The following is a 284,930-nucleotide window of genomic DNA, read 5'->3' as shown; positions in this document are numbered from 1 at the left end:
GTCTTACTTTTCCTGCAGAAATGTGCTTTGTCACCCTGGCTGGTCACAGGCAGCTGAGCAACTCTCTACAGATGAACAGGTTTATTCAGGACTTGTACCCTTTCACTTCCATCTAAAATATTCGTGCATCCTCTTTGCCAGTTTTCAGTCAAAACCACTTGGAATTGAGATGTTACGTGGTTCAAATCTTGACTACTAAAGAGTCACTACAAAGGGTTGTGTTTTCAGCTCTTCACAGAGAAAACCCAGCAGAGACCTTCCATGAACAGGAAGCACTGGGGCAGTGAAGGGCTCTTGGGGCAGGTGAACAGCAGCATGATAACCAGTGAGAGGATGGCAGAGCCTGCTGCATTTTAGGATGTCCAAAAACATGTAGATGTGGCACTCAGGGACATGGTTTAGTGTCAGTGTTGGTTGGGTTTGTGGTTGGACTTGATCTCAGAGGTGTTTTCCAATCAAAATGGTTCTGTAATGGTCACAGCACAGCAGAGAGCTCCACCTCCTTGCCTGTGTGTTGCAAAGCTGCTGTTGTGTTCCAGCAGCTCTGGATGTCAGGAATGACAGTGATTAGACATCATCCCAAGGCAGCCAGCAGCCTGAGCTCCTGGACTCTGTGTTTGCCTTGGTGGACTCTCAGGAAAAGTAAGACAAGCCCATGAGCAAAAGCAAAACTTCCTCCCAGGCCTGAGGGAAAGCCCCAGCAAACTCCTTGTCTGCCTGGAGTATGTGCCCACCAGCCAGGAATGTGCCTGTGCCTGTGGAGGGGCTGTGCTCGTGTGGCTCAGGGTGTGAGAGACGCTCTAACAGACCATAACATGTAAGCCAAGCACTGACCTGTTTCACAGAGGCTTTCAATGCTATCAAGTAGGGCCTTGCTCATGCAGGGCCAACTCAGACTCTCCTGAGCAATGAATGAACCTTTCAGCCTCCTGCTCCTCTTGCCTTAATTACTGTTGAGGAGGTTTTGCAAGGGTTTCAGAAGTCATTTGGACTGATTCATTTGGCTTTGAGATGTTTATGAGATGCTGACTGTTTAGAAAGTGCTGATACTTGTCCCCTAAGGATCTACCTCCTTTAGCACCAGGCAGTTTAAATCACCAATGAGTGATTTAAATCACCAGATGTCTGAAGCACAGTTTAGCACCAGTATCAAGATTTGAAACAATCAAATCTGGCAAAGACTGCGAGCACTTGATTTAATGTAATAACCTGGTTGGCTCAGCTCAGTCAGAACGTGCTGTTTCTTCCAGAAAACAAAAAAACCCCAAACAAATCATGTGTCTCAGCTTCCCTTTTTGTCATACAGAGGTCATTAACTGCAGAACAGTTGCGGCCAATGGAAAGAGAGTCACAGACAATGTCTCTCTGATGCTTAAATGGCTATAACAATGTTAAATTAAGACTTTGATATTTCTGTTCAATAATGATTGCGTATGGCTGGTTGTTAACTGATTTTGCATGGTTTTTGGGTGCAAGGACTGGGAATGTGTTTATTTAACCTGTCCTTGTGTTCAGTCCTGAGGTGAAGAGTTTATATTTCCCAGGCATGTCACTAGTACATTTAGGTAAAAAAAGATTTAAAGCCATCCTTTTTTTAGGAAATCTCTTAGTGCTTCCATAAAGCTGAGCAGGATCTGTACTTGGTACTGGTAGGCAGAGCCCTGTTAACTGGAGCAATCCTGATTCACCCCAGCTGAGGAGCCCATCAGGTGACCAGGCCGTTGCTATATTCAGAACCCATTTGGACAGTTTTGAATTTTACTCTTTCAAAAATAAGGCAATAAAGCAATTAGAAACAAATAACAGAAGGAGAGAGCACTTCACCAAAGGCAGCCAAAGATTATAGCGTGGCATAATTAATGCAGGGCTGGCAGCAGGGAAATGGGCTGTAACAACTGCACTGTCCCTAGCAGAGAGGCTGCAGGCTGAGCTGCAGATGTCAAATGTTCAAATGGCCAAGAAGCTCCTCTTGCCACCCAGCACAGTCTGGCCTGAGAATGCCCAGCTGTGGGACAGAAGGAAATAAAAGCATCCTCCAGAGCTGGGAGGATATGCATGTTCCTGCCAGTCCTTCACTGTGTGTCAGCCAGAGGATTTATCCAACTGAAAACATGCTCCCACAACAAAAGAGAAAGGGAAATAGTGTAACCAGAAAGGCAGGAGCTTTTTTTAGGGAAAAATCCAAGGATGTCCTAAGAGGAGAACTGGGTTAAAAATATCAGGGAGTCTGCTGTGCCAGGGAAAGAATGAGTGGGCTTAAAGATAGGAGAGGCTGCACAGGAAAGGAGTTATCTACTTCTTGAGTGTTACTCATTTTAATTTGCCTTGTTACATGTCTCGAAGCACCAGGTGGAAATCAGGGCTTCATTGTGCTGGGAATTGAGCACAAACATAATGATTAAATGTTGCCAGTTCTGCAGAGATTGAAATATAATTCCTCATCTCTGCTGAATCACTAACCAGCATAATTATTGCCAAATAAGTTTTTCTGTAATTGCTCTTCTGGAATATCTGTGCTACTGGATTTTTTCAAGATAACCCTGCCTGAGGGAGTGAAAAGATATATCTGTACAAGATCTAACCTAGTAGCCTTTACAGATAACAAAAGCTGGTCAGAAGCAGAAAATTCTCACTACATTTAAATCCATGTTCAAAAATTCTTTGTTCATATCTTGGTTTTTGTTTGTATAAAATGGGAATAGTCACACTGGACTCATTGCTTACTTTTGTTGTCTAACACCCATGATCAAGGCAAGAGTCCTCTGTCAGAGGTTTGGAGCACTGACACCATCACATACAAGGGCTTGTTACTGCTGATTGTAAAGAGTAGGGATTAACTGGATAATATAGATTCTTTCTTGTGTGTTTTCTGGGACAGTGCTTGAATTGCTGAAAGTTCCTTTTCTATTAGTATTTTCCTATTGGTTAATAACTGTGTAAAAACCAAAATGCAATCAAACAAAGAGTTAAAAAAACCCCCCAAACAACTCAACCCTCAACTGGCCACAACATGAATGGGAAGTAACACAGCACACTGTCATTGAAGGGGCTTTGACACGATGACCAAATCCTTTGGGATTCTCTAACACTTCATGCTGCTGCTCAGAGGGCAGAGAGCAGCAGGACACGCTGGCCACTTCCTAACTGCTTCAAATACAGTTGTTTTCTGGCCACAACACAAAGAAATCCTTCTGTCTAAGAACAGTAAATTCTCCCCTGATCCTCAGAGCAAGATCAGGTCAAACCAAGAGGACAGGAATATGATCCTGCTGGTCACCCACATTTCCACACTGAGAATTACAACACCAGGCGTCTTAACCGGTCTGCATTTCCATTTGTGAGGCTCCAGCTTTTAGCTGCTGTGTCCTATCCTGCATTCAGTAATTTGTGTGAGTTTTGACAAACTGGAAGGTGTGGGGAGGGGGCTGGGAGCTGCAGTGCTGAAGCAGAGCATCTGTGCCAAGGAAGGGGCTGAACAGAGCAGCCCTTCCTCCTTGGTCTCCAATCTCTGGCCCTCACCTCCAACCCCTATGGCAAAAGAAGGCCTGAAACAAGTGCCACGGGCTTTCCCTGCCTTTTCATACAGCAGAGGGGACCGGTGTATGTTAAAATCTGATACTTGCTCAGTTTCCTCCAGACAGCCATTGCTGTTTGGCACCCACCTGGGAGCCACAGTCCCTGGCTTTGAGGAGGAGCTTGTTTGAGGGAAAGAATCAAAATTGCAATATCTCATCCTACTGGTTGCAGAAATGATGAATGAAAAGCAAAGCAAAGGATCCCCAAAGATTGTACATTTAAAGAAAACAAGTTAAAGAGATGAAAACAAATCCTTCCATGTTTTTTAAAGCAGCCTTGGGACTTTTAGGGATTCCAGCTCAGAAGTTTAGAATAGCAACTAGAGGGGTTCATTTACAAGTTGCCTTTTCCTGATTTCATATTCTAATTCTTCCTAGGAAAGAATAGGGACTTTGTATTACAAGCAGCTTGAAAGATTAAGCAGGCAGAAATCCCGCAGCTCTACCTGCAGCTTTGCATTTGTTATTTTAAGTTTTGACCGGAGATTGACCCGGTGTAAGTGGGTGCTAAAGGTTACCCGAACACTCTCACTTCACTGTCTATGAAAAGTGGATTTTCCCCAGTCCCTGTGAAATGGTCTTGCAGTCCCCTCTGCTGGTGGCAGCTTGCTGGGGAGCTGCACCGTGCCACCACATGGGACCTGCTTGGTTCTCCATGGAGGCTGCAGGAGATCTCCCAGGGCTTGGAGATCCCCCAGCCCTCACTGAACAGGCACCGACTCCTCCGGAGACCAGGAGGTTTCCCTCACCCTCCCTGCATCCTTCGTATGAGCACCTGGCACCTCTGACACAGGGCAGCAGGAAAAGGTTTTTTTTCACAGGAAAGGGTGAAAAAATTAACCATGGATAACCTTACAAAAACCCACTGTGCCTGGGAAAGCTGAGGGATCCTGCTGAGGGCAAATGATCTGGCCCTGGGGAATGTATGGCTTGATGGTATGGTTTGAAATGTTTGTTGAGCTTATGACCAAATATCACCTGCATGACTTTAAGGCACACATTCTTGTGTCCCTGAGAGCCCAGAGCAATGCTGCTGCAGGCTCTGGCAGCATTACAGCCCTACAGCTTCTCCACCAACTCTGCCATGGCCACTGGGATCCACTTTCAAGGCAACCAAAGCAACATTTTCCCCAAGGAGGTAAAAACAGACATTCAGAGACTATGCGGAAAGTCAGCATTGATGTGTCCTGGAGAATGGAACAGGGCCAGCAGCACAGGGCAGGGTTGGCTCGCAGGGATGTGGGGTTTGAGCATAGCCCATGATGTGCAGCTGCACGTGCTGAGTGGTGCAAATCTTCCAGCACAGAGGTGAAGTTCAATTCCTGGATACAGAGAGCACCCAGGAATTTGTGAGGCTGCTGCTGGAAAAGTCTTCCTGATCAGCTCACACTGACCAGTGTGGGCAGTGGAGGCAGAGCTGGCACAGGACAGTGGATGGCCATGGCTGGCAGTGTGCCAGTGCTCCCTGCCAGCCAGCCTGTCTGAGGAGGAAACCCAAGTGACAACTCTGATAACAGCCCCTGCTCGTGGCCAGAGGCCCAGGGGCCCTGCATGGGAGGGCAGTTTCTGAAGGAATCATCACTAAAGGGATTACTTTATATGCATAAACCCTCCAGAAACCACTCCAAACATCATGCTATGGCGCTAGCATAGGCACCATGAAGGGATGTAGTAGAAAAACTAAAGGTTTATTTTTTTAATAAAATACATCCTTACAAAATAACCATTTTTCTCCCAGGCAGAGGGCTGGGGATGGTTCCTGGCAGCTCTCCTTCCTTCCCCTTCTCAATTTGGAATTGTCCAGCGGTGCTTCTGGGGCAGAAGAGGCAGCTGTGCTGTCCCCAGGCTCTTCAGGTGCCAGTGACCTGGCACAGCCCTGGCACACCAGGCAGGTGCAGTGTGAGCTCTTCTGAAGGGCCTACAGAGGCAGCAGACCCAGTGCCCTGCAGAGGGCCCCAAGACCCCTTAGTCTGACCCATCCACAGCATCATGGCAGCTCCCACCACAGGCTGTGTGCTGGGCCAGCCAGCCCCTGGCCTGGCTGCAGGGCACCACCTCCCATGAGCTGGGGCTGGATGCTGCTTCTGCTGGTCTTGGGGCTGGCCCAGGGAGGTGATGGGATGGCGACCGTGTTGTAGGAGAAGAGGAGGAGGAGGAAGGTGCAGGTTTGTCAGTCAGTGTGGATTCTGCTGAGAGAAGGTGCACAGTGATTTCTGGTCTCTTGCCCCCCAGTGCCCTCCTTCAAGAGATGCTGCCATCAAAGACACAATGTCAGACCCACATCCTGCATCTGTTGCTGCCCGATACAACTGCTTATGTTGGGAAGTGCTGACCCCATGTTAGGCACTGCAGCCCACAGCTCAGGTCTCCTCCAAGCCCCCCTGGATCCCTGCTGCCTTCCTGAAACCCTCCTGCCTTCTCACACACCTTGGAATAGCCCCAAGCCCTACAGCCCTCATCCCTGACAGATGTATGCTAGCAGGGCTGGGGAAACACCACTCACCTCACTGTGTGTTGTCTGGCTCCTTTACCTTCTTATGCGACTTTGACTGGGGGTTAAAGGAGAGAAAACAAAGATTCTTTTACAGACCTGCTCCTTTCTAATGCCAGGGAAATGTGACTGGGCAGCAACTCCTAACCCCCAGTGTACACACACATTTTCAGATGAATTTGAGGCGAACTGTTTTTGTGTCCTTTCAAAGGCCATGAAACATTCCATAGTCATGGAGATATTCTCAAAGAGCAGAAAAAGACATTTTCTAGTTTGCTAAAGCACGGATCTGCCCCTGCTTCCCTTAAAGCAATGCAAGTGTTACTACATATTGGAATATCTGGGGTTAAAGGCAGAGAATAACGTTATTAACAATGAGTCACACACAACGTCTCAGTAATTTTGGAGAGAAGATTCATGAATCCCAGTCTCCAACAGTCCCAAGGGCTCAGGAAGGCGCCTGGTTGCCCCTCAGCGTGGATGTTTGTGTTACAGCATCATTACTCATGCACACATCCACGCACACCCCTGCAAGAGCCTCTGCAGGGCAGCACTCACTGTTACTTACAGGCTCCGGTTCTGCATATTTGAATTTCTTCTGCTTGTAATAGTCCCGTCCATGGAGAAAATGCAGCAGGAGCAGGTCACAGAGGACAGAGGCCTTGAATCAAAGTGCAGTTAGGTTTGGAGTTGCCCTCCAAGATTACCTGCACCACTGTCTACTTCTAGTTTTTCCCAGTTTGCCCCACAATTTAGGGTCACTTCTGCTTCATCCCACCATATGGCAGTTGCTGAAGTCTCCAGATGTCCATTTAGGACAGAAGTGAAGTGTGCTGTGTTCAATTTAAGTGATTTAAGCCAACAGAAATGAAATGTTTCCCCTTTAGCTAAGTGCAGAGCACAGCAGCCTTTGAGTTGTGCCCAAGTCTTTAAAGCCATAAGCAAATCACACACTGGGTTTCTGTCCTGAATTAAATACTGCCAATCACATGCAGACTCTTCCTCATTGCCAGCTCTAACTTGAAACTATCAGGATGCCAAGACCTGCCAAGAGAACCAGCCTGCCCTTCATCAGCAGGGCAGAATTCACATCAGCCAGGGACCAGCAGGAATCTGTTTTCCTGAGCTGACAAGGCAGGAGAGCACCTCCTTTCCCCATCCCCTGATTCCCTGAGCAGTAGCCAGTATTTCACTTCAGCTCAAGGACACTTCCCACGGATGTCACAGGCAAGAAGAATAATTTGAGAGTCTCCATATAGAGGCTGGAAATATCTGAACTTACCACTCCAAAAATACCAATTCCAGAGCCAATTGTGGTCATGGTCGGGATGATGTCAAATTTGCCTGCCTGGATAAAGTCAGAGAAAATAGGTGATAAGTTACAGTCAGCCCAGGGGGAAAAAAGGGTACTCTAGCTGTAGGTGGAGCTCAGCAAAAGTGCCTTGCAGCAACCCAAACCACAACCACAGCACACAGAGAAACAGGAGCTAGGAAAGAGCTGGTCAAGCAGAAAAATATTGTAGGTTGGTTTTTGGCTGAAATAAATTGAACTTACTTTTCTTCCTGTACTTTTAATATAAAAAACCCAACCCAAACCAAGCAACCAAACAAAGAAGTATATAATTTGAATATTCTCCATGGGAACACAATAAGAGAAGACTTCTCTCCCGGTGGGAAGAAAAAGACAAAATAGAAAAATGCAAATGTTCAGCTTTTGCAAATAACAGTAAAAGGTTTTGAGTTTACACAAGTCCTCCCCACTCCCATCAAATTTTTTTTTGACAAAACCACTGATCAAGCCACAGCTGAAAGATGTGACCTATAAAATATGTTTTCCACCTCTCTTCCCTTCCCCAGTATTTCCCAAGGGTTCCTGTAGCCGGCCAGCACCCAAGGAAAGCATTCACACTAATGTTCCTGATCCCACAGCACCCTGGTGCCGTGTTTCAGAGCTGGTCCCTTCCAAGGACATGGCACTGCTGTCCCAGGGACCCAGAGGATCCACCCTTACCTTGCCATTCACCAGAATGTCGAGCCGGATCCCAAACACCTTGTAGAGTGTCCTCTTTTCCATCCCATCTTCTCTGTAGTATTTGGCATATCTGTGCAATTGGATGGTGAGTGTTTATGGTCTGCCAGGGGGTCCAATAGCCCCTGCAGCCCTACAGCACTGGGATCTTGGACAAAGATCTGGGAATGTGCTATCACAGACCTGCTCCTGACCTTCTCCTCAAATCCCCTGAAGGGGCTGGGCTGTTGGCACCTCTCCTCTCTGTGCCTCAGTTTCCCTGCCTGCAGGATGGAGTTCCAGCTCCTGCTGTTTGATCTGATGCCCCCAAGTTTTATGTGCAGCAGATATTGGTGAAGCACTGGTGACAGAGTCACACAGAGCAGAGGATACAGACTATGAGAACATGTGAGATGATCCTACACTATCTCCAGTCTTTCAAGGGCTTCCCAAAAACTCAGCCAAGCAGGAGAGCCTGCAAGGGGGAAGAGATGGAAAGGAAATGGGGCAGTTTTCAAGCCAAGGAGTGTATTATCTCTTTTCTCATGCTGTTTAAAAGAGCACTGGTACTGCTGCCTGGCCCTGCAAAGGTAGTGAGTATTTTGAAGGACACTCTCTGGCCTTCCACCATCCCTTAAATGGGAACCTGGAAGCTGTCACCTCTGAATTACCTGCTGATTCTCCAAGTGTATTTCCTTACCTGAAGTTGAACCCTGGTGAAACATTGCTGTCATCGTTGTACAGGCCATGGAACTGGTAAATGGGTTTGCAGTAGCGCAGGGGCCAGTCGAGGTCACAGTTCCAGTCTATGGTGATGCCCACCACTCCACCCTGCAGACAAGAGGGAGTCACAAGGTTGCCCCTCCTTGGACCTGGCTCATACAGAGAAATGCTTTCCCTCCTCATAGGTGTCCTGTCTCAATGCCATGAGGTGTCCTGGCTCTCCAATTGCACAGACCCCACTGCTGCCTCAGCCTTCCTGAGCAGCCCTGGCTTTGTGGCCTGTACATAACCCCTTGCAGAGACTCTTGTTTCTGTCCTGAGTGCTGGATACACAAATAAATTCATGCCTTCTTGTTCCTGATCAGAATCCTGTGTCCAAGGCACCGTCCTGAGAAACAGTGCTTACCCCAGATTCCTCCTGGTCCTCGTGGGAGAGCCTTCCCTTGCCTTGATCATGCCTAAGAGGTTGCTCAGGAAATGCAGGAGTCCTTCCTCCCTCCTGAGCTCACTCCAGGCTGTAAATAGCTGTGCCTCAGAGGTTTGTATTTTTACACCTTTAATATATAGAATATTAGAATGGTTTGGGTTGGAAGAGACCATGAAGACCATTTTGTTCCAAACCTGCCGTGGGCAGGGACACCTTTGGTTAGACCAGTTTTCTTCAGGTCCTGGCCAGGAATGGGGCAACCATAGCTTCTCTGGGCCATCTGATCCAATCCATTAAATAAGTGTTCATAGATGCAAGCCTCTGATTTTATCCAGTGCCTGACAAAGTTATCACAAGGTTTTGCAGCACAGATAGCAGACACTCCCACACACCAGCCTGAGGAGTGTTAAACAAAGCTGCATTTTGGAGCCAGGGGAAAGGCTGCAGTTAGCACTGTGCAATGACCAATATTTGACCATCCAGCTGGGATTTCCAAGCTCAATCAGATGGGATTTGGCCACACAGATCTAGTTATTCGCTGCTCAAATTAAAACAAGCTGAACCCTGGGATTTACTGCCAGGGGGTCAAATCTTCTCAAGAGTTTCCAAGAAAAATGTAAATATTAGGCCATGTCCAAGGAGATTCATAATCTTTATGAGATAATTCTGACACTTGTTTTCTCAAGAATTCTTGAGAAAACTGAAAATCATCTCAACAGCTGGAGGCGATTGCACTGTTGAGTGCCCCTTTCCCATCAACAGCAAGGAACATCATTTGAAATTGAAGTACCTTAACAGCCAGGAAGGTAAAATTCTGGCCTGATTCCTTCACTATGTATCCCAGTTCAAACACAGGACACAGGGAATCAGTGACTTTGTGATAGGTGCATTTCTTCAGGTACTGCTTGGTAACACTCTCAACCAAGTTGCGCCTGTGAATGAAAAGAGTGAGAAAAATTCTCAGAAACACAATAATTTTAGGGGGAAAAACTTCTGTAAGTCCCTAGCCCAGTCCATGTCACTCTCCCATTCACATGCCACTTGCCCATGGGTTCTGCTAGGCAGTGTTCTGAGCTCCAGCAATTTTTATCTGGGACACCTCATGGATAGTGAGTGTATCCCACACCTTTTACATTTAGCTGGAGTTTGCTATCTCCTACGGCAAGGGTTAAAAGGAAAGGGCAACTTCTTGCCTTCCATCCCACTCTGCTCTTTTGCCCAAAAACATCTTGTGGTTTTGTAAGCCTTGTGCCTTGCTCAAACTGATCCCATCGCTGATGCTCAGCAATGATCAAAGGCAGGAAGTTTCCCCACAGCAGCCAGCCCGGCCACCCTCACTGCCAGGACCTGCTCCCTCTCTGTGTCCCCTTCAGCCTGTCCTCACCTGGGCCACCCCTCCTTGCAGCTGGGGGGATCCCCTCTCCCAGCCACCTCCTGGGAGGTGTGAGGTCAGCCCAGGACTTTGCCAAGCCTGCTGGCTGCCAGGACACTTAACCTTGGCTGCAGCACAGGGACAAGATTCAGCTTAGAGAAAAGAATCCGCTGTCTACAGCACAAATAGCTTCTGTTAATTTGTTCCAAATCAGATATCTGGTGAGTCCCATCACAAATCCTCTTAGGAGTGTGCCTTCAGCCAGCAGCATTTCCCCCAGTGCTGCCAACCCCACCCTTTCCTGAAACAGGTGGGATCTGTGATGTTAAGGGGCACTCTGGGACACCAAGCTTATCCTGGCCATGTGGTATTTTAATTTTGTCTTCAGAGAAGAAAAATGAAAAATCAGAGTAACTGATTTGCATCTTGTGAGGGTAACTCAAGAGAGGTTAATTCCAGAAATCTTTCCAGTAACTACAGCTACCAGCTGAGGTGGGACAGATTTGGGAGGGAAACGTGTCAGTTCCTATGAGCTATGTGGGGCTCAGTGCAGCAGTTAGAGTAGTCCTGGGATCACTGAGAAGGTGAGGTGGGCAATCCTCCATACCAAGCATTCAGTTACACCCATCCAGCTGAACCCATGGTTTCCTCTGAGGGACACAGCTGGAGGAACCAACCAGGAGCCATCCCCCCCAAACCTCTCCTTACCTGGACACCTTGAACTTGGGGAAAGTGATGCTGTTCTTGATGAACAAGGTGAACTTCTCTGCTTCTGACAGTAGGGCAGGGCTGAAAAACACAAGTGTAGGCATGTGTCCACCACTTGGCTCTCCAGGCTCTAGAGAAAGCTCCATTTGGTGGAAATTCACTCAAACTGAGACAAGCAGACCCAGAAAACTGGTGGTCTCATCCCTCCCCTTCCTGCTCTTTCACAACACAGGCTGTCCTGGCCACATGCCATAGAGCCCAACTTGGTCTGCTCCACACCAAGTGCAGCTGGGATGGGAAAGAGAACAACATCATCATTCCTTACCTGGGAACATGATAATCAACTTCAACAGGGCACCAGCCAAAGATCTCACAGGTCTTCACAGTGCTGTTGAAGTTTACACACTTGCCAGTCATGAGCCCTGTGGGGGAGACAGCTGCTCACACCCTGCATCCTGTGAAATCTCAGCCTCACACTGGGATGGATGGGATCTGGTTGGGGCTTCAGCTCTGCCAAGGGCATGCAAGACACAAAGTGCTCAGGGCTTTGGCACCTTTCTAAAACAGTTAGGAAACTCAGCTCAGGGCAGTGATTTCTCTTACAGTGCTGTACAGGGGAGCAGCTGGGGATTTTTCTTGTTAAAACACACCTAAGAAAATGCTGAGCTGATAAGAGGACAACAGTTTGGGGGAAATGGCTTAGTCCTGATTAACCTTTTGTTTGCAGCTCAGGTATCTTTCAAAAGAGCAGAGCTGAACCAGCCCATGTGGAACCTTCAACCAGCATGTCAGAGGTTTTCCTGTTCAAAGCAGGTCCCCCAGCCAGGGGACACCCCAGCCAGGCAGCTTTTCTCAGTGTTGTCTCACCAGAAACACCAGGACCATGTGCCATACCTTGTCCCTGCCGGCTGTATTTCCCTTTGCTGCAGTCACTGTCCTGTGTGCACAGCCCGGCATCTGGCAGCTGTTTGGAGAAAGCAGCCACCTGTTAGCATCCCACCCTGCAGCTTCAATCCCCTGTCCCTCCTGCCTCACCACACAGCATTTTTCTTGAGGGAAACACTGCTCAACTGAAGCCAGAGCCTTGTTCATGTTATAGACTACAACAGTGCTGTTATCATTATATGTTTTCTTATATACCCAGAGCTCTTTTATCATTATGGTGCAAGGGTTCCATATCCTCAGAGTTTCATACCTCCTCAAAGTTTCTTGTAGGCAGCTCCTCTGGGGAGGAGCACCACCTGTTCCTAGTCCTTGCAACAACCCTCTGCCTCCAGTTCCCACCAATTCACTCTTTTATACCACTTGTGCTTATCATCCAGCTTGCTCCTAACCTTTAGTAATAGGGTCCAGCTGCAAGTCATTGGGGGATAAGATTACATTCTACATTACCTTCATTTATCCATACTGTGTCCCCCTACAATATACTGCTTCCCAACCAAGGCTGTTCAGATAAAGCAGGAAAAAGGGCAATTTATTCACTCCAGGCCTCAAGTCTGTTCTACTTGATCATCTCAAAGGGAAGAAAACTTAAATGGATGCCACCTGTTTTTCAGCAGAATAAAAGTCTTCACATTGCACACAGGAGTCAGGAACATTAAATATGGGGCCAGGCCCTGGCTCTTAATAAACCTCCCAGTGTCAGAAAAAGTCTTCCCACCACAATCCCCCTGAATTACAGAAGCTTAGCCCACTGAAGGAAGCTGGTGTGTTTACCTCTGGGCAGGTTCCTTGTTTCTGTCCAGGAGTGACAATGAAGTTGGTCATGACCACAAACGAGTTGTCCCCCTGTGGAGACACAGCCAACGAGCTCACAGCCAGCACAGGGTCCCCTCTGTGAGGAGCCTCTCCCCAGGTGGGGATCTGCAGTGCCACCAGCCCCAGGGACACTGGAGGACCCCACTTGCTGCCTGAGATGGTGCTCCAGAGGCACTGGAGGAACCTTGATCCTTTTGGAGGCAGCCTCCAATGTGCCTCCTCACCCACAGTGGGTCCCAAGTACCAGATGCTCCCCAGGGAGAACCTGGGCAGAGGTTTGTGACAGGAGCAAACTCCTTCCCACCACAGGGACACCCTGTCATGCTTAGCCCCATGGAAAGCCTATGCCAAGGACCCATCTGCACCCCAGCACAGGAGGAAAAGCAGCCACTGGGACAAAAGCAAATCCCTAACCCAGCCACCCTGACTCCTTACCTGGGGTGGGAAAACATAGTCCACCACATCCCAGATGTGAGGACCCAGGACACTCTCGTTGGTCAGTGTCAGCCCTTTCAACTTCACGGAGACCGAGCTGACGATGCTGTCCTGGGACTGGTAGCCCTTCTCATAGAGGAACACCCACCTGGACAGGGAAAGATGGCAGGGTGAGCATGGCCACCAGCACTTCTCCAACGGCCTGATCCTCAGCCCAGACCTGTGCACTGGGGCTTTTTCTACCAAGTCTCACCTGGGGAATCATTTGCCAAGTTTCTTCCTGCTGGATGAGGGACATGTTGCTGAAATATCCTACCCTTTGCCTGAGGCATGTGGTAGCTGTAGGACCCAACTTTCATGCCAGGATGATGTGTTTTGGGGACTGGGATACATTTTATGGCTGAGGGTGTGTGAAGGCAGGTGGAGAACAGTAGCCATCAGTCACTGAGGGTTAAAGCCTATGGCAGGTTTGCAGCTTGCTGGTCTCAATGACCTACCCCAACACCTGACCTCCTGATTCACTGCAGAGGAGCTCTCCAAAACCCAATGCCTCCAGGGCCAACACAGAGCTGAGTCTGAACACGGTTCACATCCAGAGCCACTGTTTTCCCATCCAGCAGAGGGAATGTGGAGCAATGGCCCTGTGTGCAAGAGGGCTGCAGGAGCAGGGTTAGGGACACTCTGTGGCCAGAACAGGGCTCTGCCTGCCTTTCCCAGCCCATCACACAGCCATTAGGACAGGCTCCTGACACTATTTAACCTAGAGCATAAACAAGCTGCTGCTGGATTAACTCTGACTCAGGGACACTATAAACATGGGCAAGCACCCATTTCGGGTGGTGCCTCCGGCGCCGTGGAGCATTCTCGGCACTAAAAAAGGAGCGATCTGGATTTTGTCCCCTCTGCCGCAGGCATTGGTCCCGCTGGCTGTGACAGAGGCAGCAGGATACCCATGGGACAGCTCATGACACCAGCCTGGTGTGTCAACCTCGCCTCTGACACCTGGCTGATGGGCAGAGGGGGAAATGGGGAATCCCAGGTGCTGTCCGGAGGTTTTCTGTTTGGACCTTCTTGGAGAGGGAGCTTTTTAGCTTGCAGCCACACCAGCATCCCAAGACTGAGAGCAAGAGGACCTCAGGGATGGCATCTGCTCCAGAGCATGGGGATGGGAGCAGAAATTCAGCACTGCTGCCACTGCAGCTGGGACACCCAGCTCCAACATCCTCCTCCAAGGCAGAAGACCATACTGAGTTACACTGGGCATCTTCCCTGATGCCCTCAGGACTGCAGAAGGATGTGAACTGGGCAGAACACTTCTCTAGATCAGCCTCCAGCACAGACTCTGCTGCTGACCTTACCCTCCCCGGCAGAGCTGACTATGGGCACACAGGGCTGGGCAACCCCACCTCCCCTGTGGCAAAGCCAGGGTCAGGACAAACAAAACCATTACCCAGGAGGCTGTAAATGCTGCAGCAAGTCCTGCCCAGGTTGTAAAAGTCCCCTGGTGTCACACCCTGATGTGGCAGAGCCACCAAGCCCTCTTGCCTTGCTGGCCTCATCCTGTGGCTCAGCCTACAGCTCCTTGCATGCAAGAATTCAGGAAGCGAAACCCAGAAAGTGCCCAGCATCTCCTGGGCAGCACTGATACCACCTTATCACAGCCATCACAGGAAAAAGAACTGCTCCCCAGGGGTGACACAGGGTCTCACAGGGGGGCTGGCCCCACTTCTGTGCACTGATGGCACCAGCCATGTCCTTCTAGCAGACACACATTTCCACGAGCATCCTATGCCTGCTAGGAAGGGAGGACAAAAGCTGGGAGAATGGTAAATAAATACACATTTGGCTGCCAAATTTGTTTTCAAAGGACAGAAAATCTCAGGCATTGTGGCTTGGTGAGGGCAGCAAACTGGGGGCAGTGTTGTGGGCAGAGAACTGGAGGAAGGGAACTGGGAGCAGTGCTGCCAGCAGCGAGGGGAAGCCAGGGGCTGGTGGAGCTGTAGGCAGCTGCAATCACAGGCAGCCCCTTGCTAGAGGAGCCCCATCCCAACAACCCAGGAAAAACTTGGGAATTCCAGCAACTTCATGCCAGATTCCTCTGCTCTGCCACTGGCTGTCACCCCCTGGCTGGTTCTCTTCCTGCTCCCTCCTGGTTGCCTGTCTCACTTCAAGTTGCTTAAGCCACGTTTCCTTAGTTGCCCTGCACAACCATCTGTGCCAGTTCCCCATCCACAGGAGCAGCTGCCCCCAGCCACATTTGGGACTGGAGCCCTGGGGCTTCTCAGGCTCAGTCCTTAGGAAAAACAAAGCTGCTCCCAGTAACACCAGTTCAAAACTCTGCAACAGAGCATCCTTGAGACCTCAGTTGCAGTTTTGCCTGAGGATTACCCTTGGGAGTCAAAGTGCTGGTGAGCATGGTGGGATTAATGGGGCAACCAGCATGGGGGTTCCACACTCATCCCTTGAGAAGGTTTTTACCTTTTCCAGGGAGTCTGTGCTAAAAGGAGGGACGGGCACCTCTGCTCCCCACAGTGACTCCCTTGCACTGAGGCCTGGGAGCCACTGCCTTTCCATTGCATGAGACATTCTGCACCCCAAAAATTCTCAGATTTTCCACTTGATGTCCAGACACCCCCCTTCCTTTCAAACATCCTTCCCCGTGAAAGGGTGCTGATCCCACAGCAGCCAAGGTTTACCAACCATCACATCCCATCACATCGTCCCACACCGAGGGACAGGCACAGAGTAACTTCAGCAGGAGCAGCAGCCCCAGGGCACCTGAGGACACACATCCTCACCCATTCTGATCCCGCCTGCTCCACTCACTGCCTTTTTTAAGCAGTTGCCCTTGCTTTTGGAGCTGCCTCCCAGAAGCAAATAAGACCAGGAATTTTGGAGCCAAGCTGCGTCTCGGCCGCAGCGTCAGAGCGGTGAACAGGGAGATTTATGGCCCTGTCTTGAGCCGCTCGGGTCTCACAAATCACTGCACTGGCCCCAAATGCCTCTTATTTAATATAAATGAAAATAAAAATAACAACAGATTCTCAGGCCACCGTCCAGCAGCTGGAGCAGGATCTGGATTCTCTTCAGTGAGAGGACGGGGCTGCGGTGTGCGGAGCAGGGCTGGGCAGGGATGGATGAGCCTCCAGCCTGGACATACAGGAGCTACTGGGGAGGATATGGGGACTAAGCAGCCATCTAAAAGAGCCATGGAGGGACACTGGGCTGCACAGGAGCAGCCACAACCAAGGGGATGTGAAGCCATTAGCAATAACCCCCCTGCACTGGGATGTAGGGGATATAGAAGCCTTTCTCTCTCAATTGCTTTTTAACCCAGTGGCAGAGCATTAATGTCAGGGCAAGCAGGTGCTGGGCAGCCTTACCCGATGATGTATGCCAGGACGATGAGCTGGATCAGCCTGAAGGTCAGTCCCACCTTCTTGTTCCTCACCAGCACCATCCGAGGGGTGTCATACTCGAAGAGGAAGGAGGACAGCTTGTCCATGCACTTCTGCCCCATGGCTGTGCCAGGGCTGTGCCACAGCCTCCCAGCTCTTCACTGCACCCTGGGTTGGGCCGTGCCTGCCGCCGCTCCGGCAGCTCCTCTGTTTGCAGATTAAAATAACAGAATAAGAATTGCTATCGGCGTGGCTCTGAGCACATCTGGGCTGCCGGGTTTCCTCCTCTGCGCAGGGATGAGGCTTCCTCTTCCTATAAGCTCTGGGCTGGGAACAGCGGGTGCCCTACATGGTCTGGGGGTGGGACAGGGTGTGGGAGGGTGCAGGGCCACCCTGTTGCCAAGCCCACATGCCACCAGGACGAAGCCATCTGTCTGTGAGCGATGCTCCCTCGCCTGGCAGGAGCCTTCCCTGGGGACAGAGAGGCTGCAGGCAGGGCTTGGGATGAGCAGAGACCACGAGGCATTCCTGGGGGCAACAGTGGGATGGGAGAGATTGTGGGGGTCCCGGGAGAAATTTTAGGAATTAGGATTGGGGTATCTTTCCTACCACAACAGCCACCTCAGGGTGTGTGTCCTGAGCCCATGTCCTCTTCTGTCTCCCAAAAAAGGGTCGGGAAAGAGAAGGGGGAGCACCAGAAAGCCCAGCTCAGCAATTCAGAGCTGACCCAGGGAGCAGAAGGGCACCCAGCTTGGCCCCCTCCCATGGTGAGGCCAGACAGCTGGGGCTTGGCTCCTTCCCAGCACTTGCACTGGGCTGGACTGGGTGCACTTGGAAGCATTTCCAGCATTTCCTGAATGGCCTGGATGTGAGCAGGGCCAGGCGAGCCGGGGTCACTGTGAGCGACGCTCTGCAGGGTGGTGCAGACACCACTTAAAACAAGTATCACTGAGAAAGGGACTGGATTTGACAGCAGTGCCAGACTGAAATTTGGGGGGCCAACAGCTGCAATGGGGAGCTTTGAAGGGGGTTGGCTCATTGCTGGAGAAAGCACAGAGGCTGTGGATGGGGGACCCTGTGCCCTCAGTGCATCCCACTGGGCAGCTCCAGGGCACCCTCTGTGCTGGGGAGCACTGGGGCTGAGAAGGGAACACTTGGGTTGGTTTTTTTTGGGGAGAAAGAGAGGATGTTTATCCCAGAAGTCCCAGCACTCAGCTGCTTCAGCACTCCTGGCAGGGACAGGCTCCATGAGCCTCAGTTCATCTGCTGCCTCCCTTGGCCTCAAAGGAGACACTGGCTCTCTGCAGCCACCAAGCCTGGCATAAAGGCCCTCTCTGCAGGAGGAATAGGTTTTAAAAGTAGGGAAAATCTTCACCTGCTGGGATAAATCTTTCCTTTCAGGAATATTTCTATTAGTATCACCACTTCTCAAGTTCACTTGCAGCTTGCTCACTGTCACATTTACCTTTCGACTCAATACATTACAGACCTGACAACTGTGAAATAATTGGGAAAAATCAATTATCTTTGCTGGGCAATAAGGAAAACTGGGCAAAAAGCAACTGAATCATTTATCTGAATCTTTTGGGCGTACCATGAAGCCTGGGAATCAAAATCAGTTGATCCCACGTTGCAAGTGACGTGATGCGATCCCAATGCCCCGGTCCTCAGCAACATGGAAAGCTGTCAGACAAGGAGCCAAAAGCAAATACAAAATGCTGATGTTAATCATGTAGATTGAAGGCTGATACTGCTATTGAGTGGAGCAGACAAACCTTATAAGCTTAGATATCTGTCAGGAGAGAAGCAAATAACTTACTGTATGAAACGAGGCCTTTTAGGGAAGGCTGCTCACCCTTGCCAAGGCCATGGGGATAATGAAAATAGGACAGCTAAATTTAACAGCAAAATGACTTGTAAAAAAGTCACTTCTAACCTCCTCTCTAGTACTTGGAGTCAATAAAATGGTTATAGCATGGATTTAGCTAAAATACTTTCCATTGGGAGATAATAGGCAGCTGCCATTTTATAATCTCTTGGAGCCATGTTGCAGCTGGAGAGTGGGGCCAGACCCCAACTGGAGTGATGTGGAGAGCAGAAAACCCCAGCCTGGAGCACCAACAGAGCCTGAATCTTTTCCTGGGCTGATACCAGCATCCAGTATGGGCACCCACTTTGCCACAGCATCCAAATGCTTGAAAAAAACACAGCCTCAACGCTTGTGGGCTCACACCTCTCCCACACCCACACCATCCCTGGGATTGCCACCCCTTAAATTACTTTATCACAGGGAATTTAGTAAGTTTGCACAGGGATTGCTCACCTGTGTGGCCCTGCAATGGTGCCAAGATGGTGCCAACACACCTCCCTGCCTCTGCCAGGTGGTTATCGAGGGACAGTGCCCTGCTTGGGCTGTTCAGGTGTTTACAGGGCACTCACTGGCAGAGGTGCTGAGATCATGGGGCTCTGATGCTTCCAGCTGTGGTGCAGGCACTGGGCTGTGCTGAGGCCAGGTTGGGATGTCTGTTTGCTGTGATAATAAATGCATTGCTCTAACACCCAAATGAAAAAAAATAAAGATAGAATTAAGAGGAAGAGGTTTTTATCAGTCTACTGTGTAAGGTGCAGCCTGGGGGTGTCCCAGAACTCTCTACATCAGTTCCCACATATAGCTGGCACCTTGGGGATGGCTTTATCTTAGGTTCCTTCAGAGACCAACTGGTGTGGTGCTGCCAATACACTCCCAGCCTCCTCTGAATAACTTGTGTACCTCTTGGCTGCTTCCAAGCAGAGCAGGCAGGAGGCACTGGGGATGCTCTGCCTGGAGTGAGGAGGTGCTGGTGCTGCTGGAGGAGGAGTGGCAGCTTGAGTTCATCTTCAGCAGATCCTGGGCACTGAGGATGGCTTTGCCCAAGGGCACAGAAAGTGCTGAACTGGACTTGACCTGAGCAGCATGAAAACAAAGGACCAAGTGGGACCACACTGGGACACAGAGAGTGGAGCTGGAAGTGTTCAAGGCCAGGCTGGACGAGACCTTGAGCAACCTGGTCTAGTGGAAGGTGTCCCTGACCATGGGAGAGGGTTTGAACAAGATGATCTTTAAGGCCCCTTCCAACCCAAACTACTCTGTGATTCTATGGCTCTAAAACCAGGTTGAGATAAGGCAAATGAGCCCATCTAGCTCCACTGCCCACGGGAAGGGAAAATGAAAGCAGAAACAGCAAATGAGGCTCTAAAGCCCCTGTGTTTGTGTCTGAGATTGCAAAGACCTGGGGGCAGATTTCCCAAACACCCTCCTGGGTCAGCTGGCATTGACTGATCTCCAGTGCCAGGCTTTGGCCTCAACCAGCATCTCCAGCTGGGCCAGGTGCCAAGGGCACTGAGGGCTGGTGACCCTGCAAGGGCATCCCTGGCAATGCTGTGAAGGGGTAGCACAGGAGTCCATCCATGCTGTGAAAGGAACTCATTCCCCCTGCCCATGAAACACACTCAGCCTGTGCTTGGGGCTGAGAGAAAAATGAAACATCTGGTGTTTTTAAGGGAGACATTTGGAAATGCAAGTGCATCCTTGCTTTGAGCTGGGACAGGAACTGCTGGAGCACAAAGAGGGTTCTGAAAACCTCTGCATGGGGCTCAAGCCTACCCACACCCAGGCAAGCACCACTGTGTTGGCATAAAAGCCACCAGGCTCTCAGACATTGATAGGGGGAAAAGAAAATAGAAAAATAATAGATGAAGCTCATTGCACAACCCAGACTCATGCTTGGCAGCGTCTAGCACAGAGCTCTGAATTTCAGCACAAAAATGTGTGGCATGCTGAAGATCCATGGATGGGGAGGAGTAACATGGAGGCAAAGTTTAAAATATGAGGGTGGGTGCAGAGGGGACCTGCTGTGGTTGAGGTTACCCCTGAGAGCTGCTGGCTTTTCCCAATAATTTTGGCTGCCACAGCCCCCTTGTCCTCACCAGTTGCAGGAGGTGCTTACACTGCACCACTGGCAATGGGAAGGGGAGGGTGGAAAAAAATTGGCAGATGACAGCAAGCAAGGCCCTCCAAAACAGCATGTTCAGTTTTCTTTCCAATTTTAACTTGTCCTTGACCTCTCTTCGCTCCCTCCCAGCAGGGCTGGCTGGGCTCTGTACTTGTCCCGTGCTGCAACGCCCTGGCACGAGATGTTTTTGGTGGTGCTCACCCCTCAAAGTGGCATTTCCATCCCCAGCTGCTGTGACAATACATCTTCCTGGAAATATTCAGTTTAGCTGATGCCAAAGCCAACGTGAGCCTGAGGTGCTGGGGGTACCAAAAGGTGTCAGTGGCTCCAGAAATGTGGATGCACATCCAGTGTGGGGCTGGACCTGTGCCATGGGATACAGGGACCCTTGGGATTTTTTGGTAGAGTGACACCGGTTTTCTGAATCATGCCTTCAAAAGACAAGCATAGCCCCACTCCCAGGGGCCCAGGGAGTGACACAACATCAGGTGGGGAATTTGGGGTGGTTTTGCCTTCACCGCTGTGTCCTGAGAGCATTTCTGGCATGGGGGACTGGCTTGAGGGTCACCTGCAGCCATGGCAGTGGGGTTCCTCTTGCTCTGACATCAGTCTGCACCAGCAAAGAGGAGGCCAAGCAATGGCTCCTTCCCAAAACCAGCATGTGCCAGGGTATCCCATGTCCCTCTTTGCAACCCCCTGTGGGTCACAAAGCTTTTGGCTTACCTTGTGCACCTTCTCTGTCCTGCTCACAGCATTGGGAAGGAACACATGGGGCCACATCCCAGTGAAAAAGCACCAAGGTAGATGTTGCCATGAACACGGATTTGCTCCAAAACAGGACCTGCAGCTGGATCAGGATTTTCTGTTTCAAACATCACCATGGGCAGAGCTCTGGGTGATGCCGAGATGGAATTGCATGGCCCCAAGCCCTATGCCATCCCCCCAGATGAGGCCAAGCTATTTAATTATTATTTATTTCACAATTATTTCTTGTAGAGGTTATTGCAGGGCTTATTTAAACCCCCCCTCCCAGCTGGGGGAGATAAGGTGATGACTATTCTGGATACAGTCAAAATTAGCACTGTTATTTGTATTCTCGTGCCCCAAGAGTGAATTTAAAAATTCCCAACAGTCGTATTATGCCACTCCGCTCATTTTGCCTTTGTCATCCCATGCCAGGCACAAGCTCAGCTCCATTTCTAGTTTGGCTTCTCTGAAAACCCACAAGAAATCCTGATCTGGTGAGCACAACTCCTTTTACGGCTGAAGAATGCCCTCAGGCACTCCCGTATGGCTCCATGGGCTCCCAAATATCCCCCAAATCAGCCACAAACGGGACAAGAAAAGCAAAAAAACCCCAAAAAGGTAAAACAACAACAACCAAATAAACACAAAACCCCCCAGTCATCCAGTAAAATTGCTTTTATTTCTGTAATTTTCTAAGTATAAAACAAATCAGCCCAATATTGTGTGAACAGAGTGGATTGTATGGATGTGACCACAAGGAGCCTTCCCACGTCTTCCCGGCACACCTGGCTATTTACAGTCAGACAAAGGACATGGTTTAGGAAGCAGGAATTTAGTGGAAAAATATCTCTCATATAATAAAATAGGAAACCTCATTTCTTTCAGTTCTGTTCCCTCAGAGAACACCCTCCCACCCCCCAAGATATAACAATTTACCTTTTACTATGAAGCACAATCTCAGAGATTTCTACATTTGGCTGTTCAGGCATCTCATATAAAAAAATCAGCATATTCCCAGACTGAAGCCACTGAGGGCACCTGCTGGTTGCCCTTCTCTTGGTCCCACGTGCCCATCACTCCAGGCACACACAGATTTTGGCTCATTTAATGCTCCACTCACACCAAAAGCTGAATGGCACCACAAGAAAAGGTCCAGGGAGCACAATTTACCCTGTATCTCCTCACTGCAGCCCTGCAAATCCTAACCCCAACTGTGCCTCACAAGATCTGCATGGGGTGAAGCCTTTTCCTTGGTCAGTACTCCCAGGCTGTTTCCCCAAAATGTCACTGAAGAAGTGGGAGGAAAAAGAGCCCAAATGGGGCTGAATCTCTGGCATCATTTATACATTTATAAGTGATGGCCATGCCAGGTATGGTCCAGAAATCACAGTAAGTCTCAGGAGTTGGTAGTAGGGACTTGGGTGTGTTTGAGTTTCAGGAGTGATGTAATGCCAAGGTCACTGAAGCTCATGGACATCTCCCAGCCAGGGCCCCTGCACAGCTCAAATCATTATTTGCTGAGTTTTGGTGGAGCAGGACCCTGACTGGGAAGCAGTATTATCAACCTGATGTACAAAAGAAGGACCAAAAATTAATGCTGAGTTTTCCTCTTGCTCCTCCTTCTGCCATCTCCATGAGCAGAAAATCCAACTCAATCTCTGATGGTTTTACAGGAATGAAGTCCCCTAGCCCCTCCTTAGAGCCTGTCCCTCCTGCTGCTCTCCCAGTGCCTGGTGGTGCCATCCAGCCTTGGCTGAGCAGAGCATCACCAGAAACACACACACAGGATGCTCACAGTGCCCAAACACACCAACACAAACCTCACCCAGACCTGGCCCACACGACACAAATAAAATGCAGGACGCAGCACTTTGCTCTTTTTCCTTTTCCAACGTGGGATCCCCATGGGATCACACACCACAGGGGGAAGAGCTCATCCAGCAATGACACAATGCCCCAAAACAGAAAAGAGTTTCCACCACAGCTGATCCCCCTGGTGCTCAGCCCAGGAACACAGGACCTTTCCCTCCCACCTTGGCCCCTGAGGAAGGAGTATAAAGTGCTCATGGATAATCACAACCCTATGCTGCCATCCAGCACCTCCTCTGCCCTGCATCTCGTGGAGGATCTGTCACAGCAGCCCACCACTCCTAAAGGTCTTGCTGGAAAAAACTGAGTTTTATTTATAGGCTTAGAATATGCCAGGCAGCACCATCAAAATAAAACTAAAAAGGAAATAATTTCTAACCTCTGCTGCCAAGAACAGCAAGGATCCCAGAGGTTTTCCCCTAAGCTGCTTTTTGAAAAAAGCTTTAGGGCAAAACAGCCACCCAGCGTCCATCTCCCTTGTATTGCACTGTCAGATGCCTTGGTAAGACACAAGAGCCTCTCCCAAAGTGATGGTCTTGGCTCTGGGACCTCCAAGTTTACAAAAGAACATGTTCCAGCCTGTAAAAGCTCCCAGCATGCTGCTGCTGGCACACATGCAATAAATAACTACTCTGTGATCTATCCTGACCTTTCACCAAAGAATAAAGGAAAAAATACTTACATCTATGGATATTTTTCTACTTCATTGAGGTGTTTGAAGTATGAGCCTCTGTAATCAAAAGTATGGGGTGAAACCAGTACTCCAAGTAATTAAAGGATGTGGGGAGACACAAGAGATGTGGTGAACCATTCAGAAGGGAAATGGGGATGTGTCAAAATGGTCCCACCTGCTCCAGGCAGCTCTAATGCAGATTACCTGGGCATTTTCTAGATAGCTTGAAGGCTCCCAATAGAAATAAAACACAATTTGCTGCTGCTGGGAAGAACAAGCTGGGACACAGCTCTGGTTTCTTGCCCATGATGGTTCAGGCTTTGGTAACTCACAACTGTGACCCAATGGCTGCATGAACAGACTGACACTGCCTGGGCTTTCACACAAGAAACTTCTCCACACCACACACATTTGGGTTAAATTCATAACCCTCCACCTGACATTAGGTGCAGGGAAAGCAGTGTAACTCAGGAGGTGGATGGACCAAGCAGGTTCCTGCAGGCACAAGGGACCAGGGAGGCTGCAGGCCCTGCTGGACCCTCCAAACGGGGCTGGGATGCTCTGAATCCAGCCCAGCCTCTGAATCCAGCCCAGCCTCTCCCAAAATAGATGTCAGCCTCAGAGAAACAGAGAAGCTGCCTCCTCTGATGACACTGAGCTGGAACTGGACTAAATTCCCACTGGCTGTTTTTCTGCACAGAACAATGGAGATGGACTCAATCATCTTGGATGTCTTTCCCAACTTAAACAATTCTTTAGTTCTGTGTCCTGTACTAAAATAAGGTGAAATCCACCCTTTTGAGGAAAGGCAAATCACATGTCTACAGCATTAGTCTTACTGAAGCCTTATTTTGGCTTATACAGTACCTGGGTCATGTCCTGGTCCTCTACACCAGGGTGGGTCTCATCCATGGTGAAAATCTTTGAACAGGAATTGGTTATCCCGTGGGATCAACTGATTAAATCATTTTGACAGAACACATTTGAAAAATAAAACTTCTTCAAGACAAAGTATAATAAGATTTTAAAAAATCAGCAACAATTTTCTAACGACAGAGTATCTATAAAGATCTTTTTTAAAGAGCTCCATATTAAAATTTCTTGAATACATTATATATTAAATACAGTAACAACATTTCATGCAAGGTTTTCTGTACAATAAATCAGCTCAGTAGTATAACAATTCTGTACATTCCCATTGGTCTGGGGGCTCTGCTCATCTTCAATGCTGGTGATGGAGAAAAGAAAGGAGGGATGATATTTGGCACCTACTGTATGGAAGGAGAGATGGTCTTGCCCAGATGATACAGAAAAACACTGGAAGCTTTGAAGAGGCAAAAAGTAGAAGAGGAAACCCAACAGCAAAGGAGCAAATGCTATCCCAGACCCTGGCTCTAGTGCTGTTGCTGGAATGTAAGGGAAAGGAAAGATACAGGCTCTGGCTAACTAAATATCATCAGGATGGATCCTAGGGGATGGTGAGGGAAACAGGAGAGAGAATTTGGAGAGCTGGAGAAGAGACCACCCACTATCAGCTTCTCAGCTGATGCAGCTCAATGGAGAAAGATAAACTTAATGGATCCCAAAATCCACTCCTGATCTACAAATCCTCACTGAAGACTGTCTGACTCCTGCTGTGGAGAAAATCCCCAGAGGGCAAGATAAAGTTGGTGCCTTACAAAAAGGGATGCCACAACAAACACCACTCATGGAAAAAGACCACGTTATGTACAAGCATACATTCATTGCCATCGTGATCCCTTGGCAGGGATGCCCTGTGCAAGTCAGTGATATTCTCCAAAGCAGAGCACATCAAGCCATGGATGTGCTCCTAAAAACTTAAGCTGTACTACTGCTGAGGAAATAGTTAAAAATTCACTGAGGAAAGAAAGTGTGACCAGGAAAGAGTGGTGGACATGAGGAATGCAAGGTGGGCATCCCCTTTCTTTTCTTTACATGGCTGCCCCTCCAAGGAGAAGGACTGCCTTATATAGTGCAGATGGGATCCAGCAAGATGCCAGATGGAGAACAGACAAGACTTCATCGTGCTTTGGTGCTGGATGAGCCTGAGAAGGTGCTGGGCTTTCCATAATGCAGGGATCAAACAGGACAGCGTGATAAACAGGGAGAACTTTGCCTTCCACCACATGCACCTAACCTCGAGGTGTAAACATACCTCCATGAGGTTCACGCCAGTGTTGGACACACTCTGAAGCCGTGCCCAGCTGCTGCAGCCACCAGAGCAGAGCACAGCAGCAGCAACACTATGGACATCAGCAAGGCTCAACAACACAGCCCCCTCTCCTCTCTCCCTGCCCTCACTCACTGCCAAGCCCTTCCCAGCTGCCTTGTGCATCCCATCCCACTGGGGGATGTGCCCTCAAATCCCAACTTCCTGCCTTAATCTCTCATGAAGGCCACCTTGCCCGTGCTCACTCAGTCAGGGTGAAAATTGCAAAGAGGGTCTCAAATTTGGCACAAACAAATCCCAAGGAACCACATTACAATGACTCAGATCCACACAGCTCCATCCCCAAACTCTAGGCCAGCTGTCCAGTAATTGCACTCATATATACAGGAAAAAGAAAGCTACAGAACAAAACAAAAATCAGGATTTTTTTCTTTTCGACGATTCACCCGCATTTGTCTGAGAGTCGGACACATGCATGTCCTGCTGGCTTTAGCGATGGTCACGCATGCAAGACTTCAGTCCCAGGGACAAGTTAGGGATCCTCTAGTTCAGAGTTGCCCTCAGGTCGTTCATTTCTTGTCCTCTTCTCCTGAAAGGAAGGGCAAAATGAGAAATGAAAGTATTGGTGAGGGTTCAAAAGCAAAGCAGCTCCATGGTTTTGTTACCAAGAGTGGTTGCTCTTGGGTTGATCCCAGAAGGAACCTGGGATCCTGTGTGCACAGAGCTGGCCTGACTGCAGCTGTGGCAGCTCAGGCTGTGGGATGAGGAGGAGGATGCTGGTCCCTGGGTGAGGAAGGTCTCTGCAGGAGTTGGGAAAAGGGATGAATTCATAGAATTCACAGAATGACTGGGTTGGAAGAGACATTCAGGATCATCAAGTCCAACCCAGCCCCAACACCTCACCCAGTGCCACATCCAGGCTTTGTTAAACACACCCAGGGATGGGGACTCCACCACCTCCCTGGGCAGCCATTCCAGAACTTTATCACTCTTTCCATGAAAAACTTTTTCCTAATATCCAGCCTGAGGTGGAGCCATGTGGAAGGTGAGTAGGCAGGACCCTCCTCACTGCTCCCAATGAGGCATCATGCAGGGAAAGGCAGTGGCTCAAAGAGGAGAAGCTCACTGCATCCTCCCATCACCCCAGAGCCCCAGCCCTGCTGCAGCCAGAGACATGGACACTGCTCCATGGGCTCACACACTGCCCATGTACCACACCCATAAATCCCTTCAAAACAATGAGCAAGGACCAAACTTCTCATCACAGCCACCGTCCCAGGGCTGCCTTCCCACCTTCTCCCCCGCTCCAGATGGATGGGGTTGGACAGGGAAGGTAACAGGCAACACATGGCCTGCAGGAAAGTGATGGTATCCAGCTCAAACTCCATGTGAGCAGCCCCAAAAGCCCTGCCAGAATTTGACTTATAACAACTACATCCCAAATTTTCAAGCAGTTGACAGGAGTGTCCCTGATTCCTGAGGCAGTAGCTGCCCTCCAGCCTGGGGTAGCTTGGTTTACCCAGAACACATCTTTTTTCCTTAAAAATAACCCACCCAGAAGCAGCACTTGCTAAGGAGAGTTAGAAAAATCCCTTATCATGAATCTTTAGACTGTATTTCTCTCTCTTTCATCACTGCACACATCACAAAATACATCTCACTGGGGACTGCTGTTCCTGTGCTCTTGATAAATAAGGGTCCTGCCCGGGGTCACCCGTGGGGCTCTGTGCCTGCTGCCAGCCCTGGTGCCGACAGCTTCCAGGGGAATTAATAAATAACAGGCAAGGCAGAGGGAAAAGGCTTTTTTGCAACTTCTGCCAATTTTTTTTTCCAGTGCTGGCTGCAAAGTTCAGCCCTTGTGTGCTGGGATAAAATGGTTTGCTGTGATTGCAGCATCCCTCTGGATGACATTGAAGGCTTTGGTGTAAGGTGGCAACTGCACTGTACTAAATATCATTGCAATAATCAAAATTAATCTCCTCCCCACTGCAGCAGCCTCTCTTCCCTCTCCTCCAGCAGCTGAGCAGTCCCCACTGGGTGACACACCAGTGGTAACTTGCCAACCATGGCACTGCCCCTAAACACATCATCCCATGGCTGTGCAAACAGGGAGGAGGATGCCATGGCATGTGGCAGGGACAGGAAGGGGAGACATGGCTGCAGAGTTTAACTACTTCAAAAAGTTGCTCTCAGATCTCTAAAGTGACACAATCCTGGCATGGAGTGAGCCAGGTGTTTCTACCAGCCAAGGATCCAGCTCCCACCTGCATGGCAGCGTCCGTCTGTCCTTCCCTCACAGAGGTGACAGGAGCAGGGGGGATGCAGGACCTGTTTGCAGGGATGATGGGATGGTGACAGTCCCTCTGGATGCTGCCTCACACCAGGGGTGCCACTTGCAAACCAGCAACTGGACAATGTGAGCTCAGCTGTTCCAAGCTCTGCTCCCCACAGACAGCTGAGGCTTTTGGGGAGGTTTTTCCTTACTGCTTTTGACTTTCCTTAACAAGTTCCTTTAAAGGTGCTGCTAGAGAGATGCAGGCTCCCACTGCCAGCCCAGATCACCTCCTTCACCAAGGGAAAAGCTGCAGCCCTTGTAGCTCTGAAAACTGCACATCTCCCCCATCACACCAGGGCACCCTGAGCATCAGCTGAGACCCCAGACCCCAGGAGAAAACCAAAAGGGAAATTGTCCACCATCCCTTTGCAATACCAGGGCAGCAACACTGGCAGCTTCCTCTGCTCTTTCATTTCTAAAGCACGACACACAGACATGAAAAACAGGAGAGAGAGGGAAATAAAAACAAAAAGCGAGGCAGCAAGAGCTGTAAAGTCTCATGTGGATATTCCAGCACTGGAAGGTGCAGCACTGCTCTCCTGCCGAGCATCCCACAGCTCAAGGGACGGAAATTGTCCCCCCATCCCTTTGCAATACCAGGGCAGCAACACTGGCAGATTGCCTCTGCTCTTCCATTTCTAAAGCATGACACATGGACACACATAAAAGAAGAGAAAAGAGTGGGAAATAAAAACAAAAATCAAGGCAGCAGAGCTGTAAAATCCTGTGTGGGTATTCCAGCCCTGGAAGGTGCAGCAGTGCTCTCCTGCAGAGCATCCCACAGCTCCAGGGAATACTTGGCCCACGGGGACACATTCCTCTGCCAGCACCCAGCCAAGGTAGCTCCAGGCACACATTTCCCTACAAGGGCAGGCGCTCGCTCCCTGCTCTGCTGTGCCAGGGAGAGGATGGATGGCTGCCTCCTCTGCAGGAACACGGGCAGCTGCAGCAGCTCCTGGGCTCTTGGGGCACTTGCAGGAGCTTCCCTCGGGTGCAGGTGCGTGGGGGAAAATGAGGGTGAACAGCTCCTTTTTGCTATATGATGGAGGGTATTTTGTGTTGGGATATGGAGATTTTGGTCCCTGCAAATTTTGGGCGGTCTCAGATGCAGAGCTGTGTCTGCCCCTGGCAGGGAGTGTGATGCACTTGTCACTGCACTGCCACCTCTGCCAGCCACTCTCCTCTGGGAGGATGCTGAAGCCTAAATCTGGTGCCAGCTTTGCAGAGAAGTGCCCAAAGCTCCCTCAGTGGTGGAGATGCTCACCCCAGGGAGCAGCACCTGCACATCAGCTGCAGTGGCAGGAGACTGCAGGGCACTGTGCTGCCATGGGAGAGGGAACAGGGACCCACTGGGGACAGGAACAGGGTGGGATTGCCACTATACTGCACCTCCTGCAAAATGAGGTGCTGTTCTCACTGGGCACAAGGACAAACAGCTGCCTAAATGCTGATCTGCCACAAAAACCACCAGGTCAATCCCTGTGCATCCAAACTCCTGATTTTCAGTGGCCCTGCTGCTGTCAGGGCAGGCACATAGCTGTGCTGAAATAAACACCTGCTTTGTGATTTTGCCCCTGCTTTTACCACAGCAATGGTGATGCTCAGCACCCAGACAGGGCCTGCTGCTGGAACAGGGTGAGAACAACCACAGCAGAGCTCCAACACCTGTGAGGGGTTTGCTTTGAGATGGGGAACATGAGGAGGTGCAGGGGCAGTGCAGGAGGGGAGCAGGGTGGGCTCAGCAGTGGGCTGATGGTGCACAGAGGAACCTGAGCACTGGGGTTATCTCAGTGTCCTCCCTATATTTGGTACTTCTTGAGAACCACTTAGAAAAGAGACAAAGAGACTTCTGCAAGGCCTTGGCACAGATGCCTGGAAAGCTTCCTCCTGCATGCCACAGGATTCTGAGAGAACAAACACTTGAATGCATAGAGCATGGAAAATATCAAAGATACTACAGCAAGGGATCCCTGAGGGTGGTGAGCCCTTGTGAGCCTGTCAGTGTGAGACAGACCCTGAGAACATCTCCATGCTCCTGGACAGAACATCTGCAGCTCACACACAGCCAGCCTCAGCTGTGCATATTTTGTCACTCTCACATTCACATCATCTCCCAAAATTGAGACAGCAGAAACCTCAGAGGGGCCAGAGAGGAATGAAGGCAGCCAGATATGCAAAGGATGTGAGATGAAAGGCTGGATGTGAGCAGAGTGATGGGGGAGGGATGTAAAGCACTGAGACCACAGTGAGAACTGAGGAGTCTCAGCATTCTGCCACTTCAAGGGCAAGGAAAATCCAGCATAATGGAAACACAACTTATCTAAATCTCATCAGAGGAGAAACTTTTCCATGCAATTCCTGAATCAGCAGAACTCACAGCTATACATTTACATTCCTCAGCTGAACACCCTTGGCCATCCCTTGGAAAATCCCATGCTGGAGACCATTCCCAAGCCCTGTCTTGCAGAGACCAAGTGCTAGCCTGGCTCCTGGCCAAAACTGCCATCAAACAGCTACTTCACAGGTTTGCTAGGCCTTATTTTGGAGCAAACACAGAGACCACTGTGGGAAAGGAGATCCTGTCTGGGTAGAGTCTCTTGGCTCTATTATTGTATCTCTGTTCTATATCTAAGCCATGTTCACCCAGACATGTTCCAAGCAAGTCCCCACAAGACTGCAGGAAACACAGGGATGCAGCATTCAGGGATGAGACAGGTAAGGAAGCCAACCCTTGCTCTGGAGTCTTGCAGGTATTCAACTGGTGCTCCCCGCTCCACTTGGGTCTTACTGTCCTGAGAATGCCTGGCAAAAAAAAAAAAAATCACAAGACCACACATAAAAGTGGCTTTTGGAGGTATTTTCCTTTGCTTTTCAGAGGCCAGAGGAATCAGGAAGAGGAAGAGTTTCAATTGCTTCTTTCAAGTGTGATGATTGAATCGTGGTGATTTTGACACAGCTGTGATAGAAGTGCTGCATGGGAAACCCTGGATCCGTGAGACAGAGCAACCCATGGGCATCAGCAGCATCATGACTGTGGGGATGAGGGAAGCTCAGAGCACCTGAAACACTGGGAGTATGCCATGGGAGAAGAAAACTGAGCTGCTGTGCTGCTGTGCTGGCACTTGAGAGGATCGTGTGCCTACCAGAAACTTCACTGTGCTTGGAGCTGTGCAGGCAGAGCAAAGAAAAGCCCTTCCTCCAACAGTGCTGAGATTTTATAGAGAAATACAAAGTGTGGGAGAAAGACAGACTCAGCCTCAGAGTACAGATTGTGAAGTGAAGACGAAGGGCATGCATGGGATGCAGCATTAACCAGCTCTCCTACACCCCAGCCCGGTGCCGTGCTGTGGAATTGTTGCTACAGGCTTGTAATTGTGGGATAAAACAGACCTGGGTGTGTGATGAGAGATGAAACAATTCAATAAAAACAGGCTAGAAACACTTTCTATCTGGTTTGTAAACACAGGAGCCCTGCACCTCTGTTTCTCTGAGCAATTGCTGAGTTTCTGCATCAGCTCCACACAGGAAGAAAGGCTGACATGAGCACCACCTGCACACCAGGACACACTGATGGGGAGGGAGATCTGTTTGTGACCATTTCCTGTCTGCAATGTTTCCCCATCCCATATTTCCAGGTACTTGCAAAGCTCTGCTCTATGAGAAACCAAACACAGCTGTGACAATGCCCCAGAGCCCTCCTTGACAGGCTGGCCAGGCCTGCCTTCAGCCTGGAAAGGCAAGAGTGGCTTTGCACAGATTTCTGGGTTGTTATTACAGGGTGATGTGAAAAAGAGGGGCTTGCTATGACACAGGTTGCCTGAGGGGTGAAAAGATGGTTTGAGCAAGGTGATGGTGTGGAAGAAATCCAGTCCTCACACTCAGATTGTTCAGAGCTTCCCTGAGCAAGGACAGTGCCATTCCTGCCCTTCTTCTCCCTGCTATCACTGTCAGGGCAAGCTCACCCCAAAAAATGAATAAATAAATCCTATTTCTGGAGAGAGGCCACCCCTGTGGCAGGCACAGCACTGCTCAGCAGCCCTGGGAAAACCTGTGGGCTTAACTCAGCGCTGAGATATCCCCCACAGCAACATCTTCTGCAAGAAATGAAAGAAAAGATGATATCATCTCTCTGGAGGGCTGCCCAAAGACAGGCTGTGATTTACAGCATGGAGCCCAGGAGCACACAGGAACTGCTGCTCCAGTGTCACAGGAGCTGCTTCTCCTCTGGTTGTGCCAAGGGCTGCATCCTGAGAGATCCCTTTAAAGTGGGCAGCCACTTTAAAGCCAGTTTAAAACCAGTTTATAAGGTGTTCAGCTGTCAACAGATCTCAGCACAGAGGTTGCCAACACAAAATAAGGATGGACAGAGAGAGGTGGAAATCTGAGAGGAAAAAAGACAGGTTTCCTGTTACAAATCAGTGTTTGATTTGTTTTGCTTCATAAGCAAAGGGATCCAGTTCCTGGAGGTTTGAGAGGAGCTGAATTAATGACCTGTGGCAGGTTTAGCTAATGCTCCAGCTCCAAAGGGAGCATTTCAAGCAGATATAATCACCAAGTGCTCTGCCAGGCGTGGCACCAGGAAGGAAGGGAGCAGGAGAAGCCCCTCGGCACAGCAAAGCTGGGTGAACATGCAGGTGAGACATCACATAGGCAGAGGAGGTGAGTGAGGGGTCCACAAAACCCCCAGGAACCCCAAGCAAAGTGCCACCCTAAGCCAGGGGGTGCAGACCGTGCTCACCATCCAGGTGGTTGCGGGAAAGGTACTTGAGGCCTTCATCCAGCAGGATCACAGGCAGGGAGATCTTCATCACAACCACCCACTGTGGCCAGCTCAGGGGGGTCACCTGGAAGATGAGCTGCAGGGTGGAAAGGGTTGGACATGTCACTAGGAGAGCAGGTGGGATATTTCGCTGTTTTAGGGATCACATTGTTGTGGGGCAGAAGTTGAGAGAGGGTCATCACAGGTATAAAGAGGGAGGATCCAGACAGCTCAAAAAGGAGGATTTCTTCAAGTCTGTCATGATCCAAGGTGGGTTTTGGCCAAGATTAGTGAAAAATTAGGTTATTCACCCCTCCTGCAGATGGGGAAAGTGAGGCACAAGGCAGGACTGTGTGTTTATGTGTTCACAGGTGCTCAGCAGGTGACAAGGGACAATGCAACCTCCTGGGTACGGAAACACACTTCATCTTAAGCACCTTTGGGCACCAACCAAAGCATCCCCAACCTCGCAAAGGAAGGGGATCTCTCCTAAAGGGCTGAACCACCTTCTGGAGATATCTAGAGCCTTTGTCTTGCCCATAGGGAGAGCTTTGTACTCCTGCCTCATGGGGCAGAATGACTCCTGATTTCCATGCTGGGTTGAACCATGGGACCTGGCCCTGAGGGCACATTCTGGGAACATCCACCCGAGAAGTTTCCCGACCCAAAGATTGCTCCAGGGATGTCCTTGTCCACAGGAGGCACAGGGAGGTGACAGAGGGCACTCACAGGCATGGGCTTGACATAGAGGATGAGGAAGTGCAGGGCCATGGACATGATGATGGCCCCCAGCAGCCAGATGTTGAGCCAGGGTGGCATCCGCAGCAGCGACTGGTTCTCAGAGACACTGTGAAAGTGAAGGGACAAGGTTAGCCCCAGAAACCTCCCCACATCTGCCCATGCTGGGAATCTCATTTCCCTCCAACATGCAAGGCCATATGCTACATCCTTTCTTTTCCAGGCTGTTCATCTGCAGGCTTTGCTGCAAACTGGATGTGGATACAACCAGCAATGCATGGATTAGGGCTGATCATTAATGACTAAATCGCTAATGAATGCAGATCCAGTCCTTCCTTCACTGCTCCCAGGCACAGCACACTGCCTTGGAGCAGTTCCTCTATGGAAAACCCAGAGCTCCCCTCTGAGGATGCTCTGATCGGCTCTGCTGAGCCAAAGCAAAGCCCTCAGCCCACCCAGAGCCACTCAAAGAGACAGAATCAGTCACACACAGAGCAAGGAGAGCAGCCCTGTGGGCAGCACACCTGTTCAGAGCATTGCACATTTCGATGGTCACCAGCACAGACAGAGCCATCGTCGTTGGGTATCGCGACTCGAAGATCTCACAGTCAATTCCTTCAAAGATGGGGTTGTCCTCAGTGCACCTCATGAAGTTCCTCTGTCAGCACAGGAAACTGCTGGTAAATACATGGCAGAGCAGCAGGAAAGGCAGGAGAGAGGAGGTAGAGTGGACTGGTTGGGGGGCAGATGATGAACTGGCTGCTGTTAAATATCCCAGGGGTCAGAGCAACCAATAAAGGGCCTGAAGTGACCCAGCTTCTGTTGGGCTTGGGCTTTAGGGGTATGGCTGGGCAGTGCCTTGAGACTCTCAGGTGCAGTTAGGAAGGAGTTTGAGCACACACATGTGTCTCCATCAGAAATCCATCTTGCATTTCACATGCCATTGGGATGTGATGGCACGTGCTTTCCCCCTGACCTGCAGTTTTCACATTAGCTGCAATAATGTAATGTGAGAACAGATCCCTTCCAATATGGGATGAGGCACAGAAGCTACTTTCAGCTTCTCTGAATCTCTCTGAATGTGAAACTTTCCCTACCATGCTGGTGGCTGGCAGAAGCAAGGCTGGAAACAGCCTGAGTGAGAGAATTCGCTTCTGTTTTAAATTACTGTATTCTCCACCAGGAATCTGGGAATGCCACAACCAAAACAGAGGAAAGACAGATAAAAGACCCCAAGACATGAATGCACACCCTCACCCATCTCTGCAGCTGTCAGCCTGTTCCCTCCTGACTCACCAGCTGATGGAAGGAGACCTGTGGTCCCTCGGCGTCGTACAGGAACCACCAGGTTGCTGCGCCCACTGTGGCCAGGCCCACGTACACTGTGGCCAAGAGAGACACCCTTACCCCAGCACCAGACAGGGACCCCTGCTGCATTGTGATTTCAGGGTTTACCTCAGAACCTCAGGTCCCTCCCCTGATAATTCCCTCCCAGGTGTGTCAGTCATCTCTCCTTTCCCCTCCTAGCCCTGTCTGTCAGTCCTGGCATTCCAGAAGGGCACTGAGTGATTGGCAGATCCAAAGGATGCCCTCTACCCCTGGGGGGCATTGGGCCATCCAGGTGTCCTTTGTCCCTTTGTCTCTCCCCTCCTGTCCCTGCTTGGTGGCTCCCTGCCCCTTCCCTGTCCCTCTACCTGGGGTCAAAGGAGCAGCAACCACGGGCTCAGGGAGTTCTGTTGGTGCTGGTGCTGCATTCAGAGGCCTGTGGGCCAGAATAAAGCTCTGCATCCAAACCCTCCATCAGAACCAACTCCTTTCCTTCCCCATCGCCTTAAAGCTTCTCCACAGAGGGAAACCTGAGGAGCAGCCCCTGTTATGGGGGGAAGCTCCATCCCAGCACCACCAGACCTCCTGCAGGCCTGGACTTGTCCCCACGGGCCCAGCTGCAGCACCCAGGCAGCCAAAAGTGTCTGTGGGGTGAAACACCACACACCCAGCTGGCCAAAAGTGTCTGTGGGGTGAAATACCACAGTGCCACTGTTTGGTTCAGCAGTGAAGGCCAGACAAGCTCAGGCACGTCTCATCCAGCTATATTGGTAATATTCCAGTAGACCCCAGCCCAGGACAGCCCAGGCCCACCCTGACACACCCTCCCACCCAGCAGCACCCACCTCCCACAGCCAGGTAGCGGAAGAAGAGCCAGCCACTGATGAGGGGCTCCTTGGGGTTGCGGGGCTGCTTGTCCATGATGTCCAGGTCCGGGGGGTTGAAGCCCAGCGCCGTGGCCGGCAGCCCGTCCGTCACCAGGTTCACCCACAGCAGCTGCACTGGGATGAGGGCCTCGGGCAAGCCCAGGATGGCTGTCAGAAAAATACTGCAGAAAAAAAAGGGATGTGAAATTATACACGCTCTGGGCAGCTAAGGTTCTGTGTCATGCAAGGGGGAGAGAGCGTCTGGATCCAAAGCCTCAAACTGAATATTCACCCCAAGTCCTGCAGACAAACCCACAGTCCCTGATAAGGAACCTGAAGCCCAGCACTGAATTTTGCAGCTAAAATTTGATTCTGTTGCTATAAAAATCTGCTTTGCAGTTGTTACCCAACTATTGATGTCTCCAGGCCACAAAGGTTCCTGTGACAATGTTTACTGGGGTCTCAGGTGGAGGGAAGAGACAAGGATCTGACTCCATGTTTCAGAAGGCTTGATTTATTATTTTATGATATATATTACATTAAAACTATACTAAAGGAATAGAAGAAAGGATTTCATCAGAAGGCTAGCTAAGAATGGAATAGCAAAGAATGATAACAAAGGTTTGTGGCTGGGACTCTCTGTCTGAGCCAGCTGACTGTGATTGGCCATTAATTACAAACATCCAACACGGGCCAATCACAGATCCACCTGTGGCATTCCACAGCAGCAGATAATCAATGTTTACATTTTGTTCCTGAGGCCTCTCAGCTTCTCAGGAGGAAAAATCCTAAAGAAAGGATTTTTCATAGAAGATGTCTGTGACAGGTTCCCATTCCCAGCACAAACACCCATGCTGAAATGCAAGGGCAAAGGATGATCCCAAGGTTGTGCTGATGTTGCTGAGGCCTGGGAGGGATGGGCAGGGGCAGGGATAGCTGTGACTGGGTGATAGCAGCCTGTGTACAAATATCTGCGCCCGGATCAGGCACTTGCATGAGCTTAAATAGGCAATACTTTGACAGACAGGTCCTGCAGGATGGCAGGATTATAAAACTACAAAAAAAACTCCCTGCTCTTGGGGAATGAGACATGGTGCTGGGATTACAATCTGGGCACTACATGCTGCTGCCTGCAGATGCCCTGCCCCAGGGGATGTGTTCCCCGCCTGCAGCATGGTGCCCACTGTGGGAGGCTCTCACCAAACCACCTCCCCGACGTTGGAGGAGATGAGATAGCGGATGAACTGCTTCATGTTGCTGTAGATGGCTCTGCCCTCCTCCACGGCCGACACGATGGTGGAGAAGTTGTCATCAGAGAGCACCATCTCAGCAGCTGACTTGGCCACGGCCGTGCCCGACCCCATGGCGATGCCAATCTCTGCCTTCTTCAGCGCCGGGGCGTCATTGACACCGTCACCTGTCTGCACACAGCTGGGGTCAGCGTGGAGGGATTGTACTGCGCTGTGATGTCATGGTTTGACTCAGATAAACCGGGGTTCTCCCTGAAGATGCCCTCCCAGGTGTGTCAGTCACCTCTCCTTTCCCCTCCCAGTACTGTCTGCCAGTCCTGGCATTACAGAAGGGCACTGAGTGATTGGCAGATCCAAAGGATGCCCTCTACCCCTGGGGGGCATTGGGCCATCCAGGTGTCCTTTGTCCCTCCCCTCCTGTCCCTGCTTGGTGGCTCCCTTCCCTGTCCCTCTACCCGGGGTCAAAGGAGCAGCAACCACGGGCTCAGGGAGTTCTGTTGGAGCTGGTGCTGCATTCAGAGGCCTGTGGGCCAGAATAAAGCTCTGGATCCAAACCCTCCATCAGAACCGACTCCTTTCCTTCAGCATCACCTTAGAGCTTCTCCACAGAGGGAAACCTGAGGAGCAGCCCCTGTTATGGGGGGAAGCTCCATCCCAGCACCACCAGAGCTCCTGGAGGCCTGGACTTGTCCCCATGGGCCCAGTGCAGCACCCAGCCAGCCAAAAGTGTCTGTGGGTGAAACACCACACACTCAGCCGGCCAAAAGTGTCTGTGGGGTGAAACACCACACACACACAGCCAAAAGTGTCTATGGGGTGAAACACCACACACCCAGCCAGGCAAAAGTGTCTGTGGGGTGAAACACCATAGTGCCGCTATTTGGATCAGCACCAAGGGCCAGCCAAGCCCAGGCACGTCCTGTCCAGCCATACTGGTATTTACTCCAAAAGGATTGAGCAGGGTGGGGAGGAGGGGACAGGGGCTGGCAGGGTGTCCCTGAGGGCTCACCATGGCTGTGATCTCGTTGAAGGACTGCAGGTACTCCACGATGCGGGATTTGTGCGCCGGCTCCACGCGGGCGAAGCATCGCGCCTCGCGGCATGCCTGGCGCTGTGCCTCGGGGGGCAGCTCATCAAACTCTCGGCCCGTGTAGGCCCTGCCAGACACGTCCTCGCTCTCAGAGAAGATCCCGATCCGGCGGCAGATGGCCACCGCCGTGCCCTTGTTGTCACCGGTGATCATGATGACGCGGATGCCGGCCTTGCGGCACATCTCGATGGACGAGGTGACCTCTTTGCGTGGAGGGTCCAGCATCCCCACGCAGCCCACAAAGGTCAGGTTGTTCTGGGAGGGAGGAACACACCCCACACCCACGTTAACCCCTTGGGATGCATCCACTTCCATCCCTGCTGTGAAACCACCCTGGGCTTCACTGGGTGAAGAAACTTCCAAGAGGTTTCTGTAATTTATGGTATAAATAGGTAGGAATTTATGGAATTCCAACACACCCCCTATAGCAAGCCCCACCACCACAACCAACCCTATCCCAAGGCCATAACCAACAACATCCCAGTTCGCCCACTCTTCTGGGTAAGGATCCACTGAATAAGCAAACACTACCAACATCCCCCCTAAATAAAGCATAACAAGCACCAAAGACACAAAGGAATCCCCCAAACTTGCCAGCCAACCACACCCTGCAACCGCGGCTACAACCAGCCCCAGCACCCCGTAATAAGGGGAGGGGTTAGATGCAACTGCCAACCCCCCTAAAACAAAGCACAACCCTAAAAATGAAACAAATTCTATCATAAATTCCTACCTATTTATACCATAAATTCCTACCTATGGAATTCTGTGGCAGTGCTGAAGATTGCAATACAAGATGTTTTCTATTACCATCTCTATGGCAGATTATCTTTTGTCAAGTGGGCAGTTTGCCTTATCTCTCTCTGTGAGTGACCACAATCACACCTCCCTCAGGAGGGGACATCTGCTGATAACAGACTATTGAATGTCAGTCCATGACTGTTAAGAACTATAACATCCCATTGAGAGATGCTCTGCCCAGAGGGAGGAGCCAAGCATTCCTACATGGATATAACCTGGGGGTTCTGGAACACCAGCATGGCTTCTCCACTGGATTCCCCAGAGGAACAGCAGCTGCCTCTCCTTCCACTGGATCTTCAGAGGAACAATACATCCTTCTCTACAGGATTCCTGCTCCAACAGAACCACCCCTGACACTGCAGGAGGGCTGAGCCACAATTCCAATGGGACTGCCACCAACATCCTGACCCACAGGGTCACGTGAACAGCTAGGATTAACCAATCATGTATTAGCTAGAGACACGTGGTCAGCAGAGATTTATTATAAATATAGCCTTTTTAGGAATAATAAATTTGGCTTCACTGGATTGTGTTGGTCGTGGTGTGATGCTCCTGAACCTCTGCGCCCTGCATTTTTGGGGGAGAAAAATCCTGCTGGGACAGCTGGGGAAACTCTGGGAAGAAGGAAGATGGAGAGCAAGGCCAGATGTGGGGCGCTGTACCTCGTAGTGGACGAAGGCGGCCGAGTCGTGCAGCTGCATGCTCTCCCTGCGCACAGGTGTGTCCTGTGTGGCCAGGGCCAGGCAGCGCAGGGTGTCCATGCCCATGCCCCAGTCCCGGATCCTGCCCAGGATCTTGTCCCTCACCGGGGCCGTCAGCGGGACCTTGGCGGTGCCCACGCGCACGTGGGTGCAGCGCTCGATGACGCTCTCCGGGGCGCCCTGTGGGGAGAGGAGCAGGGCTCAGGGGATGGGGTGAGGATGGAGGGTCAAAGGAAGTGCCAGAGGGAGGGAAGGCACCAAGTTTGGGTAAAAACAGAGGAAATCTCCCCAAATTCCAGCACTCATCCCGGCCCTGTGGCTCAGGGCACTAGATGGCAGCCTCTGACTGAACACACCGGGATCACACCCAGGTCACCCAGAGCAGGATCTGCTGCAGAGCCAGCTGGCCCTGCAAAACCTACAGATCCTCCCGAAATACTTCCACCCCACCCTGTAAGAGTGACAGGGGTAACATGGTCAGGACGAATGGAGACGAGAGATCTCTGCAGCCAGGTCGTGGAACTTGGGGTTTATTGCAAAGGGTCTGGGGGCATGGCCCTGCTGGGAGCTGCCAAACACAGCTCAGAGCAGGCTGAGAGAAGAGAGAGGGAGAGAGGATGAGAGAGTAAAAGCATAAGAGAGTAGAAGGGGTGAGAGCTAAGAGGCAAGAGGTAAGAGAGCGAAGTTCCCATTACAATACAATAAATCATCTTCTGTGTTGAATGTTCTCCTTCTCACTAACCAATGTAGTAGAATATACAAATCCTACAGCATTTCCATACAGCCTATAAGAATCACTACATTACCATACTGTGTTACATTTTAAACCCTAAAAACTCCTCTTTGGGCTCCTTCTGCCAAGCTGCAGGGTCTGCTCTGACCCCTGGACCTGTCTGCAAGCAGAGGGTGTTGTTTCATCAAAAGGGGGTCACCTTCAGTCAGCCACACCATTGTTTTCCAGTTGTTCAGTAACTGAGGGATCTCAAAGCTTGCTTTCATTTCAATCTTGCTTATAGTTTCCATATTCTCAAAATCTTTTGACGGACAATCATATTTATAAGGTTTTCCTGTTTCATTTTCCCCAACACCACCCCACAGACCCCTGCTCTGACATGCATAAGATGAGAGCTGGAAATCTGTGAGGGAACAAATGTGGGATACTCAGAGGATGCTTGTGATGCCTTTGCAATTCAGGAAAACATGTCCTTGAGCATCCCAGCCTCTCACCCCAGCCCTCCTGACCTTACAAAGCACCCTGACATTACTCTTTAATATAAAACTTGCAATCTTTCTATTGCATCTCTTAAAAGGCTCTCCCAGGGCCACAGATCCAGAGGTTTCAGAGGGTCCCAGACTGGCCTGGAGGGCAGAGTTCACCCACCCAGATAATTTCCCAGTGGGAACAACAATATTCAAATCTTCTCAGAGTCAGCAGGGAGAAATTCCACCACATCTCTTCCCTTGGGAAGAAAATTTCCTATGAAACACTATTTTATTTCTGGCTTCAGTGGAAAACTGGACATCATCCTTTGGGCATTACTGGCATCTGGAGGGTCCAAGCCTTTAAAAAAGGCAAGTGCCCAAATTCTGCATGATTGCAGCTCTCCCCTGCCCCAGCACAACTCAGCACCTTTCCCTCCCTCTAAACCATCTCACCCCTTTCTTCCCTAATCAACATGGAACAGACTCACCTCCTCCCTGACCCCACCAGCCTACCTGCTGGATCCTGAATCCCCAGCATCTCAGAGTTTCCACCAGCACTGCAGGAAATGCTCTGCAGCTCCCCTCACCTTCCCCAGAGTGTGAGAGGAGCTGCAGAACATCACTACTGCCCTGTGCAGCCAGGGCCAGATGCTGCTGTGTCAGGACCCAGGACATCCCTCTGGCTGTCCAGAGCAGCCAAGAGCCCTGCCAGGGGCCTCAGAGACCCTGACACAGAGCTCAAAACACCTGTGGGTTTGATTATGACCCATGGAGCAAGTTACCAATGTTATATGAAGACCAGCAAGCCACAATAGTTTAGGTAGAATAATAGTGAAGTTATGACAGGGTGGAAAAGTAGATTTTAGAGTTTCTGGTATGGGGGTTCAGGAGGCAAGATGGAGGGAACTGGGTGTGTCCAGCCTTTCTCCTTCTTCTTCTTGGCCTCCATCTTCTGCTGTGATGGTGGCACTTACAGATTGGTTTAAAGTAGAAGCTCACTGTCTAACATAGGTGATAGGTATTGGGAAGTAATTGTAAATATTGCACATGTAGTTTTTAGTATAAAGACATAGCACCGCCCTGGGGCAGGCAGAGTGCCTGGAACTCTTGCTGAGCTGACCTTGGCAGGGCAGGAGAAAAATCTTTTATAGGTAAGACGCAATAAACAACCTTGAGACCGGGAACTGAAAAGCTCAGAGTCCTTCTTCAAGTGCTGGGCTGGGAAAAGAAACTTTGCAACTTTTCTTGGGTTCACTCTGACAAGCTAATGATCCTGACACTGCTGGGTGTGTGAGGGGCAGCTGGACCCTGCAGGTGCTCCAGCCCTACCTTGACAAACAAAACAAAAGTGGCTTCAGCCCTACCTTGACAAACATCTTGCTGCCAGCAGAGTTGTTGCCAGCCCCGCTGGGGGTGCAGTACACGGACATGGACTTGCGGTCCCGGGAGAACTCCAGGGTGCACTCCTTCCTCATCAGCTGCTTGATCACCTGCAGGAACAGCACGGGGCTGAGCAGGACAGGCCAGGGACACTGGTGCTATCTGACAACCCTGCTGAGCCCCTGGGGTGGGAGGGGAAAGGCAGACACAGGAGCCAGGATGGATGGGACAGGGCTAAAGCTACAAACTTTCCTTATCAGAAATGACTCAGAATATTTATTACTACCTGCACAGATCTATCCTGGGGAAAAATGCTGGAACTGAGAGCTCTCTGAGCAAGGGAAGACATTGTAAGATCTAGCAGAGGAAATACAGACCCAAAATAAAGTGTGTTTTCACCCAGGAGGACAGGGAGACACTGGAGTAGGGGAGTAGCCAGAACAAGATATTTTCATGTCAAAAATAGATGTTTCCAAGGAGCAAATGTCACTGGGGCAGGCCAGGCTCTAGGGAATAGGGTTTGGTTCCTGCTGGAGGGTGGCTGCTCACTGCAAACTGGGCACCCAAAGATAACTCCAAACTTGCTCATCTGCAGCCAGAACTCAGGCTCTCATTTAGAGGGTCTCTCCTGCCTGAGCAGGGACTGCACTGAGTTGGAGCCTCAGGAATCACCTGCCCCAAAGCTCCATGCAGGCTGGTCCTCAAAGCCCTGGCATCAGCTCCCCAGGGCCACTGTTCCAAAAACAGCTCATCATGAGAGCCCAGAAATCACATCCTTGTGCAAATCAGTCCCTTATATCATTGCAAGTGTTTATTTGCCCAAAATTCAGCCATCCTCAATCCCTCCTCTCCCTCCCATCCCCCAGTGCTGATGGGGTTTCTCCCCACTCACTGAGTTGCAGGCGTTGGCTCTCTCCACCTTGGACAGCTTGCTGAGGTCTGTGTTGAAGACATTCATCTTCTCAACCAGGCACGTCAGGGCTGTTTCAGTGGCCTCCCCCACCTTCTCATAGACTTTTTTGGACTAGAGGGCAGAAAGAAAGAGCTTAACCTTTAGAGCACATCCTCCACACGCTGCTGCCGCTCCTGAGGATGCTGCCATCACCACACCAGAGCATCCTCCAGGGACGAGGGAAGCCAGGGAAGGGGATCCCAAGGGACAAACTCTGCTGGCTTTGCCCTGAAGCACAGCAGGAGCATCCCCCCTACCCCACCCAGGCCCTGGTGCCCCCAGACCTCATTGTAGTCCAGCGAGGAGTCATTGCAGAGGGCACAGATGGTGGCCAGCTCCACCAGCCCGTCGTACTGCCCGCACTGCACCGGCTGCTCGTCCTTCAGGCTGCGGGCAGAAAACAGCAATGGGGAAACCCAGAGAACACAGGGAATATTTCCCTGTCTGCTCTGGGGTGCCCTGACCCCCAGGGCAGCACTGACTTTGACCCTCATTCATGGAGAAAGTTTCCCAGACTTCAAGATAAACTAGAATCCACAGAAGTGTGAAATAGATTATACAGAGTAATGTACTTATATCACTTAGGTGGGAAATTTAGGTTTTGGGATTTTTAGTATGTTGTGGATGGAAGCAAGATGGAGGGTACAGGGTGTTGTCCTGGGTTTCTTCTTCATGCTTCTTCTTCTTCCTTCTTCATGGCTCTGTGAGATCAGTTATTGGGTTAAAAGGGAAAATAATCTAGGTGTCAGCTCTTAATTGGACAATTTAGTCTCAAAAGACCTTGGAACAAGAGACTGTTGGCCATTTTGTGCCTGAGTTTGCCTACTGCCAAACTCACAGTAGTGAGACTGTTCTACTGATAAGAAATAATAAACAGAGTCCCAACATGAACTTCTGTCTCAAGTGCCTTCAATCCAGACCCAGGGAAACCATAACTGGGACCACCACACAACCCCAACAGCCTCACACCAGCTCACACCTTCAATACAGTTAGCTCACCCTAAACATCCCTCCTAGGAGGATACATAGCCTACACATCACTCTTGTAAAAGCGGAAACAAAAGCCCAGTTAAAGCACCAGTGCTGGCAATAAATCCTTGGGTTCACATTTTGTACTTTAATAAATGGGGCAGCACTAAATTGCAAACAAAATATCACAGGAGGCAAATAAATTCTGCAAGTGGCCCAGAACAAGGGGAGCAGCAGAGGAGTTCAAAGGAGCAAGCAGGGGCTGCTCACAGGCTGATGATGAAAGTGATGGACCAGAAAAGGGGCAAAGAAATTCATGTTAACACCCATCCCCTCAGGGGTTTCTATTTGCTTGAATCCAGAGGAGCTGTGGAACCAACAGCAAGTCCCTGCTCCTTCCTGTGATGCTGTTTCACACTCCAGAGGGAACCCAGGGGAGCATTTAGGAGCAGCAGAGAGCTTGAACAGCTGCACTGCTGTGGCTGCTTCCAAGCAAGTGCTGAACTGTGATCTTTGCTTCCTCAATAGCAGCTCTTTGCTACGGAAAGGAGCAGCCCTGAACACTCCAGCTGCTTCTCCTCTCCTGGTGGTAGGAATGGTAGCAGTGGTTTTGAAGGAAATCAAAAATTCCCCTGGTTCCAGCAGAGGTAACTGCAGGTTAGAGCTGTGTAAACCCAGCCGGTCATCTGCTGGCTGGAAAAATAATTTGTCAGGCATTTACTAGGATCAGCTTATTCCACTGTTGGTTCCCAATGGAAAGAACATTTTGGAGCCCTTGTTACAGCTCGGGAGCGGAAAACATGGAGCAGCCAAGAAAATCTGAAAAATCTGTTTGCTGAGGGAGACAAAGCCACACTGGGCTGTGAGTGGGAAGGGAGAGCCACTGCTCCTGCCCAGAGAGGCTGCCCAGCCCTGGGCTCACAGGGAGGGACAGCAGACACAGCAAGCATGGCTTGTGCAGCACGGGATCCCCTGGACATTGTGGGAGGGGATGGGAGTCACAGCCCCATGGTCAGCAGCCCCTGCATGGTCAGACCCATGTGCTGGGAAAAACATCAGCAAAGGGGCTATCACAGACATCTTTTCATGAAAAATCCTTTCCTTAGGATTTTTCCTCCTGAGAAGCTGAGAGGCCTCAGGAACAAAATGTAAACAATGATTATCTGCTGATGTGGAATGAAACAGGTAGATCTGTGATTAGCTCATATTGGTTTGTTTGTAATTAGTGGCCAATCACAGTCAGCTGGCTCAGAGAGTCTGTCTGGGACAGAAGCTTTGTTATCATTCTTTTCTGATTCTATTCTTAGCTTAGCTAGCCTTCTGATGAAACCTTTTCTTCTATTATTTTAGTATAGTTTTAATGTAATATATATCATAAAATAATAAATCAAGCCTTCTGAAACATGGAGTCAGATCTCCATCTCTTCCCTCATCCAAGAACCCCTGTGAACACGTTCACAGGGCTGCTGGCTGGGTGCTGTGTGAGCAAACCCAGTGTCCTGCATGAAACATCCCCCTGCCAAGGCCAGGTTAAAGCAAACAAGCCTTTAATGTCACCAGCCCTGGGGGAAGGGGGGTTCTCTCTTCAGCAAGCCCACACATCCCTCTCCATACACAACACAGGCACAGGGCTAAAGCAAAACTCAGGAGCAACAAAAAATGCTGCAGACCAACAGAGTGGCCCTAAATGCAGCCCCCAGAGGCCAGGGGACACTGAGCTTCAGAGGTTGGCAGGCACAAGTTCAGCCCCCGGGTCCTCCTCAGTTTTAATTGAAATGCACTGACTGACACCAGCTTATGACTTGGCTCAGTTTTTAATGGAGATTCCTAGCCAAGGATCAAATTGGCTCCATAAATATTCATGAAATTATGTCTGTGGCTGAGATGAGTTACAGCTGCTCCATGGATGAGCAGAAGGCACCATGCTGACAAATGTGTCTGGGATCACTGAGCAAAGCAGAGGGGAGCAGAGAGTGCTCCCACCACCAGCTGAGCTCCTCATATGCCTTATTCCCTGACTTTGCCACACTGGGGGCCGCCACCTCCTTCCAAAGGAACAGGAATAAACAAATACAACAGCAGAGAACCCCATGAGTGTGATAACACTTCAGAGAAAAGCCCCCAGCTCCCACTCCCTGCCCATGCCTGCCCTGAGAGACACCCAGACATAAGCAGGATCCTGCCCTGGGCACACCAGCCATGGCAGCCACCCCTGCTGTGGGCACAGGGCTCAGGGAACACTGTCCTGGTGGGCTTTGAGCCATTTGCAAATCCCCCTGAGCATTGCTGGTGGCACCTGGATAAGCTGCCCACCCTGCATCCTGCAACAGCCACCAGTCAACACCCAACCTGTGCAGGCTCCAGAAATGTGGAGAGTCATCCTCTGTTGCAAAGTGAAATAGATTATAGAGAGTAGTGTAGGTGTATCACTTGGTGAGAAATTTAGGGGAAATTTCTATGTGATGAAATTTCTGCGTTCGTCACCATTCCCACATCTGTCATTTTCTCTGGTTTATTGTTTTACTGGGATTGCTAACCAAGGGAAAGCCAGGGGCGTGGAACCCCTCTGCTGAGCAGTGGGAAGGCAGAGCCAGGGTGAGCAGCACCCAAACCAAGTGGAGCAGGAGCTGTGGGGACAGGGAAACACCATCCTGGTGCCCATGGACAGCAGATCACAGCCCATCACCCAACACCTGCAAGCCCACTGGGGATCCCCATGGACAGGACTGCAAACCACCATGGAAACCCCCCGTTTCCCCCAGCCATGGCCATGAACACAACCCTCCCATCTCCCCCAGCTCTGCTGCCAGCCCAGAGCCCCCTGTGTCCCTGGGGATGGGACCCTCACTCACATCTGTCCCTCGGGGGCGTAGGTGGAGCCGGTGATGCTGAACTCGTGCAGGCTGCACTGGCTGCCCTCCACCTTCTCCATGATGAACATCTGCCAGGGGAGAGGGGCAAACACAGCATCAGGCAGCACATTCTGGGTACAGCCCTCGTGCCCAGCCTGGAAACCCACCACAATGCACTGTCCCAGTTATCATAGCCCTCCCAGCACCAGGCTCAGGTGGCACAGACATGGTTTATGAAAATTCCTTTCCTTAGGCTCTTTTCTCCTGATAAGCTGAGAATCCTCAGTAACAAAATGTAAACAATGATTACCTGCTGCTGTGGAAAGCATCAGGTGGATCTGTGATTGGTCTCATGTGGTTGTTTCTAATTAATGACCAATCACAGTCCAGCTGTCCAGACTGTCTGGTCAGTCACAAGATTTTATTATCATTCTTTTTCTATTCTTAGCCAGCCTTCTGATGAAATCCTTTCTTCTATTCTAATATATCATTCCAATAGAATCATAATATATATATTATATATTATATTATTTTATAATATATAATTTCAATAGAATTCTTCTATTCTTTTATAATATATAATTTTCTTTTATATATAATAAAATAATAAATCAGCCTTCTGAAACATGGAGTCACATTCTCATCTCTTCCCTCACCCTGGGACCCCTGTGAACACCACCACACTCAGGCCCATCCCTGGTCAGCCACTATCCCTGGCTGTCCCTAAATCCTTCTCTGCCTTTGTCATGTTCACCTCCTCCAGCTCTTTCTTTCCCTAAGAGATGAGAGACGCTGAGCCTGTTCCTAAGAAGGTTCCTGTGTTTTTCTTGGAGCACAGAAGGGTCAAGGTTTCCACTCCTGCCCTGGAAAGCCTCTGCAGGGCAGGATCCAAGCAGGGGTGGCTGCCCCTGCCACCCTTCCCAGCCCCCAGCCTTGTGCCTTGCTGGCATCACAGCTCAGCTCTGTAATAAAACCCCAGTGAGCCATAAAAGTCCCCCACACTCCATTTATAGTGATTTTTGCCTTTCAAAATCCTTCCAGTTTTTCTTTTGCTGCTATAATGAGACAAATCCCTCAAACTCTGAAATAAAATTACAATTCCCCTCTCCCCAAGGTCCCCCAGTTCCCCTTGTCCCTCCCAGCACAGCCCACCTTTGAGGGCAGCATCCCTGGGAACAAGAGCAGAGAGTTCAGAGATGCTCATTTCTGCTTCTTGTTATTTATGACCCACACTGAAGCCAAAAAGCAACACAATAAATAAAAAAAAACAAGCAAATAAAGAAATAAAACTGGTTTGGCAAATGCATTTCCCTGGCTGCAGGGAGAAGCCAGGATTTAATCTGGATGCAGAGAAGTGCTGCTCTCCTCAGCTCCATGAATTTGCAGAGTGCCTCCAGAAAGCAGGTGCAGGGAAAACTGTTCCACTCCAACCTGCTTCAAAATAATTAGTTTTTTTACTCTATTTATTTTCCTCTGGTTGTTTGTGTTGTTCCCCAGGAGAGGGAAGCAACAGATGCTGGAGAAATCAGCAGGCATCACTCAGCACCAGAGATGCAACAGCTCCAGCTACCACCCACTCCTCTGCCTTCCACGTTTCCTCTGGCAACAAACAGAGGTTCACCTGCTATTATTATTAATTATAACTTGCTATTATTATTAATTACTGTTAATAATACAAGGAAACCTCATCAGTGCAGCCACGCTGGCAGGTGTGAGGTGTCCCAGGTTTGAGCTTGGGGACAGGCCAAGCCATAGGGGATGTTCAGGGGAGCCCAATCCCAGCATGGTCAGCACCAGGACACCCCAGGGGCTTTTCTCACCTCCCTGTTTTACAGGATAAGGTAAATTAAAGGAGCAGGTTCAAAGCATTCATCCCCTGTGTGAGAAATTCTGAGCCCAAATCAACTTCACCATGGCTTCCCAGCTATTTGCAGATATCCGCTACCCCAATCCTGGGCTAATGCTGATGCCTCAGGTTTAGATTTTATATTTTTCACATTCTGTGCTGCTTTAGTGTGTGGATCTGGGCTTCCTATGAGGGGATGGTGAGCTCTGTGCACAGAGCAGGGAGACAAAACAATTCCTTCTCTAGCTGGGGACAAATGATCCAGATCTCAGGCCCAACAACATAAACAATATGAACTAAAGAGAGAAAAACAAGCAGGATGGGACTGCATGGGCTAAAGCTGGAATTGCACAATGAACTGCAAGGTGCAATGGAGCAGAACTTATAAAAGAGAGACCCTGTGACTGGCTGTCCATTTTGGGACCATTTTGGTTCACCTTGGGTGCAGCCCTGGCTGGGCTCTTGTGCTGCCCAAGGTGGATCCATGGAGGAGATCCTTTTAATAAATCCCTGCTTTATTCTTTAGCTCTGTCCAGCCCCTGTTCTAGTCCAGCCTTCACAGGGCACAGTGCCCTCAGCTCCTTTCCCAGGGCCCATCAGGGAGGCCCATCAGCATCCCTGAAGGGTTCTGAAGGAAATAATGAGACAAAGTGCTGCACAAGAGGTGTCCCAGGTCCCCTGGAGGCACTGGGCTCCTCTGGCAGCTTAATAAAGAAATCAAATCCTATTTCCTTTGGTAACAACCCCTCAGAGATGACAGACCCAGAACCTGAGCTGAGGCACCCAGTCTGAGACACCACCACAAGGAACCTTCCAAGCCTAAGCACCCACCACCTTTTTTGAGACATCCAACACCATCAACCTTCCAGAGAGCCAAAATCTCCTGTCCTCCTCAGAAAATGAATCCTGAAACACCAACCAGACTCATTTATTAAAAAGCTGAAAGCACCCACCCCAGCCTGATGGGTTTGCCTGATATGAGCCTGTTTGTTTTCAAATGCCCATGGCTACAAAACAATTATTGCTTTCACAATAGTGTCTTTCTTATTAAAAAAGGGAAAAGGGAAATAAAAAACCCACAACATTCCAAGCTCTTTATTTTTCCATCCCTTTAAAAAAAAAAAAAGGTGCTAAGCAGAGGTTATATCAAATTTCCTGCTGCTCCCAGCTTGCGTGACTGGGCCAAGCATGGGGGCAGCCAGGGCACTGCAGAGGTGTTTGCAGGGTCACAGAATGGTTTGGGGTGAAAGGGACATTAAAGCTCATCTCATCCCACCCCCTGCCATGGGCAGGGACAGCTTCCACTATCCCAGGTTGTTCCAACCTGGCCTTGGGCATTTCCAGGGATCCAGGGGCAGCCACAACCTGTGCCAGGGCTCCTCACCCTCACAGGAAACAATTCCTGCCTCAAATCTAATCTAAATCTCCCCTCCTTCAGCTTAAAGCAATTCCTCCATGTCCTGTCACTCCAGGCCCTTGTCCCCAGTCCCTCTCCAGCTCTCTTGGAGCCCCTTTAGGCACTAAACAGTGCTCCAGGGTCTCCCCTGAGCCTTCCCTTCTCCAGGCTGTGCAGCCCAGCTCCCTCAGCCTGTCGGTGTTCTGTCAGATTTCCAGGCTGAGAAGTGGGCAGGTTTGTGGGCAGTGGAAGCAGTCCAGAGGAAATAGCTGCGTCTTAAGCAGTTAAGAGTAGAACTAAAGTTTCCATCACAAAAAGAATAGAAATAATATCAGGAGCAATAGAAGGAGGTGGGAATGCTGCAGCTCAGCTGGGGGCTGCTGACAAGCCAGGCTCACAGAAGGGCTGCTCAGTCTCTTGTGCAGCACAGTGAACAGCAGCTGCAGCCAGGGGAACACAGACAGCAGCACCCTGGGCTTCCCCTGCCCTGAACCTTTCAAAGCCATGCCACTGATTTGGGGCCTTAATGCAGCAGAGAGGCTGGAAAGAAAATGTAATCACCCTCCTCCCAAAGGGCTCCAGCATCACTGTCCCTCTCCTGTCCCCTGGATCCTGCCCAGCCTGGTGCTGCAGCACACCTGGATGCTGCTGCTGGGGGGTGTTTCCAGGAAGAAAAGGGCATTTGTGGGTGCAGCATCCCTGGAGCAGCAGCTGTGGGCTTGTGGGGCAGACAGGTGTGAAGGATTTATCTGCACTGAGTTTTCTGCAGTGTCTTTAAAAGAACTACTCATGGAGAAAGGCAGGATTGCTGTCTGGAATTGTAAGAGCTGTAACCATCAGTCACTATTCCATCAACCAACCCATGGATCAGCATCAATGCACTGGAAGCAGCCCCAGCCAACTCACAGCCCCTGGGGACCCCAGGCAGGTCCCCCAGTAATTAGTGACAGGTTTGGACAGGCCACAGTGCTGAGCCAAGGCACAGAGCCCTGGGGACTGCACCAGGGATGGCAGTGTGCATGTCCAGGCTCTGCTTCAACCTTTGTGCAAAACAAACCCCTTTCTGCTCCTGCTCCCCACAACACCAGCAGCCATCTCAGACAGCCAAATATCACTGATCACCTCAAATATCACTAATCACCCCAAATATCACACTGATCACCCCCAAATATCACACTGATCACCTCCTCCCAGACGTGGGGTGCCAGCATCATTCCCCCCACCCCCAAGCCCACATCTCCTCTTTGAGTCCTGATTTTCAAATGCCACCTTCCTGGAAAATTAAGGTAGGCTGCATAAAAGGCTGCTGCAAGTTTTAGGAGAGTGATTTAAACATGTGAGAGCAGAGAGAGCTGTGATGCTTCTATTATTATTAATTAATGTCCCTTCTCCTCCTGCCAGGCTCTCACTGCTCCCAGCTCCATGGTTATTTACAGGCTGGGAGGAGGCTGCTCCTGGTTCCTCCCTGCCCTGGGGGATGTGGTGGTCTCAGAGACCCCCAGGTGACCATGGAGTGACACAAACCACGGGTTTGCTCTGCTTTACTAAATGGGTTTGTGGCTTTGTCACTGTAACCTTGGGTGGACTTGAGGTCAGAGCAAAGTCTCAACCATCCTGGGTGGACAGGACCACAAAGCCCCCAGCACAAAGCCCCTCATTTTGGGTGGCTCTGGGGGACACAGATTCACCCTGCTGAGCCCTGGGTGTGTCCTGGCTCAGACAGCACCCTGGCCATGAGACCCCAGCTCTGGGAGGGACCCAGAGACATGGCACAGCTCCTGAAACCAGCCCTGAAGCCTTTCCAGAGTCCCTGCACAGCTCCCAGAGCTGATGCCAGCACTGAGACAGTGAGCAGGCCCCACTCAGCAGCTGCACTCACCCTGTTAATGGGCAACTTAATGAAATCACTCTCAATTAATACATTTCCCCAGGTTATTGATAGGGTTTTCTGGCTGTTCAGCCCATGGCTGGGCTGGCTGTTTGGCACAGGAGCATGTCCTGGCCACACCAAGGGCTGCCCAGCACAAATATTTAATATTTACCCACCTGCCACTCACAGGGCCAGGCAGGCAGCCCTGTCCTGCCCACGTCAGCACGGGAATCCCTGTTAATTAAACATTAACAGCCTGGCTCTGTGTCCTGGGCCAGCCCTTCTCCAGCACTGTGCCCTGGGAGCCAGGATCCAGCCAAGGGAATAAACAGATATTGCAACAGGATTATGGGGACATGGGCTGGAGGATACTTTGATTTTTTAATAGCTCTTTTTTTTCGGTTTTTTAAAGTTGCTGAGTTCATTCTGCAGAAGACAATTGATGCAGGAATATCAGCCATTTCCATCCATCTGCAGTTTGTGCTGAGCTAACCAGTGGCCAAGGCCTGTGCCTGGTTTGCAGCACTGTCACAGCTTCCCCCCACACTGTCTGTGTGTCACAGAGGAGGGATGCTGGCCAGCTCCTTCTTTTTTCCCACAGCAACACATTTTCCAAGGTTCTCCTACAAAAACAACACGCCAAAGGCATGTAAAAAGCTTTCCTCACACTCATGGACTAATGGGAAAACTGAGAACTACTCAGAAGGTCCAGGCTTTCCTACCAAGTCGCCTCTCCACATGGCCAATTATGTGGGAGCAAAATTCTCTGGTGGATGAGGAGCCTTCAAACCCTTCACCAAACCACCCCAGGGCTCCCTCCTTCCATCAGAAATGCTTTTCAAGATTCCAGGCTTTGTAACTTTGCATGGTCCAGGATTTCTCACTGGTTGGGTTAAAAATAGGGGGAAAACAGCAAGAGAGCAGAGGAGGCTGATGGGCATCAGCTGTGTCTCAGTGTCCCATCCCAGCAGGAAGAAACATTCCCTGGAAAGTGACCCCTGAAATGAGACTGCAACACAGCACCTCCACAATGGTGTGCTGCTAAAAGCGAGTTTCCTAATTATACCCAAGCCAAGAGAATGGGCTCTGTGTCCTCACCAGAGCTGTGTGGTGGTAGCAGTGTGGGGGTTTATAGGGACCCCTGAGGGTTTATAGGAAGGCCTGAGGGTCCCCAGGGCTCAGTAGCTTCTCTTGGCTTAGGTGTTATTAGGAAACTCGTTTTTACCAGCACACAAGATTCTCATCTCTCCTCACGTTGAATTTGTCTGCAAATTCAACACCTCTCTGTTTCCCCATCTCTGGGCCAGAAAAGGGTTTAACCCCACACTCAGCCTCTCCCCTGCCCTGAGCTCTCACCCTGCACATGGACATTTGGTTGGTGGTGAGTGTGCTGGTCAACATCTCTGTTTCCCCATCTGTGATCCAGAAAAGGGTTTAACCCCACTCTCCAGACATCTGGTTGGTGGTGAGGGTGCCAGTCAACATCTCTGTTTCCCCATCTCTGGGCCAGAAAAGGGTTTAACCCCACACTCAGCCTCTCACCCTGCACACGGACATCTGGTTGGTGGTCAGCGTCCCCGTCTTGTCGGAGCAGATGACCGAGGTGCAGCCCAGGGTCTCCACGGAGGGCAGGCTCCTGACAATGGCGTTCTTCCTGGCCATCCTGCGTGTCCCCAGCGCCAGGCAGGTGGTGATGACGGCGGGGAGGCCCTCGGGGATGGCGGCCACCGCCAGCGCCACCGAAATCTTGAAGTAGTAGATGGCGCCGCGGAACCAGGAGCCGCCGTGCACGGGGTCGCTGAAGTGGCTGATGTTGATGACCCACACGGCGATGCACACCAGGAAAATCACTTTGGAGAGCTGCTGGCTGAACTCATCCAGCTTCTGCTGCAAGGGTGTCTTCTCAGGCTCGGTCTCCACCATCTGGTTGCGGATCTTCCCGATCTCAGTGTACACCCCCGTGGCAATGACGATCCCCACGGCCTTGCCAGCTGCAATGTTGGTGCCCTGGAGGGGAGGAAAGCAGGAGAGTGGGTATGTGGGCATGAAAACTCTTGGTTTGAGCAGGGAAATGGGTTCCTCATTGTGGAAGGGAAATAGGTTGCTCATTGTGAAAGGGAAATGGGTTCCTCATTGTGAAAGGAAAACGGGTTGCTCTTTTCCCCCCTTGCTTAAGGGGAAAATGGGACATCTTGAGTTTTTTATATAAACCCATCCTAAGGAACAGGAGAGCCCTTTTTGAGAGCTGTAACCCCTCGAGAACTTGGCTTCTGCCTGAGAAGAACATGAGAAGGGAGGAAACCCAAATTTGCAATAGCTCCAGGCTCACCACAGACCTCTTCCCCATCCATAATGCATGGATGGAAAAAGTGCTCTGAGATTTCCCAAGGTATTTAAAGGCCTCATGTGCCACAGCCCAGATGGAATCCAAATGAAGCAGATTCTTATTTTTATGGATTTGGGGCTCTTTTTATGGATTCAGATCTTATGCATGCACTCCCTTTCTCTGCTCAGAGATCTCCCACATCCACCAGCAGCCTCTGCACTTTGGAAAACCACAGAAGAGGTGGAGTCAGGTGTAAGGGACTTACAGAGAACAGCATGTTCTTCTTGTCCTGGTTGACAGCCCGGGGATCAGGGATGGGGTCAGCATGTTTGATCACCGACACCGACTCCCCTGCCAAGATAAGAGGAGAGAGATGGACCACCCATGTTCCCTCTCCATCTTCATCTCATCCCTGTTCCAAGCCTGCATCACACAGTGCTCTAGAGCAGCACTTTGCCACCAAACCATCCAAACATCCACCACAGGGTTGGGGCTTTGGTATTTTGGGTTTTGGGCTTTGGGGATTTTGGGGTTTTTGGGTTTGGGGATTTTGAGGTCTGGTGGTTTGGTATTTGGGGGTTTTGGGGGACTCTGGTTTTGGGGTTTGGGGGTTTTGGTATTTTGGGTTTGGGGTTTTGGGGTTTTTGGGATTTGGGGTTTTGAGCTTTGGGGTTTTGGTGGTCATGGTCAAGGTCGTCACAAGATCCAGGTGGTCACTCTCAGGGTGGTCACTCTCAAGGTGGTCAAGGTTGCCCCAAGGTCAGGTGGTCACGGTCAAGGTGGTCACAGGGTCAAGGTGGTCATGGTCAAGGTGGCCCTAAGGTCCAGGTGGTCACTCTCAGGGATGTCCAACCCCACAAGTGACACAGGAAAACCCCAGGATTTGTGCTCTGCAGGAAGGACTCCCAAGCACCAGACACATCTCACCTGTGCCGTGACTTTGAGGACCTGGGAAGGTCCAACCATCATCTAAATCTTTCTCTCCCACCTTTCCCACCCCAGCAAAGCCCTTATCCCAGCATCAGCTCTGAGGCTGGCCTCCAGGAAGGCAGCAGGAGGCAGCTGCCCCTGCCCCAAGGCCCACACTGACCTGTGAGGATGGACTGGTCGACCCGCAGGGTGGTGGAGCGGATCTCGATGATCCTGATGTCTGCTGGCACCTTGTCCCCAACTGCAAGGACAAGCACAGCAGCTCTGCCAGGTGGCACTGGCAGCACCCAACACCCCAGGAATGGGCACAGCAAACCCCCAAGTGAGCCCAGCCATGTGCAGGTGCACAGCAGCACCAGCCTCAAGCAATGAGGGGTGCAGCCCCTGGCAAAGGCTCCTGCACTGGGATCCCCAATTTCTGCATTTACAGCTTTGTTAAACTTCATTTTGTCTGTCTGTAATTTACAAACCAAACCCTGGTGGTGCCTGCCTGCTGTGTTGCATCCATTCCCCACTGTGTCCCTGTTTCTCCTCTTCCCTGCAAACTCATTTGCCTCTTTCCTGCAAAAAAAACAGAACATCCCCACGTTGAAGCAATCTGACCTTCCTAATACCAGTCTAACTCTGCTTCAGGTTTCTCTGGGCTGACTGGAAGCTGTTAACAATGGAAAATCTTCTGTGTCCAAGACAAACAACCATCCCTGGCTCTCCTGGCATGGCACAGTGGGCACAATGAAAGCTGCCCTATCCACTGCCACCCAACAGCACCCTCCAAGGCACTAGTGCTTCCTTAAAAAAGCCATTTTAAGCTGCTTTTCCTGCTGGGTTTCTTCCCCCTGGCTCTTCCTCCTGCTCCCTTATCGCTGGACACAGCCACGCTCTGAGCTTTGGAAATACTGAGGGGAGCCCTGGCTCCCAGCCCCTCCCATCCCTTACACAACACTGCTGGCCTGGCTGCTAACGATGCTCTAAAATCCCAAACTTTAATCCCAGGCTTCCTCCCGGGGCTTGTAAACCCCCCCAGAGCAGCAGCAGGGGCTGGCACTGCTCCACCACCCAGCCACTTATTCCAGCTGCAGATCCCAACGCTCCAGGATGCAGCAGCAGCATCTGCCAGACCCCCCCCTGCTCCCTGTACATCTGTCTGGGGGGGCCAGCACAGACCTCCCCTAAACACCATGCACAGAACTCGGACTCTGCATCTGTTCAGGGGGAGCAAAGAGCTCCCCTTCCCCTGGGAATGGCAGGAGGAGCTAAACCTATAGAGGAACACTCCTGCAACATCTGGGAACAGAGAGAGCCCTGGTGGCTCTTTGCCTTCTTTAGAGGACACAGCCTCAAGCTACCTCAGGGAAGGGATAGGTTGGATATTAGGAAAAAATTTTCACCAAAAGAATAATAAAGTACTGGAATGCTCTTCCCAGGGAGGTGGTGGAATCACCATCTCTGGATGTGTTTAAAAAAATACTGGACATGGCACTCGGTGCTGTAGCCTGGTTGAGGTGTTAGGGCATGGGTTGGACTCTGATCTTAGAGGTGTCTCCCAACCTCATCATTCTGGGATTCTGTCATTCTGGGATTCTGTGATTGCTATCCCACAGAACAGACCTGCCCTGGCCATTATCCGGGTACTGACCATGTGCTGACCCCTCCAGCACCACAAATCTCCCCAGAGAAAGAGAGGAAAACAGGGGGACACAGCCTGGCTGTGGGCAGTGGAACTGCCTGAGCACCACAGGGGTCACAGCAACCTCTGGTGCTCCCAAAGGGATGCTCTGCCTGCGCTTTTTGGGAAAGGCAAAAGCTGCCTGCACCAGGACTCACCTCCATGGCCTTGTCACAAAAGGGCAAAACTCAGCTGGGTTTGAGCAGCCTGCCAAGTTCCAGCCACCCCCTCCTTGTCTCAGCCTGACAGGTTTCCTGCTCCCTGCTGCCAAGTTCATTGCATTTGCACATGCAAACAGCAGCCAGCCCCTCCTGCCTGTGCTGTCACACATCCAGGGCATCACCTGCATGTCCACGGCAGGTTCAAAGCTTTTCCTCCTTGTGTGCTTTCCTATCAGGCACCTGACAGCACCCTCACCACTTTCCATAACCTCCTAAACCCACAATTTGCTAATAATTTGCAAAACCCCTCCAGAGAGCCCAGCTCTTTCCATTCCAGTTGTAATGCTGATTGTGCCATTAAAAAGTAATATTGGGCTGCTGATGGGCAGGCAGTGTGCACTTGATTTCGGGAAGGATGGCAGAATTGTATTAATAATTCATTAATTTAATTAAAGGCCAGGTCAGCAGCTGGACTGCATTGTCAGAGCTGCTTTGGGAGTGCTGCCAGCTCACCCAGCTGAGGATCTGGCTGGCTTGATCCTCCCTCCACTATTTTTTTATTCATCTTCCAGCTGAAGCCCAACTTGAAGACATAAATAACAGCAAGCTGGCTGGGCAAGGGAGGGATTGCAGCATGTTTCCACCAGCAGGGCCACGAAGAGGAAAGGAGAGGATTAGTTTTGTGGCTCTGGGGGTTTTACAGCATCATTTTAGGAACAAACAGAACAGAATCATTGGAATGAATCCTCCTCAGCTCTGCTGGGGCAGGCAGCAGACCCCCAGGCAAGCTCTGCTGAATGCACAGCTCCAACAGAAGGGCTGGGGGGTACAACCCACCCAGAGGAAAAAGCACCCCCCCATTTAGTGATGAGCTCACCAAAAAGCTCAAACCCTCTGCCTGTCACCCTGCCTGGATGAGCAGCCCCAGCTCCCAAGGAAGCCTCCCCACCCAGGGGCCTGCAGCAGCACCCACACCCTGTCCAGGGATGTGTGTGGGAGAGCAGCTTCCAGAAACAGGGAATCTCAATGGAAAATTAAAAGTTCTCCTTGATCTTCCAGAAAAAAGAGAAACCCTCCTGAGACACAAAACCTGCATCAGAAATTGAGATTTTTTTTCTCTTCTCTGCTGTTCTCTTCTGCCTGATGCTCAGGAAAGCATGAAGAGCCTCAGCTTTGGGGATGCCCTGGCCAGTGCCACCTCCCCATGCAGCCCCATGCCCGGGGTGGTGGCTCCCACCTGCCACCTCCACGATGTCCCCGGGGACGATGTCGCGGGCGCGGATGCGCTGCACGCCGCTGCGGTCGGCGCGGATCACCTTGCCCATCTCGGGCTCGTACTCCTTCAGCGCCTCGATGGCACTCTCTGCATTCCTCTCCTGCAAGCAGACAGGAGCAGAGCTGATGGTGCCAGCAGGCTCCTTCCCACCCACTGCAAAGGCAGGAAAACCTAAACCCAGCCCTGCTTTGGAATCCATTCACACCATGCATGGGACAAGCACCTTCAAAATGATTCCTGCTGCTTCAAACCACCCCAGGTCCTGGACATTGCCTGGACCTTTGGGGTTGATCATCTCATTCTCGTTGTGAGAAGCAGTGTGCCCCAACCAAATGCATTTTTCCCCATCCAGCAACCTCACCTCAGATCAAGCTGCAGGTAAATAAATGGCTTTATAATGAATAGGTGGAAAAGAGGAGCATCACTGGCTGAAGTGTTTGCTCATCCCCCAAGAGGGACACATTGAGGTGAGGGGCAGCAGCCACTGTGGCTTTCTGTGGACAGAGCAAAGACCTTCCCTTGGAAAAAGGATTTGGCCCTGGCCAGGAGACAAGCAGTTTTTGCCTGGATAAGTGCAAGATAAGCTCCAACCTGCAAGAATTGCCAAAGAAAGACTGAAAGAACCAGCCAAGAGGCAGCCATATATATGTGCAGGGCATGGGGAAGCATGGCCAACATGAAAATTGAACCTTTGGAAAATTAATTTCCAGGGGCATGAAGCAGCCAGACCTTTAGATGAAGGCTCTGAGCCTCGTGGAGCAGACCTGGAGGGCAGCTGTGCTCACCTGCCACACCCCCACCACAGCGTTGGCAATCAGGATCATGATGATGACAATGGGCTCCACAAACGCCGTCGTGGTCTCCTCCCCTTCCTCAAACCAGGCCAGGATCTGGTGGCAGGAGAAAAGGAACACAATGTGGTTCAAACCAGAGCAGCAACATCTTAAGAGGGATGAGGGACTCAAGAGCCAAGCCACAGGTGGTTATTTGCTGGAGAGGGAACAACCTGGAGATGGCCAGACCCACATGGTTTGGTCAAAGAGTGGAATTGCCATGTCCCACTGCTGGAGCCTCCAGTGCTCTGCTGGGATAAGCTGAGGCACTGAACAAGTGGGGCTGGAGCAAGCAGCCATGCAATGCCTGAATGAGTGCCTGCACCAGGAAAGCCTCTCCCTGTGTTCAGTGCTCCTGTGGGGACACCATGGCCAAGAGCTGATGAATGGAGACACCAGGCAGCACTGCAGCCCCTCCTGGGCAGAAGCTCAGTGAAGCAACACAAATAATCAGCGCAGTAAGAGCAGCCCTGCAGAGCAGGGACTGACCTTGTGGCTTCCACCACCCTGAGCCCCCTTCTCCATCCCAAAAGGCCTCATACCATGGTACAGATGAACACACAGATGTTTCCACTCCATTTAACTGCTCATCAATCTGCACTGTGTCAACACAGCAGCACCTCTCTGCTCTGTCACAGAGGCACTGGCACAAGGACCTGACCTCTGGCACAGGGCTTCACACCTGCTCTACCTGCACTCACTTCACTGCATGCTGGTTTGGGAATGTATTAAACCCCACAAGGGACCAGCCTTCCCCCTTATCTACCCATGGGTCACATCCTAAAGGAAGAGACAGGAGTCCCAGCTTTGCCATCCTGCTGCCAAACACACTGACTTACACTCAAAATACCCCAATTGTTCTCCATCATCACCTTGGTGGGAAACATCTCCTCATGCAGAGATGCTCCCAGAGTAGATTGTGGGCAAAACCGCACTGACAGTTCAGCCCTGGGGCACAGCAAACCAGGCTCAAATCATCAGCCTGGAACAGCCCTGTGCAAACAGAAGGTAGCCCAGGGAGCTCTTTGATATCACTTTTGGTGCTTTTTGATCAGCATCACTGAAAAATCCTCCAGTCCCATCTTCAAGCAATGCAGCGATGTTGCCACCATGCCCTACAAACCACTGCTCTGCTGCTGCATCTCCTTCATCCCACAGGCACCTGCCCTCATTTCCTCTTTGGATGTCACCTGAGGCTGTGTGTGCCCCAGAAGGTGCCACCCCAAGCTCTGGGTACTCACAAAGGACAGAAAAGCTGCCATCAAAAGGATACGGACGAGAAGGTCTTCAAACTGCTCCAGGACCAGCTCCCAGAGGGACTTTCCTGGTGGGAAAACATGAAGCCAAGCACAATCAGTGCTCAAAAAAATCCCTAGAAGACAGGTAGACAACTGAGGCCCTGAGAGCCACAGAACCACATCTCTGCTTGCTTCAGGCTGCCCCTTGGCCAGGGCATTGGTGAGGACATGCAGCACTGCATTGGGGGCTTCTCTCTAAAATGAAATGCTTCCCTTTCCCCCACTGCCCTGCTTTCACTGGGTCTGGTTTTAAAAATCCTCTGTGTTTCTATCCACAGAAGTAGCCTCACCACCACGGGAAGCTCTATGTCAGCCCAGCTTTCTCTGGGCTCAAATTAAAAGACCAAGATTAAAACTAAGATTAAAAGACCCCAAAGATTCCCTCTGCCTTGTCCCCAGCACACTCCACCCAGACCCAAGGCAGGCACTGCCACCTCCAGCCCAGGACTTACCTTCTTCTGCAGGGAGCTCTGTGGGTTTTCATCGACAGCCCAAGGAGCACAGGACAGCAACAAATGATAAAAATAAAAATATCATTAGTGATTTGGACCCAGACTAGCAATCCCTTCCCTTAAGCCTCACTCAGCATCCCAAAATGCAAATTTTTCTGCACAAATTCCCACACCAAGGCAGCTTGTCCTCAAACTTCTCAGTCCAACACGAAGTGAGCAGCCCTGGAAATTTCATTTCCCTGCTGCTGCAAGTGGCTCCAGCAGCATTTGTTCCTACACTCAGCCTGCCTAAAAAAATATTCCTCAGGAGCTGCCCTCTCCAAATCCAAGACACAGAAGTGCAACCATCCCATAAAATGCCCTGCCAGAAACCCAATACAGCCCCACTGGGGACTGTAACTTTCAGACCATATTTCCTATTAATCTGTTGTACTTTACAGCCTGCAACGCTCTAGGAAACAAATCCAAGGGCCATGCTCAGCTGCTCCAAGCTGCCCTCCTGAAGCCACCCAGGGGGTGCAGAGCCTCCATCCACACTGCTGCCAGCCAAAGCCAAGCCCAGGCACCTGCAGAACCTCAGAGAAACCCAGGGGCTCCCAAGCACCCAGCACAGTTTGCCCAAAATTTCCACATCCCCAGGAGGTGACCGTGACCTTCACATGCAGCCACAGGTCCCACAACCACTGGACAATGTGATCCCTAAGATTTGAGATTTTCTATTTTCCATATATTTGTAATCCTGCAATTCTTTAGTGTTTAACTCCAAACTCCATATGGAGTGTTAGCTACAGCTTTCCCATTTTGGGCAGACAAAACAATTCCTCTCCAGGCCTGGGAACCAAGGATACCTCACTGCCTCAGGCTCTGAGAAACAAAAGTGAGTTGAGGGGAGCAAACTTGGGGTAAATAACTTCATTACCTGAAGCTGCAAGATTAACCCCCAATATGCAAATGAACCAAACCTATAAAAATATGAAAACCTGTGACCTGCTGTTCATTTTGAACCCCTGGAGGGGTTCACCTGCCCTGAATGTACCTGAAGGCTCTTCAATAAATACAAACAAACTGCTTTTTATTCTCTTAATTATGTCTTGCCTCTGTTTTTAGGTCCCAAAAGGCATCACTGCTCAAACCCTGGTTCCCTCCAAGGGAATCCTCCTGCTCCTGGGCAGCCAGGGGGGAGCTGGGCCTCCTGAGGCAAGGCTGGGCCCAGGACTGTGAGGCTCTCACCCAGAGAGGTCTCAAGAGTGACCAGGGAGGAGCCCAGGAGTGACCCCCCTGATTTTGGGGCTCATGGGGGTTTGTCTTCACTTGCCCCCATCAGAATCCCAGAGTGGCTTGGGTTGGAAGGGGCCTGAAAGTTCATCTTGTTCCACCTCCTGCCATGGCAGGGACACCTTCCACTATCCCAGGGTGCTCCAAGCCCCATCCAGCCTGGTCTTGGACACTTCCAGAGATGGGGCAGCCACAGCTTTTCATGGTAACCTGTGCCAGGCCCTCCTCATCCTCCCAGGGAAGAATTCCTTCCCAATGTCCCATCTATCCCTGCCCTCTGTCAGTAGGAAGCCATTCCCCTTGTCCTGTCACTCCATCCCTTTTCCAAAGCCCCTCTCCAGCTCTCTTAGGCACTGGAAGGGGCTCTGAGGTGTCCCCAGAGCCTTCTCCTCTCCCCACATCTCTCAGGGTACATCTGCACCCCATGGAGCTGACAAGAAACCCATGGCAGCTCTGGGTTAACAGTTAGACTCAATGAACTCAGAGGTTAACTTAATTCTATGACAAAACAAGATGTTTCTCCAACTCCTTGTGTTTCTGGAGGGAATAAGGGACCAGATGAGCCCAAGAGGAGCCAGTCTGAGGCAGACACTGATGCCCCACCACTGTGGCTGTCTGCAAACACCCCCAGCCTGGAGCCCTGAGTGAAAGCAGGAAGTGAAACCTGCTCATCTGTTTTCCATCACCTATTTTCACTCAGAGGAATGAAAAAAAAAAAACAAACCTAAACCAAATCTACCTTCACTAAACCAACCAGTGAAAACAAGAAACCTGAATGTGCTCATGCTTCAAACTGTACCAGGGCCTCCTCAGCCCTCACAGACACACCCACCATGAGCTGCTTTAAACCCACATTCCCCTGGGTCAGGCTGCTCTGAACCCTGCCACTGTGAGACACAGAGCAACACACAATGCCTATAATTATTTTTATACCTTTTATATTTTTATTATAGTTTATTATATATATTTTATATATATGATATTTTATATAAATAAATATATTTATTTATATATGTTTATATATTTATTATATTTTTATACCTTTTTATTTTTATTATAAACTATAATTTTTATAGAAAAAAATTAATCTTGGAGCACCTTTAATGTTTCAACTCACTCTACAGAGTCAGAGCAAAGTGGCTCCTGCCCTCTCACAACTCCTCCCCACCCCCAGCTTCCTCTCCCCAGCCCAGAGAGCCTCCAAAATTAAAAGCAGAAGAGATGTGCTGCTGCTATTTCCATCCAGACTGCACTTTAAGGGGTGCAAGAGGGCTGGGGGCAGGCAGGTGCCCTGGGGGAGGCAGCTGGGGCTCCCACAGCTCCTGGCTCAGCCTGGGGTGAGTTTCCACCCTGAGCAGCCACCTGGAACAGCCCAGGGCTCTCAGCGCTGTCCCACACTGAGTTTGCATCAAGAGTGGCAGCAGCACCTTCGCAGGGCCGGGGCTTTGCATGAGATCTTGGTGAAAGTTCACCAAAAGGGGTTTGTGTGAACTCAGGAAACGTGCACAGGGCAGGCAGCTGAAAGCCTGCACAGTGACACTGCCTCCTGTCACCAAACCTCAAAGGCAGCAATGCTGCTGCAGGCACCTCCCAAACCCCCAGGTTTGAGTACAGGCAGCTCCTGCTCTCAGTGACTCCTTCCTCCACTCTTCAAGGGGCAGCTCAGCACCCAACACCCAGAGAAAAAGGGCTGAAAGTCACAATAAGCTCATATTTTTGGGTGAGAACTAATAAAAACACACTGGAAAACAGGAAAGTTTGGGGCTGAAGCTTCTCCCTGACACATCCAAAGCCTCACTAGAAATAAGAGGGTTTGCTACTCCCCAGACCCCAAGTTCTGTGTGAGTCAGCAGCAGTGCTGCCATGTCCCATCCTGCAGGGAAACCCACCACAGGCAGGGAACCAGGAAAATCCCAAATCTGTCATTCCCTTGGGACAACATGGTGAGTGGAACCAAGCTGGAATGGAAACTCCTGGCTGGCACCTGAATAGCCCCTCTCTTTGAAATCCAGCCCTGGGCAGGAGCTCCCAGCCAGAACACAAATGCAGTGACACCACCAGGGGTGGAAAGGGGCAATGGTGGCTCAGAGAACCCCAAAATGGGTCACCCACATGCACCATAAATACCCAGCCTCCCCATCACAGGACCTGCAGCTTGTGGACACCTCTGTGGTTCCTCTGCTCCTGCTCTCCTGCATGGCAGCTTTGGAGAGCAGAGCCAAGAAAGAGGAGATATCCCAAGAGCTGCTTTTCCTGTGTGCCAGCAACACCAGCGACAGCCACTCATTCAGGGCTGCTTCAAAAGACATCAGAAAGAGCAAATAAACAAGATACAACCTCCCTCCCATGGCAAACACCACTGGTTTGCTGTTTCTGTCATTCCCCAGCCTTCACCCCTGCTCCAGCTGTGCCCTGCGCTTTGCAAAAGCCCAGAGCCCTCCTGGCTGGGGGATCCACTGCCCCAAAAATAAGCAAATTCAGTCAAATTAAGCAAATTCAGATGTCACAGCAAAAGAGCATTGTCCCCTCTGGGTTAAGGCACCTTCCCCACTTGAGAGGGCTTTGCCGTGCAGGGACACATCCACAGCTCCAGGGATGCTGAGCATTTGCAACTTGCTCTGAGCTTGTCACATCATGACACCTCTCCTCACTGTGCCACCACATCTGTGGTGATGTTTGGTCCATACCAGGGTGCAAAATCTCCACACAAGATGCTCCAAGGAGCCTGGGCACCCCGGGCAGCCGTGGGGCTGGCGTCGGGCTGCTCCAGCAGAGGGTGAATCTCCAGCTCTGCCAACTCAAACAGAGCTGGCAGCCCAGAGTTGGCGCCTGCAGCGTGGCAGGGCACGGCAGTCAGGTGATGAAAAGGTAAATAAACAGTGGTGCCACCCAGGAGCACAGCACAGCTCTGCCAGGCTCTGGGACAGCCCCGCGTGACGACAGTGCTCACAGGGATCCCAGCATGAGGGAAGAGACGAAGATCTGACTCCATGTTTCAGAAGACTGAGTTATTGTTTTATGATATATATTACATTAAAACTATACTAAAAGAATAGAAGAAAGGATTTCATCAGAAGGTTGGCTAAGAATAGAAAAAGAAAGAATGATAACAAAGGTTTGTGGCTCGGACAGAGAGTCCAAGCCAGCTGACTGTGATTGGCCATTAATTACAAACAACCCACATGAGCTAATCACAGATGCACCTGTTGCATTCCACAGCAGTAGATAAGCATTGTTTACATTTTGTTCCTGAGGCCTCTCAGGAGGAAAAATCCTAAAGAATTATTTTCCATAAAAGATGTCTGTGACAGCCCTGCTCTCCTGGCCAGAGCAAACACACATCCGGACAGGCTGGCACTGGGGGAGCTTCAGGGAAATGTTTGAGTTTTTCCTGCTGTAACAGGAGCAAAAATCCCTGGAGCACATCCCTGCACAGCTGGTGTTTCTCCATCCTGCCCTGATCCCATTCTGCTTCGGGGAAAGGGAGGAACAAGGTGACATCTCAGAGGCCAGCATGTGACAAAGCAACCCCTGGTGCACATTCCAGGGTGCAATTCACAACAGCAAACACCCTGAAATTCCATTTCCCTCACCATTTCAGGAGCTTCCCTTGGATAAAATCAGATTTCTCTCATGGGAAACCCTTCTGCCCCCAAATGATGTGGGAAGAGCATGATCCCCTCTGGGAGAATAATGATGAGCATCATGTCCAGGCCTAGCTTTCTGCTCTAAATAACTTTATTCAAACTATATTTCTATGTTGTTATCACTTTTTTTTTTTTTTTCACACTGCCTTTAGTATCTTTTCCCTTATGCAAGGAAGGGGAAATGAATGTGCAAAATAAGGGATGCATCCAATTCCTTTGGACTTTGCTGACAGGCAGTAAAGCAGCAGTGAAAAGGGCAAGAAAACCCTGAAACAACCCCAGCTGGGAGAGCAGCTCCTGTCCTGTGACACAAAGCAGGAGCCCAGGCAGGGCTGCTCTGGGATCCTTCCACCATCCCACACGACAGCAGGCAGGATAAACTGTTATTTTAACTGGCTGCCTTTCCCAGGGCCGGCTGCAGGGGAAGGATCCCATCCTGCAGGGATGTCTGCTCTGCCTCACCCTGCTGACAGCCAGCACTGCACACCTCCACTCCCCAAAACTGCTGGGGACAGGCTTGGCTGGGGGGTTTAACTCACACTGAGCCCATAAATCCAGCTGAGGATGGAGAATGGGGCTGCTCCTCATCCTCACTGTGAGAAGTGTAAAAAGCAGCGTTTGGCAGCTGTGTGCCTGGGGATTTCAGCATTACCTGCAAGCAAACACTCAAAGCCTGATGGTGCTGATGCTCCCAGAGGACAAAACTCAGTGATCCAAGTGCCTGGCTGTGCATGACTTAACTCACCCACACCATGTCCTGTTGGGAAGGATGAAAGTTTGACAAGAAAGTCTCACAGATGCTTAGCAGAAAGATTTTTAAATGTAGAGTCTGAAGAAGGAATAGAGATGGACGCAAGTTTTGATATAGAAGAAAAGAATTGCCGAGCCAATTTTACTGGATAACCAAGAAGACAAAAGGACGTGTTAGTTAGAAGGGGTTTTCATGACAAAGCAAAGGATAAACCCACCTCAAACAAGAAGATGTTTTTACCAAGCAGAAAGAGAGCACAGGCAAACAAGGCAGCAAATGTGGCAAGCAGAAAAAAGGTCTCAGAATTTTCCACTGCAAGAAAACTGAAAAACAACTTCTAGCTTAAACTGTAATGTACTGACTGTTAGTGATTGGAGAACAGTAACATGAATATGGTAATTACAGTAGCTATGATAGGCTAGAGATAAAAGTTAAGGTACAGATTGGTTCTACTGTATTAAAATGCTCAGCAAAGAAATGTCTATAATGCATTGTAACCAAAAGAAAAGCCTATAATGCATTTTAACCTAAACTCAGGGTCTCCAGGCCTGCCTGCAGCTGGAGCTGACAGCTGTGGGCACAGCTCTCCAACCAACCTGGACTGCTGTAACACCTTGGATCCAATAAACTGCATTTTGGAGACTGCCTGGAGTCCCACATCCCTCATTCAGGCTGTTACAGCTTCCCTTTCTGCACAGCTCCTGAGCACCACAGCATCCCTGGAGCCAACCTGCACCCTGTGCCAGGGCAGGGGTGGCTCTGCTCGGGCACAGTGGCACCCTCAGGGTGCAGCTAAAGGGGCCCTGCCTGCTTCAGCCCCTGCCCCACATCCCACATCTGAAGGAGCTGGGGCTGTTTAGCCTGGAGAAGAGGACGCTTAGAGGTGACCTTATTGCTCTCTACACCTTCCTGAAGGGAGTCTGCAGACAGGTGGGGTCGGTCTCTGGCAGAACCAGAGGACACAGCCTCAAGCTACGTCAGGGAAGGGACAGGTTGGATATTAGGAAGAAACTTTTCACCAAAAGAATACTAAAGTACTGGAATGCTCCTTCCAGGGAGGTGGTGGAATCACCATCTCTGGAAGTGTTTAAATAAAGACTGGACACTGCACTTGGTGCTATAGTCTGGTGGAGATGTTAGGGCATAGACTGGACCTCTTAGAGGCGTCCTCCAGCCTCATTATTCTGTGATCTCCACAAGCTACTGCACCATGTGGGGGCACACACACCCCAAAGCTCGCCTAGCCTTTCCCCAGAAAAGCCCCAAAGGTTAAACCCATCAGGGAGCAGCCCCCTGAGACCCAGCGGGGTGAGGGGCTGTCCCAGGGCACCCCCTTGGCACAGGGGGCACTGACCCTGAGCACCCCTGAGCATGGAAACCCCAGCCCTGGGTGGGCACAGCTGCAGGGAGAGCCCCTAGGCCTGCAGCCAGCAGCATTTCCAGCTGTGCTGAGCCTCTGCCATCCAAGGAGCACAGGAAATAAATTAAAAAAAAAAAAACAAACCCTCAGGGGTGCAGACACAGCACTGGGGGCACAGAATCACAGACTGGTTTGGGTTGGAAGGGACTTTAAAGATCATCCTGTTCCAATGCCCTACTTTGGGCAGGGACACCTTCCACTACCCCAGGTTGCTCCAAGCCCTGCCCAAGCTGGCTTGAACACTTCAGGGATGGGGCATCCATCCCCATCCTTGGGGGATGCCACAGCCAAGCCAGGCCCTGCTTGGTACCACAACGAGGGACAATCCCAGAGGATCCTGCCCTTCCCCTGCCCTCCACCACCCCAAGGAGCTGCTCCCAAAGCCAGGGGTGGTTTCCTGCTGTGGTGGCTCTGGGCGTGCCCTGGGTGGGGAGGCCTCCAGCCCCAGCCCTTATTTGCCTATCGCCTCACAGCTGCCTTTTCCTGTGTGCCAGGTGAGGTTTGCTCACACCAGCGACAGCCACTCACTCAGGGCTGCTTCAAAAGGCATTAGAAAGATCAAATAAACAAGATACAACCCCCCTCCCATGGCAAACACCACTGGTTTGCTGTTCCTGTCATTCCCCAGCATTCAACCCTGTTCCTGCACTTTGCAAAAGCCCAGAACCTTCTGGCTGGGGCATCCACTGCCCCAAAAATAACCAAATTCAGGCCAGCTGGAGAAGGCAGCAGCCCAGGATGGGTGAGTAGCACATGAGAATTAAGGGCCAGAAACATCCTTGCTGTTTTCCAGGCAATGCTTTAGGGTAAAATGATCCAACCGCTTTCCTCGCTGGCACCTGGATTCTGTCAATGGCTGGCAAAAAATTCAGCCCCAAAAATTTCTGGTTTGGGTCACAAGGCCTGCTGGGGCAGACAGAGCTCCAGACCAGCTGCTCATGCCACCCTCAAACTCACAGCTTCTGAACCCAGCCCAGCACCATTGATCCTCCCAGGAGAGTGAAGGGGTCCCAATGGAGAAATGGGGGCAATTGCTCAGCCACAGGGGAAAGCTGAAAGCTCATTTGTGCCTTTTTTGGCCAGCTGAGGTGCTCTCAGCAGGTCAGGGACCAGGAAATGCAGTTATCCTGATATGCCCCCCAAGATTAGCAAAACACCAGCAAACACAGCCCTGTGCTGTCTCCTCCTCCCCAGAAATTCAGAAGTGACATCCCTGTGCTGAAGGAGAAGCCACCCCCATGCCCCACTGTCCAGGGAAACAGGAATGGAGGAGGGACTGTGGCATCTGACCAATGGTCCAAGAAGCAGCGTGAAATAAATAAGGAAAGCCTCACCCATCCCACTTTGAACTTCCCTTCCTTTATTCTTGGAAATGGCTCATCCCCAAAACGCTGGGCAGCACAAGCTTCCCCTCACTGCAGCTCAGGGGGGTCCATAAACCCTGCCCAGCCCTGAGCATCCTCCTCCCATGCCACAGTGAAAAACAAATTGGTTCCTTGCCAATATCCCACCTCCCTTAATGCCAGGAAAACAAGGACAGAAGGTTTTGCCCATTTTGCTCTGAAAAAACGAAGCTGCCACTTGGGTTTGCCCCTCCAGTGCCCGCGTGGTGTTTGCAAGAATAAAATCTTGGAGGCATTTAAAGGAAAAACCTGAGGGAAATGGGGCTTGAAGCCACATCCCCTCACCCCTGTCCCCATGAGCACCCCCAGCAGATCCTGGGATTGCTCTGGGAGTGGGAGGGAGTGGGAAGGAGGAAACCCATGGCTCCAGCCAGGGATGGATTATTTGAGCAAACTAAAAGCAGCAGTTTGTTCCCTCCTGCACCAACGCAGTGGAAAGAATTTCCAGCTCCGGCTCCCGGGTGGAAAAGCTAAAAATCTGCATTGAAATAGTAACAGTTTTGGAAAAAGGAGAAAACAAACCAAAAACCCCACAACCACTACAGGAGCTTGAAGAAAATAAAGCTAAAGGTTCCATGAATTTTTTTTAGTTTTGGGTTCATGTTGGGTATTTTTTGCTTCTTCCTACCTCTACTTCAAGCAGATCCTTTCCATAAGTGCAGGGAAAGGCAAGGGAGGGACTCTGCCTCATCTGGGAACCCTCTGCTACAATTACCACAACCCCAACCAAGGCACATGCTGCAACCTCAATATATTCTCTTCTTCCACCCGAGAAATATCATTTTATTTCCTCCTTTATCACCCTAAATTCTTCAGCTAAGTGTTAAGCAAATAGGAATTTTTGTCTCATTGTTTGGGGCTCTGCTGCACCCTTGGCTGCTCCCCACATCCCTGAGATGCTCAGCTGCCCCCAGGCCCAGCAGAGTGACCAGAAAGCCCCAGCCAGGCCAGGGGCAGTGCAGGCAGGGATCTGTGTCCCCTCCAGGCACACTGGGCAAATTTGGCCACTTGCAGTGCCTCCAACACCCAGTGAGAAAACTCAATAATGTGATTTTCCTGGGCAGCACTTTAGGAAACCAAGCCCAGAAGCTGCAGTGCCAGGAGCCCCAGTGATGCCCCCACTGCCAAGTCAGCTCACAGGGTGCCCAGCACCCCCAAACACCCCAGGGGAGGAACCAAAATTGGGCTGAGCCTTTCAGCTGAATTCCGCAAGAATTGGGAAACAACAAGGTGAGACCGCGTTTGGGATTATTTTTTTTGTAAAAATCCCGAAGGATTTAAGAAAAATCTTATTTTTCCAAAAAATATTTGAACTGAAAAGACTCCAAGTAAGAAAATGAGACTAGGATGCATTTTTCCAAAGGGATGTGTTTGATTCTGGAGGAGAGATGCTGCTCAGAACACAGAAATGCTGCTGTGCCCAGTGGGGGAACAGCAGAACTCCCTCCCCAAGGACCAGCTCCAATATTCCTTTACACTGAGACAAGCAACTTCCAGGAGGCTGTAAGAAACCATTAAGGATATCACATTTGTATGTCTTGGAGAATAAACCAATAAATAATAAAAATAAGTAAGAAACAGAAATAATAAATTTCATTACAAATGTAACTAACATTACTGAAACAGAGCCCCAAACCTGCAGTATCCATTTAAAAAAGAAAAAAAAAAAAACCAAACCAAAACCAACAACAAAAAACACAAATAAAAAACCCAAACACACACAAAGAAAAAAAAAATAAAAAGAAAAAAATACCCAAAACCAAGAACTACAGGATATTGCTTTTAAATCCAAACTGCATCTTTCTTTTCCCCTTCCCTGTCAAGGTGAGGAACCTGCTCACCCTGACCCCTCCAAAAGATGTTTATTTTAATTGCTATCTTTTAATCCATATGTTTTAATCAATCCTGCCTGCAGCCAAGCCCCAGGGCCCAAACCATGCATTTATGGATCATGAACACCCAGACTGTGAACATTGGGGTGGAAAAAATTCCCTGCCCCAAGCTCGAGGCTGAATGGATCCAACTCCATCCTCGATGTGCTGAGGTCTGGAGGGAGTTGGGTTGGAGTCTTTTTTCCATTTGTTTGTTTTCTGGAGGAAATGTTTCTGTCATGGCAAACCTGTGGGGAATATCAAAGTTTGAGCATGGCATCCCATCCCAACCCATCTGCCATGACCAATAAAATACATCCAGGGTAATGTATCCCTTAATCCACATGGGTTGCTTTTAACTCAAACTGAGATTATCAATCATGAATTCATTTTGCAGAACTCCTTGCCCCAGATGACCTGCCTCCACCCCTCCCTTTGCTTTTTCTGGTATCTGTTCTCAGAGAACAGTCTATTTTCAGCAACCCTCTTGGATGGGTTTTCATGGAAAATGAAGTCTACCCGGCTCTTAGTTTGGATTATATCACAAGAAAAAAATTTCTGTAGGATAGAAAGGATCTGTTTTTCTGGATGGGAAAAAAGGGGTGAGTTGGACAATTAATGCTTTTCATGGATGAACTCTCTGAGGATCACACATTTCTGTGTAGTTGAAGGAGTTCCTTTCCTGGAATGGGATACTTGGAGATCCCTGGAAATATGAGTCCCTTCTAGGGTTTTTTCATAATCACCTCCCAAATATACATAATATCTGTGTGTGTGACTATGAAGATGAAATATTATACATATATGTATGAAATATTAAAATATTATACATATATGTATACAAACATAGTACCAACATATATTTGTGCATAAGGATAAAATCATATATATATATATATATATATATATATATATACAGGGAAATCTAAATATATTTGAGTGGAAAAGGGAAGAATAATTTGAATTAGGCTTTATAAGGCCTATAAATATACATATATGTATACAAACATGATATCAACATATATTTGTGCATAAGGATAAAATCGTATATATATTTATATACATAAATACAGGGAAATCAAAATATATTTTAGTGGAAAAGGGTAGAATAATTTGAATTAGGCTTTATAAAGGCCTATAAAGATGAAATATTATACATATATGTATATAAACATGATACCAGCATATATTTGTGCATAAGTATAAAATTATATATATATATATATATATATATATATGTAAATACAGGGAAATCTAAATATATTATTTGAGTGGAAAAGAGAAGAATAAATTGAATTAGGCTTTATAAACACAAGAGGAACCCCAGAGTGGGTCTGAAGCAGCACTGCAGAGCAGCCCCTTCTCCTGGGCCACTGCAGGAATCCCCTCTGGAGGGGAGCACTGAAGATCCCTGGCTCTCAAAGCGTGGAAAAGCCCAGAAAAACTGCAAAACCCCAAAGAACACCCCAAGGATGACCCGAGGGGAACCCTCTGTGCTCCATCACTTCCCCTCTCCCTGCTGAGCCAGCCTTTTCCATTTTCACTTTTCCACTCGCTCCCCACAGGTTCCTTAATTTAGCCCTGCTGTTGACTCGGGAGGCGGCGGAATGGAAAAAGGAAAGTGCAGACAGGCAGGTGAGGGGAAGGGGAGGGTTATCCCGACCTCGGCTGCCCGGCGGCTCCGGCTGGGCCGGATCCAGCTCGGCCGGGCCCCGGGGATTGGGGCAGGGCCGGAGCCGGGACAGCGCTCAGCTAAACCCAGCTCAGCTAAACCCAGCTCAACTGAGCCCAGCCAGCTCAGCTAAGCACTGCCCAGCTCAGCTAAACTCATCCCAGCTCAGCTCCTCCTCGAGCATCTCGGAGCTTTCACTCCCCTTTGGAAGGAAGCAGAAGAGGAGAGAATCTCCCCCACCCACACAGCCTTCCCAAAAAACAACTGCTCTTTATCACCAACCCATGCAAGGAAAACTGTCTCCAAACCAGAAAAAGAAAGATACAAAACAAAACAAACAACCTCCATCATCATCATAATCCCTTCTATTTAGCCCTATATTATTATTATTGTTATTATTGTTTTAAAGCCCACCCTGTATAATAAAGCATACATCTAATGCAAATCACCCGGAGCCCTGCATTTGCTCTGAGGACAGCTCTGCAAGCGCTCCAGGGGGTTTCTCCAGAAACGCAAGGGAAAAAGCCAAAACAAAATAAAGGAAAAATGCGTTTTGGCCATTCATGACCGCAGGAGGACACGGAGGGCTGTGGGGGCCGGAACAGCTTTCCCAGGCAGGCCGGGCACGGTTCATTTGGGGACCCCCGGGTGACCGGAGCGCGTTCAGGGACAGGGAAAGCCAGCCCGGGTTCTCGGCCATCCCTTCCCCCGCTGTCACACACGGAGCGCTCCAACAGCAGGAAACACCCGGAGCAAAAATACCGCGGGCAGGAACCCAGGGGACACGCGGAGCGAGGAGCGGATTTCCTCCGCAAACACCGCACCGGGACCGGCACCGGCACCGAGAGCTTCCCCCTCCTGCAGGGACCGCCCGGCTCCCAGAGGGACACACACACACAGCTTTTCACTGCCTCGGCTTGGTTTTCCTCCAGAAAGGGGTTTTTGTTCAAAGGTGTCCCATAGTTACTTGCAAATGTTTGTATGGGGGGGAAATTTTTATATATGTATATATATACACATATATATACATACTGTATATAAATATATATTTATATATACCGAATATATATGTACTGCATATATATATACTGTGTATATACATATATATAGAAATATATATATAATTTATATGCTATCAGTGGGTAATTAAGTTATATTAGTTAGTCATCAAATAAGACATACCTATAATCTCAAATGGGAAATTATACACACACACATATATACTGTATATATATTATATATGTATGTATATATACATATATAAAATATATATTATATACATTATATATATGTTATCAGTGTGTTAATAAGTTATATTAGTTGTTATCAAATAAGACATACATCTATAATCTCAAATCGGAAATTATACACACATATATATACACTGTATATATATTATATATGTATGTATACATACATATATATATTAAAATATACTATATCTATATTACATATATATATATATAATCAGTGGGTTAATAAGTTATATTAGTTGGCTATCAAATAAGACATACATCTATAATCCCAAATGGGAAAATTATATACATATATAAAATCTCAAATGGGGTATATTTGTATAGATATAAAAATCTCATGTTGCTCTCAAATGGAGCACATATGTGTAGTCTCAAATGGGACACACATATACAATCTCAAATGAAGAACATGTATATAAAATTTATATATATATATTATAATAATATACTATATAATATATATAGATATTTAATAAAATATAATCAGTAGTTTAATAAAGTTATATTTTTGGTTATCAAATAAGACATACCTTTAATCCCAAATGGGAAGTTTATACAATATAATTCAATCTCAAATAGGAGATATATATATGCATAGATATAAAAATCTTAGATGGGACATATGTTGCTCTCAAATGGAGCACATATGTGTAGTCTCAAATGGGACACACATATACAATCTCAAATGAAGAACATGTATATAAAATCTCATATGGGATATATAAGTGATAAAATGGGATATATATCATCTCAAGAGCGTTTAGATAGGACCAGAGGATACAAAGTCAGGACCTGCATCAGATTTCTGAGCATCAGAACATCAGCACATCCAGCAGATTTCTGAGCATTTAAATATCAGGAGGATTTTGATGATCAGAGCAGTGCCTTAGGTTTAGGACTACTATAGATCTGGACTTTAACAAGAGCTACGACATTTCAGCTTTCAGCCATCCCAGGTCACAAACTGATGCCACCCCATGTCCTGAATGTCCCGGGATGTTGGACCGGGCAGATGGGATCACCACCAAACCACAGCCTGACCTCACACTCGCCACCTCTGCGGGTGACAAAGAGAAAAGGATTTTATAGAGTGATAACGAGCAGCCAAACCTCAGAAACCGGGAGGTTCCCACGGCAAAGCAGCAAATGCTTGTTACAGACACCAGGTTAATCGCTGCAAGGATTAATTCAGCATCTCGGTGGACTCAGATGAGTCCTCCCTTCTTTCAGGGGATGACTGGCTGGACTAAGGGCAGTCATGGGGAGGATCATCAGCTTGAATCCCATGGATGCTGAAGGGAATTAGGAGCCTCCTGTGTGTGCTGCAGGCAGCGCTGCGGCCCGGCCCGCCAAGGGTTAACCGCCCCCGGAGCAGCCTCCGGTGCTCGCTCACGTCATGGAAATACTGGAGTAACCACAATTTTCTCTGCTGCTGTTTGGCTCAGTTCTTTCAACATTTCTACACTTCCAGCCCAGATCTCTGCTACCTGTTTTGCAGCGAGCGAACTGCTACCAACAGCAGCTCCACTGAGCACTGGGGATTTTTTAAAAAATATAGGTTATTGATGTACTTTCTACTTCTAGTGCTACCAACACTGAAATACAAAAAAAAGGATCCAGACCAAATTCTGGATTCCAGATCTCTGCTACCTGTTTTGCAGCGAGGTAACTGGTACTAACAGCTCCACTGAGCACTGGGGATTTTTTTAAAAAATATAGGTTATTCATATACTTTCTACTTCCAGTGCTACCAACACTGAAATACAAAAAAAAAAATTATCCAGACCAAATTCTGCTACCTGTTTTGCAGTGAGGTATCTGGTACTAACAGCAGCTCCACTGAGCACTGGGGATTTTTAAAAAAATATAGGTTATTGATGTATTTTCTACTGCCAGTGCTACCAACACCAAAATACAGGAAAAAAAAATATCATGAGTAACAATATCACCCAAAAAAAGAATTATCATATGCAGAATAATGAACGGGCTTCAACCCCATTCAACACCAATGTAGGGTTGGTGCTGTCTGAGTTTTCTGCGTGTTAATCTTGCACTGGGTTGGACTGAACGCCCAGACAGCTCTGTCCTGCAGCCACCCAGAGTGGCCCAGGCCCCTTCTCTGCACCCATCCCTCCCACCCATCCGAGTGCCCTCAGCATCAGCTCCTTCTCCTGCCCAAGGTGCTCCAGCTGAGCAGGAGGGGCTGCCTGCACTGCCTTCACCCCAGCTGAGATGCAATGGGAGCTCATCCTTGAGAACCAGAGGAAGGGACAAAAGGAGGGTGAAAAGTGAAAAAAGGAAAGAAATATTTAAAAAGCTAGCAGAAAAACCCAACATTCTTCTGATAATCATGTGTTTTTACCTTGTAACTGAGGCCACGAGTGCCAGCAGTGCCAGAAAACATCACCCTGTTCAGCTCCTGGTCCACTCCAGGTGCCTCCCCTCTGGAACACTTTCCCAGCCCATTGCTGCCCTAACCCACACCCAGCAGCCAGCCCAGGAGAAAACAGCCTTGTGTCTGCAGCTCCACTGCTCCTGACCAGCAGAGAGAAGCAAGGGGCTGGGCAGGGAGCACTGCCCTGATGGGCTTCTCCCATCAAAAATAGTGAGTAGGAATTCTAGAGCACCCTTGCGCAATGCCAGCACCCACATGTCCAGCATTACCTGCCCACAGAGGTTTGTTATTCTGCTTTAAATGCCCTAATCCCCCATGGAATGCAACTCAGGTGCTGCTCTTAACTTCTCAGTCCTTCTTTCAACAGCCCTGAAAAAATTAACGGGGACAGAGCATCCACTGCCCCCCAGGTGATCTGGATGGACCAAGAGAGGGGTTTTGGGGCTGGTCCAGGGAGGAGCCCCTTCCCCAGGAGTGGGGCAGCACCAGCTGGGGAAAAGGCACAGGATGCAAACATTCACCGTCTAGCTCATAGCTCACAAAAAATAACCCTAAAAAAAAAAAAATCAACATTTTGGAGGGGTATCAGCATCCCAACTGACTCTGCGAGCACTGTGTGTGGGAGAAAAATCAAAGCTGGCTCCTCCAGAGGTTTGAGCATACCAAAAAGCACCAAACCACCTCATTTTTCAGGGCTGTGAAAACAGAAGCACCTTGGGGCTGCCAGCAGCCCTTTGATGGGCAGTTCAGATCCCTGATGCAAATCTCAGGACAGCCCTGGCAATGCTGCTCTCCAGGGAGGTTTTGTGCAGAGAGGATCAGCCTGAGAGACCACCAGAAACAACAACCACCTGCTTGAAGGCACTTGAAGTGTCCCTTGCCCAGCCCTGAGCCTTGCTCAGCCCTGTTTTCAGCCAGCATTTGTACCCCTGGCCCCTCTTCAGGGGCATCACCAGGGCTGTGGCTGTGCCAGGACAGAGCCAAGCCACAGCCTGGAGCCTCCTGTTCTCACACATCCCTTCTGCAGGAGCAGCTCAAACGCAGAGTGAAAAGGCAGCAGCTTGGATGCTTCTCAAAAATTAAAATTCTCCTCGGGAGGAAGAAAGCAACAGCAGCAGCAGGCATGGAGTGAGGCTTTTCACTCAAGAAAAACGGGTTTGAGGGAAGCTTTAGAAAGGGAAACTTACTTGCAACGTAATTATCAATAGGATTTTTCAGGGATTTACCCTGAGGGGGAGATGACCACAGAAATAGAGCTCTTCAAATCAGATCTGGAGGTACAAAAAGGTTTAAAACCTGCAGAAAGACCAATGGTGCTGAAACGGCAAAGAGCAGAGGTGTGACTATGGTGATGGCAAGTATGGCTCCAGGATGGCCATACACCCTTGGCTGGAGTAGGGATTCAAAAGAGACACCTGAATTACTGGGGAAAAAGATTACCCTGGGAGGAGAGGGGTATTTTGCCCCTAATGGTGTTTTTGGAGGACACGTTCCAGCCCCTTACTGGAAGCAGCACATCCCAAGCCAGCATCTGGGCATCCACAGTGCATCCAGCTCCTCTTAAATCAGTGTTTTGTAGCACCAGCTCTACCACCCCCAGCTTTAAACCCAGCAATGAAATAAAAACACTCATGAAATAACACTTGTGCCACAAGGCAGACCAACCCCAGGGGTAAACACAGGACCTGCAGGCACAATCCCTTCTCCCACAGCAGTTTCTGTGCCTTTTGGCCCTGCAAACCTTCCTTCCCTGGTTCCTGCAGCATTTAGACAGCAGATGTCAGTTTTTCTGAACCTTGCTCTTGATTCACAGTGTTTTTGAAAGGTAGGTGTGAATGCAGGTAACCTCACAGGATGGCAGAGAGATGAAAATCCCAAGTTTCCCTGTCAATTACGAAAACTTTGTGTAGTCTCTCCCCAAATTTGAAGGCACTCACAAGGTTTGAATGCCTCAGCATGTCTCCTCAGGGAAAGGATTTGGAGGAGGAGAAAAAAAAAAAAACCCAACCCGTAGCATGTTTATGAATCAGAGTGTTCAGCGTGTGTTTCGGGGGTGGGAGAGGTGGGCGATGCACAGAGGAACAGAGCGCAGAGTTTGATGAGTCAGAAAATGCTGCTTTTCCTCTCCTTGCTGCCACCTCAAATACTTCAGCGTGAAATAGAAATTTTATTTCTCTTTTTTTTTTTGCTTTTTATTATTGTCAGGAGAGAGCTGGAGCATAACCTTGGCTCGTTAGCAACCGCCAGCAGCGAATCCAACGTCAAGCCCCCGCCGCAGGCGCAGACACACGCGTGTGCCGACACACACACCCCAAAAAGGGTGCAAATAAATCAGCTATCAGTGGTGTTTCGAGCAAAACAGGGGCTCCGATGTGTGCTCCTGCCTTGAGAAAGAGCCTTGGTGGGTTTGGGGAGAGGAGCAGCACAGCCCAGCTGGATTTGGGCTCGGGGATGTCTCCTCCTCCCACCCAGGCAGGCTGGGCACGCACGTGGGAAAATACACACAGGGATTTGGGGATCCTGAGTGAGGCTGGCAGAGACACGGGGAGGTGTGGTGGAAAAAACAACCAAATTTGCTGATGGGCTTTGAGCTGAAGCTGGCTTACAGCTCCATTGCACCTGCAGCAAGGCATGGGATCTGCAGCGCACGGGGTACCACAGTGGGGACACCCCAGAGCACAGCAGGGAGAGAAGAGGATGGGTGAGCCCCAAGGAGCCCCACAGGCAGGATGGCCCTGCCCAGCTGAGTTTCCAACCACAGCAGAGCTTCAGAGTCAGAGGAGATGAAAGATGAGATAAACACCCCTATGCTGGAGCCTCGAGTTTGACTCTGCTGACATTCACAGCCCATTTAGGTTACCGATGGAGCAAATAAAATTATGCATACACATTAATGCCTGCAATATCCTGCCTGAAATGTATGCTCATTTACACTCAGAAATCCATTTAGAAGAGATAAATCAGAGCTATATTTAAAACAGAAAAATCACTTGTCTGTCCACAAAGCAACTCCTGCTTACATCTGTCGTTCCTTGGAAAAAAATCAAATAATTTCAAGGGAAATTGTGCCCCTGGTTTTACATTTAGGAAGGGTGCATGCCCATACCTTTCTGATCAGTCTGTTATAAAATAACAGATGCGCATTTGGTTATTTTTGTTTGTTTGGGGTTTTTTTTTAAGTTTTGTGGTAAAAACAAAAAAAAAACCACCTGTGGATCTTGGAGCTAGTGGATGGGATGAGGTACAGGGAAGCACCTGCCAGGCACATGTGAGACATCCAAAGCATTTATTAATTAAAATTGACTTGGGAGATTCAGAATTGCCATGGTGAGACCTAAATGTTCTGTGGCTTCTCCAGTTTCCTTGGCAAATGAAAGGCCATGCTGACAGCACTGATGACAGAGCTGAAACGAGAACACAAGCTCTTCCTAATGCAGAAATATCTCCTTCCACTCCACTAATCTGTACCACACTGCTTGGCTCCCCAGCCACGAGCTGGAGATACCAAATAATCACTATTGCTCTCTGCTTCCTCCTGCAAATGTGTTTGTGAGCCCTGGATCTGAAAAAACAACAATTTTAAGCTCCAAAAGAATACCGCCCCCAAAAAATGAAACAATTTTATATCAGTCACACCAATGATGGCTGCTTCTCACTTAACGTCAGAGCTCGTTGCAGCTCGTATTTTTTTAAATGCAGTAAAAAAGCAGCAGCCAGCAGCTCTGTGAAGCATGTCAGGAGGCAGTTTTTCAGAAAGATGATGTATTTTAGATTGTGATTCACGACCACACTGGCAGTTTGAAGTTCAAGATTAGAAGGAAATGAATGAATGTGAGACAGGAGGGTGCGAAAATGAAAGTAGCTGGAGCTCAGGGCCTGCTCTGCACTTCGAGCCACACAAGATTTTTCTTCCCCTTCTGTGCAAGCTCAAACGAGTCACCAAACTGCCCCACACTTCTGCTGCTAGAGTTTAATTTAAGCTAAATTGAAATGCAATTTAATACAGCTCATATCCAAGTCCAGCCCGTTGTCCCAAGCTGCTCCCTTGTGGCACCCTCACCCCAAGCAGCTCTCCCAAACAGGAGCCTCAAGGTGCCTGCTGCCACAACACAACCTGCAAGTTCTCACCATGCTGGAAAAACCCCCACTTTCTGCTTAAAACTAAACCTGAAATGTTTTAAACCAAGCAAACCACACATCTGCATCGCTTTAAGCTGTTCTAAACCGTCTATGTCTCATTTGCACTATGAGAAACACATAAATACTGCTCAGAAATTGCAGAAGTTCAGAATTCTTGAAAACCTTCAACCACATTTCACTGAGGGTTGCACTGCCCATGTCACTGCCCTCAAGATTCAGGCGCATCAATGCAGGCTGTGCAGCACAGGAGCTGCAGAGCTGTGTTTGGGGGGTGAGAGGCACAGGACACCCCAAAGTCAGCAGCTCCTGTGAGCCAACAGCCCGTGAGAAACCAAAGCTGGGGTGCATGGGAAACAAAACTGCTAAGTGAGGAGAGCACAGAGCCACAGCTTGCAAGAGGAGGAAGCAAAAAGAAAAAAAAATTAAAGGCAAACTAATTACCACCACTAACCCTCTGCTCTGCACCTACGTCACAGCTCTGAGCTCCCTTTGTCAGGCAGAGCCCGGTGCCACCGAGCAGCCAACGTGCCTGACTCAGGGATGGTGATTCACTTGGGCAAACAGCACAGGGACAAAGCCACCAGGAGCCCCACCATGGCGATGCCCATGGTGGCACCCTGCTGCACAGCACAGACCACCCCTCAGCCTGCTCCTGTGGGCCAGAGACTGGCTGCAATTATACCCCGAGATCAGAGCAGCCACCTGTTTGATTAGGATGTATTTTGCATTTAGGATGTACTTTGCATTAAGGATGTATTTTGCCTTCAGCCCCCAAAGCAGAGGGGCTCCTCCCAGTTAACCAGACAGGTCCCCAGCTGCCCTTCTCCAAAATCAAGCCCAGCAGGAGCAGGTGTGATGCTCCATTGCCTGCAGCTTGTGCAGGTGCTCCATGGCAAGAGCTCCCAAGGGCAGCCCTGACCATGGTGGCCCAGGGAACTGAGCTGGAGCTGCCTGGGACAGGGAGCACTGCTGGCATGGATGGGGGGCCCTGAGCACAGCTCAGCACAGGACAGCTGCTCACAGGGCTGGAGGAGCCACAGCCCTCTGATCCCATCTAACAAACAGAAATGCACACAGCAATGCTGCCAGCATCTACTCAGCCTTCCCTTAGCCTCGTCCGTGAGGATCAAGCAAAAAGCAGATGCAACAAGCTCAACCCAGGAGAGAGTTTACACACTGATCTCCTGCAGAAGTTTGAGAAGGGACTCACTGCCCCAAAGCACTGGAGCAAAGCACCCAAACCCCTCCTGTTTCCTATGCAGAGTTAACGACCCAGCTCGGGCACAGCCTGAACAAAGCCACCCTCAAATCACCTGGGTAGGTGCGGACACCCCGACCAGCCCTTCCTGGGCACACTGAGCACTTTCAAAACGTTTACAGATTACCCTTCTCAGTGCCGTGAAGATGCCCAGGTGCCCGCAGAGGGTCCCCCGGGTCAGTGTGACACCGGCAGGGCGGGACACACAGGACACACACGGACGGTGTCCCCACCACCGCTCCCTGTCCCACAGCACCCACAGCCAGGGCAGCGGCGGGGGCGAGCGAGATCCCCCCAGGACACCTCTGACGGCTCTTCTGGGGCTTCCCTCGGTCACCCGCAGGCAACGAGACCTTCCCCTCTTTCCTTCCTGGTAGGGAGATATCGCTGTCCCTCCCCGCTCTCTGTCACTCCGCCAGCGGAATTAACACCCCGCTAATTGCCGACATTCCTGGCCGCCCGAACCCGCAGCAATTAGCCTTCAATTAAAGCCGGTAAATACTGCCCTGATCAACAGGTGTCCCGCGGCACATCGCCAGCGATCCTCCGCACAGCCGGGGCCGGGAGGATGCTCCGGGGCAGCACCCCGGACCCTGCCGGGACCGGCGGGGAGGATCCTGGTCCCGCTCCACATCCCCATCCCGGCGGGGAGGATCCCGGTACCCATCCCCATCCCGGTGGGGAGAATCCTGATCCACAACCCCATCCCGGCGGGGAGGATCCCGGTCCCCATCCTGATCCCGGCGGAGAGGATCCCGGTCTCAGTCCTAGTCCCGGTCTCCATCCCGGTCCCGGTCGGGTCCCAGCCAGGATGTCGGTATCCCGTTGCCGGTGTCCCGTTATCGCTGCCCCGTCCCACGCCCGCCCCGCATCCCCTGCACTGATCCCATCGCTCCGCACTGACCATTGGGGCCGTACTTCTCCCGGTTGCGGCGGACCTGCTCGGGGCTGAGGCCGCAGCTCTCGCTGACCCCGAAGCGGCGGAGCACGTCGAGCACGGGGATGCTGTGCGCCGCCTCCATGCCCCGGCCCGGGGCTGCTGGCCGGGGCCGCAGGAGGCACACGGGGCGCCGCTCGCACGGCGATGCCTCCCTCGGCACCTCTCCGCCCGCCCGCCCGGCGCCGGGCCCGCCCCGGCACCGCCCCGCTCCCAACGACTCCGAACGGCTCCGTCCCGCTCCGTCCCCGCCTCCCCCGGGGCCAGCGCCGCCCCCTCGGCAGCCCCGGCACCGCCGGACCCCCGCGCTGCGGCTCCGTGCCCGCTGCTGCCCGGGGCAGGGGCTGGAAGGGACGTTAAAGGACATCCAGTGCCACCCCTGCCATGGCAGGGACACCTTCCGCTGTCCCAGGCTGCTCCAAGCCCCATCCAACCTACACTGTCAGGGATCCCGGGGCAGCCACAGCTGCTCTGGGCACCTGTGCCAGGGCTCCCCACCCTCACAAGGAACAATTTTCTCCTGATGTCTAATCTAAATCTCCCCTCCTTCAGCTTAAAGCCATTCCCCCATGTCCTGTCACTCCAGGCCCTTGTCCCCAGTCCCTCTCCAGCTCTCTTGGAGCCCCTTTAGGCACTAAACAGTGCTCCAGGGTCTCCCCTGAGCCTTCCCTTCTCCAGGCTGTGCAGCCCAGCTCCCTCAGCTGTTTTGTCAGATTTCCAGGCTGAGAAGTGGGCAGGTTTGTGGGCAGTGGAAGCAGTCCAGAGGAAATAGCTGTGTCTTAAGAAGTTAAGAGGAGAAGTAAAGTTTCCATCACAAAAATAATATTAAAAATATCAGGTGCAATAGAAGGAGGTGGGAATGCTGCATGGGTGCAGCTCAGCTGTGGGGTCTAAGGGGGCTGCCTAAGAGTGATGGTCCCTGGGTCCCCTCCAGCACCCTACTTCCAGCTGGAAGCTGAGCATGCCCCAAAAGCACAGCAGTTCCATGCCCACTGCCTTTGGTGGGATCTGGGTTATCACTGTGTGATAGCAGCAGGAGCCCTGGAATTACAAATCCCTGCCCGACACCTGTGGAAACCACGGACACTGCTGCCACTGTGTCCAGAGAGAGGCAGCTGTGCTGGGCTGCCTTTGTCCTTGGAAATGTGAGACAGAGGAAGGACCCAGGGACTTCCTGTGCGGTACCACCTGAGCACTCACTGTGCATGTCCCAGACAGGCTGGGACATCCCACTTCACACTCCTCAGTCCCTACACACAAGGCAGAGCATCCCTGTTTGAGGAATGGGCTTATCCTGGAGGCTCTTACGGTTCTGCAAGAATTTTTCAACCTGTCTCATTCCCCTGTTCAGCCAGGTTCCCTGTCCCCTTCCTGCCCAGCTCCAGGTGGGCCAGAGCTCCAGTTACAGCCCACAAGGGCTTTACATTCCTCTTTGCCATGGGCTACTTAAATGACTTCTTCCGACAGCAAAATGACTGTTTTTAGGAGCTCCCCCATGCAACAGAGACCACCAGCAGCACCATGACAAGTTACCCTGACCTGGAAAAGGAGGGTTGCCCCCAAAATCAACTGTACAACCCAGCTAAGGGTCACCACCACCACCACACCTGCAGGACATTTTAATGTAGTGCACCTGATCCAGCTCCCCCACTCCAGCAGTTCGTCCATGACCCGGCTCAAACCTGCTCCCAGTGACTCTCCCCATGTGAACACCAACTCCTGACTTTTCAGGTACTTCCAGTTTCCCCACTGTTGCTGGAAGAAGCCTGCAGTTGATGGTGACTGGCACTGCTCTCCAGCTGAGAGGGTGACAAACCCAATTCTACAGAAACATACCCCAGGCAGAGCCAGAGACAGCAGCCAGCATGAGGAAGGGACAGCAGATATCTCAGGGAGGAGCTCTGGCTTATTTATTTCTATGTAAATTCATTTCTAGAAAATGTCTTGCAGCTTCCACTGGAGTGGAGTCCTGAAGCAATGCAGGTTCCCTTTTCAAGTTTGATAAACTCATTTTTTTGGTTCACCGCAGCTGAGGCGTGGGAGGCAGAGGGTGCTCCAGAGCTCAACCCAGCATGTCACAGCTCCTCCTGCAAGGAGCACAGCTCACCAGTCATATTCCTCTGCCTCTCAGGAGTGTTTTGGGAGGAAAAGTGCTGTTCCTGCTGCTGAGCCTCCCAGGCAATAGTGCTGCCCTTGGCCAGAGTCTGCCCCAGAGCTGCCTGACTCGTGGGGCTGGGTGATTCACAGAATCCCAGGATGGAAAAGACCACAGCAACTCATCTGGTCCAACCTTCCTGCTCCAGCAGGGTCATCCCAGAGCAATGGCAGAGTGTGTCCAGAGGGTTCTGGAATATCTCCACTGAGGGAGACTCCACACCCTCTCTGGGCATATAGTTCAGTGACTGGTCAATGTAAATGAAAGTTCTTCCTCATGTTGAGGTAGAACTTCCTGGGCATCAATTTCTGCCCATTACCTCTTGTTCTATTTCTTGGCACCACTGAGAAGAGCCTGGTCCATCTCCTTGACATCCCCTCTTCAGACACTGATAGACATGGGTGAGGTCCCCTCTCTGTCACCTCTTCTTGAGGCTGAAGGGCTCAGTTCCCTCAGCCTGTTCTCTTTAGAGAGATTTCCACCAGGTGCCTGGGCAGAATTGATGTGATGTGCAAACATTAACACATGATGTGCTCTTGACCAGGGGCACAGAGGTCCTGATGCAATAGATCACCCCCAAAACCTGGGGGCTGCTCCCAAAGCAGTGACTCTGGTGGGGGTGGGATGGGACCCCTCATCCCCAGCCTGCAGACTGTCTGGGAGCTCCTGAGCACTATTTCAGGGCAAGCATGCTGCCCTTGGAGCAAGCCTTGGGAAAGAGGGTTCTTGGTGTCCTCCTGGACATTATTTAGATGAGGTCCTACACCCCAAACTGCCTCACCTGCACACCAGAGGGTGAAGGTCTGGTTTAATGCTCATTGTGCAGACCAAGGACAATGGCACAGACAGCTCCAGCTGCACGCACCACCTGGAGACCCTCACTGCTCTCCCCAGCATCTCCTGACCCTTTTGTCACATCTCCCAGCCCAGCAGTGTCCCATCCAGCTGTTGCTCCTGCTTCTCCCAGATTCATGGGATGATGGCACTGGAAAAGAGCACAAGGATGTCCCAGTTGCCAAGGTGAAATTCTGGCAAGGTTGGGAGCGGCTGAGGTGAGAGTTACAAAGGGAACATCTGGCAGCCCTGCTAACACCACTACCATCCACCCCACCTGTAATTAAGCAATCCATGAAAACCATTAGTGATTGGAGCTGTAAATTAGTCAGTGAGGGGAAATGAACTGAAAACACTCAATACTGCAAGGGAAGGGTCCACAGACATCCTGGGCTGCAGAGGGAGCTGGGCTCCATCCCTGGCAGTCCCCCAGGTGTGGAGGATTCCCTTCTGTACTGGATCAGCCCTGACACAAAGGGCAAACCTCCTTATTTATCTTGGCTTCCACCACGGTAAAAGCTTTGGGAGGTAAACACGCTTAAGAGAGCCATAAAAAGATGAAAGGAATGGATTTAACACTTCCCAGGCTACTGAGGAGTTTTTTTGTGGGTTTGTTTTTTGTTTTTTTCCGTGGCTGCGGTGTGGGAGGAAGAGCAGGACCCAGCCAGGGCTGACTGAATGCTGTACAAGACATGGAAGTCTACAGGCAGTTTTGGTTTTAATCTTGGTTTTCCATAAGGAAATGAGGAGTAATTCTCCCCAGAGCCGTGGGTTTGCTGCCTGGCTGGGCTGAGGGCAGGGATGGCTGGAGCCTGCTGGGGTTGCCAGCGGCGCTGAACCGACGCCACCACCCTCACTCCCAGGGTTTTACAAGCCGTGGAAGATTAATCTTTTGTCTCCACTTTGTTCCTCTGAGATGGGGAAAATATTCAGTCTGCTGGAAAGGCTGAGGGAGCAGGCTGTGTGCTGGTGAGCTGCTCCAGGCTCTGGTGGGGCTCAGCTGTGATGGATCCCGGCGCTCCCATGACGAGGGCTCTGGTGTCGAGGTGTTTGAAAATCTCTTTTTCCCAGCCCCGAGACCGAAGAAGAAGTCGAGATTCCTCAGCTCTGGTTCTCAAGGTTGTTTATTTTTTCTTATCTATAACATTATTTTTCCAGCCTGCTGAGGTCTGTCTGGCAGATTGGACACCCTCAGGGTGGTGTTACCTTTTTATACTAAAAACTACATGTATTTATTTACAATAATTTTCCAATACCTACCACCTATGTTAGACAGTCTGTCTCTACTCTAAACCAGTCCAAAAGTGCCACCATCACAGCAGAAGATGGAGGACAAGAAGAAGGAGAAGAAGGACAGGACCTTACCCAGATTCCTCCATCTTGCCTCCTAAACCCCCATTCTAAGAACCCCAAAATTCTACATTTCCACCCTGTGATTAATTCACAATCATTCTACTCAAACTCTTGTGGCTTGTAACTCCTCACACAAAGTGGTGATTGTTTCCATGGGCTAAAATCAAAGGCACAGGTGTTTTTGACTCTGTGTCAAGGTGTCTGAGCCCCCTGCCAGGGTCTCAAGTCCTCCAGGGCAGTCAGAGCAATGTCCTGGGTTCCGACACTCTGCGGCTGTTGGCACTGCCAGCAGCAATCACAAAAAACACAGAGCTTTTATTCCATCCTCTCTGTTCCTACACCAGCCTGGTTCAGTGTCCACATCTCCCCACCTCACTCAGGTCAAGGACAGAGTCTCAAGCTGTGCCAGGGGAAATACAGGTTGGATATCAGGAAGAACTTTTTCACAGAAAGAGTGATAAAATATTGGAATGGCTGCCCAGGGAGGTGGTGGAGTCCCCATCCCTGGGTGTGTTTAACAAAGCCTGGATGTGGCACTGGGTGCCAGGGTTTAGTTGAGCTGTTGGGGCTGGGTTGGACTCGATGATCTTGAAGGTCTCTTCCAACCTGGTCATTCTGAGAATTCTGTAAAGTTCATGTCAGCGCAGAAGGCGTCAGAAGCTGCAGGAGCCAGCCTTGGATGAGCCCTCCACACCTTTCCAGGGATGTCACTGCCACCCCCGAGGTCACCACAGCTGCACAGTGGTGGCTCCCAGGAGAGCAGCTGAGAGCCCAAGGAGAGCAAATCCAGGGTTCACCTGAACCTCCCCAAAACCAAGCAGGGGATGTGGCACCAGGAGGTGAGAATCTCTTTCATTAACACCTCTCACCTTCCTAAATCAGCCCGGGTGATGAGCAGCTGCCTCTTGTCCTGCTCCCACACCCTCCCCTGGCCCCAGGGCTGTCACACAGAGGGTATTAATTAATTAATTAATTAGAGGTGACAGTGCCACTGCCATTTGTCATTCTGCTCCAGGCTCTTGCTCACTGCATACCCCAGTTCACAGACAGCAAATCCCCATCCACAAGGGAGAGTCAGGAACAGCTTTTTTTTTCCTTTTTTTTCCCTGCAGCATCTTAGATATTTGCTTTTCCTACAGAGAAAAAAAAATAATACTCCTTGAAATAACAGTTAGAGGCTTTTCTAAATGTTACACGCCAGCTGACCTTTCAGAGCCAGGCTTAGGGGTTTATTTCTAATCCCCTGACCAGGACTGGCAGCAGCTGTGGGTCAATCCTGCTCCCTGAGGGCTCAAACATCAATCCTCCCCACCAGGATGCTCAGGGCTGGAGTTTTGGTGTTCCCAGCCTTCCTGGAAGTGTATTCCCTTGGCTGTGCATCCTGTGCTGCCCTGTGCAACTTAGGGTAGTGTGGGAGTGTGGTTTACCAGGATTTGGCTTTTTGGAGCACCAATGCAGCCACTGGAGGTGGCAGGGAAGCAGCAGGCCTGTCGTGCATCCCACCAGGATGCAGGGGATGGTGTGGATCTGCAGCACAGGGGGACATCCTGGGAGCACCTGGCCAGCACAGGTGGCACATCCAGGGACAATGAGGAGGGACAGTCTGTCTGGACAAGCATTTTCTGTGGGAGGCCGTGGCTGCACAGGGCAGTCTCCCTCTTTTCCAGCTCTGATTGTCGCAGACATCTTTTCATGAAAAATCCTTTCCTTAGGATTTTTCCTCCTGAGAAGCTCAGAGGCCTCAGGAACAAAACGTAAACAATGGTTATCTGCTGCCGTGGAATGCAACAGGTGCATCTGTGATTGGTCTCATAGAGTTGTTTGTAATTAATGGCCAATCACAGTCAGCTGGCTCAGACTCTCTGTCCAAGCCACAAACCTTTCTTTATCATTCCTTTCTATTCTTAGCTTAGCTAGCCTTCTGCTGAGATCTTTTTCTTCTATGCTTTTGGTATAGTTTTAATATAATATATATCATAAAATAATACATCAAGCCTTCTGAAACATAGAGTCAGATCCTCATCTCTTCCCTAATTCAAGAACCCCTGTGAACACAGTCACATTCTGATCCTGCTGCAGATGGCTCTGAAAATGAGGATTCACCAAAGTGTCTTCTTACAGCAGCAAAAGTGTACTTTTACAGCAGCAGCTCTTAAGCACATGTGTTTAGGTTTTCTTCCATGTCCTGTCCACAATTTAGCTGGAAGTAGGGCTTGCCCAAGTGCAATGCTCCATCTGGGGCATATGAGGAATGGCTGCCCAAACTAGATTTGAGCTTGGATCCTGTGGTGTTTCCAAATTCCCTGGCATTTTCCCCCAGCAGCACACTTAGGAGCCTCTGTGCATCAATCCAGACCAGTATTGGCCCATTATTATATTATTTTTTTTAAACTGTATTCCAATTCCTTTCAAAGACAGGAAAATCCATTAATATCCATTAAAGGGGGAACACTACAACACTCCCTCTGACACTCAGTGGGTTTTTCCCTGATGCAAAATGCCTCCTGGAAAAAGAAAAAAAGTGCCTTTGTGGTGTGTCATTCCTGAGATTTTGCTGGAGTTTAGGAAACAGAGAAAACAACACAACAGGAGGGTCCCAGGCAGCTCCAAGGGTCCCTCACCCACCTGGGGCTGGGTTCATGGTTGAGGTGGTTAATTCAGCCCTCTCCCTGTGGGCAAAATTTCACTCCATGTTTCCTTCCAGCAAAAGCAGAAGCCAAAAATGGAAAAAGGTCTGGTTTCCAGCCGGCAGAAGGAATGATTCCTGCTCTCCATGGAGATGTGATGTTCACCAAGGGGAGGGTGAGGGCTGGAGACTTGCTTGGCCCTGGACCAGCATCACCAGGGTTTGCCTCTCTCTTCCACATCCTCAGCACTGTGCCCTGCAGGAACTGCAGGATGTCACAGCCAGGATGTCACTGACCCCTCCAGCTGCTCCTGTCCCTTGCCAGGGGACAAACACCCACAGTGGCTTTGAGGCCAAAAATGCCCACAGGATGTGGGGATGTAACCAGGGCAGCAAACCAACCTCAACCCTGCTCACCCTGGAGCTGGCATGAGGGGACATCAGCACCCAACACACTGCAAGGGATAATGGGCTGGGATTTTACCACACAGCTTCTTTTTGAGACTGAAGAGTGGGAAAAGGGGAATCAGGGGGTTTCTGACTGTGTGAGTCCTTCCTGCAGTTTCCAGGAGATTGGCTGCCCACACTGAGCCATGCTGGGGACAGGAGAGGAGCTCCCATGCCCTGCTCTCATCTCCTGCTCCCCTGCAAGTCACCAGGGTCACACTGATGGCACCTGGGCTGCTCTGCACAGCATAATAATAATAATAATAATAATAATAATAATAATAATGTTAAATTTAAAGTCACCAGCGTCCCACTGCTGGCACCTGGGGCTGCCCTGATCTCAGCCAGTGGCTGACCTGCACAACAACAACAACAACAAAACATAATAATAATAATAATAATAGTAATAATAATAATAATTTTAAAATACTTAATTTAAAAATCAAACTTTTAAAATATTTTAAAGGAAAAATTAAAATAACAATATTTAAATATAGAAGTTTAAAAAGTAATTTGACATTTAAAAAAATCCATTAAAAATAAAAATTAAAAGCCACTGCAGAGCCAGGCCCTGTGCACCAAGAAGTAAAATTTAAAAATATTTAATTTTAAAATATTTAATTTAAAAATCAAACTTTAAAACATTTTAAAAGAAAAATCAAAATGACAAGATTTTTTAAAAAGAAAAGTTTAAAAAGTAATTTGAAAATTTAAAAAAAATAATAAAAATTAAAAGCCACTGCAGAGCCAGGCCCTGTGCACCAAGAAGTAAAATTTAAAAATATTTAATTTAAAAACCAAACGTTAAAACATTTTAAAAGAAAAATTAAAATGACAAGATTTAAAAAAATAAAAGCTTAAAAAGTAATTTGAAATAAAAAACAATATATTAAAAATAAAAATTAAAAGCCACTGCAGAGCCAGGCCCTGTGCATGGGAGAGAGGGAGTCAGGATGCTCCAGCTGCAGAGATCCCTCCAGGGCTGTCACACTCTGACACTGAGGGAACCCTGCATGTGTCACTAGGATGGAAAACAAACTCCCTGCACAGCAATGGGGATCCTGTCATCCTCCAGGCTCCTGGCTGCCTCTGAGCCACCAGAAATGTGCCCAAAGGTGTCACTTGTGCCCTGTGTGCAGCAGGGGCTCAGGGAAGGGCCCTGCAGCGAGGCTGGAGCCCCAGCCCTGCTATTTTTACCCGAGCAGCAGGCGGGCAGCAGCGCCTTTCCTTCCTCTTTCCTTTAGTGCTGAACAAAGGGAAACCAGATAAACCTGCACCAGCCCTCGGCTCCGAGGCAGGGAAACCCTCGAGAGACAAAAAAAGAGGCAACCCAGCACATTTCTGTGCAGCGTTAGGATGGATGGCTCGGGAGGAGGGTTAGGAAAACACAGCAGTGACTGTGAGGATGCGTTTGTAGCCAAAAAAATGCAACTGGGAGGAAAAGGGACTGGTTTGACTAAGAAATCAAGCTGGTAAAAGCAGGGAGAAATAAAAGGCAGTAGCTTTTTTTTCCCCCCTCAAAAGTCCCAGGCTCTTGTTCCAGCACTTAAGGAAAAAGAAGGGGGAATTCTTTCCTTTAAATGGGATTTCTTCCCTTTAAAGTTTTAGCTCTATATAAGAAGGGGAGGAATCCCAAATGATAAAATCATAGGACTGGAGGGACCAAAACAAAAGGGATTTTTAATTGTTTTACTGCATTTTCATCTTGAAAGGAGAAGCCAAGTCACCACCACCCCAATTTGACACCCACACCAAGAAAATTTCTCAACCATCTGAAAACTTGCCATGAATTACCCAACACACTGCTGCAGCTCCAGGACACCTTATTCCTCTGGGTGCACTGATACTCCAAAACACAAGGGCCATATCCCTGCAGCATTCCCCAGAAAACACAAAGGTGTTTTGCATGAAAACTTTGGAGGATGGGCTGTCAGTCAGTGTAATGGCTGTATTTACAGCTTCAGAGGGTGGCTGTGTTTTGCAGGTAGTCTGCAAAAGAAGTGGAAACAATATGTGAGGGAGGTCTGTAAGTATGGATCTATTTATAGCTTGCAAATACATCCAGTGCTACCTACACCCAACATAAAAAACACTCTTTGCCAAATACTTCACATGCTGCTGTCAGCTTCTCCATCTCTCTTCCTTGAAAAAAAAAAATCTCCTATATTAATCAGAGAGCAAATATATAGCCTGACAGGAACTGCTTTTGGCTCCACAAGGGAAAAAAAATGTGTGTGATTGCTCAGCTTCAGTTTGGATTGTGAGCCTGGAATCGCTGCGGGCTGCTGTTCACACCAAGGATGTTATGGGAGATGTAAAGCTTTTTTTCCCACCATTTTTTCCTTCCAGATTGAGGAATTGGTGGTGATTTCCCAGCTCCAAGCATCGTTATGAGCATCCCTCCAAATCAAGTTGCTTTAGTTGTCCTTTCTGGTCTTGGGCCTGGCGGGTTCAGGCTGTGCCTCTGGTCAGAAACAGGGACCAAGTAGGCAAAAAAATAAAGAAACCAACCCAGAAAACCCAACGTTTTGAAATTCTCCTCTTTACATTGCTGAAGGGACTGAGGCTTTAGGGAAAAATACATTCCCAAGATCAGAGAATCATGGAATGATTTGGGTTAGAAGGGACCTTAAAGGCCATTTAATTCCAATTCCCTGCCATGGGCATGGACACCTTCCACTAGACCAGGTTGCTCCAAACCCCATCAAACCTGGCCATGGACACTCCCAGGGATGGAGCAGCTTCTCTAGGGTGAAATGCCCCATCTCACCCTTCTGAAACCAAGGACCACTTACTTATTTTTATTTCTTTTGTGTGTTCTTTCATAAAGTCACTGCTCACCTCGCTCTCCTCACCTGAGTGCAGAGGCTCCATCCCAGCAGGCTCCTTGCGTTCCCAGCTTTTCCCAAAGCAGTGTTCTCACTTGCACACCATTCTCTGCCCTGGCAGGTGGCTCCAGGAGGCCTCTGAGGTGCCACAGTCCCTGGGGTGTCCATCGGGAAGAGGGAAGAGCAGCCACACAAGGAGAGGATGTGCCCACCTTCCCCTGGGCCATTGAGGGGCTGAAAAGCAAATTCACTGCTGAAATTTGCCCCCAGTCCTCAGCTTGTGGAGCAAGGATGAGGGGAGCTCTGGGATGGATGGATGGATGGAATGGTGCCAGGCTTTGCTCACCACCCCCAGGCCCAGTGTGCCAGGGCTGCCCTCAGCATGGCGTCACTGCGGCCGGCACGCCGGGAACAACCTTCCCACAAAAATTGGAGCCGGGAATCTGGAAATAAAAATATCACAGATGATTTCAGGCTTGCTGAAAGCATGATTGACTGTTTAATTCCCCCCACACACACACATACATACACTCCTTCCCTCACAACCAGGCTGACTCAGCTCTGGCATGGACACGGAGGCTTCTCCCAGCTCCTGTGGAAAATGTCCCCTCTTGGAAAGGCCGGGGCTGAGCGGGCACTGCCAGGGCAAACAGAGCCAGCCAGGGCTTTCTCCCATGCTCAGAAACACCCAGTGCCAGCAACAGCTTCTCCATCACCCTGGCATGGCCATGCTCCCACTCAACCCCAATCCCCACAGGCCTGAGGTTGCTGAGCGGCCTGGATGTGCTGGGGTGGGAAAGCCAAACACAACGGTGTTGGGGATGGCATTAATGCCAGGGGATGGCCTCTGAAAAAAGCCAAACACAGTGGGGTTTGGGGTGTCATTAATGCCAGAGGATGGCCTTTGATTCCAGTGCTGGCTGTGGGAAATGCTGCCCATAAATTCATGGCTGTGCTGGGTCTAGGCATGTGGAAGAACATAAACCTCGAGGGAAAAAGGTGAGCCCCTTGGGATAGCTCATCTCCCAAAGATGAGATATTCCTGGGCAAAGCTGTGAAGAGGAATGGCAGGAATACCAGTGAGTATGACCAGCATTGCTCCTGCACTGGGGAATGAGGAAGGACACTGTCAGAGGAGAACAGGCTCCTCCAGGGCTGCCTGCTCGAGGGCCATCAGCCTGGCGTGGTTTTGGTCTAGATGATTATTTATAGCGTCTGCAAGTCCTCACCGTGCTCTAAGCACAAGCAGCCCTACCAGAGGCAGGGAAATCCTCCCCTGGCTGGCCCAGCTTCCCTTCCTGGCAGCAGGCAGCAATTCCAGGCTCACCTTGTGCCAGTGGTGCTGCAGTGACCGAGTGTGACCCCAATGATCAAACACAGCTCTCCTCAGCCCAACCTCCTCTTGTCACTGCCACGTTTTATGAAAAATCCTTTTGCTAGGATTTTTCTCCTGAGAAGCTGAGGCCTCAGAAATGAAATGTAAACAATGATTATCTGCTGCTGTGGAATGCAACAGGTGCATCTGTGATTGGTCTCATGGGGTTGTTTTTAATTAATGGCCAATCACAGTCAGCTGGCTTGGACTCTCTGGTCAGTCACAAGATTTTATTATCATCCTTTTCTATTCCTTGCTAGCCTTCTGATGAAATCCTTTCTTCTATTCTTTTAGTATCGTTCTAATACATAATTTTCTTTAATATAATATGTATCATAAAATAATAAATCAGCCTTCTGAAACACGGAGTCAAGATTCTCATCTCTTCCCTCATCCTGGGACCCCTGTGAACACCACCACATCCTCTCTCTCTGCTGCATTCACCCCTCCCAGCTGGTCCTCTCCCCCAGGAGAGAGAGAAAAAGAAAAAAAATAACCTATGCCTATACTTATACCACCTTAAAATTCAATATCATGTGCTAAGAGCACAACTAACGAAAAAAAAAAAGCAACAACAAAAAAAACCACAACCACATAAAAATTCTAAACAAACAAACCCCAAAATTTTAACCTGTTCCTTAAACAATAAAAATTTTGCAAAACAGTAATCCTCCTTAATTTAAATTTTAAAATAAAACATAAAATAAAATAGACAAATATAATAAAAATCAAAGGAAATAAAAGTTACAAAAAATCTTAAATAAAAAAATAAAATAACCTTTAGCTAAACTTTTCTTACATAACCACAAATTAAAGCAATTTTTCCTATAACACAAAAACTACATTAAAAACCCCAATAATTTAAACAAAAAAATAGCCTACTACAATAACACCAAATACAAAAATAAAATAAAAAAACACCAAAAAATATATAATAATACCCTCTATTTTCTTCTTTACTCCTTATCCTCAGCCCCCAGTGCAGGATCCCCATGGATCAGCAGCCCCACAGCATTTCGGGGCTGGGCTGTGCCCCCTGTGTGGGGACAAGTGGTTCCATGTGAGCTGGCATGTGCTGTGCCCGCCTCTCCTCCTGGAGTCTCTCACACCAATCTTGGCTCTCGTGCTATTTTTACACTCCAAGCTTCAAGCTGTAGACATGCAGCAAGTGCTCTCCAAATGTAAACCCCAGGATGCATATATTTAGAACCCAGCATTTCTTTCAAAACAAGGTTGGGTTGAGTTTTTGTTGGAGGTCTGAATTGCCAGCTCTGGAGGAAGGAGCACGCAGGGCATCTCCTGGCACTGGTGGGATGCAGTGTGGGACTTGGCTTCCTTCCTGTCCCCCTGTGAAATGACACGTGCCTGTTTTCCAGCTTCCCTGTGAAATCTGAAGCTCTCTCCCCTCAGTCAACCTGATCCCACAAGCTCCTGAGTCCCCAAGTGCACTTTAAATAAAATACAAGGAGCCAAACTGACATTTAAAACACAAGAATCCCCAGGTGCATAAGGACTGGGAGGGTTTACAAGGCACCCAGCTGCATCCCTCTGAAGATGGAACAGAGCTCAGCCCTTGTCTCCTACATCAGAAATAGCCTGGGATAAAAAGATTTCTTAAAAAATCAAATCAAATAAGAAAAATCACAAGAACATTTGCTGCTGGAAGTGCTGGTGGGGAGGGAGGGATGCCTGGAAGGAGCCTGTGCTCAGAATGTGTGCCAAGGAAAGGGAGGGGATGTGATAGCTCTGCATCCATCTCAGAGGGGTGCAAAGAACATCCCCATGGGGATGGGGGGTCTGGGACCACCCTGGGCTCCTGGCCAGGCTCTGTGGAGCCCAGCAGGAGCTCTCTGGGCAAGCACAGAGCTCAGGGAATGGGATCTGCAGGAGCGTGGGGGCGGCTCTCTGCAGATGGCACCACAGCAGCTCCAGTGCCAGCCCCACCGTGTGTCACCAGCTCTGCTCAGCCTGCAGCGATGAAGATGCACCCAACCATGTCATTGCTGCTGGGATTTCTGGGCTCAGGCTGCCTGGCCAGGCTGAGAGCCCACAGCAGGGCTGGGGAAGGATGGCCACCAGCAATGGTGGAGCTGGAGAGGAACGTGGGTGACTTTTCCAAAGGCTGAGTCCTTTCAGTGCACAAATGATTTTTTTTTAATGGCTCAGATTATCATTAATGTCAGAGACATCTTTATTGAAAAATCCTTTCTTTAGGATTTTTTCTCCTGAGAAGCTCAGAGGCCTCAGGAACAAAAAGTAAACATTGATTATCTGCTGCTGTGGAATGCAACAGGTGCATCTGTGATTGGCCCATGTTGGATGTTTCTAATTAATGGCCAATCACAGTCAGCTGGCTCAGACAGAGAGTCCCAGCCACAAACCTTTGTTATCATTATTTCTTTTTCTATTCTTAGCTAGCCTTCTGATGAAATCCTTTCTTCTATTCTTTTGGTATAGTTTTAATATAATATATATCATAAAATAATAAATCAGCCTTCTGAAACATGGAGTCAGATCCTCGTCTCTTCCCTCATCCTAAGACCCCTGTGAACATGGTCACAATTAACACTTTTGGCTCCTGTAGGACTCCAGGACATCAAAGTGTGTCCCCTGAGGGGCTTGGGATGGTGGCAAGAGTCACCCCAAGGGACCCAGTGCCCTGGGTTTGCTCAGCCCTGGGCTCTGATCTTATGGAAACATCTCAACCTCAGTGCACAAACTGACCAGAAACTGGCATTTATAAAACACCAGACAGTCTTATTTACCTCTGAAACTCTCCCCAGTGTCAGGGCAGCAATGAGGGATGTTAAACCCTTCTGCACCTCCCCACTGCATCCCACCCTGTGGCCAAGCCATGGCACAGGCAGAGGGTCCAGAGCAGTGACTCCATCTCAGCTTTCCTGGCAGCAGCAAGGACATGGGACAGTGGCTTTGCCATCCTCTGCCCATGGGGCTGGCCCAGTGGTGCCTCCTCATCCCTGTTTTTCATGGGGAGTTGTGGGCAGTACATTCACTCCACTCAAAACCAAGATTTTTCCTTTGAAAGCTCTGTGCCCAATGAATTTCTGTGCCCAGGAAGGGCAGTGGAGCTGGGGAAGAGTCTGGAGCACAGGTTTGATGTAGAGGTGAAGGACAAAAGGAGGCTCAGGGGGACCCCAGAGCTCCCTGACAGGGGGGTCAGGCTCTGCTCCCAGGGAACAGGGACAGACAAGAGAAAACAGCCTCTGGTTGTGCCTGGGGAGGTTTGAGTTGGATTTTAGGGAAAATATCCTCACCCAAAGGGTTGTCCAGCCCTGGCACAGCTGCCCAGGGCAGTGGTGGAGTCCCCAGCCCTGGAGGGGTTTAAAAGCCTTGTAGATGTGGCACTTGGAGAGATGGTTAGTGGTGGGGGAACAGTTGGACTCTGTGATCTCAGAGGGCTTTTACAGCCTACAGAAACCCAGGAATCTATGATTCTATGACCACCTGCTCCAGAGCCCTTCAGGGAGGTACACACAGCTCCCAGGGCTGAGGCACCCTCCTTACTCAGCTCAGGCTGCCTGCAGCAGAGCCCAGGAAAATCCATTTCCACCCCAGGAACTGCTGATCCTCTGTGCACCAGGGGCTGCTCCAGCTGGGAGCCTCCACCCCTCTGGTTCCACCAGCAGGACCCAGGGTGTCCCTGGCACAGGGGTGGGGAAGGAGAGGGAACAGCCTCACACAGGAAAGCCTTGAGTCCTCCATCATGCACACATCTGACACCCAGCCTCAGCCTGAGCAGCTCCTCGTCCCTGGAAATACACAACCCTGACCTATTTCCAGGGAACGCGAGCGCCCTTTTAAACAAACCCCTGACAAATGAAGGCAAGAAACCATTTCCTCCCCATTTCCTTCCATTAGAAATGAAACACTGCCATTAATCACCCATAAAGAAATAAAACTCCTAAATGGTCTGCTAGGGACTGGTTGAGTCAGGTCCCTCTCCTGGAGCTCAGCACAGACCCAATCCCAGGCACAGCTGGGATCATTCTGGCTGTGCTGAGCCAAACCTTTGCTCTCTCCCATTTTCACTGCATTAAAATACAGCAGAGGATACAGAGCTGCTGCTGGTCTTGCTGATGCTCAGCACTATATGCACCCCCATTTTGTTACTCCAATTATTTTCTTTTTACTGTGATTATTTTTTTTTCCTCCCTCCAGGAAAAGCTTGTGTGCAAGAACCCTTTAGGAAAAAATCACACCCTGCACTGGGTACAAGTTATTCCTGGGGAGATTCCAGTTGGACACAAGAGGAACATTTTTCACAATGAGAACAATCAGCCATTGGAATCATTTCCCCAGGGATGTGGTGGTTTCCCCAGCATTGGACTCTTTAGAATTGGCTGGATGTGGTGCTGGGCCATCTCGTCTAGACTGTGCTTCTGCCAAGAAAGGTTGGAGCAGATGATCCCTAAGGTTCCTTCCAGCCTGGGATTCTATAAAATACCAGGGTCTCTTTGCAAGAGCTGTTTTGCAACCCCAGTGAGTGATCCCAGTCCCTGCCTGCCCTCCCAAAGCCCCGGAGCAGCAGCAGGAGCACCTGGTGGCTGTGGCAGCACTCACAGTCCCTGAACACCGAGTCCCACCAGGAGCAGCCTGCTGGAGGATGCAGCAATTATCCCCAGCACGGGGGAGGGCACACACAGATGGCAGAGGGGAATTCGGTTTGTGAAGATAGCTTTGGGTGGATTTGCTTTTTTGGAGCCAGGTTGGAACCCTCCTCATGCACCCTGGGCAGGGCTGTTTGCTGACTGCTGTTGGCAAAGCAGAGCCCAGCACAACCCTCAGTGCTGGATGCAGCTCCCAGCTCAGGGGAGGGTGCAGGACCCTGCTCTGGCACAATCACTGGGGCAGAGGGGTTTCTGTGCCCCACATCCAGCAGATCCCTGGATACTCGTGCACAGCATGCAGAGAGCTCCCTTTGCTCAGATTGGCTCTGACAGTGATGAGTGAATGCTGAGCAGATGGAGGTGTCCCTGTTCCTGCTGCATTCCCCTGGGACATGGGGAGGCTTCACTCAGTCCTGGAATGAGCTGGGTTGGAATGCACCTTAAATATCAGCTCATTCCAGCTCTTCCTTCCAAGTGTGGAGCACCTTCCACCATCCCAGGCTGCTCCAAGTCCCATCCAGTGTGGCCTTGGCCACTTCCAGGGCAGCCACAGCTGCCCTGGGCACCACCCCCAGAGGGAAGAATTTATTCCAAATACCCAATCTAAATCTCTCCTTTTCCAGTTTGAACAGATTCACCCTTACCACCCCCAGCTTGCCTTTCTGGGTGAGTGTGGAGCTGACCCTGGGGTGCTTGTGCCCACCCCTTGTGTCACTGCAGGCTTGCAGCCAGGATGGTTGTGTGGCTGCAGGATGGGGATGTTTGTCGCAGACATCTTCTTATGAAAATCCTTTCCTTAGGATTTTTTCCTCCTGAGAAGCTGAGAGGCCTCAGAAACAAAATGTAAACATTGATTATCTGCTGCTGTGGAATGCAACAGATGCATCTGTGATTGGCCCATGTTGGATGTTTGTAATTAATGGCCAATCACAGTCAGCTGGCTTGGACAGAGAGTCTGAGGCAGCTGCCTTTGTTATCATTCTTGCTCTTTCTATTCTTAGCTTAGCTAGCCTTCTGAGATGAAACCTTTTCTTCTATTCTTTAATATAGTTTTAATGTAATATATATCATAAAATAATAAATCAAGCCTTCTGAAATATGGAGTCAGATCCTCATCTCTTCCTTTAACATAAGACCCCTGTGAACACCGTCACAGATGTTGGCAGTGCTGCCCCACCTCCTGCACCCTCCAACCCCCCATAGCCAAACTGGGACTGTTCCCAGTGTGGGACCCCACAGAAGAAGCATTTAACCAACCCCAGGGTTATCCCCACACTGCTGAGGGGCTCAGGAGCTGCCCTTCAGCCCCAGCCAAGGCTCCTCCATCCCAGCATGGAGTGAGACACTTCCTGCCCCACTCTTATCTCCCTGGCCAGGCAGCTGGATGGAGGAAGCCCAACACACACCCTGGTGCTGCTGCTGGGTGGCTGCAGGCCAGGGCTGCCCTTGTGTGTCACAAACACTGCAGGGCTGCTCCCCCCTGCTCTGGGCACAGCTGGCAGCAGCTGAGGGTGGCAGCGTGTCCTGCACCCAGCACGGGCTGAAAATAAACATTTCTGACCTGATTTGACTCTTACATCACTCAGCCCCTCATGGACACGTTCTTGCCAGAAACCCCAGCCCTGTGAAGGGGATGGGATACTCAAAATCCCAGGATACAGTGATGCACCCCAAGGTGCCTTCAGGAACCAACCATCAGCTACAAATCAGCTCCAGCCCCTCAGAAACCTTGGCTGACAACCCACAGACAGAACAACAGGGAATTTACTAAATAAACTGTGCTGGGAGTAATTATCTGCATTAAAATCCCCTCAGCCAGGCAACGGCTCCCTCCAAGGGGCTGGGTGATGTACCCAGTGCCTTGGGTGTTTTGCACCCTGCAAGTGCATGAAGAAATGCCAGAAACAAACATGCAGAACCTCGATAAGGTCAGCAGGGAGGAAATGTAGCTGAAATCCTTGAGTTTCATAAGGGGCTGTGACAATGGGCTGGGGAGCTGCCAACTTTCCTTTCACGCACCGAGTGACAACCGTGCTTGGAAACTTCAGCCTCTCTGCTCAGAAAAGGGCTGGGAGAAAAAGAAATGTTGCAGGAGAGAGTTTTGGAATGGTTTTCTGAATTTTAGCTAGTTTTGCTGTAAGATGGTGAGAAAGGTCCCCTCTAGCATGGCTAAGCTGTTACAGCCTTTGCTCGTGCCCAGCCCAGGATGGAGCAAAGGAAATAAATATGAAATTCAAGAGCAGAGGAAACACACAATGTTTCTAAATAAATATTTAGGCTTTTCTGCAAACTCCCTGCTGCAATTGCTTCCATCACATCACTTTTTGCATTTCAAAGTTCCGATTTTCAATGCAAATGCTGCTGAGCAGCCAAGCAGGGCCTCTGGGATGTTCCAGGGGATCACAGGGGTGAGAGCACCCCCTGCTCTGCTGGGATCTGCCACAGGTTGGGCTTCTGGGGAATCCTCAGCCCAGCTGGAGGGAGGAGGTGAAAATCCTCTGAGGAATTTGCTCAGGGAGGTGTTCAGATGAAGCTGTGTCCCATTCCTGGTGGAGATGGGGAGCTGGGAGGGCTGCAGAGGTGATCACAGCATCACAAAAGGCAGCTGCAAGCCAGAAGTCCCCATAAAATAACAGGAAAAGGAGAAAAAGCAGCATATCTGCTGAGCTCTGCAGTGTTTGTGCCCTAACTGGGGCTGCAGAGACCCAGATTCAAACCCCAGGAAAGCCTTTGTGGGGATGCACAGGTCACAAAATCCTCCCTGAGCTCCCTCACTGGGGGCTGGGGACCCTCAGTACTGGGCAGAGCCAGCAATGGCCATGGGGCCACCGCTCCCAGCAGGGTCAGGGAGTCCTTCCAGGGCAGCAAAGAGCTTCCCCAGGCACAGCAATTGACATCTGCACAGGGCACCAGCTTTGCAAAGCCTTGGGGATTTGCATTTGATTAAAATGAAGTGCTAGGAAAATAAAGGCAGCCAGTTCCTTACTGCAGCTGGGCCAGGGCAAGGTCCAATGGTGGGACCTGTGTGAGGGAAAGAGCAGGGATAGGGAGGACAAAACCCCCAAAATTTGGTGTGAGAGGGGCTGGAGAAGGGCTGGGAGCTGGGGGTGCTGAATGAGGCCAAAGCAAACACCCAGGACACCTCTCAGGGATCCTTGGGATTTGTCGCCTCCGCTCTGACACAGAATTTGTGTATGGAAAAAACATGCTAGGCCCATGACAGCAGAGCTGCTCCATCTGGATAAATAGTTAACTGAGTAGTCAAAATAGCCAGTGCTATAAAACAGCTGCTGGGACAGGAGACAGCAGCAGCAGCGCTGGAAAAAGGGGATGGGAGGAAGGAAGCGACTGAGGGAGAGGATGCACCGGAGGAGAGCAGGGAACACCACGGGGCCCTGGGGGAGCCACGACCCCCCAGCACTGCCAAGGCTCAGCAGGGACCCCCACCAGCCTCCCCCAGGCTTTGCTGAGCCCCTTCCCTGGAGCACCCCAAAAAACAGGGCTGGAGAGGGGGCCCATTGTCCTGCACTGGTACCCAGCTCATGCCAGGGTGTCTCACAGCACTCAGGGGGTGTCACCCTGGTTTTTTAAGATTTTCTAAGCCTTCTGACATTGACATTCTTGTAATGAACTTTCTCACACACTTTCTGTAAATAACTCATTGTTTTGCATTCCTTTATGAAGGAAGAGAAAGTTGATGGACTGTTGGTCTGTCCAGTGTCATTGGAGAGGTGGCACTGTCACCCTCCAATCCACTGTCACTCTTGGAACACTATAAATGTTGGAGTCAGAAAATAAACTTCCCTTTTTCTTCACTTGAGAACAGCAGTGTGTGCTTGTGTTCTTTTGTGTCCTATAGTGAAAAGGGGGGCACAGCAGAGAGGCTGGAGCAGGGTCCTGCAGAGCTGAGAGCAGGAGCTGCAGGGTGGGAGGTGATTCTGGCCCGGCTGGGAGCAGAGGAAGGTCTCACACAGGAAATGCTGCACACCCAGCCCGGGCAGGATGTCACACACCACCAGGGCTGAGGGTGCCCTGCAAAGGCTTTACAGGAGGGACTGCCCCCTTTCCACCCTGGCTCTGTCCTGCTGCCACACCTGAACCAGCTCCCAGCTCCAGCTCCCTGAACCTTGCACCTGCAAGCCTGGATTGATTCCCCCCACTGCTGCACAGGGCATGGTGGCACAAAAAGGGAAAGTTTCCAGCAGAAAGCTCAAATACTGAGGTGTTTGTCCCAAAATCCAGCCCAGGCACACCCCCAGCCCTGGGTGAGCAATGAACTGGGAGCCAGGGATGCCATCAGGAGCATGGATGGGACAGAGGACAGCCCTGGCCAGTGCTCCCAGCTGTGCTCACCATGCCATGGCCCAGCACCTCAACATCAGCTGCTCCCAGCACAGCCCCAGGGGGGGCTCCTGCTGCTGGGGAGGGGCTGGCACCCCCCAGAGCCCTGCAGCAAAGCTCCTGGTGGGAATGGCCCTGCAGGATGGAAGGGATGGAGCCTCTCCACACCCAGAGGTGCCAGGAGGCATCACAACAGGCTCTGAGAGCAGCAACAGAGGGGTTGGAGGGGTTTGACTGTGCAGGATTAAAAAAGATTTTGGGAAGGAAAGGGATGACAAGCATTGTGAGTCTGGAGCCACCACCCTGGGGACACTTGTGGTGGCACCAACTGTGGGGAGCAAAGTGTTTGTGCCCACCTTGCTGCAACCCACAGAAGAGCTCTGGGGACAGCAATGCTTCAATGAGTCATTAATCCCAAAGGAAAACCCCAAGATAAGACTGGATGTGGCCATGATCTGATGCCACAAGGTTGAGGAAGAGCAACTTCTGAGCCTGGAGCCTTCCCAGGACCTCTCCCAGCCCTTCCCTCTTACCTGCTTCTCACACCATGGCAGGGATGTAATTCCCCAGCCTCATTAGCTGTGGTTTTATTCCCAGCACTAATTACCTGAACCTCTCCATCCCCCCAGGACATGGAAATCACCTGAAGCCATTCACACACCTGGAGGGAGAAAACACACCTGTGCTCACCCAGGCAGAGATGGGTTTGCAAAGGGAGAAGATTTTCTTTTCAAATGCTATTTGCATGATCTGGAGGTGTGACCTGCAGCACTCTGTGTTAATTATCTCTAATTGATTTACTCAATCCCAGCAGTGCCTCTGGTGGGAGCAGCAGATGCTTTGGGTGGGTTTGAGCACAGCAATAGGAAGTGGCAGATGGCTCCAGTCCCCAGAACCAGGCAGTACAGGATGGATTAAAAAATTATTATAAGATTTATTAACCCTTCAAGAATTATTATTCCATGATACAGCTGGAGAAACAGGGACAAGAGCCTGCTCTGAAATTTCCAAGCTGGAAAAGGCCCCAAAATGTCAATGTTCCCAGGAAAAATTAGGGAATAAAACCAGTTGTTCTTCTTTAGCCAAAACATCATATTTCTGCAAAGTCACTTTGTTTTCTTTGTGATTTGTCAAAGCTGGTAGCAGAGTGCAAAATAAAACAAATTATTTCCAAACAAGAGTAACTTTACAATAAAAAAAATGTAAATATTTGTACTGACGGAGTGAAAAGAGCTGCTCCAACACTTTCAACATCTTCCCTAACCCCTACTTCCCCACCCAGCATGTTTTGCTTTAGTTTTTACAAGGAATCAACAGTTGGAGAGAGGTTTTGGATTTTCCAGTGGAAAAGAGCTGGAGGGACGCTCTTCCTACAAGTTCCGCCAATTAGCGCCTGGCTCCCCAGCCCGTGGCTGCTGTGAATTTTCCACTGCTGGAAATCTTAAATATCAAAACTGGATGTTTTCCTTCCTCCAAGACAAATGGGAGCGTGCTCAGGGCAGCTGACACCACACACAGCTCCCTGCAGCCCTCGGGGTTACAGAACATCCAGCTGTGTGTGACCCATTTCTCCTGAAAACGCTCATTTTCCACCCAACTCTAGCTTGGCTTTGTCCGCCCGTGGGACAACGAGCAGGGGGAGAGCCAGGACACCCCTGAAATCCTCCAGCTGTTCCCCTTCCTGCTCTGTCCCTCCCGGAGCAGCTGCCCAGCTGTGCCTGTGCTCCAGATGTGCAGCATCACTGCAAACCTGCAGCAGAGCTGGGATGGGGATGTGACTCATGGGATATCCTGAATTCCAGCTGGATCACAGTGCCAGGGTCAGAGCCTGCTTGGGGACTGCCCAGCACAGGGGCAGACGAGGTGCAAAGCCTCAGTCGTGTTGCCAAACCCAGTCTTGTTTTATTAAAGAGCATTAAAGGCCATTTTTTCCCTTTTAAAACCATAACCCACACACCACACACCTCCCATTAATTAGAAATTCAATTTCCAACACATTAAATATTTAGAAGCTGTGCCAAAGCAGGGGGACAATAAAGAGCAATAACATTTGGGTGAAGTACAAAGGTCTCATTTAATTATTCTGCTGCACAAAAGTGAGGCCAGATCCTGGAACTGCCCCTTGCCCCAGCCCCTCCTTCCCACCAACACCAGGTGTGTGTGCTTGGCTGCATTTGGGCATCCCCCTGCTCTTGTCAGCAGCACTTGGGGTGCCAGGAGAAAGAGTTGGGGCTCTGGGCCAAGGTTAAGGCTGCAGCTGGGGCTGGCTGGCTCTGGAGTGTCCTGAAATCCCAGAGTGTGGGAGCATTGGGGGCAGGACAGTGGGGATGGACAGAGAGAAAGAGATCTCTGAAACCAGGGCTTGGAATTTGGGGTTTATTGCACAGGGCCTGGGGGCAGGGCCCTGCTGGGAGCTGCCAAACACAGCTCAGAGCAGGCTGAGAGAAGTAAAGACAGAGAAGGCAAGAGCGTGGTAAAGAGGATGAGAGAGTAAAAGAGAGGGTAAGAGAGCAAGGTTCCCGTTACAATATCATAAATCTTCTTCTGTGCTGAATATTCTCATCCAATTATACAATAAACAGACATTTACATACAGCTGTAAGAACCATTACATTATCACGCTGTGCTACATTTTAAACCCTAAAAACTCCTCTTTGGGCCCCTTCTGCCAAGCTGTCAGGGTCTGCTCTGACCCCTGGACCTGTCTGCAAGCAGAGGGTGTTGCTCCACCAAAAGGGGATCACCTTCAGCAGCCACACCATTGTTTTCCAGGTGTTCAGTAACTGAGGTATCTCAAAGCTTGCTTTCATTTCAATCTCACTTATAGTTTCCATATTCTCAAAATCTTTTGCCAGACAATCATATTTATAAGGCTTCCCTGTTTCATCTTCCCCAACACCAGAGGTGTCCTGGTGCTCCCTGAGGTGTTCCAGGATCCCAGAGGTGTCCCAGGATGCCAGGATCCCGGTGTTCCCGGTGACTCAGCTGCAGTGAGTGTGACTCAGCCTTGCCAAGGAGCAGAGAGGGAGGTGGAGAGAGGATCCTGCTGTGTTAGAGATGGGATCAAACCTCAGCTGCATCTGAGGTGGGAGAAATGAAACATGGGGAGACAAAAGCAGGATTCCTGTGATTGACTCACCCCACAAAGGTCACCATGAGCCCTCTTTGCTCACAGAATTGCTCTTGAAACCCACCACCATCCAAACCTGACGCTGGAAAAACACCTTGCAAATGAAGGGCAACTTCCCCTGGGTGGTTTCCATCTCTGGGTGGTTTTTTTCTGGGAGCACAACAACCACACCTCATGAATGTGGAATATTTTCTTTTTCAAGTGTCTCTAGAAGGCAGTGCAAACCCTTGGGAAGGCTCCTGGTGCCAGGGAAAGCAGATTCCTTCAGGGGAAAAGCCTTTCTCCACACTGTGCTGAGCCCAGGGGCTGGGGCACTTCCAGCTGCCCAAGTGGACACATGAGGTTGATCCCCCAAAAGCACTGATTGGGGGAGTTTTATGCATGAGGAGAGAGGCAGTCAATGAGAAAAGCCTATGGTGAATCTGAAAAATCTCTGCTGAGGGGCCATGGGACATCACCATTCCTGACCCTTTCCAAGGAATGTGCTTCATCTGGCTGCAAACACCATTCCCAGCCCTGCTCCAAGCAGTCATTTTAAGGGCAATAACCAGAAAACAAATCCATCCCAAGGGCCTCTGACTGAGCAGGCTGCTTTAAACCCAGTGCCTGCAGAAAACTGATCCCAGGGGAGCAAGGAGTTTCCTTAACTGGCAGGGGCGAGAACAGAACAGGAGCAGGGCAGGGCTTTTCTCAGGATTTTTATTTGGGTGGCAGAGAAATCTGACTGCAACAGAAAGGAGCTGGAAAAACAAACAGGTGTGTCCGGCAGCAAAGGGGCCGTAGCTATAGCAATGGGACAGGCCCTGTTGACAAAAGGCTGCACAAAGGACCTTCTTGAGAGATTAAAAGGGGTTTATGAGCTGGCAGGCTTTCCCGGGAAGGCGCCGGCGCTGGATCACCGCCGAAGGCAATTGTTGAAAAATCAGAGCAGGAGCACAAGCACTGAGCACAAATCTGCCACAAATCTGCAGCATCCCCCGGGGCAGAGCCAGGCTGGGGTTCCTCAGCAGCTCATGGAAATGTGTGGCTGTGCACAGGGCTGCTCCACTGCTCCAGCAGCACTGCAGGGCCCCAGCTCTGCAGCAGGCACCTCTGCTGCCCAAAGGGATGGTTGGTGATGGTTTACTTTGGGCATCACCCAGCTCTGCTTGTCAGATGCTGCTCTCTGGCCTGTAGAGGTGTCCAGGGTTTGGGTGGGGAGTGCAGGTGCCCTGCCCAGAGCTTTAGCTGGACACCTCCCTCAAGCCTCCCTTGCTCCCATCCCAGGCACCCACACTGGGAGAGCTGAAATGCTGCTGCTGGGCTCCGCAAGGGCTGTTGCCAGAGCCCTGATGGCAGCACCTAAAGATAAACCATGAACAACAGCAGGTCAGCCCAACACCCATCACACGGTGTCTGGGGGTACAGAACCCTTAAACCGCCCCAGGCTCCTGTCTTGCCTTGTTTCTTCCGCAGCCCCTGCAGAAAGTGAGGTTCTGGTGCAGCACAAACCTGCTGGGAGATGCAGCAGCCAGAAGAGACACATCTGAGGCAGGAGTTGGGCTGTGCCACCAAAGAGAAGCTCAGAGGTGGAACTGCAGAGCCAGGCTTGGGAGCCAGGAACTGTTAGGGATGGCTGGGGGGACACCACCAGCAGTCTCTGCCCAGAGAGATTCACACTTGGATTGAGTTCTGCCACAGACAGGGCCTGAATGCCCCAACTGCTCACCAGCTGGGGCTGAGCTGCAATTTAACTTTTTCTGGTTTAATTTATCTGAGACTTTCCAAAAGACTAGTTTGTAATTAAAGCCAAGAATCAGCTGCACCAACAACTGTGTGACCTCACGTACAGCCACACCACTCCAAAGCAAGGAGGAAAAGTCTTAAAAGGAAAAAGCCAGAGATTGCCTCGGGCAGATGATGGACCACTGGCACTGCCCATGGTGGCATCGTTGCTGTGCCCATCAGGGTTGTAAAGGGCTGATGTGTCACTTGTGTGCCACGAGCCACATTCTGAGGAGGTAACAAACTGGACACAAACCAGGGAGGCCAGGGCTGCCACAGAGAGCTGGTCCTGGGGTAAGGTGAGGGACAGGGCGCGGCTTTCTGTAGGAAATCCAGAATTCCCCCAGGGAGTGCAAACTCCTCTTTTGCAGGAATCCAGGAACGAAACACGTGTTGCAGAAAGCAGAGCCGTCCCCGCAGTGTTGGGGCTTGCAGAGCCTCAGAGCTGCTTTCAGCCGGGGAAATTGGAGCATCTGCAGCTGGCCCGGCCGGCAGAGCCCGGCAGGAGCCGCGGGCAGCGCCGGCAGCCCCGGGCCGTGTGTGGCTGTGGCTGTGTGGGACAGGCAATGCCGGGCCTGGCAGTCCCGGGCCGTGTGTGGCTGTGGCTGTGTGGGACAGGCAATGCCGGGCCCCAGTCCCGGGCCGTGTGTGGCTGTCCCTGTCAGGAACAGGAGACGCCGGGCTTGGCAGTTCCGGGCCGTGTGTGGCTGTGGCTGTACAGAACAGCCGCTCCCTGGCGCAGCCCCGGGCTGTGCGTGTCTGTTTCTGTATGGAAGAGGCGTTTCCAGTCCCGGCAGCCCCCGTCCGTGTGTGGCCCTCCCTGTACGGAACAGCCCATGCGGGACCGGACGGCCACGGTCCGTGTCCCTGTACAGAACAGGCGCTCCCCAGTCCCGCAGGCCCTCTCCGTGTGTGGCTGTGGCTGTACGGAGCAGGCTCTCCCTGTCCCGCAGCCCCCGGTCCGTGTCCCCGCACGGATCAGGCCCTCCCGGCCCTCCCAGCCCTCACGGCTCACGCCGCTCTCCGCTGGCGAAGCTCCGAGCTCGCCTGCCTGGCGAGGGCTCAGGGATGCACTTGAGGCAACGGGAGGGGGGGAGGAAAAGCGATTTTAGTGCGGGAAAAAAGTCCCAAAGAGCAGCAGCCACTCACCCGGCACCATGGCTGCACTGAGCCTTCGCTGGAACCCACAAAGGGGCATCGAGCGTTGGAAAAAAACAGAGAAAAATCCTCAAGTAGGGATATTTCTTGTTCCTGTCTAACACTGTTTTTGGCTGCGAGGAAGCCTCGTGGAGCAGAGGAACTGCTACAGAGCAGGGAAGGCACAAGCACGGGGGACAGGCACTGGACGTCAGACCTTGCACCTCATCTGTGGATATTCCCCCTCAATTCTATGCTGGTTTAATTAAAGCGAAGCTATCACTGCCCAGCAGCACCCTGCTGGTGCTAAGCATTATTAGTGCAAAAGCGTGGCTTTGAGTCTCTGGTAAATAAAGCAGCTCTTCTCAGCTCCCCAGGTCCTGCCCCCACAGGATTGCCTTCCTCAATGGCCTTCCTCCAGAGCAGGAGCACTGAGCACCCTCCCAGATGCCATCACCTCTGAAGGGGCTGAGCCATCTTCTGCAGAAAAATAAGGTGGCAAAAGATCATACACATCACGGTGTATTTTGAAACTGGCAATTGAGTGGGGGGAAAAAATGATGTTGTTTAAAATCCAGTAGTGTGTCCAATACTGACCCCACAGAGGATGAAATTTTCCTTTTAAGTCACACCAAAAACCAAACCAAAAACAAAAACAAGCAAACAAGCAACCTCCTCCTTCACTCCCCCCCAAGAAAAAAACATTGGTGGGGAGAAAAGAGCCCAACCTGCTGCTCAGGGGAATAAAAACCCCAAGGTGAGAGCGGGGAGATTTCTGGGAAACCATTGACGTTTTTGATGAATGAGCTTTCTGTGGGTGGTTGATGTAGAGGAGAAGGGTAAGAAACACAGACATGATTTATTCTCGAGCAGAATGATGAGACTAAAGGTCTCCTGACTCAACACTTCTCCTGACTCAAGAATTCATCTTTTTGTTTCCTGCCTTTGCAGATTCTGCTGGGTGCCAGGGAAAGCCACGCGATTTGCGCACTTCCCATCAACAGCACGCTCTGTTTGGGCTCCAAGGCAACAAACCCAATTTAAAGCCTACCTTTAAAAGCTGAACTAGATGTGCTTAAGATTACACCTTAATTCCATATTTAACTTGATCCAAGATAAGCACAGTGATGAACTGAAGCCCCAGTAAATGTCTACCTACGTACGCACGTCTAAGTGTTATCATAGATGAGTTACTGGAGAGGAAAATCTGCACAGGATGCTTTTGCTGATTAGAAAGTATAAAATCCTAAGGGGAAGCATTTCCTGTGATTCCTCAGGTGTTTTGTTGGTTCTTAGTGGTTGAAGAAGTTAAAACTTTTAGTGTCTGAAAGCAGCAAGGTCAGAGGTCCAGCCCACAACACAAAGATATGTAAAAGATCAGAAAATCATGGAATAGGATTGGAAAGGACCTTAAAGCCCATCCCATCCCACCCCCTGCCATAGACAGGGACACCTTCCACTGTCCCAGGCTGCTCCAAGCCCTGTCCAACCTGGCCTTGAACACTTCCAGGGATGGGGCAGCCACAGCTGCTCTGGGCACCCTGAGCCAGTGTAAGGGGAATTATTCATCATACAGAGCTAAAAAGATTTCAGTGTGGCCTTACCAACACCTACTGGATGTGATGATCCAGCTGTGAGGAGATGCCAACAAAGTGTTTTGGAAATGAGCCTGTGAGAGAAGCTACCACTGACAAACATTTGCAGGCACTTCAATTCACATTTCCTTAGGTTTCAGAAAATTGACTTTTCCCATGCAACTCAAGTTTAAATATTTGTTATTTGCACTGCAAATGTTAAGAAAAAAACCCTCCAAAATGCAGTAAGATTTATGCAGTAAGATTATGGAAAGTCAGACAGTAAAGTGGGGAATGGAAAGAAGAAACCAGCTGAAAAAAAAAGCAACTTCATTGCTGTTGTCAGAAAAGGATTAGAAGGAAAAACTCCCCAGCCAGCTTGTGAGGAAAGACCCCATCTTTGACACAGACCAGTTATCCCTTCTCCCCCTCTTTCCCATGCTCCCTAAATCCAAACACTGATTCTTTTTATGCTCAAGAAATGGGAATTTCTAAATGCTAAGGACCACTACAACACTGCCCAGGATTCCCATCTATTTATCAGGAATGCTTGTGGATGTTTCCATTTGGAGGAAAAAAGAGTTTGGGATTTTTCCCCAAGTGTTTATGGCTGTATACCCACGTGTGAGGCCCACTGCAGCCTGGGCTGGAGCTGGGTACCAGCTCTTTATTATTTGTTCTTTCTTAGGTAAAAATCAGGAAAGATTTTGCTGCAGAATAGACCTGATTACATTAGCCCTGACTGCCATGGAAAGAATGAGCTTTAATCTCACTTCCTTCACCTCTTACTTATTCACAGTGGATTTCTCTCTTATTCACTTGAATCAGGGCTGACTGCTTTGCTTTAAAAGCAGAGGTAACGTGGGCCAGACTTCAGCTTCCCTCCACAAAATCCTGTTTTTTCCTGTTTTTCCAGGCAATGTTACCAACAGATATTTTGTTCCAGTTATTATCCAGCCTGGCCTCCTGGTCCAGTGCTGAAAACCAACCTCTTTACATATCCTAATGTGTTTTCCAACATTCTGGAGCTTTCCCTTAAGGCCAGGTCATGTTTTTCAAGGCTCCCATGGTTGTGGTTTTGTCCCCTGGAAACAGGAATGATGCTTGTCCTGGTGCCTCCCCAGCAGACCCAACACAATTCACTTCAGGGGGATTCACCATTGAAAAGGGGAAGGAGTAAATCAGATTATTGGGGCTTTTTCTGCCCCAGTGTGCCCAGATTTGATAGCAGGATATTCCAGGGAGCTGCAGACAGGCATTCCAGGTTTAAAATGGTATCAACAGGCAGATTCTGCCCTTGTGTTTGTGAAGGTACAAAACCCACTGGAAACTGAGCTGGGCTGTGAAAACACAGGGATTGGGCCAGGTCTGTTTTCAACACAGCTCAGCCTGCTCCTAAAAGCAGATTTTTTAAAAGTCACCCACCTCTAAGCTAACTGGCAGCCTGCTTTTGATCTCTTGGAAGAAAAACATCTCAGAGAACTTGACCTGAACAGCAGATCCGAGGTGCTGTGGAGGTGCTGCCCTCTGTTACATTCCAATGCTGGCCCCACACCACATCTCACAGCAATTACACTGAGCTTTTTCAGGTTTATCAGCTGAAACCTCAAACCTCAGGGAACAATCCTCATTCTCCCACACCCTCACAATCCTATTATTTATTTGTGTTGAATAAAATTACCTAATTAGCCCATTCTCCAAGGAAACAACTTGCGGCTTTAGGCAAATACAGGAAGATGTTGACTGGACACAGCCCTTTCCTCCAGCCAAACCCAAGGCAAACAAGCTTTTCAATTAAAGCCACTGGAGCAGGTAGGCACAAGCAACTCTGCTGATAAACATCACTAATTAGAATCAACACCTACTAATACAAATCTCAGCTTTACAGGAGACATCTGAGGCCTCCAGATGTGTGTTTTAAGGCTCAAAGTAAATATACACAGGCACTGAAACCAATGGATAGCCACAGGAAAACTGAATTTTTAGGGTAAGGCCACTGGAATGTAAACAGCAGGGCTGGAATTTAAGAGATGACTCCAGAAGTCTGGGTCCTGCATAGCTCAATGTAATATCAGATATTTACCAAGCACATGAGGACAAGCAGGTTTGCTCACAAGCATGGAAAATGAGGATTCCTATGAAAAACCCTGAATCTCACTACAAACTCCAGCATTAAACATTCAGTGAGGAGAGAAAAACAAACAAAAAACAGACACCATGTTGTACTTTTTTTGATTTTATAGAATTTTTACAATATATTTCTCTTCATTTGCATATTTTACCCACATCTGTAGCTTTCTTTTTACATGTTGAACTGAACTGGAATAAATCTAAAGGTCTGATATATTTTAAACAACTGATAAAAATTGCAAAGTAGTAAACCCGTAAGAAAAGAAATTATAAAACTCTCGTTTTTAAGTGTTTAATGAAAGCAAGTCAAATGTATCATTAGGAACAATATGATTTGTTTTAAACACATCATAGGTGATTCAGGCAGGACAACTTTTTTAGTTTTTCTTATATTAGGCACATTTTTTTCAGCATACCTGTTTTCCAGACAGTTTTATACAATTCAATAGCATCATTCACATCCACTTGGAACTTCTGCATAATTTTTAAAATGTGATTGATCATGAATATTCATTATTGGTATTCTATTCCTCTTTCTTTAGAGCTACCAGAAGGAAAAAAAATAATCAGTGTTTCTCATCTGTTAAAAAATCCATAATTAATGATTTGAGTTATAAGGCAGCAACAGATTCAGTGTCAACTCAGGTCACAGTCCTTCAGTTCCATCTAGTGGGTAGAAATTATATTTAGTGGACACTGTTCCTAGACAGTTCCTTCAGGGCAAGATGACTGACTCATGAGGGCAGTCACTGCTGGTAGAGTAAGTTGAGTGGTAATGCCTAGCAAGGAATTCTGGCCACTCCTGTGTCATCCTTGCAGCCTCATGTCTTCATCCAGAAAGCAAAAGGACAGTCCAACAGAAAAAAGTGACTGTGACAGAGCTGTGACAGGTTCTGTGAATGGTTTATTTACAGTCTTCATCCCTGATGTGAGAAAAGAAAAATCCTTCTTTGACTGATGGGCAGATGCCAGCACAGCAGCCCAGTGCAGATCCATGACTCCTCAGCCATGGGTGCCCATGGAGGCAGTGAAGAGGAAGTCCTCCTGCTCCAGAGAAGCAATTTCCCACCTGTGCCATCCACATGACTCCCTACATCAGTTTAGGAACATTTCCTTTTGGTGGAGCAGCTCCCCAGGCCAGGATCTGTCCCAGCAATGAGGAGTGAAGCAGGTGGATCCCTGACAGGGAGGCTGCAGACTCAAACACCTTGATCTGTGCATTAAAGGTACACCACAATCCTGATAATCCCCTTCCCATCCTGATGTCTTTAAGGAAATCAACTCATGATGCTCAAGGAGGCCTTTCAGAGCAGCATCTCTCTGCTCCCTTTCAGTCTTTCACAAATACTACACTTCTCCTGAATCCTGGCATTCTCATTTGCTAAGAGAGCCACTCCATTCCTGAAAGCATGGTGCTTCTCGGTCTTCAGCTTCAAGTCTTTCAAGCAGAATAATCCCATTCTGATTCAAGCACTTGGCTGAACAGAAGTCAAAACAAAACTCTACAGCCATCAAAAAAAAAAAAGCAAGGGATGTATTACTGCATGTTTCCCTCTCAGAGGGAGATTGGGCCACCCTTACACTCCAGCCCCAGCTGAGAAGATCATCAGTTCAGGGGACACTCCCCAAAGCAGGGCTCCTGTGCACTGGTATTTGGGCACCACTCAAACTTTGGACAAGCAGGACAATAAATACATTTCCTTCTGACAGAGCCACTGCTTCACACAACTTGCATTCAGTTACTATTAGAGCCTTTGGCTGCCTTTTTTTTTTCCATTCTCCAGTGTTGGGGTGAAGAAGCAAAGAAGAAAATATTAAAAGTAATCTGAATTTATATTTGACAAGACCAGCTCTACAAACTGTGCAATGGTGCACAAAATACACCCCCAAATCTCTCTGTGTTCTTTTTAACTCTTTGGAAAGGGAATAACCAATATAGCTGTGCGGGAAGAAAGCCAATTTATTGCAGCATAAAAGGTCTGCAATTCATTCCATGTTCACTAAGAGAAATGTGGTTATTGCTCTGAAAGATAAGAGTGGATTGATCATTAACCCCACCCTGAGTGCTGGGAGTCTGGGTTCCCAACATTGCCAAGAAGGACCTCCTAAACCACTGATATCAAAATAACTGAAGGAAAAAAAAATTCTTCTCATAATTTCTTGTAAAGATGTGATTTTTCAGAAACATGTAAGTTCTTCAGGTCTTCATTTCACCACTGCCTTGTGACTGAAGGCCAGCCTTTGCTCTCTGCACTACAATAATGGGTTATTTGGAATAATGCATTGGAGATAAAACAAGGTAAGAACAGGTGACCCAAAGAACAGGAGAAACATGAAGCTCTTGCACGAGGATGCTGTGAAACTGGAATCCTTCAGCTGCTTTGCAAATCACCCACAATTTGTTTTACAACCTGTAGTTTGGTAAGAATTGAAATCCTTTTCCTTGGGAAGTAGCCTCCAAAGCAAAAATGACAGGATTCATCATGGACCATTGCTGCAGCAGGCACCAGATTCTGCTTTGCCTGTTTCACTCTGCAGAGGTACAACAGATGCTGCTGATGGCATCACCCCAAGTTCAGCACTATTTTCTGAAGCTGACACCTTTGATGGATCAAGTTTCCTCAGGAGCAGACAATACAAACGTGGGGGCCTTGCATTCTCATACTTCAGCTACTTTCTTTCCTTTACTTCCTCTGAATAAAAAACAATATTGTTCTGTTTACTCTAACATGCTACAATATGTGCATACATAACTGTAGGACGCATGAGTTACTTCAGGATGTGCTTTTTCATTGAAGTGAGCTGTTACTTTTACAAATTCTACATCAAGGTGGAAGGAAGGAAGAAAGGCTGCAGAGTGCTCATACACTGAAGCTGAAGGAACTTCTCCTGAATGGAGTTAAGATGTTTGTTCCCATGTCCTATGGACAAACTACTCTATCCCATGCACTCCGGCCTGAGCCAGTATTAAACATTCCAGAAACTTGTTGATTTGTTTGGATAGTTAATGGCAAGGCTGATAGCAGCAATGTTTTTCAGGGCCTACAAGAGAAAAGGAAAAACAAAGTCACACCAAATATTCTCCTCAAGCTCAAAGTGTAAAGAAATCGTATGAAACTGAACAGAAATAGAAATCTAGAATCATGGACTGGTTTGGGTTGGCAAGGACATTAAAGATAACTTCATTCTACCCCTGCCATGGGCAGGGACACCTTCCACTATCCCAGTGTGCTCCAAGCCCTGTCCAACCTGGCTTTGGACATTTCCAGGGATGGGGCAGCCACAGCTGCTTTGGGAACCCTGTGCCAGGGTCTCCCTATCCTCATGGGAAGAATTTCTTCTCAATATCCTAGAAAAGCATTTGTGCATAGCTCACTCACAACTTCCAGAGGCCTGTCAAGGTACTGTAATGACCAAATACATCAATATCTCTTTTATAAACTCCACTGGGCCATGGGAAATCATCCAGGGTCTGCCACAAAGATCCCAGACCCTCCAGCCCTGGGGCTGTGCAATCCTACCTGTGCTGTGCAGCGATGAAGATGATCTTCAGTATTTAAGGCAAGCAAATACTCCTGTAGAGATCCAAGCTCCTGCAGCCAGAAAACATGCAATGAACACCAATGTTTCTAATAAGGTGATATTCTACTAATTAACATTAAAATGCTGATTATTAGAGTCCCCAAGAACCAAAGGTTTAAGAACTCCACACCAGACTAGAGCACAGTTTATGATTACAGAAATGAGCTCATGACACTATTCATATTTAAATTTCAAAACCAACTCTACAAAAACCACATGCAAATACCTTTAAATTAATTATTAAGCCAGAATTGCTCTCAGAATAAACAGTGGCTTTAGGGCCTTAATAGTCATGCCTATCACTTAAAGTCCAATGATGGATAAGGTAACAGAATTCCCCTCTAATTACAACTTGCTGCCAAGTGAAAGTTGTTAATGTTTCTGTAGCTCTGAGGGATAAAGGAAAATGAATTTAGTGTAAAACTCTGTCATTCCCAGCACTGAGGAAAGGAGGGATAGAAACAGGAGCTGCTTACAGTAACTCTGTTTTCTGTCACAAAGAAGAGTTCTGCCAGTGCTCGATGAAGAGGAAGGAGGATACCAGGCTTGGCTGAGTCGTGACATGAGTTGTTTTCCATGTGGGTGAAGAGCTGCCAAAGTGGCTTCAACAAGGTGAGGTCACAGTCCCTGAGAAAAAAGTAATTTAAATGAAATTGGGATGCAATAGTGAGTAACCACCATGACCATTTCTGGGAATGGAGAGGGGAAACCAAACCAAATCAAATTTAAGAGAACAAAACCATTCATTTGTGACAGTTAACAATACAAAAACCCACTTTGCTAAATGCTCTTGAATCTAGAAATACTCATGCCATGCATGCATAAACTTAAGCACACATATCTCTTCTAAAACTCAATTACAGGCTTAGTGGTCCAACTAAAAATAATAATTTAGAAGCTGTTTACTTTACAGAGAATCAGATCATCACCTCACCAGGTTATTATTTCATCCTTACCTTAAATCTGCAGTATAATGGATACAAAGGGAATAAATTTCTAGTAAATCTACCTTTGTCCTGATTTGTGATGATTTTTTTTCTTTACAATGACATTTTAATTCATTAGACTTCTTTAAAGGACAGCAAAGAGAGAGTAAAACATTCCTGCTATCAAAGCAGAAATGATATCAAAGCTATCAAGCACTGCAAATTATATTGGACAGACAAATTAAGAAAATCTGCTTCAAACCACAGGGATTTATTTTTTTTTTTGCTTCAAAACAGTATCAATTTAGTGCCTTTTTGGTGCAGGATGGGGAGCAGTGCACTCACCCCTGGCTGCTGCACTGCACTACCTTCAGGAGCAGGTGGATGGCCTTGAGCTTTGTGATGATTTTTTTTTCCTTTATGATGACATTTTAATTCATTGTGATGATTTTTTTTTCTTTATAATGACATTTTAATTCATTAGACTTTAAAGGCCAAGAAAGAAGAGAGAGTAAAACATTCCTGCTATCAGAGCAGAAATGATATCAAAGCTATCAAGCACTGTAATTTACATCTGACAGACAAATTAAGAAAACCAGCTTCATATCACAGGAATTTTTTTTTTTTTTTTGCTTCAAAATAGCATCAGTTTAGTGCCTTTTTGGTGCAGGGTGTGCACTCACCCCTGGCTGCTGCACTGCACTATCTTCAGGAGCAGGTGGATGGCCTTGAGGCGCTGGTGCCCCGTCTGCCGACACGCCACTCCCACCTGCCACTCCCAGATCCTGGCCAGGGGCAGGTGAGGAATCACCCTCTCCTCACACAGCATCTGCTTCAGGATTTCAAACCCTGGAAAAATAAAAAGAAAATTCAAACAGCTGTTCAGTTTTGTAGGGACACGTTTTGTTCATATAGTCAAGTATTGCAAGCCAGAAATATTGGATTAAAATAGCAAACAAAAATCTGAGATAACTCTAAATTACATCCTGACATGGCAACTCTTTCCTAAGGCAAAACTTACATAAAAATTGGAAAGAATCATATCCAAAATTAAATTTTTGCCCAAATAAGGCAAACAAAACACAGGCCCTCCCTATTATGACATGCAGTAGAGTTTTGCTAATAGCAAATAATCCATCAAGCTCAATTTCATTAAAAATATTTAAACTCTGAAATAAACTAACAAAACCTCTTATGCTAAAAATTAGACCCAGAACCATCCTATTTTAAAGGACAACCACTTTGGAAAAATGCAATTATCATTATTTCTGTTTCCAATTATGGCATCCTGGAGTGTTTACTAAATACTCTGTGTAATTACTATCATATAATGAGATTTTGCATGCAAATTAAATTATTATAATTGTAATCTCCAAGTTTCTGTGAAGATTTTGTGTTTCTACCCCAAAATCACAGGAAATAAGAGACATCAGTTGAGTTTCAACTTGAACTGATCATGTTATAACTGATCACATGAAAAACTGATCACGTTCTTTCCAGGACACTGAATGCAAATTCTAACTCAAGGAAAAGGGATAACCACAGGTCTCTCAAAGTTCAGCAAAATGACTAAAAAATGCCCTTTTCAATCCATTCTGAGCATCTCTTACCTGTCTGAAACCTGCCCAGATGACCTGCTGTCACTGTAAACTTATAACCCCACTCAGTGTTGCTCATGTCAGAAGTAAATCTGTAGTAGAGTGTGTCTCCTGCGTGCAGGGAAGGAAGAAAGCAAACATTATCTTCTGAGTTAGTTTTGCCATCTCAAATATAACTGAAGTGAAAAATCTGAAATTAATTAATACTAGATGTCTTCATTTAAGGGAGGAGGTCTTTTAGTTTTGGTAACTATGAAGCACAAAAAGAGGAGGCTGAAGCAAAACCCACAATAATTTCCCCTGTCTAAAGATACTGGATAGGAAGGATAATGTCTTTTACATTTTTGACAACTAAATATAGGAAATTAAAGTAACTCCATATTCTCCACATGTAACTTCACTTTTCCAATTGTGTTACTGGATCAGTTATGATTTATGACACAAGAACCCCTATACAGGCAGCCAAGTTCTTTGCAACAACACCTGAATTCATTGGACAAAAGGTTTAAAATATTTGAAAGTACTGTCAGAAAATTAAAATGAACATTTCTACTCCAAGGAAGAAAACAAACTTAATCACTTTTAATAGAAGGACTATCAAAACATTTGACCACTTAACAATCAGGCAAAAACATTCAAAAGGTTTTTGCCATTGTGGCATCTTCACCTTCAGAGATAAATCCTGGTAGTTGGCTGTAACACTACACAAAACATCTTCTTACCTATTGTGCTCTATAATACTAGAGCTGTTAAAACTTAAAATAACTTCTGCCCCATGGAAAAGCCTGTCACCCAGGGACAAGCAGGTTAGATTTCATTGGGAAGCAGAATTTTCAAAGTTGCATGAACAAGAAAAATTTTGAAAACATTTTTTGGGATTTAAAATGAAATATCTATAAAAGAATTTCCCTTTTTATCATGAAATGGAGACAGTGTTCTCTCCTACTCATAAAAGAAAGCCCTTCAATCAAATTAAAAGCCCAGAAGCCTTCAAATGTCTGGTTTCAGCTAAAACCTGCTGGAACCAAGAACCTTAATCCAGACAGCCTTGGTTGTAAATGAATTTTCACAAGGTGAAACTCAAGTTTCACAGCCAAAGCTGCTCTAAACAATGAGCGTCCAAGTTCAGCTCCTTGGCAAACCTCAGCAACTATTAGGGATGAAAAAGAAGATAGAAGTTCACAAAAATCTAAAATATTTCTACAGAACACACATCTGCTTTTAACCAGTACCTTGCAACCCAAAACCAGCACCTGTAACCCAAACAGGTTTGCTAAGAAAGTTCCTAAATCTCTTTACAGGTGCTGCCAGTCCTTGAAGTCAAGAGCTTCCTGCAGTGCCCAGTGCTCAGTGGGTTAAACCAGGTTAAAATCAGAAGCAGGGGACTGTGCAGTCCTTGAGCTCTCTGGCATTTGCTCCTCACTGTGCTCTCACAAATGTGTTAGAGAATCCAGAGTGCAGCTGGCAGTCAAACCTTGGGTTTTTTCCAGCTGTGCTCTGTGGCACCAGCTGGAGCCAAGGTGCTGGCACTGCCTCTCTTTGCTCAGAGCAGCAGCAGAGCACAGAGATAAGCATATCTTTTCTTTTTTTAAATAAAAAAAAACATGCTTCCTGTGGAAAGTAAGACAAGGCATAAACAATGTCAGTGAATATCGTGCAGAACAAGGACTGTGTTGGAACACAATCAAGATCAAATTTGTTTCCAGTAGCTGAGTGCATGCTTTGAGTGAGTGGTGGAAAGAAAAGGTCACAGCACAACAACAGATAAGGCACTTTGCAGAAACAAATGCAGGAGCAGCACGTCAGAGCAAACAGAGTGGGACAAGGAAAGGATTGGCTTTTTCCCTGTACATCTCAGGACATTTAACTCATCAGGAGTTTCTCTCAGGAGCCCCAGCAGTATCCTGTGTGCCCTTGAAGCAGCCCTGCTCACCTGGAAGCTCGAAGTCAGTCCATTTCTGGGGGGAGCCACTGAAGCTGTGCCTGTCCTGCTGGAAGTCGCTGCTGCTGGACATGAGCAGCTCATCACAGCCCTCCTCTGTGTTACACTGAGAGTCAAACTTGATGGAGAGGTAGATAGCACCAGGAATGTGAACTTTATCCTGAGAAATAAACACAGCAGCTTTGTGTGCTGGCACACTGCACTGCCCACAGCCCACTGAACTTTCACTATATGAACAAGGGAGATATAAGAATGACAGCATCTCTGAGTTTTTTACTTTCATATTTTTACCCTGAGCTAATTTAACAAATGTAAAGCATGGCCTATTGTTCACATTAGCTGTTAAGCATGTAAAATGAATTGCCAGCAATGCTTTCCTTTTTTAAAAGCAGTAATTGTTGCTGATATTGATCTCACTGCCAGAACCTAAGGGGTTATATGCATTTTAAAAATGAAAATCAGAGGAGTCAGAGCAGCAGGGAAATTAAAAATCCCAAGACTGCCCAGAGGCAATAATTACTTACCAAACCATATCAGAAAAATGCTATCAAACAGTATCAAGAGAAGAAAGTCAGAAATTGTTTGTGACAGGGAATTGTTTGTGCTGTTCATCTAACAGCACAAGGGCCAACTGGAAGAGGCCAACTGAAACAAATCTTTGGAAGGAAGGGTAGAAACATTTGATCATTAAGGCCTTGAAACCATTTACAAATCTGATCTGCTTCAAACACATGCACAGTAAAACCATGTAAGTTATGCACTTTCCATATGATTGAATTAGAATTCCATTAAAGTGCTTGATTGAACACATTTCTTTGCAGGGCAAGGCCTGAGCTATCTGACATCAGCCTTTTCCAAGGAAGATTTCACAGGTGCTTCAAGCACAGAATTCAGTCCCACAGATACCCCTGTGAACTCTGAGAGGCTTCTGCTCCACCCCTGGGTGATTCCAGCTTCAAGTGGTGCCTGCAAGCCCTGCCTGCCCTACCTCAAAGTTGGTGTTGTTGTTGTAAGGATGCTGAGATTCCCTCATCTGCACAGCCATCCCTGGCTCCTCCATGAACTGACAGGCTGTCAGGGCCATGGTCCCCAGCATGCTCTCCTTGCACCCATGCAGCACCTTCTGCAGAATCTGGGGGGAGAAATGTCATGGAAATATAATTTACTGTCAAAAGAACATTTACAGCTGTACATTCTGATGGCTGACATGAGTCATGTCCAACCACACAGTATTTTGGAACAGGGAATCAAGGTACCAGCAAGAAACAAGATAAATTCAGAAATTATGCCTGCAAGTGCCATCTCCATAAGCACAAAAGATTTCACTCTGTCTTCTGTTCTAGACCCTTCATTCTTTATTTGATAAAAACATGACAGATATTGGCCATGTCTCTTCACACAAGGCTAATCCATAAAGTAATTAACAGGAAACTAAAGCTGCAATCAAGTAAGATAAACAATTTGTTAGCATACTAAACAGGCACCTTTGCCTTCTATACCTACAGATTTTGATTTGAATAGAATATGTCATATTTCAGCCTTCAAAAACCAAAAAAGTACAACTCTGGGCATAAGAAGAAATTATAAAGTATCAATGAGATGGCTGAAGTTTTGAAAGCAGCAGATGCAAGTCCTGTACATTTAAAACTATCCAAAAATGTCCTTTAATCTATCAGGACATACTAAAAAGAATTCAGAACCACCTGAGTCTCCCTTTTTCTTATTTTTGTAGCAGTGCATAAAAGCCTGAATTCAGGAATTCTGTTTCTTGAGGCCCTTTCATGTCATCAGAGCAACTCATTGAGGCCACGTCTTCATCTACCATCTCCCAACTCCTCCTACAAAATGTAATCCACCAGCTCAGGCCAGCAGGTTCATCTCCAAATCTGCCAAAAACTGATTTCTTGGGAAAAGGAGTTTAAAAAACAAAGCAGCATGCAGCAGTTCCCTGGATGCACTCTGCACGTGCAGAACAACCTAAGACAAAGGCCAGGCTTTTACATTTAATATGCCCTAATGGACTTTATTCTATCAGTTCATCCTGCCCTTTTCTGAACCCATAAAAACACCCTGGGGCAACAATTTCCATGACTTACTGTGTCAAGAGCCCGTTCTTTTGGTTTGTTTTGGACCTGCCACTTATTACCTTAATCTGACACTCCTTTGTTTTCTTACTGGGAGGGCCAGTGAATAATACTGGCTCTAAACTTTTGCATGCTATTTACTGCTTTAAATCTACAGAGAAAGAGGAACAGACTTTTCCATTACTCCTTCTCCCTCAATGCCTCACAGGGGAAAGATCCAGAAGGAAGAAAACCAGCTGGTTCCTCATACTGAAGTTATTCCATGGCGGTAATAATCCCTGCCATTCTTCTCTAGACCTCTTCCAGTTGTATTGCACCTTATTTTAATTTTTTAATGAGATGAGGGAGTCACTGCAGTCCAAAAGAGTGCATAGCATTGGCTCAGTGGCATATCAATGCCTTCTGCTTTACTTTTCATTCCCTTTTTGAAGATTCCCAGCACTTGATTTGCTTTGACTGCTGTGAAGCCTTGAGCTGACATTTTCATTACAACATTCTATTGTAATTCCAAGATCACTTCCACCAGCAGCTCATCAGTGGAGTAGCAGGTATTACAATATAGACATTGAGAGCTAAGAAAAAGGCAGCTTTTAAAAAGCACTGCCAATTTTACCAATTTCTCTAGATTACCATCTATATTGTCTATTTTCAAACCAGACTGCCTATTTTACCAGTTTCTCTTTCATAACTGAAAGAGTTCTCTCTACACAGCTATTTTTTCATTTTCTCTTAACAAGATCAGCACATCAAGACTGACAGATTCCAACTGGTTTTTCAGAACTAATTTAAATTTCGGAGTTTCAATTTCGTTGCAAAAAGGAACTGCATGTATTCCTGTTAGTCAGAGTCTCATGGCATGTGGGCACAGGTTTTGTTCACATGTCTAAGTGAAATCCTAAGTGAAATCCACTTACTTTTTCCCATAGCTGCTTCTCCTCTAGCTGCATCAGCATGTCCAGGATGTATGTCATATGGGCTGGGCCACTGAGGTCTAGGATTTCCTCATTTATTGCCACATCATCAGGCCACTCAGCTAACAAGGATGCCAGCACATGCCTGGCATAGAGAACTGCAATAGCCTCATTGACACGGTACAGGTAGTCCCTGACAGCCTTTTTGCTCCTGGAGTCCAGCTCCTTGTGCAGGAGGATGGAGCTCTTGGTGCGGCGCTGCTTGGCGTAGCTCAGCTGCAGGTCACTCTCTGTGTTGGTGATGAGTTTCTGGGCTACAGGATTGGTTTCTTCTGTTGCTTTATCACACAGTACAGGCTTGGACTGCAAGAAAAGAAATGCAAGTTTGAAAACAGGCTGTTAATAATTTATTGCCTTATGTTTGGATATCTGACCGGTCAAACTGCAAGCTGAACTTATAAATAAATTTGTCAAAAACACACAAATGTAGGATCTCTCACACAGCTACAGATTTCCTGAGAAACATTGTTTATGTCTACACACACTGATGCATTTTTGGAAATAGCAGGCAGAATTCCAACCAGAATTAGTGTTAACTAACTTAGAGGAAGCTCACCTATAGAGGTAAAGCTACCGAGTACCCTGAAATGAGGCAATTGGGAGGAACTTTTGGAGATCACTTGCTCCAAATTTGACTTAAGGCTGAGATAACTTCAAAATCAGTGCTTTGTCCAGTTAAGTTTGGACAATTTCCAGGCGTGGGTATTTCACAGCCTCTGTATAAGCTGTTGAAAGGTCTATTTTTTTCTTTTAATTATGTGAAACTGCTTCAGGAAGCTCCTTCCCCTTTGCTATGCAACTGATAAACAGCTGTGCTGGTGACACCTCATGGCCAGGAGTGAGCCCTCAAAATAAAGCAGAGCTGTGGGACCCTGCAATTGAATGCAAAACCCAAAGCTTGCAAGTGTGGTGTCTACTTTACAAGATAAATTCATCGCTTCCTTGTCCTGCTGAATTTAAGATAACAATGATATGCTGAAACAGTAGCAGGGCATAGGCTTACAGCAATGAGATACAATCTCTCTTGGGTAAGGGGAGGAAATTACAGCCTGCAATCACAATTTGTTCTCCTGACCTGGGAATCAAGTTTTTTCACTTCCTTAAGGAAGGAATAACAAGGAAGAAATACTTGCTTATTCATTTTGACATAAAACATTGATAACAGATTATTTCAGATGTATTAAAAAAAAATCTCAGGCACGAATGCCAGAATTGATTATTTTCCAGCTGTTGCTGTTTGTAGAGGTGTCCATACCAAACAGGGTAAGATGATCATGTCTGTATCCACTGCCTTGGAGCTCTGCTCCTCCAGCCTCAGGCGTTTGCTGGGCTGCCACTTCTGAGCCAGGGTCCGGATCCTCTCATCCGTTGTGATCACATCCCCATCAAACCTTCACACAGGCAAAGAAATCAAAAACACACAAATGTGTTTCCAAAGTAATGCAAACTCAATTAGGGCAATTAAATGCAAATTAAATCTTCCCACCTTCTGTTTTGGAAAGATTAAGCTCTGTCTATTTTTGTCATGTTAACTGTTCCCCTGTTCTAACAAGCCAAAGGATTTAAATGTTACAAAAATCACTCGTTTCTGTGAGAACATGGTGTCTCTGTGAGCTCTCTGAGTACCAGAAGCCACATGTGAGCTCTTGACTCGACTCAGTTCACAGAATTTAGAGCCACAGTGGAACTTCATATGGGAGCATGTGATGTGTTTCAGAGGATGGTGACTTGCTTCCATAAATACAGCTTAGCAGAGTTTATTTCCTTACTTTTTCACACATGAAAACCAAATCTTATCCTTGGAAGAATTTCTATCCAGCACTGAGAGGATTTTAGATTTTCACCCACCACTTTCTCTGCTGGACCCAGAACTTCACATACCTCTTCTGAACTTCCAGGAAAAAAGATTCTGTTCTTTTCATCTGCAGCTCATACATGGCTCGAAGAATGTGGAGAGGTGCATTAAGTGCATCATGTGTCATCTGAGCAAGGAGCAAAAAGAAATTTAAAAAACCCCAAAAATACATCAGAGGAGGAAAAGAAAGACTGAATTTCTTTAAGAATGACCTAAGCATTATTTCCCACTTTGTAGATAGAGAATTAATGAACTTAGCATCTGGATTAACAATAATGAGAAGCAATTTAGCATAACACAGTATAATGATTTTGTAGCATTCATTACTGTAGATCTATTTTATTTTCATTAAAGAATGATGCACTGCAATCACACAGACCCATACTCTATAAATTTAGAAGGAAAACAACCACATGAATCACCAAATGTTTTATGCAACTAGCAAATGCACATTTACCCAAAAGGAGGTAAATTAATTTAAATACCAAGAAGCAAATTTTGGTGGCTTCATCCAGGCCCTCCAGAGGATCAAGTTTGTTCTGCTCCAAGTCAACAGGACCAACAACAGGCTGCTCCACATCCTGATCTTGTTCCCTGTCTTCCAGTTCAGTATCCTCCTGCTCAGCCAGGGAACTGATGTCTTGCTTTGAGGAATACAGCATTATTGACAAAATCTGCACAGAAAAAAGGTAACATATGGTGTGACAGCTGCAGGTATTAGGAGTTTATTTGCAATCAGCATCTTAGAGGAAGATGATCAAACCTGGACAGTGCTTAACAAATGCTATTTTATAAAGAAGCACACCTAAAAATAAAAAACCAACCCCAAAACACAAACCAAAACCATTTCCCCCTTCACTAATGAGTTACACCTTCCATGCTGCTGCAAAGACAACTTCAGTGATTAGCTGAAAGTGCAAAGGAAGTTGAGACAGTAATTATTTAACCATTTCAGTACAACAAAGATCTGAAGATTCCAAGACAAAACCAGAGCAAAGGTGACCATCACAAAATGCCAGTGATGCCCCTACACACCCTGCTCCTTTGGAAACATCCCTTTGGCTTCATCATAGTCCTAAAGATGAATCATCACAACTCCTGCCTGAGATAAAACATAACAAAGAGTTGAACCACACTTATCTTGCAGCAATTAACAACCAGTGTGAAAGAATATGCCCATGTGTGCATTGATCTCCCCACCTGCACTGCAGCAAAACCTTGTGCAAGTCATGCCTTTCTTTGAGATTGTTTTCTAAATTGAAGAATGGAATTCTCAAGAACAGTCTAAATAAAATCCATAAAACAATCTGAGTAGGTGAGTAATGTCTCATCCTGCAAATTGTTTTCCAAATAAAATCAGATTAGTGAAAATCAGCTCCTGCTTTAAAGAATTTAGTTTATTATCCACAGGATTATGGTGGGCAGAAGAGGCAGATTCAGGGATACAGTTAAGTGAACATTGTTTTAGAGATTAATTAGGGATAATCCTGAGTCCCCAGGAGGGCAGGGTACTGCCATAACCTCTCATGCCACTGTGTGAAGCCTGACTTTTTACAAAATGTCACTTTTCTTACCTCCAGGTCTCGGAGAAGCCAAGTCTTACTGAAGCCAGTTCCTTTGCTACACTTCTTCACCAGGAGTTTGAGTAAACCAGACTGAAGAAAGGCAGACTGGATCTCCTTAAAGCCATGAATCTGCACACACAGACACACACACACATAAAAATAAATAACTAAAAAAGGAACAATGCATCACAGTGCTTGAGAGGCCTTGTCACACAGCCTTGGGTGAATTTCCTGCCCAGATGAATTACACTGGGAATCTTTTCCTTGCATTTCTCTAAAATAAAAATCCCCACTTGAAATCCCTTAAGGGTGTCATCTGTGATGTGCACAGAGCAGTAACTCAGGAAAAAAGAAAAAGGAAAGGGGAAAAGGAAAGAAAGGGGAAAAGGAAAGAAAGGGGAAAAGGAAAGAAAGGGGAAAGGAAAGAAAGGGAAAAGGAGAGAAAGGGGGAAAAGGAAAAAGGGAAAAAAGGGAAAAAAAGGGAAGGGGGAAAAAAGGGGGAAAAAAGGGGGAAAAAAGGGGGGAAAAAAGGGGGGAAAAAAGGGGGGAAAAAAGGGGGGAAAAAAGGGGGGAAAAAAGGGGGGAAAAAAGGGGGAAAAAAGGGGGAAAAAAGGGGGAAAAAGGGGGAAAAAAAGGGGGAAAAAAACGGGGAAAAAAAACGGGGAAAAAAGGGGGAAAAAAAGGAGAAAAAAAGGGAAAAAAAAGGGAAAAAAAAAAAGAAAAATTTCCTCTTCAAATACTTCAGGAGTGAGAAAACATTTTATGGAGTGAAGCTCACCTATCTCTAGGAATTTCTTCCTGAGTTCTCCTGAATGGCTGGCCCCCACAGAGGAGAATCAAAACAACTTGCAGCTCAGACTCACAAAAGCCATTTAAAGCCCAGCAACATTTCCAACCCCCTACAGACTGGGAATAAAGGATCCAGCTGTGCCAGAAATGCCCCTGTGGTGATCCCTAGTGGGCTCAGTCAATACCCAAGTTCCTGCAGCACAGGGCAGAACATGACTTTTTATTTCTCTCTCATATTCTGTGTCAGGTACCTTCAGAGTTCTGTAGAGCCCCTTCAGAGCCAGTGACAGGACCCAGGTTGTCTCCACTGCCTCAGCGTAGCTGCTGTCCATGCTGGTCTGCAGGAGGTGGGTGGAGATGAGGACAAAGTGCTGCAGGTACTGCCTCAGCTGGCTCTGGGAATCGCTGCCCTCCTGCCCACATTTCTGAATCAACTGATAGTCTTTCACTACAAGAGAGAAAAAACCAGAATTCACTTGGTTCACATCAAAATGTTGTAGAGTCATCTCTTAGTAGATACGAGTAGGTTGCGACATGAGACATCCCTGCATCAATCATGTTCTAATAAAGGTCTAATACAAAAATTATCTCAGACTCCCTGAACAGTCAAGAAAGTATTTCATTTTTCAGTACAAGTTAAAAATCCCCAGGTCACATTTGCACATTAGCAGCACAGCAGCTCATGCTGTATTTTACAACTAAAATGAGGAAAATTCTGACCTGCAATTGATAAAATATTGCTGATCTTACTGTTTAAAATGTCAACAGTTAAACAAAAAGAAAAGCTTTTATATTCAAATCTTCCTTGAGTATCACAAAGTGGTTTAGTCTGTTGATTTTTCCAAATGTCTTTTACACAACTTCAGTAGTCAAATCCTAGGACAACCTTTGCTTTATTGACTTCACTATATTAGGTCATACAAAGAGAAAAGCCCTTGCTCCTAAAAACCCAACTGATTTCTTATATAAAAATATATGTTAGATATTAAATTAAAATGTTAAAGATGTATAAAATATTAATTAAAATGTTAAATATACATTAAATATTAAATAGTATGAAATTTTGGGTATATTAAATATATTATGTATTGACTGTATATGAATATATAAATATATATTAATCAATATATTATATATATTATATTTATATAAATTATATTATTTATGTTAATTAATTGATATATATATTGGTCTGAAATTTTAGGGATATCCAAACTGTTTTTAAATTAGCAATTGTTCTAAAACATTAAGCACAGGTTTGTAAAGGATAAGACACAAATGCTACACAAATCTTGAAACAACTGCTTCATCTTCATCAAAAGCCTGTTTCTGAGTTTCTCAATTAACAGAAAGGTCTCAACAGCTTTCTAAATCCTTTTCTGAATAAAAATAATTGAAATAATTTCTGCAGAAGCTTCACAATTGGCAGTGACCTGCAAGCAGAATTTGGTAACCTGTGAGCAGAAAATCAGGCAACTCACTAATAATGGAATTCAAACTCTGCTCAGTGGTCTGGTTAACATTTGCTTTTAACAATCTGTAAGGAAACACACTGTGATTCTCTGATAAAACAAAAATGCCACAGAACCTGTTTTTCTCTTTCGGGTTTTGATGTCCACAACCACAGCCCTGTTTTTCTCAGTGAAGTGCTTCAGGATGATCACATTGTGAGGCTCATTGGCATTGTCCATGTACACAGAACGAGTGCCCATACACAGCACCTGGAACAGCAGCAGAAATGCAATTAGCATTTGGAATATTTATTTACAAATACACAGCCATGTCTTCTGTTGGTTACATTTGCTTATTCCTGCTATTGTATTTCATTGTATTGCTTATTTTTGCTATTGTATTTTATTGCATTGCTTATTTTTGCTATTGTATTTTTTAGCTGAACCACTGCTTGATGCCTGGCATTTGCTGGTCTTTAAAAAATGGAAGTTCAAGTCTATAAAAGAAATGTCTACAACAACCAACTTAACGTTACATAGGCAATGCATCAGTTATGAACATCAAGATGGAGAATGGATTGTTTTGCTTGTAAAAAAGTCCTTTTAGATACTGAAACAAATGAAGCTGGTTTGCTTGTAGCTGTTATAAGCAGCATCCAAAGAAATGCCAGGCAAAACCAGCTCATTATTCTTCATTAGATCACTGTTAATTGTGCACTACAGGAAAGATGTGAACTCTGACACACATCTGTCACTGTTCCATTTTCTGGAAAAATCCCCTTGCCCAGGACTGTTCTCCTGGGAAGCAGAGAAGCCTCAGAGAAAAAGGAAAACAATATTATCTCATTTGTTTCTCCTGTGTTTTGCTGCTTTGGAATGTGGTTTGGAGATTGTTTATCCAACATGTGAATTGTTTTGACTTAATGACCAATAAGGGCCAAGCTGTGTCAGACTCTGAGGAAAGAGTCAGAAGTTTTTAATTATTATTTTATTAAGCCTTCTGTCAGTATCCTTTCTCTATTCTTTAGTATAGTTTTAGTATAGCATTCTATACTATACTATACTGTACTATACTATACCGTACTATACCATACTGTACTACACTATACTGTACTGTAATATCATAAAATAATAAATTAGCCTTCTAAGAACATGGAGTCACATTCATTCCTTCCTGCCATGGAGGACCCCAGAAAATACCACACCCACCAGGTTTTGAGAGTTTATAAAGGTTGTCTCCAATTGATGGAATCTGTAGCATTTAGAGACACCTAAAAGCTTTAGCCCATTCTGTTTCCTTTAGGACTGCCAGGTCACCTACCTCAGGAAAGCCAACCAGCACCAGCAAAGTGAAGATGTTGGTGTGCTTCAGCTGGAAGGGCAGCTGTTTAATGCAGTGGTCAGTGAAGGCAGCAATGACGTGGTGCCACTGTGCCGAGGAGTTCAGGGCGCGCAGGATGTCGGCCATGGAGCTCGCCCAGTCCAGCCCCACCCGGCTGCAAAGCAAGAGCAGGCTGCTTTAGGAGGGCTGAATGCAGCTTACCTGAGGCTATTCCTCCTCAAAACAGCATAGCACTGCTGATCTGTCACAGCTGCAGCTTTCAAATTGTTACAGAAATGATTTTCCAAATACTCGAGGCTTTCGTGCCAGCTGACACATGAATTTTGCTTTGTTTTCTATAGAGCATAAATATTATTCTGCTTTCTGAGAATAAGGTCCCAAATCAAAGTGTGCTTGAACATTACCTTTGTTAACTCTGAATTTTAGTTTAGAACTCAGAAGTTTTTGTTTGCATGGCAGCAAGAAGTTTATTTCCTATGTATGTGGCCACCTTCCTACTCTCTGAATCACACACCTACAGGGACTGGTCTCTTACACTAAAGTCAGTCTGGTCTCTTACACTAAAGCTAGTTTTTGAGAAAATCCTTTCCTTCAGCTTATGCTCTGGATATTCTTAAATTTTGTATGCTTTTCATAAATTTAAAAATTATGAAAATCATTTCACATGCTTTTCTATTTGTTTATGAAGCTTTCCTCTAAAACACAATTACAATAAAAAATAAGTCACATTTAACAGGCATGACAATAATCTCTGAATGCTTAAAAACTCTCTCAGGATCTTCAAAATCGGTCCCTCCCTGCTGTTTCCAGTGCAGTTTTACCATAAAAACCCTCTCTCTCAAGCACTCTTACATAGAAGAGCCAGATCCAGAGGCCAGCACTGGTGACAGTTTTTGACACACCCTCCTCCTTTCCCAAGTTACACAAGAGATTTGTAACAATGTGAGAGAATGAATGTCACAGAAAAAGTAAAGGACTGTAGTTCTGGCTTTCCTTGTAGTTTCCAAACCTCACTTCCTCCTCCCTGACATGCTGTGGAGGTAAGCACAGGAAATTAGGCCACTCTCCAGCAGCAAGCCTTCTTCTGAAAGGAAATTAAAATTCCCACTGCAACAAAGGCTGCAGATGCTAAGCCCTTTCCATCACCAGAGTACAAGTTTAATTACCTTCCTATTAAAAAGCCTCTATGAACAAGGCATACATGAAAAAAAATTACTGTTCAGCAGAGATTAACTGATTGGGTTAAGGTAAGAAGCACCTGTCTAAACACACAGCTCCCAGACTGAAGAGAAGATGAGTTGTCTTCCATCCTTCTGGCACTGCAGACCCATCTCCTGGTACAAACAAATTATGTTTGGCTGAAAGGATTTTAGTCACAGCAGCATCCACTTCTGCAGGCATAAGCCTGAGGATTAACTGGCCCAGGAGTCCCAAGGTTAAATGATAAGTTTCATTCAGGTGGCCAGCATTTGAGATTACAACATGAAACATCAGTGGAAGTATTTGTTCTAGGTTGATCAGAGACATTGTGGAGCCCTGGGGAGAGAGAAAATCTCAGTGAGGCAAGGAAAGAAAACAAGAATTTTAGTCAAAGTCAGCACATGCAAAAGCTTCTGTTCTGAAGGTCTTTCAAATGGGACAAAAGGAATGAGAAACTACATTCCTACTTTGGTTATTGGCCTGTTAGTGTGACCTAACATGAGAAGCTAAACTGAAGATTTAAAGTCTGCTAAACAGCTAAGACTCTGCTTCACAGATACATTAAAATTCCCTTCCCTCTTCCCCCCACCCAGGAACACACTCTTCGATTACTTAGTGCTGTCAATGTCTGAAGACATTCTAATTCACATTTCATAACATGTAAGGAACATGGGTCCAAATCCCACAGTTAATTCCCATGAATTTTATTCAAGTTATTTGTGCACATAGAAAAAAACCCAGATGGAAGTAAAAAGAACTAACTGATTTGAAAGGTGGTAACATAGCTGCCAGCAACCCCAAAATCCTCTTCTGAGAGCATTCAGCAAAAACTTGTTCCTGACTAGGTATTAAAACCTTCTCTGTTGGTTTTGGGGTTGAATCCTCTGAGATGGGGTCACCTGTTTTGAAAATAAAAACAAAAAAAGAAAATCCCCTAAGTGACATTAAAAATAAATAAGTGATAGCTTAATTTTTATAATCCAAATCTAAAAATAAATAGAAATTATAAAAAAGAATTATTACAATTTGAAAATAAAGTCTTTATAAAAGTGTATGGAAACAGAAGGTAAAGAAATTTATACCATCTAGTAAAATATATATAGGACAGTGCTGGACAGATCCATTTAACTTTCAAAATTCTTACAATCCCAGTCTTTAACAGGATAAGACACTTATTTTCTGCTCCAAGTGCATCAGAACACACAAGTGTTGTGTGAGATCAACAGGGACTATTATCTCCATACATGGATAAATACTTGTGGAAATCTACTCTGATTTCCAGACTCCTTTAAACAGACTGCAAGGCATTTGCTCAAAGCAATGTCTGGCAGGTTTTCACAAAGCAGACATTTGAAAATATGCAAAACTGGATTAGGAATAAAAAGGACAGCTGTTTGTTTGCAGATGAGTAGATATTTCTGTGACAGGGAAAATGAGAAATTATTTTTTACCTGTTGCAGGAACATTGCCATCCACAGTCAAGTCTGACTCTTGTCTCACAGCAGCTTTCTTTGCAGAGACAGCTTTGGTTTCAATTTCTTGTTTTCCTGCTTTATCTTCTGCAGGAGACTGGATTTCCTTGCGAGTATCTCCTTTCCCCTAAAAATAAACCAGAAGTATTAAAAGATTAAAACAAAATGTAATACCTGCAGGAACAAGCATGGAAAGAATTCAGTCATCTGCACTTGACAAACATTTTTCTTTGAGTATCAAAACCTTCTACTGAAGAATTTCTTGATGTATTCATGTCTTAAGTTCCCACACAATTAAATGATGTTCTTTTATTTTGCTCATATCTCCCTGAATAGGATTATTACACTGTAAGAGTTTTAAACACTGTATAAAATTGTAGGAAACTCATACTAATACTCAAGCAAGAGAAATGACAGCCCTTTCACAAAGAACAAGACATGCTCTTTCCTGCAACACTTTTGTCACAATCAGTTCAGAACAAGAAGTTTTGGATCAGCCAGATCTAAAGAAAAAAAAAACCTGCTCCCTTTCCCCCCTAATTTTTACCTACAAATGGAATAATTAATATTCCTTATTTCAGTCCCACATTCAGAATAGGTGTTTAAGGACCTGAAGATGTTTAATATCACATCACATGTGTGATGTCAGGGTTCTGGAGGTAACAGCTACTCACACTGCGATGCACCAACGAGCCTGGGCTGCGTTTCTCATCTCTTCCCTTCCCTGCTCTTTCCCCAGGGTGACTTTTTGGAGCACTGTCTGTGGGAGCACTGCCTGAAACCGTGCCCTTCTCTGAGATGGACTCATCTTCTGGTAACATGCAGAGGAGAGCTAAATTTTTCAGTCCTGGAAGCAAAAAAGTTATGAAAGTTACATAGCTGTTGAGTGGCAAGACAGACAAAAAGCAGAGCTTAAACACTTTAAAAGAGAACTGCAAACTTCTTACACAATTCTTTTGAACATTAACTTAATCAAAAACATATTTTCCATCAAGCTCATATAATTATGTAGTTCCATTGAATACCAGTGATGGACAGATGGTGACATCTTCCACCTCAAAGATGCCATTTGGGCAGAGGTCTTAATTTAACAAAACAGTAGAGTGTAAATTATGAATAACAAATGACATTTGTTTTATTTTTCAATATTCTGACCACTTGCACAACAGAACTGTATATTGTAAACAGATTAATTAATGAGTAACAGATTAATTAGTGGTGGTGGTATTTCAGTTGTATTAGACTGCTCCCAAAAACTACCAGAAAATTTATTTGAATTTTAGTCCAAAACTTTTGATACATTCAAAATAGGTCCCTATTGTATAACCCTATTTTATGTAGTAGGTCTGTGTTCACAGAACCCCCAATTTCCAGACAAATGAACACCACTGCCAGAAATTTATACCACAAACACAGTTTAAAACCTCTTCCCATGAGATGCAGAACAAAAAACTTTTTCCACCAAGTCATTTGCTGTCCTTCAGCTGTCAGTGATACATTACTAAAAGAACGTGAAGCTGTATTGACTGATCCCTTTACAACAGCTAAGATGGAAAAAAAAACAACCAGAGACTTGCCAAGTTGTGTCCAATGTTTATGTTAGCATAAAATTAGTTTTCTCAAGTACTCTATTTTCCATGTTCCAGCGACCCTGAACGACACTTGTTCTACATTTGCTTTCTACATAAACAGTTATTCTCAGTGAAGTACACAGTAGCTTCCCCTTTCCTTTGGAAACTTTCAAGTCAGTAACCACAGCCATTTGTGACACTTGTAGAAAGCATTGTTCAGAGCTGACTCACCTTTTCCGTGCTGCGCTTTCATCAGGCAGTCCCCAATGAGCTGAATGCACTGATGCTGCAGAACCCTGGCATGACTGAGGACCTGAGGATCCAGTTTCTCTCCTTCCACTTCCTCTCCATTTGCCAGATCTGCACTGTAGAGGGTCAGGGCAGCAAAGAGCAGCCAGGAGTAGTTGTGGACGTAGGGCTGGATGAGGCGCTGGCGGTCGCTGATGCGGATGGTCACCATGGGGTACACCGTGATGCTGTGCGTGGGCAGGTGGCTGCAGGGACAAGGGACACACTTAGGAATGCACGTTCTGGTTTTTTGCTAACCAACATAGTCAGTCAGTCAGTCAGCACAAAATACCTTCAGAGGAAAACACTTAAAACCCATTGCTTTCAATAGCACAGCAATTTCTTGCTTTATGTATTAATCTTTCCACGAATGAAACAAGTGTAGAATGGGTGAAGAGGGAAGACTTGGCATGGGGAGGGTGTTGTCTAGAAGCTGATACTGCAATGGGTTTGTTACTGGCATGAGAAGCATCTGTGTCATTGGAGATTTTTAATTGCTGTGCTATTGAAATGTGCCCTGTCAATACCTTTTCCTTCTCTCCAAGGAGCTATAAATTTGTGGAAAGGCTTGTAGCCACAGTGCTTGATACCAGAGGTCATAAAATTTTTAATACCTGTCAGAGTATTTCTTTGCATGATAGCAAAGAATTTGTTGTTTTCCACAGTAGGGATTGTCTCTTCTGTCCTGTCATACAGGACTGGTAGTTCCTTCTGCAGCTTTCCTAGCCACATCCAGAAAACAACTCCTACCAAGTGACTTCACAGGTTGAGGCAGGTTTCCAGACATTTTTGCCCAACTGATCCTATCTTTGTTTCCCCAAAAGACACCAAGATGTTCTGATGCCAGACACAGCTTTATAGGAAGCACAATGAGAATGACTGACTGTATTTAGCTACTGAATATTGTCTTTCTGCCACATGGGGAAAAGTAAATCACATTTTTAATACCTGTCAGAGTATTTCTTTGCATGATAGCATCCATAGCAAAGGTCAAAGTCATCACAAACGTTGCAGTTCATTCTCCGACCTATGATAACTCCTTGGCAGTGATCACAGGCATATTCCATATTCACCATTTCATGGTCATCCTCATGTCCTTCAGGTTTAACTCCACCTGCAAAGAAAGACTTCCCTGTAAATCTTTTTGACCAAGGACCTTTCCTAATTTCAAGTTCACATTCATACCAGGGAAAGAACAGTTAAACATTTGTAAAGAACCCAGGAGAAAAGTGTTTGACTTTATTTTGTGTCTAATTGTCCTGGGTTGCAAGATGTGAGTTGGGGTGTGTATTTTATTCCCATCTGTCAGAGCTGGGGCAGTTCTCTGCTGTCCATGGGCAGTTTTTTCTTTATCTCTCCCACAGCCAACCCTCCCTCCAGGAGATCTCTGCTGTCCATGGCCACTGAGTGTCCCTGCAGGGCTGATCCAATCCCAGCATCCCATGGGGAGATGCTCCGCCCAGGGGAGGAGCCAAGCATTCCTACCTGGATCCAATCTGAGCCTGGCCCAGCACAGCAGCCTTTGCCCCCTGCATTGCCAGAGGAGCAGCTTTCTGCTGCCCTGCATGGCCAGAGGGAGCCCAGGCCCATCTGCAGCAGCCCTGGAGCTGCAGAGGAAAACTCCCCCCTTGTGCAGGATCCCTGCTGCAGCAGAGCCACAGCTGGCACTGCAGGAGGGCTGAGCCCCCATGGATGGGGCTGGGACACCCCCTGGCACACAGGGGGCAGGGACTGCTCTCACTCTGGCTGTGTTGTTTTGTAGTACTGCATTTGTATTTTTATTTTCTTCCCTAGTAAAGAGCTGTTATTTCTACTCCCATATTTTTGCCTGAGAGCCCATTAATTTCAAAATTATAATAATTCAGAGAGAGGGGGTTTACAATTTACATTTTCCATTTCAAGGAAGGCTCCCGCCTTCCTTAGCCGACACCTGGCTTTTCAAACCAAGACAATAACTTCCAAGATACTGTTTTGGCTTCAGATAGAGGGTTTTGAGGGGTTATTTAGTGGTGCTTACCAAGGAAACAGGTTTTGCACAGATCCATGTCGTTGCACTGCAGGCAGCGGTAGCGATGCCACGGCGCGATTTCATCACAGCCATTACAGGAAATGTCCACGTTCAACAGGTCACAGTAACGAGCCACAAACATGTGCATCTACAGCAGTAAACCAAAACAATTTACTTGAGAATTATTTTCTGACTTTGAGAAAGCTTCAGACATGAAGCAGAACATTTCCCCTGCCAAAAATGAATCGGGATATTTTAATCATTTTAGACTCTTGAAAGTCTGCAGAGATCCAGCTAATAAAAATTAATAATAAACCAGATTCCTTTCAGCCCTTTAGGCTTTTAAAGGTCTCTTATTTATCCCTTCTGCAGATAAATATACAAAACATGAGGTCACCTTTCTCTGCTTCTCTGGGTCAGCTTGAGCTATCTTTTCATACCAGGTCTCAAACATTACATCCTGACATTCATCCATCCATTCACAGTTTTGCTTGTAGTCTGCAATTTCATCTTCTTCACTCCACTGACTAAAAGAAAAGCAAGCTTAAAATTAAGGTTGAATGCTATCAGGCTTCCCTTTAATAAAGCTTTACTTTTTAATGAAGAACAAAGTGCTATGACATGCTAATGAAAACAGAATTGTGAGAAATCCCATTCACTCAGTTAATAAATGATCATACAGACACCTGCTTCTTGCTTCTGTGACATGTTCTGAAATACATGTGGGGACCATAATGCAAAAATCAGGAAAATCTACTCTGACTGAACAGCTTTTGGAATGCTGACAGATCAGATCAGATGTTTTAAGTTTTTCTGGCCTTCACATTTGCTCATGTGCAAGTACAACTACTATAAAATTGCCATATAAAGGTGTTAAAAACATTTGACATTCATCAAGGCAATAAACAGTATTATATACCTCCTGCTACACTCCTAAACAAGCAGTGTTTCAGTAGTAATCAGGTTAAACATTAAATTCTAATAGTTTTTGCAAAAACTATTGAAATACTGAAATTTCAATACTAAAACATTGACTTTTTTTGCTGAATACAGCCCAAAAAAAAAATGAAATATTTCAGATAAATCCTTGGATACTGACCAGAATTATGCCATACTTGTTAATAGTCCCCTTACTGCTTGTTCCAGCAGGAAGTTCAGGAACCCTCCTGGGCAAAATGGAATCAATATTTAGCAGCATGAGAAAGCTGCATTGCTCCTGACTCACCAAATGACACTGTCATGGATACTGATGTTCTCCTGTGATGTTGTCATGAGGAGCTGTGGCAGCTGGATCTCAACAAAGAAGGAAAGATCACTGGGCTCCCAGCTCATGTCCAAGAGGTGCAGGAGAGCTGTCTGCACACAGGACAAGGCAGGAAGCAACGACCTAAATAAAAACAAAAGACATTAAAACATGACAACTCCAAAGCTGACCTAAAGTTGAAAGATCCAGAGTTGAAATTGTGTGTGGAGAGGAAGGGTAGAAAAACCCCTCCACACCGATTTTCAGGCTTTACTGTGCATTAAAGGAACTCTGTGGCAGGAACTCAGGTTAATTTATCAAGTACAGACTATGGAATTTGAAAGAAAGACAATTTTCCTTCTGGATTCAGTTAAGATCAAGCCAATGGTGTTGCCTGAGCATTAGAAAGAGGTTTTGTCTCTTCTCTACAGTACAGCACCTTATTGGCATTTGCAGGAATTTATTCTGTTTGAAACCTTTTTGACATTTTCACATGAAACTGAACAAAGGACTTGAAAGTTATTGTCAGAGAGACTGACATTATAGACATTAAATTTTCATTTCTCTCAGATGCCTGGCTATAAATCCTCCAAATTCTAACCAGAATGTTGCCAAAACATGAGTTTTAACTTTAAAGCATGGCTGCAGAATTGTCATGTTTCTTGTAGCATTACCCTTGCCCAAGTATTCCATGATAAATTTGCTATTTCCAGTATTTTACTACTAAGGTTCTGAGACACACTGCAGAATTGTAACTACAAAATGCAGTAAGTCAAGTTTTTAACACTGGTAAGTTTTTGTGCTTTCCTTTATTTCCTAATAAAAAGCCAACTTGGCATTTTTGATCACAAGATCAAGGTTCCTCATTTAGTTCTGCAAATAATGGGAAGTACAGACAAAATTAATGAAGACATTAAATGACAAATAAAAAATTACAAAGGAGAAGGTGTGGAGGAATGCAAAAAAAGAAATCACAAAAATAAAGGAAGCAATGTACTGTACCTGTCATTAATTGTACTGAATCCCTTCACAGAATTTACCAGGAACAAAACAAGCTGATAGTAGGACTCTCGAATCTCTTTGTGCAGCTCAGCACCACAGCCTTCCAAATTTCCAAAGTAGCTGCAAATTAAAGAGTTATTTTAGCAGCCTAGAATTCACTGTGATACTTTAGGTAGCATGATTTGTGCAAATTTTTCTAACAGGCCCTTTTTAACCCCTCTCCACAAGTGGGAAGGATGTTAAGTTTTATTTAAAAATGCAGTCTAGAAGCTTCAAACAAAAATGAAAGAATCCTGTACCAGGAAACAGAAGTGAAGAAAAAGAACAGGCAAAGAGAATATTCTCATAGCACTAAGAAAAGAACATTCCTTTAAATGAAAAAGTTGCTTTATGAAAATCTAATCAAGATCTTAAATGAAATCAGTGCATTGCAAGATGACCAGAGAAAGCTCCTGATGAGTGAGAAGCCAAGAGAATTGTGACAGCACCAAACACAACACAAAAATCAGAGTTAAACATGTTCATGGCATGATCTGCTGTGCAACTAAGTTTCACTTAAAAATAGTTATTAATTCTTGGGGTTTTTTTTTAAATGAAGAACACATGATCTAGCCTGAAAACTAAACTCAAGTCATATTTTTATTATCCACATGCATTAAAAACAGAACTTTCTACACTTGTCAATATACATGCTGGAGAAACACACAAACTAAAACAGTCAATCACATGGCTGAGATTTGCCTAAATAATGACTTACTTTGTAAAATCTTTCTGACAGGCTAGCAGTTCAAGGAGAAAAAGGACACAAGGTGGGTGAAAGCAGTGTGGCTGCCCAAGAGAGTCCAGGCACTGGCGGATGGTCTTGAGCACCTCCAAAATACTCTGCCCTTGGGATTTTCTCAAAGCAAGAACCTTTAAAACACTGAAAGCAAAAAATATCAGTGAAAGCTTCAAAACACTGTGCTTAAAACAACACAAATAAAAGAACAATTCAAGAAGTGCCTGACTAGTTACACAATTGCTTTGTATCTGAATTTCCAGCTGTATTTCAGTGTATTGGTTGGAGTGAGTGATGAATTCAGAATTCAGCTCTTCCTGCACCACTCCATGTTCTAGAGCCCAGAACAGACAAGCTGAGAATTGGAAATCTCTCTTTTGATTTATGTTTTCACAATACCAGGTAATTTAATGAGAGAAGCAACTCATCTCTATTTGGTACCAAGGATTGGTAATAGAGATACACCATGGCTTTGCTTTTGTAGAGAAAAAGCAAAACACCTCTGCAAATACATCTGAGGAAGCAAGACAATCAATTGCCAAGTGACTGTTTTTTACATTCTGTTCTATGTGCTGGAAGCAAATGAAATTAAATAGTACTCTCTGAGTCCCTACATCCTTGTGAATAACTGAAGTTTGATACCTAAGTCTGACAACCGTTTATATATAAAATATTCCACCATATTAGCTTGCTGGTAAAATATTTTATTCCACCTGAAGAGGTGTGAAGACAAGCTTTTTATAACTGACAATATTCTCAATTTGCTTACCTTTCATGTGAAAGTGACTGATCCTTAATAAAGTCTAAAATGCTCTTTAAAATAGGGTATTTTTCCTTCACAGTAGGCACAGCTCTTGGCTCTTCCATTGACCTGAAGGACAGCAGCCTCAGTCTGCCACGGCCCAGCTGAGACTTGCGGGTGGGAGTGGAAGGCGGGGATGACACATCTTCCTGCTGTGAAACTGTACTCTCAACAGGCTTACTATGAAATGCAGATGCAGCTTCTGCTTCGTGGAGGTGTGGAATTTGTTTAACTTTCAGATCAGGCTGTGATGCCTGACCTCCCTCTTTTGAAACAGGGTGGATTCCTGCAGTGGGTGACACCGATGGGGCTGCCTGGAAGTCCATGTCCACAGCTGATCCTTGTCTTTGGCATTGGTCACTCACATACTGCTGGGGATCATCCATGTCTTGGCCTTCCAAACTCTCTGAGGGACAATCTTTTGTCTTTGCTCTTATAGGCAAAAAATTCAGTAACAAAAGGCTCTTCTGCACACAGAGTTTTGCTGCAGCATAAAAATTGGAAGAGTTAAAATCACAACAATAGAACAACAAATTTGCTGTCTTATGCTTAGGAAGAAAGTGATTTATTTCTTCTCAGTTGAGACAGCTAGAAAATACTGTTTTTCTGCTTATACTGATCATGATGCTATGGGTTGCTTAAGTTCAGATTTCCAAATGCTAAATCTGAATAATCACACTGAACCATATGAAGTACAGAGTAGTCAGTGAGAACACATTTTGTTCTAATAACAATCAGCTGCTGTCCTAACATCAGTTAAATGTGATAAGAAGTAACTACAACAACAGATGAATGTAAGTTCAGAACCAGGTGACTTGAGTGAAAGGTCACTCCCTGCAGAACTTTCTTACTGTTTTCTGCAAATAGCAAAACATAATCCCAGACAATGAAACCAAGGTACACTAGGTTATCTCTTAAGGTATGAAAAACTAACCCCAGCTGCTAACTTACCTTTCACAGCAAAAACAATGCCTTCAGGTTTATAATGCTTTCCTAAGCTACCTGGAATGCTCACACATACAAGGCAACACTCACCAAGAGTTTCTGGGTTCACCTCACTTGCTTCTGTGTTCTGCTTCTCCTCAGCATCATTTCCCCTCCCCATCAGGGATTTCTGCTTCATTTCCAACTGCAGACAGGACGTTAACATAGTTAAAATATGATTCTCTCTGTGCCTCTATACAGCAAGGCAGGATGAAGACTGTAATGACTGAAAGGAATTTAATCTCAGGAATAGATGACTGCAGTTATTATTCCCAACTTTGCAGAGCAAACCACCCTGGAGCCTAAAGGAGCAGCACCTGAACTGTCAGAGCAGTAACAGCCTCACCCTGAGCTGCTCAAGCTTTGTAGGCTGAGGCCATTCCCTGTCTTGTGATTTGATGTGCACCAGTCCTCCAAGGAAAAAAGGTTTCTCATTTACTCTCAGCACTCAGGAAAATACAGACATCTAGTTGTGAGATAAAGTAATCCAAAAATATGTCACCCCCCTAGCAAGCTCTGTCAGATGCAACCATCACCTGCCATGCAATGGGTAAAGGCAATTACTCATCTTAACATGCATCTGCACCCATTGTAACTCTAGTGCATCAACCTGCCAGGAACTTAGGCAGAAAACAGGAGGGAGAAAGTCACAAGGCAATGGATTGATGTCTAAGACACACTTCTTTCTATGATATACCTCAAAAGAACTCCAACTGCAATGTAAGAATCTTTCTAATTTATGACATAAGTTCTTGCTAAAATATAACAGAAATTTAATTAATTTAAATTTGATAACAAATCTAATTGATTTTCAGTCAAATTCAGTCCTAACTACCCATGATGACAAATCTGGGGCTGAGGGAAGGAGAGGAGTGTAAAGATGCAATTAAACATTTAAGTCAAAGTTTCAAAGTTAACATAGATTCTTTCCAAGTGAAAATAGTTGATGGAGAATAACTGAAGGAAAAACTGTTCCATTCTAGTCCTTAACACTGCATTGTAAAGTACTAAAGTAAATGACATTAAGAGAGATCCTCCTGAGTGTTCTTACCATCCATATTCTAATGGAATCAGCCAGGGAATATACTTGTGCAAACTCATCGCTCAAAGGCACCTTGCCTCCACTGTTGACTGGAAATGAGAGAAAGAAGAGAGTCCTGTTTATTTACAGCTCCATTTTTATACAACAGCTTAACTAAAATTATGCTACAGCCTTCCCTTCATCTCTTAGTCAATACTTGAATTATACCTGTAAGAAAAATAGAGAATAAACCTGCCAACATTCATATGTCATAAATACACAAACTGCACCTTGACTGATTTATTTACAGAGTTAATTTACAAGTAACTTTCTCATCTCTTCACAAAATTGCTGCCTGAAGCCATGGAAAATAAAATCCTTCCTTATGCATGCAATAACACTGATGCAAACTTATCAGAAAAATCAACAAATGCTTAACAGTAACTTAAAGCTCAATAGTTGTATTTGTTTCCTCTATGAATTTCTAGAATGGACTTTCAAGAGCAATTTGCAAAAATTAAAAACCTGACAAATCAGTTTATCAGTTTCTATTCAAACTGCCCTGACAATGACTATGGAGAAAAGACATTCTTATTCAGTCTTCCCTCTTCCATGCTCCCTTTCTAATTTTTCTCCTGTATTCTTTTCAGCATCCCCTCTCCAAATTTCCCACAGCACAGGTGAACATGCATCCTGAAATTAGCCTGTCCCAGCAGATGAAGTTACTGACAGAACAGTGGGATGGATTTCTCAAACACTCATTAATATTTGTCCAGTTTTCAATGTCCCTCAGAAAATTAGCTCAATTGTCAGACACAGACAAAATGACTAAAGGCAGTAACCACATTAGTCATCAAGTCAGTCTTTGTGTCAGTCACTTTTACTCATAACTTCACAGCTCAAAAAATAGCTCAATCATTCTATGAAAATGTAAAATGTTTAGTGTCAAAATTATGACAAAAAGTGAAAACCTAAAATGAAATCCTTCAAAACCAAGTAACATCTTATTATCCAATACTTCAAACATATCAATAAATTTAATGGAAGGATGCTGTAAGTCAAAAAGTTCCTCATTTTACCCACTAAAAAATACATAAATGGTAATACAATGGCCAGTAAGTTAAAAGCAAAACATTATCTTCTATTGGAAAAAAAAAATTCTGAGGATGGCAAGGTTGATTTCCACAGAATGGTATTTTGGGAGATAAGTCACACCTCCTCCAACCCCAACAGTTAATAACAGAAGTTGCTGCTGGCTTTTTAGAAAAGGTACAATGTAGAAAATTATCCAAGAACCTCTAATAACTGGAGCCACACTGTTCTGAATTAAAGCCCCAGAGGACATCACTATCCTCTTTAGGTATAGCTTTATAGAATAAGAGCTTCTGATGATTATTACTTTGCCAGTGCCCTGAAGACAAAATATATGTCAATAAAAAATAAACACTCTAGAGAGAAAGCTTACCTAGTCTGCTAAAATGATACCTTTCTACACAACATCTTTAAATTGCCCCACTGAACTGATTTTTAAATGTTATTAACTCAGCTGTAAGAGAGCCTTTTACAAACTGTAAGTCTTCATTATTAAGATAATCTAATAATATTAGAGTTACCATATTTTTGAAGCTTCTCAAATAAATCTGGAGTGAGATACACCAAAGCAGCAAATGTTGAGTTCACAGCTTGATCAACAGTAGGACCAGCAACTATATCTGTCTTTGGGGTCTGTTTTTTACATGCCTGTATAAGTCCTTTGAAAAGTTCAGATTTTTGCCCACTGAAGTCCTGGGCAGGATCTGATTTTGCAAAGTCGATAAGAAAGTTACGGCAGACGTCGTGGGGAGAGCTCCGAGCCTGCAGAGAAAGGTGGAATGCATCAGCTGCAGTAATGCCTGAGAGAAACAGTGCAATCCTAAATCAATCTGCAGTTTATCCACTGCACCTGAGCAAACTGAGCAATAAAACACATCCCTGCACAAGGTGGGGAGTCAATGAGATCATCTTCAGAAGTCTCTCATGTCACTGTCATATTTTTTGGAAAAATCTCTTTGCCAGGATTTTTCTCCTGGGAAGCTGAGAAGCCTGAGAGAAAAGGAAAACAATTCTTATCTCATTTGCTTCTCCTGTGTTGTGCTCATGTGGAATGTGTTTGGAGATTGTTTACCCACAGGTGATTGTTCCATTGCATTCTGCTGGGAGTTGTTTTCACTCTTTGGCCAATCAGTGCCAGGCTGTGTTGAGACTCCGGAGAGAGTCACAAGTTTTCATTATTATCTTTTAGGCTTCTGTAAGTAACCTTTCTCTATTATTTAGTATAGTTTAGTATTGTATTCTTTTATATAATATAATATAACATCATAAAATAATAAATTAGCCTTCTAAAAACATGGAGTCAGATTCATCATTTCCTTCCTGCAACAGGGGCCCCTGAAAATACCCCACCATTACATTTTACCCCCTGAAAATACCCCACTCTTACATTTTACCCCCTGAGAATACCACACTCTTACATTTTACCCCCTGAAAATACCACACTCTCCAAACGATTTGATGATCCCATGAAAATGGAAATTATAAAGGGCACAGAACAACAGTTTCTTTCCCCCTTGGTATTTGAATGCAACAGCACAAATGACCCAAGTTTAACACAGGAGTGTGTGCTTAAGGGCATTTCAGCTCCATAGCCAATGAACCTGTGTGATCCACAGGGATTTCATGCCAAGGGAACACAAGCAGGGGGTGAGTGGGTACCTCGTTTTTGTCTTGGTGCTTGGCACTGCTTTGCCTGGCTCCCGGGAGTGCCTCAGGACACAGCTGATGCCTGAAGACAGGTTTCCACAGAGGAGAATTAAGAACTGAGGTTACTTTCAAAGGAGGCAAGTCTGCTTCACTACCTAATTCTGCAAGAAATTCAGAACAGATCCTTCAGTTACTAAATAATTTTCTTCATTTTTACAGATTAATGAAAATAATAAACATTAAACATCCAGTAGGGAAAACAACTGACAACAAACTCACAACAAAAAGTTCATGCAAATAGAATGAACAAGTAATTTAACAATGTTCCCTATTTTTCTAACATGGTACAGAAAACTGATGTACCCTTTAATTAATGGCAGCATCAATATCTTATCTTATAGTGACAATGTTACAATATGGAAGGACTGTAAATCAAACATTTTCACTCTATTATAACTACAGCAACTTTCTGATTTAAAAGAGTTTAAAAGCTATCTCTCTTACTAAACACCAAATTTGTCATATGCAAGCATGTTTATATTGAAAAAGGAAGAAAATATTCTAAAACACTTCACCTAGTTCCCTGAATTCACAGGTAAATAGCTGTCTAATTTTCCAAGGTAAATATGGACCACCTGATTGGAGCAAGAACTTTTTAGCCCTATTTAATTTCTCCCAAGTGGTGGATGGATTCAGATTTAGGAAGCTAGAGAGAAGTGTCCTTGCTTTCAAATTAAACAATGAAGATTTTAAAAAAATTATTTATTAAAATTTAATTTACTTATCTTCATGGCCGAAATCCGAAGTGTACTTAACTACTATAATTAACCAAACTTAATTTGTGACTTCACATTGCATTCAATATCAAATGCTCATGTGAAACTTAGAATCATTTGTATCCTAAGCCCTGTTAGTTTTTCAGTTTGCTGGCTCCATATTCATACTCCCTATGTGGGGTGGATGACAGGGAACAATTTTAAATGGGGAAAAAAAAAACATACTACTTTATAAATGTAATTTAGCTTAGTAGGATTACTTCCATGATTCCATGTCTTCCATGGGCTTGCAAGATACCAAGTCTTCCATGGGCTTGGAGAAAACCAAGTCCTCCATGGGCTTGCAAGACTGCAAGTGCTCCATGGGCTTGGAAACTTGGAACACTGCAAGTCTTCCATGGGCTTGGAACACACCAAGTCCTCCATGGGCTTGGAGCACACCAAGCCTTCCATGGGCTTGGAGCACACTAAGCCTTCCATGGGCTTGGAAACTTGGAACACTGCAAGTCCTCCACGGGCTTGGAACACACCAAGTCCTCCACGGGCTTGGAGCACACCAAGTCCTCCGTGGGCTTGGAAACTTGGAACACTGCAAGTCCTCCATGGGCTTGGAACACACCAAGTCCTCCATGCTCACATGCAGGAAATACACAAGGAACTCCATTTTCATAGGGAATTCTCAACAGCAAACCCTTGTAGCTCCTGTGTGCAGGGATGGAGCAGGGGGAGGCACTCACCTCGCAGGGATTTGAGGGCCATGCTCCGGGAAGCCAAGCGCCCCATCAGCCTGGAGACAAGCAGCTGTAAATCCAAGCCCCAAGACACGGCAACGTCTGGGAGGCCGTAAGCAGTGACGGAAAACTTGTAGCCCCACTCATTATTGCTGCTGTCAGAGTGAAAGAGAAACTGCAGCCGTGGGCCAGCCTTAAAGGTCACTTTCTACAGAGCAACAAAACAGTCATTTTGCCAAATGTACATGACAGGAGAACGTTTCAGGGTAATGAATTCCCTTCAGCAACTCTGGGGTTTCAGTATTATGTTCTGGTCATAATAGATCTAATTTCCCCCACCATCTCAATGAGAAACCCATAGTGCAAACAGGTAAAATTTCTATTCAAGAGCTTAATGAGCAATTTTATATTAAAAATAAAAAAACTAGAAGAGTATTATCCCATTTGAGGACAGAGCACAGCCTCAGGAAGGACCACACTTGTCCTATGATATAAAAACTTGCAGGGGCAGAGCAAGTTTTACCCATGTATTATTGACAGTTAAACATGATTATTCCTTTTCACATTGTTCTTTTTATAACAGGAGCAAAGAGGAATTCTTTACTTATTCACTCCTTCTATTTGCAGCATTTCAGACTTTCTTCCCCCATCTCCTGCCCCCCACCTAATAAACACACCCATGCACAAAAGCACACATCCTCTTACATAATAGGTTTCCACAGGAATCATAAGGACTTCCTAAGACTGGGTAAATAATTTGGTTCATAATTTTAAAGGTGCTCACCTTAGGCCATTTCTCAGTGCCAACCTTTGTATCGTAACGAGTTTTTGCCCCTCTGGCATCAGTAAACTCCAGGTAATCATACCTGTGAAAATTGCAATTCATTACTTCCAAATTTACTTTTTAATTTTTGGAGGAGTATGGTTTTGCTTCTGGATTTTCAGAAGTGCTGTATCTAAGTGCACCCTGTCACTTCTTTCTGAACTACACCTTCATGTGACTGCAAAGGAATTTATTTCATGTTTCAATGCAGAAGTCCCAGCAAACACAGATCTGCCATCCTGCAGTGCTTTGGAATTGATAATGGATGCCAAATCTAACATCTGGCAAATGCTTTAATTGAGAAGTAGCCTGATGTGTTACCAAGAGAATGAGGGCAAAATAAGTACCACAAGCACAAATTGTGGTGGTCACAGCATTATTACCAAACAGATCAAGGCCAAAGGAACCAAAATTCATATGAACAGCATGTCTGTGAATTTGCCAGGAAAGGTAGATTTCAGCACAAGGTCATTCAAAAATACACATTGTGCACTGTTCTGGAAAATAAAGAAATTGAAATGGCACGTGTGGAGTGCACATTGAAACATGAATTGCCCCCTCTGCAGACAGACACTGGAATTTAACACAGCACAAGATTAAATTACCTCCTTTCAGTTTCACATTTTTCATCAAATTCCACCTCAAAGTAAGTTGCCCCATGACACAGGAAGACTGAGACCTCATGGCAATTATTTTCATAGTTATGAGGTGATTCCATTGTCCAGGTTCTCAATACCACAGGCTGCTCCTGCTGCCAGCTTTCCATATCTGTCTGTAAAACAGAAATGCATTTTTAGATACAAATGTAAGAAAAAAATAAATTACCACACTAGATTCTTGTGTCTATACTTTTAAGTTGCCAGATGTGCATACAAATGGCATTTAAGAGGCTACAGCATTGATTTACATGGAAATTAGCTCTGAAGACATCCAGTCTCTTGGTAATCATAATAAGGAAGCATTCTCAAGCAAAACCCACCCAGTCCACTGGAGGAGACTCAGGAGGAGACTGTCTCACCCACAAGTGACTCCAAGTCTCCAGTCATGACAAAGAGACACTGCATGACTAATGCAGATTTAAACATCTGTGCTACAGACATACAGATTTATTTGCATTACCACAAGCAGTGAAGCTAAAAATGTTAAGCATATATATTTTTAATTTGTTTTCCTCTTCACCCACAGAATCCCCTCCTTCCTATCTACCCTCCAGGCTGCTCATTCCAGTTGCACTTTCTGACCACTCTACCATATCAGTAGATATGTTTCTCATTCTTCACTCAACATTACATTACATATCCTACACTTTTAAAAGCTTTTTAGTTCTTTTCCAATGCTCACCAACAGAATCACCTCAGTTTTCTGTCTTTCTTGCAATTTTGCTTTTGTTTCAGGATGTTTAATAGTGCCCGTGTCCTTAGTTACCTTATGAGGTTCACTACAAAGGCTTTTCAGTGGTTCTATCAAAGTGCTGAATCCCTGTAGCAGAGTACAGTAGGGAATGTCTAAAGTGCAAAAATCCAACAAGAAGATGACCTAGGAGCAAACACAGGTGTCAGGAAATGCCAGACCCACAGCCATGCCTCCCAGGAACAGGATAACATCCCACAGCTCACTCACCAGCTGACGAGTTGCCATTGCAAAGACAGAGCTACTTATTTTTTCAACTATTGTTTTGCCACTATATTGAGATAAAAGTGACTGCAAAATTGTTCTGATATTTGACAGGAACTGGCCCACATCTAAAGAGAAAAAAAAAAAAAGAATTCTTAATAGCTACCTTAAGGATTTGCTCCCACAATTCACTTTATCAAACATTAGGTGTATGGTGATGTGCACAAGGGCAAACACAGCAGGAAAGGATCTGCTGCCCCAGGGCTGCAACACCCAACACTTCAGAGAAGTTTTCTGTGATATTTCTATTGTGGAAACAAGTCATGCTTATCAACAATATCACTGAAAAAATGGGTGATGAGTAATTTCATCAAACACTCCAAGATTGTTTCAACAAGCTCTATCTATCCAGTGGTCTCCATACACTGCTAAGAAATGCAGCTGAACTAACAAGTGAGGGTAGGAATTTTTAACTACAGCCTAACTAGATTTTTAAATGTAATACAGGAACACAGCAAATTTATCTATATACAAAAAACCATAAATATGATGTAATTTTACATAAAATTACACCGTTGTTAAGTATTTGGCCTAATTAACTCAACACTGAGCTGCTGCATTACAAAAATCTAACAATCCTCCCCACAAAAATAAAACCAACAAAACCCCTTAGATGTACCCAGCTTCTCAACCAACTTGCTAATACAAACATCCTAGAAAGCACATATCAGCACCCAAGAGTTTACCAGAATATGGAATGGTAAGATACTAAAATGTCCAAATGAAATCCTGTAACTATTTGTTGGTTGGGGTTTTTTTCAGTATTTGGCCTCCAAAACTTACTGAAATGCTTTCTGAAGATTCTCCCAGTGTAAGATTATCAGTACAGCTAAAACTCCATGTTGCTCAATATGCCTACTAATTACTTCCTAGAGAGATTAAAAATGCTATGACAGTTCTGAGTATGCCTCAGGCAACCTTTGGTGATCCCTAATTACACTGCAATTTGCAAAATCACTTTTTAAAGTCCTGTATTGCCCCATATTTCATTCTGTATTCAATCCCAGCACTTACAATTTTTAAGTATTTCTACTGCAAGATCCTTGGCTGAATTATCAGTGCCTTTAAGCTGCAGATAGCACCAGGAAAGGAGGCTGCCCTGAACAGACCAGAATAAGGAAGACAAGACTGTGCCACTCTCTTGCTGTGCAACATCCAGCATCATCATTTCACACTGAAAAATAAGGAATAATGAATGTAATGGAGCTCCTCTGCTGCAGCATGACACACAGTATGCACCAAGTAAACTGGGATGGACACAATCATCCCACTCACCCCAAAAAAGATGAAATGGAAATGACAAGCAGCATGTAACACCCTGTAGCAAGTGATGGGCTTTGTTTTGATATATCACAACTTTAAATAGGAACAGCTACATATGAGTCACTTGATGTTCTCAGCACAGTTTTTCTGCATATGTAAATAACCCTCCTCCATTTCCACCTCCCTTAGTGACATGCCCAATCCCAGCCTCTCAAAATGGAATGATTCCTTCTGTATCCCAGTGTCTCTCCATAGAGTCTTTTCAATGCTATGGAAAAACACCACATCTTACATAGTTCATGCTGGAAAAACATTATTCATTTCCTACTCTACTCATATGAAATGTTAATGCTTAAAGGGAAACACTCAAAATGATTGGAAAAGCTAATCCTACAGACTGCACAGCCATGATCAGGGGTACCCAGGACAGGGAAGCTGTTCCTCAGTATCCAAGGAAGCAGCTTGTGTTTGAGTGCCTACAAAACTCATGGCAAGAAGCAGGAGCAAAGAGCAAAGCCACTTACCTCTCTTGCTGCCACAAGCAGAAGGGTGTCCATGACTGACAACACTTCACTTATGTCAAAATTTGCAGAAACTCCTTTCTCTGGTAATAACAAGAGTCCACCTGGATCTTGATCACTACAAAACAAAGATATTCTTACCAACTAACAACAAGGAGTTCCAAACAGTTCCAAACCAGAAATTTAGTAGTTTTTGTGTCAGATTTGTAGAGATCCTACTGTGTAATTACAATGAAAATCAAAAGTTTGTGTTCTGATGACTCCAGACTAATTAAATCAATACCAACCATCAGCACTGACAAACAATTACTTAAAAAATTGGAAGACAGCCTAAGAAAAATATACTGTGATTTCAGCACCAGCCTTGGCCAATGTTTTACAGAGCTATTCAGCTAATAAAAATATTGATTAGTAGCATGTCCTTTCTAAACAACATTAGTTGATTACTTCAGAGAATAATTGTTCAGGGAAGTCATGTTTCTAAAAAGGATTAAATACAAACTTATTAACAAATGTGGGGTATCAGACAAGTATTTTCAATTTCAGGATCCCTTACCTGAAGTGGGTACACAAGGATCTGAAGGCAAGATGTACAGATTGCTTATGTTCTTGCTCTGTGATGTTTTTCTAGAAAAGGAAAAATATTTATTTTTATGATACATTCTGTTTCCCTCCTCTGTGACAAAGAATTCTAATTTTTGTGTTCTATTATTAATTTTTGGTAAGAAAGGCAGGGTTAGCTCCTCTTTCTTTGGATAAGCTGCAGAGAGAAAAGGGGCAGGGTAAAAACAGGCCAAGAAAAAAAATCAGGCTTTTACTTGAATGGGACAAAGTATGTATTATTTGAGCATAACAAGTCAGATTTGTCCTCTTTCTGCATAAAGAAAGCAGGCACTAAAGAAACAATTTCTCATTCAATGTTTACCATCATGGTGAAGAGCTGGTGTCGCCTGGTCTGTCTGTCTGGGAAAAAAACTGCTGCTCCACTGAGTAAGGTGTTCTTCACTTCCTCTTTCAGCACTCTCATTGGCATGAAGTTACTGTCCCCCATATCCACCACTGCTCATACAAAAAGGAAACAAAATTACAAGCTCTAATTAATACCCCATCTAATATGTTAGAGGCATAACTGAATTAAATGTTAGTCCACACAACTTCAAGCCCTCATAATCCCATTATACACAAAGAAAAGGAGGGGAAACTTTTTAACTTACAGCAAGAAAGATTTATATTAAGAAAGAATATATCTATCCACCAAGTAAATGAATTCTGGGAAGATTATAGCTTGACACCCATCAAAGCTAATACAATTTTCATGATGTGACAGATTCTATATAAAGTGTTTTCCCTCTAGCTTGCTTCTGCAGGAGACTCTTCAAATTACACTTGAATAGAGAGCCACCCTACTTCCAATGAAATCTAATGTGTAATTCCCATTCTCTTCACTGGCTCCAGAATCTTCCCTGTGTCCCTGTAACCCTCACAGTCTACTCATGAGTTCATTTATACTGATTTGCAATTCAGAAATAAATAAACCCCAGTAATGCTATTGTCACACTCCCTGGTGCTACAAGCAGGTGACACATTCATAAGGAGCTTTCTATTGCAGCTGTTTCCAGACTGTGTTGTCAGAAAATCTACAAAACCATTTCTTTGGGCCAAGGACAGTTTCTAGTGATAGATTAATGAGCACACACTGACCTGAAGGAGAAACAAAGGAACAGGAGCTGACTTGGCCTCTAGGAATGAGAATCTATTCCCAAAATTTAATAGACAAAAGAGTCAATATATGTTGAATAAAAATTACCTTCACACAAATGTCTATAAAGCTCTTCTGCAGCTTCTGTGTGACCAGCTGCTTTGCTCTGAGGAGTTTCTTGAGGTTTAGGAGTTTTATTATCTCCAGTAAGTACAGAGAAGCAGCTCTGGAGAAGCTGCAACAGCAGTGTTTGAGCAAAGATACATTCTTCCCTTGGGCTGTAAGAAGATACACAACAAATAGAAGAAAACACTAGAAAAGCAGCTCTTTTCACCAAATAAGTATTGCTATCAAAGTCACCATTTCAGATAGATAAAAACCACTGAGTGGAGAGATATGACCAAAGGAAGTGGAGCTATCAGCTCAACTAATCTACAGCTGAAGCTTCTACATAACTTCATAGTTAGAAGTCCATATGGCAGCAGTAGGGAAATGTTATTTATGTAAATGATGTAGTTTAGGAAGAACAAACTGCAGTACTAAACAAAGCATATTTTATTTATACACACACCACTGATTAGTGCTTCAGCAGACTCTAAAGAAGAAACTTACTTTTGGTGCAGTTTATTGTAAAAATTCCAGAACAGCTGCAAATCAAGGCCTGTGAAATCTAAAAATGACTTGTATTTTAATCCACTCTCCTTCTGCTGAACCTTAAAAAGGCAAAGAAAACACAGGACTGGAAAGTTAAATCTATACAGAACACACTTAAAAAACATAAATCTTTAAGCACTGGGCTTAAAGAAAAGCACAGCCATCTTTCCTATAAATTTGCAGCTAACATGAATTCCAGTTTTTTCATGGATATTCTGGTGCCTAAATGTGGCAGTTTATGCTGAAACCTTCTTCTTCCAGAATCCTCCCCTCTTTCTGGATCTCTAGGATGCCATCCCTTTTCTCCATCACCAGAACACTTTATAACCTCTATCTCTCCATCTAATTTAATTGGAAGTAATAAATCTTCAGCAAAGGCTTATTACTTCCAATTTAATACACAGAATTCTATTTTTCATTAATATTTTTTTTCCACAACATGCTTTTAACCTTTGTTAAGAGTACCCCAACTTTTCTTCGCCCATTCACAACCGCTGTTTGCACACCCTTATTCCTTTCAGCCTGACAAAAAGAAGCTTATAAAACCTTAAGAAATAAAAATACCAGGTCCTGTGCCAGCTGCTGGATGAAGTGAAGTGTCTTGAGGAGCAGAGTTGTGCCACAAACTGTGTCCTCCTCAGTTCTCCTGCACTGCAGGCAGCTCATGGTCCTGCAGGGCTCGTCCCGCAGGGGCCGCAGGTAGCCCAGAACACTGAGCCCTTGCACCCCGAGCCTCTCTGCTGAGTCTTGTCTTGTGCACAGGAACTTGATCATCAAGTACTGAATGGATACAAAAATAGCACAATATTTGAGTTTAAAAGCTGGTAAAAATTGGGATTTTAAAAGGCATGAGTGCACAGAGGTGAGGATTGAAGAGGGAAGCCTTAGTCCCTTGTTGTAGCCATTTCTCTTCACAGAGAAAAGCAAGGCACAACTTCCCAAGAAGATTTCTGGGATTCACATTCTCTGAACCTCAGATAATGATCAAAACAATTCTTATCTCATTTAGTGCTCCTGTGTTGTTCACAAGTGGAATGCATTGTGGAAGATTGTTTACCTGAAGGGAACTGATAATTAGATTCTGGTGAGAGTGATTTGATTCACTGACCAGTTGAATCCAGGTGTGTGTGGGGACTGTGGGCTGACAGTCATGAGATTCTGTGCAGTGGAGTTGAGTTGGGTGCTTGTGCAGATTCAGTTTAGATGTAATATAATACAGAATAATATAGTATAATAAAGTAATTAATTAGCCTTCTGATATCCATGGAGTCCTCCTCGTCATTTCTCCCTGCCACAGGGGGTGTGTTGAATCCTAAACCTTGTCTATCACCTCCAGAGGTTTAAAATACTGAGGCTGAGATTCAGGCTAAGTTTGATCTCTCCCTGCTTCCAAAAAGTCACAGGGATGGTTCTATGTCCTCTACAGGTACCTGCAAAGTTTGTTAATTAATTATCAGCTCATTCACTCTGCACACTGCTCCTCACTGCCACAGCTGCAGTATTCTTGCAGGTTAAAGAATTATTTGCTGCTTTTAAAAGCAAGCAGAGGATCAATATGTAATATTTAGAACCTACTTTGCTCAGTCTGTTCTCAGTGAGGTACAGAGCATAAAACTGAAGGAACAGCAAGTCCTGCCATCCACATGCACTGGTTACTCTGCAGCAGCCAGAAAAGATCCCAGCTGACACAACAATGTCACCAATTCTCTTAATTCCCACAGTGCAGATGGACTGAGGAACTACAACAGCTGATTCCAGAACCATGATCTGAAATGCAACATTCCCTATAATTGCACCAAGCACTTAAAATCAAAACCATCTTCTCAAAATGAAAGTCTCCATTCTCCAGGGACAGCAGCCTAACTGATGGAAATGCTTTATAATTGTTTGCCCACTGAAACAAGGATTGAAGAACCTGGTTCTGAAAGAATAAATGCTATGACTACACAGTAGTTAAATAGTCTAGATACTAAAATAAAGCATCAATCATATTAAAACCAGTAATCTGCACATTATCACATAGGTTTGCATTAAATTTGATCATGAAGCACTCCTTAACTACAGATCTATATGCATACAGAGAAAAAGAAACTATTTCAGAGGACAAAAGTTCAATTATTCACTTAACTAGAAGCATATTCATTTTTTTCTCTGTACAGCAGAGTTCTCCCTCACAAAATAGGTTTAGTTTTATTTCAGCTGACACAGAAAGGAGCCCCTGTTCATTGTGACTGGGCCAAGGGGTTTTTGTGGGTTCTTACTTGGGCAACTCTGCATCGCTGCATTTTGACATCAACTTCATCCCATTCTTCTTCTACTTCAAACCAGCCAATAGGATCATCATCTCCCAAATCATCACATGAACAACTGCTTCTGTGCATAAAAGAATGTAACACACTTTGTAAAGAGAAAGTTTAGAAACATTGCAAAGCTGTTGATACTCTACCAAAACATATAGAGCATCTTGTGGCTATCAACATGAAAGACAACAGAAAGTTTCACAAACCCAAAACTCTATCACATGCAAGGTAAAAAAAAAAAAAAATCAAGAAAATCTTTTTCTTCACAGCCCTTTAACCTCCCCTTACTCCCAAGCAACAGTTCTGAAAACTGATTTAATACAACTTAATTAAAAATTTTCTGTTACCATTAATCTGCACCCCAAGTAGAAGGTTTATTTTGCTATATCCCTTTTATAACATGTCTTTAAATCAATGGCTGACAACAACAGCTTTATGCATATTTCATTCAACACATCAAATGCAGGCTCATTAAAATCAAACAATTAAATGATGCCCCATTTTTAAGTCACCTGCAGCTACTCTCAGTAGTTCAAGCAGCATTGCAAAATTATCAAATATAACATTCATTTTCCACGTATGCATTGCAAAAACCCGTTTATACCTGGTTTTTAAAAACTGTTTGAATTCCCTCAGCTTCCATTTGTCGTAGCTCTCAAACCTCCTGAAGTGCTCCTCAGCATGGAACTTTTGTGAGGCGCCATTGTAGGCGAACACCAGCCCACACTGAGCCCCGATGGCCCCGCGCCGGACCTGGAGGGCAAAGGCACACAGGGCAGTCAGGAAAATAAACAACTGTGGAAAGCAACCAGGTCCTGACAGTCCTGCTCTCTGGAACTGCACAGGAACATGAAACACCTTTAGAGAAATGTTATGAAAGCTTCTGTAACCCACTGAATTGAGATCATGCCCATGGTTATTATTTACTGGATTTATCACCCCGCCAGCACCCTTATATTAACTAAAATTCTACATATTAATTAGATATATTATAGTTCCACATTCTAATTCTCATTTTGTTTTCCTTTTACATTAAAAAAAAAATCAAACAAAACTAAAATCATGTTTCCCTATTAATATCACTGCACTGCAAAACAACTCAGCTGCCTCTCCAGCTCCAGTTAAAATTTATTTGCCAGAAGTCCATTCATGTTTAAACGTTTTTGACATAGAAATGTGCATTGTTGCTCCAGGAATTAAATAATACTATAGTTTTGCCTTAAGAATATAAGGCAAATCAGCTGCAGAAACCTCACTGAAGTTTTGTCTTGGCCATGAGATTTAATCACAAGACTTTCCTTTGAAACCATGTCACAGTCACACCAAATGCAAATTACACTGGTGTCTCTAAACAGAATTGAAATACTCTCATTTAATCTGAACTCACATGCTTTGTATCTTGACACCTGCTATTCACAGAGTCAAAAAGTTATTTTAAACATAAGATAAGACCTTGCATATAAATCCACACACTTCAGTGAGAAACCACAAACCAAAGAGTCTCTGGCTTGAGATCTATATAAAATCAATATAAAATAAATGTCTTTACTACATGCTTGTGGCTCCCTGGAATAAGACCTTCTTTTCTTGAAGTTCCCTGACTTACACTGAAGAAAAACTCTAAAATAACAGTATTTCATAATGAATTTAAATTTCAGTTCATATAAAAAATATCCAAATTCAATTCCACCACTAGGGGAAAAAAGTAAATCTTCTACTTCAAACGCTCCCAGCAACTACATACCTTTATTCTAATTTGTGTCACTTGAAATGAAGATTCAGTTCCAGTAGAAAGAATGATACTTGCTCTGGTTTTCCCAGTTTCAGTAAGAAAACCTAAAGCAGCAGTGGGAACAGAAGGAGTCTGGATGAGTGCAAGGGTTAGAAAGAAAATACTGGGAATGTGGGATGAAGGGGGGGAAACAAAACCACAAAGCTTTTCCAGTGAAATGCTCATTAAAAATGTTTACAAATAAAAGGGACTACTTAAAATATTGTATTTTACACAGCACTCTCCAGTATCTCTCTGGGCACTGCAATATCTGCAGCAGTTTCAAGAATATTTTTTATTAAAGTTTATTAGTAATTCCAAAATATTACTTTGGCTTGTGGCTCTATTTACTGAACTCCGTGAATAGTTCCCCAAACCGTGACCCACAAAACAACAGCAGACAAGCCACAAAATGACTAAATAATAAACCCAAATAATGCACATGAACTAACAGAGCTGTAAAATAAGCATTTAGAAAGTGCCTGATTTTCTGTCACAATGGCTTTCATTTACCAGTAGCACTGCATAAGACAATAAACTATTTAAAAAAAAAAAAGATTAGGTGGCATTTCACTTAAAAAGGAGGCCAAGAAACACAAATCTCTTTGTTTAGGTTGTATCCAGTACATAAAAGCATTGCATTAACAAAGAGAGGCTTGAAGAGAGAATTAATAGGTACATGCAGTGAGAATTTCAATGATTTCTACAAACTGTCTCCCATCAATATTTGAGAAACTAACAGTGATTCATGACTTCAACCCACAAAGTTTGTCTAGGAGAATATTCCCTGTGGCAGCTCACTGCTACCATAGAACATTAATAATTCTCTCCAAAATCCAATCTTTTTGTTTGGTTGGCTTGTTTTGACAATAAACTACTTTATGAGAAATCTATAGTGCTGCAAAATCGAATTTAAATACTGTTTTAGTTTGGAGTTTTGTTTGTTAGTTTACTTTTTTTTAATTACAAATCTTCCATAGCATAAAACTATAAAGAATCAAATATATACAAGTAAATATAGAACAGCACCACAGCATTGTTAACAATCATTATGTTTTGTGGAATCATCTAACTTAAATGATTTTCTGATTCTAATATTAAGGATTTTAAGTCCAGGCTCTTACCATCCCCAGTCCATGGCTCTACAAGGAGGTTTTCAGGCCCTGATTTATCTTCTTTTCCCTTTACATCACATGCTTGCAGAGTGAGTCTTAAAGGCTTTCCTAAGACAAAAAAATCAACAGGTTTATATAAAATCCATTTAAAATGGTAAAATAGATTTTCCATAGTTCTTTGTTCAGAAAAAGATATGGGAAAAATTACAATACTATGACATTTTTACCACTGTCAGACCCAAAAAAGGGGGGGGAAACTGGAATATGAGAGATACATTAATCTAAAGTAGTTGGAGTTTTAGGTACAGACAGAAGGACAATGCAGTTCATGACAATGTTCTTTCAACTGTTGCCACACTTTGGAATTCACAGTCTATGGAAAACCACTTTTCTTACAAAAGGCATTAGTTACTCTGGGGAAAACAAACCAATTTTCAACATTTTTGAAAGTAAACATCAATAATTATAAAATAATCCACGTGTTCTTTGGCACAAGACAAGAAGTACTGAAAAAACAGACTAAAAGGCAAATAAAGGGTCTTCATGAATTCTTCATGAGAGACTAATGAGAATCTCAGTAGTTGATACCTGAGAAAATACAGATGTATCAAAAAAGTCCAGCAAAATCACCACCTGATGCCAGACCATGAACAGCTCTACATTCATGAAATACTCACGAATTTTAACTCATTTTATAAAAGTGGAAAAAAAAGGAAAAACCATAGACAGATGCTAATGGCATTACATTTAAAATGCATCTTAAATTTGTACATGCCTGCAGGAGAGAGCACTCACAGAGGCTCCCTCACACAAACAAATGTTTTACTGGAAGAAGAAAAATGCTTCCTGTCATTTGCCTTTTAAGCAGCACAAACACCACCATCCCCATGCTGATACAGGGGCCATGATCTACAAAGTTCATCTTTTCTCTCTTGGTTTAACTCTTTAATTACAAAAAGCTGATCAATCACCAACTTTTTGGGCAGTTCAGCTGCTAGGTTGTGATTTCAGTGCCAGTTTTTAATTAAGAAGGTTTGGATCATTTTAAAACCCACCAAGTGGAACAACTCAAAGCTGTATATTTATAGGGTATTATTTAAGGCTGTGAAGGATGCAGGATTGTTGCATTACCATATTTATAGAGCAGGTTCTGTCTGACTGCTGCCATGGAGGAGATGAGGGAGGAAGCCTTGTATGGAGTGTCCAGGTGATCAGCGATGGCACAGAGGGAACTCAGCACTTTGGCAACGCTGCCCCGGGCTAAGGCAAAGGCCAGGAGTGTCAGCTCCACCTCTGGGGTAGTACAACAACTGGGAGGAAAAACAACAGTGTGAAAAGAAAAACTGGGACATTCTGTTTTTTCAATAAAGGCAAACTGCCACACAACCTCCCTGGTGCATGTTTGTTGATGCATTTGTATTTTTCATGATACTTAAAAAAGAGCATGTGAGTAAAGATGTAAAAATTTGATTTGCACTCTTCCAAATCACTTCCCACTGAATCAACCACGCAAGCTCACCTTGTTATTCTGATAAGGAAGCTATCTACTTCTTCCAAAACATTTGGTGATAAGAAGCTTGAAAAATCTGTGGAGCCTGGGGTTAGGGATAGAGGTGGCATGTGCTGCAATGCTTTCCTAGAGAAAAATAAAACATAATGTCAGGAAACCAGGCAGAATAGGAGAAAAGAGCTTCCTAATGTGAATGAGAGGCTTGAATCTTCATGCTTTGTGTGGGCAGGTCTCTGCAAATTGCTTCTGAGTGCATTAAATCTATTTACACAGAGATTCTCTTCAAAAGGGAACAACAGTATTGCATTCTAGGCAGAGAAAGTTCAGCGACTGCTGGGTAATCTTGAATCTAGTCTCAATCTCAGATTTAATGAGACAAACAAGGAGTTTTAAATTAAATCTGTGACAGCATTAGAAACAGCTTAGTATCCAAGCATTGCTTCATTTTAAATTGGTCCAGAATTGAGCAAGAGCCTGTGAACAAAGGGAAAATTGATTTGAAATTCCCTCAGAAGAATAAGAGAAACTAAGAGAGACACTTGTTAGCTCAAATCAGGATTATTCTGAATTCCCAAAGACATTGTGATAATCTCTGAAATTAGGAATTCTCAAGCAGTTTCACCAATGTTATTCTATCCAATACTAAAGTTTTCAGTATTACAGTTATTCCATCCAATTCTAAAGTTTGGGGTTTTTGCTTTATAATTCTAAACAGTGAATCTAATTCCTCAAAGCATGATTTTAGTCAGGATAGTAATAATAATTTTTCAATGCTTTATTAGCTCAGTGTTCATGTTCTATTTCTAAAAAAATCTCTAAACTTCACCAAAATTGAAGGCCCTCAGTTTCAGCAGAGCCTACAACTATGGGACTATGAGCATGTATGAAGCTATCTAAACTCTGAAGAGATTTCACAGATAACATAAATTAAAAGATAGGCTTAGTGGACTTTAGCCTACAGGGTTCATTAACCTAATGAGAGCCCTGCTCTTCAGTGTGGTGCCACTGTGCTAACTGAGCTCTGTAAAAGCTCATGAGGGTGTGGAGAGCTTTTATTGGGATTCCAATCCTTCAAGTCATCCAGCAGAAGTGTTTGGCAATCTAACAAGGAAACGTTACACAGAAAATGGCCAACCACCACAAGCAAACATTTGCATGGAGATGGTGCAAATACTCAACTATATCCCCATAAAATGCATGACAAGTAGAAATCTGCAGAAAATTAAACTAAATTAAGCTTCAGTCCTACGGGGAAGATGTACATTTTATTGATTATTAATACCAGACAAGAAAAATTAATCAATTTTAGGCTGCTCGAAGTCATTACAAGTAAATGGATCAGTGAAAAATGTATTTTTCAGTGTCCATTAAGTCATGGTTTAACAACTAGATTAGATGAAACAGCCAGGAGAATTACACTTGTTCTAGTATGTGCAAATGGATAGAAGAAAAACATCAAAAGATCTGAACAATGAGACAGAAAAAGCTGTTTAAACACCTGAATGGAGTAGAAACCAGTCACATACAACAGACTGCTTCCTAAAGCCAGAAGTATTTTCTTTCTTTTAATGAAGCAGCCAAAATCCATTCGTGGTTTAACAACTAGATTAGATGAAACAGCCAAGAGAATTACACTTGTTCTACTACATGGAAATGTACAGAAGAAAAACATCAAAAATCTGAACAATGAGACAGAAAAAGCTGTTTATACACCTGAATGAAGGGAGTAGAAACCAGTCACATACAACAGATCACTTCCTAAAGCCACAAGTATTTTTCTAAAAAAATGAAGTAGCTAAAATCTATTAAGTGATGGTTTAACAACTAGATTAGATGAAACACCCAGGAGAATTACACTTGTACTAGTACGTGCAAATGGATAGAAGAAAAACATCAAAGATCTGAACAATGAGAGAGAAAAAACTGTTTAAACACCTGAACAATGAGACAGAAAAAGCTGTTTAAACACCTGAATGGAGTAGAAACCAGTCACATACAATAGTTTACTTCCTAAAGCCACAAGTATTTTTCTAAAAAAATGAAGAAGTAGCTAAAATCCATTAAGTCATGGTTTAACAACTAGATTAGATGAAACAGCCAGGAGAATTACACTTGTACTAGTATATGCAAATGGATAGAAGAAAAACATCCAAAATCTGAACAATGAGACAGAAAAAGCTGTTTAAACACCTGAATGGAGTAGAAACCAGTCACATACAACAGACTGCTTCCTAAAGCCAGAAGTATTTTCTTTCTTTTAATGAAGCAGCCAAAATCCATTCGTGGTTTAACAACTAGATTAGATGAAACAGCCAAGAGAATTGTTGAATTGAAACAGCCAACACTTGTTCTAATACATGGAAATGTACAGAAGAAAAACATCAAAAATCTGAACAATGAGACAGAAAAAGCTGTTTTAACACCTGAACAATGAGACAGAAAAAGCTGTTTAAACACCTGAATGAAGGGAGTAGAAACCAGCCACCTACAACAGATCGCTTCCTAAAGCCGCAAGTATATTTAATTTTAAAACTATGAAGTAGCTCAAATCACACCCCATGTAAGTTTGGTACTCACTGGGTATTCTGTAGAATGGTGTGAACAAATGCTGGGTTGGTTTCCATGGAAGCTGTCACCAGAGAGGTCAGCAGGGACCAGTACCAGATGGCCGAGGCGTCGCACACGGACACTCCCACCTTCCTCACGCGCTGGTAGCCCACGGCCCGCAGCCCGTGGATCCGCGTGTCACAGCCATCACTAAGGCAACGCTTGATGTTTATCTGTACATCTGTCAAAAAAACAAATCAGAATTTTTTTCCCATTTCTTTTGCTAGATTAGAGTTAGAAGAATAGATATTTTAAATATTGAATTAGCGCGGGAGCTGTTGGAAGAGTAACGGAACAGCATTGCTTGATATGGACAAGCACACACCCTCTGATCTGCAAAATTCACCCTTTCCATCAACAGCCTCTGCATCCATTACAGATTCTATGGCTAGAAACTAGGAAAAAAATGTAATAAAATATCCTCAAAGTGGAAAATAGATTATTTCACCTGTACCTTCCTACCTAAATACATAGGAAGTGTCTTGGAGGCAAGTGGTTGTGGAGATAACAAGGAAAAGCAGCAAAGTTTAAAGTTACATAAAAATTTTCACACAAGTTCTTGACCATTTTGCACAGATGGCATTGTCCTGATTATTTTTGAGGAACAACATCCTTGCTGCCCACTTCTGTGGCAGTGAAAGCTCCTCTCAGGGAAAAACATCTTTTGGAACTGAAGGGACAAAATTTCTGAAGCTGCAGAAACCATCTTAGGAAAGAGCAGTTTTTCTTGATTGATTCCAATATAGCACCCACAGAGCTACCAGAATCAAAAATAACACTATTTAAAAGCATAAAACCTGCCTTACATTGGACGAACTTCAGAATTTCAGTACTGAAAAAAAAGCAGATTTTTTGCTAGATACTATAAACCAACATATGCTTTCATTCTGCAAGCAAGGATATTTTGAAACTGCCCCATGTCTTTGCAATGAAAGGCTAAAATTGCATCTTCAGTAATTTTTCTCTCTTCAACCCTTAGCCCACACTATAGAGACCACAAGGCTTGGAAAACTCTCTTACAGGCTAGAAATTAAACCAGAATTAATCAATTCCTCTGACCCAAGCACAAGGCCCAAAGTGTCACCCCTGATGAATGCCACTTCAACACATCTCTCCATGATCTACCCAACCTTTCACCTTGCAAAAAGCACCAAAGCAGAATCCCAATGGTATCTTTATTGACTCACACATCTGACTAATGTTAGCGTTTTCCAACAGAGTTACGTAGCCAGTGATATTGCTTGGAATGTGAACATCTCGGACCTCCTGGAGACTGCTGGCATTCCTCCCCACTGCCACTGTGACCTGCTGTGGCATGTAACTCTGGTCATTAGCTGCCACTGCAATGGACAGGTGTCTCAAAACCACATCTGGTTTCATCTTTAAACTGCAAAGCAAAACAGAGAAAACGGTTCTTGAAAAGAGAAAGTAAGTCAAACACTGTGCTTTTATTATTATTTATCATAATATTACACATGTGTATATATATTAGATATTATACTATTATTCTCTCATTTTCCTCCTCTACAAACACAAATAAATCCTCTGAAATTTACCCAATGCTTCACAGGTGTTCTTAACCATACCATGGTGAACGAGTTAAAAAAAACTGATTTAGAGAACAGTTGCCTCTGAGAGACTGTAGAATTTTCTATTTATATTTTCAACTGAGAATTCATTCCTCAGGAATAAAAATGCAATGTTAATAATGACTAAAATGAGGTTTTTTTTCCTTTGAAGCACATATTCTAAGATCTAACACTGAAAAAACCCACTAAACATTTCTGTTTCATTGAGCATTTTTGTTTCATGGAACTTCCTGGACAGTGGCAGAATGTTTCTATTCAAGTAGCAAACACTGCATCTGTATTACAGCTTGGAAAGCTTCACTATACAACAAGACTGTGTGTCACCACAGCAGATACAGGCATTTTACAGGTGGCCTTTTATTTGGCAGTCAAATTTTAAATTTTATGCAGAGAGTACTGTCTTCTGCTTTTAACCCAGCTGTTTTCAATTACACCTGTATTGGGTTTGTGTGACAAGGTTTTAGCAGTGGGGGGCTACAGGGTGTGAGAAATTGCTGGAGGCTGGACCTTTGTCCCCATGGGGAGAGCAGGATTTGTGATCCCATGGGGGATCCATGCTGCAGCACCCTCTTCCTGAAGGACTGATCCCCACAGGGGCCAATCACATAAGGTCTGGACTTGACAATCCTTGGGGATCCCTTCCAACTCAATATTCTGTGATTTTGTAAGGAGCCAGACTGGAGCACTTTGAGGGGAACTGTCTCCCATGGAAGGGAGCCTACACTGGTGCAGGGAAGCATGTGAGGAGTCCTGCCCTGGCAGAGCCAGCATGTGATGAACTGAGTGCAGCCCACAGTCCCCATCCCCCTGTGCCTCTGGAGGGGAGGAGATAACATCTCTTCCCTTTTTCTCTAAGCCTGGAAAGAAAATGTGCTTTTGTTTCTCCTAACCCCACCCTGATTTAATAAACAGAACTAAATTCCCTGAATCAAGTCTGCGATGGTAGTTGGTGAGAGAGCTCTCCCTGCCCTTGATCCAAGAGCTTTTTGTTACATTTTCTCTCTCCTGCCCAGCTCAGGAGGGGAGCCATGGAGCAGCCTGGCATTGAGGCAGGACCAATGCAGCCCACCCCCCTGGCTGTGAGCCCAAGGCCCTGAGCTCCCCCAGCCCTGAGCTCCCCCATCCCTGATCCCCCCCAGCCCTGAGCTCCCCCCAGCCCTGAGCTCCCCCAGCCCTGATCCCCCCCAGCCCTGAGCTCCCCCATGCCCTGAGCTCCCCCATGCCCTGATCCCCCCACGCCCTGATCTGGCCCAGCCCTGATCCCCCCCAGCCCTGAGCTCCCCACCAGCCCGGGAGCTCCCCCCAGTCCTGATCCCCCCCATCCCTGAGCTCCCCATGCCCTGAGCTCACCCATGCCTGATCCCCCACAGCCCTGAGCTCCCCCAGCCCTGAGCTCCCCCAGCCCTGAGCTGCCCATGCCCTGATCCCCCCATGTCCTGATCCCCCATCCCTGGGCTTCCCAGCCCTGAGCTCACCCATGCCTGATCCCCCCCAGCCCTGACCTCCCTCAGCCCTGAGCTCCCCCCAGCCCTGAGCTCCCCACGCCCTGATCTGGCCCAGCCCTGACCTCCCCCAGCCCTGATCCCCCCCAGCCCTGGGCTCACCGGATCCAGTGGGAGCGGGCACTCCCATCTGACTGCCAGAAGGACGAGGTTTCTCCGTTCGTCATCTTGTCGATATCGGCGGAATTGGAGGAGGTCTCGATGTGCGTGTAGCACTTTGTGACAGACTTCAGCTTGTCTGACTCCTGGTTACCATTCAGATCACTGGGGTATTCTGCAAAAAAACCACTCAGAATAATTTTCTCTGGCCTGTTTTGAGTGTTGTTATACCTTTGTAAGAACCATCTCACACAAATGAACTTGGCAGAGAACACAGCCCCTGAAGGAATGTTTCTGACAGGAACCAGGAGACAGCAAAGTTTCATTTCAGAAATTGCAATAATCTCCATCTAACACTCTCTGTATGAAAACAACTCCATTCCCTGGAGTTCAATAGCCTTTATCTACCCCTTTCATTACTGGCCTCAACACTGCTTTATTATTTTTGTACCCAAATACAAACAGATGAAAGGCAAAATAAATTACAATGGAGAAAACTTCAATTCATGTATTTGAGGGAAAGGACAAAGCACTCTCTTTCCCATGTAACTTAATCTATTTCAATACAAGTGCAGAAATCTGAAAATATCTAGTCAAGCTGTAAAGAAAAGGAGCCCTCCCTGTAGGGACCAGGCCAGTCCCATCAGAGATACAGTAGAAGATTAATCACCTCCAGCCCAAAATGATAAAGTATCTTTTAGTACTGAACAGTCAACTTCATAAAACATCCACCTTCACATGGAAACTAAGTTTCTAGCAACTAGTAAAGATATTTGACTGAATACAGAATATCACAAATGAGTAACCATCGATTCTGAAACAGGCCAGGAGAAAGATAAGAACATTCCAGAGTGTTACTCAGATTGCTGAATAATTCAGAAAATAATTTATGTGCTTCAAGAAGCCAACAAAAATCCACAGAAGCACGCAGATCAACTTCATAACAGTCAAGAAAGCTTTTCATTTTATCTGTAGCCTGTTTCTCCCACCCTGCAAAAGAAGGGAAGCACTGCACACCTCTCTCCTTGAGGAGCAGCCGATCCAGGGAGTCCTTGAGCACGGAGGAGCGCATGGTGCAGATGTTGTTGAAGTACTCCAGCACGGGGTAGGGGATGGCAGTGCTGGAGATGCGGTTCCTGTGCAGGAACCTCAGGATCATCGAGGCGTGAAGGCCCAGGCGCTCTTTGGACTCAGAAAATATATCAATGAACCCTAGAGAGAGACAGCATTTCCTCAGGCACCACAATGTGAGAGGGATGGAAAGCTATCAGAGGATGTAGCTCAACTCCACAGCAGGGAAAAGTGCAGGGAAATATTTTTGCCAGTGACTTGAATCTCGTGTTTATTTTGCTGCCCCAAACCCTTACCTTCAAAATCTAAGTAAAGCAGTTGCTACTTGGTTCTCTACTTGTAGCTCACTCACCCTGAGTTACACTGAGCTTTTCCCTTTGGAATTGTGGATTATTCCTAATGCTTTCCACAAGCTTGATGAGAAATGTCAGCTCCTGAGCACTGGTACCTGAATCCCAGTGCATGTACATGCATAGAACAGCACTCTGTAATTCCCCCCCTCTAAATTCTCTGCAGCAAATTCTAGTGTTTCTTGTCTGATCCTTTAAGGCAAATCCTCTTTAGCCACTTATCATCAAATGCTTGGAAGGAAAGCCAGTAACTGACACTTATCCCAGAAATCAAATTCTGGAAACTGGCACTTTCTGAACTATAAACCATAAAACCTGAATCATGTTTTATCAGGATTTCAAATGCTGAATAACAATATAATAATAATAATAAAATATGTGACTCATCCCCTGGAATAGACTCCATGGAGGATTTATTCCTCCAGTTACCAAGTACAAGGCTGCATTAGCTGGGCACTCACCAAAATTCTGAATTTTCTGTCTGTGAGATGAACCAAACAGGGGTAAGACACTCCCCAGTGACACACAGAAGGAAAGAGTGGTTATTTGTGAAAGAAAGTTCTGCATGCAATTCTGGGAAATGTTTAATTTACAACAACTCCACTTGCTCGACACTAAAGAACCAAGAACCTTCTGGAGAATGGTTTTGATAAGATTAGGACAAGCAATGCTATTAAAGCAATTTATTGAAGCAGCACCTTTTTTATGGGGCTGGGCTTGGGAAACCCTTTTGTTCCAACACTCTGCTCTCATACCTGGCACCAGTGAACAAGCTTGCAGTTGCCTGATTACATGGCTCAGCTCTCCCTGAAGATTTGCTCCACTAGAATTCTTGAGAGCCTCCAGCATATTCTCCACATCCACAGTGCCATCTCCTTCAGCATCAAATTGTGCAAAGGCCTAAAGAGTAACCAAAAAAACTTTATTTCAGCATATTTCCTTAAAGCAAGATATTTCATGGAAACCATAGCAACAAATGTTGTAACACTGGTAAAACAAAATCAAAAGAATCCATTCCCCAAAGTATTGGATTGATGGTAACAGGAAGCAGGCTGGCTGGAAATCTGCAGTGTTTAGCAAGTTTGAAGGTATTTGCACTGCCTTGCTATAAAAGTCATGCTTAGGTGGAGACAGCCCATCACAACCACCAGTGAATCAGCAGGATCCAGCCAGGGGTAGCTGGGACTGGAAGGAAGGTAAGATTTGCTTAGCAAAAAGCTCCTCAGCTGAAGGGTGGTTTGGTTCCAAAAGCCACACCTTCCATTACTCATCACTGCTGCATCCCTCTCTCACTGCATCCACTCACATTCCTCCAGGGGTTACATAGTTTCTTTATTTAAGAAATTGTCCTAAGAACAGTAATATTTTTTTATTTGATTTTTCCTTCCACAAACTGTCCTCCTACACCAAAGATCAGTTTAATATAGTTTGTCTGAGTGTTTTTGAAAACAAAGGGGAGAGTTAGAAAAGGGTTGGGATTTTTTTTATTGAAGAGAACCACTGGCAGCTTTATTAACTTTGACCTTAATAAAAATTTTAATATAAAAAGTTGTGTTGAGCATGTACAAAAAGTAACTCACACAGCATTTCACAACTTTGAACTAACAAATGTACAAGGTATTTTAATTCAGCTGAGCCTGTAAATCAGAACTAAGCTCATAAATGTAACTTACTTTAACTAGCTATTTCAGACAACTCATGATTCAGTGACACACTACTATTAAAATCTGGCTATATTTTCACAATTAGATTCAATTTTGAAACAAATTTATGTTTAACTGCTAAAAATGGAATTTGTTCCAAAAGAGAAATCCAGTATTTCAGGAACATGCACCTTTTTCATATAAATTGGGAATGCACTTACAAAAGATATTTCTTTACAAGCAAGACTTGAGTCTCCCTGCCCTGAACTTTGTATTCCAAGCTGAGCCACACAGACCAAGCAAATCTGGTCTCTGAGGAGAGATGATCTCACAAGAGTCTGAGTCAAGGGCTTGCTGCTGCTCAGGAGGAAGTTCCTGCTTCCCTCCCTTGGTCTGCTCCCTGGTTATCAGACCTGATGTACCATTAACAGTGCTATCCTAGAGAGGAGCAGCCTGAAATGATTAGCTCAAAATAACCTGCCAATTAACCATGGCATAATTACAGCAGTAAAATGAGAGCAAAGTCCTCACAAGACAACAGAATTGAAACACAGTGTTTTAGCTGACTGAAGCTTTCATGGCACTTGTGTGGCACAGAGCTGCATTTGAGCTTGGAAACTTTAGAGTGTTATTACACATACAGCTGAACCCAAGCTAATAATGATCACCTCTAAACAATTATTTTGAGCAGCAAAGCTGGTGCTGAGCATCCAGCAGGCACCAGGGCCAGTCCAGCCCAGGCACTGGGCAGGTCCCAGAACAAAAACCCAACACCTTTGCTTGAGGACAACAAGCCAGAGGGAATTCATTCTAACAGACACAGCTCAGTTGCCAAAACAATTCAATGTACAGTTTCACACCACACCATTCTCACCATTTTTTCTTATACCTGAAGTGAAGCTGCACAATTACTAAACTACAAATTGAACAAGTTTTGTGATGTTACTGGTGACAGTAAAACACAAGGCAACAAGGCTGAATCTGCTGACATCTATTTTAAACACATTTTTTATACTCTCACATAAGGAGGGATTACTACATATATGCTTTTCTTCACAGCTTAATGCAGTATTTTGTTATCTTATTTTTAAACTCTTCCTCTGATCTCAGGAGATTGCACCAAACCTAGAACTCTAAAATTATTAACTGTTCATTATAACTTAAACTCTGTATTTGACAAAAACTATACATAATTTCCACTGCTGTCCTATGTAATGGGGGAAGAAAAAAGTGGGGGTAAAAAAGAGAGTGTCAACCTGTACTCAAAGCATTTTTGAGCTGTTTGCAGGACTGGACATGAGACAATTGAGCAGCAGCCTTACACAACCCAGCTCATCCTGCTTCTAAAGAAATGCAGCAACTCCACAAAGTTCAACCCTGCACATGAAGCATGTAAGAAACATCTTCCATAGGAAATGATGGGTGAGAGGGTTGCTTGGAATTATGACACATGGAAAAATCAGCCCCTCATCTCACAGCTCAGGAGCTGGATGGCACAACAAGGTATCTGAAAGGTGACCTGGGAGCATTTCACGTTTCACCCTCTGCTCTCAGCAGAACTGCAGCATTAATGCTGCCAGCCAAAGCTGGGTATGTGACATGACAACTGCTGAAGCAGTACCAAGAAGGATTCAGAGGTTCAGTTCATATAGAAAACAGATTTTGCATTTAAACATTGTTCACAAAACATTTGAAGGCTGTGCTCAAAACCTTGCACTGAGAAGATCAAACCTGGGCTGTGCCAGACAGGACCCCAGAGACATTAAAAGGTGAAACCTATTGCCCTGCCACCCCTAAACTGACTCCTCAGTGTGAAAGGAAAGCTCAAACAGCACAGCTGATGGGTTAGTGCCAGAAATGATGACATCAAGGTTTTCCACAGAACTCTCAACATCTCAGCTTTGCAGGGCAGATGTGACCACACATCCGTGGCACGCTGAATCCTGTGACAAACTTTTTCCCCGCTCCCTGGAGCAGGAAATGAAACCAAAACAAATAGATTCCTCATGCAGAGGAGGACGTGAAATACAGACAATCCACAAAATATTTCTGCAGTCCACTAAGCCCAGCTGTTTGTGCCAAAGGAAGAGCCCTAATGGACCCATTTCAGCCTTGCTGCTGTTACAAATGAAGATGTGTTCATTACTGGCTGTTCTTGTGAAGGACTGCAAGTGGAGGCAGCATTTCACCGAGCTACTTAAACCAGTCTGGTGAAAACACACCTATCTGCACATGAAATGAATCTCCTTCCAGTTTCCAGAAGCCTTGTTCACCTGTCAGCACTGATCTGAGGCGTGTGTGTGTGATTTAACAGTTTACACAGTTGTTCTGCTACTCGGGAGCACAACAAAGCCAGCAGGAAGTGACTGCTGAGCTCAGGAACTGCTCGCACTCAGGAATTCAGACACAGCCACTTTCTCAAGTGAGTGTGGAATTCCCAACAGGGTGTTCTGCTGCAGTTTGGACTGCTACAGAGCAAAGCTAAAGTGTGCTAGACATTAAATTCTCCATGTCATTTCCCACAGAAGGGGAAAACTGGGAATCCCAGCAGAAAGGAAAACTACTCTCTTCAACCATTAAAAGCTGACCATAACATCTTCCGGCTGTGGAAGGGGATCTCTGTTACACCACTTCCTTACAAGTTTTCCAAAAGTCCTACTTTACAATAAAAGAAACGCTTGACAATTTCACTGCTGCTTTTAAAAAGCTACAATAAAATCCAGCGTGGTAAACTTTGACTTGCTGATAACGCTAGTAAGTATCAAGAGGAATTACTCAGGCAGGATTTCCTACCCGTGTTCCCACCACACCTGTGCTCTCAGCTGCACCAGCGGCAGCAACAGCAGAAATATTGCTGTAAAAACCCATTTTATTCTTCAGTGGCCGCTGAGCATGATCACTGAAAACTGACATAAGTTTTTTTTAAAGGGATATCTGGAAGCTGACAGGCTGTCCATCAACAGCAGCAGAACCCTCTGGCCTGGCCCTCCCCACGTACCAGGACGCGTGTCCGGGGTCTCCAGGCTCATGGGGATGGCCACGGAGCCGGGCCCGGGGACACCGACCCGCAGCAGCACCCGGAGGTTCCCCGGTGCCGACCACCCCCCTGCCCGGACAGGCGGATCCCCGGAGGGATCCCCATCCCCGGCAGTGCCCAAGGCCGGGCTGGACGGCTCAACCCGCTCTGTTGGAAGGTGTCCCTGCCCGTGGCAGGGGCTGGAACGGGACGGGCCCCAAGGTTCCTCCCCGCCCGAGCCGCTCCCGATCCCCGCGGCTCCCGGCCGCTCTCACCTCCTCGCTCTCGCCGCGGGACCCGGCCGTCAGCCGGGACACGCTCTCCAGCACCTCGCAGAACTGCTCCAGGCTCACGGCCTCGTCGCCGCGGCTCAGCCGCTCCTCCAGCCATCGCACCAGCGCGCTGTGGTGCCGCGACACCAGCGGCTCGGGCAGGGCCGCCTCCCGCAGCCGCGCCGTGGCCTCCCGCAGCCGGGCCTGCTCCAGCAGCACCTCGGCCGGCGGCAGCGCCGGAGCGGCCGCGCCGGCTTGGGGCGCGCCGGCCGCCCCCTCCATGCCCTCTTCGGCGCCCTCCTCCTCCTCCTCGCTGCTGTGGCTCGCCGCCGTCCCCATGAGCCGCTCGGGAGCCACTCGCAGCCGCCGCCGCCGGTGCCGCCGCCGCTCCCGCCGGTCCCCGCCCGGCCCGGCCCGCCTTAGTCAGCAACTTCCCGCCCGCCGCACCTGTCAGCGCGGGGCCGCCACACCGCCGCAAAGCGACACCGCGCCACACCGCCGCTAAGCGCCACACTGCCGCAAAGCGCCGCTGCCGCAAAGGCCGGCCCGGCGGCTCCCGGGACAGGAACGGGGCCGGTGAGGGGACCCGGAGGGACAGCGAGGGCTGGGGACAGCGATCCCGGGGAGAGAGCGGCACCTGAGCCCGGTTCTGTGGGGAGATCTCATTAATTCATAGATGTATTTCCAAGGGGTGCCAATAGGGCCGTGCCAGACTCGCTTCAGTGGTGCCCAGTGACAGGATGAAGAGTAAAGGCCACACGACAAATTTCACCTCAACATGAGAAAAACTCCTTGACATGAGCGTGGCAGAGCACTGGGACAGACTTGTGCAGGGAGGGCACGGAGTGTCTCTCTCTGGATGTGAAAAATGCATGTATTTTATGATTGGCTTTTCGCAAATATTAAAATGAATATTGTATGTGTTGTGTTAGAAAGTAATGCTGTATTAATTCTATTAAGTAGTGGGTTAAATATAGTTTTAGGTTATAAAAAATGTTAAAATAGAAACTGTGCCATGTAGGGTACTTTTTTTTAAAGAAAGGATTCGCAGTGACATAGCAGCCACAGGACACCTGAATCTTTCAGAGAAAGAGAATTTATTGCCACTTATCAGGAGAAATGAACTTCCTCCTGCCTCGAAGGCGCTGTCAGGATTAGAAGGAAGAAGTTGACACTGACCAGACAGAATCCTGTGTTTGAATGGAATTTATGCATCATGGATGAAGTGTATGAATATGCAACAGGCTGTTGTTTTTAAGAGTTAATCCTTTGTTAACGTGGAACGTGGGTCCTTTTTCGGGCTCGTGCTGCCCAGAAAAAGGTACCCAGATGTAACTCTTTGTTTCTATTGTTTCATATTGTCCTAATTAAATTTGTCCAAATTGTTATTACTCTAATTGTATCACTATTTTAATAATCATTTTATTACTATTAAACTTTTAAAATTTTAAAAACAAGTGATTGGCGTTTTTCACACTGGAAAAATGTCAAAGTCACCCTAACCCTCCTGTGTCACCTGCCCCAGGTGACCCTGCCCTGGCCAGGTCAGAGTGGGTGATCTCCACAGGGCACTGACAACGAGAGATACTGTGTGGAAAACAGCAATCACTTGTTTTTAAAATTTTAAAAGTTTAATAGTAATAAAATGGTTATAAAAATAGTGATACAATTAGAGTAATAATAATTTGGACAATTGGAGACAATAGAAACAAAGAGTTAGGGACAGTCCGGGTAACCTTTTGTGGGCAGCACAAGCCCGAAAAAGGACCCACGTTTACAAAGGATTAACCCTTAAAATCAACAGCCTGTTGAATATTCATACACCTCATACATGATGCATAAATTCCATTCAAACACAGGATTCTGTCTGGACATCGACAACTTCTCCTCATAAGCCTAAGGGCGTCATCCTGCCCCTACGAGGCAGGAAGTTCATTTCTGATAATGGAGCAATAAATTCCCTTTGTCTGTAAGATTTAGGTGTCCTGTGGCTGCTATCTCAGTGTGAGTCCTTTCTTTAGGAAAAAAAGTATCCTACATAGCATAGGATATTCTATATCTATAGGATATTCTATATTCTAGCACGGGTAGGAAATCCTGCCCGAGTAATTCCTCTTGATACTTACTAGCGTTATCAGCAAGTCAAAGTTTACCACGCTGGATTTTATTGTAGTTTTAAAAAGCAGCAATGAAATTGTCAAGCGTTTCTTTTATTATAAAGTAGGACTTTTGGAAAACTTGTAAGGAAGTAGTGTAACGGAGATCCCCTTCCACAGCCGGAAGGTGTTATAGGATTCACTCCTTGGCTGGGGGATTCACCCCTTCTATTTTAACATTTTGTTATAACCTAAAGCTATATCTGCCACACTACTTATGAGAATTAATACAGCATTACCTTCTAACACAACACATATAATATTAATTTTAATATTTGCGAAAAGCCAATCATAAAATACGCATTTTTCACATCCTGTGACTGTCCTTATGCCCAACGTTATTGCACAGAGGGTGGTGAGGGCTGGCCCAGAGCAGCTGTGGCCGCCCCGTTCCTGGAGTGTTCGAGGCGGGGTTGGCCGGGGTTCGGAGCAGCCCGGGCTGGTGGAAGCGGTGTTCGTATGAGTAGAATTAAAAAGGAGAAAGGTCTCGTGTTTATTTCAGTGTAAAATCATCTCCTCCCAGCCCACACCGCTCCATGGCTGCCGTAAAGCGCGCCTTGGGCCCGGCCGTCCCGCCGGCCGCGGTTGGGCCTGCACGCTGCCGTGCGGCGAGGGAACTGTCGCGCGAGCGCTGCGCTGTCGCGGCGCGATGTGGCGGGGCGCGGCCGCGGCGCTGCTGGGCCTGGCCGCCGCCTGCCTCCTGCGCCGCGGGTTCGAGCCCCGCGCCCGCCTGCTCAGCGCCGCCGAGCTGCGCCGATACCGGGGGGCGCCGGGGGAGCCCGGGCTCTACCTCGCCCTGCTGGGACGGGTCTTTGATGTGGAGCGGGGCCGCAAGCACTACGGGCCCGGCGGCGCGTACAGCGGGTTCGCAGGTACCTGCGGCGGGGCGGGGAGCGCTGTGTGAGGGCCTGGGTGTGGGGCTGTGTGAGGGGCTGAGGTGGCCTGGCTGGGGAGGGGGCCATCCCCGGGGGTGCGGGTGTCACCCGGTGGCACCGCCGGCCGGGGAGCGCAGCCCGGGCTGGGAGGAGGGAGAGCTCAGCCCCTGTTTGGCCTCTCCATGGCTGGGCTGTATTCCAAGGCTGGGGAATTCACTCCGTGGCTAGGGGATTCAGTCCAAGGCTCGGGGGTTCACTCTTTGGCTGAGGGATTCGCTCTATGGCTGGGGAATTCAATCAGTGGCTGAGGGATTCACTCCTTGGCTGGGGGGGTTCACTCCCTTGCTGGGGAATCCACTCTATGACTGAGGAATTAATTCCATGTCTGAGGAATTCCCTCTATGGCTGGGGGATTCACTCCATGGCTGAGGAATTCATCCATGGCTGAGGGATTCACTCAATGGCCGGGGAGTTCACCCCATGGCTAAGGGATTCTTTCATTCCTTGGCTGGAAGATTCGCTCCTTGACTTGGGGATTAATTCACTCCATGGCTAGGGAATTCATCCATGGCTGGGGGGTTTACTCTGTGCCTGGGGCTCTCACCCTGCTGTGCTCTCCCCCGTGCCCGCAGGCAGAGATGCCACCCGAGCGTTTGCCAGCGGCGATTTCAGCCCGGCGGGGCTGGTGGACTCCGTGTCGGGGCTGTCACCCGCGGAGCTGCTCTCCATCCACAGCTGGCTGAGCTTCTACAGCGACAACTACGAGCCCGTGGGTACGTCTGGGGCTGGGTGGGCTCGCACGGGGATGGGTGTGCAGGGCCCTGAGTTTGCTTCCCTCCAAGGGAAGGTTTAATCCTTTTCCCACCTGGCTGCTGTCCTGCTTGGATTGTCTCTGCTGAGCACAGAGCATGGAGCCAGCCTGAAATCACTCAGGAGAATGTAGGGGCAGCAGTGCAGGGAAATTGTTCTGGGGAATGGTTTCTGGGTTGTGCAGCTGGAACTGGCTTTGGTTTTCAGCTCTGTAATGCCCAAGCTTGTCCTGCATGGGTTTATTAATATGGGTAAACTGCTGTGTGATCCAAGGGTTTGAAGGGATGTAAGCTTAGTTTGGTTCTAAAATTGGGCCATGGTGACATCACCTTTTACATAGCAAATTAAAAATAAAGCCCCACCAGAACAATGCATTTTCCTTGCCTGGAAACAGGTCTGTGGTCTGGAAACACTGTGGTCCTAATTGATCTCCTCTCCCAGGGAAGCTGGTGGGCAGATTCTACGATGAAAATGGGGCACCGACAGCAGCCCTGAGGGAGGTGGAGGCTGCCATCGAGGAAGCTCTCAAGCTGCAGGCAGAAAGTGATCAGCAGCAGCAGCAGTTCCCACCCTGCAACTCTGAGTGGAGCTCTGCTAAAGGCACCCGCTTCTGGTGCTCCAGAGAGAGGTGAGCCTGTCCCCTCTGGAGCAGAGGCTTTTTTGGGTGCCCTGTGCTGTGTTCCTGCCTCTCCTGGCATGGGAAGGTGTCCTGGCCCCTGCAGCCACCTCACTCCATGGCTAGGTGAGCTCTGGGACCTGGCACAGGTTGTGTGGGCAGTGGTGCTGCCAGGGCTGGAATAAGCCAGGCCTGGGCTCTGTCCCTGCCTGAATTCCCAGGGTTGTTCAGGTGGGAAGAGCCCTGTGAGAGCACCCAGTCCAGCCATTCCCCAGCACTGACCTGTGCCCCCAGGTGCCACATCCACACAGCTTTTACATCTCTGCAGGGATGGGGCCTCCACCACTGCCCTGGGCAGCTGTGCCAGGGCCTGACCAACCTTGCCATAAAGAAATTCTCCCCAGTATCCAACCTAAACCTCCCCTGGCACAACTTGAGGCTGTTTCCTCTTACCCTGTCCCTGGGAGCACAGCCTGACCTTCACCTGGCTCCACCCTCCTGTCAGGGAGTTGTGGACAGTGAGAAGGTCCCCCCTGAGCCCCTTCTGTCACACTGGAATCAAAGAATTTACCACATGTGCACCTGATCTCCTGTTCTCAGCAAAACAGGGCAGAAATCCCAGCAGGACTGGGATTCCAACAGGTTCTGTCACCTCTCAGGAGTACAAGCATTAACCTGTACTTTTCAGACAGTTTCATACCACAACATTTTCACTTAAACCACATAAAAATGATGTTAAGCTTTGATTAATCATTTCCTTTCTCTCCTGTTGGTAGCTATCTCTCAGCTTAGGGACTGTTTTGTTTGAAGATGAAATCATGTCACAGACCACACTGCAAAATGCTTGGGCTTCCTGTCAGCCCAGCAGCAGCTCTGTGTGCCCCAGGGATCTGCTCCTGTGTGTCACTGAGCTTGGGGACAGCCTTGGGACCAGGTGTGATGTGGCAGGGACTTGTGCTGGAGGTGTAAAAGCTGCAGTGGCTGGGGAACAGGCAGGACTTGGCCCACAGAGAGGCATTTAGACATAAAGAGACATGATGAATTAGCTGGGGAAGTACTTTTTCTTCTGCCCCAGTTCTCAAAATCCCTGTGCTTAGTGTTTAGTCAGGCACAGAAGGCCTAGGAGAGCCTGATCTATTGGAAGGTGGCCCTGCCCATGGCAGGGGTGGGCTGGATGGTCTTTAAGGTCCCTCCAACCCAAGCCACTGTGATTCTGTGAAGATGTGTGCTCACCTGTGAGCATTCAGGTACCTCCAGAAAAGGATTCTGCTGTGCTGCAGCAGGCTCTGATTCCTCTGGCAATGGAAGCAGGGAATGCAGGAGCTGGTCACTCCCAGAAGGGCAGAGCCTGCAGCAGCAGTGATGAAAGCAGGGCCAGACAGGTTTCTGAAGCACAGCCAATAAAAAGGTGAAGGCTGTGGGATGGTGGCTGTTTAAACAAAGCCTGGATGTGGCACTCAGTGCCAGGATTTAATTGAGATGTTGGGGCTGGGTTGGACTCAATCTTTAAGGTGTTTTTCAGCCCAGTCATTCTGTGAATTCTGTGGAAGCAAAGCCTACCTCAGTGTTAGTTCTAGTTTAGCACTATTGATCTCAGATTATCTCAGGTTTTTCCCTAGGGATTCTCTATTGACTGGAAGCATTCCCTGGGTTTGAGTTGTAACAGATTTTCCTTTTCGGTTCGCAGCGGGGGCGTGCCCAGAGGCTGGGCCGGGGTCCCGCGGAGGCTGCACCGCCCCGGCTCGCAGGGCACTCCCTGCGTGTGTGTCCGGAGCTCGGGGCCGCCCTGGGGCCAGCCTGGCTCCTCCCAGCACCGCGACAGAGGCGACCTGGATGACCCTCGGCTGCAGCAGTACGAGGGCTGCCATCCCCTGGCCGAGCAGTGCGTGCTGCCCACGGGCTGAGCCGGGCAGGGGGAGCCCTGCACCGAAACCCTGCACTGAAACCTTGCCCCGGGGTGGGCAGCTCCAGCTCCATGCCTGCAAAGAGAGCAGGAACAATCTCATGGGATTTGTGATGCTTTTCAACATATATGGAGATGGAGGAAACACTTCAGCCAGCTCAGTGGCTAAAAAACCAAGTAACAGGATGATTTCTTTATTTCTGTGGGAAATATTTCTGCACCTGGGAACAAACTGTAAGATGCACAGCCTGAATTGTGTTTTAGAGCTGCTCCTTGTGCAGTCAGGGACTGGGTGTTTGTGTGCACAGTGGTGGGACAGTGAGGTCGGTGAGCACAGAGCTGCTGCAGCATCACTGCCACAGGTCCTGCTGCAGGCACTGCTGATGCTCCTTCCCAGGCACCTGACTCACTCCAGGAGTTTAAAGGTAGCAGGGAGAACCCTGAATTTCTTATGCAATTAAGGTCCACAGTATCAGGAACTTGCACAGTTTAGTTACACACAAGCTTTATCAAATTCTTGGAGAAGGCAAAGGCCAGAGCTGCATTTCCTCACTGTGTTTGCATTAGATACTGAGCCCAGAAATTGAAGTCACCTGTGAGAATTTTTGATATTAACCTCACTGTCCTGGTCTGTGATTCACCACTTTCAAACTGTTCTGATCAGGAAGGAGTAGTTTTAAATAGCTTTCTTTTTGTTGCCTGGGTGGCAACAGAACCATCCTACTGTAATCTGCCTCCTGTTTCCATTCTGGTATAAGACTTCCTCCCATCTGCTCTGTGCCTGTCAGACTATAACCTGAGCTGGATGTGACCTTACAAGACCCAGAACTTTTAAAATCCATATTTACTGTGTCACAGCTGGCAGAACTCAGCACTGTGAGTGACTCCCAGAAATGCAGGGCAGGTCATTACCCTCTCTGGGTGGGGCTAAAAGGGAGGAAGCAATACCTGCACTACAACCCTCAAGCTGCAGGGAAGCATTTGCTGGTTTTAGTGGAATCTGCTGTTAAAATCAGTTTTGGTGGAGCTGAGCTTTGAGAGAGGCAGGCAGATCAGGGTCCAGTGGTGGCACAGGTTGTGGTCAGTTCTTCTCCTTAAGGCAGCTGCCACCTATGTATCAGCACCTGGAAAGTGTTTATAAACTCATTTTTAGCTTTCACCACTTCTGAAGAAAGGCCCAAAATGTAAGTGATGAGTTAGTTAATTAGCAAGTTTAGAGGAGGCAGCATTCCCTCCCTTGCAGCAGGACACATCACAGCATTTCCCACTGATAAAACTCAGAGGATACTACAGGGATGAAGTGCATTTGTGTGGCTGCCAGGGATGGAGCCACACAAACTTAAACCTGCACATGCTTGGAACAGTGGGGCTGTGGTTTTATTTTTGGGGGTTTTTAACCTGTCTTCATCCTGAAGAGAAGCCCCTGCAGGCACTGCCCTGCTGTGCCAGCTCGTGGCACTCAGGGGGAGCAGGATGTGTGGCAGAACCAAACCTCAGCCCTGGGCTGGAGCCATCTCTGGGGGTGGAGTGAGAAATGAAAACTCATTTCACACAGAGCTGAAGATCAAGCTGTGTAAAAGGTGCAGCACAGAGCTGCAAAGCAGCACTTCACTGCCTCCACAACTTTGGCCTTTGCCACATTTAAAAAGACACCACCACTTTAAAAAGGAATTGCATTTAAAGTAGTGAAACCATTTCTCCAAATGATTGGCAAGTACCTTTAAAAGAGCTTTTTAAAGCTATTTAAAAGTTGCAGCAAATTCCAGACTATTAAATGCTGTAAGAAGTAGTTTGTGAGGGCAAACCAGTCCCAGAGAAGGTGGGACCAGCTTGACCTTCTGAGCAAGTTTCATCTTGCTGGAACACTCACTCACTATGCAAATAGTGCTGAGGGGATGGTTTTGATTGCAAGAGCTACACAAAAATCAAATAAACTGCTGCAAAAAGGCAGGGCAGGGAGGTGTTGGTTTAACTTAAAGTTGGTTGGAAATCAGTTCATAGCTTTTTCCTGAGTTTAGGGTTTGGAAACAGTGGGGAGGAAGAGTTTGCCTTGCACCAGGAATAAATCATCCATTAAAGCAAACAGGGAGACACCCTCAGTGACCTGAAGTGCTCCAGGTATCTCCACTGAGCAGCTCAGCTGGATTCTCCCATGGTGGGAAAGGGAACAGTGACAGCTACAGAGGGCTCAGGTCACCACAGACAGTGCTCTAATAAAGCTCACCATTCATCTGTACTTCAGTAAGTTTTATTAATAAAAGACTAATAATGCATCACAATCTCACCCAGAAGCCTTGGCTGGGTTTGCTATTGCACTGGAGTTTTCCTTGTCCTGCAGTGAGGCTGCAGCAGCTCTGTGCTCTCCGGGGGCTGAGCTGCCTCCAGCACAGCTCTGAGTGCCCCCAGGGCTGGGAGCCTGGGCTGTGAACTCCCCGGAGCAGCTCTGGCCCCAGGAGCTCGGGTTGGTTTCACAAAACTGATTATAGGTAAGTCTAGTATAAGGCATTCGAGATGACTACATGGTACAAACCAGAACAGCAGACCTTGACAGCCAAAAGAACAGTTGGAGCAGTTCCACAACATGACAGTGAATACCTGGACTAATCTCAGAACAAAGAATAAAGCTGTTGTGCCCAGCTGGGTGTTGGATCCCTGGTTTCCTTCGTGGTTGGTCAGGATAAGTTGCAGAGGGGCAGCTGTCTCTACAGGAGCAGACACTTCCTTAGCAAGGTTTCACCTCACAATGCATCATCTAGTTCTGCATTTTATTACAAGTAGAATCATTACACAACGAAGTAATGCATATTGGAAAAATACATTTTTACAACAACTCCAGACAAACATTGCAGATAAAATGCCATTGTTCTAAGACTTCCTTTTCTATTTCACAGAGGGTATTAGAAGGTTCAGTTATTTCTGTCACTCATACAAGCTTTGATTTTTCTAGAGATGAGTTTGCTGCAGTGACCACCTCTGCTGGTTACAGAAAAAAGAGGACTTGCTATTAACATTTGATCTACAAAACCATCCAGCCTTGGCCTCCCATACTGTTACATGTTAGTTTCTAAGCACTACAGGAGCAGTTGGATGAGCTGTTATCTCCAGCACGGGAAGTCATTAAGGCATCTGTCAGCTTTTAGCCAGCAACTCCCTCTGCTCTGTCAGTGCCTCCAACAGCAGCGTTCTCACTCCCCTCAGTGGTGTGAAACAGCGACTGCACCTTCACAGACAGAAATTCCAGCCAGACCACGCTTTGTGCTTGTGTAAGAGTGCTGCACCATGGTGTTTGCTTGTGTAAGAGTGCTGGGTGACTGCAGGCAAAAGGAATCCAGTCTCAGAACAAAAAGCTACAGCAGGAACCACCCGACCTCCCATGCACCCCTGGTGAGCTTCGTGTGACAGCAGCACTCCAGGGACACAAACTGAGTTTCCATCTAACCCTTTGTTCAATGCTTGGCAGACTTGGGTTAATATTTACCACTAAAAGCAGGGCTAAGAGGGGTGGGGGGGTTGGTAACAACTCTATTATGCTACAAAAAGGGAAGAGCAGTTTAGAGTTAGAAATGTGTTGACCACCACTACATTACCAAGTGCCTCATTCACATTTGTACCCTGTAGTGGAGCATTGCCTGCAAAACTCCCAAAAAACCTCAGTGGTCTGAGAGCTCAGACCAACACTAGGCAGAGTGTGTGAGGGACTGAGCCCCAGCAGTTGTCTGGAGGGGTCAACTCCTCAGCTGAACTAGAAAAGAACTAAGGTGGGTTTTGGTTCAAGGTGTGAGCTTTCCCTCTTTAGCTCTGGCAGAAAGCTATTTAGAGTTGGCTGGAAGGAAACTATCTCAAAGGCACTTCAAAAGGATCAAATTTGCTGAATTTAGTTGCTTTAAATTAAACAAACACCTCAGGCTGTATATTTAACGATAATCTACTTTCTTTTCAGACTTCAGTAAGTAAGCTGGGACAGTACTGGCTGTAAACAGCAAACCAGGAGCACTACAGGTGGTTTCCCAGATCTTTCCCACAGTTTTACAATTATAATCAGTATCCTGTTTTTCAGAAAGCAGCTATCCAGCCTTAACTTGCCATTCAGGTAATCTGAATTTTCACCAGATCCACATTTTCCGTCACTGCTTTCCTGTTCCCTTGCCCTTACATCAGAGAAGCCACTGAAACAGTGATGTTTAAATGCTTTGGCAATTACATACGTGCAGTTTCCCCACCAGGCTGAAGCCCACAGGAAAACCCCTCCTCTGCACTTTGAGCATTCTGAGCACACCCTTACCCCTCCACAGCACTTCAGCTCCAAACCAAGAAGGAAAACAACATGTGACCATGGGATTACAGTCAAGACTTCTTTCACCAAATGCACTTCCCATCATTCTTTCACTGCTAGAGATCTGCAACCAGACATCCTGAAATACCAGACATACAATGTTTTCCATCATCTCTTTCACTCAAAAACCCCCAAACTGTAGATTGAAGTTAACTGACACCAACAATTACTGCAGCTAACATCAACTGACAGCTGCCCCATTTGCATTAGGAACTGTGTTAGAGACCAGCTGTGTTACCCAGAGCATTCTGTTGCAACATGTCAGCAGCACACATCAAACAGTGAGGCAAGTTTGTGTTTCATCCATTGTTCTTCCCTAGTGGTACAGGGGTGATTCCAGTTACAACATAGGCATTTTGGAAGATCAAAGTGCAGATCAAGTGAGACTCGATGTGAAATTAATCATACAAATGTCAGCAATTGCACCCTCTCCTGTCCTCTCCTTGTACAAGCTTGAGAAAAACTGAGAAAGTTTCCTGTAACAGGAGCAGCCTGGTTCATCATCTCATCTCACTCTTCAAGACCAACAAGTCACTGCTCCAAACAGGGCAACACAGCATCACCTGTCCATACAGTCCACTGGAGATAACAGTCATTAAAAAATGCACACCAATTCATGGAGTAAAGATGAGGAATGCTGAATTGAGTCTATACTAGCTTTATCTCTTGAAATAAAAACAGCCCTAACATGGCATGTAGTTTAGCTTAAGTACCCATTTTTCTAACTGAAGCCTTTGCCCACCAAATCACAAGCTGGTCTGCCAGTCAAGTACCTTCCTGCTTACCCAGACAACGTGGTGGTGGCTTTCCACAGATTCAGCATGTTGAAGAGAGTACAACAGCCCAGATTAAAACACTGCAGCTTACTCCTAACAGGAAGCCTCCATGTACACTCCCACTCCCCAGCAATCCTGCTGAAATGGGCCCAGGTTTAGTGTCCAGAGGTGCAGCACATTCCTCACTTGGCAGGGTTTCTGACTCTCCCACAGCAGCTACCAGGCCCCTCAAGCCCCAGAAAGTGTTTCAGTGTTTCTCTCCCTCCTGGGACTCCTAATGCACTTCAGCATTTATTGCTGTACTGGGAGTTAGACTCCACCACTTTTAGTGTTTCTCCTTTAGCACATGCTCAGCCTTTCAGCAAACTCATGGGCATTTGTACAAGTGCCATGGACTGCAAGGACCAGCAACATAAATATGAAAGTGCAATGAAGACTGACAGTTGCAGCAGGTATGAGCAAGAGCATTTTCCTAAAACAATCTTGCACTTCTCTTGAACATGCTAAAGCTAACGAGTCATTTGCTGAGGAGGTATCAAGATGTGGATCTGCAATTCTGACTGCTTTGCATCAGATGTTGTAAAGCTTTCTGTTGTAAGGCCACAATTCTTGAGCTATACTTAGAACTACCCCCAGGTCTGAAGAGTTTCTTGAACAGTGGTTGCAACAGCTCAGTTTAGCTTCACAAAAAGTCTTCTCTAGAGAAGGGGAACATTTATCTTTAAGACAAAGCAAAGAAAGATACCTGGTTACCCTGAAACTTAATACCATATCTCTACTAAGCAGCCTGAAAGCCACAGGACTTAATAGAGTTGCTCAGTGCAAAGCACCATGTTGAGGACAGACCTGTTTTATGCAGATTCAATCAGTACAAATTTCAGCTTCCATACCCCACTGCAACTAGAAGAGGGTCTCAATTCATTTGTCACTTGGTTCCAACAATCCACTCTGATTCCTAGTGAAGTCTATCGCAGCCTGATACATTTACAGTCATACAAAATCATTTATACCAGAGTATATCATAACAGGGTCCTTAATTAGTTCAGTCTATTGCAGAAGACATGTGTAAGCCTCCTCTTCCCTATCCAGAGGGCTTGTAAGCAGAGCTGCTGTCAGGAGCACTGACTGGGAATCCCTTTACTTCCACAGCATACTAGGAGACTCCTCCCAGAGTCAGGACATCAAAGCAGATGTTGCAAACTCGAACTGGCTTGTTCAGATCAAATTTTATGATAGGAATCTCCTTTGTTGAGCACTTATGGCAGAGCAGGCGTCCACAGTGTCGGCTGTTGACAGAAGAGGGGTGGGAGAAAAGTGAATTTCCTCCTAGTGAACACCAGGATGTTACTGTCTGACATTCTTTATCAATGATAGCATCATTAAATACACATTAGCAGTTGAAAAGCTATGATTATCTTGTATCTTCTGATATTTGTCTTGTATCTTTCTGATATTTTGGAATAACTGACTAATGCCAACAGCACGTGCTGGTTCTGTACCAGTGAGTCACATGGTACTGCTTCAACTGAGGCAGGTGCAGCTTCTCTGAGCTAAGAAAAATCTTAGCTTAACCCCCTTCCAACCAGCATGTTTTGTACAAGTTCAGACTATTTAAAAAGGCAACTATCTACAGAAGAGCAGCTCATGTTCATCTTCAACCATTTCCACACTGCCAACAGGATCCCAAACTGAAGCTGTGAACTCCTGCCTCAATCTGCCACCTCTTTTGGAGCAGGTCACCCTTCCACTGTGGTGGTGCTGTGCTCCCTCCTGTCTCTGCTGTGTCAGCCACAGCCCCAGTGGCTGCTCTCTCTGAACCTCCTGCCCCCACAGGAGGCTCTCCCCAACCCCAACCTCTATGCAGGAAATAATCAACTCCTGATAAACCACTGCCACATTTACCACTGAACTTCTATTAACTCACTCTCTTAATAAAATGTATTGTTGCTCTTCTGTGAAGTGCCTCACACTCTTTCTCTGACAATTGAGTATTTAAATCCTGTTTCATTACTGGAACTTGGACATGATTTCTCATTTACAACTAATCAGAATATTAAATGCACAAGCTGCTTAAAATATGATTTCAGTCAGACTACAAGTTTCTGATCTAAGACAGGATGGAATGTTTCAGCTGGACTAGTGGTTATACACCTACATTAACACTTAAGATACTAAAAGGAGCAAGCCCAGCTACATTTGGGAGGAATCCATTTCCTTGTAAGCACAGCAAGGGGGCTCATATTACCAGTGATGCTTTCTTGTCGTGACTCCAAATTTGGCAGCACATTCGTAGCAGTTGGAGCCATCACACCAGGGAGGTTCTTTTGTCAGCATATCTGTTAAGAGGCAAAAATGTGAAGGCAAAATGGGCTCAGACATCTTCTGAGTACACTAAACCTGAAGGCTTTTCCAGTTCTAGGCTGCATTCAGTGTAATGGATTTTACTCTTGCAGGAGCTGGAGTCTCCTTTGTAGATAATCTGTAGTTGATTTCCATCACATTGTCCACAGCAACTGTGCAGCAGCAGCTAAAAAGCAGTGTCTGTGTTTTAAGCTACATTGGACTACACAACCAGCCAAGATTTCCATGTCTATCCTTCCAAAAAAAGTAGCATCTAACAGTCTGCATAGCACAACTTTTCAGCTAATCACCAGAACTAGTATTTCTACTCTGCACTGTTAGCAGTATAAAATTCACAAGTTCTGCCTCTCTGGAATTACTGTCATCTTAAGTCAGAAGCCCAGAGTTTTTCCTCTGAAGTATCCTGGAAGCAAAAGCCAGAAATACTCTCCCACCACAGCAAGTGGTACTTACCCAGCAATCTAAAGAGAAGCTGCTTTGTAGCCACTTGATAGTTGAAGATATTGACTCCTTGGTTATTGTTAACTCCCAGGCGAGCCCCAGCTCTCACTATTGCACGACACAAGTTGGCATTTCCCTTCATGTAAGCCAAGAGGAGCACTGAAAAATAAAAGCCAGCTAACAGAGTGGTAGATTTCATTACATCCAGCCCAGACAGGATCCTTAGTTTTTAAGTTTCCATGTATTGTGTGCCTCCTACTGTATTTAACACACTACTGCCAATGATTCCAGCTGTAAAAGTGACATACCATGAATACAACTTGATTACTTTCAAGTTTAGTAGTTGTTGAGTCTCACCTACCTGTGTTTCCTTCAGCATCAGGTTTGTCTAGAGGGTATTCTGGCATACACTCCAAGAAGAGGTCACAGATGGCTGCTGCATTATCTTTCCCATATTGTCCCAAAATATGCATTGGTGACTGGCCTCTGGGGAAAAGAGTTTGTTATCCTGATCAAAGTCTGCTTGCTACTGCAGTTACTCATCCAACTCTCCCTGCTTTCAAGTTTGTTTCAGACTTGAACAATGCTACATCTCAGTAACTCAGTACATCACACACAACTGCCTACTTAACTTTCCTTCCTTGATGTATAGATATAATTGGCACAGAATTCAGATACAGCATCATCTGCACACTTCCAAATTTGTGTATAAATAATATAATACAAGCCAAATATATATTTTTAAGCAGCATGTATTTTAAAACACAAAATGGTTCTTTTAGCCTGTTACCTGATATTATTAGAATATAAATAATTACCTGATATTAAAGGCTTTAATTACCTGACATTATCAGAATATAAATAATTACCTGATGTTAAAGGCTTCTGCATCTACATTGCACTCTGTGAGGAGGACCCGGATGTTGTTCAGCCGGCCGTGCATCACTGCCAGATGCAGAGCTGAACAGTTAAAAAAAAACAAAGAAAAAGAGAAAAAGAAGGTTCAAGACTCTGAGTACCAGCAATAATTACAGCCTAATCACTAAACAAAACAACCTCCTTCCACTTTCCCAGCCCTCCTTCTCAAACAACTCCTTCCATCTGCTTTGATGTCCTGGACTTTCATTCTTTCACCTTTGCAGTGCAAGGCCATTCACAGTGAGCTCTCCACCACTAGGACACATCATTAACAGACTTACTGAAGTCTTTTGCATTTACTTGTGTAACTTGAAGTTTACCATTATTTCCATTTTCATCTACAGCTGCAAAGTCTACTCCATTCTCCAGAAGGACTGAACAAATGGTGGGCAGGTCTTGCTGGGCTGCCAAGTGAAGAGCAGTCTGACGGTGCTTGGTCAGTTCATTCACCTGGGCACCTGCAAGCAGCTGGCAGGAGGCAAGAAGGAAAATGTTCAAAGATGGTTTCAGGCTATTTTAGCCAACAGTTTATTTCTGTGAATCAAGCACACAAGACTCTACTGCACAGAGATACTTCTAGTGTATAGGATGGTATCATTACTGAGCTGCTACAAGTGTGTTTGTGTTCAAATGTGCAGAAAGGGCAAGGGAAGATTCTTTACGAAGAACCAAACCTAGGGAAGGTTCTTTACAAAGAAGCAAACCTAGGGAAGGTTCTTTACAAAGAACCAGACCTAGGGAAGGTTCTTTACAAAGGAGCAAACCTAGGGAAGGTTCTTTACAAAGAACCAGACCTAGGGAAGGTTCTTTACAAACGAGCAAACCTAGGGAAGGTTCTTTACAAAGAACCCGACCTAGGGAAGGTTCTCTACAAAGAACCAAACCTAGGGAAGGTTCTTTACAAAGAAGCAAACCTAGGGAAGGTTCTTTACAAAGAACCAGACCTAGGGAAGGTTCTTTACACAGAAGCAAACCTAGGGAAGGTTCTTTTTGAAGAACCAAACCTAAGGAAGATTGCTTAACAGAGAACCAAGCCTAGTGGTTGCTGCAAACCCACCACCCTCCTGTGAAGGCTCCTGTGGCAGCTCAGCCAACAGCCCAAGCTCAGGGGCTTTGTTCCAGCAGGAGTAGTGCCAGTGCTGAGAGGGAGCAGCCTGCAGGCACTGTGCAGGGAGCAGAGGGCACACTTTGGGCAGGGCCAGGCTGGGCCCCAGCACACACCAGGTTCCTGACGATGATCTCGGAGCCAGCCTGCACTGCCAGGTGCAGCGGGGTCAGCTTGGAGGCGTCCTGCACGCGCGAGTTGACGTTGGCCTGCACGCTGATCAGGAACAGCACGCTCTCGATGTCCGAGTTCTGCACGGCCACGTGCAGGAAATTCCGACCCTTGTTATCCACCTGAGGCAGAGAGGGCACTGCAATTAGTTTGTTCTTCCTGTAGAACAAGGGGTTTTATGGAGTAGGGTGTGTTTGCACTAAGAGACACTTGCTCCCTCTGCTTGAACTGTAGAATCCTGTTCCTTTCACTGGTGACACTTATCTGATAGATGTGACTATTGAATAACTGAACTGAGAAATTATCTGCTGCAACTGCTCAGTCCAGTCTGCCTCACACTATTTTATAACCTTGTCCTTTCTTGACCACACACTGGACAGTATTTTTAGACAGACAAAAAGTTAACAGCTGTTGTGGTGAAGTACAGAGCAGCAGTTAATGATAAACTCAGTTAAGTGAAACAAGCTTGAGTCTATCTGGCAATTCATCCAGGAGAAGGAAGCAACATGGGATCGTGCCACAATGATGTAAAATGTATTCACAGAACCATAGAATGGTTTGGGTGAGAAGGGACCTCCCAAGGTGATCTATCCCACCCCTGCCATGGACAGGGACACCTTCCACTGTCCCAGGCTGCTCCAAGCCCTGTCCAACCTGGCCTTGGACACTTGCAGGGATGGGGCAGCCACAGCTGCTCTGGGCAGCCTGAGAATTCATTTGTCTGGCCTAATACCAAGTACATGTTGTTCAACTTTGCCTTGCAGCTGATGTCAAAGCATTTTTAAACTGGCTGTACTTGTAACTATGTTTTAGATATAATACAAGAGCTCACTAAGCACTCAAATATTTTACTGGCAATTAAACTTACACAGGATAGGAAGAATCTCCTGAACAGCTGCCTGAAGTATCACACCAGAAGCCTGAAGATACAGTTGGGGTTTTATAGTTCAGCAGGGCAGCATAGCATCTATTATTCAGTTATTTTAGGTCAGGTTTTCTGTTGTGGATAGCTTTAGGAGAGCTGGGTAACAGATTATTTCTGTACTAGTCCAGCACAAGACAAGAGTGGAGTTAGAATTTTCTCCTTATACACACATATGCCTGTTTCCCATTTTAGTATTGACAAGATAAGAAGAATTGACAAGACACTAACCCTTAATGTTCTTACACATATCACATACACACCTACAGTTTCCTAATAAATCCTGCTTAAGAGAACTGGCATCTGGCAAATGGATTGCATGTAAAGCCACAAAAGGATAAAACAGAACAGGCTTGTGGAACAGCTGTTACCACAAACTAATGCAGTAACAAAACCAGCATGGTTTGAACTCTCCCAGCTTACCTGCTCTGCAGCTCCTGGTTCCCTCTTCAAAATTGCTTCAGCTGCTTTATTGTTTTTGTATGTCATGGCACAAGCAAAGGGAGTCATTCCTTGCCTGTCACGTACATTCAGCTTAATATCTGGATGTGAAATCATCAGCTGAATGATAACATTATGTTGGTTGCTAATGGCAACATGGATTGGAGTTCTTCCTTCTGCATCCTAGAAGGAAACCAGAAAGTTTGTTAAATATAGACTGAGTAGTAGAGAAATCCTTCCCTAACTCTGAAGGGTCAAGGAAACTTTGTAGTTTAGTCCTGTGACCTACCCAGCCTCCTTCAGCATGGACACCCAACAGCTGCAGGGCAGGCTCAAACCCAGTGTAAGAAAAGCAAATTGAGATTTGTTTCTCCCAACAGGTTCTCTTCTCACCGCAATTCTGTGCTATAGAGCCTTTTAAATAGCTCACCATATCATCTCCCATTTAGTCAGTCATTTTGGGGGCAGAGATTAGCATGCAAATTTAATAGCAAAGTCAGCTGAGGTGTTCAAACATTTGTCTGCATCAAGCAGCAGTTTACAGCCAAGGCTGCTTTGTGACTGTGCTCTGTAATTCATTTTAATGTCACTTTCAACAGCATCGGGACCTAAAAATGTTATCCATTCATTTCTTTTGTTGTTATTTATAAAGCTTCTGTTTAAGGATTACTGTGTAATCAAAAATGAAGTGTAACTCATACTTACATCACCTCAGTTTACTCAATAACAGAAGACATTTCCCAAACATACTAACAAAGCAGAGTATTCTGGGGTTTTACACTGTAGCTGGTTTAATTATTAATTACAGCTGTGCTCCTGCCTTTAACTCACACTAGGGACAGGAGACACTGTATCCCCCGTTCCATGAGAAAACCAACATTGCAGTAAGTTTTCTGTATCATTTTCCTTCAGCACAGGAAGGAAATTCCTGAATTAACCACCACATGGGCAGATAAGCACCAGGTGTGGTAAAAAGGGACAGGAGAGAAAGCAGAGCTGCATCCAGTCATTGCCATGGCTCAGCTCTAAGAGCAAGATTCTCTTTTCTCCATCATGCAAAATACACAGGAGAGAAAAGTTTGTTTTCAGTACATTGGGGGAAAAGAATTTACTTTTAAAAATTGTACATGATTTGTCCATATACCTGAGCATTGACATTGGCACCAAACTCCAGAAGGCACTGGATCACCTCCTCCAGTCCCCAGCAGGCTGCCAAGTGTAGGGGTGTCTGTCCATCATGGGCTTCCTCCTCTCCTTCTCCATTTGGGCCTGGCTTTCTGGGACTATTCACATCACACCCACTACAACACACACAGTGCACTCAATTCATTATGTTTAATCCAGATTTAAACTGCTTCAATAGAGGTCACAGAAAAGATTCCAAGAGCTGACACAGCAACTGCTGACAAACTCTACAAAAGCACAAGTTCCTGGTTTTGGTTTGACTCTTGTCATCAAGAAAATGATGCTATTACAGATAACAGAATGTGTCCTGTGGATTGGTCAGAATTCCCTGAGTGTCACCCACCCAGCAAAAGCCTAAGGAAGCACAGTTGTTAGTGATTTAAGAGAGCATTCAATTAATTTATGCCAGGAACACCCCACATGCAGGTTGGAGGTTTGTGTTGGGGAAGGGCTCTGACCTGCGGATCAGGAAACAAGCAATCTGCTCACTGTTCTCATCAATGGCTCTGTGCAGAAGGGTTTGTGAGCAGCCACTGGGTCCTGACCCCCAACACGTGGCATCACAGCCATGCCTGACCTGGAAAGAGAAGCCCAATGACACAATGAAGGGTTTTTTCAACAAGCTCCAACTATAGTCCCTGACTAATGCTTCTGGAACACTCCTGGAGGTAAAACTTGACTGGCCTTGTCTATTCTTGTGACAGTCACTGAATTTCAGGAAGCGATTTTAAAGTCTTCCAGAACAATACTTTATTAATTTACTGTGTAATCCTTAATTAGGTGGCATTTATTAACAATTCAAATATTTGTCCATACACTTTGACAGACAGATCTAAAGCAGGTTGGACTAGTTACCTCATTTTCAGCAATGACAGGCACCCACAGTAAATCAAGCAGCAGCAGCAGACTTTGAAGGTCTGGCCCAGTTCCCTGCTTGCTCAGACATTCAGCTAAACAGAGAGAGGTTTTTTTCCAGGAACTGTATTGCTAATATTTGTATTCTTCAACTAGAGAACTACATACTTGAGCAATGTGGCACTTAAGACTTGTTCTACTCCACTTGACAAACTATTGACAAGGTTTAAAGATGAGCAGTTAAGAGTGTTGACCAGCACAGTCAAGAACAGCTACAAAATGTATTTCTCACGTCACTAGCAGAGTTTTTAACCAGTTGTCTCTAGCAGACAATTGGACAAAGCTCCCAAGTAACCTCCTTATGAAAAAGACACAAGGAAGTCTACTTGTGTGTCCTAGGAAATCTCCTGCTGTATCACCCATGCCTGAAAGTAAACAGTGTTTAAAGTAAACATGAGCATTTAAAGGCCTTCTTGGTTCAATTAAGATGGAATAAAAAGCAGCACATACACTAAAGCATAAAAGGAGTATTGAGTTTTATTCAGAAAGTTTATCATTACACAAGCTGTGTATGCTACAGACTGACCTAAGCAGATCCTCACTCCATCCAGATCAAGAATCGAGACATATAGAATATATATTTTTATTGAAGTGGCTGCCAGATATTTGGTTATGCAGACTACAGTATTTATAAGATTCCTACAGTAAAGAGGAATTTCTGGTGAAGAAAAGACCTCCAGAAATTAGTAATATTGGACTAGTCTGTTCTTTTCATGCATTGAGTTTGCTTTGCTGATGAAGCCTTTTGCTGCTAGCAAGATGAACAAAAGTGAGACTAAAGCCACCTGACTCTTACCAGAGTTGATGCAATGTCTTCCAGGTTGTTTTCCAAGGCGAGCCACAAGGGAGGATTTCCTTTCTCATCAGGCACAGACATGTCTGCTCCCCTGGTACAAATGGCATCCACCACGAGTGGGAGCTGGTTTTGGATGGCCAGCTGCAGGGCTGTCTGTCCATCCTGGGTCCTGCAGCAGGGACACTTCCAAGTGTTACAGATGCATTATAAAGTTCAGCAACAGCACTTTATTGGCAAATCCAAGAATTAACTCCTCTTCTGTGTATTTTTGCTGTGGTAAGACCATCACAAACACATCATGTATTTCATCACAGCTCTCTAGTCTGCCTTCCTCTCCCCTTCACTTTTAGCAAGTGATTGATTTCTACAGTTGCAAAAACAAGTTAGTGTTCTTAGCTCACAGACATTCAATTCCTTCAGTGCAGCCATTATTTGAACAGAGTTCCTTTTGAGCCAGCCTGCTGCCACAGAAGCAAACAGCTTTGTCTCCAACGTGGCAACACTTCAAGCAACAGTCAAACACCAACTGTTAAAAAGTTGAAGTCAGAACAGCAGCTTTAGGCAGTTTGTACCCATGACATTCATTACAGTACAGCTTGCCAAATTTAACAGACAGCCTGTCAGTCATGTAAGCAGACAAATGTTCTGTTAAGTCTAATGTAAGTTGTCTAGGAGACACTGAGGAGGAAAGATTATCAGACTCCTGTTGCTGGATCAGTATCTAATTATTTTAGATGGTAGCAAACATGCAGTTCTAACAAGCTGGCAAATGGATGAGACAATAGAAGTTCAGTGCCTCTAGGCCTGTCTCTAGGACTTCAGTCTGCCACAGAGAAAGCTGTTTTACCCTGAATTAAATGGCACCTCCTTCTGCAGCCTCAAAAGGAGATACTGACTAATGGTGCTATCCCTAGGACCAAGTTAACACATGTAATCCCTCAGCCACAACAATGTGTAAATCACATCTGGAACAAATCTCAAGCCATTATACAAAGGCAGTCAGCACCTGCTCTGGGACACACACACAGGTGAGAGTTGTATCAGTTAGGACCTCACCTGACATTTATGTCTGCCTGGTGTTCCAGCAGGAAGAGGGCACTCTTACTGTCCTGCCTCTGGATTGCCATGTGCAGGAGTGTCTGTCCGTCTGACATGGTGTCATTGATGGATGCCCCAGATCCCAGCAGCTGGGCTGCTATTGTGTGCATGCCTGAACAGAACAAGCTCATTAGTATTTCACCTTCAGTTCCATAAAACAGACACTCTGAGACTAATAGAATCAAGTTAATGTGCACAGACAATATGATTAATAGTTTTCATCTGATATGAAAACTACCAGTGGGTTCACAGAGGAAGAATTCCACTGAAGTGTAAGTACAGTCCTGGGCAGAAGCTGCAGGACTAGAAATCTTTCACTAAGTCATATGTGAACACTAATTTTAAAATATGAAGAACCATCTAAAGCTCTCCTTGACAACTCCTCCCCAGCAGCACAAGCCAGAACATGAACACACAGCAGCTGTTTTATCTTTAAGAAAATCTTGTTCCTGTAGTAGCTTCACATGCTGAAGGCACATACCTGTCCAAAGAGCCAATCCCAGCACAGTCTGGTCTCTTGAGTCCTTCAGACTAAAGTCAGGAATGATTTGCAAGTTGTTGGTAGCATGAAGAGCATTAGCTACAAGAAAGCACAAGGAATTAGGGTATTCTTGTACTTGACCTGCAGTCACACACTGAAAGCTGCAGCAGCAATGCCACAGTTTGTACTAGGCTGCTCCTTTAGCAGTTTGTAAGATCTGAGCAAAGCACCTTCAGCTCCCCTATGTGACACTGGCTAGGATTCAGACCATATTGCCACTACTGACTGATCTTAATAAATATACCAAGAAACAAAATCAATTTTCTAGCTAAGAGGCTGAACCTGTCCCTTTCTAGCTGCAATTCCAAATAGGGTGGTATATACAAAGCTCTGAGAATGAAGAGTGGAGGCTCCACAATATGGTGCAGCCTGGGATGGGCAATTACCCCAGTTCACCTACTGGGATGGGCAATATTTACCTGGGATGGGCAACATTTACCCCAGTTTACCTACTTCCTGCTAAATCCCACTTATGGTAGGAGACAAAACTGGCCCTGCTTCAGCTGTCAAATTCCCTTCCTGATGCTAGAAAGCTGATTAGTAGCATTTAATGAACTCATCTGCTGGTATTTGAGCACTCAAGTCTCAACTCTACAATAATTATCAGCATTGCCCTGTATAAAGTCCTCTTAGTAAGGAGCTGAGGGAGGCAGAAGTCTCACCACAGAAAAATGCCTTTATCCAAAATTGCTTCCAGCATTCACCTGAGGCAAATGCTTTGAAGCTATCTCAGCTGTAACAGAACCCAAGACTAACTGCTCAAGTCCATTATCTACAGTGGGCAATTTACAAACAGACAAAATAATTTTCTTGTTTTAACAAGCAGATAATTTAAGACTAGTTAGCCAGTCTATTAATTGCTATACTTAAACACTGCTTACAGGAAGATCTGCTTTCTTAGTAGCTTGTCAGAACAGCTTGGATGCCACCCTGACACACCAATTCACTGCAGCACCACGTCAGGACACCCACCTTTTTGTTCTAGGATGACTGACACCACATCTGGGTGGTTGTAAGCAATAGCCATGTGAAGGGGAGTTTGCAGATGAACATTCTCTGCTGATGGAGGAGCAGGTGCATCCTTCTGCCCAGGCACTGCCTCTGCTGTCTGGATGTTGGGATTGGCTCCTTGCTGCAGGAGCTCTGCTGTCAGGTTGGCCAGGCCATGCCTGCAGGCTGTGTGCAGTGGGGTTTCTCCCTTTAATAAACAAGGTGCTGGGTTAACAGCTTGAGACATGAGAAGAAGCAGCTTTTAAACTCTTAAAATTAAACTATTAAAATTACAAGAGCTGGTGTGAAGAGTTTCACCCCCAGTCACTGAAGCTCATTAGGAGCTCCAAAGTACATGAGTTAGCTTTTACTAAGGATTTTATTACACCAGGCACTGCAGTAAGTGCTAAAAGCATGTTAACAACTGGTGATTCTGCAAGAACAGTGCCACAAGAATGCAAGTGGTCACTAGTAAATACCTGAAAACATGCAAAGGTTCACAAAGTGCTCCAACTTGCTTTAAGCTATGGTTTAACCATAAGAAATCTCTGCTATTTTATTTTTGAAGAGAAGCAAGGAAACTTTCAGACTAAGTTTCTGCTTTTACCCATTTGTTTTGGTGGTTGACTTTTGCTCCATGCGTTGCTAGGAAGAGAGAAGCTGCCTCATTTCCTGCACCAGCTGCTCTCTGAAGCAAGCAGTTTCCTAGAGAAAAACCATGGACACTGTTATTCCAACCACACTTTGATACTAACAAGTGTGCTAACACCTTCCCCACTACACTTTGAAGTCAACAAGGAAAACCCTTGGTATTAGCTTGGTAGAGTAGCCCCCTTCCAGTTGTCACATGCACTTCCATTTAGTGATTACACATCTTGAAATGGTAAATATTAGAACCTGGCAATGAGTCCAGATTTTCTGTCACTTCCTGCAAGTCCATCTCAGCTTGTCAGTGCAGCAGCTCTGGGTAAAGCAACTACCACCTAGCATTTATTATGGAGCAATTGCTGCTGAAACCTCATGCAGCTCCTCCAAGTGCACTCAGCATTAAAGAATTAACACACAAGCCTTCCACCTACAATGAAATACAAACCTCTGGTTTACCTGTTACTGTGTCTGGAGCATCTGTATTGCTGCCACGCTGGATCAACCTTGCTGCAAAACTGTTCTCATCAAAGGAGGTTCCATTCACAACAGGGGCATCCTCAAAAGGGTTCACAGACTGATCAGAGGACACAGTGATATACTGCACTGCAAGCCACAGAGCTGTGCTGCCTTCATGATCCTTCAGCTCCAAGTCTAGTCTAAAAATAAGAGTTAGTGTCCCCCAGTTTGTATCTTAAAAAGTGTTTCCTCAACACAGCTGAATTCCAAGTGGCTGAACAGCCATACTAGCTCATCTCATACCTCTCTGACAACTTTTGCTTGCCAAGAAGCTACTGTAGCTCCAGTTACTTCAGACAATTTGTGAATACTCTGAAACAATCACAGCACCTTTCAGTGACTACTAGATTCAAGCTCATTGCTCTTAGGGAAGTGTAGAATCCCTGGCAGATTTGGGCTCCCACTAAGTGTAACAAAGAGGCAAATTCCCTTGAGTAAGCCATGTACAAGAACTGCAAATTCAGCTGCAATGAAACTGAGTCAAATGAAGTCTTTTGCTTCACCACCCTAAGAAGTCGCCTCTAAGCAGAACCCAAGTTGAACTCAAGAATATACTGAGATATTTCAAGAGTGTTATTACTCCTTTCAGCTCCACTACAAATCAACCTTCACCTCTGGAATTATTTCAGCCTCTTTATAAAACACAGAGATGCAGTTTGCTGCTTCTTTACAGTAGGGTAAAAACTTACATGGCTTCTGATATGATTTCAGCATCTCACTTATGCAAAGCCTTTACACTTTTGCATCCCAAATTCTTACTAGTCTTATTATAAGGCAAAAAGGCACACAAGAGTTGTTAAACCAGTTTTCACATCTTCACTGTCCAAGGTAATCTTGGTGCATTTTACATTCATGTGAGACTTACTGCTTGCACTGCAGGAGCTGGCTGAACACAGGCTCATTCCTGACCACAATGGACACGTGCAAGGGGGTTCTGGAATTAGAGCAGAGAAAAGTTACAGCAGGAATGAGTGAGACACTGCAGACTTCAGCCCCAGCCACCAACATGTCCCTAGAGAACTACAGGCTTTCATCTCTGCTTAAAGGAGAAAGGCACAAGCATTTATTAAAAGAAAGACAAATCTAAACTTTTAGAGAACATGACTCCAATTAATTTGGTAGTAAGGAACTCATTAATGTAAGAAGTAACTTTAAAGGAAGAAGCACAATAGCTTCACCTATTAGAATCATACAGCTGATACATTCCAAGTCTTCTATATTATTTTATAAACTTGCTTGCCAGCCTAACCTAACCTGTAAAAAAACTTACAGGCCCTACACTTCAGACAAACACACTGTAGAAACTGGCATTTTTGAGAATATTTTGGTTTCCCTGCCAGCTTCAGGTATATTATTTGTCATCTTAGTTAGCTTTTACCATTCAGTGACTCAATAAAGGCAATTTAGCTGTATTCCATGTGTTCTAACACTATCAACTCACCCCAGCTTTCTGTAGCTGGGCTATGTTTAATTTGCCATGCCAAGGTACCACTCAGCCTGCACAGCTTTCTTTCAGTGCTACCAACAGGTCTCAAATTGGGTAAATGAGCTCCTGCTTCCAGCATCAGCTGTACTTTGCTGAAAGCCCTGAACAGGCTCTTAGGAGGTTGCATCTGATCATCCCAGCATTGTCTGTGGAGCAGATTGTCTGCAGCACTTCACTTCCCCCAGTACTGACCTGCCTTTGCTGTCCTGCATGTTTGGGTTGGCTCCTGCCTGCAGGAGGGCCTGTGCAATCTGTGCCATCTCTGCCATGACATCTGGCGAGTGCTTCTTGGGGCTGTAGGATGCCACAAGGTGCAGAGGAGTCTCCTGCTCTCCCAGTGTAGCAGCATTCACACGGGCACCATTTTTAATGAGAAAGTTTGCAGCAAATTTATCTCCTTTTGTGAAACAAAACAAGGTTATTAATGGATATATGCAGCCTGTATATTTTATACTCCAGGAAACAGGTGCACATGACTTCATGCCATACATTCATTCCAACACAATTTCTAGTCCTAGAATGCCTCAGCAACAGGCAACTTCAACAATGCTTCACAGCAAAGTCAGGATTAAAATATTTCACAACAAGCCCTTGGAAAAAGTGATTTGCCCACAGGTTACCATGACTCAAGTTCTCACACCAGCTTACTGTTATAGAGATAGTGACTTTGCTCATTCCTCTATTGAGATATACCCATTGTTGCTTTAATCAAACACTGGGCAAACTAAACACACAAATATTTTTGTAACAACAGGTACTATTCCAAGGCACTAGTCAAAAGTTTCCAGTTCAAGTCAGTCTGTTGAGTGTTACTACATAAACAAGTGATAACACTGCCTTTGCTCCTGGAAAATCAGGCCCTTGTATAAATACAGGGTAAGGGCTTTAGCAGTGCAGACCCTCCATGCACAGCATTCCCAAGAACTCCTTCTTGACTAGACCCACTTCAACACATGAAACCTTGAACTTGAAACACCAATGCAAAGAATAACTTCAGGAAAATACTAGTTGCCCCTGCTTCAAAGGCTACTTTGCAGAGACATATTCACATTTTGCTTGGCCTGAGTGCAAGATCAGAGAACAAAGAACAGTGTTTCAATCTATAGTGCTGGATTATCTCTGCCAACAAAAACAAAAGTCCCATTTTCTGATTTCCATATCAGACATTCCCCCACTTTTCAGTGATCATAAGTAGTAAGAATCATGTGGCAAGTGCAGACAGTTTGCTTGAGCTCCACTTCCAGAACATGTGATTGTTAACTGTGATTAATTCACTGAAGCTGTGGTTACTGAAAAGCAAGTGTTCATTCCCAGAGCTCTAGCTCAGACTGAGAGCAGACATTAGAACTAGAGACAAATGGCAGCAGTAAGGATGAAGAGCAGCCTGCTGGAAATCCAGTGTTTCATAGGGCTGCAGCCATCACACACTGACCTATGCCTACAGTGTCTCCTACTCCTGCAGCTGGAGTCTCACTCACAGGATCAGGTGCCAGCATTACCCTGTTCAGACATGTAGGAGATTAATTCAAATTCTGTGATGTTAAAATACAGCTCCCAACTTCTTCCTTTACTTCTAGGGGCCTGAGACAGTTTGGTGCTAGAAATAAACTTTCTGGAACAGAGCTGCCAAAGACACTGCAGAAATAAGGAGCAGCACAAGGTGTTTGCTGCAGATTTGTACCACACTCTGACCACAGGCCAAGATGCTGCTGATCCAAACCCTTCAGAGTCCTGTGGCCATGGCAACCAGAACCTGCTGTGCTCCAGTTCTTGTAAGATGCATTTTCCACTCTAAGGTGGAGAACAGCTCAATATAATCATGTAGTTGTACTCAGATTCTACTCTGATAACTGCACTGGAGCTTTGAAAATATTTAGGCTGAGCAGAGGTACCTCCACTTGCTCCTCACCTTCTTTCAGTCACATTTTCCTCTTCTGAAACTGCTGTGCAGCAGTGAGGACCCTCACTGTTAACCATATCTCTAAGAGGCACATGCTGCATTCAACCCAAGTCTAGGAAAAGACTTCATCTTTGTGACCCTTATGTTGTGGTGCTCAATTCAACTATTTGTCAGAAAGAACACTGTTAAATTAGAATATTCCCAGTGTCTGCCTGTATTTCTCCCCTTAGCAGGCAATGTTGTACTAGACTGCACCTGGGTATCACACAGCATAAGTTTCCCCAGGCAGCAGACTGATTCTCAGATCTCAAATAACAGTCTGTTTGCTTTCATGTCTAAAAAAAACAAAACCACAAGAGGACAAAGTTCGTATTTCACTACAATTTTCTAACTGCAATGTCAACCACAACATGACACAGGAATAGATTTTGAAATATATATTCCACACTGGGAACAACTGGAAGTTAACAAAGCTTCACATCCCATCTACTCACCTCTCTGGATGGCTTTATGGAGCAGACTCCAGCCTCTCTTGTCTGCCCTATCCACATCAGCCTTGTAGTTGACCAGTGTAGTTGCAATACTCTCCAGTCTTTGGGCCAGGGCTAGATCCAGAGCAAGATCTCCATTGTGATCCAATTCATTGAGCTTCCCAGGAAGCTACAACACAAACACAGCCAACTGCCATGAAAAGTGTTTGAATAATTATTCCCTGCACTTTGTTGAGGGACAATTTATTTGCTAGTTGTTTGGAGTTTCATCCAAGCAGAACAAACAGCTGTTACTTCAGCTTTCAACAGAAAAGTTGTTCAAGGAAATGACTCTTGCTGAACTGCCAGGAAGCAGCAGAGTTGTCTATTATAACCACTCAGCTTTAAATGGGCAGAGCAATATCAGGTAATGGCTTTTATTAGATATATTCTGCTGCATGCAAGATGTTTTAAGCGTTATGAATCACTTCTAAATTATGTAGGTACTGCTAGACAGATCTCCATTACAGACACAGAAGTAGCTGTGGCAATGCTAAACATGCAAATAAGAATTAGTGACAAAAATCACTAACAAGGTTCAGACTGGAACTTAGGAACTGGTTGTTTGAAACATCACATTCTAGACAGATCAAGTCATTCTCACTATACCTGAGAATCCATTTCAATAAGGTACAAAAAGACTACATCTTCTCTCTCCACTTTAATGGCCTTATGCAGGGGATATTCTGTCTTGGACTTGAACATTTTATACAACAGCTGAGCACTCATGCTGCTGAAGTCTTCTTTCCTCAAGTCATCCTAGGAGCAGTTCAGAAAGAGAAGGGTAAGCAACACTCCTGTTTTATTTATGGACAAGGCATTGCACAATGTAATTCTCAAGTTTACAAAACAAGTTCAGTTAAAAGTTCAATTTTGGTAACATTTTGGCAAGAACAATCCCAGATAGTCTGTTAAGATTAGGAAGAAACAATCAGGAAGTTTCAAATCTTGCACTTGAGTTTCAAGATCAGTTAGTTAAATTATTATTTCTTTTTGTCTGCAGACATGGAAAAGCAGCATTTTAATGCTACTATGGCAGATTAACACTTAGTCTTGAAAATAATCCTCTACTAATTTATTCTTAACACTGACAAAAAGTCCTACAACTACTGAAGACTGATTCATAAAATTATAAACAAAAGTAAGCAGAAAAAATATCTTAGGTCTAAGTTAGTGCTCATTTTACTAAACAGAAGCAACTTCATTTCCAGATAGAGGTAAGCATCAAAAGTTAGGAGTCAAGTAGAGAGTCAAGAGTTAAAACTGCTGACTCACAGGTTCACATATAATAATCTTTTTTATATATATTAACATATCAAAACACTTCCCTCTGCCTTCAAATTAGCCAAGGATAGAAACCTCCACATCTAGAGTATGCATTTTAGATTTAGAATAACCTAAAGCCCCATCTCAAGTCTAATGTTGACAACTCTTATTTTCAAGGCTAATTCATTACTCAGTTAATCAAACTTTCCTCAATATAAGAGATCAGAGCAAGTGAAACTTCCAAGTTGGTTGCAGGACTGGCTGCCTCTCTCTCCATTGCAGAAGATAAATTGCCCTGGCTTCCATGAACTATTTTTAGAAGTAAAAGCAGGCCTGGGATTTGTGATCTGTATAGACAGAGACCAACTATGGATGAACTTATAAACACTTTGAAACCCAGATTTGATAAACAACCCTCTTGTTTATTAGGAGACAGTCCCTTGTATCTTCTTCATGTTTAGGAAACTGAGACACTTTGTACAGTGAAGTATCTCCAACCAACAGAACAAGTCTTTGGGCAGAAGTTACTCTTCCCCACCAAGACATTCTCAAGATAACTGACCAGATGTTAGACAGTGTGGTAAGGTAACCAAAACCCTACAGTGAGTTTCTGTAATGGGCAAACATTTCTCATCCTGCTTCCCTGTGCCAGGACTCACCCAGTGGCTGGCAATGATCTCAGCACAGTAGTTGAGGAGGGTGCTGGCACTGAGCTCCTCAGCAGTCTGGTAGAAACGGATGCAGTTCCTGACATTAACCAGTGACATCACTCCTTTTTCACATCTGTCAAAACAGGAAAGCCAGTGGTCAGTAATCAAAAAGCTTTACTTAATTACTGTCCCATGATGTAACAGAGTCCTAACACTGCTCTTCATAGATGCTGGTAGAATATGGCTTGGACCAACTTTACTAGAAGGCTGAACTGCATAAATATACTCTCATCAGCAGCCCTAGAAGACACCTCCCCTAACATTAGACTTCTATCAGAATCCACCTGGCCAAGGTCCCATGATAACACCACAAGTAGAGATCCATCCCAGCTCTCCCAAGGGCACAAACTGCAGTTCATTCACTGCCATGAAGCAGGGAGGATGTACTACAGTGACCACAAGCAGGGGCTGTTGAGGTTGGATATTAGGAAAGATGTCTGACTGCAAGGGTAGTCAGGCACTGGCACAGCTGCCTGGGGCAGGGTGGAGTCACCACCCCTGCAGGATTTAACAGATGTGGCACCTGGGGATAAGGTTAATGATGGACTTGGCAGTGCTGGGCTGTTGGCCACTCATCTTAGTGGTCCTCTCCAGCCTAAACAATTCCATTATTCACTGATTCTGTACCTACACAACCATCTCATAGTGATGAATGGCATCTACACATGGAGCTGTCACTGGACTGCTGGCCAGAGAAGTGCTAAGTTCACAGTCCAACATCAGGGCAGCTTTCAGGCTGGTACAAGGCCTGAAGCAGTTTTAGCATTGGCCTTACAGATTTCAACTCCTCTGGTCAGAACACTTGACAGCAATTTAGTTGCTTCACATTGAAGGCACACAAATCACAGCTTATGAATGTCATGTACTGCTACAGACATCCCTTGGGCAAAGGATTATTCTATCAAAGGGTACTTTGACTAAACTGAAGGCTTTGAAGTTGTACACAACTTGAGGAGGTTTCAATTTGTCCATTCAGGCTTCTCACTAACTCTAAACGGTTTAGAACACCCTAAAGAGTTCAAGATAACAACCCAGCCCCAAGTGGCACAGTGTAATCACAGTCTCAGGCTGGGAAAGCACCATCCTGTTACACTAACCTTATTTCTGAAGAAAGGTTGCACAAGATGCAGAGAAGTTACAAAAGTTTCACCTGTGCCACTTTAATACTGCAAACTAATTGCCATGGATTCGTCCTAGCTTTCTCTAACAATTCCTTTCTTGCAACTCTCCTGAATCTGATGCTACCCTACTGATCTCCCAACACCAGATTAGAGTTATTAGTTTGGCTGGGAGAAGAACTGAAAAATAAACATAAAACCTATGAGAAGTCTGCTACAGTTTAACTCTAGTGCAATGCTTCATTTCCCCTGATAAACTCAATGACATGCTGTATTATTAAAAGCTCAAGACTTTGAAAAAGCATAATTTTATCCTACTGCCAGCAGCTATCATCTTATTTCTGTTCAAACAAGGTTTAAGAGTTCAAGTATATTTACTAAGACTCACCTTTCCCTAAGCAGCTGGAGCTGAAATTTATTAGCTAATTTCATGAGCTCTGTCAAGAAGATATCATCTTCTCTTAGCTCAAGTTCATCTGTGTAGATCCACCTCAGCATTGCCATGGTTACCTCTGGGTCAGCATCTGCTACAGGGAGCAACAGGATTAATAAAATACTCAAAAACAATCACTTATCCTAGTAATTGCTATTCCTTTGACTTCTAAATGTTACAGCTACCATAAAAACAAAAAGATAGTCTTGTTTTGAAACTGTACTTTGTTCAAAATGTCAAAATGAGTGAAATTGGTCAGAAGTTGAGTAACAGTGCTGGCACCAAGTAGGAAAATAATCTTACACTGCAACACTGTGCAGAATGCAGGGAGCACTGTAACATCTACCAATGCTGCACATTTAGGGGTCCTTATAAAGTCCTTGGTCCCTCACATATGGCCTAATGCACATCCACACCTGACAAGAACAAAGCCCTTTTTAATTTACCAGCCATATGTCATGAACTGCTGCATTCCAACAAAGGTACTCACACCTTGTTACACTGGTAGTAACTACAAAGCACTTCAAACTGCTGGCAGCCATTTCTAGGAGAAGTGCAAAAAAGCCAGTTTAAGAAGCTGGTTAGATTTCAGGTCTTTACAAGACTGATCACAAACTGATGTTTGTACACAGTGGGAAAACCAGAAAATCACACCATGGGACACTACACAAGCCCAGTGGCCAAGGACCTTTGTCACTCACTCACAATTAAAATGACAATCCATCTTACAAGGATGTAGATAAGAAAAACTTCAGAAGATCAGATCAATTACAACAGAAACACCATCCATTTAAAAAATTAACCTTAGTCCTTTGAGCTGCTTTGTTCTTTAAAAAAATATGTTCAATTAAAAACCTTAAAGAACCTGAAATACCCATCCTAAAACATCTCCTTTAGATGGAGGGTTGGCACAGATTATCTGCAGAGTAGTAGAGGTACTTGGCATGCAGACTGCCTCTCAGGAATCACAAGGTTTTAGTAAGACAAGTATTTTTTGCCAAACTCAAAGCAATCAGAAAGCCTCCTTGAGATGTACTATCAGCTCTGCCTTGGCAGAGGTAAGAGTGCATTTTCTCCCTCTCAATAAGAGAACATGTGTTCATCTCTTTCTGCTCTTTTCAAGATTAGAAAATTTTACAGATTACATGAACTCTAAAAGTGCTCAATCTCAAAAGCTGCCTGCATTCTCAAGATAAGATTCAGGCACTCTTAGCCTGCAAATTCTTACCTTAAGAAAACAATTTGCAGGGAACAGCTTGTATCTTCCTCCAGCTACTTCATAAGCTAATCCTTGTGCCATTTATCAATTTTTTTAAAAAATCAATAATGCAATTTTACAGTGGAAAGTATCATTTACTAACACATATTTAAGCAGTGTTTGCATTGTTAAACATGTGAGACTGCAGTTATATTTGAGATTCTCAGACTAGCTTAGATGTGGAGCTAGAAATGCTTTGGACTGTCACTTGTAATGACACTACAATTAACATAAGAGCTTTTTAGTAATTATTTTTGTTAGCACAGCACTCAATTTCAAAACTCCTTGGCATCTGTTTTCTTGAGGCTGCAGGAGGATCCACCAATGGTGTTGCAAGGAAGCCTGTGCTGTCCCATAAAAGCAGCTTGCTGTGACTTGCTACTTTCCAGTTTGCCTGCACTTAGAATTCACTGTAAGATTAAGTGCAGAACGTGAAGCCAATGCTTAATATTCAATTCAATGCTTAATATTAAATATACTTAATATTCACCATGCCAGTCAGCAGGCCTGCTTAACTTCATACCTGGTTTTATTGCTCACAAATTAATTGTATAAGGCTCTCCTACACTGTTAAGTACAGAAAAGCCTTTTGAGAGGTTCAATCTGCAGAAGCACTGCCCAGTGTGAGTACATGCAAGAAACAGCTACAACAGAACAAAACACTCGTGTAGAAGATGATCTGTTAGAAAACATCTCTTTTTCACCTGTTTTATAAAGGTATCAAAGTGCCAAAGCAAACAATTTCAGTAACACATCAGTACTTGCATTCACTTCCCACACACACCGTGTTAACAAGCAGCAAGGTATTTCCATGACACGCTTCAGAGAAATTATGCACACTACCTCAAACAGCCCTGTCCTTCCTCAAAAAGGAAGAAGTCAAGCTCCTCCATATAGATTTGTTTTTCATTATGTTTAGTTGACTCTAGAAAAGACAAACAGGCCACCAATCTCAACCCCTGTTTGCTAAAGAGAAAGAAGGCAGGTTACTGATTTCACTACCACTAGCACCCACTTCACAAGCTCACCAGCACTCCAGAGAGAGAGCTCGGTTACCAACAGACCAAGCACCACTTTTAGAGCACAGCAGGAGCCTGGAAGGCACTTAAGTAACCTTCTCCCAACAAGGTTAGGTTTAGGCCCTTTCACAAGTCACCCTAAAGCCAGCGGAGGCATCACATTACCCAGCAGTGACTGACCTGACAGATCCAGCTCCTCTGTTGAGGCCAGGTTGGCAAGGCTCCACGAATCGCTGCGCGCCGCCAGGACAAATTTGTGAGCACGGATGTGCTTGTCCCCAACCTTTATCTTCAGATCACTGAGAGGAGAAAAAACCACAAACACCTATTATGCAGACTTCTCCATGGTATCTATATCTGGGTATCCACATTGAGGTTCAAGTTGTTTGAGACATTAAAACACAACTGGTTAAGCAGAACATGTTGTCAAATGACAATTCATATTTTTCTAGGGAGAAATGCAATGAGTCATTCATATTTCAAGTGCTTGGTTGGTTTGGCTTTTTAAACCATTTCAGAATAAACAGCAAGAGAATTATTGTAGAAGTTAGGAAAAGCCAACAATCTTGAAGTTAAATATTTATGTCACAGTGTCCATACCAATACCATCAGCTGAGCACCAATGCTTTCAGGCAAGACCAGCAAGAGAACAATGCTGTTTGACAGGAGGCTGAGTGCCAGGCAGAATCCCCAGCTCCCAGGAGATCAGCTGTCAGGAACACCCATTTCATCCTGACCCTTTCCACCAGCTTATCCACTTGCCCTGCTCATTTGGAAATCCCATGGCCTGCAAAAGCTCTGACTGTGCAGGTGTGCTTCCCAGACCATTTTCCAAATCAAAGCACTGCTACAAACAACAGCACACAGAGATGTTACTTAATGAAACCTGCACTGGGACCTGCTACCTTTCTCATTCTGTGATATGCAGGCCCTTTGAGACAACCATACAATGCCTTTAAAGCTAAGGAGATGGACAGAAATAAAGTGTTCCAACTCTTCTGACATATACTACCTAACCAATCTTTTACCCACCAGGCTACAGGAAGTTCTTGCAGGCACAGAGCCTTTTCTCAGGGAGGCTCATGAAGAGATGCTGGTGCAAGGAAATCTTAACTAAAATAGATTTTCCCTAACATGACTAAACTCCTTTACTATATTGGCTTTGCTTTCAGTAACAGCAAAGAAATTGATAAATATTGTAGTAATCTCAGAACTTAATCAGCTCAAGGATCTAGAATATGGAAGGGATCCTTAGTGTGCCTATGGAAAAGAAACTATTAACCATAATTTTGTGCTGGCTTTCAAAAATACAGTGTATTACTAAGTCACATATATCACTACTACAACCAGACAAGCCAAATTAATCAGTCTTCTTCACACACAACAGGAATACAGCACTGAAAATGTTTTATGACAAAGCCTTTCAAGAAAGGAACAGTTTTTCCAGATACATTGTGTAATTAATCCATCAACTGAGCATGGTTCAGTTCAAAACTCCTTCTCTTCAAAGTAAGCTCTGCTGTTGACAGTGATTGTGGTTGGTTTTCTCTGAACTTGTCTGAGATGAATTTCTGCTTAGAGCTCTCCATTCAAGAACTGGATTCAGCATGCCACAACCTTAGCGTGCTCCTCCATCTACAGCTGCAACTCAGGACTCTACTCACATGTGGCAGCAAAGAACTGCACCCAGCACCCTGTGCAGTCAATAAAAGCAAAGGCTGCTGTAATTCCCTGCCCAGGGGGTTCCTCACCTGTACTGCTCCTGCTGGTAGAGCTCAGCTACAATGGCCAGCAGGCGGCTGATGAAGGTGTCGCTGGCATTGTCCTGGTTGGCCTCCACAGCCAGGACGTTGCATCTCCTTTCTGTATCCACGAGTTTCTTCTGCAGCTTCACGTACTCCTGGCGGAGGAGCAGCAGGTGCTTCTCCAGCTTGGCCACCTCCTCTGCAAGGCACACAGTGTTACTACAGGTTTGAGACATACACAACTGTGTTTGGCACCTGAGGGTATCTTCACATCTTGTTTAATTACAGCACTCCAAGGAGAGTCCCTCCTCTTCCAAAGCATCTCACCCCCGCTATTAAACCTTCTATTTTGTATCATTTTCATAAATACATTAAAAAATCATAACAGTGATAAAAGCCACTTACAAAGAAAGTTCTGAATTGTTTTGTCAGAAATGCAATAAGGTTGCTAAAGCCATGTAGTCCATTTCTGTGGGAATTATGGTGGGGCAGAGGACTAAGTCTTTGGTTCTTACCCATTTTTTTCAGCCTAGGTAAGATGCTGTCTGACTTTTCAGATGATATTAAAACCACAAGTGAGCATTAGAACAGCTGCTAAAGCACCATATCTACCTCAGAGTATTTAACTGACCTGTTTAGAACACCTCAACCTGTCAGCTATGAAACTCTCCAAAAAATGGCCAGAGTGGAAAACAGATTGTCCCCAGAATCCATGTGCTAAAGGCCAGTGAAAAGTACATAAAACCACTTCCTGCTGGCACACACACTCCTCCACTGGTGAGGCATCACAAATGGAGTCAAGTCCATATTGGCTATTTCAGTTCAGGATCAGCAAAGCAGCAGCACCTGGGAAGCTGATCCCTGAACAGGTATTTCCATCCCATTGCAGAAGCCACTTTTCCACCACACTTAACTGGTCACTCCACAACATGCTGGGGTAAATCAACCCAGGCCACCCCTATGAAAAACCTCTACACCTCACTGCTGGAAGGAAACATCTGCACAGGTATTTAAAACCAATCCAACTTCTGAGTGCTTATTTATGGACTAGTTGTAAAAACTGTATGTTTGCTATCAATCACAGGACTTCCTTATCTTCCCCCTATCATTAAGTTGATTTTTCAAGTAAAGCCAAATCCAAGACCAGTCCTAAAATAAGAGGGGGCAGGGAGGATAAATTCAGACGCTAACCAGTGATTTTAGGTGGGAAAGTTCCTACAAGATTACTCCCTACTAGCCAGGAATTCCTATTTCAAAGACTTTTCCAAAATATTTACTAAACATCCCTAGTACAAACAAGGGGAAACTGAGCTCTGTTGATCAGTGTTTTCTTCTTGCTCCTGCAGAAAGGTTCAACAGTGCAGCTGACCTTGGCCTTGCTGACACGGGTGCCCAGGGCAGAGCATCAGGCTGTGGCAGACAGAGCACCTTGTTCAGCCTGTCCTCCACAGACCCTGCAGCACTTCTGCCTCTGAACTCTCTTAACTTAACTACTGTAATGGATAAACAAAGGGCAACACATCCCGTTTTATTTTTCAGTTAATACATAAGCAGGTTTGGCAGGTAACTCCTTCAACAGCATTTTTGTTTGCTTCATCCTTCAAAATTCCAGAGCTACCACCTCCTTTGGGATACCTTTCTTTTTCTATTCAAATATACTCTGATTTCAGAATTGTGCCATCAGCAGCACACAAGCCTCAAGGAGGGTTTGAAATCCTGCTGTGGTCAGTGTTTCTGTGTGAGGATGAATGCAGTTTTGGTGTTCCCAGAACTAGAAGGACATGTCCCTTGAGCAACTACTCCTTCCTCATTTCTCCTTAAGGATGGTGTTGGGGCACAAAGCAAGTCCTGCTGTTGAGCAGGAGTCTGACAAGAGCCCAGAGCAAAAGACAGCAAGAATTGCACCAAAAATTAGTGTATGAACAGCACCACTGTTTATCCAGCAAGATTTTTAGATGGCATACAAATTCAAATGCTAGGAATAGGAAGCTGCCTAGTGAAGCTCATTGCATGCACCATCCTACAGAAATCCTGCATCTTCCAGCCAAGCCATGGGAGTGCAAAGGTGGGAATAAAGAATTGATACCACCATGAATACTGTCATTTTCACTAGCTCCAAATTAGCCTGAGATCACTAGGATACAATGCAGAATTACCTTAAACCCCCAAAGAGCAGCAGCTGAAGCTTTGTGCATGACCAACAACCCAGCTGGTCACTGCTGCTTTCAGGGCAATCCCAGCCAATCCCCACCAGCAGTGAAAGTCCCTCAGAGAACCAAAGCTTTGAGAACTCACTCTTGCTTTCAGGCTGACACCAGATGCTTCCTGCAAACTCAGTGAGAAGGACTGACAGGTATTTATTACTGTACCAATTACAAGAACTGTAAAATAAAGAGTTTCTCTTATTCTTATGACAACTTGCACACGCGTGTAGTAGCAAGACTTGAGGACAGTATTTGATCCTACAGCACATTTCAAATGCACATTTAAGAGAGTTCTCAAGGTCCAGTTAATCAACATTTACAGCACAAGAGCAAAGGCTCAGTTTCCCCTATAAACTGCTCACTTAAGGAGTGAACAAATAAAAGGGACAATTACTGCAGGCACACACACACATTTAATGATGGTCCTTGCCTCAAGGCTCTGAAAGGCCAGGCTGAGTCAGAGACCAGAAAAGCTCTGGCTAAACACCAACCCCAATGCCTCAGTGAGGAGGATTCCCAGGTTCAGCAGAGCAGAAAACACAAAATGCCTCTTCTTCTGAGCCAGGTAAATAAGAGCAGCTTTTGTTATCAGCTTTCTGGCAGGCTGATCAGCATCTCATGAACTGGCAGAAGTTTATATTCCATATCAAAGGCTTTGAAGAGGATTTCAGGAAAGGCTACTGTCATTTTCTTACAGGAGAATGCACAGAAGTATTTGGGGGCAAATAAGTGAATGCAAATGGGGAGGCAAAAGGCAATGAGGAGACAGCAGATCTCAACAATCAGAGGGAGGCTCCAGTGGAAGCCATCACACAGCCCATTCCACCATCAAAAGCAGTCCCAGAAGCCATACAGATAACTTTGTTTCCCTACCAAGTGGATCTGAGTGAAATATTACAGAAAACCAAATTATTTCCTTATCCCCTCCACTGCTCCACACTCAGACCCTTACCTCCCCAAGGATGTTCAAGTCACTGCTTTCTGGTTCCTCCTCACTTCTGCTTATTTTTGATCGTTATCACCCCAAAGCTCTACAGCTACTGCTTCTTTACACTGAAGCATCAATCCAACAATTCTTACCCATGCCTGCATGTAAACCTCTGGTATTAGCAGTGCAGAACCCAGGAATTACACACTAAGATATTCAATAACCTGCAGGTAGCAATTGCAATAAATCTGATGCAGGATTTTTCTATACAGAGGCAACACTTCCTTATGAGAAGCACTTGGCTTCTGAGCTAATAACCACAATTTGACAAGCTCCCTTCCTTAACAAGCTTTCACTTTACAGCTGACTCACGTGTAGCTCTTAACAGGAGAAGTGTGGCTGCAGGTAGGGACAAAATGAGCCCCTGTTCCAACACAACCTAAGGAGCTGAGAAGGGTGACAACTCCAGCTTGTTATTCCAGTTCACACAAGATCATTCATTGGTCATGTGCTTTATTCAGCCAAAAGATCAGAGAATTACTTAAGGCAGGGAAGAATCTCTGAGAAGTACAGGTTGTCTGAAACAGGGCTTGCTTCTATCAGCTGCAGGTTAATTCTGCAAAGGAGGACCCTGAGCCAGAGCCTCACATCCTTGAGGGTCTCTTTGGAGAAACCTTCACCACCTGAAGCCAACTAAAGCCTTCCAGAACTGGGTCACCAAGGCTTCAAAGCAAGCACAAGAGACTGGTCAGCTAAATATGAAGGAATGGTATTTCAGCACACAAGAAGTCAGGCATTCCTCTAAGGACTTATCAAACCAGCTTGACCACAGCATCCTCTCAGCTGATGCACGCCAGTCCAGCAGCATCTGCTCCATCTTAGTCAATATTCCACAAGTGTTCCTAAATTTCACCACTGTCCAAGAGCTGCACTTCCAGAGTTGAAGGCTCTGCTTTCACCACTCTAACTTCATTTCCTTCGTAACTTGGAGCATTTTAGCTCCGTTTGCACACTCCGTTTCCTCCAAGAAAAAGAGGAAGCTTGTCTTGCTGAAACGAGTAGAACTGCAAAAATCCAAGCGTTTTTTTTTTTTTCCCCAAATCCTTTTATGTTACATCAATTTGAATGGTGCGATTGCCAGCCTCCAAGCAAAACAGCAGCACTCCAGGAGCTCTGCAAACCTCACCTGAGCCTGACAAAAGGGCTCCGGCACAAGGGCCCGGAGGCTGCAGCACCGGCAGCGCCCAGGGAAAACCGGGATGAGCTCCGGGCCGGGCACGCCGGGATGAGCCCCGGTCTGAGCCCTAAGACACGGGCAGGAGCCCCCCTGTCCCACCGCCTGCGGGGAGGGCTCGGCGGGACCTCCCGGCCGGCTCCCGCCGCCCCCGGCCACTCCAAGCGCCCTCCCGTGAGGCGAAGCCGCCCGCGCCAGCCGGCCCCGCCCGGGGGTGCCCGCCCGCGGCCCCCGCCATCTCCCGCTCACCTCGGGGGCCGCCCGCCCCACCCGCCGCGGGCAGGGCCGAGCCCGTCCCGCACGGGAGAGCGGCGGGAGCCTCACGCTGCGGTGCCCCGGGAGCGGCGGAGCGCCCCGGCTGCCGCGACCCCCGGCCCCGCCCGGCCCCTCACCCGGGCTCCCCCCCTCACCTTCCGCCATGTTGGCTCCGGCGCCGCAGCTCTCGCGAGAGCCGCCGCCCGCCCCAGCGCCACAGCGCGGCGTTCTCGCGAGAGCAGAGCAATAGCGCCGCCACCGGCCACGCTGCTGGGACGGTCCCGCTCGCTCCGCGTTATCCCGCCTCGTTATCCCGCCTTCTCCCGTTATCCCGCCTTCTCCCGCGTTATCCCGCCTTCTTCCGAGCTGTCCCGCCTTCTCCGCGTTATCCCACCTCCTCCCGCTTTATCCCGCCTTCTCGGAGTTATCCCGCCTCCTCCCGCGTTATCCTTCCTTCTCCCGCCTTCTCCCGCGCTATCCCTCCTTCACCCGCCTTCTCCCGCTTTCCTCCCCGCCCCTCCGGCGGCACCGGCACGGCGCAGCCCCGGGACCGCGGCGGGAGCGGAGCGCGGCCGGGTGGAGCCGCCCCGGGATGCGCTTCCCGCTTGCAGGAGGCGCCCGGTGATCCCGGCCGGAGCGCTGGGCTGGCGGGGAACGGCGAGGCGGCGGCTGGCACAGCTGAGGAATCCTGGAAAATACCGCCCGGCAGCGGGGACATCGCCTCCGCTCACCCGCCCCAGGAGCGCCGCCCCGGGCCCCGAAAGCGCCTCCGGCCCGGCCACGGCTGTGGGAGCCACGGCGAGAGGGCTCGGGCGCGGGAGCTCCTCGCCACTTCAGGTCCTGCCTTTGTTTCGGAGCCAGCAATCCCGGACACTGAATCTGTGCCCCCCGGACACTGGATTGGTGCCCGGTGGGTGAATGGTTGCATTCGACCGGCAGTGACCGAGTACCGGTAACGGGATCATTTTCCCAGCCCCGTGTACAACGCAGCTGCCCCTCGGCTGTTGTTGTTTATCATCGCTCCTGCTTAGATGCTACAGAAATGCCAAATACTCCATGCTGGTCCAAGGGCAAACTTGTTGCTTGCTTTGAGGAGCAACTTTCAGTTAAACGTTCGAAGACTTTATGCACAGTATAAAACTTTATGCACAGTATTGTTTTACAGACGTAATTTTTTCTAGACTCCACCATGAAGTGACCTTTGAAAAGTTGCTCTGCATCATATTTATTTTGGTGTTGGATAAAACAGCAAATCCAGAGCTGGGCCGAGGAGGGTCACAGACTGTAGTTCTAGACATCCCATGGAACAACCCATCTCATTTTGCACAGCTGTGTATGACTCTGCTGTATAGCAAATTACCCAACTGCTCATGGTGCTATTGATCCTCTGGTGGAACTGTGAGGAAGCAAATTATTGCTTCCTGATCAGATTGAGTTTAATTTCACAGTAACAACAGGGATCAGATTTCAAACCACTGCTATGTTTTGCATCAAGGGAATCGTAATCTCCTCTGGGGATTTGCCTGGGCAGGAAGCTGTTGCAGGAGTCTCTCTAAACCCCATCCAGCTTCTGATTTGGTTTAGAATCCCTCGTGTTGCTGCTCTGTGTGCAGTGATGGCACTGCACCAAGAGCAGGGCACCAGATGGTACAGACACAGTGGAGTCCACCCCACATCGGCCTCCCAAAGCCCAAAATACCTTTCTAATCACTTCAGACTTCATGTGCTCTGCTTATTGATCATCTAGTTCCAAGAAGTGTTTTCAGGCACTGCAGCAGAAGGAATTTTAGATAGTTGACAGTCCTGAGTTTTAGGGATCTTCTCTGGTGCAGCAGGGAGAAACAGAAAAAGGGCCACATTAAGATGGGCACACCAGTTAGACATTCATTAGTATTTGATGCTTTTTCTTTTCCCCCAGTGATGCAGAGATATCTGGAATGCAGGGCAATTGCTCTGTGTTGGGGCAAAAATCAGCCAGGGTAACAAACCCCTGGAGAACCTACAGTGATAACTGAGCACCCAGCACGAACCAAACCAGGTACAAAGTCTTGCTACAAGAAAAACTTAGGAATGCTGGTTTACCTCCTTGTTCACCAAGAATCCTCACACTACTTGTCAATCCTGCAGCTCCTCAGTGCTGTTCCCATCTGGTTTTATCACTAACAGCTTTCCACCAGTGCCCCTTTCAGAGTGGGGCAGGAACAAGGAGCCAAGTGTGATCACAGAAAAGTGAAATGAGCCATTTCCTTGCCTGCCAAAGGCTTCCTACAACCTGGACACTTGGCAGCAGAGCCTGAGCTGCCTCTTTCATTCAGTCACTGGGCATTAGGCATACCTGCAGCTTGTAATCTTAGCAGTATCCCACAGTAATGCTCCTCCCTGGGGAGGATCTGGGTCAGGTGGGATCACAAACCATCTGGGTAAGCCAAATATATATCTGAATTTACAAAGAAGGAATGAGCAGTGCTCTGGAATTCCCACTTTTTCCATACCACAGAAGCAAGACAAATATTTCCTAAAGAACAAACAAGCTGCAATTCTGGAGAGCATAGACATAGAGCTTTGAACAACTTTGTGAATTTACAGGTGAGTCTGTGAGTATTGTGTGTGGTTAATTTAGAAGACAAAACAGAGACCACTCTTGAACTTGCTGAAAGCAGCAAATTCACCTGAATTGCCTCAGTTCTAGATACACTGTGGAAATTGGAAAGGAAGGTCAGCCTGTGAGGAAGCAAGTCCATTGGTAGGTTTAATAAGATCAGCTTTTTTTCTATTCCTTTTTTAATGGAAAGAATGACACCATGGCACTGAAATTCTGCACAGTCCCAGCTTCAGGTGGAAAAGGGCAGTCAGCTGGTGGAAAAGAAAACTGCTCTGAAGACCTTTTGGACAAGTGCTCCAACAGGAACTCGAATCAGCTCTGTGTGTCTGAGGGATTAATGCTGCATCCACCTGCCTGGCTGCAGTAGCCCAGCCACCTAAAAGCAAATTTAACTAATGATTTCACAAAAAAAATAATTTCCAAATATGTAAATATAGATATCAAACATACCTGTTTATCTAAACCACCCATAGGAGGAAGTAGTACCTTTCCCTCTAAGTCTTCTTACATTAAATGCCTTTTTGTCCCCAAGGGCTGCCTTGCCTCTAAAAACAGTCACCTCCTTCCACCCCATCCCCCCTCACAAAACCTGCAATTTGTGCCTTTCAGCATGTGCATATTGCACAGTAACAGAAAATGGAGTCCAGACAGCAAATTAGGACTGAAGGCTTCTAAAATGCTGATTCTTTGACACTGGAACTCTTGATTTACCAGTAGGTGCTGCTGTGCTGTGGAAAGAAAAGAGTTGAGTAGTTTGAAGTTCTTCTGTAAAGTTTTTTTGGTTAAAGGCTTGAAAACTGTTTTGAGCAGATGAGTGTTTGCTCACTAGAGATGGTTAGGGATAATATATAACAGGGATAAAGTTGTGTGTTTTATTTGCTCTTTCATTATTCAAGCTGAAGCACAGCATGTCCAACTCCTCAAGTGTTTGTGATGTTGGTGATGTTCAGGTAAGTTGTGCTCCAGCTACAACTGTACCCTTCTCCTATTGTGATACTCAAAACAGCCAGTTTGACACATCATTATTGGAAAAAATTATATTTTGGAAGAACTCACTACAGAAGGTGACAGAATTCCAAAAATCAAATTACATGAAAATATACATCGCCATTTTCTTTGTACATTAGGTGAGGAAAACTCTGAAGTAGAAGGCAAAGCAGATGAAGGGCCACAGAAAAGAGTAAAGGAGGGAAACTATTTTTGATACCAAACCCAGAAGTTAGTCATTTGAAAGCCTACAGATGTGCATGCTTGAACTCAACCTTGAGAAAAAACAAGCCTCCCCCCCACACACCCCATCCCACAAACAGGCAATGAAAAAGGCAAACCAAAAATTTCACCCATAAAAAGCAGCTCATTCCTATCTTGGACTAACTTAGTCAACCAAACTTCCAAGTGAAAGCACTCAAGTTCTTGGAAGTTAAAAATCCACCAGGCTGCTCAAGGGTGCTCCATGGCCAGTTTTATTGCTATACCAAATTCAAGAAAGATGAGTAACTGGGTTTAAAAAAGGGGTGGGAAGAAAAAAAAGCACCTTTGAGACTACAAAGGTCATCATAAAAGAAGCCACAAGTAATTGATAGCAAATCCTTTCAGGGTTTAATTAGGAAAATTGTAAGTTCTGATGGAGGAAATAAAAGGGACCACATTTCCAAAAACCAAAAAAAAAAAAAAAAAAAAAAAAAGGAGATACTAAACTTTAATAAGCAAGAAATTTTAATTAAGCCTCGGTGGGTCAAAGGAAAATTAAAGTGGGAGGAAAAAAAAAACAAAACCAAAAAAACCAACTTAGTATCCTAATTGGTTTTGACATGCTTCACAAGTTGTTGTTGTTTTTTTTTAACTCAGGAAACAATGAACAGGGAGAGAAAAAACCTGCTAAAATCTTTAGAATTTACACAATTCTATCCCTAACTACAGACAGCATTATTTGGTACAATGTGTATTTGTGGATGTACATGAACAGTATATATATTATCCGGATCATGTTGTGCTATGTACACATCTTTACAATTCTTCCTGAAGGTTAAAGCAGTTCATTAGATTTCAAAATGCGTAATCATCTTGTGTTGGCACTTGTTAGGCTCTTGTCAGCATTGATAACTGGCATGTTTTATTGCAGCCCAGTTCCAGCCAGTGTTTGCCAACTTGTAACAACAGAAGTCCAGCAATAGGTGGGTAGAGTGCAGGAAAAAAAACAGTGCCATGTTTCTCAATTGGAGACCTGCAAAGAAATCACAGGTATTAAAATAAAACCCCTCCTCACCCTCAATTATTTTCAAGAATTAATTAGTTTTTCAAGCTCAAGAAGATGAACTATTACTTGTTCAAGAGCTTCACATACCTCTGAAGAGAAGATGGATAAATCCAAGCTCATCACCTGAGAAAGCCTGGAGTTAGCTGAGCACACTGAGTGTCCAAGCTCAATTCTCAGACTCTGTGGCTCCTGTACCTCGTGTTGCTCGTCGAGCGCGCAGCGTGCAAAGCTTTGATTATTCACACCCAGGGCTAAACGTGGCAGATTGATCACTGGAAATCTGTGCATTGCTGACTGTGAGAGGCAGGCACAGCAGTGCCCAGCAAGCACTGACACCACAGCCCCAGTCACACTGGGCTGGTTTGAAACCAGCTGTGGCCCCTTCTCATCCAACTCCCTGCCCACCGCTCACTTGGGAGGAGTCACCAGACTCAGAAAAGCTTTTGCCTTCCAGAAAAGCAACACAGCCAATTACTCAAAATATTTGTCAAGAGCATTGTTTCACTATAGCTAAGTTCAACATGGCAACAGAGCTGAGGTTAGTTAAGGATACTCTGGAGTGTTACTCACAGTTACTCCCTTTCTCCAAGACAGGAAAAAAAAAGTCAGCAGCATTAACAATTCTTGCACTCCAGTTATAGGCAGTACAAGACTTTCTGTTCCTTTGCTTAGTCTTTTGGTCAATATTAAGCATTTTTCATGTCTAATCCATACTGGACAAAGTTCCTTTCAATCAAAGCATTTCTGCAAAGGGACTGCAGAACTAATTTGTCACAGATGGAGCCTTCCCCCAATCCCCCCCCATGTTTACAAAAGGGTAAGAAAGGAACTCTCTCCTGTACAACTGTGATTTAAAAAAACTGCCCAGCAGAAGAATGTAGTAAGCTGCTCTGGTTCAGTCTGAACTACACACAGTGCCACATTTCTGTCCCTGTGAATTATGTATGCTGTAGGTAACCAGTAAATGTGGATTTGGGGTTTGCCAGCCAAATGGCTCAGAGCAGTTTATTTGCCAAACCAACCATTAAGAAAAGGCAGCTTCAACATGAAGTTCTGTTTTGCTTTGAAAAGCAAGAGTGGGAAATTATTAGCTCATGGAGGAAGTTTTTCCTTGGCATACCCAAGATAAAGTGACCAAAGGCCAGGGGTTTAAGGGCCATGCTTTAATACAGCTTTCTATGAGAGGTTATTAAAAAAAAAGTCCCATTAAAACTGAGATGGGATTGTGTAAATTAGAGTAAGTATCTTGAGTGAGAAGCTCTTTAACAGGGTGGCAAAAAATGCAAATATCACATCAGCTACTCTTAGGTGAAAACTGGTCCAAGCTCTCAGATATGCCACAGTTCAGTTTCCAGGCAGAACACAGCTGTTTTTATGAAGCTATTCCCAAGCCTTCCTCACTAAAGATGTTTCTTGGGCTGCTGAAGAGAACACCACCTTTCTTGATATTATAAACTGGTAATATCTCAATTTGATGCATTCTGCTGTGCCAGGAGGCTTTCTGTTAAAGCTCCCATAGATACCTGAAACAAACCCTTCTCAGTGGCTCCTGGCAACCTCACTGAAGTCTCATTTAACTCCTATGTGCAACATGCCACCAACATCTGCAAGACAATCCACAACTCCTGAGATAACAAGACTTTCAAGATGCTTTTAAGATTCTAGTAAGTATTCTTCACAATAATGAGTATCAAGGAATTGTCACCCCCTTCTATCAGTAACCTCTAAGTGCCATTAATAAAGCAAGATGAATTCTGATAAAGAGAAGTTCAACTTCTGAACAGCATAAAACACAAGAATACAAGAGAAGTTCCCCAATTTTGGCAGAACAGGCTGTCAAGTGCACTTAACTTCTTTTGGTCTTTAGTACTGCATACAGGCAAAGAGCTCCACTGAGATCATGCAGCTGAGAAGAAAGGTTTGGGAGTTTCTTTTTGCTTTTGAGGGGGAGAAAAATACTTCAGCAACACTTAAGCAGGAAATCCTCAACTCAGGTAACTGACTCATCTTGAGAAGGATACTTACCCTGAAAAAAGTGAAGCTACTAGCTGCTGAATAAGTGTCACTCAAAAGCAGTTTCTTGGCTTTTTCTTACACAGCGGGCAACTTTTCTTTTAAATTCTCCATTTCTGTCTTCTCTCCATTCTTTCTGTAATTGAATAGACAGCTTTCAGATGTCAGTCCTACAACAAGGAGTTGTACAAGCTCTAGGAAGACTCTTGTTGTTTATGTTTTCAGACACTAGCCATCTATCAACACCTAAATTTGCTTACAATCATTGAGCTCCTCACTGAAAACCTGTGATATTCAGGACTGTCTAAAGTTTGCTCTGGGTTTCTGTGCCAGCTGCTTACAAGACAGTGAGGATGTAATTTTCCCCTTGGATTTCAGGCACACTCAAAGACTAACCTGGTGGCTTACCAGTATTTCACAGTGTCTGTGCTAAAATCTATTTGCTTCAGCCTGCAAAGTAGCAGCAAACTCCATCTGTAGACCACAAGCTGTTGTTATTTAGTGTCTTTAACTGCAGTGGTGAAAAAGGTACACAGGTACTGTGAGCCAGCAGTTACTCTGAGATTTTTTAAAAGACAGTTTCAGTTCCCTTCAATGTAGCCAGGACAGGACACTCCAGGACAGAAATACAGAAGTGACAGTATCTAGAAGAGGCACAGCAGTGTCCTTAGAAAGCAAACAGCTCCCAGTTAGATATGGCTGTAAGATCCTGGCTCTGTGAGCAAGACCTTGGGAGAACACTCAGCTCACCTACAGGGCTGCTCTCTGTGACAGGGATCTGATTTCAGAGCTGCAGAGATGAAGAGCCAAGATAAAGATGAGCAGGAAGATGGGTAAGAGGGAAGCCTGAGCCCAGAGATGCACCCATCAAGGTACACAAAAACCTACAGGAGAAATGCAGCCAGGTTTGCTTTGTGCCAGGCTCACAAGGAGCTCAGATGAAAGCACAGGAGCACCAGGTGTGGTTAAGATTGATGTGCTGGGCACTTCCAGCCTTCCAGTCAGAAGTGGTGGGGAAAACATAAAGAACCCCTTCTTTCATCAAGTTCTACAGTTCTCAGTTTCTGCTACAAGCAATATATTCTTACTGCAGGGTGAGGGAAGGGGTTAAAACCCCCACATTGTTCCACCTGATGCAATCCAGCACACAACAGCTTTCCACCCCCACCTGGAGAGGAGGTTGTGGTACATGAGAGTGATAAATGGCACAACCTAACATTCATCACCTCCAAGTTCACTTAAACAATCAGTTGGAGAGCCCAGCATGCCTTAACTCTCCTATGAAAGCACAAATAAGGCTGCTAATTAGTTTGTTCTTTTTCAGCAATTCATGCAGCAAACATTTGGTTCCTTGGACTGGGACATAGGACAGCTTACACAAGATGGCTTAAAGCCAAGAAAAGCATTGAATTTGTGCCCTCTGAGCTTCAGAGCCTTCGTTTTTGTTTCTACTTTTTCTATTTGTAGTTCTGTGAATTGTTCAGATTTGAATAGCAAGCAAAGTTTCCAATTTGACAGCTGATTCTCCAAAAATGTAATTTTAGGTCATGAACTGTTTTATTTGCTTTTCAAAACATCTATTCAGGTTCCTGATCCTCATTTTTCTCCCACTCCAAGAGACAGTACTCTAACATGCACAGTTCATTTTTCCTGAAGGCAGGTATATCCCCTGCTCCTGTAATCCTGTGAATTGCCTGTGACACCTTATTCACTAAACTCACTTAAAAGCAGAAACAACTGACAGCAGACAAAGTATCTTATAGTAACTGCCAAAGTTTATTGCTGTACTAAACACAGGAGCTGCTGATTCTTCATTAGCCTATGTTTTTGCTAATATGAAGAGATCTACAATCCAGCAGAACTAACTGCTCCAGCAGCACTTCAAAAGTTCCTTGAAACATGTAATGCCACAGTCAAAAATGATTTCTAGCATCCAAAGTGATGCCTCACTACTATCTTCAGTCAAATTTGGATTTTTTTGTTCTTTTATGCTGGGCTAGAAAAAGCTGGTTTCATTTTTGACCTTTACCCTAAGGCAAATTCATTTTGTGTCTAACTTTCCTAAGGGAAAAGCCAAAAAAATAAAAAACCCACTCCTGATGTAGTTGTCAGAGTGGGGCACAAAACAAAGTCTGATGAAAGGAAGGTGACAAGCACAGCTAAAACCATGTGCAGAATTTCTCCAGGGTTAGGGCAGCTACATTCAACATCCATGAGTTTGTGAACTGAGGAATTCTATCTGCACTTTTAGCATTTCATTATTGCTCTCAGCAGGAAATGTCCATATTTCCTGGGTGTCTGTTTCCACCAGCAACATGACACAAAAAGGGGAGGTCCAACACTTAAAAAGGATAAATGAGGAAATTGTTCACTGCAACTTTTTGTTTGTTTTCTGTTTTCTTCCCATTCAATTTGTTCCACATGAGTCTGTTCCCATAATGATTTTTCAGAGAGCAAAACCACCTTTGAAAATACTCACAACACAGCAGATCAAAGGCTTGGGAAACTACTGAACTCCCACCCACTTTGGGAAGGCACAGCTTGGCTGACAGAACAGGTTAACATTCCTTTACAAAACTGCATCTCACAATTCCCATCTCCTTCCTCACTCCCACAGTTAAAAGAGCTGGAATTTCTCTTTTATGAGAAGACAACACTCACTGCTGAACTGCAATTCAGGAGCATGTCAGTGATGTCAGATGAGCAGGGCCTGAAGTCTGTCCCCCTGTGCCCTTCCAGAACTGACTTTTTCTCTCCCCATTACAAACATTTCTCAGCCTCATTCTTATATTTCTGCTCTAGAGACAGCTCTCCTAGAGAGCTGATAGCTGTGTTTATACACACTCACAGCACAGGCCATGGTCCAGAACACTGCATCAAACGCTTCCATCTCACACCTGCAGATTCACCCTGGTTTTGGCTGTAAATCAGACCATTTTCCCTCACTCCTGAGCCAGTCAGTCTAGTCTGGGACAACCCACCCTGTTCAGCTGAAGGTGAGATGCCCACTAAAGCCTTTGTGTACCTTCTCAGAGCACAGACCTACACAGTCAAACCCACTGCTCTAATCCATGGGACAGGAGGTGACATAAACACAGACAAGTAAAATAAACTTCCCAAGGCTAATCAGTAGTTTTGTCTGACAACATCACTGCTTTTCCCAACACAATGGCAGCCTTAGCCTGTGATAGAAAATGTCCTTCCCAAAGTTCCTGTTTGCTAAACCAGAACTGCATTGCAAGGTTTCTGCACTGAAGACAACAGGCAGAGCAAGGAAAGCCTTACCGCTGCATCAACATTAGCAGGAGAATCACCATTGGGATCTGCCAGCATAGAAATAACACTAATCATGATGGTTTCCACTGTGTGAATGGGAAGCCAGCGTTCCTCAGGTTTCTCATAGCCATATTTGTCTTCCCCAGGCTCATGAAGAATTGAAATGCAGACATCGCCGTTCTTGTCAACTACAAAATAGAACAAGGCATATTTCAGTCATGAACAACGTGCTGGCATCTCTTCAGGACAGTCAGGAACTGCTCATCTTCATTCCAGCTACTCTGAAACACTGTTAGTGAGAACACTTTATAAAGAAGGAAAGTCATTAACTATTGCAGAGCTTAAACTGTAATAAACAGGGCTTGGTGCAAGTCTGAATGTGCCTGGACTGACAGAGGGCACATGGGGAGGAAGGACTCAGTCTAACACCACACTGCAGCTCTCAGGAATATTTATTTAGCCAGGCTTCCATACAGCCTTTTCTGTTAAGTTCAGCAAGCTCGAGAGTGACTTTTTTCCACAGCAACAGCATCAGCTGGATATTACTGGAACATATTGAAATATGATTTAAACTGCTGGAATTAGAAAGTGCCTGACAAGTACTCTGGTATTTCCAGAGCTGAATCTGACACAGCATTAAAATATTCTCTGTCCTTTTGATGGGAGCACTGTCTCCTCCCACCTTTCAACATCTACAGTTCTGAAGTTGAAGAACATTTTTCTTTCCCAGTAAAACCATCTTCTGTTTTATTTCACCTTCCCATCCAATCTCCATCAGTCCATAGGTAAATGAGACATTAGGAGAAGTCTCCTTTAGAGAGACTAAAAGATTTCTTTTCATGCTTCACTAGATGAGGACAACCTTGGGCTTTCTGTACTGAGCTGCCAAGTCAGTAACAGCAAGATGAAATAATTGAAGGTATAACAAAAGGCAGCTATAGAAGTCAAGTTTTTCCTCAGACTAGAATTTTGCACTTCGGAAAAAAATTAAGAAAAAAATCTCTGAACAATTACCAAGAATGCAAGAACCTACTCAGAACAGCTTCTGAAAATACTTTAAGAGTATTTTATGTTCTCAGAGTAGCATTATTAAAAACTCTGCCATTGTTATTACTTCTCTGTTAAGTAAGGATAGCAAAGTAAAAGCAGAGTTTCATATTTCTAACATGAACAGAAATTTATTTGTCTTCACTTTCTGCATTTTAGTTCTGAACTGCAAAAAGAAATTGAAACTTTGACATTTCTTACCATTCGGATGCCAGATTTCTGTGATGAATTTCATTTTTGGCGGCCTCAGTGGGTAGTCTTTTGGAAAAGTAAGATGAGCCTTGAAAACACCACCTTCACTGGGGAATCAAAAATATCTTAGTAGAGTTTCTTGTAAGCTGCAGATCGGAACTTACTGATGTTCTAAGTTTACACCTCACACAACTGAACATCATGTTGGTAATTAACAGTATCAACACTTCCATATGCAATGTAAGGAGTCTCTACATTCACAAGATCCTTTCACAAGATACTGCCAGTTCCCCAGCATGATCTTTTTTTAGAATAGGAAGATGTTCCAGAGGGGAAAAACCATGGGGGTGGGAAGGGAGGGGGGAAAAAAAAAAAAATCAAAAAACTGCCAAGGAATTTACCATCTGGAATCACAACTTATATTTTTTTCCTCACAGTACATTTATTAACAGGAAAAAAAAAGGTATTGCCAATAACTGCCTCTCTCAAGTCCAGCCCAGCAGACTCCCATTTTCCTCTGCTAGAGGCCTCAGTCCTAATTTTGTGGTCTCAGTCTGCAGCAGTGAGCCCCAGGAAAAAATGCAGAAAGCTCTGGCTGTGTGTAGAGCATTAAATGTAAAAAGACTTCCAGTGCCACCTTTTCAACAGCAAACTAAAGTGACTCAGGCATGACAGTGAGGTGTTCTGCATTAGTTACCCACTCAACTGGAAAACAATAATAAACAAGAGACATCCTGGTTTTATGTGCAGTTACAGGCCAGGAATAGTCCTTTTGAAAAGGTGAAGGTCTGTATGACATGGAAAGGTTTACAGATGGAATACTCTGCTAATGTCAATAATATCTGTCCTGTACTGTCATTTCTTCTAAGTGAAGGTTGTAACAAAATTTGGAATTGCAAAGGCAGAACAGAAAATGGAATATAAGCCCCCAAAGATGGCATGAGATGCACCCTGTGAGAAGCTGCTACTCAGCAGCCACAAACAAGTGGTGAACAGAAAACTGTTCAGTGGGATTTTTTTTTCCTGTACTTGTAAAGGAGTAAAAGTCTCTAAAGTGCACTGGCTCTGAGAAAAATCACATGTTTTACCACCATTAACCTAAGGGGTGCAGCTCCAGCAAGTGTCTCAAAAAAAAAAAACAAAACAAAAAAACAAACCAAAAAAACCAACCCCAAAAAGCATTGCCTTTAAGTAACCTGGCTCTTTGAAGCAGCTGAGGGGATCTGAACCCACAGCATTTCTTTTTCACAAGTTTCAGAAATGGCAGGCAGTTTCCAAAGAATCCTTCATCCCAGGAGAGGTAACAATTCCAGAAACTTGGTTTTAACATCCATAATGTCAAGACAAAGGAGAGCTGGATTGCATTTCTTGATAGCCCCAAACCAGTCAAACCCTTTCTTTCAAACTGGAAAAGTTCTTTCCCTGTTTAAAGAAGCAGATCCTAAAGTACTAGGCTGTAGGGATTCCTGGTTGCCCCAGATCAACTGCATATAAAAACATGTTTTAAAGTGGATATACATTAGATATCAGTTAATGAAATACAGCTGTCAATTAAGGGACATCAATGCCATTTTTAGCACTATTCCTCATAAAAGGGTTTCTGTCTGTAGAGTAATGCACTAAGTCTAAAGTCTTTTCAAGTAAACTCAGAATAAATGAAGTGGGACCAGGAATGAGAGTGATGTTTGAAAATTGTTTAGAGTTAAACTATTATATATGACCATCCTCATAGAACAGCCCAGGGAAGAAGGGTTCAGTGTAATACAACCCTGAAAAACAGCAACCAGGGACTGGAACAGAAGAGTTTCTTACCTAAAAGCCTCAAAAAAATGTCAGGACCCTATAAAAGTGGAGTTACAAAAACCACTATTGCAACTTTTAACACCTAAGATGACAATCAATTGGAAGCAGCATTTATTTATTGACAATATTTATAGAATTGCCATGAGAATATAACATGTTCAGAAAAGGTCAACAGAAGTTGGAGAAACAATCTCATTGAACCACAGTGCAGGGAATTGAGGAAAGGCCAAGCAATTTGATAACTGGGTTTAAACACTTATTCAAAGTCTGCTGACAGACACACAGAACTTCATGCTGCAACCAAAAGTGACCTCAAGCAAACGTCACCAGGATTTTGTATCAGCAGTTCAGCACTGCAACAGCTCGATGAAGAGAACAGAGGTCACCTGCAGGAGTGCTCTAAACTGACCTCTCCTGGGCAGAGAGCCTTGCCCCAGAAACTGGAGTAGATGATCACCCCAAAGTACTCCAGGTCACACTTGGAAGTTCTCCCATCTCAATCTGACAGGATTTGAGGCCAAATCTGTGGACTGCTGAGGTTTCCTCCAACTACACCCCCCGAATTGAGTATTTTCCTACCACCACGCACATGAAGTTGTGATGGTTTAACAGGCACTATCAGCTGAACCAGGCTCCCAGCAGCAGCAGCAAACAGTGCATTTATCTGCCTTAGCTCCATGTCAAAGAAAGCAGAAGCTGCCTCTAAGTGCACCGATTGTCTTTCTTTCCCATACCAGTACAAAGAGATCAGTGTTGCATTTTCCCGGGGGAGCAAAGCAGTTTGGAACTTGTACAAGCAAACCCAGCTATTTACAGGTACTCTGCCAGCAACAGGAGAGCATCACCTGATTTAGCACAAGGTTTTGGTGAGCTTCTGTTCACTAGGAGCAAACTAGAACTAGTAAATCCGAGTTCATTCAAGTTTCTGTATAAGTATCAGTACTTACTATAGTGTATCTGGAGGACCAATAATAAGGACTTCCCATCGATAAAGGTCATTGTCATCTATTAAGCCCGCTGAAAAGCCTTCCACTGGATTTTTGTTGAGCTCTGTGTAGAAAAAAGAATTGAAGAGAACTTTAGGTGTCTATAATACACATTTGCTGCTTTTGCTCCTGTGCCCATACACGACCAAACACCTCCATGACATTTGGTGCTTTCTCATGGCCTGAGTGAGAGCCCTCAGCTCCCCCACCACAAACACTTCTGCCAGAGCTGGGACCATGTCTGACCCTAAAATTCTCTGTGCAACATGAGCAGAAGGGCCAGAACAACACACAACTATGGGAGATGGTCTCCTAAACTGGATACCAACACGTGCTTAAGTCAGGAAACAGCAGAAAAGCTTTCTAATAATACAAGAGCTTTACAAGAACCCCAAGGAGCCAGCATAACTAAAGTCCATCTTTAACTCTAGAAAATGTTAACAACAGACCAAAGTCACATTATGTTTTTAAATAAAAGCAACATTCTACTTTGATTAAGTGATTTTTCTTTCAGACTCTGAAAGCATTTGAGGCCTGTGCCAGTGAGTTCTGGAGATAATGATTTACTATATTCTGAACTAGTACAACACAACATAGAAGATAAGCTGCTATGCTGTTCCAGTATGGAGCTGTGTGTTCTTATTTCTTCCTTTTGCTTCACAGTGTTTTCCATCAGTGATAAACTACAGAGCATTCTAAGTGCATGGGCTACTTCACACAGACACTGCTGACAGAGGCTTCTCTGGAAACAGCTACACACAAATCAGTCCCAGCTAGGTCCAGACTTCACTGAAGTTCTGTTATCAGCCTGCTCCAGGGAAAAAAACTGTAAGATCTGGAATTAAACCCTCCAATGAGTTTTGTCTATAATCCAGTGATGAGGGTAGCAAGGTGAGAACATCTATTAACTGACAGCTTCAAGTCCAAAATTACATCAAATGCCATATTTATGCCGAATTTAAATTCTTCATCCAGCTTTTCCAACAGTACATACAAAGTCCTGACAGATCCTGGGTACTCAGGATACAGGAAGGGGGAAGTTACTCCTTCTACTGGTCAGTAATTTGCAGATTAAATAAAGAATGGTAGTTATTGTGGGAAAAAAATACAAAAAAAGCCAACCAACCATACTTATTTTAACCTGTCAGACTCTATGCAGTCCTCACAATTCTGCTCCACAGCACAGCTTGTCTACATATTCCCATTTTGCAAACCTAAAAAAGACAAGTTCAGAGGGCCTTATAATGCCCTTAGGCACAAGCAGAGCAACTTCAAGTGAGAACCTTGGACCCTTCTGGAGAAAAAGCTGCCATTAAATCCAAACTGATTTGCCCATAGGCTTGCAATCACTGGTGGCCAGTTAAGCTCTGAACTATTTAAAGTGTGGCTGAAAAAGGCAAGAATAATCAATTCAAGCCCTACACAGAGGAGTCTAAATCCACAGTGGGAAAACAAAATGCTCAGCTCACATGAAGGAACCAAGGTCCTGAAGAGGGAGACAGCAGGAACATCAACTTTAGTCATAGTTATCCACAAAGATTTCTCAATTGTAAAACCCCAAGGGATACATTGAAAGGGCTTTCCCTGGGTGTAATCAGGAGGTAAGGTCAGCCATCCAGCCCCCAAGGTGCAGGACACAAAGATTTGGGTAAAAAGAAAGAAAAGGAACATCACAGGCTCTCTAAGCAAGATGCCAACCTCAACCCCAAAAGCTACAGCATGGCCATGCCTGCTCTAAGCAAATCAGTGTGAAGGGCAGATAGCCTAGGTGAGCATCTCACCTTAAAAGAGTTTTACCAGTCTCTTACTACCTCCTTAATACAAACATTTCTTCAGCATGGTCTATTGAAAGTTCTACCACCTCAGTAGTTGAATATAACCTGCTTTTTCAGGTAGGATTTCATTTAAAAATTGCCTATTGCTTGTGATAAAAAGTCATCTCTGCTCAGGACATTTACACCATCCTTTCAGATATTATTAATACTGTAATACAGAATACCCACTGTAGTAACTACAGAAGACAAAATTCAATTAATAGGTTTTACTGTCTCACCTAAGACTTTCAAACTTGAATTTAAGCCTGTGAAACACAAGCCCCATCATTTCTGCATCTCCACAGAGAAAAAAGGATTTGTGCAGAGTTTTGTGTGAACTGCTGTAACTCAAACTGCTCACATTCAGCTTCTTTATTGTTTGCAAGTTATCATTGCTCACTGATAAGACTTTAAAGACTGCCAGAACTTAAGACTAAAAAAATTCAGAATGTTTCTCTCTATTTAAATATGCCACATTATTTCCAAAGCAAATATACACATTTTCTTCTCTACTTCTTAACATGTACTGTTTCAATTTCTTCCTACATCAGTCTCAGCCTCAAACAACTTTATCCCTAAGTAGTTCAAAACATTTTTTGTGTATTTATTCCCAAAGAGAGACAGCTCTTACACTCTGACTCTCACCCAGGAACATGCAGCACTGTATTGCAAGAGAGCTTGGGAGAAGGGGTAAGATTGCTGGGTGCCAACTCCTTTAATGTAGAACATCTGTAAACTGTATGAAAGGGACAATAATTAACAAAAATCTTCAGTTCAAGCAGTTAAAGAAGATTGCTCAGTGGAAGTTGCCTATAAAGCAAATGAGCACATCACTTCTTTTACAGGAGGTGCCATCAGTCTCAGCTTGTGAAAAGGTTCTTTTCCCTCCATGACAGCAGCATTGAAGCACAGCTCAAGCAGCTGCTGATTGCAGAAACACTCTTAGGAAAAACAATGAATATAAGCTCATGCACCTTCCCCACGAGAGGTATGCAGAGTTACCATCAGCAATTTAAAAATGAGCTTTTCCATCCAGATTATTTATGTTAAACTAAACAACATGGCTGGCAGGCAGACAAAAAAGGAAGTCTCAGGAAAGTTCTGCACTGAGACATGAGAAGCATCATCCTTGGCTGCTTCACCACGCCAGTAGCTGCTACTCATTAAAACCTGCAAACACCAAGGGCCCAAGGTTTGTTTGGCTTTGTTTTTTTTCCCTGGATATAGTGAGTTATGCGTAGCAGAAAAGTTAAGCAGCAGTTCCACCTGTCTCCTGCCTCTGTCTGCACTGGCTGAGGCTCACCCAGCAGGGAAACCCGTGCAGCAGAGCCCCAGGGAGCAGCCATGCAGGCAGGGCACAGGACCCTCACCCCCAGCTCAGTGACAGGGCTGCCAGGGCAGGGGACACCGCTCCCTGGGGCTGCCAGGCCCAGCAGGGACAGCACCAACTGCCTGCAGCCTGAACAGGAGCTGCCCACACAAACGTGGGCAAAGGGTTCAGCTCCCTTCTGCAGGCAGGACAATCCTTTACCCACCCTGCTCTCAGTGCAGGGCCTCTACAAAGCCCCAAAGAGCTGCCCTGGAGGTCCTGGAAAAGCAGAAAAGAATTGGATCCTTACACATTATTTTTCTTTAAGATTTCTTCTTCAGCTAAAGATATGCTGTACTTTTTAAACATGAATGAGTACATTAACATATTTCCATTATGTCCATACCTAACTAAATGCCATTTACTTGCAACTACTATATATTACAGTCTGTTGTTCAGCATTTCTGACAATATTTTTTGCATTTCTGATTATTTAATAGGCATTTTTCTACTCAGCAAAAGAAAACAAAAATCCAAACCGTTGACTCAGTGTAGAGGCAGTTTCAGGTAGAGCCCTTTGCAGACCAAGCAGCAGCTGACAGCCCAAGCAGCACACACCTGGACAGCTGCCAAGCAGCAACATACTTGGAACAGAATCCAGTGTCTGCTTATAAATTAGACATTCAGTTCCTTTAATCCCAGTCCTGAACCTGGGATTAAATCCAATACCTGATTTGGGAGGTGAGGAAGACTAAAGGCCCATAATCCAAGAGAGTTGTTTAAACCCAGAGCAGATTTTGAAGCCCCATGGTTCCCTTCCCACATGATCTGCCACACAACTCACTGTCTGTCCCTTCAGCTCCTCCTAAAGCAGAACTAAGTTACCATTGCCTTACACTTGAGCCAACACAGTGCCATGGGCTGCACTTCCAGTTTCAGTGTTTAGTTTACATCAAGCTACTGATGTTCCCACACTCACTGAAACTGCCTTTATATAAGCCAAGAGACTTCACCAATCCCAGAGCAAAACAGCAGCAGCAGAAATGACTAAGCACGAGGAGGCCCACAGCTCCCTAGGACAGCTATGTAAGGCATCCAAACTTCTCAGCCTGACACCCAGCCAGCCACTGAGGATCAACTCTTTCTGTATTTGAGCTACATTGCAGTACAGAGCTTTCAAAAATATGAGTTCCTATAGTTTTTTTAATAAGTTACACAGTGTGTGAGTTTTGTGCAGCCAGTGAACAGAGCACAACACAAAACCAGGCTGGGGAGCCCAAGTCCTGGCTGAGGTTTCTGGACAAACCATCCCTCTGGCTTGCACAGCTCTCAGAGCAAGCTGCCCATTCCAGCACTTTATACCTGCTGCACCTCAGACTTGTGTTGTCTCAGCACCAGTCCAGGGGCTTTTAACAACTGTTCACACTGAAAATCCTCATTCTGGACTCTTCTCTGTACCCCACACTGTGACTTCCACACAATCCTATTACTTCACTGAGGGCAGTTACAATTCCCTAAACTTCCCTCCACACAGGACCCAGCTGTACATCTCAGACTCTAGAGAACCAGAGATTGTGATAAAGTAACACGATCTCTCTGTGGAGATGTATTCCCCAAGCTCTCCATTTCACCTTTCATCATGTTCTGTCTTGCTCCACAAGCTCATCCAAGAAGTTCAGACAAAACCTAGCACCACATAAGCACACACTCCTGATAGCCCCTGTGGGAGTGACAGACAACACTCAGAACAGATTAAGCCTCTGAAGGACACAAATTATTCTGAAGGGAGACTAAAGTAGTAAAGACAAACCTGTCTTTAGCAGATTCTACCAATCATTTCAGTAAAGCTTTAGGTTTGACTTTAGCCTGGCAACTAATTTCCAGTGCTCCACACATCACTCCTTAATAAGGGCAGCACTTCAGACATTCAAATCACATTTTCTGAGCTCAGAAAATGTTGCACAATACCAGGCAAGCTGCATCTCAGTGCAGTGCACACACCTCTGTGCACTGCTTCACTTGCCATCTCCTCAGCTATACCTGTGAAGTCTTCCTTAGATTTACACAGGGAAGCAGATTTCAAAAGGACAGAGGACAAGGCTGGAGGTTTCTTGTTTGATCTTTGGTTTTATTCCCAGTCAAATTGCTAGCCATGGCCATAGTTCAGCTTTGCAAACAAGTGGAGAGCAGCACTAGCCCAAAGTCCCTAAAACTGCCACTAGTATGAGGATCAAGGTACCAGAGAAACTGTAAATAGAGATTGGAATTATTTTATGAGTAACACATCATATTATTCTAGAATTAAGCTAAAAATTAAGTGCCTTGATTCTGTATATTCTGTACCTGCACAGTCATAGGAGTCATGGCATACCTGGAGACAGACAATTGTTAGTTCAGATCAGTTATTTAGTGGAAAACTGAGTCTCAACACATCAACCAGGAACTTGCAGGTCTTTGGTATTGCCTTGGCTCTGAAGGAGCTCCCCACAATCCCTTAAGCCCATGGGGGTGGACATCAGCAGACACTGTCAATGCTCCTGTAGATTCCTCTCTCCCAGGTCTCCAAAGCAGCTCTTAGACAGTCAGCTGGAACACAGACACCCAGCTCCTGATCTGACCTGGCAGCCCAGTCTGTTCCTGGGCACCATTGCACCTGAGAGTCCCACAGACAGGCAGCAACAGTCACAAGCTGTTCTGGGGCATTTCCTTTCTGCAGCACCCATCACACACGGACCCTTCTGTGTGCACACACTCAAACCAGTCCCTTTCCAACATCCCATGCTACATTAGGAAGGTCTGCCTCCCCCTCCCTCAATGCCATTATTTGCCATCAAGCAAACATCTAAACTTAAGTTACTGTGGACCACATTGTGCCTACTAAGCCCACAAATCTCTTCTTTCAAAACAAATGTGGTGTTCAAATTACTTTCCTGTCCAAATCACTGGAAATAGAAAACACACTCATCTGATGAAAACCTTTGAATGCCAGTGTTGTTTGAAGTTTTGAAAGTTATGCTTCCAGAATTAAGGTTCTCAGCAGGAAGTTCAGAATATATGCTCAAATTACCATCAGCCATGTAATTTTGGTAGAAATCAAGGTAAAATATTTCCTGAATAGCTTTCTTTGCTAGAAGCATGCTGGGTATAACATCAGACCAGAATCCAGCACAGTTACACTACCCAGGTTAAAATGGAGGTTGAATAAGGTCTGTTAAAAGCCCACAACAAAACCATTCCCACTAAGTTCTGAATTTTGAGGGGCAGAGTTATGAGGAAGGGAAAAACAAGGACAGCAAAAAGAACTGGAAGAGCCCTGATTGGGAAACCCACATGTAAAAGGAAGCAATTATGTCAGCAGGGAATATTCAGTGCAGTGCTTTGCCCAGAGCCACACTCACCTGTCACACTCAGTGTAACAGAAATGCCACCTCCACCTTTCACGCCTGTTTCCACTCTTAAGAGTCAGACAAGTATTCCTGGGTACCTGCATTTGAGATGGTCACCCTCAGCAGCATTCAAGAGATCTTATCAGGGTAAGTGGTTCCTGAGACACCATTGATTATCCCATCCTGAAGCAGGTGTCAAAACCAGGTCAGATGAATCACACTCTACACACATTTATTTCTCTCACCTACAAATAGACTACAAGTTTCAGATGCCTACTGTACACAACTGCTGGAATTTGGCAGGACAGGTGCCATTAATGCAGCTGAATTTGCCATGGACAGGACAAGTTGATTAACTCCTTAAGAGCTAATTATCATTAGACTAAAGCTAAGGGAAAAAAAAATCCATCCAAGTATCTCCTGAGCAGTCACACACACATTAATCATGAAACAACACTGAGCCAAGGGTTCTAGGATGTGTATGGTTCATAGACAAAACCAGAACAACATCAGAAATCCACTGAAAAGGCTCCATGCCATGCCCATGCCACAGGGAGGTATTAACATCTGAGGGAGATGTTAACATCTAAGCTGTTGTGCAAGTCAAGAACAATTTTCCAGCTTGTTTTCTCTCCTGCTTATAATATGAATAACAGGCTTGCATATCCTAACTTGAGCCACATTGTTATTTAGAATTGTTTTAAGACATTCCTTTAAATGACTCCTGACAGCACCATCTTCTAGATCAACAGCAAATGCCAGCCAGCTAAAAAAACAGCCAGCTTGACCTATGAGGTGTATGATGACAGCACAGAAATGTTTCCCTTAACAATCCACACACACAGAGCCTGTATGTGAAAACCTTTACAGAGGGTTTCTATCAGAAAGTTTTTATTATTATTCTAAACCTGTCCAAAAGCTGCTAACATTTCTGTCCAGGAGAGCAGATATTTTTATGGAAGCCCATTTCAATTAGATTGCTATACTTAGTGTTCTTACAAGGTCTGGATATCTGATCTCTGCTCCAGCTGATATGCCTTGGACTTGAGAGCAGGAAAGAAAAGCAAGTATGAACATTTACACTTGCAGGGTGGCCTAAAGCTCAAGAGAGAGACTGTAAGTGAAAGATCTCAAGAGCAGGCACTGGAAGGCAGCACACACCACTGAAAACTGAATAAGAGGTGCAGCTGGGTGAGAGCAAAGGCCTGCACTGCCCTGACTCTGTTCCCACACACTGGAACAAAGAGCAGACAGGAGTTTCAGGAGTCACAGCCCCCTGCTCACACAAACCACCTGCTCTCCTTTCTCCAGGCACCCAAGGCTGCACACTCATTTTAGTATTTGGTTAGCTCTTGCTTTCAGAAGAGCAGCCACCCTTCAGAGCAGTTCCACTTCGTTGGAACCCCATCTCTATGCTAGGAACAAACTGTTGTATTTTACATCAAAACAGAAGTTAATTAAACACACTACAGGAAGAAAATTCAGCAGAATGCCACTTGAGGCAAGCAGGTTTCACCTACAAAGGTCACTTATTTTCAAACTGTTTAACACAGGGCATTGGGGGTACTAAAAACCAACTTGTACTAACCACAGAAGGGATCAAGTAATCCTACATTAGTTGAATATGCACGTATTGTTCCAAGTCTGCCTTGCACTGAACAGAAATTTCAACAATATACAGCAAAGTCAAGGCAGAATCAGCTATGATTACATGTGGCTTCATCTGAAGACCATTCAGTCTGCTTGATTGATCTCTATCAGTTTCTCTTAACCAAATACATATATATAGCAAACCAATAAATCCTTAGCTTGCAGTTCTGCAGCAAATCCCTACAATACAGAAGTTGGAATCAGTATTAATCACACAAGTAAAGACATTTTAGTTGGTTTTTGTATGATTTAACATCTCCAAATGAAGCTCTTACCAACAAAGCAGAAGTTCTGATGGAAGTATTTTCTGAAATGGTATTAATTTTGCTCCTTACTTCAGAGGATCTCCAGCAATGTCCTCCCATTCACTATTCTCAAACCAAACACAAATCACTGTACTGCCAGATGCAGATATGCCCTTACTTTGGTGTAACTTACAATGCCTTGTTTGGGGGCAGCAGAGAAGGAAATAACTCAGAGCTAATGGTAAACTTGGTTCTTTCCCTGAAAGATTAGTAAGCTGACCTAGGCAGAGCCAAGGCAGTGACTCCTTGGTGAGGCAGGTTATTGCTTCATCCTGTTTAAGCAAGTGGTTGAGTCATCAAGCCCTTCCATTCTGTTCAGCTAAACCTCACTTTCCAAAACTGCCAGCACCCCTGAAATTTTGCTGGTGGTGCTGTTATAAATATTCTTTCCTTTGAAGATGCAAAGTTCAGATTAATTCTACAAGAGAAGCATTTGGAAAACTAACACGTAGCAGGCAAAGTTCGCCATTAGTCACATTTATCTTGTTATTCACAGTGCAACAGAAATTCAGGCTGCTTGTGCTGCTGGAGTGATTGGAGTCTGAGCAAGAACTGTGTTTTAGCAATGATATTGTCTATAAAGGCAGCTTGGATAATTCTGTCAGCACAATCACAGAAACAGGATTATCTCATCTGCTGTAACAGGGCCCTACACTGCCAGGGGTTAAGGTGAGTGCTACACTCATCTGTACCTAAGTAACCCAAAAAGCATCAGACAAAAAAAATTGATGGTTATCTAAAAACATGAAAGTCTTCTAAAAACAATATGCAGTGCTGTTTATAATTTTATAATTCCAGGACCAATTAAAATGCTAAGTTTTACATGTGCAGGATCTCAGAGTCCTAATTATTTGGGATAATACAGAGTATTAGTGTCCATATGAACAGACCTTCACAAAGGAGATAACAGGAAATCTAATATCAAATGAATACTTCACATCAGTGCCACTCAAATTAATATCTTACAAACTTACTGTAAACCAGTGCTTAACTGTAAACAAAGGTCTTATACACCATCCACCCCAGAAACATTCATCTCAGCCTTGATGTATGAAGTGATCTTCACTCTGCAATTCCCTCTCCATTCACTACTCAAATAGATTTTTTAATAAGTCCTAACTGCCAAGAATTCAACTAGCTCAACATTACTCAGTAAGATTCTTCCTCAGAAGAAAGTAAAAGTTGTTCAACTGTCACATTAAGTATTTAAAAGTTTTCCAACTTGCCAATTTTTAATTAGACATTTTTACTTTGAAACAAAAGCTGTATACACTTTAACCTGAAATAATGCCATGTTTCTCATGTTTAAGACAAGCATTAGAGTGGCTTTTCTGTATCCTAAGTTGGAGATTATTTACAACCCAGCTCCACTTCAGCCAACAAAGGCAGGGTTATTCCCATTTCCAGTGCTCATGAACATGTTTATGTTCCAGAGAACTCGCACTTCTAGTTCCACTGTGTGCTGCTGATTTCACTGCGTCCTCCCTGGGATTCTGCTGGTTGAACTAGACAAGTCTGCCTACTCTAAAGTCTGTGTCAGCAAGAATTTGGCAGAAAGATGAAATAAAAGTATTCACAGACATACCTCAGTCTGTAAAACCTTCAGGCTTGACAGTGCTGGAGACTGGGAGAGAAGCTTTACACCCTGTTGTCTGCATCTCTTTTTAAAGAATGTGAAGTTTTGGGGCTGTGAAAAGAAGTTTATCCTCCACCAGCTCCCCTGAGGGGTGAACTCTGCTAACCCAGTGCTAAACCAATCTACTTTTTTTGTAAGTTCAGGGGCACTTTTTTTCTTTAGCTTTTCCTGCACTCTGCCTGGAAGAAATGGACAGGTCATGGTTTCTATTTTATTATCAAGCCACAGAGCCCCCCTTCTCCAAAAAAAAACCAACAACCCACCCCCCCAAAACAAAACAAAAACCCCAAAATCAAAAAGAAACCTACCCCCCACAAAAAAAGAAGAAAAAAACACCCACCAGAAAAACCAAACACCACCAAACATAAGAACAAATATGTTTGAATTTTAAGATATTTCCAGAAGCTGCTACTGCTTACAATTAAATTGATTTGAGAGAGAACCACATTTAATTTAATTGGCAGATATCCACAGATATCTGATCCTCCAGCTCTAGTTAGACCACCCTTTTAAAATGGCTTTTATATTAAGAGATCTCAAATCCTCACTTCCTTAAGACTTTAAAAAAACCAAAAAACCCAAACCCATAAAAACTACTCAAAGTTCTTACTGCTTTGAATTGTTCTTGTGCCTAAATGGGGCAAGCACGTGTCAATATAAAAACAGCTACTACACTTAGTCCCTGGGGATCCAGCTCAGTGTTTCATTAGCAAAGGCACTGTGAAGCCACATAGAACTTGGGAGATTAAAAAATAACCCACATGTAACTTGAAGTTATATTCTGTGACTGTCATTGAATGTCCCTTCTCTCTGAGCATTATCAGTATCCAGAACATGCCACTGAAGCACACAAGCATGTTGTACATGGTGCTGTGGTACCAGCTCCCTGCTCAAGTTACAAGCCAGCTTGCTTTCAAAAAAAAAAAAAAAATAAAATCCAAGTCTGTCTTCATACACTCATTGGAGCATTGGAAAGCAACTTCAGGTTGTGTTGTCAAGTTTTGTGTTTGGTAAGGCCACTGTTTTACATCTCACTGACAGCCAGCAGCCTCATCAGTTGACCTGTACTTTGCCAAAGTGCTCAGGAATTAAAACAGCTCATTAAAGTGCTCCATGCCACACACCTTCTCTCCCCATAATTAAGAAGCAAAGCACATGGGGGACCAAACAGGTATCTACTCTGAGAACTACAGTTTAATATTCCTCCCTCTCCTGCCATTGTCTTTTCCTCTAGGCACTGAAAAGAGACAGGCCCTCACCATTAAAGAATTTTTATAGCCCTCCACCATTGTATAGGTTTCAGATTCTCACCTCAACCTCCCTTCACTTCTGGATGTCTTGCTTCAGCTTCAGATCTGTCATTATCAAAGCATGACTGAATGATCCAGAGCAATTTAAAGTAGCTTAGAGCACATAACTCACATCAACTGTCTATTTACTGTTCTCCAACCCAACCACCAGGTACTACTCCATGAGTCACCACACCTGATAGAGGCAAAAGCTGCAGGGAGCAGGGACACTGAGTATCAGTCCCACCAGAGTGGAGGCTTTTGGTTTGAGGAAGAAGAAACAATGTGGGTATTAACAAAGGGACACGTTGGAGCAGGTGAGACTTGGAAGACAGTCAGCAGCAGGGAAGGAAAATCATGAAGCTCAGACTCTGCACTATGACTGCAAGTGGCCTGACACCAGAAAAACCAGTGCCAGTCCAGTGCCAGCCCAGTTCAGATGTCACACAAGAAATAGTTTCTTCCATACATGGTGACTTTCTCAGGTCAGTTATTCCATGTAGGACTTCTGAAGAGTTCAAGACTCTTCTTCAACGCTCACCATACTTCATGCACACTCCAAGTCACTTTTAGTACGGTTTCAATTTCTTTTAGCACATGTAAAGGGATACCAAAGGTATTGATATTACTTAAAACAAAACCCCCAGAATAGCTGCATGATGCAAGAAAATGGCTGCAGTCAGTACAGCTGAATCAGGAATAGGGGCAACTAGAAAAGCTCACCAGTTTTACCAGTACACATAAAGCCTTCAGATAAGAGTGGGCAGAAAGTTAAACAGAAGTTAACTCCAAGATCTAGTAGTGTACAAATGTACTTACATATCCAACCAGACTGTGCTTACACAAGGCCTTAAAACCTCTCAAAAAAAAATTAAAAAAAATAAATACACCACAGAAGTTGAATACTTACTATCAAGAGCCTTCAACCAAATGTCCAACTTTCTTTTGTGGAGCACAATTACTAGATTAAAAGAGAAATTCCAGACAGCTGAACAACTATTCTAGGTTATCAAATGTTTTTATTTAAATCAAGTTAGAAAGCAACTATTCTACACTGTTTCCCTTTAGAGATCATATATAGGAGAGAGTGCTTCACATCACATCCAGCCTGGAGCTCCGGCAGTAAGCCCATATCGAGGCATTATTAGCTTATCTGAACGTGCAGACACCTCACTGAGTGTCACCAATAACTTCAGCAGTTACCAGGGCATTAACAAGTCCATGCTCATGTTCAGGACTAAGGCCACCGTATGCGATTTTTAACCACAGTACAAGATTTGTTGGTTTTTTTTAAGACCTTTACCTTAAAGGGGTAAAACGTTCTGTGCTAGTAGTTAACGATATTGAAGTTTCTCAAACTGATCACCATCCAAACCCAGAAAACAGTGCTGGAGATGCACAAACACATCATCCAGCTCGCTATACCCGGTTATGCAACCTCATCTCCTTACTGCTAACAATGCTGCTTTCCACCCTAGGGCTTCCAATGACATTAACTGAAGTTCTGGGCCAAAATCCTGCTCCGGGAATTCCTGTGCCACCCAGTGACCCCGTGCCTTTGTACGGCTACTCGGCCAACTCCAGCCAGCTTGGCAATTGCCCGAGTTTAGGTACACCTGGCACACATTTCCTTAACTGGGTACGAAGCAATTTTTGACGTAAGAGACAAAAAAGGGGACCCGATTCTCCCAAGGCACCGCGCAGACCCGCGCGCTTCCTCGAGTGGACGGCCGTATCCCGGCCCGGCAGGCAGAGGATGCGGCGAACATGTGCAAGTGGGGGAGGGAGGAAGGCAGCGCTGCCGGCTCGTTTCCCTTTAAGTGTGGCAGCGCACACATGGAGCCGCATTGTGCGGCCCCGCGCATGCGGGGCCCCTCGGCGGGGCCGGGCCGGGCCAGCTCGGCCGCCCGCCCGGGGACAAAGGGAGGGGGCGCGGCGACACCGAGCCCGTGTGACACCCCGATGACACCCCGCTCCCCTCGGCCGCCGGCCGGCCCGCAGCGCCCGGGCCGTGTCCGTCCCCCAGCCCGGTGCCCAACTCCTCCTCCCCCGCGCCCGTCCCGCCCTCTCGCCCCCGGCGGACCCCCCCGCCCCTCCCCGCGGGTCCCCCCGCAGCGCTCCCACCCGCTCCCCCGCCCGCAGCCGCTGCTGCCCGGTCGTGTCCCCCCCGCCGGTGCCTGCGGAGCCCCCGCCGCTTCTCCTGACAACAAAGGGGCCGGCGGGCCTCCCCCTCCCGGGCACGGGAGGTGAGGGAGAGCCGGCGACGGGAGGCGGGACGAGGGCACCGCGGGTCCCCTCGGGAAGGGCTGCGAGTGCGGGGAGCCAGCCTGGGCCCGGAGTGCCTCGTTCCGGGGGTGGGGGAACGATCCTTCTTCCTCCGCTTCTTTCCGGCGCCTCAGAAACACCCCCAAACATCAGCCCGCACACAACCCCCGCGCTGCGGGACGAGCTCCGGCTCGGTTCTCCCCCCGCCTCAGGGAGACGGGACCGCAAGGGGAGGGGATGAGGAGTCCTCCAGCCTTGGTACCGGGGGGCTGGGGGGTGCCGACAAGCGCGGCCGGTGCCACCCCGCGCTCCCCCGGCGGGACGGGGACAGCCGAGGGGACGCTCCTCCACCGTGCCGGCCCCGCTCCCCTCCCCCGGCTCCCCTGGCAGCAATCGCCGGTCGGGCTCCCCCTCCCCCGCTCGGCCTAGTTCCCTCGGCTCCCGGCTGGGCACAGCACGGCGAGGGGGGGCCGTAATCTCCCCTTCCCCCTCACACGCACTCCCGCCCGCCCCCCTCCCCGAGCCGGCGCCCCTTCCTTCCACCGCTACGGGCCGCGGCCCCTCCGAGGCCGCCCGGCCGCTGCTCCCCCGCGGCGGATCACCCGCCGCCCTCCCTTCCTTCCTCCGCCGCCGGCCCAGATACCTGCTAGTTGTCTCCGCAGTAGCAAGGCGGACTGGAGCTCCGTCATTCTCCCCCGCTCTGCCCGGGGAGGGAGTCCCAGCGGCGGCGGGGACGGCGCGGCTCCTGGCGCTGGGAAAGGTGGCGGCGAGCGTCCCTCAGCCCGTCTGCTCCGCGCCCGCCGGGGGTCTGGCTCGGCGCCGGCCGCCACAGCACGCAGGGTCCCGGGCAGGGCAGCGCGGCCGTGGCTCCGAGCCGCCCTCCGCCTCCTGCTCCGAGCCCTCAGCGCCGCCACCTCCTGCTCCCCCCGCCAGGAATTTCACCGCACTCGGGCCCGCGCAGGCGCACTCGGGCCGGCCGCTGGGCTTCCGCGCCGCCATCTTGAGAGCGGCTGAGGGGCGGGAGCCGCGCTCGGCCGCCATGTTGGGAAGGTCCCTGCCTGCCCTTCCTGAGTCAAGCCTGAGTTAGCGGGGAGGAAGGGAGAGCGCTCCGTGAGGGGAATTTCCTCACGAAGGACATTTAGGGACACAAACTAAAGCATAGCAAGTTCCGTCTCAACTTCAGGAAGAACTTTTTTATGTGAGCGTGGTAGAGCACTGGGACAGACTTGTGTAGGGAGGGCGTGCAGTCTGCTTCTCTGGAGAAATGCCAAACTCACCTAAACCTTCCTGTATCACCTGCTCCAGGTGACCCTGCCTTGGCAGGGGTTACACTGGGTGATCTCCAGAGAGCCCTTCCAACCCTAACCATTCTGGGATCTGCCGAGGCCCTCATGAAGGCCATTATTAGGAAGGAATGCTTCTTTTTGAGGGTGGTGGTGCCCTGCCCTAAGTTCCCCAGAGAAGCTGTGGCTCCCCCTGGATCCTTGAAGTGTCCAAGGCCAAGCTGGACAGGGTTTGGAGCAAACTGGGATAGTGAAAGGTGTGGAACCAGATTGTGCTGAGGTGCAGCAGCCCCTGAGACACATCTGCCCCCATCAGCAGTGCACAGAACTGTCACATACAAGGAATAAGTAACAACAGTGTCTGTGCTCAGAGTCCTGCTGGCCTCAGGCTGCTGCCGCCTTCCTACCAATTACAGACAGGAGGTTTTGAGGAACAGCTACAAAGAGCAGCTAAACACAACAAGTTAAAAGGGTTACCAGCTGCCACGTAAAAGTTGCTCACTCAGGATTGCTGCAAAATGTACATTTTTGTCTCTGTGTGTGATGGGGATGCTTTGGAGCACTGTGTCACTGCACTGAGGGTGCGCCCAGGGAAGAAAAAGAGACATAAAAGGCCTAAATGAGCCCTTACACTTAGGAGGCAAAGGGGCTTTCCTGCATTAGTGTATCCCTGAAGGGCAACTTAGGCTTGGGTTTGGATGTCCAGCAAAAACCTTTAGAAAAAAGGCTTTGGAAGGATGACTACAAGTCTGAGGACAGGCACTGCAGAGGGAAAGAACTAAAAATTAAGATAGTTTATCCCAAGGAACTAAGTAAATTGCCAGGAAAAGCCTGACAAAAACACAAATTGTCTGTAGGCTCACGTGTTGGCTGTGGAAAAGACATTGTGATAAATAGATGTGTGCAATTCTAAAATAAAACGTATTGGCTGCTCTGCTCCTCTGGCTTTAAGCATTTCATTGGATTCCCTAGCTTTATGTTTCAGTTCTCAAGTATATGCAGTTCCTGGCTAATTGGATGAAGCATTATTACCACTGATAGAAAGCAGGAAACTCCTGCTCTATTGCAGTAGTTACTACAAACTGATTTAGCCTGTATCAGTTTGCCAAAATGTTCAAATCCTTTATAAAAAGGAATTTTTGGAATTTACTTTTGTACTACAAGGGCTTTATTTTGTGAACACCAAACTTGGCTTGCAACAAAAGGAAAGAGAATGAGCAATGGTAACATCATTTCCTGTGCTCCAGTTTGGAAGGCCCAGTATAGTCTGAGAGTTTCATTACTGTGCTAGTACAATTAATCAGAATGCTATTCCCAGATATTCTTCCAGTTCTGATTAAATCTGTGTCCTTTTCAATGATTAAACTGGGATGACAGAGGACATCCCATAGTGTATGATACCATTACTGAAATTCATCTCATAAGGGTGTCCTTAGCCAAAAAGAAATTCTTTGTGAAAGCCTTTCTCCTTTGTAGGTTGACTCTAATTCCTAAATGTATTTTGTATTTGTATTTTGTATTGCTTCAGTCAGGTTCATTCAATCTTAAAAAACAATCTTTCCATAGGAGGCTATCATGTGCAAGTGCATTTTGTAAACTTATTATGCTAAGAGACAGTTCCCCAGATTGGAATTCAGGCGTGTTGATGGGAAGTGACACTATTGTGGATGGTATTTCTCTTTCAGGAATAAAAAGTAGGCTTTGTTCACAATGTCAGTTAAGCCAGCACTAGATTCACTCACTCAACTTTCTGTACCTGATGTCAGTTCAGGCATGAGTACACTTTCTGACAGTTCTATTAATAGAGGACCTAACTACAGCACTGAAGACTGAAAGGTTATATGAAACAACTCTATTTCTATTACATTCTGTTAATCAAAATCAATCTGTATTGTTCACCATTAGGTCACTCAGTGGCAATTACCTGCCTTAAGAAAGGAAGTTTTCTGTGGTCTCCTCTACTTTGTGCACGATTTTCCTTGTACAGAACATAGGAGCCTGTAGGTTGGAAAAGAAAGGATTTGGTGTGTGCTGTCACAAATGACCTGGATTCCTTTTTTCTGGCAACAAATTCAACCCTGGTTTATAAAAGTAGTGTGTGTCACTATGGGAAACACTGGCAGTTTGAAGTGCTCTGACCCTGCTCTGTGAAATCTCCTGGTGTGCAGCTGCAGAGTGTCCAGCATGGCCACGGTGTGAGGGCAGGTGTGTGGCTGAGGCACAAACTCGTTTAGTGTTTCCTTGCACAGTAAAGACTCTGTGGAATCCCATCATGAAAATGGAGCTGCTGGGCCACAGCAGAGGGGAACTCTGTTGGCTTGCATCTCATGTTGCCTGTCCTTAAACACACCAGGCTTTCTGGAGAGAGGGAGAAGCCTTTCCCTGCTAGGTGAAATGGTCTTTTATTCTGTTAATCTCTACTTTCTGTACTGCCTATGCACAAACACCTTGTCCTTCTGTTTGTTGAGGCAACATGCACCACATTTGAGGAAAAGATCTCCAGATAGGTGAGATTGGTTTTTTGAATTTGTTTTACTGTCCCTGGCACGCAGCCTCTCTGCAGCCATTTCTCCCATCTCTGCATTGAGTGGAAGGGCAATAAGAATTTAGATTACTTTCCCTTTTTTGAGACCATTTCTGGTATAATGACTGTTCAGCTCTGACAGCCATTTGCTGTGGTCCTTACTACATTAATCTTTCCCTTGGCAAGGCCATATTATCATAATAATTCATCTCATGATTATAATAGGAAATCCTGGCACTTTTTCTGTCACCTTAAAAAGGATCAAAGCTTCACATTGAGCATCTTACTTTTCTTGAATATGATTTCTTTTCTTTGACTTTCTCCCCAGTTCCTCCTTCACAACACAAATCACAGATTAAGCTGGTAGATTGTTTGTGTTCTGTAGAGTCTTCCAGGTGCATTCACACTGTTAACATCATCTGCTCCCCTACTTCAGCTTCCTGGCAAACTCAAAATGCTGATGGTAAGATAGACACAGCTCCCTGTAACATGTCTTGCAAGGCTCCTCTAATTTTACAGGCTAGAGTAATTTGAAGGGACATTTTAAATGGTAGCATTGTGAAGTATCAGTTTTTAGGCTTAAAAACAGTTCCTGTTAGGCAAAAAGGGACCATTTATTTGTCCTTTTTAACATTTGCAGGGTTGGGTTTCTTGCAGTTTATATCTAGCAAACAGTAAAGGCAAAGTGTTTTAAAGGCTTATATTCCAGACCCAAGTTGTCACCAGGAAATAATATCAGTTTGCTGAGCAGTTCTGTGTTCCTGTCTCTCCCCTAGCACTTGCTTTTGCTGTGCTTTTATTGATACATAAGTAATTTGCTCTAAGGAATCTCTTTTTTGAATAAGCTTTGACTGAGTAGTAAAATCTAAGTTATTTCTTCATGTCTTGTATATAGAGGTAAAAGTTGGCCATTACTGTGGATATGCATCATAAAGAAAAGTGCTCTGAAAACTCCTTGTGAAGAGAGGAATTGGGAAAAAGGAGGTAGCAATTCATGGTATTTTTTGTTTGATTCACAGCTCCTTGCTGGCTTGAATAAGAGCACAACAAAGACTAAAAGCTGTTTTGTTCCCACTCCGGTGTGACCTATAAATAAAGTGGGGACTAAACTTGGAGTGAGCACATCAGTCTGGGCTCAGGTATTTGTGCTGAGTTCAAGGCTACTCCTACAGAACAGGTTCAAAAGTTTAACTGTTACTCAGATGCTGCTGGGCTCACGTTTCACTGGAAGTGGGCGTGTGTGTGAAGAAGTGTGATTTCCTGGAAAAACATGGACCAGTGAATCAGTGGCATGGCAAACAGAGAGAAGCCTGGCACAGGAATTGCTGCAGCTGCTGTAATGCATCTCTTCAGAACCTGCCTCTGTGCAGGGCATGATGAAAATACTGACATTGAATTGTGTGGTTGCAGTGCTCAGCTTCTTCAGAATTTGTCCCTGTGCAGGGCACAGTGAAAATACTGACACTGACTTGTGTGGTTGCAGTGCTCAGCTTCCCCAGCTCAGCTCAGCTCCTGCTGTGTTAACACTAATCCCTGATGATCTCCTGCACAGGTAAGGATGGATCTCCATTCTTCCCCACCAGCCCCAATAGTCAGCATGGCCATGCATGGCAGTGCATGGTGCTAAATTTTCCTGCCCAAGATACCAGAGCAAGCCCTGGAGCCAGAAATAGGAGCTGGTCCTGACTTCCATTCCCTGATAAATGAAACCACAATGACCCTAATGTTCAAACCTCACCATGTGTCTGTCTGTCATTTCTTAATAAATCCAGCAGTATTCCCTCTAGGTCACTGACCACAGATAAAGGCTTCAGTTGTGGCATGAAGCATGGACCATGATTGCTTGAGCCAAGGAGAGCAGATGTAGATGTAGAATAAGGGTGACACCTAAACCAAGTGTTTTGACCTGACTTTTGGGTAAGATTTCTGCTATGAATCAGGCTTGACAGGAATGGTTGTGGTAAAACAGTCTCTGGAAGTGCAGGAAATCCTTATGGATTCTTATGGAGGTGTTGATTCAGGCTTTTGGCAGAAAGGTGCTGTTTCAGAGCTGGGTAAACCAAACTGACCTTGTTCCAAACTTTATTTGTATAAGCTTAAACTATTACTTAAACTGATAACATTCTCAGCTGGGAAACAGACAGGCCTGGTCATTAGTGGTAGGAGAGGGTAAAATGACCCCTGGGAGGTGTTCACTTTACACAACGTGGACATGATTTCCTCAGAATTCGATTTCTTTCCTTATTATTAGTAAAAAAAAATCATCAAAATAAATCTGCAAACAAAAGCAGCAGAAATTAATGATGAAAGACTGTCTTAAATCCAACATAATTATGGTGAGGGTTAAACTAAAAGGAAAGTTGCTATTTTCTAATTCATATTTCTAAAGAATGGAGTGTAAGACAGCTTTGCTCTGCAACCTGGAAGCCTAATTGACAATCAGTTTAATATACCTGATGGAAAGCAGTCATGAGATCCACTGCTGTGTCAGTGTTCAGTCCTTGGAACAAACACAAGGATTGAAATATGAGGCAGGTCATAATTGATTTGCCTTTTCTGAAATGCTGGCATGCTGGCATGGAAGAAAATAAACATCAGAATTCTTTCTTGAAGAAACAAGGACACATACTCGAGAATGGTTATTTGTATGTAAATTTGATGCCAGAAGTTAAAATACTGTTTTCAATACTTCCTTTTTCTGTTGTTGGCTTAAACAAGAGAGTTAAATACTTGATTCATCATTTAAAATGGCAAGCTGGAAATACAAATTTACATAATTTATTTTATATTTATAATTTTTAATTATGTTCTTAAATAGCAGATTCCATGTGCTTGGCATGCAATTAGTTTCTGACAGCGAGTAGGACTGAAGTCATTGACTTAAGATATGTGAACATACATATTTTCAAACTTCTGATTTTGTTCTTTAATCTATCAAGTACTATTTTGTTTATTAGATGCTGTGAGCTTTTAACTGATTCTCTCTGTTAAGTTACATTTGATGGGATTCTGTTAAAATGCACAAAGGAATCATTAAAAAGCAGAAATGAAAATTTGGTTTTAGCTCCCCCCACTACCAAGATATTCATATCATCAGATCTCATCCTCCCACAAGTTAGAGCTAAGCATCCCACACCTTGATTTTGCACAAAGTTTGGAAAAGGAAAAATCAAACTGCCTTCCTTTTCCAAATCCATGTTTGCTTTCCATCTCTTAATGAACCAGGCATCAAAATGGACTTGTTGAATAAACTCAGATGAAGAAATTTCTTTCTGCACCTGCAGATGAAGCTCTGCTGGAAGGAGCTGGTTCAGCACTCCACATGCTATTTCCAGCCACTTACTCAGTTACACCCACCAGTTCAGTGTTTTGACTTTCTCTGAAATTTCTGCAGCAAGCCTGAACTACTGGTATATTCTGTACTTTGTGATGCTGGATTCCATGGCGTGTGGGCTGCCCTTATTTCACATTTTATTTTAGATAGGGCTGTTTTTAAAAGAACAGACATACTTGGTTTAAAATAAAGAATTACACTTTAAAAGTTGTTTTTCCGTTTAACTTGCTAAATTCTTTATTTTTGCTCACATTTTATAAAATATATCCCAAAAATTCATTTTGCAAAATGCATCCCAGTTGATGCCTCTTACCTCAAATTGTGGCTGGGAATTATTGATTATGAGATATATAAAGGGCTTGGCAAGAAAGTCAATTTTTTCCTGGAACAGTAAACTTACAGTTCTTTGAGATATTCTCATATTTGCACCTGACACATTCTGGTGCCTTTGCAAGTACAAAATTAGTGCAGTGCACAAAAGGGAAGGAAATCTGTCTGCAGCCAGGGAGGGATGGGATAGAACTGCCCAGAGATGGAGGGAGCAGGGAATTCAGATGTCACCTGCACAAGCAGAGCATGAGCAGCACGACCTGCACTGCACAGCTCAAGGGCCAAATCCCTTAATGTGGATGCACTTAGAGATGTTACGTGAGGATTAGTCCCCTCAGGGAGGCAAAATAGGTTAAGATAGTGCAACACCAGCCATCAATGGGCTGTACTGCTATCATAAAATATAATATTTGCCTTTACAAGAAAATTATACAAGCACAATTCTTATATTATGCACAGGAACTGAATTGAATTTCACCTGAAGGCCAGGGGAGAGCTGGGCTGGGGAGCAGCAGGCAGGTCTGGGGTGGAAAAGGGTGGGAGGACAAAAGGGATGAAGGGCTGGGACCTGGGGAGTCTGGTGCTGTCAGGGTGGGGCTGTGTGGGACTGCTTTGGTTTCTGTCAGGGCTCACAACTTGTTGGAGGAGGAGAAAAGGGGGAGGGGGAATGGAGGCAGTGAAAACACAGGTGGCTTCAGTTATATTTGGCTTTTTGAACAGATTAATCACTTTGTTGATTTACACTGTCCCTATTCTGTGCTTTTAAATCATTTCTTAAGGAAACATTTTAATGAACTAAGTCAAAAGACATTCTATTGACATAAGGCTTTTTGGAAGGTAAAGATTTTTTGTTTTTTCTTTTGATAGTTTAGCAAACTGATTTATTGCAGTTCTTCCATCACTGCCAGTTAATTCCTGCAACCATTCTGAACTTTGAAACAAAGCCTCTTCTTAGCTTCATTTAACTTCAGGATTTACAATAATAAATCTCCTGACACTTTTTTTTCCAGCAAATGTATCAGCTGAAGTTGATATTAATGCTCTATTATGAACAGTATCCAAAAAGCTACTTTGAAGTATGGCAAAGAGACTTTGCTGCTTGCTGGCTCATAGGAATAAAGAGATAATAGTTCTTCCACTGGTACTGAGCTTGTCTTAAGCAAAAGTAGCTTCTAAAATAATGACAATAAAATTCTTTTATTAGAAGCCTGAGATTCTGTGTTCTTATACTTTCTCAAAAGTGTGTGAAGTGTGCAAATGCCAACATGACTCCAGGAAAGACAGAAAAGCCAGAGTTTATTCATATTCCTCAGCATCTTACATGTAAAGCATCCTGGGACCATCTTCAGAGCAGGTAAAATTTCTGGTAGCAAGAATGAATGGAAGGAGATTGTGAATGAAATGAATAGAAAGAAGTTTAATTTCTATATTTTTACTGTAATATTGCTAAGTAATTAATAAATGATTCATATAGACATTTTATTACTCTGGTTTTAAATTTTGTGAAGAACATTGTATTCAAACCAGAGCTTTGAGAACCAAGTGCTGAAGCCTGAAAACATCTTGTACATTAGTTAACATGAATCAGATGTTAAGTAGAACTGTGCAAGTGTTTCAAAATTTTAATGTTTATTGTTTTCTTTCTCCCTTTAAATTATTTATGGTGCCATTTGCTTTAGGACTGCAGGCTTGAGATCCCTTTGCTTTAGCAAAGGAAGTTAGTAGCAGAGAAAGGAGTTCTTCCCAAGTCTTTTCTCCTTTTTCTTGCAATATAACTGATAGATTATCCTTTCCACATTTTTCCCCCATGTTCTTTATTTTCTATTTTTTAATACTTTTTTATTTTACTTCATTAAAAGTAGATATTTGGCTGGTAAAGATTTTTACAGACTTTTTAAATCTCTGGTGGATTAAAATCAAACAGAAGATGCCCAGGAAAGAGTGACTTTAGCTACTTTCTCCATTTGTTCTCTTGTTGTTGAACTGGGAGCTGCCCTCTGCCTAAGGTGGGTACCTATCAGTGATAGTAAAGATATATTTTAATCCCAATTCCCTATCTAAATTGCATTATAACTTTAAAAACTTCAAAAAAAATTGCATCATAACTATCATAAAAATCAGCATCCTGGGGTTAGTGCTTAAAAATGACCAAGTTTTCTTTTGTTGCTGGCAGAATTTGTTTCCCAGTGCTGTCAATGAAGCATGGCTATAGTGAATTCATGGACCTGCCCTTCCCAAAGGGGTGAGCACAGCCTCACTGTGCCTTGCTGGAAGCATTGAGAGTGACAGTAAATCTCTTTGTGCAGGATTTACTTCTGGGAAATAAAGACATTCTCAATACTTAATTAGACTATTTTTAATTTAAATCAATGTTTATTCTAATTTTTAGTTAACCCTAACCTTAACCTTCTCTGTAGTGATTAAAATACTGGGTTCACTGCAGTTCTACCTTCAGTCTGGAGCTAGTGAGGCTGGAAAGAGAGAGGCCTCATAGGGAAAGGTCTCCATTTCTGTTCTGTCAGTGCTTGTCTGTTTGTCATTTCTCATAATTAATGGCTCCTGTCTCCTTTGCTGTTGTCTTAATGAAAAGGACTCTGGTGTATCACAGTGAAGACTGCAGTGGTCAACTAATGATTCTTCTGGGGATGAATGTTTCACTGTGGTATAAAGGTCAAACATAGGTTAAATAGACATTTAATTCCACTGTCTTCTTCCAGAATCCAAGCAGATGCCACAGCCCTTTTCTGCTATAATTGTGTCAGAAGTATCCAGAATCCCAAAATGCAAGAAATTCTCTTATCAGCTATACCAATAAAGATAAGCTTTAAATAATGGTAAAGGCCAAAGCAGATAAACTGGTTGGTGAAATAGCATCTTTGGTGCACAGTTACTACAATTCCTCACTTCTCTTGACCTCCATGAGCTGCTCTGTGCTTGACTAAATCTCAGCTGGAAGAGGGAGCTCTGTTCAGCAATGTGCAGCTTTCTCCTTTGTCTGATGTTAATGCAAAATGTTCTCATTTGCAAAGGAGGTCTTTGCTTTTCTTTCTGTTTTCCCAGAGAAGAAGAAGAGAGCAGTTAATAGAATTGAAGTGTCTTCATCTTTTGCTGCTCTGTGATTATGTGCTGGAGCTGTAATTTCTTCTGCTATACTTTTTGGGACAGAATTATAGGGATACAACCAAGGAGAATGTCACCTGGGAGATAAGTTATCTAGGTAAGCACCCTAAGAACTTTTTTGTAAAGCTGCAGTTTGTTTCCTAATTTAAAAGATGAAGAAGAAGAGTCTGAACTGGCTTCCCTGCCCAACCAAAAGCATCATCTGCATTCCAGGAAGTAGGAATCTATACAGAGCTTATTGTCAGTAATAATGAAATACTAGGTTTTATACTTTAGTGTGTGTAAATTTTATTTGCTGCTATCACAATGCTAGAATATGCTCCAGTGAATCCACCCTGGGTTTTGTGCTATTACTCAGGCAATAAGAAAGAAAGCGTTTTAGATAGAAATTCAGAGTGAGGAGGTAAAAAAGGATGTGGTGACTAAAATCAGCATTAATTGAAAGTCACAGAATGAGAATCTCCCTAACAGATATTTTCCAGTTAAGTGTGTAGTGGATCAGCTGGTCCAACTGGTTTTATTGAAGTTTTTGGTAGTAGTGGACTACTATAAAGATTGTTAGTCTGGCAGATATGGACAGAAACTCCAATTAAATAATGGCTCACACACATAGGTCTGCCTGCAAAGGTGAAGAAAGACTGTTGGCAATCTAGTTTTGATTATTCAGGTACTAAATTTCATGCTAAAATACGAAATATTTCCTAACAGCTTTTGACATCATGGCTAATGTAGCTGCAAGCAGCACACAGAGATAGAGCAGATTCAACAAAGTCCAGGTGTAGAATTTCTCAAACTTCCCTTGGAAGGAGAGTGCTTGGGCTCCCTCCCTCTCAGCTGTGTATTCCAAGGCAATAACAGCTTGGCAAATGTGCATCAGTCTGCAGGGCTGAAAGGCAAGAAAAATATCCACATTAGTAGATGAGTCATCTCTGGAGTTTTGTAATATAGACTTTTATGAGAACAGGATCAAGTGTTGATTCTGTAATAAATCTGTAACTGAAAATTATGCTACTTTTATACATGATCACACTTCTTGAGTTGCCTGCCCTCCTGTCAGGCTGGTCACTGCCTGGTTTGAGCTGTCAAACCTCTGCCCTGCAGACGTGCAGCCCAGGTGTTCATGTCTCACTCCAAGTCTGCCTTTGTGTTTTAGCACTGCAGACTGGGTTCAAAACCAAAGTGAGTTATGGTGCAGCCTTTGTGCAAGTAGTGACAAACCTTAAACCCCCACAGCCTCTTACCTGAATGTCTCACTCTGCAGCTCTTTTGCAGTCACTATAATTGTCTTTGAATCTCCTTGGAGTGGAATATTTCAGGTGGGTCTGGACATGCATTTATTGAGCTGTCTGTCTACCAGATGGATGTTAAATTTCACTTTTTTGATCTTGTCAGACACTAAAATTATTATGTTGTGCACCAATCCAAATGTCAATTATTTGCAGAATCTCATGATTTATAAATTTGCTTCCATCACAACAGGCTTAAAATACATACACCTTAAAATGCAGACCAGTCTTATATGTTCTGCATTAAATACATGCTTGTTGGTTCTAACTATATTGCAGCAATTAAATACATACCTGCAAATACACCCAAGTATGTCTTTTCTTTTGGTTACTTTATGTTTTCTGGCTGGGTAATTCATGACAGAGATACCAAAAGCAGCTTATTTCTTTCTTCCTAAAATCAGTATTGTTACATCTAGTCAACAATGAATATTATTTTCATACTTAGTTTTTAATTTAGTTTTGATTTTGTTGCTGTTTGCTATTCAGTGGCTTAATAAGCTTCTTTTCTTTACATGCATGAAAATGGTTTGGAGTGAATCAGGATAACAATATATTTTCAATTTATATCTTTCTGACATCTTGGTTCACTATTAATGCCCTTCTGATGTAGCTTTCTGGGAAAGCTCTGGCAAACCTCCAGAGCTGTTCACGGATGTGGCAGCATCCACCATTAGGGGATATTTGGATAAATAAATGCATTCAAAGGCATTTTGTAGTAAATACTTGGAAATCCTCTCAGGGAAAGCCAGAAGCTCTCACATAGGTTGAGTGCAGTCCTGGGATTCAGACATGGCACATTTGTTGTCCTGCTGAGGATCAGCCAACCCCTTTAACTATCACCAAACATCTCTGCTCATCTGGGGGGGCTCTGTTGCCTCTGTCAGGTTCAGCCACCAAAACAACTTTTGGTACCTCAGCCAGACTCCAAATACTGTAAGAAAATATGTTGCTCTGTGTCAGGAGTAGTGCCAAACATGAGAATAATGAGGTTGTGACTTGCTGCTCTCATGGGAGGGTTTAACTGCATGGCACAGCTATGAGATCTCGTGCTCAAATGAGCCACCAAGAGAACAGAGCTCCTGAAGGAGTATGACAGGCATAAAAAGCTGCTTTTTATATTGCATGGGCACCTGGCACCGACAGGGTAAGCTGTGGAGGCAAACACTACACTTTGTTCCAAGAAAGGAACTGCCTGACTGACAGAACAAATAAGGAAAAATTTTAATTGGCTATAACGAAGTGAGCTGTGATCTTGCCTGACAAAAGTTGACTTGTATTGCATAGTGGCATTCTATATGCCTCCAATGAGGATTGTCACAAACTTTGGGTGGAAGTTTTTGATGCAAACATGAAAATTGTGGTTGGAGAACAGGACAAGCATGCAGTTAAAGCAAGGTGGCTCTCAAGGAATGATGGCTATAGGAGCTGAGCAAGGCAAAGTCACAGGGCCCTTCCAAAAACCACTGCAGATTTGTACCCAGCAGTGAAACCCAGAGTGGCTGGAAGGGGGTGCTTGTGACATCGAGGGAAGGGAGAAGGGGGATGTGCAGACAGAGGTGATGGCACCAATGGCCAGGTGGCACAGCAACAAAAAGCATCAAGTGGTATCTGGAAACTTTAATGAAGGGCAAAAAGGGAATCAAAAGAAGTGCTCAGAACTGATGGTTTTGTGTTTGTGAGGAACATTTTGTTTAATCTGAATTTTTCCTGTATTGCTCTCGGTGACATTCACTGCTAGAGCTGATGTTTTGAGATGACCAAAAGCAGGTTTCTAATATAACTGCTGTGGCAGAACATGATTCTGCTTTTATAGAGCAGAAATTCCAAATTCCAAATTTTCCAAAGAAAGAGTCAGAATTTGGAGGTTCTGCTCTGACAAAAGTTGACTTGTATTGTATAGTGGCCTTCTATATGCCTTTCTAATTTCCAAATTCCAAATTTTCCAAAGAAAGAGTCAGAATTTGGAAGTTCTGCTCTATAAAGGCAGAATCGTGTTCTGCCACAGCAGTTATATTAATAACCTGCTTTTGGCCATCTCAAAACATCAGCTCTAGCAGTGAACGTCACCGAGAGCAATACAGGATGTGCAACAACGCTTGGATCAAGAGACACTGAAACTATCCAAAGTGAGAGTTAAACCCTGATGAGCTGGCCCTGAGTCCTTCCTTACAAGGCCTGAGCTGTGCCTGGGCATCGAACATGGAAAACATTCCCGGCAAAGGATTCGGGGCTGGGCGGGCGCCGTGCCGGCCTTGGGGCGCCACCCAGCGGGGCAGCGCAGCCACAGCTCCCACTGCTCACCGGCACTGAATCGGTGTTGGAATTGTGGTTCTGATTCGCCAAATTTTGTCCTGGTTTAGGGCAAATTTGGGAGAAAACCTCCAAAAGGGGGCCCCTCCAGAAAGCAAACCCACACGGCCCCTCTCCCCCACCGGTTCGGGAAGGATTCCTCGGAGAGAAGTGGAAAAAACCCTGTTTTGAATGCATTTAGTTGCCATTACTCTGTGTTTGTATAAAGCAGTTAATAGCCATGCTTTTTGAATTCATACTGTCTATTGGGGTGAAGGCTTGCATGAATTTCTGGTCCCTAGGATTTTTTTGAGATCTTAATATCTCTATGGTCCCTAGGTTTATTTTCTTATCCAGAAATAGCTCTAATATTGTCCCTAATACATAGTTTTTACAGCAGAGGGGCAGTGACCAGAATAGCTATCCTGCTGGGCTTGGTGGTAATGATTTGTAAGAAGTTTATAAACGTGTTGGGGTCTGCTCCAGGTATGAATTCATGGCTATGGTTATGCATCCAGTTTGTTAGAAGAGGAGCAGGGGAAGGGCTTTTCAGCCTTTGCTTTCCTTCTTCTCCTCTGAATCTGTTACATCACTATTGGAGAAAGTTCAGTTTCCCCTGAATGTAAAAGAAACCATCTTTCTGGTATTCAGTCTGGTAAGCTTCCTCTATACAGCCTGCAGCTTCTCCAGAATGAGGGCTGAGATTTCTAGACGGGCTGATGAGACCCCTGACCCAGGAGTAGACCCAGGTGTGGAAAATCCTAAGTGGTGTGGGAAATGGGAGGAGATGGGCCCAATCCTGAAGGAATTCTCTGACCCTTTAGTCTGGGACTTTCCCCATGAACAAATTCAGAACTCACCAAGCCCAGCATAGTGGTTCTGATTCACCCAGCGGTGAATCCAGCACAGCCACAGCTCCAGCTGCTCACAGGCAGGGAATCTGTGATGGAATTGTGGTTCAGATTTGCCTTTGTGCATGGCTGGGGTTGAGATAAAACTCTTACTGTCTACAACGTTGTGTTGATTCTTTATTGCTTCCCAGAACTTCCAAGGAACTCTTGGTTTGGCTGTGTTAGTTAAGCACTGGGATAGTACAGATAGGGTGACATCGCTCAGAGAACATCCTGTGGTCTATAGCAGAGAAAAGGGGAGATAAAAGAAGGAGAAGATGGAATGAAATACTCGTGTTGTGCACATGGAAGCAAAGCAGTGTGTATTTTGCAAAAGGGCCAAAAATGGTAGGTGCTATTTTGTTTATCAGTTAATCTAAAGTGTGAAATACCCAGTTCTTAAAAAAAGCCCAACCACAGACCTGTGTCTTCATGCGTGAGTCATGAACCATAAGCAGTCCTTCTTCAAATTAGCTGCCTCACTCTTAAACTCTTAGAGTGTGCTGGTAATTTTCACTTTAAATTTTATTAACAGTGTGCAAAAAATAAATTAGCTTCTCAAGTTGTAATCCACAAAGTCGCTCAAAAGACATGTGACCGAATACTTCTAAAAATGTGAGTGGACAGAAGAAAGAAGGCAGATAAGTGTCTACATGCACCAAAAGAACAAGAATGCCTTCCTGTGCCCTCTCCTCCTCCCCTTTTGGACCTGTTTTTGGAGGGACAAAGGGGAAAACATCCCTGTTTTAAAGGCTGATTGTCTTTCTTTCTTTCTTTCTTTCTTTCTTTCTTTCTTTCTTTCTTTCTTTCTTTCTTTCTTTCTTTCTTTCTTTCTTTCTTTCTTTCTTTTTTTTCTTTCTTTTTTTCTTTCTTTTTTTTCTTTCTTTTTTTTCTTTCTTTTTTTTCTTTCTTTTTTTCTTTCTTTTTTTTCTTTCTTTTTTTTCTTTCTTTTTTTTCTTTCTTTTTTTTCTTTCTTTCTTCTTCTCTCTCTCTCTCTCTCTCTCTCTCTCTCTCTCTCTCTCCCTTTCTTCTGCAGAAAGACTATTTCTAGCTCTGACAACTCACTGACAACATAGAATACTGTTATTTTTGCATTTGCAGTTTCTGTGTGATCACTGTGGAGTTGTTTTATTTCTTGGGTGCACAATGGATTACTTTGCTTTTGTTTACACTTACTTTGCCTTGTCTTCAAGGCCACTTTTGCAAAACACAGCACTGCAGCTTTTTTTCTTTTAAGTTCTTCTGACTGCAAGGAACATTTCAGTTCTCAGTGCCTGTGCTTCAGCCCGGAAATGACCGTAGTGATTGAAGTTCCTCATAGCCCCAACACATCAATTTTGTGTGAGGAAATCCTTCAACATCCCTGCTGAGTGTCTGCACTGGAGACATGCAACCCCCCTGTGAGCATGAAGACACAAACCTGCTGCTCCAGCCTCTGTTGGAAGGACAGAGCTATGGAGCTGCTGCAGCAGATGGGACCCAGTGTCCGTCAGTGGCTGTGCCAAGGAACAGCCCAGCAAAGAGGGATTGCCTGGTAGTTGCTGTGCTGTGCTTTGGGAATTTCATAAATTTCATTGATTGGTTCATTGTGCCAGGTGAGAACCCATTTTTCTCTTCTAAAGAAAAAGAAATTTAATTTCTTAGCAGCTCTGCAAATGTTTCTAAAGTAAGGATATGCTTTATGTCTTTTTACTTTCTCTCATTTATCTGCTTTAACCTGTTGATCATGCTCTTAATGAAGCTTCCAGTTATAAATCTGGAAATACCTAGGAGGGATTTATTAGGTAGGAGGGATTTATTAGGTATTAATAGTTAGTGGAATGCTTATAAAAATAAAAGAGTACTTTAAAATCTAAGTCTCTTATAAACAGACTTTAGCCTACAGGGCAACTGGTCCATTTTTGTGGCTGGATTCTACAGAAATGTGAGTAAGGAGCTTCTCCTTCCTGTGCACAGCAGGTTACAAGGCCTTCTTTGCACCTAGTAGATTCTATATGTTATTCTTTTAGCTGAAGAATACTGAAGATATTCCCTCCATTACAAATTCAAGAACTATGTGATTTTTGTGATAACTTTGTTATCCATGTTAGTTTGCTTGGGGGTGGCTTAACTTCCTTGTGAGCTGCTGGCAGTCGTGTGATTTCTGCAATTAAGAGTGAAACATGATTGTGGAAAAAGAATAGAGACCCACTTCCTTAAGCCTTCCCCCACCCAAGTTATGACTTGTTGTCTAATAAATAATATCCTTCCTCCAAAATATGATTTTTAAACTATTTTTTCCCAGCTGAAAACAACCAAGAGTTGCTTACAGTAAACTGGAGGGAAAATATGGGGTTTTTCTCCCATATAAATTGTGGTCTGTGTAAATTCTTCTACTTAGTACCACTCCTAAGCATCTCCCATGCTTCCAGAGATCTGACTTACAAAATAGGGGAAACAGTTGTTGTGAGCTTGCTGTATTTTACTTCTGAGTGGCCTGGGAAACAGAATTGTTTTAAACCTTGAAAAAACCCAAAGGATGGATTATTGAATTTGAATGAATACCTAGTTACAGTATACAAAGTAATTTTGCTACTTTGACCATTCAGAAATTTAGGACATTCAGTCAGCGTCTTTAGAAATGGAGAGTGTAGTGGGTTTAAGAGTTTGAGCTTGGTTTTTTGAGTGCTTTTTAGCAACACAAGAGGGAAGGAAGCAAGCAGGAGTGCAGTAGGAGTGCATGCTGAATGCAAGGCTGTGAGTGAAAAACTTCTGTGTGTGCCTTCTGCTGTCAAGTAGCTTTCCTTGGAGAAGGGCAGGGGACAAAAGAAGATGAAAATACCTTCAAGGAAGAGCTTGGATGCTAGAAAGGTACCCCCTTGGAGGGTTAAGAGCAAGAAGCATTTGGCTCATTCCAGGTTTTGAACTCTTCAGGGGCTCCTGAACCAGTTAAGAGCTCAAAATTCTCCCACTGTGCTCTTGTGAGTGAGGTACCTTCAGGGACATGCAGGAATTCAGGAGCAGAGGTGGGGACAGTGCCCAGCCCTTTGAAACATCCCCTTGAATTACACTACATGACTAAAGCACATTTTACTGGGTCCTGTGACTGCTGGGCCATGGGGAAGTCTGTCAGCTGCAGTTTATACACAGCAATATACCCTGACTGCTCACCTGCTGGAATTCAGTGCCACTGCAGAATTCTTGCAGCAGCACATTTGAGTTTGGCTGTCCAAGTGTGACCATGCTGTCAGATTCAGCTCACAGGAAGGGGAGGAAGGGGAGGTGTGAGGATCTGCTCAGAAGTGAACTGGCAGCAGTTACCAAGCTGTGGTTTCCGGATAGTTCTGCTCCCGGGCTGTGACAGTGTTTGCATCACAGAAAACAAGCTCTTCCCCTTAGCTGTCTGCTGATTTCAGTCTGTTGAAACTAGTGACCATGCAGACCTTTCCCCTCTTTTCTGTCCACCAAACTGCTCAAAACAATTCCTTATAATTTGCCAGGATCTGGAAGGGTCAGTTATTTTAGTTGTGTGGAGAGGATGACATTTGAATGGTGCTCAGTGTGAATGTTAGTTTGAGATGAAGTTGTGGTTCTGTTCAAGTCTTGTTAGCTGTGATTTGTTCTAAATACTCTATGAGACCAAACCTGAATTCCTCTAATACAGTATTTCTGTGCATTGATCACTGGCTGCCAGAAAGGAAGGATATAATTGATTGTCCTGTTTTAATGCTGCAAAATATTTGAATTAAATCTCTTGTTTAAACTTTTGAAATCATTAGGAAACCCCTAAATGTAAAATATGTTCAAGAGTCACTGAGAAACAGCTGTAAACCTCTGGAGCTGCTGTTAGGCTGGACCTTGATCTACAGTGACTTGAAGTCACATCAGTAAATAGTGAGTGGAGTGATGCTGCAGCCATGGGGAGAACATGGATTTAGCTTTAAACTACCTGGTCCCACACTGCTTTTAAGTGGCTGGAGCAGTGCAGTTCATGGCACAATGTGTAAAGCACAGTGTGGGAGAAGGGAGAAGGGGGGGCCTCCTGCTGACCTCACCCACAGATGAGCTCCTGTGAGCACAGCAGGCAAACTACACAGAACTTGTTCTCTTAAGTGGTGGTGGTTTCATCCTCATAACAATGTTATGACTTCATCTATTTAGACAAAATTGAAGTGGCATGAGAAGTAAATGTCTTTTATAATTGATATCTTTCAACACTGGAGTACAGGTATGCTTTTTCAAAGCAGTATCTTCTATTTTCAGTTGGTTTTCAGCAGTGTAAATGGAAATACAAGATAGGTGAGATGGAAGATCTGCAGCTCTGGCATGGTATAGAGAAGAAAATGACTTTTTTGTCTGAACATCCACTGTTTTGTTCTGCATTGTGTCCATTAAACTTTGAAATCTAAATTTTTCATGTTCTTAGGTGCTAATGGTGCAAAAGAAGCAGAACAGGAGTGGTTGAAGCAGTGGGTAAACTAACTCTCATAAGACCCTTATAGTGGAAGATCATTATTTTTATCTATATTGATAAGAATTCTTAATCCTCTGTGCATCTCATGCTTGTGGTACAGTAATGGCTTGTATCTAAACTAAAATCTAAATGTGCTGCAGTTCTTGCAAGCCCTGGCTTTGGGTTGGCAGTAACCAGGATTAGCAGGGTGCTTTGCTGCCATTCAATGTGTGCCTCTGTTGCAGGGATCCTGTTGGATATACAGCAATACTTTGGGCTCAGTGATGGGAAGACAGGTCTACTGCAGACAGGTAATAAAATCTCCTCAGTTCAGAGAGCTGAATTTGCCTTGCCCCTCTGTGGTCTGCTCCTAAAACACAGCCCAGTTACTTAGCTCCTCTAGTTCCTCCTTGTCTGTGGCATTGCTCACTTCCACTTGTGGGCAGGCTGACTATAGTGCAAAACTGAAAGTCACGCTGGAGTTGGGTTCTTCAAAAATCCCGCAGTACGTGAATCACAAAAGATGAAGGGTTTCTCCAGAAAGCTGAGTAATTCACATACATTCACATTGTTTAATTCAGTTGAATGTGAGTGTGAATTTAGTTCACATCAATTCAATTCACATACATTTTATTGCTGAATAGATATTTTGAGTCTTCATTTGTCTTTTTCCAAATACCAATCCTCCTCCTAGTCCTAGAAACTCAGCCTGCCTTTAACCCCTGCTGTAAATAACCTGAGTTTATCTGAGGGCTGAGCAGTACATATGACTAAATATTCAGATCAATATTGTCTTTGTTCATTGTTGGATTTTCAGTGTTCACCTTGTGTTACATGCTGGCTGCCCCCATCTTTGGGTACCTGGGAGATCGCTACAACAGGAAGATCATCCTTGGAGCTGGGATTTTCTTCTGGTCTGGTGTCACCTTGGGGAGCTCGTTCATCACTCAGTCAGTATGTTGCTTTTTAGAGGGTGCTATGAAAATAATCTGCATACATCTTGCAGGACTTGATAGAGTCCTTCTCTAATCACATTTGGAAAAGCATCAGTGACCACTCATTTCCCAAGCCTTAAGCCTGGACTAAATATACTCCAGGACTCTGGAGTCCAGCCTAGGCAATAAAGAACTCACACATTATTGTTGTGATTGATGGGGTTTCATTTTTGTCCTGAATGATTTTTGTTTATGACCTTACAGTGTGGCAGCTTGTTGGTTACATGTGCTCTATCCACCCTGTCCTGAAATTCCCTCTGGGTGTCACTCTGGGAAGTCACTGCTGTGCAGAAAGAGAAAGCCAAGCCGTGAGATGTGAGGGGAGCAGGTGTGAGTGGAGGGAATACAGACACAGGCAAAAGGCAGTTGAATTCTGATTTCCTCTGCTTGATTTCACCACTAAAATGCCCCTCTTTTCTTTCTTGCATGGACTTTTTTTGACTTTAATATGTCTTTTCCCTGCAGCATTACAGGATATTTGTTCTTTCACGAGGACTGGTTGGCATTGGCTCTGCCAGTTACTCCACCATAGCACCTACCATCATTGCAGACTTGTTTGAGGAAGGAAAAAGGACCACAGTGTTATCTATCTTCTACATCTTCATTCCAGTGGGCAGGTTGGTTTCTTGCAGTGGCCTTTTGAAATTCTGTCTGACCACACCTGCAATTCAATATACCCTGAGCCCTAATCAGATTTATTTTGATGTATTTCTTCATTGGCTCTTAGAAAGGGATTTGTCACTTCCTTGGCAAGTTTGAATAGAGCTGATTAGGTGTATTTCTCTACTTACCTTGAGAAAAATTCACTTTTTCCCCCTAACATTTTTAGGGAGAGTCTAGACTCCAGAAACTCTGGCTTTGAATAAAATATTGCATCAATTCTAAAAGAAATATGTGCAGGAGAGTATGTAATTTATTTCTGTGTTTTGGGAGACAAAAGCTTTTAGGTATTAGTTTATTTGACAGATTTTTCAAGAACCCTGCATTAAATGTCTCCCAAGGAAGAACTGGTACTTCCCTCTTCTCTTTTACTTAAATTGACATTGTTTCTGAAGAAAAGGTGGAGAAGAGCTTTTCAAATGGTTTAGAGGCATACTCTGTATCAGAGCAGGCAGCCAAGGCTGGGCCCAGAAGGCAGATTAAAACTAAAGAAATTCCTGCAGGGCATAATTCCTTTGGCTAGCACAGGAGGGAGTAGGTAATAAAATGTTTTATGGGCTCTTTGATCCGGGTTTGCAGTGTCATTCTACAGAATATGTGTTCCAAGGGGAACTGGGACATTTCTGTCATCATCTCAAGTCTGCTCTGAGGAGCTTAGACTCTCTTTTTAATACTGGCTGGCAAGCAGACTAGCACACACCATGGGGGTTATTTCTGTTTATCCCTTTGGAAAACTATGACAGAACATTCTCCTTAGCTGGCAAGACATGTCACTTCAGCCATCCAAAATTCACTGGTGCTTACTGACCATTTTTTTCTGTTGTTTGCAGTGGCTGTGGTTATATGCTGGCAGCTGGCATGGCAAAAAGCACAGGTGACTGGCACTGGGCATTCAGGGTGAGTCACTTTAATCCACTGTAAAATCAAAATCATCACTGGGGTTTGGATTCTTTATGTTCACTGTGTTAAAGGTGAGCAGTGGGAGGACTTCCTACCCTCTGACAGGTCAGGAATGTGCTGTTTAGGAGAAGTTTTCCTGCAGGACAAGTGGCAGATTTCTGCCTAGCTCTGATAGGTGTAGGTGAAACTGTACAGCAGCCAGGCAGGTGCTGATGTTCCTCTTACCTGAGGGCACATTTGGAATGGCTGTTACTGCACCAAGACTCCTCAAACAGAGGAATTTGAAGGTAAAATTATCATTATACTGGTAGCACCAGAGTTCTGGAATGCTGTTGAGAACAACTTCTTTGAGTACAAAATCAGCTAGCACATGCAGGTGAGTGGGGCAGAGTATTTACTGGAGTAACTCTGATGCTGTTCAGGTAACATTGGTGGCTGCATCAGTGATTCTTGTGTTTGTGGCTAGAATACAGTACAGTTTTCTTTTCACGTGTTTTTTTTTTTAATCAGAGGGAGGAGCAATTAGGTACCTGTATGATAGAGAGGAAGGCTCTATTATCTTTTCTTCAAAGTCACCAAAGTCACTCTTTTTCTTTACAAATATGACCTAAACCAGCACACATCTATTTCTGAACATATCTGCAATTTTCTAATAGTGGTTCTAATGCAATTGGAATTGCTGTGGAGTTCTCACTAAAGAAAACAGATCTTTGATCTAACCAACCTTGTGTCTACAGGTAACTCCTTGCATGGGAGGACTGGCCCTGCTTCTGCTGATTCTACTGGTGCCTCACAGGATCCAGAGAAAGACAGCAGCCCACAGAGCACTGAGCATCTCTGGCATGATAGGAGGAGCAGATGAGAAGCCAGATGTCTACAGAGCTACCAGGACTAGTTGGTGTCAAGATGTGGGGTCACTTGTCAAGAAGTAAGTGGTATAAGAAATGTGTCCATTGAGTCCCACTTTGCTCCTTTGAGCCACATGCTCTATGAAAGAGGATGGAAATGCCATTGGTAAAAAGTTTTCTTCCACTCTTTTAAAGGAATTCTGCAAAAGAGATAAAAAATTTCTTTGCTTCTTCTATCCTCCCATTTTGAGGATGAGGAAGGGGGCAAAGTTATGATGGCAGTTTGCTCCTATTTGAATCCAAAGCTCTACTTTCTACTAAATTTTCCCTTCCCTACAGAAGCTAGATTGGTAAAAGTGCATAATTTTCTGATGTAAATTTATTTATAATTCTTAGCACCTGAGGAAGGTTGGATTAGGATATCTCAGGCACTCTGTGGTATTTGGGAACCTGCTGTGCATGAAGTCAAAGTTTGTGGGATGTGCTTTATAAAGTAATTGTCCATGTGTTTTGATGGGGGCTGGCAGATGACATCTTCCTTTTAACCACACAAAAATTAAAGATGCAGCTGACCTGCAGGGCACAGTAAAATGCAGAGTGGAACAGGTTGCTCGGTGCGGTGGCCCCGCAGCCGGGCGGTGCCAGGCGGTGCCAGGCGGTGCCAGGCGGTGCCCGGGCAGGACGAGGCGCTGCAGCGGCTCTGGGAACAGCAGGTGCCGCTGTGCAGCTGCGCCAGAGCCGGCTGCGCCTGCCGCTGCCTTCCAGTCCAGCGCTTTTCCTTTAAAGACTCGCTGTCCTGGGACATCGTTTGTCTTTGGAGTGTCCTTCCAGACCATCCAGCGTTTTCTAACTGCCCGCTAAATCTCCGTCCTCTTTACATCCTGATCAGCGGGTACACTAGAGATTGCTTTTGTAGGCATTATATCCTGAACTAAATAAAAAATGAATTTTCCTGAATCAAAACCCCAAATGAACCTTTCTGATATTTCAACAACTAGACTATCTCCAAAGTTGCTTTCCTACAGAGATGTTCCAGTGTAAAAAAAAAAATAATTTAATCTTCTTTTCCTTTAGCAATTGATTCCCATTTTCTTTTCCTTGGGCAATTGATTTCCAAAGCATAAAGACATACTGCTGAAAACTATGTGGTTCCACTTTTAATCAAGTCCAAGAGCACTTTATCTTTAGGAAATGGAGAATTAGGTTCATTTCTTAACAAATCCTCTAGTTTGGTGGTCACCTGATCATTTGCAGCAGTCTTTAGATTTCATACATCCCTATTGACCTCAGAGGGGGTTTTCCATTGAACTATTAATGACAAAGAGTCCAGCAAAAATTTAATTTTCCCCTAGAATAGGGCAGGAAGAAGACAAGGTTTGGACAGTTTTCAAAAATGTTTCTCCTTTTGTCTGAAACTTGAGATTGAGTCTCTTTTTACTCAGGTAGAGCTACGGAGTGCTCCAGCCCAGCCCAAACCCAGATGTTGCTCTCATTTATACTGGTTACAGAAACAGCTTAAAACTTGAGGCATTTAAACTTGAACATAGAATCCTTTCCTTTAGGTACTAAGCCATTAAATTCTTGCTCACTCTCTATTGTTATACTTCTGCTATCAAAAAATCCACAGCAATTGTTTTGGCAGGAGTTGGCATGAAATCTGCAAGAGACCAGGATTTAACATTAAATCAGTAGGTCATACCCTTTACTCTAATTAGTACTTTATTGTTGAATTTCATAATAAAGCCTGATCAGAGTTCAGATATTCAAGGGAGTGGATTTTGATTACCAGATGTCTGAACATATTGTTTTGTTATTGCTTGAAATCCTGGGTGTTGCAGGTAGGTTTTTCCTCACACACCATTCTTTCTAATATCTCTCAGTTGGTGTTTTTTTGTACTTTCAGCTGTAGTTTTGTCTGTTCCTCGCTGGGTCTGACTGCCATGGCCTTTGTCACTGGAGCCCTGGGAATGTGGATGCCACTGTTTCTGTACAGAGCTCAGGTTGTCCAGGGCCTTGTCCCACTGTGCCTCCAGGACTCGTGCAATTCATCTAACAGGTGAGCTGTGCCTTGGGAGCATTCCTGGAAACTCTGCAGGGGGCTCAATCACAGCTGCTTTCCTGAGGAGAGGGGAGGGGAGGATGCTGTGGTGGTTCCAGCTGTGGTTTCTCTGGGTCTGGATTGAAGGCACTCAGGACAGAAGTTCATGTTTGGACTCAGGTGTTTGTTATTTCATATCAGTAAAACAGCCTCACTACTGTGAGTTCAGCAGCTTTCCATTAGAAGGCACAAAATGGCCAACAATCTCTTGTTCCAAGGTCTTTTCAGACTAAAGTATCCAATTAAGAACTGACACCTGGATTATTTTCCCTTTTAACCCAATAACTGATCCCCAAAAGCCCACAATGTGGACTTTTCTGCCCAATTACAAAATGCCTCCCAAACCCATGGAGAAGAAGGGAGAAGAAGCCCAGGATGACACCCTGTGTCCTCCATCTTGCTTCCATCCACAGCATACTAAAAATCCCAAAACCTCAATTTCTCACCTAGTGATACACCTACACTGCTCTCTGTAATCTATTTCACACTTTTGTGGATTCCAGTCTATCTTGAAGTCTGGGAAACTTTCTCCACGAATGAGGGTCAGAGTCAGTGCTGCCCTGTGGGTCAGGGCACCCCAGAGCAGGCAGAGAAATATTCCCTGTGCCCTGGGTTTGCACATGATGTGACCAGGCACTTCTTGGGAAGGCAATGGGGTGTGAATGTTAAATTGCCTCCAGTTATCTGAGACACTCCCCTTTGCTTGTTTGTTTATAATCACTCAGTTAACTGGAAAGATGCTGCCAGCCCTACTTAAGTAAAGTGGGAAGCAGCAGTAATAGCAACAGTTGTGGGGAAAAAGGAGCAGCTTTAGCAAGGAGTTTTTATTTGACAAATGACTGTGCACCCCAAGTTACTTAAATACCCATTTAAGTATATTTAAATCCTGTGTTGTAGTAACTTGCCTATTATCTTCTTCTTATTTTGTTTTTATAATCCATGCCATATTGGTGAGTTCACTGTGGCTCCCAGCTTGAAGAAAGCTTGCTGATTTTGATGTAGTATCAGATCATCACATCAAACCAGGATCTTGTGAATAGCTGCCAGCAGAGCTCTGCTTACAGAGCATGTCCAGACCAATGAAGATTCATAAATAGTATCAAATATTGTATAAGAAGGGGAATTTACACTAGTAGAACAATTTGAAGTAGTCATGACACACCTTTTTGTAGATCCCTTTTCCCCATCAAGGAAGAGAAGTTTTTCTTCAGTGTTGTCCAGAATACAAATATGTATTCAGTGTTCCTCTTGAGTCTTCACAGCTTCCCTCAGTCACAGTGAGCACTGGGGCTGACTCCTGGCAGTGGTCTCCATACAAATATCCCTTTCTTCCAGAGGTATCCCAAATCTTGTTTCAGTCTCTACTTTTGTAATGGATTTCAGAGAACTAAGTGCTTATTGTATGGCTTTTCCAGATAAAAACAATTAAAGGGAAAAGCAGTAATCACACCTTCAATGTATCCTCTGCTAATGGGATTTTTCTTGTTTTTTGCAATGGAATAATTGAGTCAACTCAGATGTGATTTCTCAGTTGTAGCAAAACCAGATGGATTGAAGAGTCATCCCAAAATCCTTCCAAGGGAAATGAATTGTCCTTCCAGGGATGCCACCAGTGGCACATTCCTTATCAATGAACAGAACTGGGAAGGGAGTGAAGCCCAGGAGTCTGGCTCAGGGTAGGCAGCTGAGGGAAGCTGAACAGTTTAAGATGTTTGTCTGTATCACACATTGTTCACACATGCAGTTTGAGTACTTCCTTTGTTAATTTGAAGGTGTTGGCCTCTAGTTTGTTTTCTAATCCACTTCTGAATTATTATTCCACAGTAGTGTTGCTAGACCAGACATGGTCTTCAGGGAAGTGAAACAGAGCATTTGATAGTTTAACCTCATGTACAGCTTCTTATAGGATGCTTTAAAAATAACCTTGGCATAAGCTCATGCCAGAAGCAGCATAAGGCTGGCTTTGGACTGTTATTCCAAGGGGATGTAAAGAAACAGAACATAAACTACTGTGTCAGACCTGATGGTGCTGGAGGAACTGAGCTGCACGTTACCAGACCTGCCCAGGGATACTTTTAAATATGTTTTTTCCCTCTGGCTGTTCAGCAGTTGCAGACTTTATTTAAGGATCAGGACTGTGTCACAGACTCCTTGGAAACACAGACTCAAATGGCACCACAACTGATTCAAGTCTCGATCCTTTCAAGGTAGATAAATAGGCAGTGTGAAGTTTTTGTTCAGGTCTTTGTGCAAACACTTTCAAACAGATCAGAGAGATAAGTGAGCATTCTCAGCCCCTGAAGGATCCCATAGGAGCCTTTCCCCAGTACCAGGCTTCTGTACTTTCCTACTCCCTGTCAACTGAACTGTGCTTGGGTTTAGTTTTGGCCATTCTCTTTTATTCCAGCTGCAGGTTTATTTCAACTACAGTTTATAATACATGAACATTCTGAACACAATTTCATGAATGCTTCAATCAACAAATGTCACCTTGGAACTTGCCTCTCTTGAACAAATGTCTGAGATTATTCTGCCAAGTGACAATCTATAATGTCACTATCAAGCTATAGTCAGTGATGGATCAGAATCCTGAAGAACATGCAGGGAGAGTACAAATTTTCTTAAAGTTTGTTATCTTGCATAGCAATACCTTTTTTTTTTTTTTTCCTTGTAGCATTATTGAGTTCCTAATCAGCCAGAAAGAAATTAAGAAGTGGATGTTCTGTAGTTTAAAGGAACATATCATGTCCCAGCTGCTTACTTTGCTTTTCAGTTAGAAAAGTTCAGGAAAATGTACAGAACTTGCCATGTAGCACTCTGAAATATTCAGAAGTGCTTGTGCTCAGAATACATTGATCCTGCCCCTGCTTGCCTTCAGAGAATTACGGTGCAGTGGCACCACTGATCTTGTGCAAGAGATTTGTTTGTCATTGGAGGGATCTCACTGGGAGAGAGACAAAAGCACACATGCAAGTCCCTTTGGAAGCTGAATCTTCTCAACTATTCAGACATATTCTTTTAAAACATGAACTTGTGGTTCCTGAAGAACACATTCAAAGCTGAATGGTATTGGAAACCCTGTGTTCAGAAAATGCTACGTGGAGCTGGCAGTAGTTACCTATTCAGTATTCTTTGAACTCTCTGGGAAGTGGTAGGTGTTTCCCATAGTCAGAGAAGTGACTCACCTCAGCTGTGCTAAGCAGAGGGTTGTAATTTAGATGTGGATCATTCCACGTGCTAGGATCCCTTCCAAGGCAGCAGATTGTGATACAGGGTTACTCCGTCTGTGCTCCAGGGATGGCTGGCTAGATTGATTCACAGGGTAGCCACAATGACTGTGTCTCCTCTAAATCACAGCGTGTCCAAGCCAGATTGTACTGAGCAGAGCCCTCCCTGAGCCTGGGTGCACAACACCTGCTCTGTAAATGGGAAAATATCTTCTCCAGGGGATACAGCCACCATTGCAAAGCCACAGCTTCAGCTGGGGCTTGGGACTGCATCCATTTAGAAGGAATGGGAGGGTCACATCAAATGGAATAAAATTCAACTTCCCTATTAAAGATTCCTCTGAAACTACAGGTACAAGCTAACACCATTTATTTTTCCACAGTACAGTTTTACTATGCTCAGCTGAATCCTTTGCTTTGTCACCAGCCTAATATTTGGAGGCATCACCATTGGGACAGGAATCCTGGGCATTATTGCTGGGGCAGAAGCTGCCAGACGTTTAAGGAAGATAAACAACAAAGCTGATCCTCTGATCTGTGCCACAAGCATGTTCCTTTCTGCCCTGTGCCTCTACATAGCTCTGATGGCGGCCCAGACAAACATCCTTTCCACTTTTGTAAGTGACAATTAGCAAAATGTCTTTTGGCATCCTAGGGAGAATGGGAAGGGGGAGGAGGAGGCGAGGGGTGGCTTTTGCAGATTTTTCTGCAGTCTTTTAGACCATTAAGAGGTTTCAGTGACTTGTGGCAAGGTATCCAGGTAAGCTGTGGGCTCTGATGCTCCCATAGCTGAGGTCTGTCCTGTGAGAGCCACACTGGGCACTCCTTGGTACAGAATAAAGGGCAGACAGAGCACAAAAACGGGGCCTGGGGTCCTGCAGAGTGCCCACATTGAAGAATAGAATAGTAACTATGCATTTAGCTGGGTTGAAACATGTCCCTTATGCAAAAATGTAGTTAAAGCAAGTCTCAATCTTATGTTAATTTTTAATGCTTTGTGCCTAATTTAGTATTCTTATTTATTTTTGCTCTCTGAATACTTAAAGGTTGGTGTAGTTGGGGCTGTGCAATACACACTGTTCTTGCTAAGAATAATTTAGCCCTCACCTTCAAAGGCCCAGATCACTAGCTGATCTTCAAAGTCAAGCTTTTGGCAATACAAACTGAAGTATAAATCACTTAAATTCCATTCTCAGTCAAAGGGAAAACAGAAACTTACTAGGAATGACAAAAAATCCCTGTAAGAGGGAACTGAATGTAAACCCTATTTCAACTGTAATCTGGTAACAGCTGGGGAAAGACTCCTGTGCATTTTTCTGACTCCACAGCCAAAATCACCATGATTAACATGTAAAGTAAAGTAAATTACAGTAATCAACAGTTCTCTGCAAAAGGGCACTTTGCATGTTTTTTGCTTCTAAGAATAATGCTTGTTAAAGAGGTTTTCCTTCTGACTCATCAGGAATGTGTATTCCTCTGGAAAAACACCTTTACACCAAGAGAAAACACAAGTGGATTGGCCTGAGTGTGTCTACACAAAGCAGAATGTGAAATGTGAAGCTTATTTTGGATTCAAGAGTGGGGATCTGAGTGCCTACAAGAATTACCCATTGTCTTTTTCTGCTTCTCAGAGTCCCACAAGCTCCAGGTAGACTGGAGGTAGAGAACAGCAGTTTGATTTGCCAGTCTGTGTTAGATAAGTGAATCAATATATTTGGTTGGAACTACCAAAACATACCTTTAATTAGAATAATGGAATCACAGAATAATAGAATCAGGTTTGGGGTTGGAAGGGACCTTAAAGATCATCCAGTTCCACTCCCCTGCCATGGGCAGGGACACCTTCCACTATTCCAGGTTGCTCCAAGCCCCATCTAACCTTGCCTTGAACACTTGCAGGGATGGGGCAGCCACAGCTGCTCTGGGCACCTGTGCCAGGGCCTCAGCACCCTCAGAGGGAAGAATTTCTTCCTTATATCTAATAATTTAATACATTAATCATAATATCTATATCTAAAGCACTGTGAAGGAGAAGATGTCTGGATAATGGTCTGTACTAAGTATATCAGTGCTTCAAGGAACTTTTTTCCCCAAACTGGTTTGGAGAAGAAAACAAATGAACAGGACAGAGAAGAAACATAGGATGTATGGATATCCTAGGCCTCTTATCTATATCTATTACCTACAGGATATCTATAGGTATCCTGGGTATTCTAGGTCTAGTTCTCCTTAGGAGAATGTAAACAACCCCTACAAAAATACCTGATTTTGTCACTGTGCCTTTCCTAGGCTGTGTTTTCATCAACCAGGGACAACATCCTGACCAAGACCTTACCAAACACAGTGCTGGCACCTGTTGTAACAATGTGCCATCAGTCTGATTAGTAGATAAGAATATTGTGCCAGATGTCATGTGACTGTGTGACCTGTATTTCTGAAGAGATTCTGCTTTTCTAGCACTGCTCCACCTCAATGGTGTAACTTTAATCCTTTTCCTCCTGTAAGTCTCTCTCAGTCTGGGCAATTGCTCCAATCTGTGTCCAGGGCTGGCTGAAAGGGTTAATATTTTCTGAGGCCTCAGCTATAAGAACTGTTCAGTGCTCTACCCCTTTTCCTCATGGCTGGGTCTCCATCTGTGATGGATTAGGGATTTCCCACAGGACACCAAGGTTTGGAGACTGCCTGTTCCTTGGAGTCCATCCCATTTTGGAGGTTCTCTCTCTGAAGGAGCGCTTAAGAGCACTTGTACTGACACAGAGGTGTTCACTTGGCTTCATTTGCATCCCTGTGCACTTTGTAAACCTGTGCTGAGTCTTCCTCTTCCATAGATCTGGCTTTTCTCTTCTTGGGTTCAGTAGTTCATAGCAGTTCATTTGGGAGGGTGGTACGTTTCCTATTTTGGCTCTTCTGATGAGGATTTGTGACTCAAACACCTTCTTTGATTCTTCTCCCCACCTTTAAGATGAAGTTAGTGTTTGTAAGCATAGGCAGAGGTGTTTAATTTAGAAGTAATGGGTATGTAGGACAACTCTTGCATAGATAAGCAGAGTCAGTGAGCCTGCCTCTTCTTCACAATATAGAGGGGCAATGTATAGAGTATAGCATAGTATAGCATAGTCACTGCTGTTTTTCTGTTTTGCAGATTTTTATTGCATTTGGAGAACTGTTTTTGTCTGTAAACTGGGCTGTTGTGACAGACATTCTGCTGGTAAGTGCTCATTAAACTATTTCTTTATTTCAAGGTTTTGACAATGTAATATTGTTCCTAAGCCTGCATCATCTTGGTGGCTTTCTGGGGACAGCTGAAAAGACTCCTACAGGGAATCCCCTTGTTGGAATCCTGCTTGGAATCAGTGCCACAATGTACTGCTGGGCAAGGATGCCAGAGGCAGTAAGGGTGTGGTGGTGCAGCAGTCCAAGTTATTACAATCCCAGGAAGATGTCCTGATTTGGATGGAACTCATGCACGTGGTACTCTCTAGTGCTGCCTGTACCCGTAGTATTTTGGGCTTCTGTACAGCTCTGTGTTGTCAGATTTCTGCTAGAAAATGGCCTGCAACAGAAACAAGGTCATTTTGTGCCTATAATCAGGTTTTCTATTTGTTTTCCAGAGATTTGAAAGGATGATCCAAAGTTGATAGTCCATGAACTATTAGCAAGTTCCCTTAGTTCAGAATACAGTGCAGAAGAATTCCAGCTCTTGCAAGTCCAGCTCAGAAGTGTGCTACACTGCCAGAGCATCAGGCCAGCAGTGATGCTTAAGGGGCTCCTGGGAATTCCAGGGCTGACACCACAAGCCAAGGAATAGCAGTGCATGGTTTCATTTGGATTCTGTCATCAGTAATTTCTTCAGAAAGGAGGGATGTGAAAAGCAAACATCTTGTAGCACAGTTTGTCTAGACTGTGATGAGCAGCTTCTTTTTATCATTTCAAAGGTTTTTAGAGTTAGTAATTTTACTTGAGTTTTTACTGTAAATAAAAATTTGGCAACCTTTCATTTAGGTTGTAGCTCCACAGTCACTAATAGATGTCTGTGTAAACCCTGGGGCAGATACTGTGATTGCTGAACTACACAGACCATTATAGTCTTATCAAGTAGTTTATATGACTTTTTTTTAATAACCCATAATATGAACAATTTGAATATGGTTTATCAGTGCAATAAGCAAAGAAATGCTCATATCTGATAGACTGCAGGAAGTTGATTTAAATACCAAAGTTATTTATATGATTGACAATTCTTTTATTGCTACCTATGGGCATAAGACAAAATATTTAAATTAACATTACCCTTTTCTCTGAGGAATAGATCACCCAAGGGACCCAAACTCTACTTTGGGATCCCTGTGCTGAGAAACTGTGGATGTGATGGTAATCTTAATATTTCAAGCAGGCTTCCTGTGAGACAGGGACTGTTCAGACAAGTGTGGCACAGGCACAATGCTGCTGCAGGTGGCACTAAGAGTGGGGAAATTGTGTAAAGCCATCAGGACAAGTGAGAGAAGGCACAAAGTTCAGGGACAGCAGAACAGAGATCTTTGTTTATTCCCAAGCAAATGTGTGTGTTCCCCATTTTATGTAATAGTGTTTCATTCTCAGGGAGCTGAAATCTATTTGCAGGTTGCTGCTGCAAACTTCATGGCCATAATAAATCTTTCATGTAAGAACCCCAGTGAGTGCATTCATGTGTAGCACAACAGGCAGTGGTGCACAATAGCAGTTCACAAGAAGGACAGGAAAAACCCTTGCAGCCTGTGGCTCCAGTGGAGCACAGGTCAGTGGCCCTTGCTGTCACAGGAGCTGGAAATTGCTGGCACTGTGTCTGAGTTGCTCAGATATACAAATTGCTTGGAATCTCTGCTGGCTAACTGAACCCAAGTAGTGGACAAGCTGAGCAGAGATGAAAGTACCCCTCTAACACTGTAAAAGGATCAGAAAGCACATTGCCAAATGCTGAGCACTCTCTAGTGACCAAAGGGACCAGCTGTGGAGCACTACAGAGCTCTCCTTGCACTGCCTGACCTTGCCTTGCTGTGAGTCTGTTTATCTCTGTATTTCCTAGCTGGAGAACCTCTCTTTACATTCTGATTGAGATGAAGGAATGGAACTACTTACATTTCATGGGTCTTCAGCAAAGTCCTGCTGACACTGACTGTGCATTATGATCTCTTTCACGGTGCTGCTCTCTACATGTCAGTTTTCTGCACTCTGGAATTTTAATAAAATAGTAAATAATGCAGTCAGCATTAGTCAATTGGCTGCTTGCTTAAAATCTCAGCCAGCAGCCAGGAGGGTTTTGATTCTTATTTAACACTCACAGAATGGTCAGAAGGAATTATCCTATGAAATAATTGCAGCAGTGAACAGGTGCAGAACAACTATCACTGGTCCAGACTGATAGGTTTACTTATCTTCTGTTTCAGTTTATTTTGAAATAATTGGGGTTTTTTGCACAGAAGCAAGTATAAATGCAATTGCCATTCTTTTTACATGAGTTGATGCACCAACATTTTTAAGTTTCTCAATTTGCTTTTCTTTGAACTCCTAAATCTGTATTTTAATTCTGTCCTCTGACACTGTTAAAGAGGAAGGTGACATCACTGAGTTAGGAAATGGTGATACATGGTGAGGAGAGCAAGGCAGATAGCTGCTATCAGCTCTTTCTTTCCATTCCTTCCTGAATCCAAGCAGAGCTTTTGTTCAGTTCCATCACTCCAGTCTCAGCTTTCTGAGGGAATGCTGCATCACATTGCAGCCTGCAGGAAATCTGTGGGGAGCATCATTGCCATATCCTGGATCCATGTAAATCTAGAAATGAAGGAAGTTGTCTCCCAGGTGACCAACATCCCTCACTTCCATTTCTTTTAGAATATTGTGGGATTAGTTAGCAGCAATATTGGATCAATTGGGAACAAGTGGGAGTTGAAAAGCTTGGGCAGAGCTCTGGGGTGCTGTGTTACCCTGGGAACGGATATCAAGTTTATTACCACAAATGTGCTTTGGGTTGGATCTCTTGAATTCTAAATGCTACTAATTGATTTATCAGAAAATGATGGAATTGAGCTGAATTTGTAGATGTTTGCTTATTCAGTGGCAATCTTACTTGGGAGTTGTGTTTCATCCTGTTCAAACCCCATGGGTTCAGTGTACTACTGCTGTTATATTGACTGATGGGTGCCAGAGATAACAGCAGTAATTTCTCTTTCTGCCTTGTTTCCTGTATGAACTGGTAGGATCTCTGATAATGTAGCTGGATTTGCTAATGCATGTTCTCAGTTTGCCACGAAAATGACTTTTCTTTCTTCCCATGGCACTATAACCACACAATGTAGCCAGGAATTCATTTCTCCTGTGACCTGTGGAGCTGAAGGCAAGGAAGATGCTGACTGAATGATAAGGACTTCTCCCTTTGTGGCTGCTGCATCAAGAGGCATTGCATGTAGCCACCTTTGTGCCTCCTATTCAGTGTACACAAAGGTACCTGCTGAACCACTGCAGTCCTCATGGGCAAGTGGAGAAGTGCTGTAGCTGCCTTGCTGGTTTATTGAGAGGCTGTTCTTGGAGTGTTCCTTATGAAAGGTTTGCCATCTGTGAGGTTGTGGAACTCTCTTTTTTAGGGTTTTGGCAGCTAATAGTGTAGGAGATGTTGGAATTGGAGGGCTTTGGGAAGGCTACCAAGGTGTCCCTGTGTTTGGAAGTGCCCTGGGAGGTACAGAAGTGTTCACCAGCCTGTGTGTTCCATCTGCCTTTTTAGCTGACAGCTCTGAGGCAGAGTCTGCAGGAGGTCTCTGAATCCTACAGAGGCAACAAGAGGGATCTGCAAACTGCTCCTCTTGGGGCACCTGCTTCTGTGCAGCACCTGGGCTGGATCTCCTCAGAGGAGGAGTGTGCAGGATGTCACCTCCACTCCTGCAGGTGTGGGGTCCTGGGCAGTCACTGTGGCCAGGCAGGACCCCATGGCTCCTTCAGAGTCCCTGTGGGACTGTTTTATTTATTCTTTTCCTAGTGAATCTCACAGTGCCTTGAGCTCTTGAGTATAGTTTCTGTTGTGCAGAGGAACCTGAGTGATAGCACAGGCAGAGTTTGCATGAGCCCTGAAACCATAGGAAACACCCCATCCTTCTCTTGTCTTTTTCTTGTTACAGTCTTGTTCCATCTCTTGTAGTTGCAGATATGGGATATTAAATAAAGGTAGTAAGGAAATGGTGCAAGGCACTGGAGAGCCAAAGTACATTTAGCTTTTCTCATGCTTGCAATGCCCATGATATATTGAGTGCATAACAATATTTGATTTGCATCTCTCAAACACAGCCTGTCATTATCCATAAAGGAAATCTGAGTCTAGGACAGATGACATAAAAACCTCGGAGAGCCAAGAGCTGACAGGCTCCAGTCTAGTACAGTCTGTCACAGCCAGGTCTGCTCCCCAAGCTCAGAGTTTGCTATTGTAGTTTTTTTGTCTCTGCACAAGAAAGCCTGTTCACACAGTGTGCATGCTCATCATCCAGGTAGGTTCTGAGAGACAAAAAAGAAGTGGGTAGACTGCACAGCCTCAGTGTAGGCCATGGTGTGCTTTGGCCTCAGTGAGAAGGAGCTGTTGGATTGCTCCTCCATCCCATGGGTGGCCAGGATTTCAGAACAGCCAATCTCACACAGCTCTGCTCCTACACTGCCTGGGGACTGGATGCAGTGTCATGGCAACATGACACCACAGTGCTTTCTGTGAAATTTGTCTTACAAAGTTGTAAACAGTGTTTGAATCTGAAATACATCAGTGTTGCTCTGTCCATGTCTCTGGGATATTCTGGAAGCAGCTGGGCACTGCTGAAGTTCCCTGTGTTGATGTTCCCTCTCTGTGGGCTGTGCTTTGTTTCAGTACGTGGTGGCACCGAGGCGACAATCCACAGCCATTGCCCTGCAGATTTTGGTCAGCCATTTGCTGGGAGATGCAGGCAGCCCATACCTCATTGGAGCTGTAAGTGAACTCTCTCCTTATTGAATTTTCCTTAGGGTAAAACTTCTAGAAACTAATAGACAGATACTCACAGAATCATGGGCACTACCTGATCCAAAACCAGAAATTACTCAAATTGCTGTCCCAGAGTCTAAGACACAGACACATTTTCCTAAATGTTTTTACCTGCATGAAGCACTTGGTCCTGTGTCACTGCTTGCAGGTGTGAATAGTTCTATGCAGTGTGTAGAAATTTACAGACTTATATATTTTTAGAGGCATGCATTTTTGCAGATTTTGGTGAGCCATTTGATGGGAGATGCAGGCAGCCCATACCTCATTGGAGCTGTAAGTGAATTCTCTCCTTACTGAAGGGTAAAACTTCTAGAAATTGATAGACACTCACAGAATCATAGGCACTACCTGGTCCAACATCAGAAATTACTCAAATTGGTGGCCCTGAGTCTAAGATACAGGCATTTTCCTAAATGTTTTTACCTGCATGAAACACTTGGTCCTGTGACACTGCTTGCATGCAGTGCAAGCATTGCACTGCTTGAATAGTTCTATGCAGTGTGTAGAAATTTACAGACTCATATATTTTTAGAGGCATACATTTTTGCAGAGACAGTGTCATGGGATTTAAGCACTTTCTGCTAAGTTTGTGAGTTTCATGGAAATTAATTCAATGTGTTAAAACCCAAGACTTAGTTCAAATCTTCAGGTTTGAAATCTTGCAGTAAGTCTTGAAAATCAGAACAAAAGTGGTGCAATGGTTGTCTTTAGATAATACTTGACCTTTAAAGCTGTGGTCTCAAATCACCTTAACCCTGAATTCCCACATTCCTTGAGACCTGATTTCTCTGCTCTTCCTACATTTACTTGATCTTAGGTGCTTCTGTGCAAATCAGCCTCATTCTGCTTTCTCTGTGCAGTTCATTAATTTTAGTTCCTGTGGACTCTGTCAGTCTCATTTCCTTCCTCCATTTATTTTAAGACACAGTAGCTAACAAAGCACCCATTTCGAGTTTTCTGCTTTACTTGACATGGGAGATTGAGTCTTTGTCAGTGATTTAAAGTTTAGTTTTTATGAAAGTTTATTTAAAGAGTTCACCCCCTGTTAACAGTGTCAGGGTGAGACAGGGCCAGCAATGCCCAAGTGAGCTGTGCCTGCACAGCTGCTGCTGGCCCAGCCACACAGGAGGTTCCCCTTGTCCTCAGCTGGGTGAAACCCAGAGTCTCAACTGTCTGGCAGAGAAGAGAGCCTCTCTCCCTGAGGGATTACCCCTGCTGACTTCCTTCTTTTGGCAAATGAAGAAATCACTTTGCTCCTTGGTGTTAGGGAACTCCTGCTCTCACACATATCTGACTGTATGTGTGGGAACACAACAACAACATCCCTGTGGAAAATGCTGAGATGGGATGCAAAAATGGGAGGTACCCCAAAAGCTGAAATGTGTCTTGTTCATTCTCCCTTTGACCAATGTATTGATTTAGGCTTTCTACCTGAACAATAAAACTGTTTGTGCCTCTTGCCCTCTGTCCTTTGCCCTCTTTGGGGCACAGACAGAACTGAGGCTTTGTGCTGATCCTGCCTGTCACTGTGTGCAGGACCTGCAGAAGTCACCTTAAAGAGCAGCTCTTGAAAGAGTGAGGACCCTAAAAAACCCTAAAACCTAAAAAAAGCTTATCCAGATGAGATTAATCTCAGAACAGAGGCAATAAACCCAAGAATAAAACTGCTGTGTCCAAGTGGGTTCCTGTGTATTGAGCACCCACTCTGCCCTCTGGAATGTTCTGTGAGCCCATGCACCAACACTTCCCATGACTGCTGATGGTTAAACACCAAATCTTCTACTTTCATGTCCTAATAGTGGACAGCCTGCTTCAGCCAAACTTTTAGCTTAAAAATCTGTCTGAAGAATCAGGGAATTTTCTTTTTCAAAGCCTGTTTTTCTTCCCTCTGCACCCTAGAGATTTTTTCTCTAAACATTTTAAAATTAAATGTATTAGGTTTCTATCATAGCCATTATGCTTGCTGTAATCCCTAGGTACCCATTTAGAGTTGATCTTCCTCTTATCTTGCTAAACTGTCATAAATAATCATAGAAACCCAGCAAAGGTTGAAGAGTCTTGTATTTATGCATTTCAAGTCACACAGTATATTCTAACCTTCAAGAGCAAATGTGGGAATAAAAATGACTGCTTTCACCATTTATCTTTTTGTTTATGCTGAGAAGAGATTTCAGGTTCCTGGGTTAAGTGTTGAATCTAATTGAGTTTCTTGAAATCAGATTTTCCTTCTGTCTACAAAAATAAAATTAATGTTTATCATTTGTAGCCTTTACAATCTCATTCTCCCACCAGTGCAAAAAGCACCTGCCTGGTATTTTCTTCCTCCCACTTACTCACAGTGTCACTCCATAACTCCTCAAATGCCTTTTGGCTCAAAAGCAGACCCCACTCTTGTCTTAGGTTAATTTCCATCTTTTCCCTGTCTTATGAGTGTTCTTGTGCCTGTATTGCTGCTTGACTCTCTGTTTCTATACACTGAGTTTCAACAAGGGAGGCAGAAGTTACTGAACAGGATCAAGAGGTGCAAAGGTCACTGCCCAAGGCCCAGCCTGTGCTGGCAGTCTGGAGGTGGGCTAGGAAATGGTAAAACATATTTTCTGCTCTTGTGACTGGAGGCACTGAAGGTGTAAAACAACATGAGATTTCTTGACCCTTTGGAATCACAGAATTACAGAATAAGGATGGATAAGGATAAGCTGGAGAGCAGTGCAGTACAGGTGTGCTGGGTACTGGTTTGACAAACTTTGGGAGCAAACTCTCACCCCTGCCTGCCTCTTTTATTCTTTTCAAGGCTCACAGTGTGAAGAGTCTGTTTAAAGCAGGAGAGGATGAAGGTGTTATTCCAGATTAATGCAGCCTTGTTCCCTCCCCAGATCTCCAATGCCATCCAGGCCAGGAACGTGCCCTCGCTGCAGTGGAGTTTCAGGAGCATGCAGTACAGCTTTGTCACCTGTGCCTTTGTGGGGGTCTTTGGAGGAGGATTTTTCCTCCTGACATCTTTCTACGTCGAGGAAGATCGGAAGGAAGCACAGAGGCTCTGAGGGGTCTGTGTTTGTAACTTTGAGACCTGGATGTGGTGACCTGTGTGACACCAGCCATGGGATTGTCTCTGTAACATCAAACCATGTTAATGTCTGCCTTATGGTAGTGCCACAGCAGTCTCTATAAAAAAGATAAGGACAAAATCTCAGTGAAGTCTCAGATTAAACAAACCTTTCACACAAACAGACCACAGACCTCACAAGGAAAATTGCTGTTAGTGCAAAATGCTGCAACACATGGAAACAGCATCCTTTACTGTAGTGCACCCCTGCAGACTTCATGGAACATCAGGTTCTTTTTCTACTCTGATCTTTCTCAGCCCTGTAGAACCAGTCCTGTCTCTCTGTAGCACTTCTCTCTCTTTCCTAAAAGAAGTCATGTTCAAAGTATAAAAGATTTACAAAAAACCTCTTGAGTTGGACAGAGCCCGGTCCTCAAGCACCTGGATTCTTACAGCCCCCTTCTGCTCAGACTTGGTTTTCCAGGAACCAGCAATGAACTGTCCCTCAAAGGAAGATGAACTCTGGGAGAGAGTTTGCACAGAAGAAAAGAATGTCCTCCCTTTTTCCTTTCCTTTTTTGCTTAATGAGATACAGCTGGGGAAAAGGCCAAATCACAATTTCTCCATATGGCACCAAATCCTGCATACTGAATTTTTGGATGCTTTTGACTGCAAGTCAAAAATTGCTCATGCATTGGCATATGGCAACTCTCCTCCCCCATCCATAAGCAGGCCCTTGTCCTCTGTGGGCTGGGGAGCTCCAGAGGGTGTTTTACAGAGCTGTCACCAGCAGGACTGCTGCCCTCAACAAGGCAGGAGCTCTTGAGGCACAACATCTCCTGGAGATTAGGGAGGCCTGTGAGCTCTCAGCAGGATGAGACTTGCCTGTAGAATCTGGAACATGTAGGTACTAAAAAGAGCGTTTTAAGTTGTCTAAAATGACCAAGAGAAGCAGAAACAATCAAAGTCGTGTCAGATTCAAGACTGGAGGGTTGTGATTATTTTATATGTAACATCCTAATGGTGTACCTCTTCCTAATACTTGGAGGCTCCTCACTGTATCCTCAGGCCTTGGGTAAGTATCTCCTCTCATGAGTGAGCAGTAGGACCTGTAAAACCACTTAATTATAACTGTCCATTTGAACTCTTATCTCCAAAGTGAAGGGGATTTTGGATGTGCTATCTGTTGTCACAATATCATGCCAGGTACCAAACAGGACATGACCACTGTGGCCAATTTCCATTGTTTGTCCTGGCTTAGCTCCCAGTAGCACCTTAAAGCCTGAGCAAGATATTGGCAAGTGAATTGTAAAGTGTTGTAAATTTTGCATGATTCTCCCAGTAAATCATAAGCACAATATTCCTGTAATAACTGTGAATGTCTAATGTCACTGTAAATAGCATAATTCAGCTACTGCAGGTTTTTGTTCTTCCCTCTGTCTACCTAGTATTTAAAAAAATCTGTTCTGAAATCTGACTTAAACCTAGGTAGTGAAATGTGACCATTGTGGGAAATAATAGAGAAACTTTGTGGTACTCAGTGAGAGTGTAATAATTGTCTTTAAAATAAAAGTTTGTATTCTGAAAGATTGAGCAACTTTTTCTGGTTGTAAAAACTATCCATGGCCATTATAGCACTGACCTTTTGGAAACCCCTGTGCTGCCAGGGACCCCACATCCAAGAAGGGATTTTTGCTCTTGGATATGAATGCTTGCAAAGATCCTAAGTGCTTCAGCCATGGCAGGATTTCAGCAGCTCCATGTGCTTCTCTGTTGGTGCATTCAGGATTTGCCCTGCAAACAGTTGAGTAATTTATCACTTTTGTTATGTCAGCATTAAATTCCTCTTTAAAAAATTCATCAGGAGCTGCGTCTGGCCCACTGTGCAGGCACGTATTTGACATATGAGCAAGAGATGCCAAATGCTGTTCTGTAAATGGTACAAGCAGTCCATGGCAAACTCCTCCCTCCTCCTACTCCAATCTCCTCTGTGAAAGTCAGTGCCTAGAAATGAGCAGGATCACACTGACTAGTCATCCCATCTTGTCAAATGCCTCTCTCTTTTCATTTCAATTTATGGGCAAAGGATGTATTGGAATATGAATCCCAATATTGCCAGTTAGATTGTGCCTGGGCCAGTCTGACCCTCGCTGCTGAGCCAAAGGCGGCAGCTGTGGTGTATCACCCCAGAGACACCTTTAGCTTGCTGGTGGTTGCAGCTGGGCACTGAACAAGTCCAGGCTTGTTAGGAACTCCGTTTACCTCAGGAAGAGGCTTCAGGCAAAGGTGAAGAGAAAAAAGGAGAGGATTCTGCCCAAGGGTTGTATGCAGTGGTTTATTCCATGGTTACAGAGGCCTGAATCTTGGGGAGACCTCCCAACAGGATCCCAAGCACATGGCGTGCTTCACCTTTTAAGCTCCCGGAGCAGGGGGAGGGGAGGGGACAGGTGAGCCACCAACCAGGTGGGGGGAGGGGCAGGGTCTCAGGGCAGAATGACAGCTAGACAGGCCAATGACCCCCAGGCCTGAGGGCCATCCTTTGAACCTGACCAACCACACCACGCCTTTGCTGGAATGTTAAGCCTGATTGACAGGACTCACTCAGCAAGGGGTGAGGGGGAAGAGAGGGTTTTGGCGCACCTGGGTAAGGGACCTGAAAGTTTGAAACACACCGCAACAGGATGTGTATTTTTGTTATTTTTTCCTGCATTTAGCAGAACTAACAAGTGGATAATCTGAGCTGTGCCTGGGCCTCCCTGGAGCTGCCCTGTCTCACTGAGAGCTGCTGGCAGAGGCCATGGAGAGATGCAGCCCCTGCATGGAACAGCCCAGGGAGCTGCTTCCATCAGCTGCTTGGTCCTGTCTCTTAAAGATGGAACTCCTTCACTAGGATTTGTATGAGGAGTAGAATTTCTTAACATTTTCTGCATATCTTGATTTTGCTTCTTAGTGGATGTCACCAAATTCTGCATGGAGGGGTTCCCTTAGTGCTGGAGAGGGCTGGGCTGCACTGGAGT

At 45.5% G+C, this 284,930-nt stretch overlaps 7 protein-coding genes and 1 long non-coding RNA gene across 16 annotated transcripts; 2 read left to right on the top strand and 6 right to left on the bottom strand.

Moving 5' to 3' along the window:
• Positions 1 to 5,242: 5,242 nt before the first annotated feature.
• On the bottom strand, positions 5,243 to 17,164 carry P2RX1 (purinergic receptor P2X 1). 2 transcript variants are annotated; one of them, XM_064729167.1, is made up of 13 exons: positions 16,881 to 17,164; positions 13,498 to 13,645; positions 13,021 to 13,092; positions 12,199 to 12,268; positions 11,630 to 11,726; positions 11,305 to 11,385; positions 10,015 to 10,156; positions 8,775 to 8,905; positions 8,078 to 8,168; positions 7,349 to 7,414; positions 6,635 to 6,727; positions 6,079 to 6,124; positions 5,243 to 5,761 (listed from the first exon to the last, which is right to left on the bottom strand). In XM_064729167.1, exons 1-12 carry the CDS (start codon positions 17,015 to 17,017, stop codon positions 6,080 to 6,082), a joined length of 1,173 nt encoding a protein of 390 aa, XP_064585237.1. In that variant the 5' UTR covers positions 17,018 to 17,164; the 3' UTR covers positions 5,243 to 5,761; position 6,079. The 2 variants fall into 2 exon arrangements, with proteins under 2 accessions (XP_064585237.1, XP_064585238.1); XM_064729168.1 differs by having other exon boundaries at positions 5,628 to 5,764.
• A 5,130-nt stretch (positions 17,165 to 22,294) lies between these two features.
• On the bottom strand, positions 22,295 to 83,844 carry ATP2A3 (ATPase sarcoplasmic/endoplasmic reticulum Ca2+ transporting 3). 3 transcript variants are annotated; one of them, XM_064729075.1, is made up of 22 exons: positions 83,636 to 83,844; positions 61,644 to 61,661; positions 61,135 to 61,217; positions 59,846 to 59,950; positions 59,022 to 59,160; positions 56,118 to 56,198; positions 55,293 to 55,378; positions 54,244 to 54,708; positions 47,590 to 47,678; positions 44,053 to 44,155; positions 43,709 to 43,840; positions 42,801 to 42,926; positions 40,195 to 40,413; positions 38,651 to 38,986; positions 37,592 to 37,812; positions 36,371 to 36,573; positions 35,496 to 35,581; positions 34,724 to 34,857; positions 34,191 to 34,308; positions 33,437 to 33,558; positions 31,432 to 31,489; positions 22,295 to 26,956 (listed from the first exon to the last, which is right to left on the bottom strand). In XM_064729075.1, the coding sequence occupies exons 1-22, from the start codon at positions 83,751 to 83,753 to the stop codon at positions 26,900 to 26,902; spliced, it is 3,099 nt and encodes a 1,032-aa protein (XP_064585145.1). In that variant the 5' UTR covers positions 83,754 to 83,844; the 3' UTR covers positions 22,295 to 26,899. The 3 variants fall into 3 exon arrangements, with proteins under 3 accessions (XP_064585145.1, XP_064585143.1, XP_064585144.1); XM_064729073.1 differs by having other exon boundaries at positions 31,432 to 31,504; positions 33,441 to 33,558; XM_064729074.1 differs by lacking the exon at positions 31,432 to 31,489 and having other exon boundaries at positions 33,441 to 33,558.
• Positions 83,845 to 92,737: 8,893 nt separating this feature from the next.
• Positions 92,738 to 96,633, bottom strand: LOC135455949 (uncharacterized). The gene is made up of 4 exons (XR_010442428.1): positions 96,228 to 96,633; positions 94,258 to 94,354; positions 93,939 to 94,145; positions 92,738 to 93,072 (listed from the first exon to the last, which is right to left on the bottom strand). It is a non-coding gene; the product is annotated as an uncharacterized LOC135455949 (long non-coding RNA).
• A 17,635-nt stretch (positions 96,634 to 114,268) lies between these two features.
• Positions 114,269 to 174,565, bottom strand: ZZEF1 (zinc finger ZZ-type and EF-hand domain containing 1). Of its 2 annotated transcripts, none has more exons than XM_064729055.1 (55): positions 174,193 to 174,565; positions 170,014 to 170,158; positions 168,855 to 169,049; positions 167,841 to 168,012; positions 165,835 to 166,034; positions 164,618 to 164,828; positions 162,050 to 162,166; positions 161,662 to 161,840; positions 160,540 to 160,638; positions 159,389 to 159,480; positions 158,249 to 158,397; positions 157,606 to 157,717; positions 155,909 to 156,124; positions 155,303 to 155,403; positions 154,799 to 154,968; positions 153,917 to 154,050; positions 153,548 to 153,618; positions 152,995 to 153,109; positions 152,222 to 152,381; positions 151,154 to 151,275; positions 150,959 to 151,069; positions 150,139 to 150,305; positions 149,495 to 149,576; positions 148,717 to 148,918; positions 147,216 to 147,364; positions 146,078 to 146,318; positions 144,495 to 144,574; positions 143,495 to 143,588; positions 142,427 to 142,943; positions 141,637 to 141,801; positions 140,880 to 140,999; positions 139,860 to 140,021; positions 139,032 to 139,161; positions 138,644 to 138,782; positions 137,575 to 137,740; positions 136,570 to 136,832; positions 135,442 to 135,614; positions 134,747 to 134,894; positions 134,058 to 134,197; positions 133,354 to 133,631; positions 132,075 to 132,249; positions 130,891 to 131,023; positions 129,554 to 129,750; positions 128,523 to 128,642; positions 127,434 to 127,622; positions 126,975 to 127,075; positions 126,349 to 126,484; positions 125,037 to 125,396; positions 123,027 to 123,170; positions 122,030 to 122,198; positions 120,109 to 120,207; positions 119,182 to 119,347; positions 118,049 to 118,199; positions 117,512 to 117,583; positions 114,269 to 117,032 (listed from the first exon to the last, which is right to left on the bottom strand). In XM_064729055.1, the coding sequence occupies exons 1-55, from the start codon at positions 174,526 to 174,528 to the stop codon at positions 116,958 to 116,960; spliced, it is 8,910 nt and encodes a 2,969-aa protein (XP_064585125.1). In that variant the 5' UTR covers positions 174,529 to 174,565; the 3' UTR covers positions 114,269 to 116,957. The 2 variants fall into 2 exon arrangements, with proteins under 2 accessions (XP_064585125.1, XP_064585126.1); XM_064729056.1 differs by having other exon boundaries at positions 134,058 to 134,194.
• Positions 174,566 to 176,994: 2,429 nt separating this feature from the next.
• On the top strand, positions 176,995 to 183,198 carry LOC135455967 (neuferricin). The gene is made up of 4 exons (XM_064729531.1): positions 176,995 to 177,217; positions 177,853 to 177,993; positions 178,472 to 178,658; positions 180,334 to 183,198. The coding sequence occupies exons 1-4, from the start codon at positions 176,995 to 176,997 to the stop codon at positions 180,548 to 180,550; spliced, it is 768 nt and encodes a 255-aa protein (XP_064585601.1). The 3' UTR covers positions 180,551 to 183,198.
• A 102-nt stretch (positions 183,199 to 183,300) lies between these two features.
• ANKFY1 (ankyrin repeat and FYVE domain containing 1) lies at positions 183,301 to 215,096 on the bottom strand. Of its 2 annotated transcripts, none has more exons than XM_064729529.1 (25): positions 214,948 to 215,096; positions 210,178 to 210,370; positions 208,607 to 208,725; positions 206,105 to 206,243; positions 204,548 to 204,671; positions 203,232 to 203,381; positions 202,587 to 202,752; positions 200,385 to 200,589; positions 199,572 to 199,640; positions 198,647 to 198,846; positions 198,150 to 198,247; positions 197,525 to 197,750; positions 196,493 to 196,591; positions 195,970 to 196,123; positions 194,914 to 195,082; positions 193,661 to 193,779; positions 193,162 to 193,318; positions 192,000 to 192,200; positions 190,600 to 190,776; positions 189,699 to 189,846; positions 189,330 to 189,420; positions 188,822 to 188,946; positions 188,473 to 188,619; positions 187,904 to 187,994; positions 183,301 to 186,944 (listed from the first exon to the last, which is right to left on the bottom strand). In XM_064729529.1, exons 1-25 carry the CDS (start codon positions 214,955 to 214,957, stop codon positions 186,812 to 186,814), a joined length of 3,510 nt encoding a protein of 1,169 aa, XP_064585599.1. In that variant the 5' UTR covers positions 214,958 to 215,096; the 3' UTR covers positions 183,301 to 186,811. The 2 variants fall into 2 exon arrangements, with proteins under 2 accessions (XP_064585599.1, XP_064585600.1); XM_064729530.1 differs by having other exon boundaries at positions 206,105 to 206,240.
• A 3,320-nt stretch (positions 215,097 to 218,416) lies between these two features.
• Positions 218,417 to 243,574, bottom strand: UBE2G1 (ubiquitin conjugating enzyme E2 G1). 3 transcript variants are annotated; one of them, XM_064729281.1, is made up of 6 exons: positions 243,266 to 243,574; positions 228,930 to 229,032; positions 226,189 to 226,286; positions 224,950 to 225,128; positions 221,677 to 221,800; positions 218,417 to 219,618 (listed from the first exon to the last, which is right to left on the bottom strand). In XM_064729281.1, exons 1-5 carry the CDS (start codon positions 243,309 to 243,311, stop codon positions 221,714 to 221,716), a joined length of 513 nt encoding a protein of 170 aa, XP_064585351.1. In that variant the 5' UTR covers positions 243,312 to 243,574; the 3' UTR covers positions 218,417 to 219,618; positions 221,677 to 221,713. The 3 variants fall into 3 exon arrangements, with proteins under 3 accessions (XP_064585351.1, XP_064585353.1, XP_064585352.1); XM_064729282.1 differs by lacking the exon at positions 218,417 to 219,618 and adding an exon at positions 219,630 to 221,255; XM_064729283.1 differs by lacking the exon at positions 243,266 to 243,574 and having other exon boundaries at positions 226,189 to 226,281.
• Positions 243,575 to 253,259: 9,685 nt separating this feature from the next.
• Positions 253,260 to 283,500, top strand: SPNS3 (SPNS lysolipid transporter 3, sphingosine-1-phosphate (putative)). 2 transcript variants are annotated; one of them, XM_064729182.1, is made up of 12 exons: positions 253,260 to 253,310; positions 258,946 to 259,276; positions 262,359 to 262,424; positions 262,931 to 263,067; positions 263,574 to 263,725; positions 264,599 to 264,665; positions 265,406 to 265,596; positions 267,420 to 267,572; positions 271,269 to 271,458; positions 273,984 to 274,049; positions 278,718 to 278,816; positions 281,744 to 283,500. In XM_064729182.1, exons 2-12 carry the CDS (start codon positions 259,069 to 259,071, stop codon positions 281,909 to 281,911), a joined length of 1,497 nt encoding a protein of 498 aa, XP_064585252.1. In that variant the 5' UTR covers positions 253,260 to 253,310; positions 258,946 to 259,068; the 3' UTR covers positions 281,912 to 283,500. The 2 variants fall into 2 exon arrangements, with proteins under 2 accessions (XP_064585252.1, XP_064585251.1); XM_064729181.1 differs by lacking the exon at positions 253,260 to 253,310 and having other exon boundaries at positions 258,916 to 259,276.
• The last annotated feature ends 1,430 nt before the right edge of the window (positions 283,501 to 284,930 follow it).

Source organism: Zonotrichia leucophrys, chromosome 19, assembly GCF_028769735.1.
Source record: "Zonotrichia leucophrys gambelii isolate GWCS_2022_RI chromosome 19, RI_Zleu_2.0, whole genome shotgun sequence".
NCBI classification, from domain to species: domain Eukaryota; kingdom Metazoa; phylum Chordata; class Aves; order Passeriformes; family Passerellidae; genus Zonotrichia; species Zonotrichia leucophrys.
The sequence above is the reverse complement of the archived record's forward strand: the minus strand, read 5'-3'. Positions and strand labels throughout refer to the sequence as shown.

Bases quoted from the DNA above. Each gene is read 5' to 3' on its own strand.
- P2RX1 (XM_064729167.1), bottom strand. From the start codon at position 17,017: ATGGGGCAGAAGTGCATGGACAAGCTGTCCTCCTTCCTCTTCGAGTAT. The intron at 8,169-8,774 runs GTAAGGAAATAC...CCAATTGCACAG, and splicing joins TCACCAGGGTTCAACTTCAG to ATATGCCAAATACTACAGAG. The intron at 6,728-7,348 runs GTAAGTTCAGAT...CTTTGATTCAAG, and splicing joins GAATTGGTATTTTTGGAGTG to GCCTCTGTCCTCTGTGACCT.
- ATP2A3 (XM_064729075.1), bottom strand. From the start codon at position 83,753: ATGGAGGCGGCGCACAGCATCCCCGTGCTCGACGTGCTCCGCCGCTTC. The intron at 59,951-61,134 runs GTGAGTACCCAG...TCCTGCCACCAG, and splicing joins TGGCAGCTTTTCTGTCCTTT to ATCCTGGCCTGGTTTGAGGA. The intron at 34,858-35,495 runs GTGAGTCAGGAG...CTGTGCTGACAG, and splicing joins AGGTCTCCTTCCATCAGCTG to AGGAACTTCATGAGGTGCAC.
- ZZEF1 (XM_064729055.1), bottom strand. From the start codon at position 174,528: ATGGGGACGGCGGCGAGCCACAGCAGCGAGGAGGAGGAGGAGGGCGCC. The intron at 125,397-126,348 runs GTATGGACACCT...CTTTTCTTGCAG, and splicing joins TGATCATCTTACCCTGTTTG to TCCAAGCCTGTACTGTGTGA. The intron at 122,199-123,026 runs GTAGGGCAGGCA...TTTATTTCTCAG, and splicing joins ACAACAACACCAACTTTGAG to GATAAAGTTCACATTCCTGG.
- LOC135455967 (XM_064729531.1), top strand. From the start codon at position 176,995: ATGTGGCGGGGCGCGGCCGCGGCGCTGCTGGGCCTGGCCGCCGCCTGC. The intron at 177,994-178,471 runs GTACGTCTGGGG...CTCCTCTCCCAG, and splicing joins CGACAACTACGAGCCCGTGG to GGAAGCTGGTGGGCAGATTC. The intron at 178,659-180,333 runs GTGAGCCTGTCC...TTCGGTTCGCAG, and splicing joins TTCTGGTGCTCCAGAGAGAG to CGGGGGCGTGCCCAGAGGCT.
- ANKFY1 (XM_064729529.1), bottom strand. The intron at 197,751-198,149 runs GTAAAAGCAGAA...TGTTTATTAAAG, and splicing joins TCAACCACCAAAACAAATGG to GGAGAAACCCCACTGCACAC. The intron at 196,592-197,524 runs GTGGGTGTCCTG...GCTTTCTTGTAG, and splicing joins AGTCATCCTAGAACAAAAAG to CTAATGCTCTTCATGCTACC.
- UBE2G1 (XM_064729281.1), bottom strand. From the start codon at position 243,311: ATGACGGAGCTCCAGTCCGCCTTGCTACTGCGGAGACAACTAGCAG. The intron at 226,287-228,929 runs GTAAGTACTGAT...TTGATTCCCCAG, and splicing joins GGTCCTCCAGATACACTATA to TGAAGGTGGTGTTTTCAAGG. The intron at 221,801-224,949 runs GTAAGGCTTTCC...ATTCAATTACAG, and splicing joins CTGCTAATGTTGATGCAGCG to AAAGAATGGAGAGAAGACAG.
- SPNS3 (XM_064729182.1), top strand. From the start codon at position 259,069: ATGCAACCCCCCTGTGAGCATGAAGACACAAACCTGCTGCTCCAGCCT. The intron at 265,597-267,419 runs GTAAGTGGTATA...TTGTACTTTCAG, and splicing joins GTGGGGTCACTTGTCAAGAA to CTGTAGTTTTGTCTGTTCCT. The intron at 278,817-281,743 runs GTAAGTGAACTC...TTCCCTCCCCAG, and splicing joins GCCCATACCTCATTGGAGCT to ATCTCCAATGCCATCCAGGC.